At 28.2% G+C, this 288358-nt stretch overlaps 13 protein-coding genes and 4 long non-coding RNA genes across 30 annotated transcripts in view; 8 read left to right on the forward strand and 9 right to left on the reverse strand.

The window, feature by feature from the left end:
* LOC111690640 (protein held out wings) overlaps positions 1–42678 on the forward strand; it is a 73601-nt gene extending 30923 nt beyond the window's left edge. Inside the window, exons 2-7 of one of the 3 annotated variants that reach the window (XM_023453171.2) lie at positions 14641–14774; positions 28322–28438; positions 34303–34443; positions 35905–36007; positions 36337–36651; positions 42559–42678. In XM_023453171.2, the coding sequence (XP_023308939.1) occupies positions 14641–14774; positions 28322–28438; positions 34303–34443; positions 35905–36007; positions 36337–36651; positions 42559–42662 (914 nt within the window). In that variant the 3' untranslated portion in view covers positions 42663–42678. Of the gene's footprint in view, positions 1–14640; positions 14775–28321; positions 28439–34302; positions 34444–35904; positions 36008–36336; positions 36652–39248; positions 39341–42558 lie in introns of those variants that run through there. The other 2 variants (XM_023453172.2, XM_023453173.2) reach the window with 2 other exon arrangements.
* A 172-nt stretch (positions 42679–42850) lies between these two features.
* Positions 42851–49533, forward strand: LOC111690519. Its single transcript, XR_002762901.2, has 2 exons — positions 42851–43131; positions 49267–49533. It is a non-coding gene; the product is annotated as an uncharacterized LOC111690519 (long non-coding RNA).
* Positions 49534–67505: 17972 nt separating this feature from the next.
* Positions 67506–84232, forward strand: LOC111690578. Its single transcript, XM_023453083.2, has 4 exons — positions 67506–68313; positions 77992–78134; positions 82800–82935; positions 83482–84232. Exons 1-4 carry the CDS (start codon positions 67952–67954, stop codon positions 83732–83734), a joined length of 894 nt encoding a protein of 297 aa, XP_023308851.2. The 5' UTR covers positions 67506–67951; the 3' UTR covers positions 83735–84232.
* Positions 84233–94043: 9811 nt separating this feature from the next.
* On the reverse strand, positions 94044–99591 carry LOC111690566 (solute carrier family 25 member 45). The gene is made up of 6 exons (XM_023453071.2): positions 99282–99591; positions 95225–95337; positions 94890–95130; positions 94718–94832; positions 94376–94643; positions 94044–94273 (listed from the first exon to the last, which is right to left on the reverse strand). Exons 1-6 carry the CDS (start codon positions 99322–99324, stop codon positions 94121–94123), a joined length of 933 nt encoding a protein of 310 aa, XP_023308839.1. The 5' UTR covers positions 99325–99591; the 3' UTR covers positions 94044–94120.
* A 6835-nt stretch (positions 99592–106426) lies between these two features.
* LOC111690478 (serine/threonine-protein phosphatase 2A 56 kDa regulatory subunit epsilon isoform) lies at positions 106427–111388 on the reverse strand. The gene is made up of 8 exons (XM_023452955.2): positions 111328–111388; positions 109427–109833; positions 109153–109352; positions 108875–109069; positions 108501–108691; positions 108078–108411; positions 107783–108012; positions 106427–107397 (listed from the first exon to the last, which is right to left on the reverse strand). Exons 2-8 carry the CDS (start codon positions 109563–109565, stop codon positions 107067–107069), a joined length of 1620 nt encoding a protein of 539 aa, XP_023308723.1. The 5' UTR covers positions 109566–109833; positions 111328–111388; the 3' UTR covers positions 106427–107066.
* A 67-nt stretch (positions 111389–111455) lies between these two features.
* Positions 111456–128175, reverse strand: LOC111690500. 5 transcript variants are annotated; one of them, XR_002762900.2, is made up of 3 exons: positions 127933–128175; positions 127147–127398; positions 111456–111935 (listed from the first exon to the last, which is right to left on the reverse strand). It is a non-coding gene; the product is annotated as an uncharacterized LOC111690500 (long non-coding RNA). The 5 variants fall into 5 exon arrangements; XR_006940491.1 differs by having other exon boundaries at positions 127737–128175; XR_006940490.1 differs by having other exon boundaries at positions 127685–128175.
* On the forward strand, positions 123168–124319 carry LOC124419330. Its single transcript, XR_006940492.1, has 3 exons — positions 123168–123607; positions 123659–123705; positions 123793–124319. It is a non-coding gene; the product is annotated as an uncharacterized LOC124419330 (long non-coding RNA).
* Positions 125571–127434, forward strand: LOC124419331. The gene is made up of 2 exons (XR_006940493.1): positions 125571–125625; positions 126616–127434. It is a non-coding gene; the product is annotated as an uncharacterized LOC124419331 (long non-coding RNA).
* A 1274-nt stretch (positions 128176–129449) lies between the features above and the next one.
* Positions 129450–132659, forward strand: LOC111690494 (G-protein-signaling modulator 2). Its single transcript, XM_023452982.2, has 4 exons — positions 129450–129572; positions 129730–130475; positions 130538–131133; positions 131192–132659. The coding sequence occupies exons 2-4, from the start codon at positions 129785–129787 to the stop codon at positions 131921–131923; spliced, it is 2019 nt and encodes a 672-aa protein (XP_023308750.1). The 5' UTR covers positions 129450–129572; positions 129730–129784; the 3' UTR covers positions 131924–132659.
* A 1738-nt stretch (positions 132660–134397) lies between these two features.
* On the reverse strand, positions 134398–151825 carry LOC111690508. The gene is made up of 7 exons (XM_046948717.1): positions 151559–151825; positions 143517–143926; positions 139214–140283; positions 138903–139131; positions 138643–138840; positions 137044–138498; positions 134398–136620 (listed from the first exon to the last, which is right to left on the reverse strand). The coding sequence occupies exons 2-7, from the start codon at positions 143626–143628 to the stop codon at positions 135086–135088; spliced, it is 4599 nt and encodes a 1532-aa protein (XP_046804673.1). The 5' UTR covers positions 143629–143926; positions 151559–151825; the 3' UTR covers positions 134398–135085.
* Positions 151826–154600: 2775 nt separating this feature from the next.
* On the reverse strand, positions 154601–161710 carry LOC111690514 (attractin). Its single transcript, XM_023453009.2, has 8 exons — positions 160646–161710; positions 158878–159096; positions 158507–158812; positions 157471–158442; positions 155548–157408; positions 155396–155482; positions 155258–155339; positions 154601–155183 (listed from the first exon to the last, which is right to left on the reverse strand). Exons 1-8 carry the CDS (start codon positions 161116–161118, stop codon positions 155029–155031), a joined length of 4155 nt encoding a protein of 1384 aa, XP_023308777.2. The 5' UTR covers positions 161119–161710; the 3' UTR covers positions 154601–155028.
* A 1153-nt stretch (positions 161711–162863) lies between these two features.
* LOC111690498 (tubby-related protein 4) lies at positions 162864–179393 on the forward strand. Its single transcript, XM_023452990.2, has 12 exons — positions 162864–163978; positions 168124–168545; positions 174027–174191; positions 174249–174708; positions 174770–175278; positions 175343–175571; positions 175635–175903; positions 175972–177249; positions 177319–177969; positions 178044–178382; positions 178457–178648; positions 178723–179393. The coding sequence occupies exons 2-12, from the start codon at positions 168450–168452 to the stop codon at positions 178837–178839; spliced, it is 4305 nt and encodes a 1434-aa protein (XP_023308758.2). The 5' UTR covers positions 162864–163978; positions 168124–168449; the 3' UTR covers positions 178840–179393.
* A 995-nt stretch (positions 179394–180388) lies between these two features.
* On the reverse strand, positions 180389–181758 carry LOC111690565 (probable enoyl-CoA hydratase). Its single transcript, XM_023453070.2, has 3 exons — positions 181604–181758; positions 180783–181544; positions 180389–180652 (listed from the first exon to the last, which is right to left on the reverse strand). Exons 1-3 carry the CDS (start codon positions 181716–181718, stop codon positions 180549–180551), a joined length of 981 nt encoding a protein of 326 aa, XP_023308838.2. The 5' UTR covers positions 181719–181758; the 3' UTR covers positions 180389–180548.
* Positions 181759–182097: 339 nt separating this feature from the next.
* Positions 182098–183588, forward strand: LOC111690555 (probable enoyl-CoA hydratase echA8). Its single transcript, XM_023453060.2, has 3 exons — positions 182098–182329; positions 182398–183180; positions 183244–183588. The coding sequence occupies exons 1-3, from the start codon at positions 182230–182232 to the stop codon at positions 183471–183473; spliced, it is 1113 nt and encodes a 370-aa protein (XP_023308828.2). The 5' UTR covers positions 182098–182229; the 3' UTR covers positions 183474–183588.
* A 1916-nt stretch (positions 183589–185504) lies between these two features.
* LOC111690506 (acyl-CoA Delta-9 desaturase-like) lies at positions 185505–212434 on the reverse strand. Of its 5 annotated transcripts, XM_046950661.1 has the most exons (6): positions 212323–212434; positions 211586–211844; positions 189078–189382; positions 186627–186963; positions 186381–186566; positions 185505–186297 (listed from the first exon to the last, which is right to left on the reverse strand). In XM_046950661.1, the coding sequence occupies exons 3-6, from the start codon at positions 189376–189378 to the stop codon at positions 185979–185981; spliced, it is 1143 nt and encodes a 380-aa protein (XP_046806617.1). In that variant the 5' UTR covers positions 189379–189382; positions 211586–211844; positions 212323–212434; the 3' UTR covers positions 185505–185978. The 5 variants fall into 5 exon arrangements, with proteins under 5 accessions (XP_046806617.1, XP_046806618.1, XP_046806619.1 ...); XM_046950662.1 differs by lacking the exon at positions 212323–212434 and having other exon boundaries at positions 211586–211855; XM_046950663.1 differs by lacking the exons at positions 211586–211844; positions 212323–212434 and adding an exon at positions 200034–200142.
* On the reverse strand, positions 187132–188518 carry LOC111690507 (myb-like protein D). The gene is made up of 2 exons (XM_023453002.2): positions 188088–188518; positions 187132–188028 (listed from the first exon to the last, which is right to left on the reverse strand). Exons 1-2 carry the CDS (start codon positions 188400–188402, stop codon positions 187408–187410), a joined length of 936 nt encoding a protein of 311 aa, XP_023308770.2. The 5' UTR covers positions 188403–188518; the 3' UTR covers positions 187132–187407.
* A 1837-nt stretch (positions 212435–214271) lies between the features above and the next one.
* Positions 214272–227188, reverse strand: LOC111685034 (acyl-CoA Delta-9 desaturase-like). Of its 4 annotated transcripts, none has more exons than XM_023447269.2 (5): positions 227115–227188; positions 215362–215660; positions 214964–215300; positions 214714–214899; positions 214272–214647 (listed from the first exon to the last, which is right to left on the reverse strand). In XM_023447269.2, the coding sequence occupies exons 2-5, from the start codon at positions 215642–215644 to the stop codon at positions 214329–214331; spliced, it is 1125 nt and encodes a 374-aa protein (XP_023303037.1). In that variant the 5' UTR covers positions 215645–215660; positions 227115–227188; the 3' UTR covers positions 214272–214328. The 4 variants fall into 4 exon arrangements, with proteins under 4 accessions (XP_023303037.1, XP_023303034.1, XP_023303035.1 ...); XM_023447266.2 differs by lacking the exon at positions 227115–227188 and adding an exon at positions 220115–220265; XM_023447267.2 differs by lacking the exon at positions 227115–227188 and adding an exon at positions 219748–219882.
* Between the last annotated feature and the right edge of the window lie 61170 nt (positions 227189–288358).

Below are 288358 nucleotides of genomic sequence, written 5' to 3' on the forward strand. Positions count from 1 at the left end.
GACTGTTTATTGTAGTCTTTTCTATATGTAGGATAGTTAGTTGCGTTTTATTTAAATAAAAATCATAATTTGTTGTCATTTGTTTTAAACATAAATTTCGAAACAATATAACTAGGTTTATGAAAGTGTTTTTCAGTTGTTTCTATTAAAATAAAACACGCAAAAGTTTCAACATTTTTTTCTTGCAATTAAATTTTTTCTATATTTTAATTTGCATACAGTAAGACAACGAGATCTAATCACATGTGTTACTCTCCCATACATAAATTTCATGTTTACACTTCAGTCAGATTTTCAAAGGGTTTTCTCTATTGTTTTATTTTTTGTCTCTAATCTTCGTTGTAATTGGATTACTTTCTTTTTCATTTCAATCTTTCTGCTCATTAACTATAGTGAAAATTAAGAGTTAAAGCTTGTGGCTCTCCTTGGATTAATCCTACCTCCCTCTTCCACTATTTTTCAAAAAGGTTCCACATAACAAATCCCCCAGAGTTTTAGTTGTGATTGTCATTTATCATTGTTGTCTTGGTTACATATAATGTTGTATTATTTTTGTATGTTTGTGTGTGTGTGTGTGGGGGGATTATTTTGGTGTTTATGTTTATGTTTTTTGTGTATCCACGTGAGTGTTTGTAGGTGATTAGTATTTGAGTCAAAGTATAAATAATATAATATGATGATCGTGACGAAAGTCGTTCCTTCGTTCGTTTGTTTGTCTGTCTGTGACAGTTAACCTTGCGTGACTATGATTTTATTATTTTTTGCTTTGTTTCCTCTTGTGTTTTGCTTAAAGAAAATTTATTTCCATAACAATTTTCTTTTTATAGTTTATTTTTTTCGTTAATTTCTTTTGCTGCTTGAAGTCTTTGTTTTAGTTATTTAAATAAATTTGTTGTACTTCTTTAATATTGTTTTTTTTTCTTTAATTTAATGCGAGAATTAAATGTAGGTTAATTAATGAATGTATGATTTTTTTTTTTTAAAGGAAAGAAAAAGTTTATTGTTTTGAAACAAATTCACTTTTAATTGTGTTAAATAAAGTCAGGTTTTTATAGTATTGTTGTTTTGTTCACATTTTAAACAATTTTCCAGTTTAAGTTCTCATGGTATTTTAACATACATTTAGAGACGTCTGACGTTTGAGGTAACTATACATGCTAGGTTGCCATATGAAAGCAATTTTGTGAAATTTCCCTTTTTTTAGATTTCAATTGACAATTACCGTTCTGTTTCTCGTACGCAGACACTGTAACAAGACGATTCTATAGAAAGTATAAACTTTATAAAGTTAAGTAATTTCAACTGCTGATTGCGTTTTTGTTTATGTAAATGTATTCCAAAGCTTTAAAACTGATTATAAATCCAAATTCCAACTTCTTTTACAAAAATTGTATACTAAATTCCCTTACTTTCTTATTTCAAATAGGCCTTTTGCAAAAAGTCTGGCAATTCCTTGCATTTTAAATTTATTAGACATTATTTTGTTTTTATCTTTAGGAAACTAGTTTTGAAGTGTTTTTGGCATTAAAATAGATTATGTCAAGTTTTTATGAGTATTTTATAGGCCAGGTACTGTTTTTAAAATTGGCCAAATTTTAAGCTTAATACTTGTAAACAGTTTGAGGAACAAATATTTAGATTTAACTGTTAATTTTTACTAAATGTTAAGTTTTTGTTTATGTTTATTGGAAATTTAAAGAAAGTCTTATATTTAAAAAAAAAATTAACAAAAATTTTTAATTCCTAACTTTAAATAATTTTTTATAAAAATTTATAAAAAATTTTGCAAAAATTTAAAAAAGATCATTATTTCTTTTTTAATGATAATATAGGAATAACGAACAGCTGATAATCTAGGTCCTTGTAACATATTAACCCTTTGACGACCATAGGCAAATATACTTGCCAAACAATTTTTAGTATATATCTGTTTAAGTGACAATCAGGGCGAATATGTTAACCGATGTTGACAACTTTATTTGCGAAACGATACATAAGACTTAGAAGTTATCTAGGAAAGGAATTTCCTTATCCTAACTATTACGGGATATCGACAATCAAACAAAAAATTAAATTGATTAAACCAAAAAGGTTTGGTCGTCAAAGGGTTAACATTATGTAGTTATATAAGCATGACTATTAGGCAAAATAGGGCTCAGAGTTAAAATAATAGTTTACTAAAACCCTCCAACCAACACACAGATTAGACTCAAACCAGGGGTCTTTAAAAGTTAAAATTCAGAAATTTGAGAAAATGTGTCAAAATATAACATAATCATGCGTATGAAAATCCTAATTAAATGTACAAATAAAAGGGGATCCTATCGAAAACTATTTCTTAAGTAAAGTCTCTTTAAACGGCCTTATCCATTATTCGAATTTGCTAAAAATTTAAAAGAATTACCCCTTTTCCATTATTATATTTCTTTTTCCCTAAAGTTTATTTTCCATAAACCCCCTTTTCCTTCGATTAGTTTTTGCGTAAACATTTCGTGTTATTTTTCCTAAATTTTGCGCCATGTTTATAATAAATGAAAAAGCCAAACAAAAAATTAACAAATATTTATATTTAAACCATAAAAATGCATAAATTTCGCACAACAAAATACAAATATAAAAGAATTAATTAATTTTTAAACAAATTAAAGTAAAACAAACAGGTGTATAAAAGATATTAAAGTGTGAGAAATAGTTTAATTATTAATTTATAAAATTATAAACAATGAGTTATTAGGTTTTAAATAAAATAATTTAACTATATTATTGTTAATTAACTAAAAATAACAGTACAAAATAATAAAAAATTGCTGTTATAACAAATGTTAACGCTTTACGCTTGTGGTCATAAATCTGCTTAAAAAAGTCTCACAAGAGCAAAAGAATGCACAGATTAAGGAAAATATCAAAACAAATGGCAATTATGAGGTTGCCACATTAATGGTAAAGCAAAACAAAGGGAAATGTCAACAAAATAAAAAGGTCATGTTTAATGGAAGTAGGATAAGACACTAATAGAGGGAAAAATTTTGATCTTTAATAATGTAAAACTTTAAAAGTTCTTTAAAAACTGTCGAAAATTTTGAAAAATAAAAATAGTAATTTCTCATATATGTTTTAAAATTCTATAAAATTTTGTTTATTTTTAAACTTTAGTAACTGTTTTAAGTTGAATGACTTAATATGTATTTCCAATTTCAAATTTGTTTATTTTCAATAATTTATTAAGCATTGTAAATTTTCTTGGGAATTGTTTTGTTGTTAAAAAATTTATTTATTTTTAAAATCTGATAAGCTCTTTTGCTAGCTGCTAATAATGTGTCACCTTAAAAAAATAACAAAAAAAAAAACAAATTAAAATAAATAAAAATTAAAGATGCGCTTCGTTTAAATGAAATAATAGTATTTATTATTAGATTTAGACAAATATTTTGTAAATAAAAAATTTTAATTGTAAAAATGAATACAACAATCCTTATAAACGCCACAAGTAAATGATAAGCATCATTAAGAGTTTGTATTCAAATATAAATTTAATTTTTTATTATTATTATTATTATTAACATGATTATTAGATGATGTCAAGCATATTGATTTATGCCATAAACTATAAATCATTTTAATTGGAAGGGAAGGGTGTAAAACAAATTTTTGGGTTTTCATTGGATTTGTAGACGATTTGTTTTTGTTTTGTTGAGGAAGTGTTGACTTTTAATGTTTTAAAAATTATTATTATGCAGTTTATGATACGGAAAATATTCAAATTTTGAATTTTTTTATGAATTTTTCATAATTAGTATTTTAAAATAGATTTAACTAATATAATTTATATTTTATTTAATTTAGTAAAAACTTTAAATTCTATCAGAATGCAAATGTTTATTTTACAATTGAGCTAACCTGGTAATATCCACAACAATTTTATGTAGTTTATTTTGAAATAGTAGTAGTTAAGTTCTTATTCAGTTCTAGTATAGTTTTGGTTCATTACTACTTCTAGTTCAGTTCAGTTCTAGTTTAGTTCTAGTTCAGTTCTAGTTCAGTTCTAGTTCAGTTCTAGTTCAGTTCTAGTTCTAGTTCTAGTTCAGTTCTAGTTCTAGTTCTAGTTCAGTTCTAGTTCAGTTCTAGTTCAGTTCTAGTTCAGTTCTAGTTCAGTTCTAGTTCAGTTCTAGTTCAGTTCCAGTTCAGTTCTAGTTCAGTTCTAGTACAGTTCTAGTTCAGTTCTAGTTCAGTTCTAGTTCAGTTCTAGTTCAGTTCTAGTTCAGTTCTAGTTCAGTTCTAGTTCAGTTCTAGTTCAGTTCTAGTTCAGTTCTAGTTCAAAATTTTGACATTTCTTGCAATAAATGTATATGACAACCTCAAAGATCTCAGGATCTTTATGAAACAGTGATGGTGATGCCGATTAAGTGATTTATTTTTGATATTTTATTTTTGATATTTTATTTAAAAATTTTATTGAAATATCTAATTTTTAGTCGTTTACTTGAATATTCTTTTGTATTTTCTTTACTGATTTTAAAGTTATTTATTTGTTTTTATTGTTAACGCTATCTGGCCGTATTTTCATAAATAAATGTTTACACACAAAACTCTGACACAATTTGTAAACTGTCAAAATAGCTCTGGTACAATTTACAAAAATAAATTGATATTAAATCATTGTAAATTTGTTAAAAAAAAAACTGAAAAATACAAAATAAATGCATTTAAAAAACATTACGATAGAAGGTATCTTTGCATTTTTACAAGTTTTTAATAGACATGTTTACAAAATTTTTTAGATTATCTGAAATGACTTTGGACTTTTCTTTTGACTTCAAGGAACAAGTAAAATAATTTACAAAAAAGGGTGTTCAAAGTTCGTATTAACTGTTTAAAGCCCTAGCTAGCCATCCATTTAAAAATATATTTTTTTATTTTTGCATTTTGTTAAGATTTATGTGCAAGCAAACGCATGAACAAACAAAAATTGTTAATAATGAAAAAAACAAAAATTTTGGTTTTCTTGAACTGTTGAGTATTTTTTGGCAAATGTTTTATTGGCATAAATTTGACAATTTATTGACAGCAATATGCTAATTTTAAATATTTTTAAGAGCTCACAGCTTTTTTTGAATGCCTTAAACAACAAATAAATATAAAAGAAGACTAATTTTGATTCGATTGTAAAGATGATTCACAAGATTTATCACACACAAAAACCCTTTAATTTGAAAATTAAGAAATAGGAAATTTGTTACAATGTAAGAAATTTTAATATTAGCTCTTTTTTTTCTTAATTAATTAATATTGAAAATGATTTTAGAAACGTTTTTTTTTTGTTTTTTGTTATATTTTTTGAAAATAACGTCATCTTTAGTTTTAAAAAAATTTCTTAAATATGCGTCATATATGCATTGACTTTAAATTAAAAAATACATGAAAAAAAATTCAATTGAATTTCATTTGAAATTGAAAAAAAAAAAATAAAAAAATTCAATTGAATTTCATTTGAAATTGAAAAAAAAAAAAAAATAAAAAAAATTCATCACTTTAATAAGCCTACACACAATATTCTATAGAAGTTAAATTATAAAGTCGGGTGCCTTATTTGGTTTGTTATACCAAAATAGGGTCGGGAGACTATGTGTGTGATTCAATTTAATAAACAACTTTAATTTGTTATTGTTAAAAGTTTTTAATATTCGAATAAATTTAATTTCTTGTTAAATAAATCCTCCACACAAATACTATGTGTTTTTATATTGTTTTAATTCATAATTGTTGTTAATGAAAAGAAAAAAAACTGAATTTTTAATAAATTTTTATAAAATAACAATTGGTTATTTTTTTTTAATCTAATAAAAACCTGACAAAATTATTAAAATATTATTATCATTTAAAATAATATTAATTGTTATTTTGTGTTAATTTAGTAATTACCATATAAATAATTAAATTTGTTTAAATTATAATAAAATTTCAAAAATAAAAAGGGATTTCTAGAAGATTTCATTGCTCTTTTAATTAATGAAATACGCTAAATTGACATCATTTAAAACATGAGAAATTTAGTACTTCAGTACTTTATTTAGTAGATCAGTTCTAGTTCAGTTCTAGTTCAGTTCTAGTTCAGTTCTAGTTCAGTTCTAGTTCAGTTCTAGTTCAGTTCTAGTTCAGTTCTAGTTCAGTTCTAGTTCAGTTCTAGTTCAGTTCTAGTTCAGTTCTAGTTCAGTTCTAGTTCAGTTCTAGTTCAGTTCTAGTTCAGTTCTAGTTCAGTTCTAGTTCAGTTCTAGTTCAGTTCTAGTTCAGTTCTAGCTCAGTTCTAGTTCAGTTCTAGTTCAGTTCTAGTTCAGTTCTAGTTCAGTTCTAGTTCAGTTCTAGTTCAGTTCTAGTTCAGTTCTAGTTCAGTTCTAGTTCAGTTCTAGTTCAGTTCTAGTTCTGTTCTAGTTCAGTTCTAGTTCAGTTCTAGTTCTGTTCTAGTTCAGTTCTAGTTCAGTTCTAGTTCAGTTCTAGTTCAGATCTAGTTCTGTTCTAGTTCTGTTCTAGTTCTGTTCTAGTTCTGTTCTAGTTCTGTTCTAGTTCTGGTCTAGTTCTGTTCTAGTTCTGTTCTAGTTCTGTTCTAGTTCTGTTCCAGTTCTGTTCTAGTTCAGTTTTAGTCTATAGTTTATAGTTTTGGGTTAATGCTGAATTCAGTATAAATCCAAAAATTTTCTAAATATCATATTTTGTGCAAGAAATTAGATATTTTTTTAAACAAAGTTTTTTTTTTGCATAAAAACTTTGACATTCAAATGAATAAACTTATTTTCATTATTTGTTAACATTTTTAGCCATATAATAATTAATTCATTGTTTACATTTACTTATTTTAGCCATTTTCATTTAGCGCGCCAACATTTACATTCTAACAAATTAAAACTTAATTGAAACAACAAATAAATTTAATTTACATAAAAAAACAAACTGCCGACCCTATTACTCAAAAAATAATAATATTATTTTAACTTTAAAAGCGGCTACATTTTACAAATACAAATTTAAACACCCACTACTTTCAGAAAAAAATCTATCTATATCTAGTTATATCTCTAAAAGGTAAAATTTTAATAAATTTAAAGCGGCAAATTCATAAGAATAAATGTAATTGAGGAAATTTTTTTGCCAGGCATTTAACTAATTACAAAAGCTTAAACGCGACTTTTGTTTTAATTAATTACAATCAAGTCTTTCTTTGTAGAAGTTAAAGGAAAATAATACAAACAATTTGAATAATCTAACAATAATAAATTTATAAAAAAAGAGAGGCGAGAAATAACTAGAGACCGGTCTACTCTCGGTTAATTAATACACATGTGTATATATCATATGATTCATTTCAAGAAGTTAGATCACGTACGTTTTTTATTTAATTGATTCTTTTCTAATAAATCTTATAAACAGAAGATGCTGAAATGATTTAAAAAATAGTAAGAATCAAAATAATTTAAACATTTTGAAACATTTTAAGGTGGCAATAAAACTAGAGATCTAAATCGATTTAAAGAGTGATTTATTACAAAGAGAATAGGCCGCGTATTTGAAAAAATATTAAAATATATTTTTTTTAATTTTTATTTTAAATTATTTATTTTTTTATGTATTTTTATATACCCTGCCTTACGGCTGCCGTTAATTGTTCTTTACTTAATATTTACGTTCAACTGACCAAATAAACCAAATCAAAAACAAATTTATATTATGTTCATATTAAACAAAAAAAAAAAAACATTTACAATATTTTTATGCCGCCACATGTTCAAGGTTTATGTGTGTGACCCACTCTTGCCAATATGTCATAATTTAAGCATGAATTGTTTTTATGACTTTGACAATTGGCATAAACGTTTAAAAACCAACAATATTTTTACTATTAAATAAACATAAATAATTTAATAAAAAAAAAATGCAATAATAACAAAATTATCACTACGAAAAAATCATTTAATCTTAGAGTTAAACAGGATTAAAGTAAGAAAAAAAATCATGTGTCAGAAAAAATGTACAGATTTACTGACGATAAAAAAGAGTTAAGCGCCACTAAAACCCAGTTAATAAAAAATTTGCCAATACAATTTTGTACAAAGAATTGTGAAGACTTCTGACGGTTAAACGTTTTGTTTTGAAAAAAAATTTAAAAAGCTTTCGATTTGAAAGCTCTGTATACTTCCAAATAGAATATCTGATTAAAAACTTTTTATTTGATATGAACAGAATTTAAAAACAAATAAAATATCTCATAAATAAGTTTTTATGGAAAGCTTTAAAGCTTTCAAAGAAAGGATTATGAAGAAGAGAAAATTTATTTTTCAAATATCGTACAAGCTTTTCACTACCAAATCCTTTTTCCGGAGTTATGAAAACGTTTCAAACTACAAAAGCTTTCTGAGAGAATAAATTCTTACAAGTATTGATTAAAAGCTTTTATAGAGAGTGTATTTTTCAATAACAACTCTTCGTAGAAGCTTTTTTCTGAAGATATGAAAACGTATCAAACTTAAAAGCTCTAGAAAGCATAAATTCTTATAAGTATTTATTAAAAGCTTTTATTGAGAAAAATTTTTCAAATATCTGATGAAAAGCAGAACTTTTCAAACTACAAAAGCTTTCTGAGAGAATAAATTCTTACAATTATTGATGAAAAGCATCAACATACTTTTTACTACAACTCTTCGTATAAGTTTTTAATTCGAATTGTATTTACTGGTAAAGCCTCATAACCTATTTATTGGGGTTATATCAAAAGCATTAAAAGCACTCAAATAAAATTTTAGACAAAAAAGCTTTGAGCTTTTTCTTTTTAGCTAAAATTAAAACAAAAAATTGTTTATTGGGTTACCTAATCGAACCAAACGAAACACCATATGGCCAACCATTACAAAAACACAACAAAATAAAGATTTCACCTAAAAAATACTATTTTTCAATCGCTCCTTAAAAGTCTGCACTCGCCAAAAGATTAGTGTCAATGTCAATACGTTTAACATGAAATGAAATAAAAAACAAAACACAACTTGAAACAAATAAATGTCAAGACATGATTCAATAGCGTCAAGATAAATTGAGTATTAAATGAACAATTTTCTTAAAAAAATTACACAAAATAAATAACAACAATAAAAACAATTTATAACAAAATTGTTTAATAGTTTCAACAATTTTTTTTTTACAAACTTCATACCTAACAGACCAGCTATACCTATAGCAAATAGCTTGATGTCCTTCTACAAGGAAATAATTATCAAGTTAAAAATCTTAAAGATTTACATAAGAAAACTGGTTAATAATGTTTATTTTTTTAACAAATCATGTTTATTTCTTAAGTATAGATGGCGTCTAATAAGTTTTATTTTTATAACACCCACATTAGAAAAAATAAAAGTAAATTGAATAAACAAACAATTGAGCAAAAAAATAAAAATAAATTGCTTAACATTAACTATCATATGCAAATTTCAAACTTTAGGGGAATATGACAGAGATCATGAATGTTATTAAATCAAGCGAGTGAGTGAGTGACTGAGCGAGTAACTGACAAAAAGTGATCTAATGACAATTTTTAGTTGTAACAAACATACTATGACTCCCTCATTTTGTGTGGTACTAAGTATTGCACTTTTTTATCATTCATTAGTCAGTGCATGATGACATTCAAATTGTTACTGGTTTTTTGTTAAAAATAACAATGACTTTTTTTCATTTCAATTTAAATAATCTATATTTTGATTTATTGATTGAAAGTCTTTTTGTAATATAAAAAAACATTGTGGAGAATATTTCTGAAAATAAGGTGTGAAATATGTCAGTAATTTAAATGATAAAATATATTAATTTAATGGAAATTATTTAATTTTTATTTAAATGATTTTTTTTAAATTATTTATCTGCTTAATTAATTGTTTTAATAGGAAGAGTATGAGATATCAACATTAAATGGAAAACCAAGTTTATGTAAAAATATTAATTGATTTTGAAATATAGAAAATTCAGTTAAATACCAACTATAGACTTTGGCAACCCTAGAAATAGGGAGTAAAAGTCTTTGTAGTGACTAGTCTTTAAAACAGTTGCTCATGAAAACATTGATGCTTAAGTTATGGTGTAAGATCTTACAATGTTGGCAAAACAAATGCTCTAAAATGTTTTGTACTCTCAGAATAGGAGCGATGAAGAGGAAAGGATTTTTGTAGTAATCCCAATTAGATTTCTTTACTAATCTTTAAGAGAGCTTCTCTTTAAAACACTAATGCTAAAGCTATGTATACAAGGTTTTTAGATCTTACAATGTTGGCAGAAAAATATTTATAAAATGTCTAATAACCGTGTCAGCTTATAATGCAATATTGTCAGTAAAGCTTTTTATGACAACCGTTGTATGGCACTTTCTGCACATTTTACTACTAACGTTGTAAGATCTGACAACCGTGTATACACGGCTAGTTTCGAACTCCCACAATAAGTGTATAAAAAATTATGATATCTATAAATTAAGATTCTTGAGATTACAATTCGGCAACACCTAGTAAGACACAAAGTGATAGAGGGACATAAATGTAAACAGTGATGCCAATTATGTTGCTTGTCTAAAACTAATTTATGGAGATTTTTTGATCATTTTGTTATAACGAAATCAAAATACGTCCATTAATTTCAATTCCACTTATTTCCAAACAATTCTTTTTCTCCTTGTGACCTGTTTTTTTTAATTCTATTAAATTTATATAACATGTAAAGATTTTCATCAAACATTTTAAGACAACAATATAAATTAAAAAAAAAAAAAAAAAAAACAGACACCTTTTATACATAAATTTATTATAAAAACATCATCAGATTTCAAGAACAATAGAAAACAATGCAAAAGAAACTAAATATGCAATAAATTTAATAAAAAAATCGATATTATCGCACAATAAAGTGTCATGTTGACCAAGTTGAAATTAATTGTGGAACTGTTGTTGTACTTTATTGTAAACATATTTGTTAATTAAGCTAAAACAAAATAGAATTAGAATAAACTATACCAGCAAAAATTGCATTGAAACTACTTATTCATTAACATTGATTGCAGTCAACTCTTTACCACGCTCGTTTACTTGTAACTACTTTAATAAGTACTTACTAATAGGAAGTTACAAAAACCGAATACGAATCTGAGCCTCTTGTTGGTTAGTTCGCTGTCGTACTCACTGCACCACTACATTTTTATCTTATAGAGAATCAAATAATGCTTTTCACTCAAAAAACCTGTTTTCAAAACTCAATATTCAGTACTTACGTAACTAATTATATGTAAGTCATTATATGCAATCGGTATGTATTAGTAATTGACAATTCTTTACTTATTTTTTTTGCTGGGATATTAAATGGAGTACAAGTAAAGTGGGTGATTTAAAAGGGTATATTACCTCATGCCAAATAATTTATTCATTTAACGTTTCAATAACTAAGAGACAACAGCAGCTATGTACATTTAACAAGTGTGTGAAGTACAAAACCACTAACATATACATACATATTTGAGGTCAAATGTGCGGGTGATCATTAATCTAAAACATATTGAACATTTGAAAATTATTGCTTTTTTTAACAGACATGTTTTTTTTTACTCTCTATCTCTCTCTGTCTTTATTTTCATTTAACATAAAATAATTCAATTAATTTGCAACTTAAAATTTATTTTTGAAAAACTTTCAAAGAAATTCTTAAACATTGAAATCATTTTTTCTTTGCTTTACAATTTGCGTTAGAGATTTTATTAAAGACCTCTTAATACTTAGGAAAAGTAATTTATGTTTATAGTGTGTATTTAATTAAAATAATAAATATTTGTATATCTATATGCTACGATATGATGTTATGCAGATGTTTAAAAGAACAAAAGATTTTTTTTATTTTCAAAACATATTTTTTTCTTTTAACACTAATTGCAAATTTAATTAAAATCTTTTTTTTGTGGGGTTAAAGTGACCTACATTTTGTTCAAATTGAAAATGAGTTGCAGATTTTAGTTTAACATATTTTCATTTGTTATTTAGCGCCATATTTTTAAAACGGCAACTCCTCTTACATATTGGTTATCTTCAAATAATTTGAAATTTATTATATAGCCGCCAGCATAAAAAACATTTAAATATCAACAAATTAATATTACAAAAAACTTTAATTGAAAGTTAACTTTATTAATAATAATCATATGAAAGCACTAACTTGGCAACACTTTAAACGACCATAATTAAGAGGTGAGAGTGCATTATAGCTTTCATAGTTGCCAGATTTTTTTTGTATAACAAAAAACTTTGATTTAGATTGAAATTTGCACAAAGGAGACTCAAAAGCTGTGATACACAACTGTCAGATCTTACAACGTTGGCAGAAAATATCTAACAATGTTGTGAAGTTACAAATTTTGTTTTGAAACGTTATCAGAATAAGTATTGCTGACAATGATGACACACAAAAATTGTAAGACATATCCTAAACATTTTTCTGACAACATTGTAAGATATAAGACACATTTTTTAAATTTAAGGTAAAAACCTGTTTTTTTTTACAAGAAAAACTATTAAGTTTTCACAGTGTATTAAGTATAATTATTTATAACAAAATAATACACGATAGCTGCCAAAAATTTAAATATTGATTACCAACTTATAACTTGTTAATTAATAAACTTTTAAAAAGCCACAAACTTATTAACTTTTTAACCTTTATATTAAAAAAAATTAAGAAAAAATCTACCACAAACCGGTGCAAATACAAAAAATTATTAAACACTTTATTTGTTAAAATTAAAGTCAACGATGACCATATAATGAAAATCATAAAGGAATTATTTTTTACAAAACAAACACCTCCTCATGCGGGTTTTTTTCTTAAGCTAAACGCTTTTAATTACAATAATTAAATCATAAATTGTATAAAATTAAGCCATTAGTATAAAACAATGACCATAATAAATGATTTAAACTGTTCAATTAAACACTAAAATAGAAAAAAAAACCAATAACTGACATATAGAAATTTTCTTAATTCACTTGTTGTAAGGAGGTATTACAAGTTTTCTTTCATATGACTCATATCATGTTTAGTTTAATGTCATTATTTTGCATATTCAGACTCGTTTTTTTATTCTGTAGTATTAAATCAGTTTTATTAAAAGAACAGAATAAAAAATAAATACTACAAATCTAAAATTAATTACCGACACTTACCGACTTTTTTTCTTTGCAAATGTAAATTTTCATTTAAATATGGAAATTTGTAATAATGTTTTAGTTTCTATAGATTAAAGATTATTTTGGTTTTTAACATTGAAATTGATTGCAACTATAAATGGTCATTGTTTTGTTTATTATTGTGGTGTTTTAATGTATGTTGCATAATTTACCTTAAGACATGAATGAAATATTGCTTAATTAAAAGTTAACAGACTTCGCAAACATTTTTCAGTACTTACAAATCATCACTGATATAAGTACCTACTAATAAGATGTTAATCAGCTAAAGAGCTTAAAAGTCCACTTTCCCTGCTTAATGCTATAGAGCATTTTAACTCATTATTTTCACACATTGTAGTGAATTACATACCACGCTTGCTAACAAATCACTTCTTAAATAAGTACTTACAAGTAAGGTTTTTACAAAGTGTTTTCACTGATTAGCTGTTTTTCTTTCTCTGTGTGTGAAAAACAGTTGCTTGAGAGCATTTTAATAAAATGTGCAAAAATACGACAAAACTCAAAATGAAGTAAGTAATTATAAAAGTACCTTAAAGTAATGTAGGTGAAATGTAATTGGTTATGTAAGTACAATCCAATAGCTAGCTTTTGCTGGGTGAAATAGGAAATCACTTTGTAAATATTATTTATATAATTTACGTAATTCTTTACTTTGTTTACATTACTTCATTAATGTAAAATAGTGTAATTTTAAATCCCTTTTAATTTTGTTGATTATTATTATGAAATTTCTTACATTATGTACGTAATGTAAGGAATGTAAAATAGTGATTTTTTTTAATGATTCAAAAGGTCAATTATGTATTTTTACATTCTTAACATAATATCAAAAACTTGAAATTATGAAAATTATTTCAATACATAATTTACATGCTAATAACATGATGTCAAATGTGTAAAAATTTTTAATTTTAAATTCTTATTATATTATTAAATGTCAATAAAATACTTTACATATAAATTACATAACATATGCAATTCTTTACATTGTTTACATAATGCCAAAAGTGTATAATTCTATAATTTTATATTTGTTTTCTATTTCATTGGTTATTTACACACCGCATTTTGTTTACATATTTTTTTTAATTATTTACATTATTTACATAATGTCAGAAATGAAAAATTGGATAAATTTATAATTTTTGCAATGTTAGTTATTTACATAAACAGTTTAATCAATATTAACATTAATTACTTTATGTAAAGAATTGAAAATCTTCACTATTAGAACAATATTTCTGAGAATCAGTTCTGCAAGCAATTCTAATGTAACTAGTTCATATATTTATATGAAAAAATCTGATTTTTTTACACTATATCTAGTTTTAGTTATTTTGAAGCATTTTAGTAATTTTGTATTTTTTATTTCTTTTTTTTGCAGAAATTGCCCGTGTTCGTGCCTCACTATTTCAAATAAATGGCGTTAAAAAAGAACCTTTAATGTTGCCAGAACCAGAAGGAGCACCGGTTACATTAAATGAAAAAGTCTATGTACCTGTCAGAGAACACCCAGATGTAAGTTTTTCTATATTTTATCAGAAATTTTAAAACAATTATAAAGGAATAATAAACTGTAATCAGTCATCTAAGTCCAAAAGATAAGACATTGAGACTTCTTCAGGAAAATTCCTTAGCAAGTTTTAATCTATTGCTTATGATTTTAACTATTTTCAGAAACCTGAGAAAGTATCTAACTTGATCTTAGATATAATATTTAAATGCACACCCTTTTAAACAGAAAGTAATAAGTAATTTAGAATTCGAATTTGTTACAGTTCAATTAGTTTTCTTCTATATTATTTTTTGATTAGAACTTTTGTATTTTTTTTCCATCTTTACATTATGTTCTAAACATTCTTCTGAAATTGTTTACATGTTTATACATTCATTTAGAACAACAGTTTTCTACTCGTGTATTGTTGCTATTAACAACTCTATTGTTGTACTCAATAATCACATTTTCGATTAATTTCCGTTAATTTAAATTGACATAACTTTGAAACCGAACGTTTCTTTGGTAATTCGGTGTCTAAGAGAGTAAATTGTATCCCATCAGTTTGTATGTCTGTCCGTCCGTTTGACAGTCTGAAATGTTTGAAATTGAGTAGCTGTGAATAATTGTTGACTGAAGTTTTGTGTCTCTTAAATTTTTTTAATAATAATTTATTTTTAATGTATTTTTTTTTTTCTATTTTGTCTATGTATTTTTTTTTTGGATTTGTATTAAGCTCAGTGAGTATCTAGTACACCGGAAATCACTTTAAGGTGTGTCTTCGTCGCTAGTTTTTTTTTTCTCTTTTGTTTCTTCTTATTGTTTTAAAGTTTTTGTTGTGTGTTTTTTTTTTAAACACAACAACAAAAACCAAGTGATTCTTAACGGTGTAACTTTGTTTCTATTTTGTTTCGTGTACAATTTATTTGTATTTAAATTTATGCATTTACTTTGACAGTGTTTTCAAATTGTTGGTATTTATTTTGTTTTTTGTTTTTTCTCTTGTCTTAAACAAAAAAATTTGTCAAGGTATTGAAGTGCAGAAAAAAAAATGATTTTAATTGTTTGTCTAAAACATCATCAATCTTTTTTCTTTATTTTAAAGTGCAGAAGTTAATAAGACGACCTGTTGGTTGTTTATTAGTCAAATACATTTTTATAGATTTTAGTTAAATTTTAAGAAATTTCAAAGAAAATTTATTATTATTACATGTGTTATGGGATTCTTTACAATATTTACACGATGTAAATAATTAAAAAAATTAGCTTAAATATTGGTTTCTCCTTTTGATAATGCTGTTGTGTAATTACCTCTATTAATATAATTTATTTAGTTGTTTACATAATTTACATAATGTCAACAATTGGATAATTTTTGAAATTTTAAGAGAAATTTAATTTTTTCTTAAAATTAAAAGTAAATTAAATGTAAATTAAATATTATTTACATTGTTTACCTTATGTAAAGTATTGTAGAAAAACATATAAAAAACAAGAAATTTGATTAAAATTTAAAAAAAATATTTTCAATATATATTTTTCTTAAATTATTTAAATTATAACTTCTTATTTGTTTAGTTTCTAATTAACTGCTCCCCACTTAAGTTGACAGTTTGCAGCAAGTTCTGCTAGAGTCATTCATCTATCTTTATAAATTGTGTCCATTTGAGTGGAGTGTAGAGAGATAAATCTTTATTTAACTTCACTTCACTTGAAAATCATTATTTTGTTTACATTGTTTTAACAAATACACAATGTGTTTGTCTGTCTGTCTCATTATGCTTGATTTAATACTTGAAGACAATTAATCAATTTGATAATGAAATTACAAAAAATAAAAAATAAAACAAGAAATAAAAAATTACTCAAAGTCAGCCAAGCAGCCAGACAGTCGTGGAACGGGCAGCAGCAGCCATGTAAATCAAATAGTAATTAACATATTTATTAGTTTTTTTTTTGTTTTATTTTATTTATGTTATTTAATTTGTAACATTTTAACGTTTATATTGGGAAATAATAACATCAGTAAGGAATTTGATGATTATTACAGTGGAAGAGAAAAAAAATTAATTAAAAAACTTTTCAATTTCAGTGTTCACTTTTAAAACATTTACTTTGAATTTAAGCTTTCTTCACCCACTGTAAAATTTAAATTTACAATTTTGTTTATTTTTCTTAACAAAATGTGTGAAAAATTTTCATGAAAATTTCATATTTCAACAAAATGTTGTATTTTATTGTTAATTGCTGCAGTGTGTCTAAGTCTATAATCGGCCACATGTTTCTTCATACTACAATAATAATAATAATTATAAAGAAAATAAATAAAATTGTTTATGCAAGAAATGAGTATGTGATGTTTACAATAGCAATAGCATATTATTACGTTTCATTTGGTTTCAATTTAATTTTTTTTTAGAAAATAAAATAAATTTTATTATTTTCTCAAAACGCACACAAACACACTCAATTCTATTAAACAATTAAAGTTTTCAAATTCCATTCCACTGTCAGAATGGTTTTCATTTAACACAAATGTTCCAGTTTTTTTTTCGTTTTTGTACTATTGAAAAAAATATGCAAAATACACTGAAAGATCTTATTAAAATTTATTATTTGCCTTTTTTCAATTTTCAAATAATTTTTCATAATTTACCATAATTTATATTTTTATTTTACCTTAAGTTATTTTTGTCTATATTGCTTTATTTAATTGATTTGTTTATAATTAATTATATTATTTTTGCTGATGTTTTAACATTTTTTGGCCAGCTGCTGTTTGTCAGCCAAAAAATAAAGAAAAATTATTAATCAAGATCCAAAAAAAAAAAGATATATAAAGTGATTATTGAAAACATATATAAATTTATAATTTTATAATTTTTTAAATAAGAAATATTATGGAGGCTCTTAGAAGACACATTTTGAAATGAATCATTTGCACACGGATACAGTGGTGGTGCTACTGGATTGTAATTTACTACAAAGACTCGGTTAAAGTCTGGTCTGAAATATTGTCTCAAGTCTAGTTAAAGTTTATTTTTTAGTCTGCTAAAATATCTAGTGTAATGTCCAGTCTGAAGTTTTGTCTACACTCTATAGTCTAATATAAAGTCTAGCCTAAGGTCCAGTTTGAAGTTTAGTCCAAAGTCTAGTCTAAAGTTTAGTATAAAGTCTAGTCTAAAGTCTAGTCTAAAATCCAGTATAAAGTCTAGTCTAAAGTCTAGTCTAAGGTCTAGTCTAAAGTCTAGTCTAAAGTCTAGTCTAAAGTTTAGTATAAAGTCTAGTCTAAAGTCTATTCTAAAGTCTAGTCTAAAGTCTAGTCTACACTCTACTCTAAAGTCTAGTCTAAAGTCTAGTCTAAAGTCTAGTCTAAAGTCTAGTCTACAGTCTAGTCTAAAGTCTGGTCCAAAGTCTAGTCTAAAGTCTAGTCTAAAGTCTAGTCTAAAGTTTAGTCTAAAGTCTAGTCTAAAGTCTAGTCCTAAGCCTTGCCTAAAGAGTAGTCTAAATTCCTATTACAAAGCCTAGTTCAAAGTCTAATGTAAAGACTAGTCCAACGTTTAGTATAGTCTATAATCTAGTCCTAAGTCTAGTCTAAAGACTAGTTTAATAATGTTTAATCTTAAGTATAGTCTAAAGTCTGGTCTATAGAACATATAGATTAGTCTAAAATGCTATAGTTTAGTATATATTCTAATCAGTATTGTAGTCAATAGTCTAGTCTAAAGTCCTGGCATAAATCTAGAATCTAGTCCTAAGTCAAGTCTAAGGTCTAATCATTAGTCTAGTTTTATTTTTAATCTTAAGTCTATCTTAGTCTAAAGTCCTATAGTACTGCCTGGTATATAGTCTAATCTATAGTCTAGTTTCTATTCTTGTCCATAGTCTTGCGTACAGCCTGTAGTACATTTTCCAATACAGTCTTAAGTCTAGTCTACAGTTTAGTCAAAATATTTTAGAAATTTATACTTTTATTTCAAACATTTTTTAATTGACATTTGAAATTATTACCACATCAAAGGCAGGGGGTGGATAATGAACTTTCCCCAAGACTTCAAAGCAAATACAATCACTTGAGATTATTTAAAAAGATTTAGAATTTTACTGCAACGTACATTAAGCACACAAAGCCTTAAAAGAAATCATAATTAAGGCACTTGTTCTAATTTACACAAAGATATCTTAAAAAAAAAAAACATAAAAAATTAAGACGACATCATGACATCTGAGGGGGGGAACCCACCAAGTGTTGACAAATTTATAAAGTAAATTTGTTTTCAACATTTAAACTTTTTTTAATGTCTTCTTTAACACAAAAAATTTCTTTGTTTCATTTTTGTGATGGAATTTGATTTATTTATATTTTTATATATTAAAAAAAGAATATGTTTAAAAACATTTTTTCACTTGAAATAAAAAATAAGAAAGTCATTTATATATGTAGCTGCATTTTCTCATTTTGTTGGTTTGTTTTTATAAAAATACTTAAATATATTTCAAAGGATGATTTAATAGATTTAGTCAGTGTGTTTAAGATTTTTTTGTTTTTGACTAAATAACGAATAATTATAAAGCAACAAAAAAACACTAATTAAGTTAAAGTGTAAAATTAGCAGGTATTTTTTTCAGTCGTCTTAATGACTAATAAAATTTAGATATTTTTTTTAATTCAACTTTTTTGCATTACAATTTTGTTGTGAATTTAGTGAATTTGTATACAGTGGCTGCCGAAAATATAGTAGTTAAGATAAAATTGGAAAACTTTGAAAATATATAGATAGTTTGGCTATATTTTTAAGATTATAATGATTTTTTCGAGTTTTTTTTGTCATAAACAATTTTTTGTTGTTACTATATTTTCCATCTGAACTGTTTGCTGAATTAGTAGAATTTCTTCATGATTTAAATTTATATATATTTTTTAATATTACCACCCACTTGCCCCAAATGACACATACTCACATAGTCATTTGACAAGATAAATCATGAGGTGAGTGACGGTAAATCACTGTGTGTGAGTGACCAACCATTCACCGAAAAAAAGTATAGCATTATGACATTTATATATATTAAATAAACATTTTTGAGTTCAATTCATTAATTCACTGCTGCTAGGTAATGCCAAAGGTATGTATTACTCATTAAAAAGTATGTTAATCGGTAATGACAACTACAACAAAGGTGATAAAATGTCATTCAAAGAAACAATTTTCATTTATTAATAAACATTTACAAATGTCAAGAGAAATTCTTTAAAAATTTATTAATTCTTTTAAATATTTGCTTAAAACAAAAAATGTGCCATAAACATTTAAATTTTATGTTAGTTCTAGTTTAGTAAAAAAATAATTTCATTTTTATTTCTTTAATTTAAATAAATAATTTTATATAATTAAGAAAAATTAAAGAGTTGACACAATGTTTTGTGAATTTGTCACCAATCCAAACAAGTAACTAGAAAACATTTTACGTCGGTCGACATATTGCTCGCTGTCCAATTTGTCATGTTAATAGTAGAAACACATCCTCGTATAGACCCTCAAAGTTTTTATATAAAAAACAAAAACAAAAATTGTATCAATTAATTCATTAATTACACACGAATTATGAAAACAATACACAAACTTAAACATAAACTAGCAGCAGCATTTTTTTATATCTGTTAGATACAGCTACGGTTTAGACAAAATTCATTGGATGCAAATCTTTCTCTCTCGCTCTCTTGGTAATTGTAGATATGTTTTAGTTGTTGTTGTTATTGTAACCATTTGTTTTGTTGCAATTTGTTGTTTGGTTTTTATTGTATTCAATTGTCAACGTGTCTAGAGTATTTAACGGCTCAATTAAATTGAAAAATTCTATAATATAAATATATCCATCCGTCCAACCAAACATCCATCCATCCATTCTATACACTTGTTTATCTGTAAGTGTGTATCTATGTCCGTCTGTCCCTTTAACTAAATATCGCATCTGTTCTTTTTTTTTGTATTAATACACATAACTACACGTATAAATATCTCTAGTATATTTAGCTATCTTTGTAGCTATGTATATTTCTCTTAGAGATATTTAAAAATATCTACTTAGAAAATATTTAGTTTTTTGAATGTGTTACGAATTGTTTATATAGTCATACTGTTATGATTCATAATTTCATTACGATCTGTTGCTGCTTTCGTTATTGTTGTTGTTGTTGTTGTCGTTGTATATAATTTTTTCAAATCAAATCTGTTTGAAATTCAAAAATTACTGTGTTGAAATTTATCTATCACGCAGATACTGTTTTGATATGATATGATGATGCCTTGTGTTTAATTTGTAATGACAAAATATAATCTGTTTAATTATTACACTTAAAGAAATTATTGAGAAAGTATTTCATTTTGTATTTTTGATTTTGATGTAGAGTGAAATTAAATTTTTTGAATTTTCAACTCTTGATAAGGAATATCGAAAAGATTTTATAATTTAGTCTATTGTCTAGTATATAATTTAGTCTATAATCTAGTCTGCATTCTAGTATTTACTATATTTTATAGTCAAGTCTAGTATATAGGCATTATGCTTCAAAATAGACTTATAAACGAGACTGTAGGCTAGACTATAGACTAGACTGCAAACTAGATTACAGACTAGACCAAAGACATGACTGTATCGTAGTCAAGTCTAGTTAATAGTCTAGTCTAGACTGTTAAGTCTACTTTATAGTCTAGTCTATAGTCTAGTTTATAGTCTAGTTTATAGTCTAGACTATAGTCTAGTCTATAGTCTAGTCTATAGTTTAGTCTGAAGTCTAGTTTATAGTCTAGCCTACAGTCTATAGACTAGTCTGTAGTCTAGTCTATAGAATCTATAGCCTAGATTTCAGACTAGACTGAAGTCAATAAAGTTTAGTTTAAAGTCTAGTCCAGTTTATAGTTTAGTCAATTCTCTAGTCTACATTCTAGTTTATAGACTGATATATAATCTAGTCTATGGTCTATTTAATAGTATAGTCTATAGTTTAGTTTATGACTAGTCTGTAGTCTAGTTCGTAGTATAATCTACAGTCTAATCTTCTGTATCGAAACCTTTCATTACCTTACTCTTTCCAAGTCATGCATATGACAGGTATTAGTGATATTTATGCAATAACAAGTGTCTGACTCATATGCTCTATCATTGACCTTAAACTAGTAATTTCTTTCAGTGCATTGAATTAATTTAGCAAATCTTAAAGTAAATTATAACAATTTATTACAAGTATTTATTAAGTGTATAAAAGAATTTACATTTCTTATGTGAATTTTTATTTGATGATGCTGTTTCAACTAAAAAAAATATATATTGCAAATGAAATGAAAGAAAAATATAAACAACCTGCTAACAATGTTGCTAAACTTGGCAAATACATAAATAACACAATCGAATTCAAAGATAAAATAAAACAAAACATTTCTATAGATACAAATTTGCATATGTATGTAGATACTTGCTGCCTCATTTCGTTGCAAGTTATTTAAATATTTTTTTGTTTTATTTTTTTGTTAAGAGAAGGTGGTGTTTTCTAACTGACACATTTACTAGAATCACGTTTTAATTGTACAAATATAACAAAAAAAGGTTTTAGGATTATTGCAGTTACAGCAGAGTCGTCAGCTGCATTGATTATTGTAAGCTGATGTTGTCATTACAGCAGCAGCTGCTGCTTACTCTTAGCTATTGTCGGTGTTATGAATGTGTCAATCAACTAAATGAATGATTAAGAACAATTAAAAATGACCAATGCAAAGTTTTTCATTGTAAAAATTTCAACAAACAAAATATTTAGTTTCATGATCAAGGGGGGTTAGTCGTGTGGGGATTTAGAATTTTATTTTTTTAAGATAATTGTGTAAGAGGGGGGTAATTTTAACAGGTGGTGTCATGTTTTATTTTAAGTAATTCATTAATACACATTTTGTGGCAGCTTAAGTACTTTATTTAATTTCTTTTTTGTGTTTATGTAAATATTTTAAATTTGATTTTTTAAATTCTTGAATAAAACTGTGATGATAAGAATCAAATACCAGACCAATATATCCACCTTTTAAACATTTGTTTTCCCTTATTTATTAAGCAGTTTAATACGACTAACAAAATTTTTTTTGTAGCTTCATTTTTCAAATCTCGTAGTAATTTATCTTCTTAAGGTGTTAATTATTTATGAAAATTATCTGTAAATTCCATAATATTTATTTAAATTTTTATAACTTTTATAACTACAACCAGTTTTAATATTATCGTAATATTTATTTTAACATCGCAAATATTTATTATGATTTATTTTGAACACTAAATTGATTCTTTGTGTAAATTTACATCATTTCGGTATTATTTGACATTCATGTTCATGTTTTGGCGAGTTTTTGATCTAAACCGCAAATTTGTGTTTTATTTTTCAGTTTTTTTTTTCTAAACATCAAATGCATTTAACACAATCTATTTGGGGATTGTTTTAGTTTTTAGTATTATTGTTTTTTTTATTATTTTTTGAATAGAGTATCTATAAGATAATATCTATTGTTCACACGTTCGTGAAAACAAAAAAGTGTTAGAATAAAATGTTTTTAACTGTTGTTTCCATAGACAATTGCAGTACTTTGTATGCAAAATTGAGTTTTAAATGGGAAGTTATTTTACATTTTATATCCTGCTTTAATATTAATATTACTATAAAAATATAATTTATTATTCTAAGTTTGTTAGCAAGTCGAGGTAATTATCTTTTTGGCGGCAGATAAATGTCAAATGGTATTTTTATTAAAATAAGTATAACAGAGACAAAAAAATATTAAAAATGATCTAAAACAGGTATAGGCAATCTGTTCTCACATGAGCTACAGTTGTCCAAAGTTTAAAATTAGTATCACCTACTTTTTTTAAACAACTGTTCTACAAACAATTTCCCTTTACATGTTTCAAGGTTAAGTACTAATTGTTCCTTAAAAAAATAGAAGTTTAACAACAGGTAAAATGTTCTGCTTGACCCCCTGACATAATTACCGAAAACATAAAACATAAAACAAACATTTAAAAAACTTTAATAATTTAACAAGACTTTGTTAAAGTTTTTCTCTTTCTCTCTCTTGCTTATGGCCTAAACACGTAGCCATATTTGAATAATAATTCAGCCAAATTGCCGTATTTTCATGCATTTTGTATGTTGGCTATGGCCTAAAGCAACAACTACAACATTATGCCACCAGCTTTAAGCCGTTTTTTTCGTTGTAGTGTTAAAGGCGCGTGCTTAGTTTAAGGTTGGTTTTACTATATTCACATATCACAAGTACTTTATTCCATCGACGGCTAAACAACCATGATTTACAACCATGACTTCATTCATAACAGTTTTGTTAGCCAAAAAGTAAAAAAAATTAACTTTACAACAAAAATTAAAAAAAAACAAAAACAACGTAAACAAAGTGTAAATTAGCAACAACAAATAATAATAAAAACGGAAGAATCCAAAAAATCAATTAGTTACATTTACAAGCTTTTTTTCTTGCAACTCATTATGAATGCAGTTTGGTAAACCACAAACATATTTAAACAACAGAAAAGTGGAAAATTATAGCTGTAGGAATAGAAAAATTAAATTTATAATAAAAATTTGGGGATAAATTCAGAGACAACTTCCTACATTTTATTTTCTTATAAAATTATATTTTTTTTAAGAACACATACTTAGTTAAACCCAAATAATTAAGAAATTATATAATTTTTTATATTTATTCATTTCCGTTTGTGTATCTAGAATCTATTAATGTTTACGCCCTTAAGACTTTAAGTATCTAAGCGTATTTGTTAGATACTTGTCTGTCTATGAGTTCTAAGTATAATTAGTGGATCATGCATGTTGCTTATACTTCGTTTTGTCTTTTTAATTTTTAATGACAAATATAGTTTTTTTTAAGGCATTGAACCGAACTTCCTTTAACAATAAATTGTATTAATTTAATTTGATTAGTTTTTGCTTTTATCGCTTTTTATTTAAGAAAAAAAAAACTATAAAGCAAATAAATAGAGTAAATGATTCATAATGAACACTTTAAACTTCTATACACATTCAGTTCTAGTTCAGTTCTGGTTCAATTCTTGTATAGTTCTAGTTCAGTTCTAGTTCAGTTCTAGTTCAGTTCTGGTTCAGTTCTAGTTCAGTTCTAGTTCAGTTCTAGTTCAGTTCTAGTTCAGTTCTAGTTCAGTTCTAGTTCAGTTCTAGTTCAGTTCTAGTTCAGTTCTAGTTCAGTTCTAGTTCAGTTCTAGTTCAGTTCTAGTTCAGTTCTAGTTCAGTTCTAGTTCAGTTCTAGTTCAGTTCTAGTTCAGTTCTAGTTCAGTTCTAGTTCTGTTTTAATTCAGCTTTATAAACTATATTGTGGTAACTACATGTTGTAAATATAACGTGTTTTAAAACACTACCTCCTATAAAGACTTAATACTGCACCTCTACGCTTTTACATCTAGTTACAAAAATTAGTTTCATTGTAAAGCTACCTCATTGCAATGTTCCATTACAACAAATGATGCATTCATTCCACATTAACCCTCAATTTGTAACAAACGCCACAATTGTTTAGCTAAAATACAACCATCATCACTACGATCATAAATATCGTTTGCTTGATCATCATAAATGGCATTCATTAAAATACACAACAAACACTTTGATTGAAATACGTTAGAATGTGTGGCTTATAATGTTTAAATTGATTTGATCTTTGGTGCTACAAAAAAAAAGCTACGTAAATGTTATGGAGCAACAGCAGCTTGATCTCTCACACACACACACACACACACACTCAAACACTCTCATAGATTAAAAAAATAATATTGATTTTATGGGATTTGTAAACAAAAAACAACAGGTTTATTTGTTGTAAAATAAACAATAACGTACATAATTATTAAATTAAACAAATAAGTAAATATGTTAAAAAAAGTTGGCTAAGTGGGTGGCTTGAACTTGGCTTGAAATTCAATTCAAATGTTTTTGTTAATTCGTTGATGATATTGAGGGCGATAATTTATGTGTGTTTTGATTTAGTTTAAATAATTTATTAAAATTTTTAAATTGTAATAAACTTAAAACATTCAGTAGGTTTTTATTTATTTTTTTTACTTAAACACCCCACACCCATTTTGATTAATCAAATGATGATTTAATTATTGTATTTTTTTAATTTCAAATTTAATTTGAATTCCTTTTTATTACTTTGAAATTATAATCGCTTTGAAATCACTCACATTCAATAAAACAAACTGCCGCCGTGTCAAGTGTGGAATATTTTATGTAAATGCTTTTTTAAACTAGAGTTAAATGATTGATTGTTAGCGAAATAAAAAAAAGAGAAGAACAAATCATAATAATTGTTAAATTGGCTGCCAACAATCCTAAACTATTGCACACATCTTCATATATTTTACTATTAAAGCATGCAATGCTGCACAGTGGAGAAGTTTTGGAATTAAGATATTTAGAAATTGTTTAATTTCTAAACTGTTTGTTCGATTGTTAAATAACTTTCGCCAAAGTGTGAAGAAATTTTTCTAACTCCCGGTAAGAAGAGAGTCTCTCGAGGTTATACTTATAAAGCCTAAGTTTAAGAAACATATACTTAATATTTTGTTTGCCCAAATTTCAATTTCATATGTTTTAAATGACTTTCAAAAATTTTAAATTATTTTTTTTTGTTAAAACTCCCCCACTGTGCACCAGCTGGACACAAGTTATGCTGTGTTTGATGTTAAGAATGACATGCTTAAAGTGTTCAGAAAATAATCAAAACAACTGTCATGCAACATCTTTTTGAAGTATGAAAATCAATGGTTCATTGTTGTAATGGTTAGCAGTGCTTGAAAGGAATTAGTTCTTTAACAAAAATAACTCAGTCATAATAGGGAACAAATAAATCATCACCCCCATTGGCACTCATTATTTCACGTGTTCCCTTTCCACTTTTTTCGTTCACTTACTTTTTTGTCGAGAAAAACCCTGTTGGGAAATTTGTTGATTGAATTTTGTAAACATTGAGCAGTTGTTCCATACGAAATCAACTATTGTGAATGAATTGTTCACAACAACTTCCTTCTAGGGAAAATTGCAATACAGTTTATAGTATAGTCCATAGTCTAGTTTATAGTTTAGTCTATAGTATAGTCTATAGCCTATTGTGTAAGTTATAGCGTAGTCTAAAGTCTACTCTACAGCCTTGTTTGTTGTCCAGTCTATGTTCAAGTCCATAGTCTAGTTTTGAATTCCTTTAAAGTTGACTTGTAAAAATGTAAAAATTAAAGAAATCTTAAAACATGAATACATTCCTTTTCATTACTGATTGAATGACTGCCTGTTATTTATTGTGAATTTGCATTTATTTAATGATATAAATCTTAACTTCTGTATGTGGAAAAGTATCTAATAAATGCGTGTTTCGTATCATAAAGGTTAAATACATACTAGGAATTCATTTATTGGTGGTATAATTTATATGGGGATTTTATTTGTTTTTTTTTCACAACTCACAAAATGTTATTAAATTTTTTTTAATATAATTTCAATGATTTCACCATATCAGCAAAAGCCAGCCGCAGTGTGAGTAATTGATGTGTAGCAAACGATTACAATTTGATTTGTAGTCATCGATGTTTGTATTTATATATTTTTGCTGTTTTTGTAGTTGTTGTGTTAATTTTTGCTCCGTGTAGGCGGTTTGTTTTTAAACTCATGAATACACGATATTATATACAATATCGTGTCAATATAAAACATTTGGCCTCAGGTCATATTATGATTGGTTTTTCTACTATTTGTTGCAGTCAATATTATAATTTCGTCACTATAGGTATAACTATTGTAGATTAAACACTGAGAGAAATATTTACTTATTTTCTTTATTAATTTGAAATATTAAAACAAAATTAAAAAATTTTATTTGAATCAGCTACTACGATTTGTCTTTTAAAGGATCTTATAGGGTTGTTGCTTTTAATTTGAATATCTTTTGTAAAATTTTTTTTAAGTGTATTTGGCCTGCAGTTTAAATTTTTAATATTATTTTAGCATACTTCACATGCTAATTAATAATTTCGACTTTGAAATATGTTTATTTACAGATGTTATGTACATATACATATTTATATTATAGCATTTTCTCAGGTTCTGCTTTTTTTTCCAGTGACAGGTTAATTTGACAATTTTTAACTTTAAACACTTTTGAATATTTAAATTTTTTTTCTTATATGAAATTGTTGCAAGAAAACCTTGAATTTTCCATGGAATGTTGGTTGTTACGTCGTTTGGTCTGCAATTATTTCAATTTAATGTTTAGACAATTTTCGAGATAATCTCTGTTTTTGTTGTTTTCTGTTTGTTGCTGTCTAATTTCAAAAGTCTCAAATCTAATGTTGACTTATAAATCATTTACTTAAAAAGCTCATGACATTTAAATTATGGTAACGAATCTATAAATCTATAAAATAATCTTTAGAAACTTTTTATTTGTATTGTTTATATGATTTATTTATTTTTGTTTTTTTATTTTTTTATTTGCAGTTTAATTTTGTGGGTAGAATTTTAGGACCTCGTGGCATGACCGCCAAACAGTTGGAACAAGAAACAGGCTGTAAAATTATGGTCAGAGGCAAAGGATCAATGAGAGATAAAAAGAAGGTAAGTTTTTTTTAAAAAAAGTCGCTGTTCTTTTACTTTTGTTTTGACAATGAAGGCTATTTAGTCTAGACTATAGACTAGGCTATAGACTAGGATATTTACTAGACTATAGATTGCACTATAGACTAGACTATAGACTAGACTATAGACTAGACTATAGACTAGACTATAGACTAGGATATATATTAAACTATAGATTAAAGTATAGACCAGACTATAGACTAGACTATAGACTAAACTATAGACTAGACTAGGCTATAGGCTAGACTATAGATTAGACTATAGACTAGACTATAGACTAGACTATAGACTAGACTATAGACTAGACTATAGACTAGACTATAGACTAGACTATAGACTAGACTATAGACTAGACTATAGACTAGACTATAGACTAGACTATAGACTAGACTATAGACTAGACTATAGACTAGACTATAGACTAGACTATAGACTAGACTATAGACTAGACTATAGACCAAACTATAGACTAGACTATAAACTGGTTAATGGACTACTTATCAAAAGTTTATTAGTTGGAAAAAATCCCGAAAAAAGTACTTTAGTACTGAATTTTCCATGCCTGATTCATATTATGATAGGAAGAGAGATGAGACAGAAAAGAACTCTTTGGCTTTCTCTGATCTAAAGTTAAATTTCTATATTTTTCTCTCTTCTTCTTTTAAACTAATTTAAAAATAAAATATATAAATGCACACAAATTTATTTTTCTAAAATTAAATTTTTAAATTATTATTTATTTAAAAATTATTAATTATATTATAAAATATTTGCCTTAAGCAGGAAATGCATCACCTAAAAACATCATTTCTTTTTTAAAATCCGTTTCCATATTCTTTTAAAATGTCAATTTTCATTAAATATTCTTAAAATTACGACTATAACAATTTTTATAAGATGAGCAAGAAAAAAGAAATAATTTTAATAAAAATTAGGTATATCAACACATTTGCTTGAAAATGTACACTGACACTCAATCAGCATCCTGTAGCAAATTGAATAAGACATCATAAACTAAAAACCAAAAATGAAAATGAAAAAAAAAAAATCATTAAATATTTGAATATCAAAATGTTCTTAATTCTTGACTATTTATGAATCATTTGATTTAATTTTTATTTCGGATTTTTTTTTAACAAAATTTTCCCTCATCAAAAAAATTCTATTTTGGCCAACGATAAAGAAAAATTGTTGGCAAATTTTCCAAGTATTACTAAATAAAATGGCTGAATGCATTTAAAGACTTTGAGTTATTAAATTGGAAATGTATTTCAAGAAAACGAGAAAAATTCATAAGAAAGTACAGAAAATGAAATGAGACATTTTTAATATTTCTTGTTGCCATTTCTGTATTTGCACCCACTCAAACTCATAAAAAAATGTTTTTACTTTTCTTTCATTTTTATTATTTTTTTATAAAGAAATTTTAATTTGGATATTTAGTTTGTCAACTGGGTGGATGAGTGGTCAAAATTAATAAGATGGTTATTGTTCTTTTTTTTTAAAACAAATTTCATTAAAAATTTTAATGATCTTGTAAGCAAGAGTTTACCCTCTTCACTTTCTATTTCCTTATATGTATGTAACGTTTAAGTGTTGCCAGATTCTACTAAAGCTGAAAGTTCACTTAAACGTACAAGATAAATTATCGAATTAAAATAAGTAAAACACCTCCTTTTTAGCAAATTGTCTTAAATTGCCAACTAAAATAATATAATACAATTTGTAGTTGTTAGTAAAATATTTAGTTTTTGTTCAGAATAAATGTGTAAATATGTTCGCCTTTTTTTCTCAACTTTTAATTCTTTATTACACTTTGCAATTTCGCAGAAGTCGTAAGATTAATATACAACATTAAATTATTTTATTATTTTAAAAATTACAAGAATATATCATAAATTTTATAAGAAATTTGTTTTTGAAAAAAAAAAAAAAACAAAACACAAATTTTATTTAGCACGTTTTACACAAAAATGAGGTAATTACAGAAATATTTTTATAATTTTGATTATTTAGATATGTTTATATAAAAATTTTCAATAATTTACAAAACATTTTGTAAAAATTCAAATTTTTAGTAGAAAAAAAATTTTTGTTGTTTAAAGTTTTATATAATTTAATAATATTTATAGGATTTTTAGTTAATTTGTTTTAGTAAATTTTACAATTTTTTAAACTTACCAACTTTCCTTTTATTTTACATTTTTTCTTCTTCTTTCAACTGACTAAATATGTGACATATTTTTGTTATAGTGCCAATAACTTTTACTTGAATTTCTTTTTTTTACAATTATATTGTTTTGTGTTGCAAGTTTAACAAGTGAAAAAGAGTCATAACATGTTGTTGTTTATAGCTTAAACTGTATAGCAAAAGAATGTATTCATTGACATCTCAAAAGGGGCAACATATTTATTTTATCGAAATGACAACAATGTTTTGTTGCAATAACACAAAGCGTTGTCAAAATTCGAAAGGACAATGTAAATACATCGAATCCTAAAAAACACGCTTAGCCTCACACTTAAAGGGCTTTTGTTTCGAATACTTTAAGTTTCAAAAAGACTTTCTTATTTTACAGTCCTGTCTTTGGGCCAAATAAAACATAACAGTAAAAAGTGCAACATCTACTATATAACAGCTAATGTTAACAATACCTATACAAATGCAATATAGTTTTTATTGTTGCTTTTTTGCCAATAAATAACAAATTGCATTTCATGAAACAAATGTTGAAACTTTAAAAATTTTGTTTATCTCTTTAACTTACAAATACTCACGCATTTTGTTGGGAAAGAGAATGAAAACTATACAATCAAAATACATATGTATAGGTAAACACTAAAATACTCATATTTACACCTTAAATTTGTTACTTTTACAACACCTATTACTCCAAAAATACAGTGTGGAATAAAATTTAAGGGCATAAATATTAAAATGTATGTAAGTTATTATTGTATATATACTATCAATACATACAAAGTATACATATCAGTGGTCGGCAAAAAGAGAAGGTATCCAATGATTTAAAGTAGCTTCATATGACATTGTAACTTTGGAAATTCTTACATATCGTAATTTTTGTTACACACTGTAATCTCTTGTTCTCCGAAGGCCAATCACTGAAGTGTATACAACCAGGCCTACAAAAAGATGGTGATGTTTACTTACGAATAAATACATTTGTGTATACATACATAATGTTTATTTTCTTCTTACATATTTATGTATGTATTTATACATGTGTGTTTTCCTTTGTAGCATTTAATCTTTTCCCTATCTTATTTGTATTGTAAAACGTGCCTCACCAAAAGAGGAAACAACAAAAACGGATGTACAAACGTTTAAACATTTGTATAGGTTTCTCCTCTATTTCTACTTGTTAAAGTTTTACTTAAACCTTTTTTTATTCATTCAAAATATTTATTATTTCTGAATATTTTTCAAAATAAAAAATTTTAAAATATTTTTTTTTTATGTTTTTTTAATTTAAATTTTATGGTGAATGACAAGTCTATAAAAATTTGAAAACACAATTTTTTTACATACATATATAAAAGAAATATTACAATTATAAAAATGCACTCATAATAACAATAACCACAACAACAACAACCAAGAAAACTGTCAGCAAATTGTTTGTTTATTTGTTGTTATTGTTGCTTAAATTATACAAGAGAAAATCTTGTCAAAAATTATTTTTAAAGGTGTTTATATTTCTTCAAAATTTATTTGCACACCTACTCGTGTGCTCAATTTTTGTAAGAGTGTTTGATGGTTTGTGAACCTGTCAACTACTACAAGCACATGATGTTTCTTATATTTTCCTTTTTCCCCTGCAAACACTTGGGAAAGCGACAGTTACTTATGCTATGTATACACGGTTGTTAGATCTGACAACGTTGTTAGAAAAATTGCGCAGAAAATGTCTAATAATGCTGTCAACTTACATATTTTGTCTTGCAATATTTTAGTTAATGCTTTTTCTGACAACGTTGCAAAAGAAACTTTGTAAGTTCAGACGATTATTAGACATTTTCTAAACATTTTTCTGACAACGTTGTAAGATCTGACAATCGTGTATCACGGCTTGTAGTTGCATCTTCCTTGAAAAAACTTGAATTCAAATTACTCGTGAATTTTCATCGCCAAAATTTTTATGTTTTGCTGGGAATTACTGTTCCTAATTAGGAAACTTTATTTTAACTATCGTACAGAAGTGTATTTAACGTATACTTCCAGATGGTGATATCTTATTTGGATTTTGTTTTTGTATGATGTATATAATTTTCCAACTATCATATAGAAGTGACTTAAACGTACATAAGAAAAACATTGTAAATCGAAAGCAAAGAATTTTGTTTTTTAGAATACATACTTAGTGTCTTCTATTTATCATCCTGAAGTGAATTAAACGTATACTATCTGATGATAACAATTCATTCAGATGTGACTTACACGTACACAGAGGGAAAAACCGGTAGAAAAGTTTTCCCTAAAATACGTTGTCAATAGTGAGCTTAAAATTTAGAAAACGGATGTGTATAAAATTTAGATTTCGACAACGAAATGTTGCATTTTTGACAACAATTATAAATACTTTGGTGTCAATTTGGTATCAGGCGTTTGTAACGTGAAAGCAAGGAACATTGTTTTAAAAAATATGTAGTGACTTCTAACTATCATCTAGATGTGGATTAAACGTTCTTTTCAGAATATAAAAAGCCTTTAAAGTTTAAACTTTTTTGTTTATAAAATGTGTCAAAATTTTCAACTATCGTCCAGTAGTGACTTAAACGTTTACATATGGAAGATATATATGTATATACTCTTATCTGACTATCTTCCAGAAGTGCTTATGAAGTTTTGTCTTCCAATTATCTGATTATCTACTAAAAATGCTTATGACGTTTCGTCTTCCTACTGTTTGCTGAGATATTTTTACTACAACAATTGTTTTTTTTTTGCTGTTATTTTTGATTTATATTTTTATTTTGATTTTTCTCTAAAAGTGTTGTTGTGTCAAGAAATAGTGTCAAAAATTATTTTGCTACAGGAAAAGTCTTTTTATTATAGAAATGTAATTTAGTAAACAATATTTTCATTCTTATTTTATTTTAAATTCTTGCCAAAAAATACTTTTTATTGTCTCACATATACATTCGTACATACTTATCTATACACACTTTATGCTAAACTGCACAGATGTATACAAAAATTAATTATTATTTTTATTTGTATAATTCCCTCCCCTACTGACGGCTGCTGTATTTTTGCACATTAAACTTAATATTCTCTATAAAAAGTTGCTTTTTTTATTTTGTCACCACTAAATGGTTGGGAGGTGGCTTTCGGAAATTAAATTTATTTCTTTTTATTTAAGCATTTTTGTAAAAAATCCATTTTATATTATAACCGAAAATGTAGAAGAAGGAAAATGTTTTTTAACATTATTTTAAAATAAACTACTTGTATGACAAATAACATAACAAGTCATTAAGCTTAATTTATTTTCCTCAAAATGCTGGTAAGAAATTTGTTAACAGATTTTTCTTTTTTTTTTTTTGAGAAAGATTAAAATCCTTTCAAAAACATACCTTTTAAGAAAAATATTTTAATTGACTTCAAAAAGGAAAAAAATAAAATTTTTCTTTGGTTTCTTTTAATGTCAAGAGTTTAATACTTAAAGAATACCTTCCTCCTTCCCTTACTGGGAAAGGTTTAAAGCAAAAACGCAATTACCAGCTGTAACAAAGAATTTCAATACTTTGTTAAAAAATCTTTTATACTGCAACAAATTTATTAATTAAGTTTTCTCTTTTTTATTCCATTTACTTAACAGGAAGATGCTAATAGAGGCAAACCCAATTGGGAACATTTATCAGATGAATTACATGTCTTGATTACCGTCGAAGATACAGAAAACCGTGCCAAAATCAAATTAAGTCAAGCTGTCGCTGAAGTACAAAAACTACTCATTCCGGTAAGTTTTTAAAAAATTATTTTTGTTTATTTTTAAAATTTTAACTGAAACTCATTAAACTTTAACCAAAAGTAATATAACAAATTCTTTTATTTGTGATTTTTGTTCTATTTTTTTCTATTATTGTTTTTTATTAAACAATTTCTTTTTAAACAAATTAATTTTAATGCTAATAACTGTTGCAAGGAGTGTAAGAAAACAAAAATGCAAGCAAAAAATCTATAAATAGCAGTGTTTTTGGGAGATTTTAAAAAACTAAAGTTAAAAATCTAATATGAAAATTAACTTTAGTTTTTTAAAACTTCTCTATGGAGTATACAGCAAGAGAGAGAGAAAGAAAAAAAGTGGTTATTATTTTGGGCTTAAGAAGAATGTTGAGTTAAAATCTATTTCAATTGAAGATCACGTGATCTTATGGTTACAATTTATGGAGAAATTGTTGTATTTTGAAAGAGAAATAATCCAAATTTCTCTTACTAGTGATAATGTCTAATAAGAATTTTATCTGATCGGAGATCTTAGTATCGCTGATCTTTTGATCACACATATTATTGACAATTAGTTTTATATAACTCAAAAATAAACTAAATTTCTCAACCTTGAGATAGATGACTAACTAATCGAAGATCATAGTATCACCGATCTTTTGATCCCATTTAATGAAGAATAAACTTAATTTATCAATTTTGAGAGAGATATAATTCAATTTAATATCATCGAGAATAAAGAACGAAGTTAGTTAGTTAGTTTGAAAGGAGAATGAATATACATCAAATCCGAAAAAATACACCTAGGCCTCTATTGGGCCTGTTGTACGCTTCTTAATCAGTGCCTCAGGTGGAATTGAACCAACCACCTCCCGTCTACCAGTCACCTAACTGAGGCCACAAACAAATTAAATTTCTCTCATTAGAGAGAGTGATAATTGAAATATTAAAATCTTGTTAAACTTAAGATCATCCTTCCTGAAAATGATCTTTTGATTAACTTTTATTAACAATTTATTCTATTTTGAATAAATTTTAAACCAAATTTCTCTCATTAGAGAGGCAAATGCTTAAAATATCATTATTAATAAGAAATTGAACTTCAATTTTGTTCCACTAAAGATAAAAATTTTGTCAAAGATCTTGTGATAAAAATATAACGACATTTTTATGTCTATTGAACGAAGTATAACCAAAGTTTCTCTCTTTAGATGATGCTCTTAAAAACACACTTTTAATAAAACCCCAGCTGTGCTGATTATGTTCCTTATTTTTTTTTATCTAATTCTTATTAAAACAAACTTTTTTAATTCAAATAACCCTCTTTATTAATTGACAAATTTTATTTTCATTTTATTTTTCTGACCAAAAAAACCAAAAACAAAATTAATGTTTTTTAACCTGAAAACAAACAAAACAAAATTTTTTAAAATCTCAAAAAATAAAAAACAAAACTCAAAACTGATACTAACAGCAAGCGGAAGGCGAAGATGAGCTTAAGAAACGTCAACTGATGGAATTAGCAATAATTAATGGCACTTATAGGGATACAACCGCCGTCAAAAATGCAGCTCAAGGTATGTTGTGTAAAACGAAACAAAACTCAAACACAAACAAACAAACAAACAAATAAACAAAATGCTAAATAATTCAATTAAAACATTTAATTAATAAAATTAATTTCTTAAAGAAATTGAAAAGTTTTGCTAAAACTTACAATTTCACTAAAGTTAATTTTCTTAACAAAAACTTTGTTAATAAAACCAAACCAGCCACAACAACAATAATATTTAATCGGTTGTTTAACAATTTTTAATAAAAAAATATTTTTATTTTTTTTTCAATTATTTTAAAGAAAATTGCCAATTTCTAAACCTAGACATTTTATCTTTCTTTTCTCTATTAGTTTGTGATGAAGATTGGCGTCGTGTTGTAGCCGCTGCCTCGGCTGATAATCGTCTCTTGACCCAGGCCAGTCTGCCTGGTTTGGCTCAACAAATGCGCGCCCCTACTGCTGCCCCACTGGGCGCTCCTTTAATACTGTCACAGCGCATGACAGTGCCCACAACAGCGGCGAGTATATTATCGGGTACTGCAACACCTGCTAATGCATTTGAAAATCCTGCTCATGGCATGATTTTTGCTCCTTACGCCGATTATAATCTCTACAATACCGCCCTCACTGGAAATCCTTTGCTGACGGAATACGCAGATCATAGCGGTGGGTTGTTTGCTAGATAAATTTATTATTTTTATACCATTTTTTTATTATTATTCTCACATTTTCTTTTTTTAATTATAACTACATACATACATATATATATGTGTATTTTGTTGTCTTATTTATATCAAATAATTTAATTTTAGTTATAATACATTTTACAACAAAACAAACAAATGCCTTAAAACAAAACATTTTATTATGGTCTTTACGAAATAACCAAGAATAATTTATTTATTTAATTAATTCATAATTTAATGAACGTTTTACAAACATATACATATTTACAAAAAAAATTAATCATAAATATTTCAATAGAAATTTATTTAATATGCGAGCAATAATTTCGAAAAAAACGCTAATATCAAACATCACACATCAAAAGCAATCACACTAATTTTAAAAGAAATCATGTTTAATATTTTTTTTTAAAATTAAAAAAAAAACAAACTCAGTGAAATTTTCAAAATTAGCTTTATGAATTATTTTCAAAATAATTAAATAATTTTTTTAAACTTTTGTTTTAGTTACATTTCACTGTGTTGGTTTTCGAAATTTTTATAAATTTAGTGTTTTTTGGTTTAGGTTTATTTTAACTAGTAGTTTAGAGTTTATTTGCAATATTTAAATTCTTTAAGAATTCTTTTAAAAAGATTAAAGCTTATAGTAGTAGGATTTTGTTTCTTTACATTTAAATATTTAAATGGCTTAAATAGTATTTAAATTATTCATTGCATTTTTTTAATATTTAATTAAAATTTATTTATTTTTTTTTTAATTTTTTGTTATTTAATTTTATATTTTCTTTAGTTATTTTTGTTATTTTTAAAATAATCTCCATCTTGGTCAAACCTTAATAGTCCGCCAGTTTAGGTTCTGCTATCAGGTACCTGCTATTAGTAGTTGTCAGCAGTCTAGAGATTTCTACGATAAACAGTTGTAAAGTTAAATAAATGCAACTGGTTTTGAAATGTTTTTTATAGCGTTAAACAATCACCATAGTAAAGCAGCCTTGTAAACCTTGCAAGTCTAACAAAAATTTAGAAATCTGCAATAAATTTGCAATCATTTCCTGTGTTATCAACTATTTATAAAAAACTACCTTAGCAAATCTTGCAAATATAGATAATTTAACAAGAATCTTGTGTTTTGCAACACTCAATCATATTTACAAAACAAAAAATCAAACATTTTGTGTAACTTTATCAAATTTGCAAGACATACAATCATTGCAAACTGCTGCTGCAGAGAACATATAGAAAATACTGCCCTGGTAAAGCCAATATTACCAAACATTGCAATCATGAAGCAGCAATTGAGAAATTGATCTTTAAGTTCGCATTACAACAGAAATGATATATTCACTCTTTATAAGAAACAATTTTAGAATATTTACTAGCCTTGTAAATTTACCACAAAAAATGTTCACTCAAAATATTGTTCTTTATAAAAGCCATTAAGAAACATGAGAAAAATGCGCTTTTTTACACTTTAGCAAACTTGCAAGAGACAAACTTGAGAGGGACAAACTTAATAGAGTGAATTATGCCCTAGTGAAATCAAACCAGTAAAAACTTCCATAATGACTTACTTTTCAATGAACATGTTACCAACAAACCGAAGTCCCTGTCTCGTTTACTCATTGGTTCTTTTTTTATGATTTTCAAAACAAAACAACTTACTCAACAACTTCTTGGTAAGAGAAATTGCAAGTACATTTTAACTTCCTATTTGTAAGCGAGCTTAAAAGTACTTTTCTTCAATGATATCATCGTGTTGAAATATTGAGTTAAAAGAAGTAGTGAAAAGTTAGCATTTTAACTGATTACTTTGCAATGTAAGTTTTTTTCTTTGCAGATTAAGCAATCATTGCAAATATGCTACAACAAAAATTTTATTTATAATGTTTGCTTATAAAAGCTGTATTGTGGACTTTATGGAACCTTAAAAATAACGATTTATTACACTTTATCAAATTTGCAAGACCAAAAAGTCTAAGTGTAGAGAATGTTGATAACAGATGTTGATAACAGAAGTGTTTGCAACATGATATAGGAAAAGTTAAAGCATATCTGCTACTGTTGCAAATTTACTAAGAAGCAGGATTTTCTTTATTAAGAAACTTTTGTTTTAATCTTAGTTTTTCTTGGTTTTTATGAAGGTGGAGGTTATTTTTTTATTCGTGTAAGACGAATTTATTTTATTTTTATTTAGTTTTTATAATTTATTTATTATTATTTTTTTTAAATCGATACCTGTGACTAGTGCCATGGCAAATTTATAAGAAAATAGTTTTTTATTTTTTATATTTTTTTTCATATTGCACCTTATCCATTAATTAAAATTTCGCTTTTTTTAACCCTAAAGCTTTTTGTTTTAATAACTAGTAATTGCAAAAAAAACTGCTTTAAAGCTCACTTTATAAAACCAACCAACAATAAAATCAATTAACACTTGAAATACATTTCAAATATGAAATACATTTCTTTAACCTTTAACCCCCTTTTTTAAGTAAATTTTTTTTCTATTTCCCCTTTTAATTTTTTATAAATTTCATTTGTTGATTTTATTTATTTTATTCAAAACAATTTTTACAGTTGGTCGATATTTGCATGCTGGCTCCGTGTTTTAGAAAAAAAAACAATTTATAAAACATGTTGTTTTGTTTATTATACAAAAATATATTTTTTAAAAACAAAAAAAAAACACATAAAAAGTAGTTTATATTTAAAAAAACAATCAAAAATAATAGTTTTATTTTATATAAAAAAAAAAAACACAAAAATATTAAAAAAACAAAAATCCAGCAAAGCTAAAGGAAATGTTTAATTTTAAAAATAAAATAGAGTTATTGCTCGAGAAAAAAAGTAGCAACGTTAAATGTATTTTATCATAAATAATTTTAAGGTTAGGACAAACAAAACACAAACATTTTTAAATTTTAGTTTAAAAAACAACAGCAACAACATTTTGATTAAACGTATAAAAAATATACACATATAAAAATATTTTATTATGAGAGCACAGGTTTTAAAAGCAAAAGTGTTTTTTATTTATTTTCTTTTTAAATATTTCTAATGATCTTTTTGTTTTTAATTTATTTTTTTTTTTTTAATATTTATATATTTATTAAAAAATCTTTTTTTTATTATTATTAATATAATTTCTTATCAAGCAAAATGAGTATAATCTAGTTGAAAACTTTTTTAAATTCTATATTTTTTTAAACTTGTACATAATATAAATATAAAAAATTTACAAAATTCTGTTTAGTTTTTTGTAGAATTTTATAGAAATTTTCTTTAGATCAAAAAAAGAAGGAACAACATAAAAGTATTTGCAAAGCTTTCATAGATTTATTATTATTATTTTTAATGCAATTTAAGTTAGAGTTTTTTTTAAGGGTTCAAGGGTAATTTTTAAGTTAAATTTAAGAAAAATAGCCATTTTTTTAAAGTACACCAAGAGAAATTGCTAGTTAGAAGATTTTATACACATATAAAGGATTTTTTTTATAAACAAAGTTTTTCTCTCAGTGTTATTTAGCAACACACGAAATACCTACCGATTTTAGTTTTTTTTTTTCTCAAAATAAAAACAACCAGCAAACTGTTATGGAATTAGAAATTTGTATCCGCTCTATTAAGGAACTAATTTTTCTTTGATTTAGTTCTTAAACCGCTTTGTGTGTTTGTTTTTGTTTTGTCTGTACTCAAACATGTTTTTTAAATAATTATTTTTCTTTACTTTTTTTTAAATTTTTAACAAATCTCTAATTTATTTTTTAAAAGTCGTTTGAATTTTCCATTATGTGCCATTTTTTTACAAATTCTTAATTTTTAATTAAAAAACAATAGTCAAGCAACAAGCAGGGTTTTTTAAGCAATTTTTTTTTAACAATTTTTTTAATATTCTTATTATTAATTTTTATAAGTTAGAGTTTATGATTTAGAATGTTGTTTCTTTTGTTACACACATTACACAATTATTTATGTTTAAATGTTGAATCTAAAAAGGTGCTAAATTATTATTTAAGTTTAAGTTTTTCTTTATTATTTTTTCTTTTTTTAAAGAAGTTTTGATTTTAGTTTCTTAATGTAAAAAAAAATTAAAAATTATTTCGTAAAGTGGTTTATTTAATGTAATTAAAGTTTTAAAATGGTCAAATGGTTTGGTTTCTGTTCGTTGTCTTATGAAACATCTCTCTCTGTCAAGGAACATAACGTCATATTTAAACAGTTCCTGCTGGTATGTCGCCGAAAGAGTTATCTCAACTTTAACTTCAAACAGTTAGTGTATACGATGAAGACGTAACTAGTTATGTACAATATCCGTTGGATCAATCCTCGTATGCAGTAGCCCCCAATCTTTCTCCGAATTTGCCTTAAGATCCATTTTAGAATGTGATTCAAAATTTAATAAAAAACCCTACGAATTTTCTCTCCCAGTCGAGCAACATAACTTTGTGTTTAAGAAGATCCTCCTGTGATGTTACCAAAGGAGTTATTATAACTTTAAAATCACACAGTTGTGGTGTAACCTTTGAATGTGGATATTAGCAATATCTTAGCATGAGAAACTTTCGGTTCTATATCTTATCTTAATACAAAGCTCTTTCTAATCTGAAATCAGCGGAGTCTATCAAATTTGAATTTGATTTGTAACCTTTTAAAGTGGATATTTAAATGATCTAAAGCAGAATCTTTGCTTGGAAAACTTTTGATTTTCCCTTTTATCTTAATGTTGAAGTTAGATCCAAGTATCTGGAAAGTGATGTTATTCCGGAAATAACATTCCCGACTAACGCTGATTTAGGAATTACGTTCGAGGAAACTGAGTTTCTGAACACTGAAAATAATTAATTCAGTTCATTTTTTTCATGATAAGGAGTCCTATCAACCTAACCCTAATGTTGACACAAAGCTCTTTCTTATCTGAAACCAAAAGACAGTCATACATGGGGATGTAAATCTCTTTTATTATATTGAACTTAAAAGCAAAGAATCTTAAAATATTCGAATTACGAAATTGATAAGAAATCAAATATTTGATACATTTTTAAAAAACTTTAGACTTAAAAGTTTAATTTTTAAAGGAATCATGTTAAAAAAAAAACTTTCTAAAATTTGAAAAATACTTGATAATTAGAATCACTAAGTAGCAGTTTTTATTTAAACTAGAGAACTCTGTTAAAATAGTTTACTTTCTGTTTAATTTCATTAATTAAATGAATAGAGAATTTTCAAGAAAATAACAACAGAAAAGCTCATACAGTTTCCGTCCACAAATTAAGCAATAAAATATTAAAATGAAAAACATCAGTTAAAATAAACTAGTCAGCAATTGAAACTTAAACAAAATAATAAAATAAACTTTAATAGAATCATACTTTTTTTTTTGTTAAATATTAAAAATATTTAAACAAATTTTTAATTAAGTTTTTTTTTTAATTTTTTTTTAAAATAAATTATTTTTTATGTTTTAAAATAAAACAAGTTAAAGGTTTAAAATTATACTTAAAAAAAATTTGTAAACAAACTTAAGTTTTACAAAGTTTTAATTTTAATTAAAAAACTTTAATTTGTTTTATTGAAAATTTTTTATTTTAAAACTTTATAAATAAATAAAAAACACCTTTGCTTTATACAGACCATCAACAAACCCAGTTATACGTTTCATTCCAAAGAAATTTATGAAACTTAAAAAATAAAAAAATTGGTTAATTAAGGCAAATCACTAGAACTTTTTTGATTTTTTTTAAATATTATTTTGTATTATTTAAGTTGTAGAAAGTAGTAGTTGTGAAATATTATTATTAATTTTATTATATTTTTATATATTTTTATGAGAAAAACAAACGCAAAAACAAAATTTGAAATTTATTAATTATATACCCATGTATTTTAGTAGGAGCCATTAAACAACGACGTTTGGCGGCTAATCGTGAACATCCATATCAGAGAGCTGCTGTGGGGGTCCCAACTAAGCCAGGCTTTATAGAGATCCAATAAAAGAAAAAACAAATTGCAAAACAAAAAGTGTTTTCTCTGCGAAAAAATAAAATACATAAAAGTGAATTTCATTTTTTTTACCTAAATTAATTTTAACTAAACCTTAATTAATTAATTTTGTTTCTATAATTGAGCTAAAGTTTAAAAAAAATTCTTTTTCGTTTCTCTTTTTTTAAGTTTAAAGTTTAATAACAATATTGTGTTATATATTATTTCATTTCTATTTCAATCTCGCTTCATAACGAACAAATTTTTTTGATAATTTTTTTTTGTGAAAAAGTTTAATTTTATTTCAATAAAAAAAAAAGAAAAAAAGCCTGTTTTTAGAAGGGGCCCCTCCCTGGCATATTGATTGTTGTAACCAAATATCTCTGATGTGTGTAAAATGACTTTGTATGCATTAAAAGCAAAACTATTTAACCATAATTCTTACAAAATTACAAAACTCAATTTTTACAGCTTAAAACAGGTTAGTTGTGTTTAATTATTATTCATATATATTTATCTATATATTTTTTGATATTTATTTTATTTTCTGTTTAATTTGATCATTTAACAAAAGTGACAATACGAAAGTAGAAATAATTAGAAAAAGGTCAATATTTTTTTTAATATTCTCAATTTTCAAAAAACTTGATTATTCTAGTTTTAGCCAGAGATTTACAAACGTTTCATTGATTTAAAAAAAAAAACAATTTACAATATCAAAGTTAAGATTTATTCGATTTTTTCTTTCTAAAAATAAACAAATCCTTAAATTTTCCTTTTTCATTTTTATTGGAATAAAAATTATTACAAATTCTTTAAAAAACTTTTAATTTAAGGATACCATGCTACCACATCTCTAGCTTGAGTTTGACTCTCATTTGTGGGGATTTGTTTCTTAAAAATGTTGTATCTTTCTTTGAAAATACCTTAACTAATTTGTATTTAAATATTGTCCCTTTTGTTATATGAATTTTATTTTATTTATATATATTTTTTTATGGCAATTAAGAAAAACAAAACATAAATTTCAACAACACTTATATTTCTTCTTTGAGAAAAAAAATCAAATCAAAACAAACAAACAAAACCAGTTAAAATTTTGTGAAAAAAAAGAAACTCAATACTTTAGAATTTTTTTATTTTTTTATTAATTAAACAAAACAAATAATTGTTTCTAAGTTGACTTGTGCCTTTGCAGAATTTTAAAAGAAAGAAAAGAAAAAACAAATAAAAGAAAACAGAATTTATAAAAGAAATCTATTTAAGAAAATCAAATTTATTACATTTAAAAAAAAACTTAGTTTTAGGTTAGTTTTTAAAAAAGTATTTTTTATATACACTACACTTTATAATATAATTATTAAATTTTTGTAAATGTCTCTCGTTTAGTGGAAATCTCTATATAAAATATTTATAAAAAGCAACAAAAATTTTGTTTTGCCTCAAAAAAAAAAAAAAAACTTTTTTTATAAAATGTATACTTAGTTTTAAAAAAAGAAAAACAGAAAAATAAAGATCAATGATTTAAACAACAGACGAAAAAGCAAACAAAAAACCCAAACTTTTTGTTTTGAATTTCAAAAAAAAAAAAAGAACTAATCCCTTAAAAACCAAACCTTAATTTTACTAAAAACTATTAAAATTTTTCAAAAAAAAAAAAAATATGAAACAACGTTGGAATCTACGCTGGCAAACGTCGTAATGTCCTATTTATTTGTTAAAAAAAATCCAAAAATAAATTTTGCAAGTCAATCTACCTTTTGAGCCAAAATTGAAGAATTTTTTTTTTTTAATATTTTTAAATTAACCCTTAGAACAAAAATTAAAACCTCATTTTTTTCATAACTAATTGAATTGACAAATTAATCAACAACAACAATAATTATAACATAATTTAGGCTAAACAAAATTAAACTTAAAATTTAACTTATTTTAATAATTTTTGGTTGTGGTTTTTTCTTTATTTTAAAAATTAAGTCATTAAAAAAACCTCTTTAGTTTGTAAGTTGTATATGTAAAAAAATCTAAAAAATAATGAAAAACTTGCATTTGCATTGCTTAAAAAAATGTTTATAATTCTCTACACACTCAAAAAAACAAAATCATCTTAAACACTTCATTAAGGCACCTAAATTACATCCCACAATTATCCATTTACGAAATGTTCACTAAATTTTAAATAACTTTTTCATTTTAAACAAAAATTTCAATATTATTTAACAAGAACATATTAACAATTTTTGTAACAGTGTTAGAAAACGAAAATAACAATTTCTTGTATTGTGTTGGGAAAATATCAATATTACATCTTGATAATGACAAAAGTGTCACCTAGTGACAACTTTAAGAACTTTATTTACTTCAACTTTAAACGTTTTACCGTATTTAGTATCGAATTAGTTTTTGTATAAATATTGAATATCGTAATCTTTTAAAGGAAATTGTGACAATTGTCACAAAGTTTATTGAATTCCCAAAAAACATTTTAAATTTGCCTTATGTTTATACAGAAAAAATGTTATCTAAATCTTGGACATAAGTGAAAGTTGTCATTATATGTGTAATTAAGTAACAATTAGTTCAAAATTTAAATAACTTTGTGGCATTCCGACAATTACCAAGATTTATGTCATTATGAAAGTGACAATTGTCACGAGTACACAGCATTTTATGTAATTCCCATAATTGACAATCGAATCTTCGCTCCGGAACTACACGAGTCTTTCTCGGCCAAAGATTATCATCCCAGCGACAGCTGTATCAACCAAAAGTTTTTTTTATTCCTCAGGAAAACACTAACACTGCCACAGTCGACAACTATGTATTTTACACATGTTATAAGGTATTACAATATTGGCCGAAAAATGTTCAGAAAATGTCTAAATGTCTAATGTCTGTCGATTTTTATTTTGCAACATTGTTAGAAATGCCTTTTCTGACAACATAGTAAAACATGAAAATGTAAATTCACACGATTGTTATGCTATGTATACACGGTTGTTAGATCTTACAACTTTGGCAGTAAAATGTGCAAAAAATGTCTAATAATACTGTCAACTTATAAATTTTGTCTTGCAATATTTTCGATAATGCTTTTTCTGACAACGTTGCAAAAGAAAATTTTTAAATTTAGGCGATTTATTTTCTGAACATTTTACTGACAACGTTGTAAGATCTGACAACCGTGTATTACGTCTTTCAGACATTTGTGAATACTGACAACTGGTGTATATGTAGCTTCAATGATAAAAGTTTCTTATAAACATATTGAAAAGAACATTAATTTTAAAGTTTAAAAAAGTTTTTGTCATTCTTACAATGACCAAAAGATAACATGCTTTCACTTTTTTCTGTTATATAAGAAAATGACGTTAGATTTGTGACTTGACAAGAAGTGTTATAAAATTTAAACTTTAGAAACTTAAACAATAACAAAATGTTGAAACCTAATTATAATTAGTGACAAAATTGACAAATTTACTTAAGAATTAAAATTTACTCTCCTACACAATATTAGCAAATTGTTTTCTTAAACTTGTAAGAGATCTTTAAATGTCGCCTTAAACCAGCTTGTTATCAACTCGTTAATATTGAAATTTTTTTCAGCCTTAACTACATACATTTTCTTCAATTTTCCTCCCAAAACCATCGCACAAATGCAAATGTTTTTTCTTATATATAATTTAAATAATTTTATTAATACTTTCTTAAAAACATTTAAATAATCTAATGTTATTAATAATAATTTTAACTGTTCTTTATTACTTTTACTTTCTTAATTTTAATATTTTTTTGTATGTTTTATTTTTCATAGCCAAAACAGTATTTATTTAATAATAATTTTATTTTCTTAATTTTATTAATTAATAATAATTACATTTAATCTTAAAAACAACAACAACTATTTATTTTATATATAATAATTTGTTTATAATTTTACATTTTTTTGCTAAATGAAATAAAAACTAACCAAAGGCCAAGTTAACTAAAAAACAATTTATATTAAATAATATTTTATTAAAAAAAATATTTATTAAAATCTATTAATTTTTTTTATCTATTATTCATGTTTTTGTAAATTACTTTATAAAAAAAAATTAAAAAAAACCAAACTTTGTCATTAATTTTGAAAAAAAAATTAATTAACTTTCTTTACATTTTTGCACAAATCTCAAAAACAAAAAAACAAAAATTAATCTAATCGAAGAAATATGAATGTTTATTAATTAATAATCATGTGTCTGTATGTGTATGTTAAAAGTATTTAAATCAGATTTAAGAACTTTTAATTTCTATATTTTAACTAAATGTATGTTTTGTGTGTGTGTGTATATATAACTCTGTTGCGTTTTAACGAAATCACATGTTCGAAAATTTCGATTATTTACCTTTATCGTATTATTCGTTTAAGTGTTTTTCGTTTGTATTTTTCAAAATATGTGTTTTTTTAACTGATATTTGAAATTTTGTAGGATTTGATATTTGAAATAATTTTAATAACTTTGTAATAGAAATTTGTAATTTATCATTGGTTTATAAAACAAATTTACATATAATAATTGTTTTATAAACCTTTGATAAATGCTTATGAATAAGACCTTTATATGCAAGTTTATGATTTTTTTTTTAAGATTTTAGTCTATTTACTTTTGGAAATCTATATGATTTCAATTTTATCTATTCTTTCAATTTCAAATATCAGTTAAATTTGGTAACGGTTTTTACACACAAAACTAACTAAAAGTTAAAAGTTCTTAAAATCTTCAAATCCATTCCAGTCATGCTCATTATTCGCTCTTATAAACATAAACTGTAAAGTCAATGTTAAGGCTTCATTTGCATGAACATCGATGATATTCTTCTTAAATATGCTATTAGTTAGCAAGACAACTTTTTGTCTTATGACAGTTTAAAGTTTAATGAGAACGTCAGGGATGTCAGTCGTAGAAAGCTGAAATTTTAAAAAAGTTTTACTTGAATGTTTTTTAAGAATCGATAATAAACTTGATTAAGGTTGAAAATGAGCGCGAATATTTATTCACCTCTATTCTGCATTTCGATTACGTTTACGCATTCAGTTACGCAATGATCGAAAAAAGGTATTCGAACAAAAAGCCGAATCGTAAGAAAAAGAAGAAGCAATTACATACATTTCGTTTCAATGCTTTACGAATATGTGTATTCTGCGTTACGATCGTACATATGTTTTTGTAAGTTCTTTGTGTGGAGGAGAGTCGGATCGTAATGCAGAATACCGAAGTTACCAAACGGAGAAAATTTCGAATCGAATTGAAATGTAGAGTAGGGACCATTATACTTGTTAAAATTTATCAAATGTTTCACTCGAAAAAGTCAATACTGAGTTTCAAAATATTTTTAAATATTTGAAAAAGAAAAGTATAAAATTTTATAAAAAATATTGTTCTATTTTCAAAGATAGTTCGAGAATGAGAATGTTAATTTTAAAAATATCACAAAAAAACGAAAACATTTTCGAATTTGACTCTCGCAGTCATATGAGATATCAAAATATTACTTGCCTTTTAATCTTTTATAATCATTAAAGTTTGATTTGACAGTATTTATTCTAAAAGAATATGATCAAATAGCCAAGTTGTGTGTAGTCGAATTATCGTAATCATGATCGAATAAGTTCGGGAATTAAAAAGAGAAATTTCAATGAATGTTAAAATGTTCGATATGAAAATTCAAAATCTGTCATGATAATTCGGTACATCTACTAAATTCGAATTTTTAATAATTTAGAATGTTCTCTAAATGAACTTGTTTTGAAACAACATGATTTATATTTGATCATTCTTCAGTTTTATCATTCTTTTTAAGCTTAAGGAATGTTAGTCAAAATTTATTCATATTCTTCTGACAAAAGTGTCAGTGACATTTTAAAAATCATTTAAATAAAATAATATTTTTTATGAAACTTATTTCGTAAAATGTACTATATATCGATTGATTTCCAATCGAATGTTTTTTCTTTGCCAATAACCCTATTATGACAGTGACAATTGTAAGTAAAGATATTGAAATCACTCTGTAGTTTTTGAAATCCTTTTGTAGTTTTTCTCTTAATCAATAAGAAGTACTTTTTTTAAATCCGTTTCATAACAAATTTATTTACAAAATCTTTATTCAACATTTTCGAATTCGAACATATGAAATAATCGCGAATGAAGATTCCATTCTCTAGACTTTTTCATAAATTCAAAACAAAAATACTAAAGCCATTTGTAAATTTTGTAAAAAACTTATAGAATTGATTTTAACTGACATAATAGTTAAAGCAACATTTATTTTAAAAATATTTATTTGTTTTTTTGTTTATAAACATACACACACATACCTACACATGATTATTAAAATGTAATTTAAATTTGTTTTCTAATACTTAATTGCATCGAATTATTAAAACATCAAACATTTAATAAATAACAATTAATATTTACTAACTCTTAACCATTTTTTTCTTCTTTTGCTCCTTTCTTCAACATGCTCTCTAACACAACTCCCACAAAAAATCTAAAAAAATAAAACCAAAAAATAACGTATAATTGAAAAAAAAAATAATAATAATAAAAACAACTGGGGCGTCTAAAAGGTAGATGACTATAAAGTAAAAATTACAGAAGTAATAAAACCTGTGTTTAAGCTGCAACTTTTCTAAAAAATAAAAATTAACTTCTCAAATAAAAAACAACAATGACTACAGGATTTTAACAACAACAACAACAAACAAACAAAAATCATCATCTTTAATAACAAAGGAAAGAAGAGTCTCATCAACAAATCAAATTTAAAAGTGGAAAACACTCAAAATAAAAATCTACAAGAAATGAATCTCATTGTATTACAAACAACAACAACACTATCTTCTATTAAATATTAAAAAAATCTCTCTTTTTTAAAAAATTTTTTTCTAAAAAAAACGAACAAAAATTTCAAATTCTCAACTTTTTACTATTTAAATAGAAATTTAACTTTAATAGTTTTTCTGCTTTATCTTTTTTTGTAAAATCTCTTTGGCAATTTGTCTTTTTCTTCAACTTTTTTATATATCAAAATAAGCCTAACAACAACAAACAAAAATTAATCAATATAATTGTTTTTTTATAATAATGATCATATTATTTTATTATTATAATTATATATATTTTTTCATCTTGTGTGTAATATTTACTTAATACTTTAAATATCAATTTAGTTTTATAAGTTCAGAAAAAAAACAGAAAATTTAACAAAAAAAAAAGTAAAGTTTATATATTTTAAATAAAAATATATATAAACTTGTTCTTTTTAATTTTTTAATTAATTTTGTTAAAATTGTGTTTTTAGTTTTAAGGTTTAACTACAAACCCCTTTATATACACCCACACATTTTAATTTTATTTTTCTGAAGTAATTATTTAAATTTCTTTAGTTAATTTAATTTACATTGGAGCATATCTACAAAAACAAAAAAAAACTTAAAATTAAAATTACAAAAAATAAGAAAAATATTAAAAGAAATTATTAAAAATTAAATTTTGTTTAACAAAACGCCATATTTAGTTGTTAATATTGAGAAAATATAAAACTAAAACTCGTATAATAATAATAATTATAAACAACAAATAAATAATTCTTAATAATAAATAATATTTTATACTTTAAATTTAAACAAATATATATTTTGTATATTAAAAACAGTTTAAAATAATAATAATAAAAATTAATAATTAAATTTAAGTAAAAAAAATACAAAATAAATTTTGCACTCATTCATCATTAAGCACCAATTTTTATTTCTCAAAAAAAGAATTTCTTTTTTTTAACACATTTTCTTTCATTATTGCATTTATGGAGAGGTACAAAAACAAAAACAACATCAGAAAAATAAAATTAAATTGAAATTAGACGAAAATTAAAAATTAATTGATTGTGAATGTGTTTTCTTTTTTAATATTAAGAAAAACTATTAGATAAAAAATGTTTAAAACGGGATAATAATTTTATTTTTTAAACAACAATTTAAGAGGTTTTCAAAGTTTTCATTTAATTATATAATTTCTTCCTTTTTAAAAAAATGCATTACATTCATATAAATATCTAGAAAAATGTTTCTTAAAAAAACTTGAATTTATAAAATGTTGTTAAAATTTTCATAAAAAAATGCAAATAACTTGTGGAAATTCTCTTAAATTCGAGCTAAAATTTTATATTGTGAATGTTCCTTAAACTGTGCATTCACAATAGTTGAATTTGTTTACAACAGCTGTGATTGAATTCACAAAAAAATAATCGAAAAGGGATTCAGGAATATGTAAACCAATTCTAAGTTAACTTCTATTTCAAGTGTTTAAATTGTCTACAAATAAATAAAATTAAAGTTGGAGATCCTCACAAAGCATACAATGCTTTTTAAACGTCTGTTTTTCTTTAATTTTAAAGTTTTTCGTGTTTTCTGCAGATTTTATTTATTTTTTTTTTATGTAAAAAACTCCCATTTCTCCGTTTCACATTTGAATTCGATGCTCCGTCATAAAAAACCCAACTTGCAAAAACGTATTTACGATCGTAATGAAGAATTGCTTTTTCTTTTTCTTACGATTCCGATTTTTGTTGGAATACCAATTTTCGATAGTTGAGTAACTGAATGCAAAAACAAGATCGAAAGGCAGATTAGGGGTAAAGGTCAAAATTAGCTGAAATGTACGCGCGCCGCTTGTGACACTTATAAAAGCAGATCTAGTTTAAGCATTCATCACGTCATGGCATTCTACGGTTTTGTATTTGTAATTTTCATCATACAAATACGTAGTGTGCAAGACAGTTTGGACCTCTAGCTTTACAAAAGTAAACATTAAAGCATTCTATGCGTTAAAGTATTCTATACTTTTGTGCTTGTAACTATATTGATTCGGCTTTACTGACCAAAGCGGTATGAACCTCCAGCATAATCTGAGAATATATGATTCACCTGTTTTTAATTTTGCTTTTTTTCAGAGCTTTCCAAAGCCGTCCATTTACCTAAGAATTAGTATTCGTCCTAATGGAGTTGTATGTTAAGTTTTTCATCAGAAATATCTGGTTTATATATAAACATATATTTATTTATAGGAATAGGAAAACAGGTGGTAAATATATATTTAGCTGAAACTGTGAAAGGTGTGAACATGTCAATAGCTTTTTTTCTAAAATGAGTAAAAATGGAAATGGTTCGATGGCTTATATAGAAAAATACAATCTTCTGATCATATGAGAAGCGATTGGAATGACAGAGAAAAAGTAAAGTTTTTAGTTGATAAATACCTATTTTCGTTTAATTATACTGAGATTTCTATTTATAGCAAATCCCATAATTTGACCCTTAAACACTTCTGTTTGTTTTTGCAAAGTTTGATATAAAATTTAAATTTTTAGCTTACGTTACATCCACATGTATCAAAAATTTAACCGAAAAGGATGCGATCTATACTAAAACAGAATGTCGTTTTCTAGAAGTAACATAACTTTTGTCAAACATTTTATGGGTATGAAAGTAGTTTTACTTATCAAATCCTTTCGAAAGGAAACCCATACAAGTCACAAAGTACTTAATATACTAATTTGAAAATTTTATTATTCGTATCGAATCAAAACTTGAAAGTGTTAAAAGCGATTCACACCGAGAAACTTTTGTTGCAAAACTTTCGATTTTGTGTTGGAGATAGAGGAAACAAAAGGAAGTATCAATCGTGCACAGAATTTCTTGCACGATTGATACTTCCTTTTCATTTGTTTAAAATTCATTTAGTATAAAGTCAAGATGTCCCTGAGATTAAACGAGACTCCAAAATTCTTAACTTTTCGATAGTTACTTGTTAACATTTCAAGTAAATTTTACATTCTGAAATCTATTAATTCACAATAGATGTTTTTTTAGCAATTTTGGGAGTGAAATATATTGCAAAAGCATTAGATTTTACTATTGAAAACCTCTTTTAATTAAATCTTATAAACGAATTAACTATTTTTTCCTTTTTTTGAAGAAATTCTTTTTTTCATCTCATTAATGTTATTTCATAAATAAATTTTAAGTAAAACTCTAAAAAATACTGTGCCTTTTATAACATTGAAATTAAAACAAATGTTTAAGCAATAAATATAGATGAAAAAAGTGGCAAATAGAATTGGTAGCCCTAAAAGGATTAAAATAAGATTTAAAATCAAATTTCAAGTTCTATATTATCAAGTTTAAAGGAAAACTTCAAAAAAATTTTTAAATACGGAAAAAATGTTCGACTCAATGTCGAATAAAAATTTCAATAAATCGATAAAAATCAATAAATTTCTCTTTCAAAAGCTTCTTTAATCGTCATCAGAATAAATCCTGATTCGAAAAACTTCAACATAAAATCCAATTCAAAAATTAAAAAAAAATCCTAATCATGTATTAAATTTTTTAAAAAATCTCATTATTTTTCTTACATAAAGAAATTAAATAAAATTAGTAAAAAAACACAATTTTTCAGTTCTCTGAAAAAAAAGAATATTTTAATTAACATTTATTAACTCATACTCATTATGTGCAATTATTTACTAATTACAATTTTCTTAAAAACAAAAGAACATTATTCTCTATTCATTTAATTTAAAATTATTTCAGATTTTTTGTTTAATTTTTTCGCTTTAAGTCATATTATGAATTTATTAAAAACACATAATTTAAAAAATATTATTTCTAATTTAAAAATTTGCTGTCACGGCAAAATTTTCTATTTTTTTTTCATTTTTATTTTTATATAATTATAAATTTACATATATCAAGTTTTATTGTTTATATTAAAAAAAAATTAATATAAAAAACATTTAATTAAAATAATAATGCTGAAGATTATAATTATTAATACAACAATAATACAATTTTAAGAGAATTATTAAAACAATAAATAAATCGTAATATTTATGTAACGTAAAATAAAAAAAATATATATTTAAATATTAAACAAAATAATTAAAACAAAAAAAGTTTCTTAAATAAATGTTTATATAAAAAATGTAAAATAATTGTGTTTTATTTATGAAAACATAAAAAAAGGTCTTTCATTAATTCTTAATTTTAGAACTTAATAAAGTTAAACTGTTAATCAGGATTAAAAAAATCATATAAAAGTTTGAGACTTTTCTGTTAATTTATTAAGGAACAAATAATCAAAATTATTTCAAATGTTTTTCATAACAATTGGGCAAAGGTTTTGTTTTGTTTTTAATTGAATCACTCATGCTACCCCAAAATTAAAATTAGAACATAATATATGACAAAATATTAAAATTATGTCCCACTGTGAAATGATAAGTAAGTAGCAAAATGTTTTTCTTAAAATAATTTGTAAAGTTTACTTTTAGGAATTAAAAAGTTTTTATATATCTAAAATTTTATTGAATTTTTTTTTATTCAGCCCTAAAGTATGTTGAAGTTCATTATAATTTTTTTTCGAAAATACTTCAAATTTAGTTATTTATACCAACTTCCATAAAAATGCTTAATTATACCAGCAAACCTAATTAAAATATCATTGCAAAAAAATTTATATGGCGAATAAAGATATGAAAATATGTATAACATTTATTATAATATATAAGTAAGGGTATTGAAATAATTTTAGGATTTAGTTTAAACTAATACGTAATTTTACATTTTAATCCCAAACCATTTATAAGAACTGTGGTTCAAGTGATAAATTATTGTTGTATAACTAAAGATGTCAAAAGTTTTGATTTTAATTTGTATTGTGTATAAGCAATTAACAGGAGAAATATTACTCATACGCTGTATGTGGTCTCATTTAACAAAAGGATATAATAGCGTAATTTCTAAATGGTTTGCTTAACTAAAATGACTATAGGCTTGGCTATAATCCAGAATATATAGTCTATATATGTAGATCAGACTGTATACAAGATCATAGATTATAGACTAGACAATAGACTAGACTATAGACTAGACTATAGACTAGACTATAGACTAGACTATAGACTAGACTATAGACTAGACTATAGACTAGACTATAGACTAGACTATAGACTAGACTATAGACTAGACTATAGACTAGACTATAGACTAGACTATAGACTAGACTATAGACTAGACTATAGACTAGACTATAGACTAGACTATAGACTAGACTATAGACTAGACTATAGACTAGTCTTTAGACTGGAACATAGACTGGAACATAGACTAGGCTATAAAATATATATTGAACTATAAACTAGACTAAGAGGCTAAATATCAAATGATTATATGTTGAAAAATTCTATATAACTATAAAAGTGTGTTGCGTACCATCATAGAATTTATGGAGTTCAACCATCTTTCCGTTATTACAGTTTGAGATTTTTTAGATTTCCTATTTTTCTTTAGAAAAAAAAAACAAACAATATTTTGACTTTTTATAGAGACAAGATAATTGTTTAAAATTTTCCTTTATTTAAATCCCTTTTTACTAGTTCACAACATTTTCCTGTTGCTTATGAATTAGCCATAAATTCAATTCATTATTTCTTCATCTTTTTATAATCTTTCATTCTTTCAGAGTTTATTCTTTTAAATTGGATTTTTAAAACAATAAAGAATGAATTGAAACAAAAAAATATTTATATATTCATTTAATCGTACGATTAAAAAACAATTTAAATTTAATTAGATGTAATTTGTTTTATTTGTTTTATTGTTTTGCTTGTCTTCACATCTGTCTTTAACAATTAACTTAAATTTTCTTTTATTCAATTTCTGCTTCTTTGTTAATTGTCATTTCGAGACTAGTAGTTGTGTGTAAAATGGCAACTGTTGCAAGTTCTTGATAAAACACTGAACTTTATTCTACTACTGTAGTTAGATACAGTGTTGCTGAGAACTTTTTATTTTTAAACAATTCTATTAGATTATGACTAATAGTGTAGGTGATTTAATGGTATGGCAACACTGTTTATGAATATTAAATTAGTCCAGACAATAAGATTCTTATAGTTGCCAGTTGAAATAGTTTAAATTATTTCTTGAATTCCTGGTAGTAAAGAACTACTTACTAATTGCATAAGACATTATAAATATGGAGCTGCATTTGCAAGATGTTTTAATTTATGTGAATTAATTATTTTTATAATTTTTAAAATAATTCACTTGTGTTTTTAAAACACATTAGATTTTAGATATTAAATTTAACATCTAGAAAAGTTTATTTAAACGTAAACTTCTGTTAAAAACAGAAATAAAATCACAAAGTAATTTAGCATTTTTTGTTAAAATTTACTTATTATCTTTGGTAATACATATGAAAAGTTTTGTCTGTTATTTTTTTTTTTGCTAAAATTTACTTTTTATCTTTGGTAATACATATGTAGACTTTTGTCTGCGTTTGTTATAGATATTAATCCTTTCAGTTTTTCATGAAGTCCCGTATTGTTGACAATAATCACAAATTCCTGGATTGAGTTTAAATTTGATAATTTCTTTATATAAAATATCATAAAAAATCTAGCACAGAGTCGATTATCACTTTGGTGTCCCTAAGTAATCTAAAGTGTAGTTATTCTCGAAATGTTTTTATTATACCATTCACCTTTGTGAGAAGGGTATATATAAGTTTGTCATTCCGTTTGTAATTTCTATAATATAATTTTCCGACCCTATAAAGTATATTTATTCTGGATCCTTATCGATAGCGGAGTCGATTAAGCCATGTCCGTCTGTCTGTCCGTCTGGTTGTCTATCTGTATGTTTGTTGAAATCAGTTTTTAGAGGACCCCAGATATCGGCGAGATCCGAATCTTCAATAATTCTGTTGGACATGCTTTCGGGAAGATCGCTATTTAAAAATCAGCAAAATCGGTCCATAAATAACGGAGATATGAGCAAAAATCCGAGACAACCCCTGAAAATTTCATTAAAAACTGAGATTTTTTATTCATGCTCAAACAGAAATTGCAAAAAACAAAAACAAAATACATAATCATACGGTAAATTTTGTTATTGAACTCTGTTTATAAAAACAAGGCAGAGCGAGAGCAGCAGAGTAGCAGTGCGAGAGCAGCATTAGTGTGTTATTATTAGCTAGAAACATGAAATAAAGTATGAAGCCTGGCTTAAGTTAGAAGCCATAAAGCCTTTTGGTACTTTTTTGTTTTTTAAAAGGTACTTTTTGAATTTTCTATAATATTGAACCTAGAAATATGAAATTAAGTATGTGGTGTCTGAATTAGGTGAGAACCCATAAAAGGGTACTTTTTTGTTTTTCAAAAGATACTTTTTGAATATTCTATAATATTGAACCTAGAAACATGGAATTATGTATGTAGAGACCGGATTAGATGAGAACAAATCGATGGGAATTTCTTGGTACTTTTTCGTTCTGCAAAATGTACTTTTTGAATTTTCTATAATATTGAATCTAGAAACATGAAATTAAGTATGTTCAGTCCGAAGTAAGTGATTTTAAAGAAGAGTTTTTGATACCGACTTTTTTCAACACAACATGGTGAAGGGTATATAAGATTCGGCACAGCCGAATATAAAACTCTTCTTGTTTTTCTTTAAGTTGTTCTTTTGTAAAAAAAGTCAGTAATTTATTGCATTTACTAACAACTGTTGTATATGTAGGTATTTACATACATATACAGAAGGTAAGGGCTTACTGACACATAAGTATTTAAGGTCATTATTTTAATACATGGATGATATTATAGGTAAGTACTTACTACACTTGCTTAGAGGAAAGTACATTCTGCAATCGCCTGCAAATAAGTAGTTTTATTTCTGAAAAAAACGTAACTACTTATATAATATATATTATTAGTATGTCATTACTCCTTCTCAGTAATGCAATTGGTAAGTAGTAGTTATTGGAAGGTAATTTGTTGATTAAGTACAAGTTATTACAATTTTCGCTGGGTATACTTATGTTTATGCATTAACAACAAGATTACCTAGACTATCATACAATTTCTTAAGAGTATACATTAGGGTGGCGTAAAAACACTTCACTAAACTTTAATTTTTATTGTTCCTTATTTGTTCTCCATACAAACATGTCAGCCTAGTATATAAAATTTAAAAATTTTGCGAAATTTTGTAAACATATACGTACATACAAAGCAAAAATTTCGCAAAATTTTTAACATTTGCACGCTGACTTAAGTTTTCAACCAAAATCCTTTATTTAAGCTACTGCTAAATCCAAACAACTACTTACTATCGTTTTGCCAGAGACCAATATGTAGGATTTACACGTCTAGAGTCTTTATTTCATTGAGATATAAAATATAAATAGTTTTTATTTGTTTTTTTTTCTTTTTTCACCTACAGCTAAATCCTCAAGGCTAAGCAAACTAATATATTAATAATATTTACTTATACAGACCTAAATACATATTTACATAGAAGTCACTGTTATCTGTTTAAAATGCACATCCCTTATATTTATGAAACAGGTTCAATGTCTTTTTTGTTTCAAGGTCAGGTTTTCAATTTAACCAAAATTTTTTCTAGGAAATGTGTTTAAAATTATTGCCTATAATATATTGTAAATAAATAAAATTTTTGACAAATCTAATAATATTAAACGTTTTAAATTTCAACATAATATAAAATTAATCCTTAACAATATACAGCTTTTATAGAGTGATGATAAAAATGTTATGGATCCCTAGTGGGTAATACAAGAAAGACAACAAGCATATTCAGTATCACATGTTTACTGTTTTTACGAGAAAAAATAAAATTAAATTTTTAAGCAGCTTTATAGAAAAATATACATACATACATACATATGTATGTAGGTGTGAATTTAACGAAATTTATTAAAAAATTTCTAAAAATTAAATTTTAAACACAAAAAAATAATTTCCGTAAAAATTTGGTATATTTGCAATTTAATATTTATAATAAAAAAATAGTTGATAAAATTGTTAATTTTTTTATTTCTAAAATCGAAGTTTAAAAAAAAACAATATTTAAAAAAAAATCAAGTTTTTTACCAAATTGAAACATTTAAGTAATTGTGTCAACTTAGTGATATGAAAACATTTTTAATAATTAAGTGGCAATAAACTGTTGCCACTAAACCATAAAGTTGAAAAAAAAACATATAAAAAATTATTTAACTTTTAAATGAAATTTTCTTGATGGAACAGAAGCAGCCAAAACTAACAACAAAAACCCAGTTATTCAGTACAAGAACACCAAAATTTTATAACAAATGTACGGAGAGTTTGCTTAGAGTTTTTGCAAATTTTTAATATAAAATCCAACTATACATTTCAATGCTTGTTTTGCTCCTAGCACATTTTTACTTACATATGTACAGTAAAAATGTGTTAGCAGGATATTAACACATGTACAAATATGAGTAACTGTATATGCAAACATACATAGAGATTTGTATGTACATATGTATGTGTGTTTGTAAGTCTATTTGGTATATGTGTATGGTCTATTGTAATATTTGTTGTTGTGTTATTAAAGTTGAAATAGTTTAAACAAAAAAATTTAATAAATATGAATTTTATGAAATTGTCGAAGAAAAACATAAAAATGAAAAATTTTATTAAATGAAAGCTGTGGTTAAAAATGAAAAAGTATATAACTCAGGATATGTTAAAATTGTGTTTTTACATTCTTAAAATTTTCGCACTCAACTTTTTATTGCGACAATTTTTCATAAATATCGGATCATAACTTTTGAAAATATCGAAATTTTTCATGTATGTGTATTCGTTTTTGAAACCTTAAAACGTTTTCCATAAAATTTAAAAAAAAAAATAATAATAATGAAAAACTAAAACTTACATATTTACATAATATGTATACTAACTTCGGAAATTGCTATATTTTGAATTATACCATTCTTGTAGTAAATATGTTAATTCTATTAATACCCTACACCACTTTAGTGGGGAGGGTATATTGGATTTGTGCTGATGTTTGTAACATACAAAAAAAAATTCGTCTTATACCCACCTAAATCGATTAAGCGATTAAGCCCGTCTGTCCGTCCTTCTGGCTGGCTGTCCACGTAAACCTTGTGCGCAAGGTACAGGTCGCAATTTTCATGATAATTGAATGAAATTTGGCACCCAAGGACGAATCCTATAAAAGAAAAATATGGATAAAATTGGTCCATTATATCGCCTAGCTCTCATATGTTATTTTATATCAACAAAAGTCTGCAAAACTTAGTTTTATAGAACGTTTAATGACATTATCGATTTTTGTAATGATTGAGCCTCATTTAACCCTAGTCCCCATACAAACTCCCCCCAGAAAATGTGCTCATGTAAACGATTAAAAATCCTTCCAATTGTTCAAACCACTAAGGCAAATAAGGCACTGAAAAATAAAGGGAAATTTATATGCACACTCTATTAAGTTCAAATTAAAAGGTTTCTTTTTTGTTATATTGATAAGCAGGATAACCGGAAATATGAAATTTCACATATGTATGTTTCCATCTACGTGCTAAAATAATTCTGCATTAAAAAAAAAACTAAAACATTTTGTTTTACAGGAAAAATACTTAAATTTAATGCTTATGATAAACACTTATATAGCTTATTTCCGGTTGCCCTGTTGCTGCATTATACATACATATTTCAATTTTAATTTATGACCTTTGCGTAAAGATATCAAGAGCAAGTTTAAATTTATAAAGCTGCTCAAATTTTAATTGCATTTATAATTAATACGTTTTTTACTTGACTTTCTGCAAGCGAAAAATGAAAAAATACACAAACTAATACCCCATTGTATTAATTAAAAGTTTAATAATAAAAAAGGGAAAGTTTTTTTTTAATTTCAAGGAATTTGCAGACAAAAAAAGATTATATAAAATATACATTTATTTTTATATTTATTTTATATATTTCAACAACAAAAACTTTTGCAAATTGATGACTATTTAATTATTTACTAATTACATTTATAAATAGAATTTTTATTACAAGCAATTTTAAGTATTTTTCCACAGTGTCAATGCACGCTATTTGATAAAATTTTCATGTTACACACAAATATTTACCAGACCAAAATAATCCATCTTATAAATCTAAAATACAAAACATTTCTTGGATAGTTTTGTATAAATTTGTGGTTTATTTGTGTTTATGTAATTCACCAATGGAATTTTGTATCTAAGTATGTATTATCAGAAATTTTATAAGGAAATATTTTTGTACTTAAGACGGATAAATAATTTAGTTGAGCAAATAAATACTAATAATCAGCAAAAAAAAAACTTCAATAATACAATGGCTTAGCTCATCATTTACAATGTTTTTTTTTTTAATGTTGCGATTATTTTGCTCTTAACTGTCTATTCTGTGTCATAGTTGGAAATATTGTAATCTATAACACGCCAATTCGATTTACGCATAATGACCACATAGTTTATTAAATTAAATGCAAAAAAAAAAAAACTAAATGTAATGTAAATGATTATAGTTAATGAATTACACCAAAATTAATTATCTTTTACCTATTTTTAACATTAAAAATAACACAAATATACAAACATATACATACACATGTAATTATCTCATTATTTAAAATAAACAGAAAAAAAAAATAATATTTTATTTGTTGATACCAGCATATCTCTATAAAACGATTTATGTAACATAATAATAATAATAATAATAATAAAGAGTACAGTATAATCCGATATTGATAAAATCTGAATGATTCGTTGTGTCTGCTAAATAAAAGATTAAATTCCGCCAACTCACATGTAATTATCCGCCAACTCACACTAAATCTATTAGGTTAATTTTAGAAGTATTACAAAAAGATACAGGAGGATCAAACATGTTATTTAAGGTCTTCACAATTTGCGTACTTTTAATTCCTTGCAACACAATCCTTTTTAAATTTAATTTTTTAGTATTTGTTTTAGATTTATAAACTTTTCGTTTTAATTGATAGAATTAAAATTTAGTAACTGTTTTTAACATTTTTTTTTTTAGTTATTTATTAACTAAAAAAATTATTCAAAATCCTTGTTAGATTTAGCAAGAAAATCATAGATAGTACTTCTGAGAAGTGAGTATGTGTTTATATAATAAACTGAAATATTAGGCTGGCATATAAAATACAAGTTTTTGTAAGAGTAACTAACGAACTAACTAGCTAACTAACTAACTAACTAACTAACTAACTAACTAACTAACTAACTAACTAACTAACTAACTAACTAACTAACTAACTAACTAACTAACTAACTCACTAACTAACTAACTAACTAACTAACTAACTAACTAACTAACTAACTAACTAACTAACTTACTAACTAACTAACTAACTAACTAACTAACTAACTAACTAACTAACTAACTAACTAACTAACTAACTAACTAACTAACTAAACAGGCCAGCAAAATGGCATAAGCCCATGAATATAAAAGAGTCCAATTTTAAAAAAAAAAGTTTTAATTTAGCGAAGCCGCTATTTGAAAACGCCCAGAATCAAATTTTTTCGGGATAAGAGTTTCTTTTCACTAAATTCTACTAAAAAAAATCCAATCCATTTCAAAATGTCATAATATTCATGCACTTAAAGAATTGTCATAACATCCATACACATTTGTTCAATTCACAATCAAGTTGTATATTGTACCTACTAAAGTTTAGTAACAGTGATTGTGAACAGATCTTTGCAGCAAGTCATAAGTTTATGTTCACAATGAAAAAAACAATCAAAACAAACAATGTCAAAAGATAAAAAAAATCAAATAATATTAAACTAATTAAGCGAGCAAAATAAACCAAATTAATTTTTTTTTATTTAAAATTCTATTACTTTCATTATTCCACATTTTAAACTAAACAGTTTTTAATAAAACTTTATTTTTGTTTGGGCAAACAGCTGTTTGTTTGTAATTTCTGTGTTACCACTTTATCGTTTTTATGCCAAAATCGATTGAATTTTTTATTTATATGCTGAAGTAAACAATTGACAACACTGAACTTTCTTACGACATTAGAAAAACATATGAAAAATTGTCGCAAGAGTTGTATAGAGCTTTTGCATAGAAAATACCAACAACATTGTTATGACTATTGTAGCAGCTGCTGACATACAACGCTACAACATCGATTGTGAATTGAACAATTATGTTACTGGACAATATGCCTGCTACTTACTACCTAGCTAATCTAGGGACTAATATATTAATGTACTAATTAAGTGACCAAGCCATTGGTTAGTCTTAAGTAAGTATGTTAAACTGTAGAACGATTATTAGACGAATTGAAAACATAGCGAAGAAACCTTTCACATAAAGAAATACATAAACTCGATACTTAACTGACACTGCTCGTGTAATTCCCAGTTTAATTTCAGAGTGGAAAAATACCATACATGCATACTCATATATTTACTTTTACATTTACTTATATAAAAGTATGTTTGTATAAGTTTAAATGAGTTTTATTTATTTTGACATAAACAATAAAGAAAATAAGAAACAATGACATTGTCAACAACAGAGAAAAACAAAACATAATAATCAATAGCAACATCAACATTTAGGTAATATTAAAAAAAAAGTAATTGTTAAGAAATATTTTGACCATTTGATTTAGTTAATAAAGTAGAAAAGTATTTTCCATGACTACATACTCATCATTAATTTGCTTTAATAACCGTATAGTATTTTCAATAATAGCATAGAGTAATCTCATATGAATACATATATAAAAATCATTTAATAGTTATAAGAAGAACGATTTTCTACAAAATGGTCTTAACTAGGAAAGGTAGAAAGATGGTTTTTCTATGGAAATAGTCCTTCTTGAGAATATTATAGAAAAATTCTTCCCTAAGAAGAACGTTTTCATGTCATAGGTAGGCTGTTTCCCTAAAAAAGCCTCGTAAAAAGCAATGTTGTTTTTTTTAAGATTGTTTTCCTAAATTCTTACTAAAAATTGCCGTTTTTTAGCTCCAATAAAATAAAATTTCGCTGTAAAAAGTATTTAATGAAATCGTTCCTTAAACTAAAGGTCATGGTATGGAAGTTTGCTAGCAGTTCATTGATGTAGTAAAATCCCAAAAGATTAAACGCGTGCAGCATTATTTACTTAAAATTCCCTTTTTTCATGCAGAAGTATTAAGTAAATTTAACAAGCGCAAAAAACAAATTTTATGATCATATAAAGTTATTTTTATTAAAACAATTTAATTCTTAATACTTTTAAATTCTTTAAAAAAAATTGTTCTCTCAACTAACTAAAAAAATGTGGAAATGGGGTAGAAATATTTCAACAAACATTATGAGTGTGTGAAATTCCATTTGCGGTCAAGAAATGCCAAAAAGGTCAAGCAGTATTATTGTTATTATTGTTAATAATAAAACGTGTCTAAAGTTGGCTTTTCAATATAATAACGAAAAAAATTACAAACAATTGAAAGTATTTGCACCTACAGAACGTATGATCAATAATTTTCTTATACACCATAAACATATAACGTATACGTCACATGTGCTATGGTTTGCAACACCTATAATTTTCTAGGACTTTTATAAAATTATGAAGACACAACATTATTTACTTTTTAACCGTATTTTATTATTTATTTATTTTTTACACCATTCTAACACTTAATAAATATTGATTGTGGCATGTTATATGTATGTATAATATGTGTAAATACATATGTATATGTACAAATTACATGGCAACTAAACCTCCAAGTTATGTTTAAGTGTTTCTGCTTTATGAGAATTTTCTATGGAATCTAACAAAGAGCATAAAAATCAATAAATTGTTGTTTGCATCATCATACAAGTACAGAAACAAGTACTATTTGTACTAAAAAAAAACAATAATTTATTTAAAGATTTTACTTTACTCTACTATACCATTATTTAATACCAACTAGCTGCTAGCTACAAGTGCTCATGTTGCACTTACTATTTACATTTATTCACTCTTTCATTCGCTTGTTCATGTTCAATTTAAAAGCACTTAACAATTTTCAATGTTGCAACCACAAAACAAATAATATTGTGTTTTTGAACCCACACATTTTCACAAATGCCTGCATTTGTTGCAAAGACTTTTCTTGTTACAAATAGATTGTGAATCGGTAGCTTCAAAGGAATTGTTTTTATAGCTAAAGGAAAAATTTTAAATACTCAACAAGTATTTGTAAAACATTTCCTAGAATACAAACATCTCTGTAATTAGCAATTATAATGCTATATGTAATTAAACTTTTTAGATATCTTGATTTTTTTTATTTTATGTAAATAATAACAGTTTTGTGACGTTACCATGCATACGGCTCGTATTATTTATATCAATTACTTTACCTCAGGCCATCTCGTTTTGCAATGTAAAAATGAAATCCTTAACATCTGCAACCAAAAACCGCAGACCTTAAGAGAAAAGTCCTGTTTAACTTTTGCTATTATTGTTGCTTATAATTGTTGATGATCTTTGCAACAATAAATTTAAGTTAGTTAGTTAGTTTGAAAGGAGAATGTATATACATCAAATCCGAAGAAATACCCCTAGGCTTCTATCGGGCCTGTTGTGCTCACCAGTGTCACAGTTGGGAATCGAACCCACCACATCCGGTCCACCATACTAGAACACTAACTACTAATATACCGAAGGTCAGGTTAAAATAAAAAAATACATTTAAAGTCGAAAAAACCAATCAGGCAGCTATTAAAAAATACCTAAAAGTTACTAATTGAAAAAAGAAATAATATCAAAAAGTACCAAAAAATCATTCTTTCTGATTTTTATTCCATGACATACACACACACATACAAAAATTCTTAATTTAATATTTCTGTATTCAATATTACAGAAACTTAAAAAGTACCTTTTGATGTATATAAAAGAACGAGAAATAGGTTCTCACTTACTCCGGGACCTATATGTTCTATTTCATGTTTAACGTGTTGCTCTGCTTTGTTTTTATTAACATATGATTGTGTGTGTTGTTGTTTTAGATTTCTGCTCATATCTTTGCTTTTAAACCGATGTTGATCTCGAAAGTGTGTCGATTATCGAAGATTCGGATCTCACATATACACATGTATATGGGGTCTTTTGAAAAATTATTTAAACATACATACGGAGAGATATAAAGATTCGGAATACAAATTACAAATGCAATAAGAGTGTTATTTACCTAGAAGGTTAAGAATCTATAAATTTGGTAAAATCGGTAGAATATTACGAAAAATACATCCATATCAAATTTTGATCATTTAGAAACCACAGATTAATTAAAAACAAGTACGATTTATATATTCGGCTGTGCCGAATCTTATATACCCTTCACCATGGTGTGTTAAAAAAAGTCGGTATCAAAAACTCTTCTTTCAAATCACTTACTTCGGTCTGAACATACTTAATTTCATGTTTCTAGTTTAAATATTATAGAAAATTCAAATAGTACTTTAAAAAACCAAAATATTATAGGAAATTCAAAAAGTACCTTTTGCAGAACGAAAAAGTACCAAGAAATTCCCATCGATTTGTTCTCATCTAATCCAGTCTCTACATACTTAATTCCATGTTTCTAAGTTCATTATTATGGAAAACTCAAAACGTAACTTTTGAAAAACTAAAAAGTACCAAAAAGTTTACTTTTTCCGGTTCTCACATAATTCCGACTCTACATATGTACTTAGTTTTATGTTTCTTGGTTCATTATTATAGAAAACTGAAAAAGTACCTTTTGAAAAACGAAAAAGTACCAAAAAATTCTATTTTATGTTTTCTCACCTAATTCCGAATCTACATACTTAATTTTATGTTCCTAGGTTCAATATTATAGAATATTCAAAAAGTACCATTTGGAAAACATAAAAGTACCAAAAAGTTCCGTTTTATGGCTTCTAACTTAAGCCAGGCTTCACATACTTAATTTGATGATTCTAGCCAATAACAACACATTAGTGCTGCTCTCGCACTGCTACTGTTTCTCTGCAGCTCTCGCTCTGCCTTGTTTTTATAAACAGAGTACAATAACAAAATTTACCGTATGATTATGTATTTTGTTTTTTGCAATTTCTGTTTTAGCATGAATAAAAAATCTCAGTTTTTGATGAAATTTTCAGAGGTTGTCTCAGATTTTTGCTCATATCTCCGTTATTTATGGGCCGGTTTTGCTGATTTTAAATAACGATCGTCCCGAAAGCATGTCTAACAGAATTATTAAAGATTCGGATCTCGCCGATAGCTGGGGTCCTCTAAAAATTGATTTCAACAAACATACAGACAGATAGACAGACGGACAGACAGACGGACAGACAGACAGACGGACAGACAGACAGACAGACATGGCTTAATCGACTCCGCTATCTACAAGGATCCAGAATATATATATACTTTATAGGGTCGGAAAATTATATTATACAAATTACAAACGGAATGACAAACTTATACATATATACCCTTCTCACGAAGGTGAAGGGTATAAAAATCGAATCTTAGAAAATGTTTTCCATGAATAACAAAAACTATCAAAAGATCACTTTAAAAGAGCAAATATAACTGTTTATTTTAAATATACATATAAGTTTGAATATACATGTGTACATATGTACATATGTATGAATGTACATACATAATGTGCATTATGTGCTAATGTAAAACTTCTAAACAAATTAAAAGCACGTGTCTTCCTACCAACTGCGCATGTTCTAATCTAGCGACACTCTCCGCTGTTATACTCGCTTTATGTTAACAACGCAGTACATATGTAAATCCTGTTAACAGCAGCATCCTTAACTGCTTATAAACTTTCATATTAGCCAAATATAAAATAGTAAAAACATTCAGAATTCAATGGCAGTTGTTGACACGTTTTTAAACTGTTTACACTTGTTAACGGAATATTGAAGCAATAACAGAGAAAACGTAAAGAAAATTTACTTTGCTAAAGAATGTTTCTTGGAAAAATTTAAATAACCAGTTAATAATTGACAACAACAACAATAAGGACTAAAAAAAAACAAATTAATATTAATGAAAAGTTAAAATAAAAGCAAAACTATTTTCAATGGCATTTTACAATGAGCACACAGCAACAAGTTGTCACGAAATGTAAAATGAAAAAAACATTAAAATACGTGAGGTGAAACTTAATTTTAGCAAATAAGTGCAAACATACGATTTCGAAATATCCAATGAATTGTATTCTATAGTCAAAAGATTAAACAACAAAATTTTTGTTCTTGTGCACTGAAATAATATTCGTAAAGTTTTGCCAAATCTTTAATTCTTAACGTGTCAATTAATCGTAAACAAAATGTTTGTATACACTGTGCAATGTTTTCAAGAGAAACGACAAAATAAAATGTTGTATTTCTTACTAATTTATCAAACTTTGGTAATAACATGTGTCAATTCAGAAAAACTAATTAAAACAAATACACGGGATATGTCATTAATAGGAGCTGGTGCTGGAGAAGCAGAACAAAATACGAATCTATATATCAATAGCAACAATAATAACATATCTAATAATAGCAACAGCAATAATAATATTATGTGTGGCAATACGCAAAAAATGGCAGACAATTGTTTTAGGGATCTGCCGCCGCATTTAATGGAATTTTTACAAACTTCGAAAATTGCCATCAATGAACAGGACATTGTATCGAAATGCAAGTAAGTTTATAAAAAGTCATCAATCATTTCATTTTTTTTGTTTGAGCTTTTTTTGTCAGTTCAGTTAGTGTAGGCTTATTAAAAAAAAACAAAAAAAACAAAAAAAGTTTTATATAACGATAGTAGATGATCAACATGTATATTAAGGTGTCCCTGGGAACTGCCTTTTAAAAATAACAGGTAGGAATACCTCTCTATCGATACGTATTAATGTACAGAACACAAGAAAAAAAACATATTTTTTATAAAGGGCCTCAACTTTCTACCAGCGATTAATAGTTTTGATATCAGTGGAATATGTACAAATGTCTGCAATCTTTACAAAAGGGTCTGTCTGCATATTTATTGAATTTAGTTTTCTAAAGACCGCATTTTACTTCGAGATCCTGTCTAATTGTTGGTTGATGTTCCTTCAGGATCCACGTACTTAGTAGGTGAGGTTTAAACCCAAATTCGCGGGAAGAGTAAGTGGCGGCTAAACGACTGATGCTCGGTGAAATCTATATTTTGGAATAAATTTGGTGTTGTTGTCGAATGACAACATATACAGGGATGTGACTGTGGAGAAGCCTCCACCTTGGTGTTATTGCAATATCGAGGTATAAAGAGGTCTGCCTGGCTTAGTCCTTGCATAGATTGAAAAGGGGTCAGACCAGAGCATCACATAATCTGGTACTACGGATGGCCAGTTACCCACAGGACTATGTCCTGACTGGTCAGTTGGTTGAGGTTCCTTCGGGATCCACGTGGTTTAAACCCAAATTCGCGGGAAGAGTAAAGGTATAGTTAATATTTCTAGATAAGTTCGGTGCTGTTGCCGAAACAACAGATACCCCACAGAGGAGTGACTGTGGTAGTAATCGTTGGAAATGAGTTGATATTAATTGTATATGTTATGGGATGGATGTGAGGTACGGCAGGCCTTACTGTCTACCTATAGCTGTCTATTTATAATGAATGTGTCGTATGTTTTTCTTTCATATAAGAATTATCACAGTGTCTCCTTGTGAGTAAGAACAATGTCCTCGGCTTATTCGATGGATTCGTATTTCGGTACACCGGTTACGTCTCTAGGTGCTGTTGCCGAATCAACAGAGACCATCCAATGGTCAGAGATTATATAGCTCGAGTACTTCAGCAAAGTGCTTGTACATGGACCGGTCAAATCCAATGTACAAAAATTGCCACCTGAGTTCTTCATTGAAGGATAAAGGGACGATGGTAAACCGCTGTCAAGTCTACCCAGTGGATGAAAAAGACCACCGTGGGACAGAGCACTAATTTGTGAAACTAAGCGTTGGAAATGTGTTATGATACAGGATGAATGTAGGCGTAGAGAGAGTCTGTCGTGTGTTGTTCCCCTATAAGTTGAATTTTCCTTCCTTCTCTAGGTATGTTTAGAGAAAACTCTGTTTATATCAGATTTAACACAGTTTGTGTTCTCTCTGTTTAAGAACAAAGCCTTTGGTTTATTTGATGGATTCGTACTTTGGTATACCTCTTACGTCTCTATGTGTTTTTTCCGACTCTATAGAGGCCATCTTGCATCTCAGAAGTTAAGTAACAGAGCAAATCTTTAAATACCATATAAATACATAGTTGCAACTCACCTATAGGATACACAATGGGCCATGTTGAGTAATCACAGAAGCTCACCCACAGATTTGAAAAAGACTTCCGCAAAATTAAACCAACACGGTGGGTTTTCATGTAAAGTACCTAATGGAAAAGTTCTTATTCTTTATAGTTATTAGGTTAGTCGCCTCCGGTAGGTTAGTGGTTAGTGTTATAGACCGGTGGTGTTGGGTTAGATTCCCACCTGTGGCACTAGTTAGGGAGCGCACAACAGACCCGATAGATTCCTAGGTGTATTTCTTCGGATTAGATGTATATATGTACATCCACCTTTCGAACTTACTAACTAATTAATATTTTACACAATATACAATGTATACATACTTACATAAACATATAATCGAACAAAATATATAGATAAATCCTATATATCGTTAAATTACATCCAATAATAAAAGTACTAAACACAATTATATACAAATGGGTAACAACAAACAAAATAAATTTTCAATTTGTTCACTCTTTTTCTCCCTAAATACATAGTTTAACTGTATCTTATAAAGCCCGTATAATTGATTAATGGACTGGCTGACTGAGTGACTTAGGACAAAAGTAAATTGTGTGTAAAATTAATATATGTATTGTCATTTTTTATTACAAAGCACTGGAAAGAAACAACAATTTCTAATCAACTCATGTGAGACAAAAGACAAGATAAATTAAAAATTAATATGTGACAAAATTTTTATATATGTATGTAGTATATATTTGTATTCTATAAAATCAAACATAAGTGTAACTGGTGAAATATAAAAAAAAACTCTTAAAAGAAATTCAATTATTTCCTTATTTTCTTAAAAAACTCATCAGATATTCTTTGTTATAACACGTCTGTCTTTAATATTTAAACAAATAACAAAATTCAAATGAAAATTGTTCTTAATAAAGTTTTCTCGCCTTCCTGTTTGTTGTTATTGTTTCGAAACAATTTTACATCTTGTTTATTTACACGTGCAAATATTTATTTGTTTGCACAAGAAGGTCTTCTTCTTGTTTTGGGAGTTCATTTGTCTTTGATGTTCCCTTATGGGTGTAACAAAAGAAATTGTTTGCGTAAAAAGCCTAAATACATTTATTTCATTCAAATAAACTTTGAAAAAAAAAATCTTATGACGACTTTAATAAGGTCATTGTAACAATAAATATTTAAAATAAAATTGATTAAGGACTTTTTAAAGGAATGAAATTTTGTTAATTTTATATTGTTGGAATGATGAAATCTTCTAAAAACTGATTTTAACAACTAAATTCTAGTACATATCTAATTCAGTTCAAATTTAGTTCTAGTTTAGTTTTAGTTCAGTTTTAGTTTAGTTCAGTTCTAGTTCAGTTCTAGTTCAGTTCTAGTTCAGTTCTAGTTCAGTTCTAGTTCAGTTCTAGTTCAGTTCTAGTTCAGTTCTAGTTCAGTTCTAGTTCAGTTCTAGTTCAGTTCTAGTTCAGTTCTAGTTCAGTTCTAGTTCAGTTCTAGTTCAGTTCTAGTTCAGTTCTAGTTCAGTTCTAGTTCAGTTCTAGTTCAGTTCTAGTTCAGTTCTAGTTCAGTTCTAGTTCAGTTCTAGTTCAGTTCTAGTTCAGTTCTAGTTCAGTTCTAGTTCAGTTCTAGTTCAGTTCTAGTTCAGTTCTAGTTCAGTTCTAGTTCAGTTCTAGTTCAGTTCTAGTTCAGTTCTAGTTCAGTTCTAGTTCAGTTCTAGTTCAGTTCTAGTTCAGTTCTAGTTCAGTTATAGTTCAGTTATAGTTCAATTATAATTCAGTTATAGTTCAGTTCTAGTTCAGTTCTAGTTTACTTATATCACAGGAAAAAATTTTTGGTTCATACTGCTATTAAGTTGACAATCTTTGGCCTGTCTTATGAAGTTTTTTTTCAGCGTTTAAATTTACTAATATATTAGTAACAATTTGCAGTAAAATACGCATTTCTATCAATATAATACTAACAATATTTTAACATTTTCACATTTTAATAATATTGCTACTAAAAATTGCAACATTACTATGCAATTTCCAGCAGCAAAAAGTCACAGTGTCTATTGTTCAATAATCGAAATATTTTTTTGCCATAACAGCACACACATGCCATCGTTGTGCTGCTCGTTTTTTATAGCTGAAGTATATTGTTTTGGTTCGGCTTCTGCCAGTAGCAAAATGAGCAACTGTCAGTTACAATTTATTAATTTTTTTATTCACATTGATGCTTTTTTGTATACGGTGTTAAACTTTTTAATAAACAATATTATTTTTTAGAAATATGTATGTTTCATTTTCCTTTAATTTTTATCATAATTTACAAATTGAGTTTGAATGAATATTGTTCAATACATTTGGACAAAAAAATTGATTTTGTATTACACACAAAGTATAATTAAGTAATAACAAAATAAATTATAACATAGTAAAATTAGTTATACTGTTGTTTGCATGCTCTGCTAACAAAAATTGCAAACATAACAAATATTTTTAGTAGTAAAGTGATGGAAATATGTCAACGTTTTATATTTTCTGCATAGTCGTACGAAAGAAATCTTGTGCTATTGCTGCATATTTAAACGCTGTTTTTTATTAAAAGTACAAATTTGCAGACAGAACGCAAACATCCCTCAACAAAAAATAAATAAAAAAAAAACTTAAAAAGATATCTCCCGACAATTACATTTTAAGACATGTAATGCTCATTCCCCGAAAGGCGGGTTTACCTACTGCAATGATCCGAAAATTGTATTATATATGATAGAATATTAAATATACTACCAAGAATGAGAACCGCTAATAACTAAAGTAGAGAAACAAGACTGACATATACAACAAATAAGATGACGGAAGGGTGAGATATAAATGCTACTCCAAACAGAAAACTCACAATGAAAACACATAATTAACGTAGATTTAGAAAATAACTATGTACTTTGTAATGTATAATTATTTTATGTATATAATATACATTAAAAACAATCTATAATGTAGCTTCTACAAAATATTGCTAACAGCATGAAAGAAAGGTTGTGTTAAGTGTTTTTGCTACTGTAAAGAATGAAATTAATGAATAAAGAACCTAATTAAAATGTATAATTGAATAAATTTATTTCCTCACTATTAAACGACAAGCAATTTTTTGTTAAAAGAACAATGTAGATGATGAGTTTAATCATAAATTTTTCTAAAACGCAAGCAAACTACTTCAACAATATTTTTACCAAAAAAAAAAAAAAAAAACTAAGAAGAAAAAAAAATTGAAATTAAGAAGAATATTCTTTGTGTAAAGTTGAAAGTTTTTTTGAGAATTAATTTATATTAAATGAAATACGCATTTAATTCAACTTGATAAATTTATTAGAATTAAATTTGTTATTTATGAAATTTTGATGGGTATTACAAAGTTTATACTTCTTATTAGACGTGTTCATAGACTAGAGAATAGGTGAACGACATGTCTATGGAGTAGTCACTAAAATGATACATAGACTTGTTAATAGACTAGCAGAGGAAAAATATTATTGTGTTAAACATAATCTAAAAGCAACATATAATTAAAATAGATTATATGAAAAATATAGTCATAATATTTTATAGATTTATATTCCTATTAATCACACTATAACGCAATATCATCATAACATTGTCCGTAATATGTTCTGAAGTAATCATCATTTGAATCATATTATAATTCAAAGAATTAAAAATTGTTCTGTCGATTAAGCCATGTCTGTATGCCATGTTTGTCTGTATGTTTGTTGAAATTTACAATAATTCTGTTAGTAGTGTTAAGCAAAATCAGTCTATACATAACGGAGTTATGAGCAAAATTCGAGATATGATTAAACATGCTGTCAAAGATAACCCCCAAAATCTTTGGATGGTATACAATCGGTATTTGGGAATTTGCTTGTTTATAAAAACAAAGCTGAACATGAGCTTCACATCACGAATGAAGCAGTGTGTTGGCTAGAAACATGAAGTAAGGTATGTAGGGCCCGGTGTTAGTAATAACCTATAAAAGGAGATATTTGGTACTTTTTCGTTGGTACTTTTGTATAATATTGAACTTAGAGACATAAAATTAATTATGTAGGGCTCAAAGTAAGTAATAACAAGGGTAAGGATTTTTATGCAAGTGTATGTATTTAGTTAGTAACTCAAAATAACGTTTAATTAGTTTTCTTTACAAATCAAAAAATTTGGTACAAAATGGCATCGATTTGTTGTTGCAAATTTTTTGCATATTTCGTTATAAATGCATAAATTGCATATTTCCAATATTTTTATAGCATATTTTGCATATTTTTTAATTTTTCTAAAACAAATTGTTTTGTTTTTTCAGTATTTCATATTTTTTAAACAAATTTCGTATATTTAGAATTTGTTTAAATAAATATCAAAAAATTTCGATAATATTTTAAACCCACAATAGTGTAACGTCCTAAATATTGGTTCTAAAGTATCGGTTCAGGAACAATTTCTGAGTCTGTCCATCTGTGTGTCCATATAAAAAGATAACTGATGAAATTTTATTTTTACATCTCTCTCACGTTGATAATTCACTTAAAAACATTACCAAATGATAAAATTCGGAAGAAATATAATTTATACAGAAATACGTTCATTCAATATATATATTTGTTGTCAAAAACTTAAGATCTGTATACCTATTAATATGTACCTCCACAAAGAAATATTTTTTGGTGCTTATTTTTCACATTTTATTGCATATTTTTCCAATTTATAGTGCATATTATAATTTAATTTTTTTACTGCATGAAAATCCTTGCCCTGGTAAAATCCTATAATTGGGGATTTTTTTTGTATTTTTCGTTCTTTTAAAGGTGTTTTTTGAATTTTCACTTATATTTAACCTAGAAATATAAATTTAAACATGGTTAAGCAGAGAATGGCATAAATGGTAATCTAGAATCAACAGGATGCTTAAGGGTATATAAGATTCGACATAGTCGAATATATAACTCTCATTTCTTTTTAAAAGTTTTTCTTTTAAAGAGATTTTAAAAAACTTTAAGATTATTTTTATGTATTTTTAATAGCTCTATGTTATCATTTATCTGCTTACAAAAAGGATTTGTTTATTTTAAATAAAAGAAAATTGCCGATAAACAAAAAGGATAAAGGTACAAAAATAGGCTCAAACTTTAAACTAAAAATGTTATTAAGTAGAACACATGTTGAAAGAAAACACTTTAAATGGCAAAATATATTACTACATATAACCCAAAATACTTAAATAAAATTTTTAAAATAAAAACTTTCTTTTACATATTAAATCTAATCATAATTGTTTGCAAACAAACCTTTGTCTTATTTAAATAACAATAAAAACAATTTTTTAAAGAAAAACCCCAAAAAAAAAAAGAAATGTTTATTTTTTGCCTCCTTAAATAAAACAAATAATAATGTCAATTTTAGTACCAAATTCAGCCATATTTTTGATATGATATAAAGTGTGACATTTTTTTTTTTTTGAAGTTTCCTAAATAACTAGGAGATAAATATTTGTATTACACGAAAAGGAAATTTCCTGAAATATGATTTTTTTCATTTGCTGCTATATACATATTTTTTAATGCTTTATGTAAAATAGTCCAGAGGAAAAAGAAAATCCTTTCCGTATTATTAAGTTGTATTATTTTGCTACTCCTGTTACTTTACTTGACAGTTAGATACATATACATACATATATTTACATACCATTGTGTGTTTTATTCGGGTTTGGGTTTGTGTTTGTTTGTTAAAAAACTGAATAATAAATAATATTTCTTATTGATGTTGAAAATGAAACTTGAATATAGAGAAAAAAAAAACACACACACAAACAGAAACCAAAAATTCTCTCCATGTTTCAATTGTGGAGGTTTTCTTATTGAAAATGAAAATAAAAATATTTATAAAATCTATGTATATTATAAATATTTTTCATAATATTGTTAAAAGAAGAAGATTTATTACAAGTTACTTAAAATTGAAATTTTTTATATTGTATATTTTTTGTTATATGTATATGAAACTCTCCCCACTACATATATTTTAAAATTTTCTGCATGATTTTCTATTTATACCCTACATGACGATGATAGAGTTAAATCTGTTTGTGGACAAGTGTGTAACACACTGTTAAATTATTTGTTTATCTATACGTTATCGACATTATGATTATATATAACTAGCATACCCTGGGTGCTTCGCTAACCTAACTATGTTTAATGTCGTAAAAATATCGAAAAGTACCATCGAAAAAACGAAAAATTACAAAGATCTCTCTCAATAAATTCTCATTTAATAAGGACCGTGTGTTCCGGTTAACCATTATAAAGAATCTATTTGAAGAATAGAAAAGTACCAAAAAGTTCCCAAAAGTTCAAAAATTTAATGTTCCTAGGTTGAATATTTTAAAAAATTAAAAAAGTAAATTTATGAGATAAAAAATTACTAAAAAGTTGTCTCTTAAAAAATCTTATTCAATGAGGACCGTGTATATTTAATAATCATGTGTTTTCAGTTCATATTAAAGAACATACATAGAGAATCATTTGAAGGAAGAAAAAATACCAAAAGTGGAATAAAGTTTACCTAAGTGGAAAGTATTAATAAAAAGAGTACAATGTTTCCCCTTTTCGCTTAGAAGTGTACTTTTTCGAGAATTAAATTTACAAAATGTTCCGTATTTAAATAAACGATTTAAACGATAGGCCTTAGTACTAGAATTTCAAAATAATATACCAAAAGCTTTTTTTGTGTGGGTAAATAAACTACTTTTTGAAATTTTATAAAAGTTGGCTCAATGAGTTTGAATAAAATTAAATTTCCCGTTTTTCCCCTTTTTGGTACTTTCTTACCCAGTGAAATAGCAAAATTTTTATTACAATAAATATTACAGAGTTAGTCCGTAATTTAATATGAATAATTCAATAATGTGCTAAAAAAGTACCATAAATACAGTTTTCTCCTTTTACACCCAAAAAGGACTGAATTTTAAAAAAGTACGAAACAGGTGTGTCATAATTTTGGGAGATGTATCCAAAATATTTAAAAAAATTTTATTATGTTAATTAGTTCAAAAGTTATAAAGGGCCAAAAAAGGTATTAAAATCACTTTTGTTACACATTTTACGAATTTAAAAAAAGTGCCGGAGACCCATCTGCTCATTTTTAGAGTAGATACAGGTGCATTTAAATTTTTTCTTGTATCACTAATATTGTGTAAGATAATTAAAAAAAACCTTTTTACCCGTTTTTTTCCTCTTTTTACCCGTAAATCTTCAAATTTCTAAAAATCCCTCCTTAGTGGATCTACATAATCAAAAACATATCTACTATCAAAATTTCATGATTCTAGGTTCAGCCGTTTGGACTGTGCGATGATGAATCAGTCAGTCAGTAACGCTACTCTTTTATTATATAAATTCTATACAAAGTTATATTACTTGAAATTGGTTTATAACCCTTACAGCAATTCCAACAAAATTACTTAGTTTATCCGGAAAGGTTAAAATAATAATAAATTCATAACTGCTGTAAGGTATCATAAGATCAGATATGTTCGAACATGTTTTCATTTCTTATTTTGCCAATTTTGTTGCTAGACGCGTGAGAATAAGTAAGAGTAGCTGTAAACAAAACCAAAGGACCATGGAAAAAAAATTGAAATATTAAATTACAACTGAGAATATATAATAATAAATATTTATGCTTTTTTATGACAAAAATAACATGCTAGTTAAACAAAAAGAAAGGAAAATATTTCGACAAAGTAACACAACAAAAGAAGAGAAACTTTGACAACCTAGACATCAACAACATTGTTAAAAGTACAAAAAAAAGAAGAAAAACACAAAAATACAACTTTTTTTAAAATAATTTTTAATTAGAATGATTTAGATAAGATCATAATTTTCCAACACAATTTTCCCGCTGAAAGAACGTCAGTTAATATTTAGTGGCCTTCAAATTTTTAAGCCAATATTTTAATTACACAAAAAGCGATTTAATATTTTCTTTTAATTATTACAAAAAAACCTCAACTAATATTACACTTTTTAATTACAGTGTTTTTCGACGTGGCATGAAGTGCTTCGATGACTATACATCTCGTTGTATTCCCTCGAATAATATCAATATTTTGAACAATAATGTGGAAGGAGCTAAAAAATTCTTTACAAAATTTTGTGAAGATAAAACCTTTCAACAAGGTAAGTAAAGAAGTTTAGAAAGAAAAATAAAAATCTAAGTAGAAAAGTATTAAATATTCATGAATAATTGAGAGGGTTGGTAATGACAGTGATGGACGACTATTGATTGGTTTTTGGTTTGCTTGAAAAAAATTTTAAGCGGATTATAAACTTTTGTTAGTATTTATATTTTTTATAGAAAAAATTTAAGAGAAAATTACTTTTTTGGGATAATTTACACAATGATTTAATTTTTTTTTAATATTTTTTTGTTCAGTTTAGTTTTCTATTCAATTCAATAAAAATTTGTTTTGAAATGTAGCATGTAATAGATTTTTCAGAAACAAATGAAATTTATTTTTTTTTAAATTTAATAAACTTGAGTCAATAGACTTAAATTAAATTTATTACTTTTTATGCTGTTTTTCATTTTTCAAAGTTTTCCTTGATCCTTTCTTAAATTACTCATAATCTTAAGAACTAATGCTGATTTCAATATCGTCACATCTAATCAGTTTTTACGCTTCATTTATTTTATATATATACCCATAACTTTTTTTATATTATTAACTTAAACTAACAAACTGTCAAGCTTAAAAATACAAACCATTTGTTAAATATTTGCATTATATTTCAAATATTGACAAAATTCAACATGACTAAAATGACAAAAATTTCGATCAAAAAAACTTTATTGAACACAATGATTTGTAAATATTTATTTACACTCGATATATGTACGAATGTGCAATGAATCTTTATACGTGACTATATAAATTTGGAAATAATTTAGAATAATGTATCACATCTTTTTGTATATTTTATGCAACAGAATAAATAATAAACACTTTAAGTAAGAATAAATAAATCTAGCTTAGAATGGAAAAGTGTTAAGTGTGTTTTATTTTTTCATAATATACTGAAGCTGAAACTAATTGTGTTTGTAAAAACAAAAAGATTTTATATGAATATACGAAAAATGTATTTAAAATGTAAATTTAAAAAAAATATGAACTTAACACATTTGCCCTTAAGTTAACAAGTTTATCATATTAAATTCTTTATCAAAAATTTGACAAAACCTTAATAAAAGTATAAAAAAGTAACAATGAATGAAATTAGCTTTTATTACTTAGCCAAACACTAAATGGAATCTGTCAAATTCAAACTGGACGAAGAGTAATCTAACAGATAGCAATTGTTTCGTTTTTTTTTTTTTTTTGAATAATAAACGAATTTTTGTTTTCATGATGGGTAGAAAAAATCCTCATTTGCCATTAACAAAACTACAATGATATCAAAAGACAAGAAACAGATATACAGATATGTACATTCATATGTAAATCTATTGAAATTCGTATCCAGCTACATGTGTGTACTACTAAATATGTACATTAAAAACAATATATAGCTAAAGCCTCATATTCAAACTCAATTTTGTGTGACATCTACAGATAAAGGGACAGACAAATACATACACAACATAGAGGCAACTGTTACAGGCAATAATATAAATTTCTTTCTTTACTTTTGGAATTTATCATGTAAAATGTTTATATGTTCTTATGTACATTAGGGTGGAGCAACATGTTATAAAAACCCCCAAGTCATTTTTTTGGGTTTCTTAAGATAAACTAAACTTTTTATTTTTAATGGAAACATTATCATTTTTTCAGGACCACCTTAATGTACATCCACACTCTCCTAATCATATCCATTTAGACTAAAGTATGTACATCACGAATCCACAAATATGTTCACCCACATGTAAGAATACATGAATGTATGTATGTATGTGAGTTTTATCAAAGCACTTTGGTTTATTAACTGGTTAACCAGCAAACCTAATAACATTTATTAAGAAGATTTCTTTTCTTTGTCTGTGTAGAAAAGGACTCACCTTCATCTACAGTCACAAGCTGGTAATGGTGTGAATCATAAAAATTGTACTTTACTTGCTGAATACAACAAACACATAAATTGCATTGTATAATTTTTGAGAAATTTATTATCTTTTTATTATCTTTACTTGCTGAATACAATAAACATATAAATTCCATTGCATAATTTTTGGAAACTGTATTATCTACTGTGATTTTACACATGTCATTGATGTTTATGAAAAAATATATTATATGAAAAGTATTTATCCTTTGTTAATATTTACACAGAACTAAAGAGAATTTCCAGTTAAAATAAATAATTTACCTATAACATTACTTAATTTAATCTCTTTTAAATAAATGTGAAATTTAAACTTAATATTATACAAACTCAAACGCTTGAAACTGCTTTTGAAGATTTTAGGTTTTCAAAATTTGAAGGTGAAAATAATACATTGAGAAATATATATTTTAGATACTGGCCAATGAAGGCAATATTAAAATTCAATAAATTACATTATACATATTATAATATGAATTCGTTTTTCTAATATTAAAGGGCCAAAATATATTTAATTAAAATAAGATTAATTTAATTCAATATCATTAGTTATTCAAAATAATACCCGCAGCTATGTATTTAAATATAAATTAAATTTTCAAAAGATTTAAATTCATTTATAAACATTTTTACATGTTATTTGTATCAAAATCTTGAGGATTTATTTGCATATTATATATTAGGGTGTCCCGTAGACCTCTTTTTCTAGGAATTCCTATTGAACTAAGTAAGAGAAAAATTTAAAAAATATTTTATTTTGAAACTTCGTACAATATGTTCAAGAAAAATTTTCTGCAATTTTAAAAATTCCATAATTTTGGGTTTATTGTGACAAAAATGATAAAAATGTACTTTATTTATAATTTAGAATATTTAAAAAGTATATTTTAAATAACGAAAATGTACCAAAAAGTTCCCTATTATATGTTCTCATTACCTCTTTTTTATACATGTTTCTTAATCTGAAAATGTAAATCTAGTTAAAATCGTATAGAGCAGCTAATGAATAAGAAAGTATTTATATAACACATTTTTAATAGGACCTTATTAAAGTACTTCTATGCAATCGGAACAATATGTAGTAGTTATTGAAAAGTATATTAATAAGTTAAAGTCATTGTAATTGCAGGTAACTTTGTCTAAGCATGAACCAAAAATTTAATTTGTTTTATAAAATTTCCAGAGATTTTTTTCGGAGTTTTGCTCATATGCCCGCTATTTATGGTTCGATTTTGCTAATTTTAAATAGTAAACTTATCCATTTCATAAGAAATCCTAAACTCAATGTACAATGTAACATATGTGGCGTATACTTAATATATTTTATTATTAGATAAAATATTAAGTATACGTCACATATGTATTTAAAATGAATGGTAAATAAGATTTGGTACAGAAGATCTAAACTCTTACTAATACTTTTGGCTATATCCCTAATACATTGCTATAAGGATAAATAAATTAAAAATAGTACACTTTTATGCTCTCCTTTATCAGTGCCTTAGGTGAAACATATGTGACGTATACTTAATATGTAACGTAATAAAAGAATCAAATATTAAGTATACGCCACATATGTGTGTGTTAGAATATATTACAAGTGGTGGGTTCGATTCCCACCTGTGGCATTGGTTAAGGAGCGTCACAATATAGAGGGCTAGGTGTATTTCATCGGATTTGATGTATATGTACATCCTCCTTTCAAACTAACTAACTAAAACAGAAACACAAATGAAGCAATATTTATATTTAAATATTTGAAAATTCAAAAAAAAAAACTCGAACCAAATTTATAATAAGTCTTTAAGTTTAACCAAAAATTAAACAATTTAACCAATCTCAATTATTCAACAACCCACTTAATATAGAAATTTCATTTGAAATATAACTTGAGACACTTTTAGAATATTTTATAGTACTCGAAATCAAGACTCTTATAACAATCCGAAAAGAAAAAACAAACACACCAAAACCCTGAAATGTCAATGACTTTAAGCACAATTTTTCCAGCTGAACGATTTGGGTTTTAACCTTATTAAAGTGCTAATAATTTCATGGTATTGTTTAAGTATTGAGTAAGGTTTTATTTGTTTTAAAATTGATAAAAAAAGCTATTTAAATAGTACTTAACTAAGAAAACATTAGGATAAACATAACGGATATACAATTTATGTAATAATTTTTTTTTTTGTGCAATTTCTTGTGTTGTTATGGTATTATTTAAAAATGCTTTTATGTTTTCAAGGTGGAATTGTCATATAAATGTTTAATGTTTTCAAGTTTCATTTTAAAGAATAACATTTTTATAAACACCTTGGGCTCTTAACTAAACATAAATTGATATATTTAGAAAATTAAAGTTATTGGTTTGTATATGTTTCTTTTTGCACATTAAGGATATTTGACATAAAATGAAATACATAAACCAATATACATTTATTCTATGAAAAGTGACATTAAGCAAACAATTTGCCAATTTCCATTTAAATACAGAAATATAAACATTAGTAGCTTTTACATAAATATAACAACGAAACATTGGTTTCTTATCTATCCCTCTTACAATTTCTACTATATTAAATAAATAAACAAATACATTTTGTATATATTGTGTCAAATTAGAAAAGACAACTTGATACATTTGTTAATAAGTATGACAAATTTGCTTTTATTCATGTTTTATTACAACATTCATTTCTCTTATTCTTTGCATATGTTTTTCGTTTAATTTTTTCTCTTTAGATTACTTAAGTCACAAGGAATGTTTCTCGTATATACAAGAGGATTGGATGCATTGTACGAAAAATTTTCAAAATATTTTGTCAGAAGGTTTACACTCGGATAAAAATATAACGGAAAAGTTTTTGGAATTTTGTTGGTAAGTTTGTGAAAATAATAACAAAAATAACAATATAGATACAGTTAGTTAATAAATCTTTATCATGGGAATTTACGTCATTGTGATATTTATTTTGCACACATATTTAACTTGTTCACATGTTCCAAATGTAATTTAAACTTTTCGAATACAATAGTAGAGCAAAAACGCAGATATTTAAAAAAACAATAATCATCAAAATATTTCCACCAAAAAGATTTTTAGTAGAAACTGTTTTTTCGAAAAACTTCTTCCTTATTTTATCATTTATAAACTCTGATGTTATTGTTAACTTATTTACAACCAATAATTATATTTAGCACATATTAGTCTACAAACCTCAAAACAATAACTAATTAAATATTGTAGAAAATTTAATAACAACATCTCTATGTATTCACCTTAAACTACAAATGTCACGTATGAGAAGAGTTTTTTTTTTTTAATTTATAAATTGTGTGTCTTATATATGTATATGTTTCACAGACATTTTATATTTTTTTAATTTAATTTCCATTTCTATTTTCTTAACTTGATTACTTGCAGTGCACGTTACGCTTATGAGACCTGCATCTATAATAGTGCTCGCTATAAATGCTATCAGAATTCGGCCGCATTTGCACGTGCCACAGCACAAATGTTGTCGGATGAAAAACATTTCAGCAATTGTCGACAATTCGAAGTATCAACGTGTGGCAGTACACCTGTCATAGTTCAACTGCAACTACATTGCCATTGGACATTATGGTTGGCCATAACGTTGCTATTTATGATAAAAAATTATCAGTTAATGTCATAAAGGGATTCAGCTTGTAGGTTGTACACTGATAGATAGATAGAAGGATGCATTCATAAATTGATAGATTGATTCAATTCAGTTGAGTTTATTATGTGGTCATACAATAATAACAACAGAAGCAGTAACAAAGATATAAAATGTACTTGTAATGGAAGCGTAATGAAAATCATTGGCATTTCTTTAGAAAAAAATGAAGCAAAAATATTAGAAAGTAAAAAGTGGTTGCATTTGTGTGCGTGTGTGATTTTAAGAGAAGAGTGTGTATGAATGTTTGTTTGATCTTTTTCCCTCTTGTAGTAATGAACTCATTAATTACACTATTTCCAGATAATGTTTGAAAAAATTTTAATTTTTAATTGTGGAAAAAATAAATAATATTAATCTTAAGAGGAATTGTTGTTGTCTTATTATTTACGTTGGATGAAGTAATGAAGTAAAGAAGAAAACAACTATCTAATAAACGAACGAACTAACTAACTAACTAACTAACTAACTAACTAACTGACTAACTAACTAATTAACTAACTAACTAACTAGCTAACTAACTAACTAACTAACTAACTAACTAACTAACTAATTAACTAGTTAGTTAACTAACTGACTAACTAACTAACTAATTAACTAACTAACTAACTAACTAACTAACTAACTAACCAACTAACTAACTAACTAACTAACTAACTAATTAGGAAAAGTAAGTATGTTTTGTATATAAATACATGGTTGTGGTAACCATGTTTTAAGAGCTACATATTTTGGTTAAAATTATGATTGTAGTCTAAATATATTATGGTTATTGTAACAATTTTATGATTAAATACAGTTAAAATATTTTATCATTGTATTTGTTTCTTATACATGACTATATTATGATCCAATGTTATCAAAATGTCGGTAAAAAATATGTATCGAAATAAAATATATTTTCATTACAGAATTGATAAAATTACAGTATCTAAAAAAGTACAAATTTAAATTCGATTCGGAAAAACATAACTACATTTTTCTATAAAAAAAATAAATACTTATACACACAATGTTCTAAATCAAATGAGAACTACTTCAACTCATTTTATTGTCGCGTAAAACAACACATACACAAAAAATAATATGTGTGAGGTGTGTGAATAAAGTTGTTTTGTTGTTATACAGACATAGACAGACAAATATAGACAGACATAGAACATCATAACATATAATGGTTATTTATAACAACATAACATAACATATATTACTTACTAACAACAATAATATGTTATGTTGCATATTATTGTTGTTAGTAACATAATATGTTTATATCGTTACCATTAGTTAGTTATTGAAAAAATTATTATTTTTCAGTGAATCATACTCAAATTTATAATTGCCATGAACATGATTACAGTAATAACAAGATTGTTTAAGTAGAATTAAAATAGCAATTATATGTTTTTGATAACAATATATTGTTACAGTGAACATAGTTAAGATATAATGACCATGTCGAACTATGTTTTTTCTCCGCGTGTATATGACGTGTTTATGATAGAGAAACGTAATGTTTTTATTGCATAATATGGATTATTTTTAAATTTAAACTCTCACTCTGTATGTGCAAGAATTTGCAATTTTCTTTTTCTAAATATGGAACATACATATGTATGTATGTATGTATGTATGTATGTATGTATGTATGTATGTATGTATGTATGTATGTATATGAGAATTATACGCAAAATTTCAGCCATATAAGTGGAATAATTAACATTGAAATGATTTCAAGAAATACATAAGTCTTGATAACTCTAAGATATACTCTTAAATTACAAAATGCAATATTTATTCGTAAAAAAAAATGTTTGTGAAAACTTTATGATTACCCCCTACTATCAACACAAATATACAATTAACTTACTTTTAAAATATACATTAAAAGTTTTAATATTGTTTGGGCATTACTCCTTCGTGTTTCATTACTTTAGAAAATAATTATATCAATTATGGTAAAATAATGCAAATATTACATATTATTAACAAATAATTAATAAGTTATTATCAAAGTTGCATTATTTAATACATATCAATGTCATTAAACTTATAATCAATATTTTCATTAATACATAATTAAATGTTAATTATACGACACACAGTTTCATGTCAACGGTAAAAAAACCTTTAAAGAATTTTACAAATCTTAGTATTACTTTGCCGTTGCCAATTCCAAAAATAACAATGGAAAACCTTAAAACATTTTAATGATTTTGTTAAATCGCTTTTAATAACAATGTAAAATTTTCGTAAAATTACATTAAGATATGGTGTTAATTGCAGTAAAATATTATATAAAACAAACAAACTTGTAACCACAATCATTTCTATCGTTTATATGACCATCTGTCATTTATGATATCTCTATATAAGAAATTGTTCCTGAAACATTATTATTTTAAAATTGTTACATTAATTGTAAATTATTTATGGCAAATGTTGTAGGTATGTAATTAAGTTAATAAACAAAACACAGAAAATCAAATCAACTTAAGCTCTTATTTAATATAAATAAAAAATTTAAAAAGATATAATAAAAAATCAATTCATTGTTGTAATTACATATGTACTTACATTTCCAATTATAACATAAAATTGAAATTTACTACATAAATTTTATTTTAGGCTGTTTTATTTACTTCTTTTGTAATTTTAATTAAAAATCAAGGTATTTATGTAATAACTGCTGAACAACAATGTATGCAATTATTACAATTTTATACATACATATTTATTCCCACAAATAACTGTAGATAGTTAGATAGACAGATAGATAGATAGATAGATAGATAGATAGATAGATAGATAGATAGATAGATAGATAGATAGATAGATAGATAGATAGATAGATAGATAGATAGATAGATAGATAGATAGATAGATAGATAGATAGATAGATAGATAGATAGATAGATAGATAGATAGATAGATAGATAGATAGATAGATAGATAGATAGATAGATAGATAGATAGATAGATAGATAGATAGATTAAATTTTGACTAATTGCAATTCTGATTTTGGCCTATCTTGTAAGTTAAATTAATATTCAATAGGACTTTAAAACACATATTTTCCAATTGAAAAATATGGGTTTAAAGATTGGATACATTGACTTAAAATATTTAAATTGAATTAAAATGTCGAATCTGATCACCACGATGTTAATATACTTAGCTAAGATTTGTAAAAGCAATATATATTCGTTATATGTAAAAATATATCCATATATTTATTGGTAAACAGTTATTAACTTTAAACGAATAAGGAACCCAGGCAGAGAATGAGCAAAGTTATTGTTTTCGTTTAAATATAGTATGTATGTATGTATATGTAAATATAAACATACATTTCTTTGTATATTGAAATAGAATTTAAGAGAATGTTATGCAAATTCAGTACAATTATTGTAATTCGATATCCCTGCCAGCAAATTTGAGTTTAATTTTGGATACATGAACTGAATAGTCACTATAAAGGCTCAATTTTATGTTTCTCAGTGCTAAGTTAAAAAATTTACAAAAACAAAATACATTACTTTCTAATTTTGATCATAATTTTGTTAAATTTTAGTGCGTTTTAATATACCAAAAGGAAAATTAAATGCTAATAAGTAGATAGAATAAAAATTTCAAAAACTAACACTTTTTAATACACACTAAGAAAATAGTTTAATGCAGAATCATTCTTGCTCTCAAAATTCAGAAGGAAAAGTATTTGCATATATTGTGAAATTTATATTTTGTAATAAATTGTGTTAATATAAAATTCAATATATCTAAAACATAGTTTAATATAAAATAAGCATCAGTGAGAGATTAGTGAGTTCAAAACAGTATAATAAAGGAGAAATAAAAAAAATTTATAAAGTCGCGTTTATTACATAAAAGAGTATAAAATCATTACACTTTCCAGCTTCTCTATTGTTATGGCAAAGTTGGAAATTTACTACATTTACGAAAATTTATGTTATAAAAAAGTGACTTGAAACTGAAACGAAATGGGCACATCAAGTAAGTATTAAACAGGCGGAACAGTTTCTTCCGAACGGGGTCACTTTTTATTCACTCAGATTATATCAAATTAGATTGTTTTAAACATTTAGCTGTAACGTTATGGTTACAATTTGGATAGAAATTGTTGGCAGGGGTGACTACTGTATAACATGTATGTTTAATTGATAATAACACGGAAAGATTCGTATGTATATGTTTTTGATTTCATATTTTATGTATGTGTGCAATGAGAGGAGTACAAAAATAAAAACAACAATAACATTTAATGTAAACAATGAGCTTTTTGTATTTGTTTAAGTGTTGTTCTAAGACGAAATTGTTTATTGTTTTTAAAGTAAATAAAATATACAAAATACAATTGGAAAGGAGCTGCTGGTTGCATAAACTTCGTAAAAACCAAAATAAAAATATTGAAAACAACAATTTACGCCAAACTGAAAAAATAGCAAAAAAGAAAATCAGAAGAGCTATAAAACAAACATACGTTATTCCAATAAGCAAACTTATTGTTGCTTTTTCAACAAAGCATGCAAAAATGTGTCTTTTTTATTTAATTTTCTGAGGTTGTTTCTAATTATTTATGGACGGATTTTGCTGATTTTAAATAGGAAGATTTGAATCCCAACATGTGGCCTATCAAGTTTCTACTCCCGTTCGAATAGAGGGCTTTTACTGTTCTGTTTTTGTTTTTTAAAAACAACAAAATGTTGTTGCAATCAAACGGTTACAATGGCAGTAATAAAAATAAGTTAATAAAAATTTATGATGCGTCCATTGTCTAGTCTATGAATAAATGACAATATACCACAAAATAATAATAAATAATTCCAAGAATCTATTTATTTATGTATGTAATTTAAAGAAATTCTAAAAGTTGTTTATTTTTCTTACACAAAAATCAAAGAAGCCTACAGCATTTACATAAAAATAATAACAATAAAAAATAAACAAAGTTATGAATAAACAATGTTTTAGATTTTCGATTAAAAAATCAAATTGTTTATAGGAAAACATAGATAATAATAAAAGATCCACTTTGTAACGTAATTTTAGGTGATTTTTTTAACGGATCACTGATAAAACTTTTTTAAACGTTAACGATGAATAAAGATATCTGAAACATAACATAACATTTTATCAATAGTTTTATGGTTTTCCTTTCGACATTTAATTCGTACCATTATGTCACTGCTGTCGATGTTGTTTTACAACAGTCTAGTCTATAGTCTAGTCTATAGTCTAGTCTATACTCTAGTCTATAGTCTAGTCTATAGTCTAGTCTATAGTCTAGTCTATAGTCTAGTCTATAGTCTAGTCTATAGTCTAGTCTATAGTCTAGTCTATAGTCTAGTCTATAGTCTAGTCTATAGTCTAGTCTATAGTCTAGTCTATAGTCTAGTCTATAGTCTAGTCTATAGTCTAGTCTATAGTCTAGTCTATAGTCTAGTCTATAGTTAGTTAGAAGGTATTAAAAAAGATTTCCTTTTCTTTTACATAAAAAAGAATAAAAATTATTTATTCTAGTTCAATTGTATCTTATATAAGATACATTTTCTTTCAGTTTTATTATATTATTAATTATTTAAAGTTTTGATAGTAGTGGATAATTTTGCTTAATTTTAATTAAGCACTTACGAATAAATTTTATTAAAATTACATAATTAATTAAGTTAAACTTAATGTATTAAATGACAAATTACATAAAATAAATTAAACAACTTAAATTTATTTAGTTTAATAACAACAAAAACGATTTAAAATTATACATCTAGAATTATTTTGTAAAAATAAAAACATGTAACTCTATTATATAAAAATATCAGCTAGTTAGTTCCTAGTATAATGTATTTCTTCAAATTGATTAACCTCTCTTATAAAATTGAACATGTGCGTGAAAATCATATAAATATTTATTATACATAATTGACTTAACTTCCATATTTAGAATAAAAAATAGTTACTTACACATACATATATGTGTAAATACAAGAATTTAATGTGAAGTCATCATGCAGAAAGATGCGTTGTTGATATAAAAATAGGTTTTGTTGTGAAATAATGTATTTCTTTTAAAATTAAACACCTTCGTGGATGTTGATGACTTCATATTAAATTCTTGTATTTACACATATATGTATGTGTAAGTAACTATTTTTTATTCTAAATATTTTTTATTCTATTTTGTGTTTTGCAATACTTATTTTTTATCCCTAGAATAGAGATTAAATGTGAAGCAGCATATTTTAGGTGGATGAAATTTCTCAGTATTTTCCATAATTTTAAGAGCAAAACATGTCTGTTTATTTAAAGGTACAATTGAAAAATATATACTTACAGATTCTTTAAAGATGATATTTTCATTCAGTTCAATGAAGAAATTCGTCGTAAAGAAATATTGTAAGAACTAACATCTATAATTTCTATTTTGTTCTAAGAACTTAAAAAAAATTACATCTACTCTCTATTCCAAAATTCACTTTTTATTTACGACATAAAAATTGTTTCATCTTTAATATGAGATTCAGACTCTTATAACCTTTAAGTAGCATTTATTTCGGTTACGAAATGTTTTGATTTAATTTCGATGTATGTAAGTTTGACAATGACAAGGTAAATTTTCCAGCGTTTCCCTATCCTCTCGATATGTTCTAAATTAGTCTAGATCAGTTTTTTAAATCATGCTTAGTTGTCTATAGTCTAGTCTATAGTCTAGTCTATAGTCTAGTCTATAGTCTAGTCTATAGTCTAGTCTATAGTCTAGTCTATAGTCTAGTCTATAGTCTAGTCTATAGTCTAGTCTATAGTCTAGTCTATAGTCTAGTCTATAGTCTAGTCTATAGTCTAGTCTATAGTCTAGTCTATAGTCTAGTCTATAGTCTAGTCTATAGTCTAGTCTATAGTCTAGTCTATAGTCTAGTTTACAGTCTAGTCCAGTTTATAGTCGAGTCATTAGACTAGTCTATAGTATGGTCTATATTCTATTCTATAGTCATTAGTCTAGTCTAAAGTATAGTTTGTATTCCAGTCCATATTCTAGTCTATAGTGTAGTCTGTAGTTTAGTCTATAGTCTAGTCTATAGCCTAGTATAAAGCCTAGTTTTCAGTTTAGTCTATAGTCTAGTCTATAGCTTATAAAGACAAATTGTTGGTATTTCTACTAAAAAGTAGTCCAACAGGACACCCTAATGTATATGTATGTAAATAATTACAAATTGATACTTTATCAAGTATTGTTTGAAATAAAAATAGTTTTTGTAGCTTATTTTAATTGAAATCTATTGTGGTAATAAATATTGCTTTTAAGATAATTCAAGCGTAAGTTGAGTATTAAATTTCTATCTAGAATAGCGGGAATATTAGATAAAAAATTATAATGAAAATATAATATAAAAAATAAATACAAATATTTATAGCATAATAAAGAAGTATTAAATAAGGTCGATCGTGTGTATTGACTAGCTTTGAAATTAATATTATAATAATGAAGTACTTCATAATCACTTTTATACATATTATGAATGAACAATAATGTTTTTAACATTTTCTGTTTAAAATATTTATAAAATTTAAAATATTATTTTTGAAATACTCAACCAAGAACGAACAAAGTAAGTACGTAATAAATTTATTATTTCATTTGCTAATTGTGAAGACTATTTGAAAATTACAGCTTAACACAATGTACAAATAATTTAATTATGATTTTAAGTTAACAATTTTCCATTATGTTGAATAAGAGACTCTGATGATGTTGCTAATTATGTTTATAAAATATTTTGTTTCACAATCTAAAAAAGAGAACCGAATAAACTCAAACCACATTTTCAAATTTACGATACAGTGAAATGAAGATTTGCCACAAAAAATAAAGTTAAATGATTTATTAGTTCATTAATTTGAGTTATGAAAAATGCTGATGAAAAATTTGTACAACAACAATAACGAAATACAGAATTTTTAAAAGAATCATCTGTTGGTGATGTGAAAACACACTGTTCAAATGATTAAACAATTTTGAAACTTTAAATTTACTTATATTTCTCACACTTTTATTTGAAATACTGAGAATGTAGAATGAGGGAAAATTTAAGGCATTTTCCTTGTGTACATTGTTTAATTAAGTTAAAGAAAATGATGGATTCAGCAAAATAATACAGTACAACACGCAAAGATTTATCTCTTGTAACAAATTACAAACATATGAACATATTAAATGAAGAAAATGTTAACTTCAATACCACTTGTTAAATTAAAATAGGCGTATACTTAATATGTATATTATAAATAAATCTCTAAGACGTATACGTACAGGTGTCGTTAATAAATGCAGTGAGAATTCACAATGTAAAACTTGAAATGAAAAAATAAAGATTAAGTTTTTTTTATTTTACCGAGAGCATGAGGAGCTTTTCTCTTACACCTCTTTCAAGATCACTTAATTTAACAAATAATTTAAAAAAATTAACCTTACTTTAACAGCTATTAAAGTTCTTAAAAAAGTGGAAAAAAAATGCTAAATAATTTTTCTTTGTGAAGGTCAAGCTAATTTTGTAAAAATTTTTTTATAAAGCTGAACATTTTTAGAAAATTAAATTTTCTTATTTGATATTTTTTGTCTCAAACTTAAACAAATATTTCTATAAATATTTGCCATCACCAAAATCTTATAGGTACTGTTTGTTTTAAATTGCCAAAAAATTTAATAATTTTGTTATTTTTGTATAAAAAAGCATGCTGTATAAGAGAAAATGCTTTGATATCATTAATTTTCATTTTATGTCCCTAATTGAATGGAAAATAAATGCGGAGAAGTTGATGATGAAAAGTACAAAAAAGCAATGAAATATTTAAACAAATTAATATCATAAGCTGAATGTAAATTATGTATGTACATATGTCTAACATAAGAAGAGGGATTTGTGTTTAAGCTTATTAAATGCAAGCAATTATTTAAACACTTTCAAAAGGGGTGTCGCAGTCGGAGACCAGAGGAGCTGACATTAGTTTAACATTTTAAATAGTATGTATATTAAAGAAAGTTAGTTTCCGTTTGAAAACCCGAAATTTTTTAGGAAAACTTTTTTGAACATTTGTGTATACTTTTTCTGAGTGAAATTGGAACCCAAAATGTAATTTAAGACAACAAGTTTTTAATTACTTTATTTTCTATTAAGAAAACACCCTTTAATTTTTATATTCAACATTTTTATTTGTATATACTTTATTACAATATGTCATGTATATAAGCAATATTTACAGTAGTAAAATGATTAACACTGCTGACAGTTAAAGTAATTAAAATAAAAGCATTAACAAAAATAAAAAAATTATGTATTTGCTTTAAAAATAATAATTTTAACTAGAAATTTCATAAGAACCTTTTATATTTTTAGAAAATATAGTTTTTATTTAAAACATGTAAAACTTAATATTAAATTAACTTTGCACAGTGGTACTTTATATTTGTTTTCTTCTGATCAGAACGAAAATCATATAACCAATAATTCCTTTATTGGCAAACAAAGTTTTAGAAAAATAAATCAACTACTCTAGTGATATTCGAAAGACTTTCACATGTGCTTGTCCAACGAAGAAGTCAATACTAAGAGACAGACAAAAAAGCTTAAGTTTGTTTTTTAAATGTCTACTATCTCGATTACAAAGGGGACGCAAAAGTGACTATTTTCTTCACCCTCGTTTACAAAGAGTACATCCGTGACGAAAGTCCAATTAAGGCCAACTAAGTGGTTAAATAATAGTGTAAATCACTATATTTTTCGGATGCATAGACTCTTTGTCGAACTACAGTGTTTTTCTATACTAGCCATACCTACATACTTATAGTTGTAAAGCACAAAAACTTATTTAGTAAACATTAAAACCTAATCCAAAAAAGAAGCTTTTTGCTAATCAGTGTCTAGCACCCCTTATGTCCATAGAGCTTTATTTCAATGAAAAAGTTTAGAAGGAAAAGTGTGCACTATGAGTGTAAAAAACATACATTTGTGTAATTTCAATTAGCTTTTGTTTTTTAAGCTCTACAGCAAATTAGGGTGGCTGAATTTCTAAAGCTTTTCGTACATTTCTGTACGTTTTATAAAACTGCAGCTAAACTAGTACAACTGCATTAATAATATTGATTGCAGTTCTCATATCCCATATGGTCTAGTGGCTAGGATATCTGGCTTTCACCCAGAAGGCCCGGGTTCGATTCCCGGTATGGGAAGTTTTTTTTCCAATATTTTTATATAAAAATCATTTTATATGCATATTTCTAAAAATTTTATTTAATTTACACAGCCAATATTGATTTTTTACCAATTAAAAATTATAAAACTTAGAACTTAAATAAATTTTGGGGCAGATTTTTGTACATGCCAAACTTTATGACACCATTCGAGAGCATATTCGTAGCCCACAAAGGTAGCGGCATTAAAGGGTATAGCACGAACCACCAGCATCCAACTGCCGCGGAATAATCTACGCCAACCATAACGCTGTAAGGAGAAAACACAACAACTTTAATTTCGATTCGAACTCGTAACAGAATTCAACTATCTTGGAATTTGCTTTGCAATAAATATAAAGATTTCATTTACCTTAAAATTCTTCGATAGACAATGCCAAATATTACGATATTGACGACTTTCTTCAGCCTGCATTATGGTCTTAACCACATCGAATGGTATAACACACACCCACGATAAAATACCAGCCCAGGCGCCTGCCAATGTTGTTACCACAAAATCCACTTTAGCCTCATCATCTTTGCGCAAACGCCGACGATTTTGTACAAATTCAGTTTCATCTATATACGTAGTTGTATGACGATAAGCCAACATATAAATACCATAAGGGAAGACATCACTAGAAGTATAAATAATAAAATTTTAAACAATCTGTCCCTATAAGGATTCACACAAAAATGTTCGAAAATCTACCGACACATCATGGGTATTAAGCCGCGATAAAGTCCCGATATACCATCAGTTTGTAAGATCTTTTTAAACGTACCATAAGTGGTTCTGCGTATGCCATAGACGTAATCGCTGTAAACTAAAAATTAAAGAGATTTTTAAACATTTCACAATTTTAATCTCATTTAGTACTTACAATGTTGGGTCTGTAGACGCACTTTTATCAATTCTATGGGACAGGCTATGAAGGATTGTACAAAACCTGCCACCGAACCGGCCACAAATATATTTTTATCCTCCAATTGTTCCCGTTGATAGTCACTGTGACAAACCATTCTCAGCTGCCGCAAATGATTGCCATAGACGCCAAATAAAATCGAATTAATGGCTCCCGTTGTGACAAATGGAAAAAACATGCCCCTATAGAATCCATTGATCTAGAGGAGTTGATTTAGTTTAAAAGAAATTAATTAAATTTTTTTAAAAGAAATTAATTACATTTTATATATCAATAAAAAACTCTTTACTTACCCCTCTATTACGTTTGTAGATCTGTTGCGTGGCTGTGGGTACTGAGGTATTTGAAGCCTGCTGCCATGTTTTTATAGTGTCCAAAGGATGCGCTATTAATACTCCACAAGCACCTGTAAGGGGTTTTTGAAAAATGTATTCTTATATATTATTTTATTTTAATTGGTTTTCTCTTTGTTCTTTAGATCTTTAGAGATAATTTTTGATCATTCAATTGTCAGGCAATGTTAGTCACAATATGTGCGAAATGTATTTTTATATTTTTCTGAAATAATTGCTTGTGTTTCAACATTCAACAAATCATTAAATTAGACATATATTGACAGACTTCCAATAGGGGTGTAACGCCAGAATATAAAATTTAATTAGAAACCTGAGTATTTCTAAATGTTAACCCGTAAGGGTCAAAGTAAAATTATGCAATATCGGGAAAGAAGTCAAAGTGACTTATTTTAACGGTGGTACTTTTTCTCCTTGTAACCCATCTTTGTGTATAAGAAAAATACCTTCCTTGTAAAAAATCATCCATCACCATTCAATCCGGTACACTTCTTATTCATCCGATACTTCCATTAAGAAGAACATCCGACAGACGGGCGGGGGAAGGCCCGTATACCCCTACATTCATCCTGTATCATATACATTTAAAAGCAACTCATTTTCAACAGTCCCACAGTCACTCCTCTGTGGAGTATCTGTTTACTTCGTAAGCAGCACCGAACTTATACAGAATTTTAGACTTCATCGTGCTTCAGTCTTTTAAGTGACACTCAGATCACGCGAATTTGGGTTTAAACCGTAAGCACCTCGTGCACCCCCTGGGGGCATGTTACCTTGGCGAGACCTCCGCCTTGGTGTTATTGCAATCCCGGGGTATAAAGAGTCTTTAGCCTGACCGGGACTGAAAAATTGGTTACAGTCTACTGTTTGGCTTAGTCCTTGCATATATTGCCAGAGGTCAGACCAGAGCACCGCATAATGTGGTACTACGGGTGGCCAGTTGTCCGCAGGACTATGTCCTGGCTGGTCAGTTGGTTGAGGTTCCTTCGGGATCCACGTAGTGGCTGTGGTTTAAACCCAAATTCGCGGGGAGAGTAAGTGGCGGTTAAAAGACTGATGCATGATAATAGTCAATATTTCGAGATAAGTTTAGTGCTGTTGCCGAAAACAGTAGATAAATGAATGAACAGAACAGGATGAATGTGAGGTTCGGAGGGCTTTACCCCACCCGTCTACCAAATGAATGTGTTTTTCTCTTATGAATGTGTCGTATAAATGAGATGTGTGCTGTGTTGAAAGATGATGGATGAAAGGTATTATATTCATTTGATACCATTGAATTTTTCCTCCTTGTCCATATATGTTTACTCTGTTCATATCAGAATTACCACGGTGTGTCCCTGTGAGTAAGTGATCGTACTTCGGCCTACCGGTTACGTCACTACTGCTGTTGCCGAATCAACAGAGGCCATCTAATGCTCAAGAGATTAAATAAGTAGCTATAATACTCCAGCAAAGTACTTGTGCATGAACCGGTCAGAACCAATGTACAAATATTGCCACCAGCGTTCTTCATTGAAGAACAAAGAGGCGATGGTAGACCGTTCTCAAGTCTACCCAATGGATGAAAAACACCACCGTGAGATAAGGCCGTCAGGCAGTTGCTCACGTTAAAACTCTCTACATTCAACCACCTCGTGCACTCGAAGGGACTTCTCCTGCAGCTTAACAATGCCAGTGGCTCCAGATTATGTGGTTCTCTTGTTCAATTATTATTCCTGCCAAATTTACATTGTTTAATCCCAATCATAATTATGCTCAATTTGCAGCAGTTGGCACACTCATTTTTACAGGCAATACCAAGAATGCACATCATCAGATAAAATATTTTGAAAAAATTTCTTCCCCTTAATTCCGCAAACATGCCCATTTTAAATGTGAAAGTCAATACACTTTTACCAATATTGTTGCGTGTGCTTTCAAATTATGTACATAGTATATATGTATGTTTCCTTTATTTTCTTCTACCGCCATATAGAATATTATAGATGCAAATTAATACACGCACATACACAAACACTGTACACATAATGCCAATTAACAAGAAGATTTTAAAATCATTCCGCAGCTCTGTAACATTTTCAGCAAACGTTCAGTTACATACATATATTACAAACTGTTCGACTATTGCTACTTTTATATTAATAGAAAATTTCAAGTGTCGGATAAAAGTTTAAAAATCATTTTATATATAACCCATATAACCAAAATCATGTCATTGACGCCTTTAATCTTAATCACACAAATTCCACTTAACACGGGAATACGGGATAAAAATACGTTTTTATTTACTAGAAGACATGTGATAGAAATATTACACAAAATATATCAAATTTAAAATGGTTCCAAATCATTACTATATGGAGACACTGTGCGCATGTTTACAAAAGTTTTTTTATATTTGTACCTAATTAATACTAAATTATTTATGCATGTAAATTATGAACAAATAAATACAATTATTATAAACAAAATATTTGCAATAGTCTAGCCTAATATAACAAACAACTAGCTAATTCTCATGCTGCAGCCACTTGTTATTATAGATCAAGAAACATCTGCCAAGAAAAAAGAATAAGATCGAAAAAAAATTGCAGCAACGTGCTTTGCCACTAATTACGTTAATAAAAATTTAAAAATGTACGTGTTTGTGTTAGTGTTTATAGCAATTCGATTGAAGGTTTATTCGTGTACATCGATTAAATGTTTATTGGCGAAAACCAAAAAAAATAGTGATCAATGAAGATGATGATTTTAAAGATTTATTGTGATCCACTTATTTGGAAATCTGCACGTCCAATATTGTATATTTGTACCCGCAATCCTGTGTATCCACTCAAAAAACGTACTATCACATCAACTTTAGACTTTCTCTGGTAGGATCACTCTATGGAATGACCTATAACTACCTCTAGCAACATTGCCGACTCTAGCTTAAAGCTCAAGAAAAGCATTCAGTTAAAGCTTTCTTACAATCCAATAGTTATTTGATTTCACCTAAGCACCAGATATCGCCCTAATTGACTTCTAGCTGTGGGTAAATATTAGTCTAATCCAATTTACGTATTTCATTTCGAATCTAGTATTATTTAGACATCTTGAACCAAAATTATAACGAAATTGAAAAATGTAGGTTTATGATCCATTCACAAAAATCCCCGAAATACCAGAAATTCCCTTCCGAAATTCGTGAAAAAATTAAATTGCATATATTTTTAAAATATCGGGTCGGTCCAATAATTGATCATAGCTTTCATATAAAGACCACTTCCGAAAATAACTTTTATTTGAATAATTGCAATGTCTTAAAAATATAAAATAAGTACTAATTTTTTTCAGTTCATAATTGGACTTAAACCCACTTAAAACAACATATTTTATATCAAATAAAACAAAATTCATAAGAACTGATATCATATTCATTTTCTGTATTTACTTCTGAAAACTTTATACGTCATTTTATAATGATGTCACCAATAACACGCCATTTTTTTAACGGTTAATCACTAATCGAATAATTGTAAATTAAAACGATAACACTGTTCGAGAATTGCAACAACCGTTAGACATATTTGTCTACAAAAACATATACATACATATTTATAAGAGTATAACGTAGGTTTTTCTAAAAGTGGGAGATTGGAAGGAGAGGAATTGAGAATATTTATTGTTTTAAATAAAATAAAAAGAGATCACGGGCGCCAAACATGAACTTGACCAACTATTTCGTTACGCACTGAAGGAAGGTTAAGGAAATTTTGGAAACATTTCCACACAACTAAATAGTTTGTTTAAAACAAACAAACAATAATTAAAGAATATCAATGATTATTTTTCTTTTTTTTTTTTAAATACATTTTATTACATCACCATGCAAGTGAAAGTGCACAATAAGTTAATTTATTTTATTATTAACTCGTGTGTGTTAAATTATATTGTGTTAGAATGCATTATTATTATTATGATTTTTATTTTTTTAATATTTAATTTCACTTGCCACCAAAACAACCAGCCATAAAATCACAATAACTTTCTTTCATTTTTATTTATTTTATTTTTCAATTATTTTATTTATTATTTTTATTTGTAATTCTCTTATTTGTTTTCAATTTTCTCTGCCACACATTTTCATTTCCGTAATAAATCTTATTATGATGAAATTTTAAAACTAAATAAATGAATTTATGTAAATATTTTCTAATTGCCTAATGCACTTTTCTATGTTTAATGAATGAACAACCCCATAGCAGGGGACGACTGACTCTACCGAAACTGCGCTAATTAACAACTAAATAAGTTGTGCAGTTTTTGTTTTTTTTTTTACAAATGTCAAAACGAAAAAAGTTTTCTTTTCATTTAGCAAAAAGCTTTCTGTTATTAAAATAAAATGTGCTTAAAAATATTGCTATGTAAACAAATTGTCCTTAATTTAAGAGAATGTTAATGGTGATAAAATAAAAGAGAAATATAATAAAATAAAAGAGAAATATAATAAATATAAATATAAATAAATACCATTATAATGGGGAAAATAATATGCATTTGTTCTCATGAAATCTGCATTATCATCAGTCTTATATAAAATTAAATTATACTGATTTTTGCAGAGATACTAGAGCTCAAAGCTTTATAAGGCTAGATGAAATAATGGACCGATTTCGTTCTGACTCAAAAGAAGAGTACGAAAGTGAGTTTGTGCCGATTGATACCGGTAATGTAGGTGTAAAATTCATTGAGATGAATGGGAATTAGATCCGTTTTGCTGTAATCTGTTACTGTCACCTTAAGGGTCTCATGTCGATATCAACAAAAAAAAACTTTATTACGAAAAAAATTTGACATAGCTTTGATTCAAGATCTACTTTTGACAATTAGTTAGAAAAAATGTATGGAACTATGGACAAGCCATTAAAATATAAAAAACAAAATCGGTACAAGATAAGACCAGAGATCTGTCACAATATGACAGATGCTCCCCTGTAAAGTGTTGAGTATACGTTACTTAATATCAAAGATTCTATTACAGATCCTTAAAAGTTTCCAACATTTCATCATACATTGTGTTCGGTACGTTTGTGATTCCGATCATATGTGCCCAATTTCTGCTACCTATGCTGCGAGATAAATGGTAATGAAGGTTCCAATTTGGATGCAGATTAGAAGAATCAACCAATCCCCAATATAGCAAAGTAATAATGTCAGTAAATTGCCGTACAACCTCTAAAGTAAGTAGTCCAAACTTTTGTGGACTGTTGCCTCAGAAGAATACTCCGCATTTCCTAGCCTTGAATCATCTCAAACTATTACAAAATTCCACAGGAGTGATAATAACTTGATCAATCATGAATAAAAGTGGAACCCAATTTCACCAGTCAGTTCGGCAAGATGGTAGACCACGTAATTTCCTGGAATGAACTAAAAGCTTTATCGGATGGATAAACAAGATAGATGAACTTAAGAATATCTCCCGATTTTGATCAAACTTTTCAAAACGGAGTGTGCTGCGCTTTCCTGTGTCTTTTTTAAAGTTAAAAAAGGATAAAGGAATGAGCAGCGCATAAGCTTTTCATGACATCAGGAATACACTCTTGTTTATAAAATCTATAGTGTCGTTTAAAATTCCAATCTATCAACTTAAAAAAAAAAGATTCAGTCATGAAGATAACTTAACTTAAAACTTAAAACAACTTTGTGATATGTCCCATAGATAGACAATAGACTTAACGAAAATATTCCATTTAAAAAAACACTTGTTGCTAAATTTTTTTAATTATTTTTATTATTGATTTAAGTTTTTCTTTATTAATATTTCATTTGTATTTTCTTTTTTTTTTTCTCATAATAATTTTGCTTGCAGCAAAATTTCCGTATTTATATTTAAATTTATTTCAATTTTTGTTGTTGTTGTTGCTTGAATTCTACATTTATTTATGGTTTTATGGTTAAATTTTAATGAATTTTTTATTATTTTTTGTTTTAATTATTGTTATTAAACGTTTTTTTCTTTTTTGTTTATTTCAAGTGATGAACATGTAATAATGTTTTTGTTGTTGTTTTTTATATATTAATTATTAATATTAGTATGCAAATATTTGTTTTTGTTATCATGATGCCATAGTATTTTGTTTATATGTGAAGAAGAATATCATAATGATTTTTTTCTTGTAATAAATTTTTATTTTGTTTTTTTTTATAATTTTATATTTATTTTTGTTTTTACTCTAAATACTATAATTTTTTAGTTTTTATTCTTTTTATTAATTTTACTTTTGTTTTTTTTTATATTTATGAATTACTTAAAGTTTTTTTTTTGTTTTAAATATTTTTATTTTTAATATTAATACATAAAACACCTTTTTACATGTAAAGTAATTATTATACAGTTAAATTTGAAATTAAAATTGAAAAAAGCATTTTGTTTTTTTAATTCTCTTTTAAGTTCTTTAAGTGTACACGAGTAGTGAGTGTAGTGGTTAGTACAGTTATATTTTATAATGTAAAACATTGATTGTTGTTTGTAGTAAATGAAACGCTAATAGGGAAGAGAGAGCGAGGGGAAAAAGAGAGAGAAACACTTAAGAGTGAGAGAGGGAGAAAAAGAAACAATTAAGAGAATTAGAATAAATGGATAAACCTAGGTTATGTTTGAGTTTTATTTATAATTATTATTTAATTTCAAAGGAAATACACTGATGACAGAATCCCGGCCGGCCGAAGGACTACTGAAGAATAAAGTACAAGGTACTAAGTCTATCATTTGCCTTTTTATAATATCTTAAGCTTTAACATAAGATATTCTTATAAATTCTAGCAAAAAATAATCAATAATTTGTTAAAATATTTTCAAAAAAAAATTAAAACAAAAAAGGAAATAAATTTTAACTTAATTAAATATAAATTCTCTTTACAGAATTAAAAAAAATTGTCCAAAAATTAAAAATAATATAATTAAACTTAAAATAAAAATAACTATTAAATTATATAGAAAATAAAGAGTGATATAGTGATCTATGGAATTGTATGTTTGGTGTAATTTGAAAAGTGCCAGAAGAGTGTTAATCTGAAATTATGGGAAACAGTGACAATAATGATTGTGTATTGAATTGAGTTGTGTGCAGCATGTAATCGTTTTATTTTAATTATTATAAACTTTTCTTAAATTATTATTACTATTTCTCTTGTTTTTCATTTTTTTAATTATAAACAATTTTACAAAATATAAAGAATTCCAAAAAAATCTCTGTATATAAATCGCATTTTGTTTTTCTTTTATTTCGGTTATTATATAAATTTATGTTTTCTATGCTCAGTTTATATGTAATTTCTTTTTTAAAAAAACTTTTTTGGTTTTGCACACAATAATATTTTTTTATAATTTATACATGTTTTTAGTTTAACATGAGGGGGGTGTTCTTATGAATGATGTTTTTAAGTAAATTATTGTTTAAATGAATTTTTTAATAAATGTTTAAAATTTTTTGTTTTTATATCCCTTTATTTAATAATACGGTTTAATGTTTTAAAACTATTTTCTATAGTTTATTATTATTTTTTTTTAATATTTTGTATCATAAGTCAGCAATTGTTCAATTTGTTTGTTTTTGTTTTTATATTAAATACTTTTTTGTTTCTTTTTTTATTTGTAATTTATATTTTTTATCAATTATGTTTAAACCTGCTTCTAAAATTTATTAACAATTATTTGTATTATTTTGTTTTTGCAAAATAAAAGGGAGTTTTGATTTTTTATGTTTTTTTAGAAATTTTTAGTTTAAACTTAAAGTTGTTTGTATGTTTTTGTTAAATTATTAATAATAGTAGTTGTAGTAGTTTTTAATTACTCTTTTAATCTCCTCTTATAGCGAGATTCATTGGCGTACACGTACTCTTGATTTTATTTGAAATTTTTAATAAACTCATTATAGGAATTGAAATCGTCTGCAACATTTTTTTAATACCAATTAAACAAAACTTCTCATTTTCGTTTACGTCAACGAATCTCATAATAAGATCGATTAAGTTTTATTTATAGAAAAATTACACAGATTTCTTAATTATTTAATGAAATTAAATTTTTATTTCTTTTGGAAAAGAAACTTTATGATATATAATTTAAAATTTTCTCAGCGATAGTTGAAAGTGAAAGAGAGTGAAGAATAAATGAAAAAAGGTATTGTCCATCCATTCCATTTTGTTTCAAATCTACTTACAAATGTGTATAACGATTCGAATCGAGTTAAAAAATAGCTCCTTAGATAAATAATATTCAAAATTAAAAGTTGGTTAGCTAGAGATCTTCAGAGTCTGAAAAATGTTAATTTACCTGTTCCTGGGAATTCGACCATATATTAGAATAGGATATAGACTAGATAAAACTATAACTAGACTAAAGACAAGACAAGACTAGACCAAAGACTAATCTATAGACTATAATACAGATTAGACTATAGAAAAGACCATATTCTAGACTATAGACTAAACTATAGACTAGATTATAGATTAGACTATAGACTAGACTATGGATTAGACTATAGACAAAACAATACTATAGATCAGACTATAGACTAGACTATAGACTAGAATATAGACTATATTAAAGACTAGTCATAAGATTAGACTATAAACTAGACTAAAGAGTAGACTTTTTGTCTAGAATATAGACTAGACTATGTTTAGACTATAAACTAGACTATAGACTGGACTTCAGATTAGACTATTGACAACACAATAGACTAGGCTATAGAATATATTATAGACTAGACTATAGAATAGACAAAAGTATAAACTGTAGGACTACAGAATAGACGAGAATAAACTAGTCTAAACTATAGACTATGCTATAGACTAGACTATAGACTAGAACTAGACTATAGCCTAGTCTATAGTCTTGACTATATTCTAAAGTTTAGACTTAAGTCTCAACCTTGTTGTGGACTATAGGTTAGATTTCGATGTCAATGATTGTCAGAATAAATGATTGCCTCAAAAATAAAATAACTTTGGGTATAAAGAAATCGGTACAGACCTGTTTCATCACATTTTTTTTTAATATTTTCAGAAACCATCAAGCCCCAGATTTAAAATCATCCAATAACTAAAATATGAAAAAGAAAACTCCGTCCCAATAGCTTGAAACATTCGGGTTGAAATTTACGACAGCAATTTGTAATCTGATACAAGGTCCCGAAATAAATTTCATGCAAAAGATAAAAACAGTGAAAAAATATAATTTTTTTTTTTTTAAATAAGAATATCTCCTTCTTTGGACTTCTATGGATGTATTACAACATTTCTGAAGTGAGCTGTTAAGTTCTAGATAATGGATTTCTGGGAGAACACCTAATTACACAAAAAAAGTTTGTATCGTGAATATTCCATGAGCTATTTATGCTCAATAGCTGATTTTATGGCTAAAAGTTGTAAATTGTTTAAATTATAAAATCGCGAACATAAAATTCATTAAAATCGGTTTAAAACAACACAGACTTTTAAATATTGAAATATTACTACAGCAGCGAGTTTCACCCGAGAACCAATTTGTTAACACGAATGTTCCGTGAAAAAGGAATTTAAGGATTTTATCAAGGATTTGTTAAAATCACCCTAAATATTTGCAATTAAATATCTCCCATTATTAATATAGAAATTTATGTAATTTTTCTTAAAATTTCTTTAAGTAAAAATATTTCCAAAATAATTTTTAAAATATAAAAAGGAATATTTGTTGTTCTTGTTTTTTTTTTTTTTTTTTTGTTTTATTAATTATTTTCTGTTGTTGTTTTTTTTAATATTAAATTAACTTTTTTTTTAAATCATAATAAATGTTTATTACAAAGAGATTTATTTTGTAAATAAAAACTTAATTAAAAGAAAAAGGAAAGAAAAGTTTTTTTTTAAATAGTTTTTAACGAAATTTAAAAATATAATATATGTATGTACGACTAATATAAAATGAAAAAAATATATATATTAAATTAATAAACAAACACTTTAAAAGGAAAACACAGTAGATTGTTGATTTTTTTACAAATAAACCATATTTATTAATAATAACCGTTTATTTATTTTTTTTGTTTTCTTTTTTTTATATATTCCAATTTAATTTATATTTTATTTTCTCTTACATTCATCATTTGTTTCCTTTTTGTTTTATTTTTTTAATTTTATTATTATTTTTAATATTTATAAATTAAATCTTATGTAACAACTGTTTTTTAGTGGAAATTTTATTTTTTTTATATAAATATTTATGTTTTTTTCTTCGATTTTTTTTTTTTGTTTTTTTCTTTTCTGAGTGACAACGACATTTTTATAATTTTCCATGTTTATTTTGTTTAAATTTTATTTTGAAATACTTTCTCTTTACATAATTCATAAATTGGTTTGTTTGTTTGTTGTGGGAAAAGTGTGTTGTTGTTTGTAGTTGTTGTTCTTGTTGTAGTAGGTTGTAATGAATGGTTTTTTTTCAATTTATGTTTATTTGTATGTGCTATTATATAATAGTTTTTTTGTTTATATTACTAAATTCTAGACCATGTCTACAAAAGAAAAATGAAATTTAAAAAAGAAAATTCCTTCATTTTGAATCAATTTTCTTTTTTCCTTATTTAGTTGAAATCTTTTTGAATTTTCTTTTTGTTTAATTTCAATTTATTATTATATACTTGCACTTATACAACAATTTAGAATTTATATATATTTTTTTTGTTTTTTGTATTTCTTCAAAAATTATTTCAAAATATTATGATTTTCGGTTTGTTTCAGTAAATTTTATTTGTTTTTATTTTTATTATTATTATTTTTATTATTTTATAAAATATTTTCTTTATGTAGCAAAAAAGAAAGCCTAAATTAAACTTTTTTTATTTGCAAGTCTGCTGTTAGACTCCAGACTCTATATGTTTTTTTTTTGTGTTTGTTGTTTAAATAAGTTTGCTGTTTTGTTGTTGTTGTTTTAGCTCTTTTTTTATTCTACATTATTTTCTTTTTTATTTAATTTTCGACTTCTTCCTATACTTTTTAAACATTTGCTTTTTATTTTTCATTTGTAATATATATAATTTTTTTGTTTAATTTTTTGTTTTCTAAAAATTATTCATTTTAAATGTAAATGAGTTTATTTGTAGATTTTTTTTGTTTAAATTTTTAATTAATAATTAAATAGGCATAAGTTAAATCATAGATATTAGAGTTGCTCATAACGCATTCTTTTTTATTTTAATTCTACCATTTCCATTTCTAAATTTCTTTTCATTTTATTATATATTTTCTGTTTCAGTTTCCTCTTCTTTTTCTTCTTCTTCTTCTGCTTCTTCGACTTCAACTTTATATCGACCTGTCCTCGCGTGTTTAGCTCGTTTCTTTTGTTTTTGTTTAAATTTATATATAGATTTATGTTTTTAGTTTAAATATTTTATTTTTATATTTTTTTTTTAATTTCTCGGTATCAGGCGCTCTACGCTCTAGATGTTGATTTTTTTAGGTTTCTTTCTTTTAGCAAATTTTGCTTGAACTTGTTCTTTCTTTTTGTTTAGTTTTCTAACAATTTTTGTTTGTTTGTTTTTTTATAAATTATTTATAATTTTTAATACGGATAGTAATATTTGTATTTCCTGATCTTTTTGTCTGCCTTAAGTTTTCTTATGGTGTTTGATGTTGTGTTTGTTGTTCTTGATCTTATTATTGTGTTGGCTGCTGCTTCTACTACTGCTGATGCGGCGGCGCTAGCGGCAGCGTCTGCTACTCCTGGTGGTGGTTTTAATTATAATTTAAATGTTGAAAATTAATTTTCAACTTTTTCAGCTTTGATTTTGGCAAAAGGATTAGCGGCACCGGCATTCGCTGTAGCTGCTGTTGGCGCATTTACCGTTTTATTATCGCCACTAGCACCAGCTGCGAATTTATGATCTGTTGCGGTACTGTTCGATTGTTGCGAATTTGTGTTCTGTTGTTGACTATTGTTGGCATTGGAGTTGCCACCTCCTGACGTTGAGGCACCACTAGCGTTTGTTGAATTATTAGAGTTGCCTCCCTGAATGCTCTTTGTACGATTGAGCTCTAATTCGTGTAATTTCTTCCACAATTCCTCACGATCTCTTTCGCGTTTCTTTTCTCTGTAAAGATAATGAATAGAGATTAATTAATAACCAAATGGAAGTTAAAAATAATCAACATCTTTTATTAGCACAAGCTTAATGAAAAGATTATCTTTCGCTAAGATTTTCTAAAGTTCTTCTAATCAAATTTCTTTCTCTCTTTTGTATGAGCTAAATATTTCCAAAGTATTTTTTTTTTCTCAGGGCTGATCAAGAATTACTAAAGAAATGTTACACTTTTTTTTCTAAAGAATCTTATTATTTTCTCTTTCTTTCTCTCTCTCTCTCTGTTTCGTTTTGCCAATAATTGCAGGTTTGCTATCCATATATCATATATCAAATCAAGACCTATTCCTGCTTTCTTTATCCACTTATTATTATCTAATTTAGAAGCTTAACTTACTTTTGCCTTTCCGCTTTATAGCTAGAGGTAAGTTCATCGAACAATTTCGAATTCATTTCCATAAAAGTCTTCAAAACATTGTAAACTAAAGCCACAATTGTCTGGTTCCAGTGTTCTTTACTAATGCGATACAATGCCGGAAACATGATGGGCATTATGACAGCATTATTTTCTTCAATTAAGGACATAGCATATTCATTGTTCCACAGATACAGAGCACGTTCAGCAACCTTTAGAAAAATCAAAATCAAATAAAAAGTGTTAAAAGAAATTAATATTATTTTCATTTCTATACCTGGAAATGTGGACTCGATACACATTTGGCGATTTGACGAAATAGAGGTTCTTGGATTTTAACAAATTGTGGTGGATCGATTACATCGAGTATTTCCTCAATTTCACCCAAAAACATAACTTCCTTTTGCGAACAAGTCTTTGGCCAGAATTTCAAAAGACCCCGTACGACTGGTTCCGTTAAGAATGGATCTTTTTCGAGAAATTGTACAATACAATAGGCCAACTGAGCGTGATACAGTGACAGACATTTAACTTTGTGCAAAGGAAGCAAAACCTTAACTAAAAACTGTTTGTGTTCGGCCTTCAATGGTAGAGCGAAACCATTAATAATGCTATCGAAAACGAAAGGAAAAAAATAACAAAGCAAATTAGTTATGAATGAAATTTTTTTAATTTTATGAATGAAATTTATCTCTCTTACCTTCCAAGAATTTCCAACAATTCACCGACACCGTTAAAATGCTCCGTTTCGTAAATAAAACGCAAAAAAATATTATTGATTTGCTTTCTTATAAATGCTCGTAAACCTAAAAATTTTCCATAAATACGATGCAAAACAGTTTTCAAAAAATCACGTTCACGTGGATCTTCAGAATCGAATAGTTCCAAAAGCTATATTAATTAGAAATGTTTAAAATACACATTAAATTAACAAAACAATCAAACGAATCTAGACAACAGACACACATCATACAATTGCGCATTGAAATATTACAACAAAATTATTTTATTAATAAAAATATATGAACAAAAGAATTTAAAAGTATTAACGAGAGGTAGTGTTTGACTATTTACCTGTAAAACAAACTTTTGATCAATAACACGTTTTCCTATGGTCGCTTGAAAATCTTGCGATTCTAAAAATCTTAAAAACACCTCATACACCAACTGTAGGTGTGGCCAGGAGGCCTCTAAAGTGGGATCATCCTCTTCTGGATCAAAATCTGGATTCTCACTTGGCGGCAATGTACGAAACAAATTTAATGAAATCTATAGAACAGAACAGAACATAAAAACACAATTATGATAAATACTATTTACAGCTGGAAGAAATATGTAATTTTTGCCCTTACCATACGTATAATTTCAGGATACACAGCTTCTGTAAGTACGCCTCGTCCATGTGTTATGTAGGTGGATAAATCATTTAGGGCGGCACGTTTGATTTCTTTGCCCTTCAAATCAGTCACAGGATCCATAAAATCAAATGATACGCAACACTGACGCAATTTGCGAATAAATAATTCTTCTTGTTCCAAACTTGAACAATCGGCTGGGAGAGAAAACAAAAAAAAAATATTATTAAATATATATTGAAATATCTATTTAAAATAAATATCAAATTACCTTTCAGTGGTGGCAATTGTTGCAATTCCACATCCTGTGAATTTCTATAGCGTGAGGAACCTTGACTCTTTTTACTTTTCTTTTTCAATGAACGTTTGGCGAATGGATCGATTCGATCAACAAATGTTCCCGATGACATTTTTTCTGTTGTTCTTGTGTTTAAGATGTTTGTGCTGATCGACGATTTCTATTCTGCTTTTTTCAACCCGTTTCTCTCCTTACTTCTCCTTCTTCTTCTTATTTTGTAGTTTCGTTTAAATTGAAAACCTACTGTAGTTGCTGTTATTGCTGGTGTTCTTGTTGTTGCTGTTCTTGTTGTTAGTTTACAATATGTTAATTATATGTATTTCGTATAAATTATTTTTATTTTATTTTATTTCTTTTCTCCAGGTATTATTTGACGATATCTGAAATTAAAAACGAAACAAAGAATATAATATTAATTACATATTCATTATATGTTTGTACTTTCGTATATAATACAGAGTTGTGCTTAAGGAGGCAAAGGAGTAGGTAAATGTTGTTTCATTCAATAAAATGCCATTTTAAAAATATACACTTGCCACTTGTGTATATAAATTTTATAGTGCAACGTTGCTTTCCAAAAATAATGCACTTACTATTGCACCATATTGATATTGAAATTTAACAAGGTAACAGAGAATTTTGTCAACAATAAAAACTACAAAAAAATATCCCTCGCAGTCTGACATACCTACCTTTATTAATTGGAAGACGTTTTCAATGCTAGCGTTTAATTTCCAAAATAAAGCTATTTTGGGCATTCAAACTTTTTTAATTTGTTACTTAGATATTATCTAGATTGTTGACTAATTTATGAACAAGTCTATTAACTAATTTATGGACAAGTCTATTAATTAGTTTGTGGACTATGGTTAGTTTATGGTCTATTTTTTTGAAAAGGCTAAATACTAGTCTATGAACAAATTGACTAGTGTATTTACTATGGGCTAGTCTGGTGATTAATCTATGAACAAGTCATTGATTCTATATACGAATCTATGTACAAATTTACTGGCCTATTGACTATTTAAAGACTAGTTATTTTGCAAATATATGGTAAAGGTCATTGCACTTGACTATATCCTGGACTAAGAGGTAGTTTATCGACATGTCTACATGAAAAGTCTATTGAATAGTCTTATGACAAATCTTGGGACAAATATATTGATTAATCAACGACCTTTAGATACGAGTATATGTATTACACTGTATCCTGGACTATTGACTAGTTTATGAACTTGTTAGTATACTGACAAGTATTTGTACTAGTCTATGGACTAGTTTAAGGCTTAGTCTATTGACTATTCTATGGATAAGTTTACTACCCTAAGGACTAGGCCATGGACTATTGACTAGTCTGTAACCATTTCTTTCATACCATTTCTTTCTATTCACTAGTCTATTGGAAAGATTACTAATATAAGGAATATTTATGAGCTAGTATTTTGACTAATATATGGACTATTCTACAAACAAGTCTATTTACTGATCTATTGAATAATATTTGCGCTAGTCAATGTACTAATATATGGACTAGGACTAATTAATAAATATGTTGACAAGATTGTGAAGTATTTGAAATATAGTAAAGAAACTTAATATAACATGAAGGTACTACTCTACTTTTTGATGTTAAAAAGTACTGAAAAATAAAATATTACATTGAACCCTATTCAATATTAGGATTCTCTGCAAAACAGCCCTAATCTAATCTTTTTATTCCTAGAAATGATTGATTAAATAAATAAGGACTTTTCCTTATTTAAAAAAAACACTCAAATTGCTTCAAGTTTAAACACTTCCTTTTTAAACTCTAGTTTCTTAATAGTCTTGTCACACTGTTCGAAAAAAAAGCAAATAAAATTTAATTAACATACCTTGTGTTTTCATTAATATAAAATCGAATAATGATGAATAGTAGTAGTTGTTGTAATGGTTGTTGTTGTTGCTGTTGTAGTAGTGCATTTAATGGAGGGATTGTAATAAATTTTTTCACATATGTTTAAAATTATTATAATATTCTTCTTCTGCTACGGATTAAAATTTTTTTATATAGATTTTGTATCGTTTAATACTCTCGCTAAGCTTCCATGATTTGTAGTAGTTTTTGATGTTGTTGTTTTTGTTGGTGATTGTTTATTGTATTGATTTGTTGTTTTGTATAGAATTAATGATGTTGTTGTTGCTGCTGTTGTTGTTGTTGTTGTTATTAAAGATGACGATGATGATAATGATGGCACGTTGTTTGTTCTCTCTATCAATCTCTCACTCTCACTTGTGTAATGCGTTTTAGTTTAAATTTTTCTCCAATTTTAGCACATTAGCACCAAAATTTTCTAAATTTTTTCGTTTTTAGAATTTTGTTTCCAAACTTTTAGTTTGTATTACAGATTTTTATGATTTTAATTAACGGCAACAATTAGATTTGAAATATACTTGTTATCACATCAATATTTTAACTGTTTTATATTGTCTGAGCCAAATTCTGTAATTAGAAAAAAGATAAATTTAAGTTATTAGTTATAATACAAAAAAACTAAAGAATTAAATACTTAATGCTGCACAAAAATATTAATTAAATAGCAAAGAAATAAATGAATGAATTTACATTCTAAAAGACCAACAAAAATTCACCAGAAATGTGTGAATAAAATAAAAACATGTTTTTTCAAACCTACACGAATTTAAATTACAAAAACAACAAATTAAATACAAAATATACATATATGTATGTTTGTATATAAAAGATATAAATATCAATAAAGAATGTACATATGTATGTATGATGAAAAATATACAATCCAGCGTGGACACTGATTTCATTCAATCAATAAAATGTATTTATTATTGCAACTTTTTCTTTATAAAAAAAATGTGTAATTGATGGATTGTAAAGAAACTTTAGAAAAGAGCAATACCAACAGCATTCAACTTGAGTGCGGAGACCTTTACACAAATATCAATACAAAGAAGCTGGTTAGCCAAGGTTACCAGATGGAAATAAGCAGAATTCAATCAGTTGTTTTGAATTTTAAATTTTAAATTTTATTCCAGTGTTTCCCTAAATTGATTAAAATAACGTTAATGCTTTTTGGTGAGTAGAGTAAGAGCTGATGTTGTAATACAAAATTTGATTCTTTTACTAACATTTTTGGTGAAATATATGGATCAAAAGATTGAATACACCGAACAGAACGGCTTACTTTTTTGTGATTCGGTTAATGAACCCGAACCTTTGAAAAAATGTATCTAATAGTATTTGTCGGGTACAAATACTTTAATTACCCTTTAAACTCTCCTGACCCAAATCTCTTAGAGATGCATCTACACTATACATTCACCAATAAATTATATGTATTATTTTTAAGCCTTTATCTAAATGTTTAATTAATATTGTTTCTGTATAACATCTACATTTAGCTGTTAAATAAATAAAAGTAAACTCCAATTTTTTTTTCAAATTTATCCTAATTTTAGAACTAAGCGAAAATTTTAGCTTTTAAACTACATATTTTCTTCTCTTCTAAGCAAACTTCGTTAATCCCCCGCCTTATGTAAACTTTGTTTAATTTTTTTTTAATTGTTGAAACGTGTAAAAAGGTGTGTTTGCGTTAATTACGTGATCAGCATTGTGTAGAGATATTTCTGTAGAATAATTATTCTCATAAATAATGTTTATCGTAAAAATTTTTTTAAGCAAAAAATTTTATACAAAAAAGAAAGAAAAACAATAACTTTATATAAAATCGATTTGCAGTTATTATCATCATATAGAAATTATAAACAAATAAAATAAAAAAGGGTGTAATATAGTGAAATGATAACAAATAGATATTTAGATTAAATAAAATCAAATCAAAAAAACATTTTAAAACAATTAAAGTATAAGAAAACACTTTATATTTTATGGCCTCTATATACAATATGAAACAATTTAAAATTGTCATAAAACTGACTGCTGCAAAGATAAGCTAAACGAAAATAAAATAAACGAAAAACAAGAACAACAACGAAAAAGTTAAGCCTAATTTATGATTATGCAATTTTTTTTTTTGGTATTATCTAGTATAAATTCTTTTCTTATTTGCTTTTCTTACGAGCTGAATTTTGGTCGCAACAAATCAACTCGAAAAAAAAAAAACTAAACAAAAGAATAAATAAGCAAAATCTTAATAAATGTAATTATCTTTCGTTTTTGTATGAAATGACACAATTTGGGATGACAGAAAGACAGACATCATACGATTCCATTCAACAACCAACTGATAATAATCAGACGTGACACTGAACAATAATTAAAATAAAACATTGTATCAAAATCAACACACAAACGAAAAATTGCAAGAAAATACTATGAAAAAGAAATTCTTTTATTTTTTTTTAAAAAGTAGAGATTTTAATATTTAAATCTGTATGGAGAGATGTTTTTAAGCAAAAATTAAAATGTAGTTTTACATGTGATTTATAGTTCTAGTCTAAAGTATAGTCTATAGTCTAGTCTATAGTTTAGTCTATAGTCTAGTCTATAGTCTAGTCTATAGTCTAGTCTATAGTCTAGTCTATAGTCTAGTCTATAGTCTAGTCTATAGTCTAGTCTATAGTCTAGTCTATAGTCTAGTCTATAGTCTAGTCTATAGTCTAGTCTATAGTCTAGTCTATAGTCTAGTCTATAGTCTAGTCTATAGTCTAGTCTATAGTCTAGTCTATAGTCTAGTCTGTAGTCATCGCTCTATCTCCTACTAGAATTCTCATAAGGTCCACTGTATAATTTAATTGCGAATCTGTACATCTTATAAAAAATTTGCTTAATAAATCAAATTTAAATAACGTCAATATTAAAAAACACAACAACAAAAGAAGGATTTATTTAAAAAACTAGTATTCGCATGTACCTATGTTTTTATATGTCTGTCTGTCTGTCTTTCGTTGTCGATAAATTTTATTTGTAAATTTTTTCAATACTATATTATTTTGATTTATTGTTACTGAAAATTAAACACATGTTTAAATTCTCATCAGCGTCGTTAATTGCAACAACAACAACAAAAGTATTAAATAGAAATATTTAAGTTGTTGTAGTATTTTTGCACAATATTGTTGTAAATAGGCACTATTAACATTGAAATGTTTAATTTATCATAGATTTGTCATAAAAACGTAAAAACAAAAGCACAAATATAAAGAAAATTAAAAAAATTTTGCAAAGTTAAATAAACAAAAATAAAATGAAGATAGAATACAGAGAAAAAACAACAATAAAGAAAACACAACATACTTGAAAAGATAAAAAATTTATATATTTAAAATGTTGAGTTTGTACTTATTTTAAAGTTGAAAATTATCATTTTTGTTTTTGTTTTCTTCTTTACTTTTATTTATTTATTGTTGTTGGTTTTTTGCAATTATACTTTGACACTTTAAATTATGATTTTTTTTAATTTTTATATAAAATTATATAAAAAATACATACATAGTAGCTACCTATAGTATATTGTAATTAATTACTTTATTTATTGTTTTTGTTTTTCGTCTTAGTTTATAATCAGGTAAATACATATGTATTTGAATTAAGTTAAAAAAAGATAACAGCAAATATTTCAAAATGTGTTGTGATGATGACATGAAATAAAATATAAAAAATATTTAAATTATTTTTGATAAACTATTTCAGCAGATACTTTTAGGCCGTTCAAATTGCTTTTGTATTTGTAAGATAAGAGATAGGTACCAGTAGAGAGAGATTCGTCGTAAAGAAAACAACAAACAAAATAGAAAAAAGTTAAAAGAGAACAGAATAATAAATTCACTTTTTCTGCTGCTGCGGCCACAGCTACTGCTGCAGACAATGTTTGCTACATTTCTTTATTTACTTTGTTTTAGTCTTCTTTCGTGTTTTTTTTTTCATTTTTAGCACACAATTGTATTTTTATTATTCTGCACATTTCACTTGTACACTCTTGTATTGTATTTATCGAATCGCAAAAAAAAGAAAACAAAACCCCCAAAAAAATACGAATGAAAATAAAAGAAACAGATGGATGAAATAATATTAAAAGAGAACTTGTATTTTCGCTTAACGAAAGCGAAGACACAAGATAAATTTTATTAAAAAAAATAGGAATTAAGAAGATAAAAGCTAATGTTAAGTAGGAAAGAATGGATGTAAAATGAAATAGACTAAGAAAACTTTTACAAACCAACATAATAATAAATACATTATGATGCCAGATGAAAAGTTTTTGATTTAATTTGCCAAAAACTTTGTTTCATAAAAATATATTCAGATCTCCATAACTAGCTATGTTTACCTATTTTCATATTAAAATCATTATAAAAGGATCTTAGAGAAGCTCAGGACTAAAAATTGGATACAATATGTTGTAAAACAGTACAAACATTTGGGGTATTCACACGGTGTGCTATCAAGTCGTATTGTTATAAAATACTAAATATTTATGATTTAAAAAAATTTTGTTGTCTATGATATCTTTATAGTTTTGTCTTAACTAAACAGTGTAAATCAAAGTCGAAAGTTAAAAACTCTTCATCGAGCCGGTGATAGTATTTAGAAGTTCTATAACTTCAAAATTAATTCGATTTTATTAATATATTTATAGAAGTTATTAATTTTTATAAAATTAAATTAAAAAATAAAAGGATGAAAAATTTGTTTTCTTTTTTTGACTGGCAGTCACCGAACGTATTAACAATAACAGACGTCAGAAAATATTTCCGGCTTAGTCATTAACAGCTGTTTATGTTTTTAAACAATTTCGTCAGTCGTAATTCAGGTCTAAGTTGGGGAACAACTCTCGCGTCATCGCGATTATTTCTTAAACGCATTCAGGCTTGTGTTTGCTGCCTGGCTTTCGACAGTTTTGCGTCTCGCTCGCACAGTTGTATTGTATTACTACATTAATCTCGTGCTTGACTGAAGTGTTTAAAGGTTTCCAGCTTCCTATATGAAGATATAGGTCGACTCGGAGGATTTCCTTTAAACCAACGTGGGACACCTTGGCATTTTGCTTATGAGCTCAGCCAACAATTCATAATATAAACAATTATAATATAAACAATTTCATTTTTCAAAATTAAAAAAGAAAATATTTAAAATTTTTATGAAAATAAATTATATAATCCACCATTACAATGTACAATACGCCATAAATGCACAAACCGACTTTTATATTAGTTTTTGACTTGCTTTGCCATTTGTACCAAAAGTATTTGTAATATTTCTAGCTGTCCCGAATTTAAAATAGCACACTAACTTATGAGGGTTGCTCACAGCAGTCATATTTTTTCGTGTTATTATTTTATGATATACGACTTTATGACTACCGTGTGAATCCCCTAAGTACATCTTCCTGTAAAATTGTTCCAATATTAAAGTAATAAAACTCCACTTTAAAACTACTAGGGTCGGTCTATTGTGATTCTCTTTAATAGAAAATGAAGTGAAGAACATAAAAAAAGTAAACGTAAAGTAACTGTAATGCTAAGCATTAAATATAATACTAGAATTGGAAAAACCCTCTAATTCATATGGTCTTGTTACACCTACTTATGACACCACTAATTGAACTAATTAGACTCCTCCTACTATTTAATCCAATAAATAGCTGATTGCTAATTGTATCAAAGCATATCTACAAAAGGTTGTTATCAAGGAATCTTTTAGAGATCACCATTTAATAGTAATATTTAGGAATAGATTCTGTAAATTAAAGGAGAACCTATTAATTATAAAAACTTTGAAAAAATTGATATGGTCGCAGCATAATCTAATCTGAATGGGTCATTTAAAAATTTAAATAAATCGGTTAATAAAACTTTCAAAGTAGCGTGGGTCATCCAATGTTACCTAAATGATAACTTCAACAGATCCAGAAATATACCTAAGTTTATAATACTTAACTCTGATCTAATAAGACTCGATTTCACGTTAGTATTGCTAGACAATAATAAACTCAGTCTGACTATTAAACTATTAAATTAGTCTGATTTGAGATTATTAACCTATAAAATTATTACAGTTAGGGCCTTTCAATTATAAATCACTGTGCTGCACAGTACTTTCGAAAATAAATCACAGAAATTAATTTAGCTATATTCTGACTACCTATAATAGATTAATAGTATATTTCTTTTTTATTTAGAATCAGAATTATGAAGATTTGTACAAAAAAGAGATAAAAATTTACGTCCCCACAAACACAATATTAAAGAAAAATAGTTTTCTTTTAAAAAATGTACTCATGCCATTTACTTATACAATTATTGGTTGGTTTCCTTTTAAAAATATAAACTGTTTACCATCTGAGGATTAATAAAAATTATTTAATCAATAAACTAACAATCACCTTTTATTACGTTACAACAAAAAGTCTCAAATCAGCAAATGTCAAATAAAACTACAAATCTGGCATCAATGTTTACGTAGTACTATAATAAAAATGACAAATAATTAGAAAAAGACATAAATAAGCAAAATAAGGAAAATAGCTCAATCATAAAAAAACACAATATAGAAGCCGCTTAACTGTTTATACGAAAGACCGGGTGATGACCGAACAACAGACCGACCGACTAATTGACACACCAACTATTTAATAACAGCAACAATAACAATAAAAAAAAGAGGGCCTGCAAAATAGACACAATACGACAAATATGACAAGAAAAAAAAACTATACATAGAAACCAACAACACCAGAAGCACATGAAAAGAAACTAGAAAAAAATTAGAAACGACAAGTGAATAAAATAAAATTTGTATTTTAATTTTAATGAGATCAGTACGTTTTAAATATCTGTAAAATATACAAAAATTTGTAACTATATTCTGAAAAGAATATAGTCCATTACTTAAAACTTTAGCGAACATTTTTTCTAAAATATCTATCTGATCAATAGAGGTGTTAACATTAACATTTCCCATATAGGTATCTATTATTTTCTTTCAAAACTTACTGGACCAACTTCATAAACTGTCAAGTTGAATTAATGCATATTTTTCGTTATGTGTTACAAAAGAAATGAAAAACTTAATATAGCGCTACATTTTTAGTTTTAAATATAATAATAAACACCCAACAAACCAAACCCAATTGGGTAAATATTTAACTATGTATTTTATAAATAATAACTGAACAGCAAGTATATTTAACAACGACGCGATATAGGCGAAAACTACAACTACCACCCGTCATTATATACAAATATTAGAAAATGAAATCAAAACAAATTAAAAACAAAATATATAAAACATAAAAAAATTAAAAAAAAGGATTTAGTTTAATTGCTTAATAGAGGTTTGTTGCACAAACAAAAAAACGTACATTAAGTCAAATACTACAAAATGTATGTAAATAATTTAGTGAATGGATGTAATTAATGAATGAATGTATCTATCGTGTCGTATTGAGTTAATGAATATTGCAAATAATTGTGATAATTATTTATAACCAGACTTTTTTTAGTTAATTTTCCAAGAGGTGAAAATATTTTTTTAAACAAAAACAGTTAACTTAATTGTTAAATTATGAAAAATATTTATAATTTTACATCAGAATTTGCAAAATTTCATATTTATTCCATTAGTGATTAGGTAATTTTAAATTTGTTGTTTCGTATTATTTTTTTTTGTGTTCTTAAATATTATAAATATTCACATTCACACACTAGTTCACCTAAAACGTCGTCACTCAACTCATATCGCTCTCACTCTCTCCTCTGTTATTTTTACTTGTATTTTTTGGATGTTGTTGTTAGTCTTATTCTTGTTATTCATTTTCCTCTACTCATCATTTTACGAAAATAAATATAAATATAAGAAATAAAGTGTTGTCAAATTAGTAAATTCTTTCAAATTATCAACTTTTTGTACCGATCAGAACAATACCTCCATGGACCAATATCAGTAGGTTTACAGTGAGGAAAGTTAGAAACATGTTTCAACTAATTTTAAAAATGATTTGTTTAAGAAAATTTTTTTGTCGAAAGTAGCAAAAGTTGTATCAAACAATTGGTTATGCTATTAATTCCGACTTTTTCTGTGCTAAAATAGAACACATATACAATTGGAAACCTTGAATTTTATCAAGATAACTCATTGGGGTATTAGTATTATAGAATTAAAAACCATCATCAATCAAAGTCTTAAAATCTTGTACTGACAGGATGAGAAACTGTTTTAGAAATCATGGAAAAATCGTGTTCAAAAGAAACTCCCATAAGTGTCTCGTTGAACGAGACTCGTTCACTGGTCGGTATATGGTTAAACCTTCAACAGTAACAGCAGATTTTCCAAGATCTGTATGTATATAAGCCCAAAGTAATATTTAAAAAACTTCATCGACTTTTAACTTATTTCTTTAGGCTTGTCGAACAATCGACTTTTTGTCGAAAAAAGTCGAAGTCGACTATTTTATTTTTATTTATTTATTTCATTATCATGCAAGCTGTAAGCCCAATGGGCCAAATAGCTGCAGTTTGTTCCAAAGAAGTCGACTTTTTGACTATCGTTACAGACGATAGTTGTTCTGTAACGATAGTCGAAAAGTCGACTTTGGTTATATAAGTCGAAAAAAGTCGGAAAAAGTGAAAAAGTCCAAAACTCTAAAATTATAGAAAGATGTCAAAAATTTTAGAAAAGTTAAAAAAATCAAAAACTCTAAAATCGTCGGAAAAACTGGAAAAAAGTCAAAAATAGTCGAAAGAAAACGAAAAAAGTCAAAAATAGTCGAAAAAAATCGAAAAGTCGGATTTTAATTAAATGAAAAAAGTCGAAAAGTTAAAAAATCGACTTTTTGTTTTAACTATAGAATCCTAGTTAGGGGTGTCTCTGTAGTGTCCTATGCTGGGATAGATTTTAATGAAGTAACTAACTAACTAATTAACTAACTAACTAACTAACCAACTAACTAACCAACTAACTAACTAAATAACTAACTAACTGACCCAATTCGGTCTTGACGGACTTCCTTTAGTATTATCAATATTCACAATAACACAAAGTTTCAAAGATCCCTATAGACTTTTTTCAAAGAACGATTGTCATACTGGACAAAACTTTTACCAAATCTATATAAATCCTCCAGAACATTGAAATAAACTAAATATTCCATTTTTAAAATACGATCGATTTATAAGATAATTGTAATTTTAATGTAATTAAACTTTGCAATATACATATGTAGATAAAACATTTAAGCGATTTTTATCTTTAAAATTTTTGTCATTACTGGTTACTAGAAACGCACAAACACACTTTTAACTTTTATTAAATTATATACTTTTCTATTTTTTATATTTAATAATAAAAATAAGTAATTTACGTGATTTATATATTTTTTTCATATTTAGATATTATTTTTTTCTTTATAAATGAAAAAAAAATAAAATTATCACTTTCATACTTTTTGTCTCATGTTGCGGCCGCTAATGAATGGATGTGTGGTAATGGTGTTTTTGTTGTTGTTTTTTTATTGGTTATGTGGTCTGTGGTCGTGGTTTCGTTTTCCAGCGGTGGTGATGGTGATGACGATAGTGGACGACCCTTAATTTATTATTTCACATTCATACGTAGTGTAGTACAACACCGAGTAATTTGTTTTATGGGAAACATTCTTTTCAATCATTATTTTTATGACATTTTTTCTTTATTTTTTTCTTATAACATATTTTGTGTTGTGTTTAATTTCTTTTTTTAGTATGAATTTTAATTTTTTGTTATTTTTTACATTTCTTTATTCATTAAACTGCAGCAGTTAGGCAGCACTTTGTCAGCACCATAAAATACTAAAAACACACAATGTCGTATAAAATCGATAAATCTAAAAATAATGATTTTAAACGCACACACAACTATTTACTGTAAATTAACCGAGATCACGGCCGATTTTCACTTTTTATTTGTATCACAATCAAAATTATATTTTATTCTTATTAAGCTTTACTGCCTTAATTATACTCATTTTTATAGATTTTCGTTAAGAAATTTTTTCTTAATAGTTTTTACACTTTTTTAATGAAAATACTTTTTATTATTTTTTTTATTTGTAGGTATATTTTTGAAAATAGTTTTTCCTGTTTAAATGTTCTAAATAAATTGTTCTTTTTTCCTCTATAACAGCACAAGACAAAAGATTTTTTTTAATTTCTTAGGTTTTTTTATTTTTCTGACACATACGAGACAACGACGTACTGCGTCTGAGCGACTAAAATTTACTCATTCGCTCAGAAAAATGGCAAAAAACAAAATTAAATTGTTTCTTACTTTATTCTAGTGCTGTCCAATGAGTGCTTTTTGGTTAAGTTTTAGAGTTAAAGAAATTTTACTTTAGTAACTAAAGTTTAGTTAAAGCTAAAATATTTAATCTTAGATAAATTGTTAAACAAATATTGTTCTAGCAATTAAAATATAATTTTCTTAAGTCAACTTTTATTTGCCAAAAAGGAACAGTTTAATTGAAAATGTTTAGCAGGTGTCATAGTCAACTCTTTATTTGCCTAAACCGTGTTGACATCACTGTTTCGTTTTATACTCTTTCTATCTCTCATCTGTTATTTAGGCTCCACAAATGGGGAGCTTCGTTTAGTTATTGCGTTTGTTAGTTAGTTGTAGTAGTCATAACAGCAGCAGCAAAAACAGCAGCTGGGTTAACATTCGTCTGGTACCCATTCGGCTTTTGTTTAATTGTTTTACATATCTTTCTTCTTTTTATTGTGTAGTTTGACTGAAGAAATACTAACAAAAAAAAACCGAATCAACTGTCAGTTATTCGTACTTTAATCGTACACACAAGAAAATCGGTGGAAAGTATAAAAACAAAAATGTAAATTGAGCAAAACAAAGACAATCAATCAATTGGTATTGTTGTCCATTAGAAAGAATTGCAATGAAAAGTTGGCTATTGGAATATATCTAAAACGAAGAATTCAGTTGACTACAATATAGCGTGATTAAAAAGTGAAAATAGGAGAGACAAATTTTGGAATCCAACAAATCCAAAAATAATTTACAATATTCGCACATTTTTGGTTCCGATACGTTTATGCTTTCATATAATATACATATATTTTTCATAAACTCTTTTTAAAACCGAATTAAGATTTCTAAATTATTCACATTTCACTCAAAAAAGGGGTCAATTCATCCCGTGGCGACCAATTAATAACGCAAAAATCCTCATTATAATATAAATATAAAAGTTACCGAAGTTCATACCATTCATTTCAGGTATAAAAGTCTGAAATCATTCGCTTGAGTTGTTGAGATTGATATTCTTGAATGAAGTTGGAACCAGTGATTTAAAATCGGAACCTTTTAAGGCTTATGCTTAAGACTCCGTAGAAATCTTTATAAGAATGTTATTTTGTTTATTTATAAGGAGTCAAATTCTTGTTAAATCTTTTTAGTATATAAAATTCTGGAAAACATTAAGATATAGTTAAAGATAATGAAAAAGATAGACCATCATGAGAACGTTGTACAAATTGTAAGTAAAGCTTTATATAAGGGACAGTGAGGCATTCTAATCCTACATTAAAAATCCAAAAAAGCTTAATGACATTATTTACTCCTTCTAACCACTATAATGACGTTGTTTTCCAAGAAATATGAACTCCCATGCTTAATTCCAATTATTAACTTTTTGTGCATATAATGAAAATAGTTTTCATAAAACCAGATTTGTTGTAATCATAATTATCATAATCTAATTGGAATCAATCGCTGTCTGAGCTAATGTTAAAAATTCTTATTCATGTTGCCCATATTAAGGGGAATTTCCTCTTCTAATTTGTGGATTAAAAGGAACCCCCATCTGGGAACTTGGTAATTAACAAAACTCTCTCTCACTATCTCTGGAACACAGACAACTACTGGGGGAGCAAGTTTGAATGAACGAATGAATAAAATAAATTAGAAAAAGAATACGTAAAATAAGAAATAAAAGAGAATAAGATAGAGAGAGCATGTCTACGTGTGTTTGTCTATAAAGTTGGACTAATAAAAGCTAATAAGAAGAAAAAGGTTAATAAAATAAATTTACCTGACATGTTGCTGGTATTGCTTTATGTTGTTACTTCGTTTAGATTCTATACGTTTGAGAGAGTTTCTTTTTTTGTTTTGCTTTATTATTGTTGTACAGTGTATGTATGTTTACATTTGTTGTTATTGCTTTTTTATAACCAATACTAAAGTTAACAGCTTGGAACAGCAGTAGCCGTAGCAGCAGCAACAGCTGTAGGTAAGTATTAATAAATTATTGCATTGGTTGGATGTAATAATAATTTGCTTGCGCCTACAATTAGTTTAAAATGCAATCTTTGTATAGGTACAACAACGAAGAAACATAAAACTTGATTTCATGTTGGTCAGGTTGGTTGGTGTGACAGGCATAGTTTGGTGGTGTGGTCTGGTACGAGTATGTTTGGTTATTATAGATAGATGAAAGTATTGTTTGAAAATAGACACACTTGAATTTATATTTATACTTAAAAGGTATCATTGTAAACGAAGAGTATGATGAGGAAATGTTTTCAGTTGTTTATTGTGTAATGGTTTGTGTGTCATATTCAATTTAAATATAAAAATTACTTTTTCCATATTGTTATTAATTACAACACCTACACAAATTATTAAAATAAAATATGATTTAAAGATGTTAATATCTATGGTCATGGTCGCATGTTAATATGTCATGTCCTTGATTTTTTATAAAATAGGGTTTTTATTGGATGGATATTTATAGTTGAAAGTTAAACAGATGGGTCGTTTTAGAATTAATTTGTTATTTATTGTATCTCTCCTTTAATTAAACTTCCTTGAGGGCATTTCAAAGGCGATCAAAAGGGAAAGTTAACGGACCCAAAGTACAAAATTAAAAACATAAAAAAGTACAAATTAAAACGTTTAGCGTTATAAATATTATGGTATATAATCGGTATTGAGGACATGGTATTAATCGAATTCATATTACAAAAGATGTTATGAAAGATATAATATAGAAATCCTTTAAAAAGACATAATATGAAATTAGACAATGTTGAAAATATGCCTCAAGTTTGGAGATTTCAATACTACAAAAGCCCTAAAAAACAAAGTAATTAAATAGTTACATTCAAAACTGATTTGTGTGTTCAAGTGGCCTGTATTATTACTTATTTCTTTAGAAATCTATAGAAAATAATTGTTCGCTAAATACGGACTTAACATTGCATCTGCAATATTTTGTCACGCACTGTACATTGATCCGTTATAAATTTTCTACAAGTCTAATGAAAAATTTAATCTCGTTCTTGTTATACTTTTAGAAAACTTAATTTTTGTACAATAATTTAAAATTTATTAAAGAACAACTAACATTTGAAGCAATATTTATTATAAATAATGATTTGTTTTTAAAAACTATTGAACCAAAACTATAATTTGTGTTTTACTTAATTTTTATTTCAAAATAAAAAAAAATAATTGAAATCTTTTGTTATTATATTCTAAAAATATTTAATTGCTAATATTGTTAAAAAGCAACAACAAGTATAAATAAATATCAGTATAAACATTTCAACAAACGGACATTTTTAAGTTTAGCAAAACAATTGTACGTAGGCGAAGTGTAGTTTAAATTTAAATGCAAAAAAAAAGTTTTAAATACATAACATAAAAAATAAAATACTAAGTACTACGAGTTTATTTAGTTGAATTGTTATTCTTACTATTGCAACTAAAAATATAAACCAACACGTTCTTTGGCATTTCTGTGTAATTGGTGAATTTTTTTGTATTTTTCATTTTTTGTTATTGTCATTTTCCTTTTGCTTTCCGTTTTATTAATATTCTGTATATATTTATTTTTGTTTTCATTTTTTTTTTCTTTAAAAATTAATTCATATTTTTATTTTGAAAACATTCAAGGTCTTTTTGAAATAAAAATTAAAATCAAAAAAGAAAAAATAAATATTCATTCAGACATTCACAACAGTTTGTCAGTCAGTCAGACAAGTCTCATACTTAATGATTAATAATAGAATATAAATATAAATTTTTTTTGCTGGTTTGTACTTTAACCAAACAGCCAAACATCATTCCAAGCATTTTAGTAACCAACCAACCGACCAACACTCCAAGCTAACAACAGCTTGTTATTAAAAGAAAAAACATTTAATGGGTATGTGCAAATTTGCTAGAAACTCATCATCATCATCATCGTTCATCCTATCATCTCATTCTCAGTTTATAAAATTAACAAACTTGCACTTTTATTTAAATATTTTTTCACAAACATACATACATATTCAATTTTCTATTATTTTTGTGCTTTTGTGTTGTATTCTTTTTATTTTTTCGTTCATTGTGTTAATCGGTCAATGTTCTTAAAATGATTACGTTTTTTTTTTTTGTTGGTTCTTCTTTTGGCTGAATTATTTATGATTTAACAACAATCAAATACCTATTTAGTTTATAAATATATACTGTTTTAATTATTACATTAATACAAAAAAACACCTGCATATATTTTCAGAAATATTTAATAAAAATCTGAAACAGGGCACTTTGAATAAATTAATCGCAGACAGCTCTTCACTTTTCGCAATAAATTATTTCCTTTATGAATCAGCGTTGCCAAGTTGTTTTTGATTTTAGAATTAAAGAGCCTCACCACACCAATAGGTGGGTTAAGGAAAAACAAACAAAGAAAAAAATATAATGAAAAAATATAGAGCAAAACAAAACAAAAATTTATACAATTTATATGCCGAAAATAGTTCTTCAAATTACACATTATTTTGTTCGTCTGACTATATCGTAAATTGACGTAAGATAAAGGCGAGACGTAGTTTGTTTCTTTAAATGAAAATGTCCAAGATTTAAAAGTATTTGAAGATTTAAAAGTATTGAAGATTCACAAACTGAGGAGATGAGGCAAAAATTTTTTTCTAAAAAACATCTTTAATGTATTCCTCCCACAAATTCTGAATCATACAATAATTTTGTCATTCTAATATTAATTTATAGAATTTCTTTGGTGAATAGCTGATTAACATGTTTTGGTAAGGGGTACCTTATATTTCTTCTGTTACAGAATCACATTACTATTGAAAGTTTTTATTATAAACTTTAAACCCTATATTGTCTAATACCTTTTATATAACTCCAGTGCTTCAAAAAAGTATAACGCGGAAAATGCTTTTGCTTAGATGTTGATTACTGTCTAAGAGCTCTGTCAGATAATTATTATTGACATGCTCTAAACTATGATGTTATTGTTGTTGGTCAGTGCTTCAGAGCATTATGCTGCTGCATAGGAAAAAAATATATTCAAATATTATCTACACAAGGAAAGGATTACAACGTCATGTTATCTAAACAGTTTCTACTGCATTGTCACTGGGGGAGCGCATGGTTTCATACTAAACTTGCACAGTTAGGTCCTGCATTGTCACCGAGGGAGCGAATGATTTCATACTAAACTTGCACAGTTAAGACACTATTTTGTATTTCCATTGGACAGCAATTAGGTATTTTAGAAAAAGACATTAATTTTCTTGTTATTTCATTATTATTTAATCCTTAACCAGAAAAAATATAAGACCGAACCTAATATTTTAGAATAAGTTAATAATAATGCTAGATAAAAAATTTATTTTAAATCTTGAGTTTACAAAAAAAATTTTAATTATTGACTTACCAAAAGTAAATTTTTGATTTTCAGCCAGTTGGGCAGATTCCACGGGTATATTTTCAAAATACAACAACGATTATTAGTTTTATAGATATAAAGGAATTTATTATTATTAAATAATTCAATTATTTCTTTTCAAATCAGGTTGTATATTTGATTTGTTGGAGCAAATTGCTGCACACACTCAAAAATTATCGCAATAAAAGTAAAATATTTGAGATTTGGTGTTTTTCTTTTTTTAATTCATGGATGATTGATCTGTACACATTCCAAAAAAAAATTACATGATTTAAATTTATTTTTATAAATAAACAAACATTTTTTTTAAATAAACAAAAAAAGTAATATTTTTTTTCTTTATTAATTATTTTGCTTTAAAAAAGATTTTCTTTATATCAAATTTCATTAAAACAAAATGAGACATCAGGAAAATCGATTTTTATATATTTTCTTTTTTTCCTTTAGTACACATCTATTCAATTGTGACGAAGGGGAAAAGAATAAAAAAAATTATGAATAAGATTTTCACGAATAGAATTGACACCTTAGGTCAGCCGTATAGATAATTGTTTTTATTTTTTCTATTTTTTTTTTACTTTTAAAGGTTCCTTTTTAATTTTGCAATTTATTTTTTTTCAACAGATTATTTATTAATACAATTTTTATATATTTAGTTTTCAATATTTTTTATTTCCTTTTTGCAAAATCCAGCCTTTTAATGCTGAAATATATTCGCATTTTTTCACTACACTCTTTTTTTCGTTTCGTTTTTTTTTTCTTTCTTTTTCTTACTAGGAGAGAGACACACACACAAAATTTTTTCAATTGATTTTTTTAGTTAGAAATCCGGCAATTCTTGGCAGAATACCTTTTGAAAAATGTTGCACGCACTTGTGGAAAAACTTTTTCATAAATTTTAACAATTTTCATTAAAATTAAATGATTAAAATTCTTTTACTTTTCTGCGTTTTATAAAATAATGGCGAATTAAAGAGCTTCAGAATAGCCAGAGTTACCTACAACAGAGAAAGATACCTACACTGTTGCCAACTTTTATCCATCACTTCCAATCAAATCATGTTACGAAACACGCTAAAATACAGTCGAATTTAGTTTAAAGGAAAACCGCTAGAAATAACAAATTTTATTTGTAAATAACTGCTATAAATTTATAAATAAAAATATTTCTAAATTCAAATGCATAGTTTTTATTATGCATTAATCTTAGAACCTATTCAATTCAATGTTAAAATTGTTTTCTTACAATAGGCACATAGACAAGAAAATCGCTAATTTAACATCAATGCCTATTGCCCCAAAAACGAACAGAGTTGCATTTAATGACTATCAAATTAGAGTTGTATTTATCTCAATATTTAGTAAGATATGGCAAAAAGGTCTATTTTATATTAAAGTATTATTAGGCCGTTCACAGAATTCTATTCCGATCGAAAGTGGAATTATCTTTACTAATTTTCTTCTTCAAAAATTAAAAATGACAACTTTTTCAGAATGAAATCACTTCACATTTTCAACGTAAAATTGACAATAGTTTAAAGTTATTATTTCTATAAGTTTTTATCGATTTATTTACAAGTTATAATTCCACTTTCGATCGGAATGGAATTTTGTATATATTTCTAATTAAACGCTTTAAAATAATAAATAAAATAAAACGATATTCAACCAATTTTTATACATATAATAAAATAATGAAAAACATGAATTTCCTTATAGGGGATATTATTAACATTAAAAGGATATATTCTTTTTGTAACATTAAAATTATGTTCATAATCAAGAAATTTAAATATTGTTAAAACCACATAGTTTTACCAAAACCTCATGATTTGGTTCATTTAGTGAAACGTAATCCGTACGTTGAAAATTAAAAGATTATAAAATTTGTCCAATTTAAAAAAAACGTTAAATAATGATTTTAATAAAATCCATGTATGCATACTTACAGCGAATTTTTTTTTAAATTTAAACCTTCCAATATACCACTTATTAATTACTTTAAATCCATAATTATTCAACTTCGTTAAATATTATGTATGTTTAATAACAAATAATTGTTACATATTCTCAATAATTGTTATTGTATTTCAATTCAAATTTGAAATATTTTTGTGAAAATTAATTAATAAAAATTAGTAACAACTTTAATTATTAAACAGACCAGTTTTAACTGAAAACTTAACCGGCTTTCAAACGATTTTTAGCCGTCGCCGTAATGTTTACGACGCCGATCATTGATAGTGTGGTGAGATTTGTCAAGTGTTTGTTTTTCTCTTTTTCAACATTTATTTGTGATTCATTTTTAATGCACAATTTCTTTTTATTTCGTTTAAAACACAAAGTTTGCTGAAATATACGGGAACAAAATACACGGAAATATTATTCGCTAGATATTAGCTATAGTCTATAGTGTAAAATTACAAACAATTTAATTATAGAAGTGTTAATTAGTAGAGCAGCATCAGAAAAATCCATAAGAGCACCTCCCTAGCAATTTTTCTTTTGTTGTTTTTTTTTATTTTTAGCTTTTTTGTGTTTATTGCAATTTTCTTTGCCAATCAATCGTAGATATTTTTCCAAGAATTCAATTGTATTAGTGCGGAAATATTTAGGACAAAAAAGTATGTCTTCGTTATCAGCATCGGCTGAAAATGTTTCCTCAGGAACGGGCGGTGGTAGCGGTTCAGCAGCCGGAGGTATTGGCAGTGGCGATGCAAATACACAAGACGGTGCTGGCTCCAGCATGTGTTTGGAATTGGCTCTGGAAGGCGAACGTTTATGCAAAGCAGGTGATTGTCGGTCAGGTGTGGCATTTTTTCTTGCAGCTATAAGAGCAACAACTGATGACCTTCGTACCTTGAGTGCAATTTATTCACAATTGGGCAACGCCTACTTTTATTTGGGCGACTACTCGAAGGCCATGCAATATCATAAATTGGATTTAACATTGGCACGTTCCATGAATGATAAACTGGGGGAGGCAAAGTCGTCGGGCAATCTGGGTAATACATTTAAGGTAATGGGTCACTTTGATGACGCTGTCATTTGTTGTGACCGCCACTTAACGCTTGCCAGACAATTGGGCGACAAGCTGTCTGAGGGTAGAGCTCTCTACAATCTTGGCAATGTTTATCATGCCAAAGGCAAACATTTGGGTCAGCGTAATCCCGGAGATTTTGGCGATGATGTCAAAGAAGCTTTAACCAAGGCGGTTGAATATTATCAAGAAAATCTAAAGTTAATGCGTGAACTTGGAGATCGTGGAGCTCAAGGTAGAGCTTGTGGCAATTTGGGAAATACTTATTATTTGTTGGGTAAGTAAAAGCAAATGAGTAAATTGAAAGTTTTATTAAACAAGAATGTTTCTTTGCAACAGGTGATTTTCAGGCTGCCATAGAACATCATCAAGAACGTTTGCGTATTGCTCGAGAGTTCGGCGACAAAGCTGCCGAACGTAGAGCCAATAGCAATTTGGGTAATTCTCACATATTCCTGGGGCAATTCGAAGAAGCCGCTGATCATTATAAACGTACTTTAGCTTTGGCCATAGAATTGGGAGAACGTGAGGTAGAGGCCCAATCCTGCTACAGTCTAGGCAATACATACACGCTTTTGCGCGAGTTCGAAACGGCCATAGAATATCACAAACGGCATTCCGATATAGCTCAGGAATTAGGTGATCGTGTGGGCGAGGCACGCGCCTGTTGGTCTTTGGGTAATGCCTATTCGGCCATAGGGAATCATAAGAAAGCTTTGTTTTACGCTGAAACTCACTTACAATTGGCCAAAGAATTACACGATCCGGTGGGTGAAAGTACAGCCCGGGTGAATATTAGTGATTTACGTAAATTACTGGGATTGCCAGAAGGCGCCCCCTCACCAGTTGAAGGGGAAGAACGCTCAAGTAATACCGATCTATCACAAGACAGTGATGCGCAGAATGCTGATTCAGATAACTCGCAAGGAAGAATGGTAAGAGGAATAAATTATTTTTAAAAGATTTTAAATTTTTAATTATTGTTTTCTTTAGATACGCGTCCGCCGCCAAAGTATGGAACAATTGGATTTGATTAAAATCACACCTGATGGTAAACGCGCTCAAAAACAAGACACCAAAGTACGTCCAATCAAAGCTCAAGATGATGATTTCTTTGAACTACTGTCCAGATCGCAATCCAAACGCATGGATGATCAACGTTGTTCGATAAAAATCAATAAAGGTCCAACAAATGCTTCTGGAGCTGTTGCAGCTACTGGAGCTACACGCAAACCTCTACAGCAACATAACTCTTTACAAACAAATTCAGGTTTTCCAACAAATGAAACATCCACAACTAATGGTGCCAATTGCCTTCCCGGTCTTAAAGCCGCTGGTGGTGCAACAAATGCCAGCAGTGCCAAAAGCTCTGCAACTTCAGGAAATGCAGCTCATCCACCACTCACACGTAGTGCTACAACTATGGAACAAGTTGATGATGCTTTCCTGGACATGTTAATGCGTTGCCAAAGTTCACGGCTCGAAGAGCAACGTTCTGAATTACCGAGACCAAATGTACTCATTGATGCTGAAACTCAAAATCGCAATCGACCAAGTGGTGGCCGTGGCACAACCGTACCCGATGAAGATTTCTTTTCGCTTATTATGAAGGTACAAAGTGGACGCATGGAAGATCAAAGAGCAGCTATACCCATAACACGACGTGATGCTTCTGGCAGCTCTAACAGCAACAACAATACAAATAACAACCAGAGTAACAAGTAATAATTTAGCTAGATTTATGTACTAATCCAAAAAGAAACAAGTAACAAAAACACTCTTTTTTAACTCTCCATTACCATTTCGTTCAAGTGATTCCATTTTATATTAAATTATTATATTGTATACATACAAGCTTACTTTCTATGTAGGTATAGAAATGTGTATTCTTTTTCATACATTCTTTGTTTAAAAGCTTTTATTTTTTTTCTTTTACAAATATATTTATACTTTTTTTTATAACAAAAGAATATTAACATTTATTTATTTTATATAAAATTTATAGTTATATACTTACTACACTACACTCGTATATAAAATATATTTAATAATACAAGCCTACAAACATACATTATATACTTATATGTATTATTATTATTAATCCGATATTTATAAAATCAATTGCACTTGTTACCCATTCCCATTTTACTTTACTCTTTTTTACTACATTTTTCCTTCAATCATTTTACATTTTACAAATATTTATACCTTTTTAGAATTTATATACAATTTTAAAAGAAATTTACAACTTTTTCAAAATATGAAAACTGAAAAGATATGAATCAAACTCAATTTAAAATATCACACAATAAATGGTTTATTTTCTAGTTACATAATAGCGAATAATAACAACTACAACAACAACATGATTTTTATCTACTAATAAAGAATATAACACAAAATAAAGTATAATTACTTATTTTAAGTCAGCTCTAAACAAAAAACAAAAAAAAAAAACATATTTCAACAGTTGTTTTAATTATGCATAAGGTTGGATACAATCTAGGCAAGTTTTTAATTACTTGAAGTCCTTTAGTGTTTATTGCCCATGGTTTGGGATATAAATCCTGCGATTTTAGTTATGATGTTAAAGAAGCTTTATCCAAGGTGGGGGTAAACTACATAATTACCCCTATTCTACATTTCGATTACGTTTACGCATTCAGTTACGCAGGGATCGATATTCCAACAAAAAACTGAATCGTAAGAAAAAGAAGAAGCAATTCCATTTCGTTTTAGTGCTTTACGAATGTGTGTATTCTGCATTACGATCGTACCTACGTTTTTATAAGTTTTTGTTTATGTGGTGGAGAGTCGGATCGAAATGCAGAATACCGAAGTTGCCAAACGGAGAAAATTTCGATTCGAATTGAAATGTAAAATAGGGGCCAATATTTGGTACATGAAACATTAGTTTCTATTTGGAAGCAGATATTATTTGTTGGGTAATAAGATATTTTGAAAAACTAATCGACTGGAACTTGATTTATATATATCATTGATGGACTGCAAGGACTCAACAGCAAATTAAGACTCTTAAAGATACCCAAAATTACTTGGGGACGAGGGTCGCTAATATTAACCAGATTAACTGGTTATTTCAAATAGAGAAGGTCGTAGGAGAATTGATGTCCCCTCTCTCGTTTCTAAGTTAACACATAACTAACTGACGATAGTCTTCGCTCACGACTACGAAGAGTTCATTGGACACTAAAGACCTGCACAAGTCAACAATAATGCGACAATTTTCTTCAAAAAATTTCGTGTGCTTATGATGATACACACGATATTTTATTGGGCACGAATAAGCGAATGTATCAGGCCTGTCACAGAATTCCACTCTGATCGAAAGTGGTATTTATTGTCTTTCCTATTTTTCTTCTTCAAAAAAGGAAAATTACAAAATTTTCAGAATGAAACCAATTCACATTTTCAACGTGAAATAGTTTAAAGTTAATTTCTAATTTCTAATCGAATTAATTTACATGTTTTAATTTCACTTTCGATCGGAATGAAATTCTGTGACAGGCCTGTATATATAAATAATGTTCAACCAGGCAGTTAGACATTACCAGAAAGGACTGATTTTTAGAAGTGCATTGACTCTTTGTTGAACTGCTGATATATCATTACATAAAAATTACAGTTTGAGTGAGTCAATGTAGACTAGGCGCTAAGAAGACCTGCTACATTATCATCACTATACAAATTTATTAGGTTTCTTAAAACCTTAAGAAACTTTTTGATCCGTTTATTAGTACATATGTATTTCAGTCTTTTGCCAAACGATTTTCTTGTTTTATACCAAAATTATGCAATTTTCTTCATTTTAATATAAACAATTTTATTCCAAAATTTTTGCGTCGTAGTCGTCCAATACAATACACATCAAAAATAAATTCATTAATAATGACGTTATAATTTCTGTTCTAGCAAAACGTTTATTCGAAAACGATTTCCTTTCAATTCATTCAATATTTCCTCAAATTGGTCTTTTATAAATGAAATCAAAAGTTCACAAAAATGTGTTTTTAATTTTCGTAAAATTTATTATTTAATAAACAAAAAATAAAATAGAAAAAATATACACTTACATAACTAAATAAAGCAATGAATAAAATTTATTTATAAATAATTCAAGAGCAAAAAAATTTTAAATACAAATATAAACAAATACAATTTTTTAGCACTTTTCAATATAAAAGAAAAAAAATTAAATTAAATATACTCGTATAATGAAATGGGGAAAACTTGTATAAAATACTAGACTATGAATAAAATATAATTGTATGTCTATATATTTATTTATTATGATGCTGTAGAATAAACAAAACAAAAATCTATAAATTTTTATACAAAATATTGTATACCATTGAAAACGTTCAATATTTATAGTCAAAGTATAATTTTATAGTTATAAATAAAATGTACGGATAAAATACTTGTGTATTTTTTGTTCATTATTTGTTTTTAAAGTTAAATAAATTAAAAAATACACTTGTTTATTTGTTTATGAAATACCAAACAAAAAATGAATTAATGAAATGATGTATTATTTACAGTTAAAATTTTAAATAATTAATTGGTATAATTTTTAAATCTATAAAAAAATTAGCTGCACAGCTTAAATAAATCTATAACAAAAATAATATTAAAGTAAAAAGAACAAATTTCACTAGACCTTAACCAACCGATGTTATTTAAATAGGGGTATTCACAGTTCTAAGTTAAATGAAAAAGAGCTACAATAAGATTATTGTAATCCACGTGTTTCAAGTTAATTATTTATGAAATCATTTTGAATAAAATCAATTTCCAGACAAATTTTGAAAATCCCCTCTTAAAATTCCAACGATTGCAGCCTTGCTTCACTAAGCTTTTAATTATTTAACACTTTTCCGACTTTTTGGTCTCATAAGGCGGTCGAATACTTTCTAAATCATGTTCGGGACTTAACACGAAAATGGGCGAAGCAAAATCACTATCATTGTTTAAACTATTCTTACGCGATTGATAGGGAGGTGGTGAGGATGATAGATAAGGATTAGTCATGCCCTTTTCCTTGCCTCGTTTCAACATGATATACACTACAAAAATACAAATCAAAAGAGCAGTACTGCTGGCTGTTATAAATAGTACCAGTTGTATAGTGCCCTCATGTGAGGTTATAACTTTGGCATAAGTGGGTAATTCTTCGCGACGATGTATGAACTGGACACGTGTTATATCCGTGGAATAGTGACCATTGGCCAATTTGAAATCACCACTCATTATGGAAGTTTCTATGGCAAAAGCCATATCAATTTTATCATCATTATGCAGTTCGAAGCGTATCAGGGCAGAACCGTCACTATTTTCTTGTACTCTTAAATTTTCCACATTGCGTCCCAAGAGTTGATTAAGCTCCAGACGTATGATATCGTAGACATTATTTATAGAGGTCTCGGAATTATTTTGCATATGCATTTCCACTATAACCGATGAAATGGGTGTGGGTGTACAGTTGTATTTACCCTTCTCAAACATGGGCGAAGTTTCTAGTTGATTACCGGCTGAGTCTACACACCAACAATGTTTTTTATTACACTGCATTGGACTAAAGGCTCCATTGCTGTCACAGGAAATGGGAAAGGGAGCAGTTTGGGCTAATGAACGACATCTGGTGGTTTTTAAATGTATAGATTTCACCGATTCCACTTGCAACTTGGAGTCCCACAAAGAGTTAGCTAACTCTAAGACACGTTCAGTTACAGTGGGTGGTACTGTGGTGGTACTGCTTACTGACTTAGTCTCCAAATCATCCTCAGTTATTATGTGTCTAGCTTGCACTTCATTAGAAACTTCTACCTCCTGCTCCTCCTCCAGAAAGTTATCCAAGTCAGTTAAAACTGTCATTTGCCTGATAAGTTCTTCCATAACCAATAAATCACTAGTATCCTGGGGTTTGTATTTACGACCTTGTCTACTATTACAGACAGGCTCTATATCTCGTGTTAAAGTGCCCTTTAACGGAGCTCCCTTTTTATCGGCGCACCAGCATACACCATAAGGTGAAGGTGTCTGATCTAGAGAACCGGTAACCGAGTTCAAATCTGGCTGTTTGCCCAAACATTGCACTGGACTCCAGTGTCCTGTTACAGGATCACATCTAGGCTTAAACCACACCGACGAATGACCAGTTCTTTGGGCCGCCAAAGTGTTTTTCAATTTTAATCTTTCACATTGTGTCAGAGCGGGACACACCGAATTACAAGATAATTCATTGTGGAAAAGATTTTTAGTTTGACAACTGCTTTCGTTTAAGTCAATGACAACCGGCACGCAGCGATTGGCTTTGGGATTAAAACGGTAGCGTGTGGCATTGGCTACGGAAACTGTTTTTGCTAGGCAGCTATTGTCCATGGATTCGAAGCAAACATCTCCTGAGAAAAAAAGAGAAAGAAGTTCATTATATGTATATTCATGTACATTATAACTTTTATACAATTTTCTGAAATTTTAAATCAGCCCTATCTATTCTACATAGAATATACAAAATTACGTCGGAAAAGTATATCACTTTCCTCGGCAAATGCTTTGAAGTTTTTGATATTTATTCTAATTACTAATTTATTAATTAGGATTTCACAAGCACTGCACCCTAGATTATTTACTAGTCTGTTGACTGGTGTATAGACTATTTACTTATATGTCTATGGATTACTCTATATATTGTACTATTTAAAAGTACATATTTCCAAATCTATGGTCTTGCCCATGGACTTCAAAACTACTAGTGCAGTAGTTTTTATTGTAGTTCTGAATTTCCCTTAATATATTATTTAAATAATGTCTTCGAAACTTACTGGTCTTTGTACAGCATACTCCGCGATGTGTTACCGGATTCAGCTGACACGTATGTGAGGAGGGACAAGTCTCATTCTCATTTTGGGGTCCACAGCTTACAACCAAATCTCCCTGTTTTAAAGGACTACCTTCTGGACACAATGATTCACGTTTCGGCACACAAATAGGCATCTTGGGGCAAGGAGCATCTACACAGTCTATATTGATCAACTGGCATTCTTCGGTTGCTGCACAATTTATTTCTGCACAAAAATCTCGGCACTCACAAGTTTGGCAACCATTTGTGTCCACTTGATAGCCTGCCTCACAGCTGCGGGAACAATTTTGCTTCTCACATTTAAAGGCGGAATTTTCTTCGCATACTGGATCGGTGCCTTTTAAACGAGTACCACTCATTTCCTGGCCTTGTTCATCAACACACCAACATTCACCAGTGGTGGAAGAACATTGGACTTTATTCCACTCTCCGGTAACAGGATCACATTGAGCAATGTTCATTTTCATTACGGGTATACCCAACTCGGAGGATTGATGCATTTGTATAGCCTGTAAATGTTGACAGGCAGTCTTCATTTGTGGCAAAACACACTGGGTACCACAACCATTGGAACAGCAACGTTTGGCTCCATCGCAGTGAGAATCGGTGCGGCATTCGTAAGCACAAGCATTGGCATCTAGGTTATCGGGACCTGGTGGCACTAGATAAGGACATTGACCGGGTTTACGAGCTAAGCAGGCAGGCACCGGGGGACAGTATTCATCATCACACGATACCTCTACAATACGACATTCCTCATTCTCCCCACACACCACATCTTGACAGGGATCACGGCATTGGCAAGCCGGACAGCGGGTGACAGGATCTAAAGTAAAACCATATTCACAACCCATGCGGCAAGTTAGATCTAAACAATCAATTTCTTCACGTAACTTTACACATGATTCATCGGTGACATTAAATCCTCTCGAGTGGGGTATCTCAGTGCCGAAACTATCCACACACCAGCACTCTTCCACATCCAATTCGACAATTTCTTCATCATTTAGGGGTTTCTTGGGAGCGGGAACAACCTTCTTAAAATCAGTTTCAAATAATTGTCCCAAACTTTGTTGCTTACTAGCACCCATATCTATAACCTTGGCATTACGACCCATCACAGGAGCGGCTAACTGAACCTTAAGTAAACTATCATCGACTCGGTACAGTTTTAGACGTTCGGCATCACGTTTCGTACGTTTAGCAGCATTATTAGCTAATAACATGCGCATGCGACGGATGGTATTTTCCTCCAAAATTTTACGGTGTTCAGCTCTAGTTACTTTGATTTTACGGAAGTTACACTGACGTTCCTTATAATTTCCCTCATCGGAACAACGAGGTTCAGGTAAAGCCAACTTCATGCCTTCTTCAGTACCCTCCATGCGTTCCGAAAAGTCACGTATATATTCACACACTAAAAAGAAAGAACAACAATAATAAATTAACTTGTTTTTAAGTCATTAACAATTATAGGGTTATGAGTTAATGTGCACAAAATCGAGCGAAATATCAAAAATGCATCGTTCTTAATGAAAACCTATTTAATTTCTAAACTTACTCGTTTGTTGACGTGGCTCTGCTGGCTTTGTTTCTTCGACAATTTTAACAGGACAGCAAACACTTTCCGATTCCTTGTGTAACTTTGTACATTTGTAATCTTTCGGACAAATAATACGATTTGATAGGGAACGTGAAGATTTTACTTCAGGTTCAGCATCAAAGAATGATTTTATTTCACGGCCATAGCTTTGTCGTTCTAGTAAAAAAAGAAAATAACTTGACATTTCAAAATATAATTTTTATAATCCATTTACTTACCATTATAACAATACATTAGTTCATTGGTGGTATTGTCGGATAGGGGAGTTCCTACTTCACATGGATTTGAGTAGGCCATGGAGGGCTTGCATACCGGCCAAGAAGCACACAAAGAAGAACCTGATTTGCACAAAGGATCTGTGGCTACTTCACACTGGGAACCAACGGGACATAAGAAACCCTCACAAGGCTCGGCACACTCACAAGTAGGGCAATTATTATGGTCATTCTGTGGAACCAAAGATTAAGAGTTTTGTGTTTCATAATCCTATAAATTTAATGAAACAAAAACTATATATAAAAATCCTTACCTTAAAACCATATTCACATACAGCTGCACAAATATTGGTATCACATTTCTCTTGGTTAAAACTACGACCCATCAAAGATCTACTAATCATATTTTCCCAACCCTCACAGTTCACCATATTAGCGGCACCCATGCTACCGGCAATTTTATGTCCCGTTCTGGGATCTACACACCAACATACTAAACCATTACGAGAACATTGTTTGGGTGAAAACATACCACTGGGACCACTGCAATCCGGCACATAACCACGACCTTCTCTTTCGTTTATGGCCAAAATGTCAGATAAAGCACGGGCCTGTTGACAGGTGGTGACATTGTGTGGTTGTTGGCAGTTGTATTGGCAGCCTTTAGTGAAACAACATTTTTCCATATTACGACATTCCAGATCGTGGGTGCAGGGTGTACCGCACATATAACCTGTGCTAGGTGTATAATTTTCCATTTCAGGTGCTGGACAAATTCCGGGTTTATTGAATTTCAAAGCACTGGGACAGCAAACACCATAATCATTGCCACCTTCTACCATACATTGATACAGAGGAGGACACTGTGGCTTACCGGGTTCCAAGCCACATAAGAAAGGTCTCATATTACTGCCATCCTCAATAGCCAATGGCAAACCAGCAGGACAGAAATTAGACAAGGATCTAGCTTTCTTGCACGTGGGCACTGGTGGACAAGGTTCTGTCTTACAATTAACCTCCATCAATTGACATGACTGACCATTCGGACAGTTGATGCCATCACAGGGATCACGACAACGACATTGACTGCAGCCCGTTTGAGGATCACGTGCAAAACCCGATGGACAAAACATACGACAAGCTGAAGCTGGACAATTAGCTGGTTCTTTACACTGCACCAAGGCTTTTGTAGTATTACGAGTACCGGGAATTTCCACGCCATATTCATCTACACACCAACAATCTTCTCCCCTTCTGGCATTCGTACACTGTATGGTTTCGAATTGTCCACGCTTATCACATCTGGGCGCTCGAACTTTAGTGTTTAGGGCTTTGGAACGTCTGGCCTCAGCACGTCGTAAATGTTGACATGCTGTTAGGTTTGCTGAAATTTCAAAACAAATATGTTATAAAAAGGTTACTTGAGGGATTTCTTAAAACTTCATGGTTTGGATTATGGTCTGGAGTATAGACTAGTCAATAGTCTGGAGTATAGATTAGTGTATAGTCTATGTCCGGAGTTTAGACTATAGTCTGAAGAATAGATTAGAAAATAATCTGGAGTGTAGTCTTGAGTATTGGCTATTGTATAGTCTGAAATATAGACTAGTATGTGCTAGCTTATAGTTTGGAGCGTTGACCAGTCAATAGTCTACGTACATACATAGATCAAAAACAATTTTATTAAATAATTTAGCACACTTTCGGAATATAAATTTTTTTGCAAAAATCTTAAACAAAATTGTTACAAATTTCACTTACAAGGTCGCAGATGACAAGCATATTTTTCTTGGAATTTGGTTAAAACCATTTATAACCAAACTCTTAATGGATTTATTTTATTTGTGGTACCAAATTAAACATCATGTGAATTAAAAATGCAAATAACAACAACAGAGTAAATAAAAGCGAAAGTTTAACCACAGATATACAAACATATAGATAAATGAATGGACAAATAAACTAATAGAAAAAATACGAAAATTTCAATAAAAAAGAGCAAAAGATAATATGAAAAAAAATGTTTTATTCATGTTTAACTTACGCATAATGACTAAATTATAAATCCAGTTTTGTTAAAACCGTTAATGATTTCAAAATTATGATATAATAATAAACATAAACATGCTCAACAGTTGTTTGAGAAAAAATATAACATAATAAATAAATAAATAAGTATTCTATAAGAAAAGAGGTAGAAGTAAATAATTGTAAAATTGAAAAGTGAAATGGCAATTCTTAATGGTATTAAATGTTAACCGTTTTAGAATATCAACAACAATTTATAGAAATAGAAAGCGTTTATGTTAGATTTATAGACACAAGCATAGAAATTTCATTAAATCAAAAACAATTTTGGTTACTATAAAAAAAAAAAAACTATATACAAAAAGATACTCAGGCACTAGACTTTAAGGCGAAGTGGGAACAGTGGTTTTCAATAAAACAAATTTAAAACTCACGATATTATTTGTATCAAATTAATAGGAAAACAGTTACATTTTTATTCTATTATTTCTAAGACGATTTAGTTATATCTATTCGTACCACTGTACTGCGAATACTTGTTCTTTCATCGTGTTTGTCTCTTAAGTCTTTTGTTTATGTGAGAGTGATTGTGTATTTGTATGAGAAGAGATAGATGATGTTCATTGAATGAAAATGAAACTTTTGTTGTAGTTTTTTTTTTGCACCCATAGACATACATATATAACTTACAATATACATAGTCATTATTATTTTACTTTTAGTGTTGTTGTTGTAACTAAATAGTAAACGTGAGTAGTAAATAAATTCTACTGACACAGTTTCTGTTATTCATGTGTTTGCTGTGGTTAATGTTTTTTTTTTTCAGTTTGTTTGCACTTAAGTAGTTTTTATTTCATATATGTACATATATCAGTCTATATTATAGACTGATCTGCTAACATGTTATCATCATACATGCTACACGTCCAACATGTTGTTTACAACAAAATGTTAATGATCACCATTACCCACCAACAAATAAAAGTCAGTTTTAGGTCTTTATTTTACTTTATTTGTTTGTTGCTTTTTTTCTCTTTAAATAAGCTTAAATTGCAAAACTGTTTCTTCTTTTGAAAACTAACCCACAATTACACACTATAGAAAAGAGAAAAATACCTTTAAAGAAGCAGAAAAAAAAAACAATAAACTTTTAACGAGGAAATAGTACAAATTTCGGCGTTTAGTTTTATTTTGTGGTAGTACTGTTATTTATACAATTTAATCGTTATGGTTTTGTTCAAATTGCCCTAGTTTAAATGTGAAAAAAAATCGTAAAAAGCTAAATTAAAAATACACACAAAATACATACATATGTATAATTACACCTTAATGTTATATGTAGGTATGTATGTATGTATATCTACTACAAAAGTATGTACATATGTACATATGTAAGTATAGTTTATTTTACTTTCCTCTTTTTTTCTAGTAAGTTGTGTAGCTTATTCAAAAAAAATAAAAAAGTGACCATAAAATTTATTTTATATTTGGTACGTTGGCGAAATCGTATCGAATGAAAATTGTATTGACAAAGTGTTTTTTTTCGTATTTTTTCAAATATTTCGCATTGCGTTTATGTAATGCACCTTTAAAGTCATTGACTTTTATATTTACAGTTTTGTCTTTTGCTGCCAAAAGTATAAGATTTGCCTTGTTGTTAAGATGTACTGTGGGTCAATAAATATGAAGTTATTATAAAAAATTAAGTTTTTTGTTAAATTATACATGATTTTCTGTAAATATTTAATTTTATTACATCTTTAAAGAGGCCTTTAAAATACTGCCCTAAGTTATTGTAGATTGATCTGAAACAAAATTTTTGAAAATCTGTACTTTTCAAAAGGATTGAGCCGCGTTGAATTCGAAACATTATTAAAATATTGCATATCAACTGAAAGTCCATTCTGTCTACTTAAAATAAATGCTTAACATCAGAAATATCTACTTTTCTCTTCGAGATATCTTCACCTAAAACTTGAAAACTATTTATCGATATATTCATAATACATATTAATATTATACTCCATTATAGAGTAGAGTGTACTATGGTTTTGGTCCACGCCTACTGGAAAATGTTCCAATTTGCTCATCACTTCTTGATTAGATGTAACGATGTCTGTCAGTCCCTAAACTTAAACGGATGATATTTACAGCAGATTTTTAAGCAATTCAAAGCAATAAGCATGGAAATAAGGAATATAATTTTGTTTTAAGAAGTACTTTAATTTTCACTATTTTGTGTTTTTAAGTGCTAAATAAATAATTAACTGAATTTTTAATATTATAAAAATAATCAAATTTTCTAGAAATGATCTACTGTACACAATATAGTATTAATGTTATGTTTTTACATAAATACATACATATTTGGTTATTGCATTGTTCAAATATGGAGGGACATACATACATACATACATACATACATACATACATACATACATACATACATACATACATACATACATAAATACATACATACATACATACATACATACATACATACATACATACATACATACATACATGCATACATACATACATATGTACACATGTAAGTATGTTTTACACTTAAATCATTTCGTTACTCACCATGTGAACGTCCTGCCTCGGATGCAACCAGTAAACATGCAAAAACCAGAGCACCAAAAGAAAACAACTTTAGCCATCGTTTATCATCATATCGAGCCATATTTATACGCATGAGATTTTAAAACAAACACCATCAAACAAAAACAATAACAACAACAAAAAAATGTTCAAACTTTAAGGTTAATGTTATGTTATCTTATGCTTTTATGTATTTTCCGTTTGTTTTTTGTTTCGCAAACAAATGCTTTATTTATTATTTAATAATATTGTTGTTGTTGTTGCAGTTTCTTCCTTTTCCTCCTTTATTTACTTAATAAGATGGTTTTGTTCTTCTTTTTCTTATATTAACTGTATGTGTGAATATTAAAAAGTTTTATTTACAGTTTCAAAATATGAACTCTTTTTATGTTCTGCTTACGGGTTCAAGCATAACAAACATGAAAAGAAAACAAAGAAAAAAATTACAGTTAATTTAATATTTAAACAAGTACTTACAAAAAAAAACTTAAAAAACTAACAATAACTTTAAATTTAATGCCCTGTTCGTGTGTAATTTATTTTTAAATATTGCGTAAAATGTAACTTGTTTTTTTCTTAACACTTCATGATTAATAACAATGTGATGCTTTTTATAACAGATTTTTTTATTGCAAATATTTGTGTTTAGTTATTTAATATTCCCTAGTCTGTTTTTGAGTTTCCAAAAAAAAATGTTAAACTAGTCGACCTTCAAGTAAATGCCAACTGCTTATTTTTAAGTTTTTAATTGAAAATTAAGACTTTTTAATTGAATTTAAATTAAAAAATTTTAAAGTGTATTTGTAAGAATAAGTCATGTGTAAGTTTTATTTAAAGTGTTTTGTACATTTTGAGTTTTATATTTATGGTAATACAAGGTATTTGAATTGTAGGAGGGAGGTCTTACTTTAAACAAAAGAAAACACAAAATATACCCACATAAATTATAAGAATAACGCAATAAATATTTGCAATTTGTTTTAGATATTATTTTAAAAAAATATATATTACTTAACAAATTTCATTAGTTTGATTTAAATATTTTACTTTTCGTGTCAAAGTTAAATTCTGCAATTTTTCCCAAACGATTGTTCGAATAATCGAACAATCGACTTTTTGTCGAAAAAAGTCGAAAAGTCGACTTTGTAAATAAAAGTCGAAATGTCGAAAATAGTAGAAAAAAATCAAAAATAGTCAATAATTTTAAAAAGTGGAAAAAAAAGTCAAAAATAGTGAGAAAAACTCGAAAAAGGTAAAAAATAGTAGAAAATATTAAAAAAGTGGAAAATAGTCTAAAATTTTAAAAAAGTGAAAAAGGTCAAAAACTCTAAAATAGTCGGAAAAGCCGAAATGTCGGAAAAAGTCGACTATTTATAAAATACCAAAAGTCGAAGAGTATAAAATTCCTCTTTTAACTAAGTGAAAAAGACGAAAAATCAACTTTGCATAAAATGCAAAAAGTCGACTTTTAACTAAATACAACAATAGAACCCAAATAAAGAAAGTGTAGTTAAATGATCAATTGATCAGTTTGCATAAAATGCAAAAAGTCGACTTCTAACTAAATGCAACTATAGAACCCTAATAGAGAGTGTGTAGTTAATAGAAGAGTGATCAATTGATCAGTTTTTATAATAATCCACAGACTAATAATAATATGTTTTGTCAATAGACTAAATCTTAGACAAACCAATACACAATAGATTAGTCGATATATCAGTCCATAGACAAGTCGCTAAATCCGTTAATAGACTTGCCCATAAGAAAGACAATACTCTAGTCCTTAGACTAGTCAATAGTCTATTTGTTAGTCAGGAGTCTATACTAGTATATATAAGTATATATACTAGTTTATGATAAAATGGAGATAGACGATAATGGTTTAGTTTATAGACTAGTCAATGTCTAGAAAATTACTTTTTTCTATGAAATAGTTAACATTACATTCAATAGACAGTTCAGTATACTACAGTTAATCGACTGGACGGTTAACTTGATATTCGATTGTCCATAGTCCATATTAGACCATCAGTCAAATCTATTCTAGTTAGTAATCCGGTAAGTTAATTTACCAATAAACTAGTGCTTTGGTTAGACAGTAGACTAGTCATTTGACTATTTAATAGACAAGCCTTTTCACTAGACAATAGACTAGTCCATCGACAAGTCAGTATATCTGTCCATAGACTAGTTCGTATATATATCCATAGACTATTTAGTAGATACTTCCATAGATTTATCAATAAATTAGTCCTAAGTATAATTTCGCATAAAATAATCGATACCCTAGTTCATAGACTAGTCAGTAGTTTAGTTCTTTTAAATTGACGGGTTTATTACTTGTCAATAGATTAGTTCATAGACTTGTAATTAGTCAAATATATGATATGGATTATTCTAGTTCATACTATTACTAATATAGTGCTGCCAGATTTACAAAAAGTAATTTAGAACGTTTAACGTCTAATACATAAAGTGATCCATAATACTAGTCCATACCACAACTAACATAATACAGTAAAATTTACGAAATATAATTTAGAACGTTTATTCCTAAAAAGTATTCGTTTTAGAAAATAAAAAACATTTTTCCATGTCGGTTGTAATAATTACCACTTTCCTTAAGATTTATGACACATTTTCTACTAAATTAAGTACTTTCTTATTATACTTTTTATTAAAAACTATATCTCTTTTTGTCATGACTCATGACTAACCATGTTTGACAAATGACTACTGCTATAATGAAGACACTGCCAACTGTCTAAATGACTTTCATTGTGTGGAAAGTTTGGTGTTTGTTAGATGTTAGATAAGACTTTATTCCAAAATCATCGTTTGTATTTGTGTCTCAAATTAATCAAAACCCATGGATCTTTATTTTTTGTGAACTTTAAATAAATATGCAACTTATTTTCTTAATGCTACAATTACAAAATTTAAACAAAAAATTAAATATATTTTCTTAAACTTTGTCGATGTTGTAACTTATATTTCGACCTCAGGCTAAATTTAATTTAAATAACAATTTAATGCTCACAAATTAAATAATTATGTAGAAAAATATTCAAAATGCCCTAAGGTTATAGCAAGTATTTATTTTGTCAGTTTGTTTATTGAGTGGAATTCAATACATAGTTATTGAGGTCAGGGATGATAAATGAGACTTAATAAAACATTGCTTTAAAAGAAATACAAAATGTTTTGTTTTTATTTTAATCTTATTAAAATTTCTTTATATTTTAAGTACTTTAAAACCGGATCACAATTGAACATGATCAGCAAACATTGTTAAAATTTACAAATCTGTTAAATCTGTTCCGAATTTTATGTTAACCTCATGAGTTCTTATGCATTTCTCTGTGTTGTATAACTATGTTGCAAAAGAGGGAATATAAAAAAGGCGTGGCATAAATCAAGATTTGTTTATGATTTTTTGAAGATATCAGTTAAATTTAATGTAAATTTTCTAAATACTTTTTTTGTGTTGCAAAGAAATTTATCATTATAATAGTGGTGGATTAACTTGGACCATGGTTCCCAATTAAGATAGGATTTAGCATATAGTTCCTTTTGTAAATCGGTTGCAATATGTTTTTATTGTTTCGGGTATAACGTCCACAATATGTGGCCAGAAAACATAATGCAATTCCTATTTTTTATTATGGAATGGAATGATTACAATACCAAAATTTCTGAGTGTCTGTCTCGAACTGTCTACCACTTAGAGTTGTCCTCAGGCATTGGCTCCTCCATAGTTTACAAAAAGACAGCTGCCTATGTAAGGCAGTTATCCTTTTTGCTTATGTCTATTTTTTTTAGCTCTCCACTCTCCAGATTAAATGGGAACTGTAAAGTGACGACTGAGTGTCTGTCTCGAACTGTCTACCTCTTAGAGTTGTCCTCAGGCATTGGCTCCTCCATAGTTTACAAAAAGACAGCTGTCTATGTAAGACAGTTATCCTTTTTGCTTATGTCTGTTTTTTAGCTCTCCACTCACCAGATTAAATGGGAACTGTAAAGTGACGACTGTATCCGCTCTCTTTTACAAAGGATAAACTAAAGTAACGAATGTCTACAAAAACTACATTAGTGGCAAAAAAAATTAGAGTCAACCTGGCGATTAGACCGTAATTGGCGTTATAGGGCAGATTTTACAGATTCTCTTAGCTCTCATGTTTTTTTTAAAGAAGAACTAAGTTTTAAAAATTTAACGCTTAAAATGTTTGGTTAAAGGGCGATTGATTAGTCTGTTCATTAGCCATTAACGTAATAGATTGTAAAAGTTTGTTTTCTTTAAATAAAATGTCTCCTTATAATTTCAATTAATTTACAATTTCCAGCTATTTTATGCCAATTTAATAGTTTGCGGACTATATAAAATTTCAAAATACATGGTATTTGTGTTAATAACTTTTTCTTTAAGTGGTATGTTGGTAATAAATGTTATTAACTATTATTGCTGCACATATTAACTTTTGTTTAAAAAGTAATAATTTTCATTACAAATATTTATTTAAAAATGCAATATTAAACAAATATTTGTATAAACAATTACTGCAGTGCAGTAAAAAAATTTATAAAAAAACAACGCCAGACAAAGTAGTTTTTACTGCTTAAGAAATGAATGAAAAAAAAACTAAATAAAAAGCTAATATGGGGTTTAATTTGAAGCTCACACCTATTTTATATTAAATACATTCCTATCTACATACATACATATGTACATAAATATAAATATGTTTTTGTAGCTGTGTTTAAAAGTGGTGTAGGTCCAATAAACGAACGAACGAATGCTCATACTCATACAATGTGAAAGAAGTGAAAAAAATAACGAAACTTTCACTATTACTTGAAATTGAATTTCAAAATATGGTAATGGCCAATTGTTTATACAAACTCATACTTGTACTTCAAAACAAAAAAATTATTACTTTTTTATTATTAATATTTTGTTAAAAAAAAGAAAAATTTCGCACTAACAAATTAAGGTAAGAAAACTTTTAAAAACAACACTTGTATGATAAACCCCTACAAACATACAAACAAGTTAATAATAATTATAGTTTTTTTTATAATTGCAGACTTGTTTTATTCTTTTATAATTTAATGTTTTCACATTAAAAAAAGAAACGAATTTTTTCTTTTTTATTCAGTTTTTGCAAGTGCAGAAAATTAGCCAGTGATGATGAGTAATAAAAATTGCTGATTTTTTCTGTTATTTTTTTTTTATATAACTGATCCATAAATTTTTGATAAACATGTTGAAATACTCGAATATTCATTCATTCATTGGCTTATGTGCACATGCAAGTTTGGTTTTTTTATAAGTTTTAAGGCCCGAGTTGGTTGGTCATGGAACAAACTTGCCAATAAAAGTGACCGTTTTTATATTTGGCTTTTTTAAAGTGTAAACAAAAACATATTTTTTATTTCTAGAAAAAGTGGTTTGTATTTACAAAAAATATAAGTAAATATAAAAAAACATATATTTAGTTGAAGTTTGTAATAAAACCAACTAAATGATGCTGGAGATGGTAAGTTTTATTGTATTTAATATTGCTGCTGCTGCTCATGATCAACATCATCGTCGTCATCAACATGATGATCATGATATATAAGTTGGATGTTGTTTTTGTTTATGATTATGAAGATAATGTCGCTTTCACTTTAGCAAAAATTCATGAGCAATCGCAGAGCAACTGCAAACAGCAGCTCTATAGCAACAACCACAACAACAAACCCTAAAAAAAATTACAATTGTACAATATTGTTTGTTGACTTACAGTGAAACCGGAAAGAGAAGACGACATTAACAAATACAGAGGATGTAATGTTGTTGACTTTATATGAAAAGAAAAAAGTTGTCGAAAATGTTTGAAAACAAGTGTCTCAAGAAAGTTAATAAGTATAATAATATTTTAATTTAATATTTTAATACATAGTAATATTTTTAATTGTAACGTTAATTTATATTTTATAAATGAGCTGGAGATTTGAAGTTATTATTTTAAATTAAAATTAACTTTTAAATAAGAAATATTTTTAATATTATTAAAATTGTTATTTCAAAGTGATTTATAGATTGTATTTGGAATCAGTTCGTCTATGATAATTAAGTTTTGGCCATTTGTTGGCCAATTAATTATGTAGCCTAGATTATTGAATAGTCTATGAATTAATCTATTGACTAATATACTTACTAATCCTCAGTATAGTCTGCAGACTAGTTTTTTAGCTATCACAGGGACAAATCTATTGACATTGGTCTGTTGATTAGTATTTTGACCGTGCCATTGATTAATCTATTGGATAGTCTTTCCACTGGTTTTTTGACTAGTTTATGAGCTAGTTTACTATGGATAATTCTATGGACTACCTTATTGACTAGTCTACCATCTTGGTTATGTATTAAGCTCCTGAGTAATCTATTGAGTGATCTATGGTCGAGTCTAATATAGTATATGTATTTTGGTTACCGTAATGTCATGTTAGTGATTAGATATCTATCTATCTATCTATCTATCTATCTATCTATCTATCTATCTATCTATCTATCTATCTATCTATCTATCTATCTATCTATCTATCTATCTATCTATCTATCTATCTATCTATCTATCTATCTATCTATCTATCTATCTATCTATCTATCTATCTATCTATCTATCCATCTATCTAACAAAGCACATTTTATCGGGATCGGAACATATTTAAATTTTACATTTTAAAATTTTGAGCCAAATTTTAAATTTAATTTTTTTGATATCAAATTCATTCTTTCTAAGTTTTGAATCAGAAAAACTCTTTCAAAATTAAAATTTTTTTCTAAATTAACAACAACTCTTCGACTTAAATCAAAAAAGTAAAAGGAATAAGAAAAATAATGAATGAGAATTTAAAAAAAAAAAATAGCAAGTGAAACTAAACTAAAATTTTATATTTAGAACTCATGCAACCTTAACAACCTCAATAATTTTAAACTCAAACTAGAACAATGAACCCAAAAAACAGTTTTAATTTCGACCAAAAAGAAAACATTCCCACCATTAATACAAGCATACATATGTACATATGTATGTATGTAATTTATACACCGTTTGTGATTTTTATAATTTATTTTATTATTATTTCAAAAGACCCACTGTGCAATTTCGACTTAATGAAAACCAGACAGATGTTGTAAAACATTTTTTAAGACAAATTAAAAAAAAACTTGTAAACTTTACATTTCCGTTTCTTTTTTTGAAATATATACCAAAATACACTTTTTTAATTTATATAGTTTAGGTATGTTTATACCTATGTTTGTAAGTAAGTGTGTGTTATATTTTATTTAATTAAAAGTTTTTCTTTTTCTTTGTAATAATAATATTTCAACTTTATATTTGTAGTTTGAGTTTTTCTTTGGTTTTTTTTTTATAGTTTTGGCAATTTTTTTAATAATTTTTTTGTTTGTTAGACATGCATTAAAAAGTTATTTTTGAAAAAAGTTTTTGGTTTTAATATTATTTACACTTTTTGGCAGAATAAATAAAACACGAAAGAGTGTTGTTGGTTTGTGTTAAATTTATTTTAGGTGTTTGAAGTTAAGAGTAAATGTCTGGGTGAAATTTTATTATTATTATATATATATTTTTTTAGTTTATTTAAGAAAAAGTAGTTTTTTAGGTTTTCTCCTAATAAAAAAACAAAGGTTTTTTTCGTAAAAAAGTTTTGATAAACTTAACGATTTTAGGTTTAGTTTGGTAAAAGTTTTTGTTATTTTAGTTATTTATCTGTTTTTTTTATTGTTTTTCTTTTTTTGTGTTGCGTAGTGAAAACTTAAGTGATGGCTAATGACCTCGTTTTTTGCAAATAAATAAATAAATAGGGAAATTTTTAACGGAAAGTAAAAGAAAATAAAAAAATCCCATTTAAAAAGGCCAACAGTTTTATGTTTAAAACAAATTTTTTGTTAAATTTAACATTAATTTTTCAAGTTACATAATATATTTTTTTTTTGCAAAATTTTTAAAACTCACTTTTTTATTTTATTATTTATTTATAAAATTATTTTAGTTTTTTGTTTGTTATAATTTATTGTTATTTAACTAATTTGTTTTAATTTTTTTTTGTAAATATTCTTTTTCAAATAAAATAAAAGATTTAAGACACAAACTTGTTTAAACAGTTATCAAAAAACTTCAACACTACCGCAACGAAACGAAAGACTTAAGACCCAAACTTTATTTAAAAACCAAGAAAATTCGAATAAACAACATGTTACTCTCACGACGTTGTACGTTAAACTAATAAACAAACCTTAAAAATTTTTATAATTTTGAAACTCTGTTTTTTACAATAATATATTTTCTGATTTTTGTTTTTTGCTAACTCACACGACTTAACAAACAAGCAGCCAACACCACCAACAAACCAACCAACTAAAAAACAATGTATGAGTATGAAGTGCTGGTATGCGACAACAAGTGTTTGAAGTAAAATTTTGTGAAAAATAGTGTATTATACTCTAGTCTGCTGCCATTTGGTTTAGACGTTTTTTTTTTTTTTTTTTTTTGTTTATTTTTTTGTTTTTGAAATATTATTCATAGATAAAGGATGACCTTCTGCCTGCCATAGTAAAACATCTAAATAAACTTCAATAGTTGGGTAAAAACGTTTTTTTATTATTATTATTATGACTGATAGGTAATTCCATTTGATTTGATACTTTTTGCTTTATAATTTTGTTGTTATTTTTTTCAAATTCTTTTTGTTTGTTATTGTTATAATTTCAGTTAATGTTTCATTAATCAGAATTAACTGAAATTAATATCATTACAAATACAAACAGAAAACTAATGACTGTTACGACATTATATCAATTTAATGTCACACCTTCATCATTATTCATGCTGTAGTAGATTCATTGTTCACATAATTTTTTTTTCGTTTAAAGCATTCCTAAAACTTGTTCGTTACACTTAACAATCAATTCAAGACGAATTTTGTATGCGTTATTTGTTAATAACTTTAGTTATAGACATCTTAAAAAGAGAGACAATGCAAACTTTAAATATGGCTTTACAAATTTTAGCTTAAGATATCTCGAAAATCTCATGAGATGGATGTCGTATTCGTATTCATAGCAGCTCTATTCTTGTTTTCTATATTAAGACCTCAACAAACAAATGCAAATGCCATGTATGCCCATGTATAATGAAGGGTATTCAGTTTGTTATAAGAAATTTTTATAGGTTTTTGTTTTTTTGGGTAATTTGTATAACTATAGCTACACATATAAATGTATGCTGCAATAAATACATACCGTTAAAATTGATCGATTATACATTAAACCAGTTTATAAGTATTTATTAGACTTGTATGCGGAACTTAATAAAAGGAAATACCTAAAAGGGATTTCCCCATCAAACTAAGCAGATGTCTTCGTTATTAAATTATTAGCTTTATTTCAATATTAGGATCTTGATAAAGAAAAAACTAAATAAAAAAAATCAAATATTGTTGTTGAAATTTTATCGTTTTTCTTTAAATCTCAATGTTTTTTTAAGAATAAACTAAATCACCACATTAGTCATTTAATTTTTTGTAAGGCCATTAGCCTTTTCTTTGGGTAATAAATTTTAAGAAACTTCTTTAATTTCAAATTGTAACTTGATGTTTAAGTTAAAAATAACTTTGTACATATTTATAACATTAAAATTGTTTATTACACCAACCAATACGAACGTTTTATCTCTTAGTGATAATCAATCCGTTAGCCAACTTTGATATTCTGCCTATCGGTTCTAAGCTCCGCCACTAAAATACAACTTACAAAAACGTAGTTACGATTACAATACAGAATACACACAATCGTAAAGCATCGAAATAAAATGGAATTGCTTCTTCTTATTCTTACGATTCCGTTTTTTGTTGAAATACCAATTCGAATCGACCATTTCGTAACTGAATGCGAAAAAGTAATATAGATTTATTTCAACAAACAGTTGACTATATAGAGTTGTAAAATAAAATTGTAGGCATTATGAAGGATAATATTCTTAGAATAGAAAATAAAACTTAAAAATGTTCAATCATTAATAAAAATAAAAATTCTTTATCGAAGAGAAACATGCAATATATACGCATAATTGGGTCGAACAACGAATTTCGTATAGCACGACGAACTAGTCGACAACAATTCGTTGCGTAAATTCGTCGAATGGAACACAATCAAATTATTCGTAGTGGGAATTCGTTTCAAAATTTGTTTGTTTGAAATTAGAAAACGTAAGAAAAAGGAACTAAAATTATATTTTTGTGAATATACCCAATTTAGAGATTATTTTAACAGCTTCAAAATTTTTTCGAACATTAATTCGAGTTTTCGAATTTAATTTTAAATATTCGAACATAGCATTGTAGTGTTGTCATCAAGTGTACTCCAAACAGCTTCAAATTTTTTTCGAACATTAATACGAATTTTCGAATTTAATTTTAAATATTCGAACATAGCACGTAGTGCCAAATTTCAGACATTTCGGGCCACCAGAACTGGTTTTAATTGCTTTAAAAATTTTTCGAACTTAAGTTCGAATTTTCAAAAATTTTAGTTTTTATGACCCAGAGATTTTTTTAAGAGCATAAAAATTTTTTTCGAACAAAACTTCGAATTTGCGAATATTTGAATAAAATATTGTATTGTCATTAGCTGTACTCACGACCTCCAAATTTCTGAAAATTCGGGCTACCGGAATTGGTTTTAAAACAATTTTTCGTCGTTCGTCTGCGAAAGAAATAGAAATAAACCTGTCGCACAGTTCGTTACGTATGACGACATAACTTTATTATAATTTAGTCTAAGCAGTACTTACCTGAATGTTTCTCAATTTATTTCTGCATGCCACAGATGCCACAACCATTTCTGCTTCAGCTACAATTTCCCTCATCCTTTTTTTTCAATTTCTCGCCAATAATTAAAACATCATATAATAGAATTAATTTGTTTTTTTTTTTTGGAATCATTAAAGTTTTTGTTGTTGTTTGTTTATATTTGCATTTGTTTTGTTTTACATTCACGATTTTACATTCTATGCCTTTATAATATTTGTTTGTTTTTGTTTTTTGTAGTTTATAATGTGTCTTCTTAATCTCAAAGTAATATAATAATCATGAATTAAGTTTTTTTTGTCTTTTTGTTTTTCTTAATTTTTGTTTAATTGTATAAGTTGTTGTTTTTTGTTTGTATATTTTTTAAATATGACAATTTTTTGTTGTTTTGTTTTTTTTTTTGTTGTTGGTATCACCTTAATGGATAAAATGTCTTTAGTACAATATTATCATTATTTATCGTTATTAATTTAAGTATTAACAAAATAAGTTACAATTTATCATCTAAATAAATAAAATCTGTTTTTTTAATTTAATAATATAATAATAATTAAAAAAATACAATACATAAAATAAAATAATAATTAAACACGCTCACACACTCTATTATAATCAATTATTATGTACAACTATCAGGGTGTTGGCTTTGTTTACGTTTAGATTTTGGCTCTTTAGAGTGCTCTATTGAAGGACGTCTTGGATTACCAAGTGTTACTAAGGCGCTGGCTACAGCTAATCCGGCGGACTGACCAGCTGGTGCATGCTGAAGACCACCTAAAGTAAATTAAATTTAAATAAATATGTTTCATGGTATTAAACGAAATGCTATTTATGTTCGAACACTTTACCTGTGGGTAAACGGACTAGAAGAGACAAAACGGCTGCACGATTACCGCTGCAGGGTTCTAATGCTATCGGGCTCGGACATTCCTGCAATACAAAATCTCTTAAAACTGCTTTAATATTTTTCGTTTAAAAAGTCTTACCTTTTTACGTTTCTTGCTCATATTTGCAATTCCCTCCATGGTTAAAGATAAATCAATACTTTCACGATTTTCTATGTCCACTAGCACCTATAAAACAAATAAAAAAATATATAAAATAACTTGTACACTACACCAATAATCGAGGTATGTACCTGTGAAAATGGACGACTAGCCATTTGTTCCATTTCAACAAACAAACGTTGTCTTCTTCTGAACATGTCATACTTTTGTTTAATTTTCCACAGTATGGCGGCCATTAGCAGTAGCAACAAAAAGCAAGTTGAAAATGTTATAAAGAACTGTTGCAAATTGAGTTTGGGATATTGTGAGAACGCAATCTGTATCCAAATGGGAGGTTGGAAGTCATGCACAAATACATAGAACGTTGTCAACGAACTATTGTCTTCTGGCGAATGACCAAATTGGTACTCAGTCTTGGGGAAGCGATGACGAAATGTTGAACAATTAATATTGGTAAAAAGAATTTTACTTTGCGAACCGGCAAATTTAACAATAATGTCCATTTTTGCCGGCACACTACAGGTAATTGTGAAATCAGCATCGATTTCAGGCTTCACGGGTGAATTGCGGAAATTGATTTGACGAAAGTGGCGGTCTTCTTTCTTCGATAGATTAAAAGTGAACTGATAATCAATGGTGAGTTCATAGTAACAGGTTGAGGAAATGGGATCGCCATGATAGTGATTCTGTGAATCACATTTTTCGCAATGATCTCCCACAATACCTTTGGTATTGCAGTAACATTTACCCGTATCCGGATGACAGATATCTCCCTGCTGGTTACAGTCACATTTCTGACATTGACCACCATTAATGGGATTTCCCCAATAACCAGGACCACACTTTTCGCAATGAGTACCAAAGGTCAGATTCGAACAAGGCTGTTCGCAGTGCACCGAATCCAAACATTTGGAGTGACCATTACAGTTACATCTGGGACAAGAGGTGAAATACCATTGACTGGAGGGGCATTCCGCCGAATTGTGCGGCTTTAGAGCTCCTCCTTCAATACACTTGCCCAGACCAGTATTTGTGCCATCATCACACCAACCACAAGCAGGATCATCAAGACACTGCGAACAACTGTTGTAGTAACCACACTGGGCTGTGGACAATGCCGATGAGTTACCCCACAAACCAGCCGGAGAGGTACGACATTTGGAGGTGTGTGTTGTCCATTCCCGGCATTGTCCGTACGGAAAACTGGCCGTATACGAATTGCGATCAACGCAACGTAATTCATTCTGACACCATATACAATCATTCTCCGTACAATTGTGACAATTACTGAGAGAAGCACACGAAGGTGGACAAATTATTTCATCAATTGTTCGATTACCGTTTATAGCAGTATATGGACGACAACGATTATGTTCTGGTTCCCAAATACAGGCAGTGTTTGCCGAACACGCATGACAAGTATGCAGTTGTTCACATAAGGCTGTAGTACGAAAATCTTCTTTTATTGGACAATTTTCCAATTGTTTTATATTCAAAGGTGGTGCATTTGTAGCTATTACAAATTGGGCTTTGGAATGTTGGCTCTGTTGTTGTGTAGATGTTTCATAGAATACCGAAGTCAAAGGAGAAGTTTCACGACAACGTTCTTTTGTACAAACGCCACTGCCGCAATAAGTGCAGCCATATGAATTCGCAACACATGACTGACAATTATTTAGCTCTTGGCAGCGCGTAACATCCAGCAAAAGTTCTGAAGTCATAGTTATACGACTCTTAGAAGGACAAGCAATGTAATCATATTGTTCTCGTCCATAAATAGCTGAACGTTGTACCCGTGTTATGGGTATGCATCTCATTTTCTGCACATCCCAAATACATTTAACGCCCGGTCGGGCATTCGTACATTTTTCCTCTTTCGAATAATAATTACAGTGACCGGGAGAGAAACGTAATATATCGTTGAGTAGTTGACCATTAAAGCCTCCGTAAATATAAAGATTATCTTCAAAAACTACCGAACTATGACCAAATCTGGAAGGAAAAGTAAAACTTAATAACTTAAATCTTGCTATTAAAATACAACTCGTTTTTACCTGGCTAAATCTGCTTGTAAATGCATTGGAATGTTTTGTTTATGCCATGAATCACAGAAAACATCGTAAACTAATAAATCTTGACTATAACATTTAGCTCCATAACTCTCTGCGGTATCATTATGAGTATTGCCACCGAATACCATCATTAAACCTTGATTGACAAAATTGGCCGTATGCAAGAGACGCGCACTAGGAGCTGAAGACAATAACGTCCAAGTATGCGTGGAGGGTGAGTAAGCATACAAGCGTGTGGTTATATATTGGCTAGCTTCCGACTCCGATACTATACCGCCATAAACATAGATTTTCTCTGTCAAATAATCATAGGCAGCACTGTGACTAAAACCACCCTTGACTACATAACCAGAGGTCTCAACAATTTTCCATTCTCGGGTACCGAAATTAAACTCCTGCACCGTATTCAAGTAGCCATATTGAGGAGAACGACCAAAGATCACCACCATATAAGGATAACTATGTTTGTCTCCAAAACTAGGCACTAAAGTGGCTGTGTGTCCTGTAACATGCAATGGACCACACATGGCATAGGGTGTACTAAGAGTATTGCAAGGTTCTGCATTTACAGTTATATTTTCCCAAGTTTTGGCAGAGACATCAAAAGCCCAAAGTTCATTAGAAATACCGGAACCTTTGACAACACCGCCATACATGAAGATTTTATCGCCATACATAACGGTGGACATGCCATAGCGCTGCTCCGGCACTGTGCTGCCTTTCTCAGTGTGGACAGTTTCCCAGACATTGCCATTGAAATCATAGGTGGTCATAAGTTTACCACGACCATATGATTCACCGGCAATAATGTACATGGTATCACGCCACACAGCAGCAGCATGGGAAGCTGTACCTGGTGGTGGTGAAGATTGTTTAGTATTGACACTCGACCAAACACCATGAGCCTTCAATTGTCCACAATCATTGCCACCATATTCCTCTTTGCAAATGCATCTATAATCGAATAATAAAAATTTTGAATTCAATTTAATATTATGTTGTTGTTGTTGCAACAAACCTCTCTTCTTCCAAATTACAAACACCATGATTTTTATCCTCCATACAATTATTGGGGCAAGCAGCTATATTACACGCCTCACCACTATACAAGGGATCACAACTACAGAAACCATCGTTACATTTGCCATGACCAGAGCACTCAATTTCCTCATTATCACTGGGACAGGCATTCATGCGATATGATAAATTAAAACCAGACATATTGTAGGCATCATCACTGAAAAAATGCAATAAAGCAGTGCCCGAACGTGCTATAACTTGTGGAACGCTGCGTATGGAAAAATTGCCTCTATACATAAGGCCACTGTGGGTAATTGAAATGAGAATTAGTTTTATGTAGAATGAAGTTTTTGTTTGTTTGATTTTTACCTAAAAACAGCTAAAAGCGGAGAATCTACACTATCACCGTCGTATATATACAAATGATCCCAACCACATTCTGTTGCAAATTCACGCAAATGCATGCGTATAGTGGGCGGCTTACCATGCTTATGACTCCAGTGTTTTGTATCAATTAACCAACTACATTTTACACTTACGGAATAATTACCCCAACCATCGTGTATGATGCCGTTCTGATGATACATCCTTGAATTGAAAGAATATAGAGATAGAATAAAAGTTTATTTTAAATTAGTTTTCAAAAGTAAGAAATATCTATATATAGAGACTATTAACATGTCACATTTTGGTTAGACAATTAGAATCCTTGGAAATAGGTAAAATAAAATGGGATTGGGCATTCGATTAAAGTCTTAATATAGCAGTTGTCAGAGTTAGATAGATAAATTAATCAAGCGATTGTACATTGATCGATAATAATCATTTAGAGAAACAACTGCATCAATGGTAATTATAACTGTAATTCTGTGATGAAAAAAAATTACAATTTTTATTCCTGTTGAACCAACTAACAAAATGAACACAAAATTAATTTTCTGATATAAAATATGTACTTTACATTTCATTATAATTATTGATTCAATTCTACTTCGATCTGTAATAATTTATCAACGAATTTAAATATGTAGATGTGTTTAAAAATTTGTTATTCAATGAAAAAAGTACATGTAAAATTGTTGTGTTTAAACATGTAATTTAATATTTCTAGAATAATGCACTTGTTCTTTATCAATAATCGAATCTTAAAACGTTTTAATGTAATAATTAAAAAGTTCTATGAAATTTTATTTCATATTCATTTGATTTTATTTTGAATCTGGAAGCAGCTTGCGTCACAAAATTTAGCTCACTTTAGTGATAAGATTTCTAATGATTAAATAAAATAAATATTATTTAAAAACTATTTTTTTGCGTCTTTACAGATTGCTAATTACTTTGGTTTAAATTTAACTTATCACGTAATCTACTAAATAGCTTCTAATCTACTAAAGCTTCTAAAATATTTAAAAATCTAAAATTTATCTGATCAAATTCGATAGTCGTTTAAAGCACTGCAAAAAATTTAGACCAAAGAAAATTTTAGCATTAGAAGTTTTTAAATTGCTCTGATAGTTCTTCTCTTGACAAGATTTTTATCCAGACTGTATACTTGTCTGTTAACTAATCTATAAAAAGTCTTTTGACTAGCCTAATAACTATTGTTCGATTTCCAGGACTTCATAGATCGTTGACTATCACATATCTTAAACGTTTGTGAAATGATATTACTGTATTGATTTTCTAAATGACCAATTATTTACATTTGTATTTTTTAATTCATTTAAATATTAGGTATTACGATATCAAAGTTTTACGGGATCGCTGGTAGGTATATATTAATATTATTAAATAATAACTAAGTAAACATTAAATAAAAAGCATGTATTTATTAGCATCACTAAAGAAAACAATAAAAACAGAATTGCGTTCGATAAATATGAAAATTTCTGTGAGTCATGCCTTCAGAAAACCAATATACTTATTAGTAAATAAGAAAGTTATAAAATAATAATTACTGATTCAAATAAGAAACAAAGAGTTATACTGACAGAGGTCTTAAATTACGACCTCTTTTTGGGGGTAAATTTGTATATCAAGTGAAAGATTTACAATAGAAAAAATTGCTGATTAGATTAAATAGAAAAATAAATGACTATTTGTTCAACGTATGCTCTAAAATACCTATAAAACATACCTAACTTTACCACCACAAAATTGGCATTCGGGTCCTTGCCAACCATCAGCACAAACACACTGGCCAACATCCTCCTTGCATTTGCCATCATTTTGACAGTGACCACCAGGTGCGGAGCAATTGTAGGCCGAAACGTGTGTCAAAAAGCTGGAGCAAATGTGAAATAAAACCAATAGCAACAGTAAAATATGTTTCCGTCTGTATTTACAATTAAAAGTTGCTGTTGTCGCAGTTGTTACGTTTGGTACAACTGTCGTTGTTATTGCATTATATTGCTGCTGATGTAAATATTGTTGTGTTGTTGTATTGTTAGTCCTGCTGTTGAAGAAATTATTTAAGTTATTTCTGTTATTGCTGGCATATTTGCAAATGTTGTGTTTAATTGCTGCTGATGCAGCTGTTGTTCCCTCGTCATCGTCGTCGTCTTCGTCGATGTATTGTTGCCGCTGCTGCAGTGTGTTATTTACACACATCTTACTGTGTTTCTTGTTGTTTTTGTCTTTTATCCAATTACTATTTATGTCTTTTTTGTTGCTGCTGCTCTGCCGCTGCTGATGTTATCGTTTTCACACTCAAATTATTAAAAAAAGGTTTTTGTTGTTCTTGAACATGGTTCAATAATTTGTTCTGTTTCTTTTTAATTTTGTTTAAAACATATTTTCCGTTTTAAATACTAATCTATATATTCATATTCTTATGTTTGCCTATTGTTTTTTTTTGTGATTTGTTAAAATAATTTAATTTGGAAGTTTTGTTGGTTGGCTTTCTATTTCTTCTCTTGCTGGTTGGATATTTTTTCTTTCTCTTTTTCTGTCCGTTCTTTTATTATTTTTCACAGACAACGCACTTAACTTTTGTTTTCATTGTGTAATAGATTTGCCAATAATTAAATATAGAAATACTTTCAATAATACTACGTACAATTAACACATCATTTTCTCTTTATTTATTAAAAACAAATTAAAGAAAAACAATTATAATTTTTATTAGTAAAATATTTTTATAAATTTTTTCGTTTTTTGCTTTTCAGGTGAGTGAACTAATTTCTCCCGTTGACAGCGGCCAATGATGGTTATTAAGCGATTTTACTATTTAATCTATTCGGTTATAGAAATGAATTTTTTTCTAGCGATTTTTAATAGTTGAAAAGAAAACAAGTGTTTTTTATAATCTTTGTTGATAATTTAATTGAAAAAAGTAGTCCAAGAATTATTTAATAACATTGTTTATATACAAAAACTAGAATATTATCTTCAAAAGTTTATGGTCTTATTAAAAAAAATTTTAGTTAAAAGACGGTTTATAAATCAAACTTTGTTTTAAAAACTGCTCATATAATAATGTCTTTTTGTGAAATTTTTGAATTGAAGCGATTTTTAACATGAATTTATCATAGTTTTTAGAAAGAATTAACAACACAGACCTTAATTACAATTTCAAGTTTGGCCGTTTTTACAATAAATGTATTTAAAGTCGTGTTTACATTTCGTGAAATGTAAATTAACATTGCGAAGTTAACATTTTGTATATTATAGCCGTTAAAGGGTTATGTTAATGATAACGGAAAATTAAAGTTCAATTTATTGTAGTTATATTTTTATCAAAAATCCAAGGTTCTATATAAAATATCGTTCTATCATCCAACTTTTGAATAGTTTATTAACTAGCTTATGAGTTAGTGCATTGACTGACTAGACTATGGACGTTAATACAAATAAATGCTTCTTATTTTAGATTTGTTGACAAGTTTTTGAGCGATTAATGAATGCTTCTATTTTTTGAATTGTTTACAAGTCTATAAATTGTAGCACAATAGCTTTTTTAAATAGTGGCAGATTTTTTTTGATGACACGACATTTATGTATGAAAGTGTTAGTATTTTTATGCCGGTAAAGGTGATAACTTTTCTCTTGGGAAACAGTGTCTAACAATATTTAGTGAAAATCCCACATTAAACAATATAAAACTGGAGCTTTTTTATTTTTCAAAAAACTGAGAGTTCAAGGAGTAAATTATACATTTTGTCAATCAGTATTTTACTAAGTTTAGCGCAAGAAAGACACTCGAAATAAACTACAAAGTGTTATTAACAAGAATAAATTAAAAAAAAAAACAAATTTAACTTAAATATAACTATAACTAAGAAAAAAAATCCTCTAATATTTTTTTATTTGAATTATTACTATTAAAAATTAAAAATACCACTTTTTAATAAAATTAAAAAAAAAATTATTTATTTATATGTTGTTATAATAATGAATGAATTAAACCGTCCTTAAAAGCGTATACAAATAATAAAAGAAAATATCAAACACGTACTACATATAAAATAACTTTAAATAAATGCCACTGCCCGTTACAACAATTGGAAAAATCGATTTTTCCAATTTTTCAACAGACGACAAACATTCTTATAAACGAAGTATGTAAAATAATACAACAACAAGAAATAAGAAAAACCAAAACAAAATTCAACAAACGAAGAGAAAAAGTTTTACCGAACAACAACAAAAATCATATAAAATTCCGTTAGTTGTTAAAAATAAAAAAGCTACTGTTATAATACCAACACACTCTCTATACGTTAAGCATGTGCTTATTTTGCTCTCCCACTCTCTGGCGTGCGCTCTTGTGATAATTTGACTTGTGTGAATATTTTTTCCTTGTATTTTTGCTGTTACACAGCCTGGTGACAATTAGTTAGTAGTCGTCTCCTTTTGGACGTTGTCGGGTCGTGTTATGTAGAGTAAAAAATTTATAATTATTAGTTGTTGTTGGTTTCGGAAGTTCCTTGTTTAAATATTGTTTTTTTTTTCTTCAAAATTTGCTGTTGCTGTTGTCATTTTTTTTACCAAGTATATGCTAATATAATTGGATTGCGAAACAGTCACCCATCAAAATCATTCAGTTTTAGTGTTCTGCTGCTGTTGTGTTGTGTGTCGTAAGAAAACACTTTTTTCTTCTTACAACATAGAAAATAAAAAAATAATCCATAGAATAAAGAAGCTTTATTTATATTAGTATCTCAGTGCTACTTGCTACACTTGTAAGTGTATGTTTTTGTGTACATTTTGTTTGTTTGTACGTGTTCAAGTGTACACTTTTTATCCATCATAAGTAATGAAAAAATGTGAAAAAATTTATATTTACTAAAGAATAAAATATGAAATGCATATTTGTAATATAAAACAAAAAGAATGTAACATAGAAAAAGAGGCCAATTATTTCAAAATGTTGATGAATTTGTTTGACATTTTCTTCAACTTGTTAGTGATGTGGATAGTATGAGTTACGCCCCAAGTCCAGTCAGCTAGTGTACTACAATAAAAAAAGGTAAGTCCATATACATACATACTTACACATATTTTTCTATTTCCTTAATTCTCTTCCTTTGTAGAGTTGCCAGAAAAATTTAGTTGGGTTTTTGTTGAATTAGTGGGAGTTATTATTGTTGTTGGGGAAATCAATTCTTTACAGTTTCGTTTCGTTTAATATTGAGTGTTAACTCAAATTAACTTTACTTAAAGTATTACAATAAGCTCACCATAATTTTCCGAATCGATTTACATATGTAACTTTACGAATATTGTTGAAAATATTAATATTAAGGAAATTTCTTAAACTTCCTCACTTGACTTATAAATACTTTGACAAATGACATTTATATAAACATATGTATCTCTCCTCTGAATTTTATAATTGTATCGTATTTAAAGTTTAAATACGATATATTTTATATTTGTTTAAATTTTATACAATATATTCCTTAAATACATCGGATGTATATTAGTGTTTCGAAGGATCCTATTCAGTTATGGCTAAAATAATTTGAAATAAAACATGATCTTAAACAGTTATAGCGCTATTAAATACTATGTACTTCATTACAGTTCTCAATGTTACATATCTTTGTTAAATATACATATGTATATTAGGGTGGCTCAAAAGTATAGTTTTTGATCTTCCGCCAAAAAAGGAAAATTTTGTTCATTTTAAGATCTTAAATTATTTGTTTAAATTATTTGAGCACAAATATTAATGATACGCCACTGAAAGCCCCTCTCAGAGATCTTTCATAAGATATCAGTATTTTATATCATTCCTTTGCTTAAAAAAGGACATCTTCGTTCTTTGGTCCTGCTTACCAATAATTGTTCCCAGGACAAAACATTTAAAAAACGGTGTCTTAAAATGAATAAAGCTTTCATTTTCGGTGGCTGTATCAGTGTCTTATTTTGTCTCCATATAAACAGGACCACCCTAATGTATATGTTGCACATAATTTTTTTTTAAACTCAAGATACTTGTCAATGTGAATAAACTTAGAACTTATTAAAAAACAAATATTTTAATTTTGTAAAATTTGTTTGTGAAATTTCAAGGTGACAAAAGTAATAATTTTAGATTCAGTCCAAATTTCAGGGTTGAGAATATTGGCTAGATTTAGTTTATGCTTGTGTACATTTTTGTTCGTTTAGTTCATATTAAACGTTTGGAACATGATTAACATGTTCTACACTTTATGAAAAATATATGTATATAGGTTCATTCGCCTAGGTCTTTTTAATAGTGATGTGGATATTATACATATTTTATTATTTTTTATGATTAAAACAGAGTACAAACTGAATTTACTTTAATTAATTATATTTCCTAACCTCCATACAAATATCATTTCTTTATTTGGAAATCGAAACCGATATGATAACAGTATTTAAGGAATCGGTATTTACATAACGGGTTTACTAAAACTCAATTGTAGAATTGAGAAAATACTGAAATTACAATTTTTAAAAGTTTAATTCCGAAACATTAGTTCCCCTAACAGCCCAAACTGTAATAAAATCGGTTGCATTAACTTTTATACATTACATACACTCAAAAGTTACAAAAGACAGAGCTATAAATGAATCATTAATTTTTAAATTAATTCTCGAATTATTAATGTAATTTGGAATTAATTTTTTTTAACAAAATTTTACATTGTTTTGAATAATTTCATTTATTCAAATTTATCTATCAAAACCTCATTTTCATCAAAACGTGTTTTTTTCATTTCGACGATAGCAAATATTTTAAAGAAATGTAATGGAAACATTAAAGATATATTGGACTTTCAAATTTTTGAAAGTAACGAGTCTTCGCGCTTTTATAGAGTCTCAAAAATGGCCAAAAACATTTTTTTCAAACTTCGTAAAACGATATCGATAAAGGTTAATAAGTGATGAATAAATTCTGAGGCAGTATTCGGATTCAACCCATTCCTTTAGAAAAGTTTACTGTAAGTAAAGTACAAAATTGTTGACTTGTGTTATTTAATTCCAATTAGACTTTCTAAAGAAATTTTTAAAATGGGACTAAAATATATAATCTTATTCTGGCAACTCTAGTTAACTCGTCTGTTCAACTTCTTTTGTTTTTTTATATGTTAAAATGTCTACACCAGGCTCCACTTTACTTTTTGTTTGTTTTTTTTCCTCTTCGTTGTTGTTGTTCAAAAGCATGTCACCACCCCAACATCATCCCCCCTCAAACTAAATTTGTCGACAAATATATTCGTACACTTCACTAGCAACAACAGTGGGATTTACTGTTAACTAGCATAGGGTGTCGGTCACACTACACACGTACATATACAAACATACATACATCCATTTTATTATACTCCTAAATATTTCTGGTTATATTTGTTGTTGTCATGTTGTAGTTGTCATATTCTTTCAAAAAAGTTACGTCGACAGCGGTGACGTTTTGTCGAAATTAAGTAAGTATTTGCGAATGTAGTATAAAAAGGACTTTACGACGGGTTATAAGTTTGTTTGGTTTTTGTTATTAAGTTATGGAGTTGTTGTTGTGTATATTTTTACAAATAATTTATTAAATTTTATTGAGTAGTTGTTGTAGCAAACGCTATAGTGTAGAGAGGTAAAAAACGGAAACACTAAAAACAAATTATTTATTGTATTCAATTTGTATACACTCGTTTATATTGGCAAATTTTTGTTTTTTTTATTGTTTTTGTTTCGTTAATACATTTTTCAATCATTGTTAAAGGACAAAGTTGTTTTTTGAGAAGGTCGCGCTATCGTATTATTTGTTAAACATGCAAAATATTGTAAGTTTTGTAAATTGAAATTTGTCGTTATACCTACCTAGTGTTTTAAAAAATATAACAAAAACAAACACTCGTGTGTATGTAGCTCATACGTCACCATGTTCAATAAATTGTATTTTAGTTTAGTTTTACAAGGGTGCAGTCAATAAATATTACACAAACAGTCACACACACACAAACATACATTATTTATTTATATTTGAAAAAAGTATATATGTACATATGTATATGTATGTACGTGTTAAGTTTGTATGTACTATGTATAGATTTTTCTGTCAGGACACAAAATAAATATTTTTCAAAAGCAAACAAGCGTTTTACAAGTATTCTCCTTGTTTTAATTAAGTAATTTTCGGTTTTAGGGTAAAAAAAGAAAACGTGAAGTTTAACTTTTCTTTTTTACAATGAAAGAAAAACATTTTCGGTTTTGCTAGTTTTGCTAGCGGCTTTAATAAAATATTACTTATTTCCATATTCATGTAGATATGTATTTTTGGGTTTAAATTACAAACTTTAGATATTACTTATGGAAGAAAACCGCAATTTAAGGGAAATTTATTATTTACTTTTCAAGCCCTACAGCCAATGGCTAATTTGTTTTTATAAATTCTTTTAAATTTTCGCTATTTTCTCATTCTACAGTAGATTTTATGTTTTTTTTATAAAATTTAAAAAAAGTTTACTATAATTTTATATAATTTTCTCAGGAAGTTAAGATTTGATCGAAATGTTAAGATAAGATAATTTTTACTCATTTTTACACTTATATATCAAGCGATTTTCGATACTGTTTCCCGATAAAAAACTAGTAGGCACTTGCTAAATTTTTAAAAGTTTAAAAAAAAATCTTGACCGCTTAATATACTACATTGATATTTCCCAATATTTACATAATATATAGGCAATTATAGTATCCTATCTAAGAATAAATTTTTTACAAACTGGTAAATTTGTTTGTTGTTTTATTTCCTATTTCCGTTCTGTTGTTAGTAAGTATGTAGGTGGTAAATTTGTCAATTACCTTTTACTCTTGTTAACGGTCTGTTGCACATTTATTATTTTATAAAAATACAAAAATTAACAACTATGATGAGGCGGTGGTGCTGATGATGATAATGATAATGGCAATAATGATATTGATAATATCAAGACCTTTCATACTACCTATACATCAATTCATTCAATCAGTTTGTCGTTGAAACACATGCACACAAACATGTAGTTAAAGATGCATTGAATCAATTCATCAAACTAACTATTATAATGACATAGACAAACATGTTCGTTCATCAAAATTATTACATCCTGTAGTTTGTTTTTAATGTCTATTTTATAACAATTTCCTTTCTAACTTTTATTGCAGGAAAGAATGCTGCCACAGGGTTTTCACTGCTAGATATAAAACAAAAAAAAAAAGATAGATTATGTTGACACACACTGCTTGCTGTTTACAATGATGATGATGATGATGACGTTTACAAGCGGAAGTTATTGAGAGAAAAACAAAATAAACTTAACAAATAACAAAAATAATAAATAAGGGAAAACTTACAAAAACGTAGTTAGCTTAACAAGAATTTATAGTAGACAATTTTTGCAAATAAAAATTTCGTTCAACACAACCACAAAATAAAGAAAATAAAAAGAATTTAATTTATTGCTTAACAAAGAAAACAAAAATAAAAAATAATGCATCTACATTTTGAACGCAACACAAATACAAAATGCGATTGTACAATATTATCATTATCCTGGATGGGAAAAGTACCAGATGACATACCAGAGGTAAGTGCAAAATTAAAAATACATAATTTAGCATAGGATTTTTTTTTATTTCAAATTATTAATTTAATTAGCATTGCAGCAAACATTATTCGATGCAAAAATAAAATATATAATTTATGCATATAGATTTTATGAATTGAGTTTACTTAATAAGATGTAGAACAGAATTAGAAAAGAACTAGAACAAAACTAGAACAGAACTAGAACAGAACTAGATCAGAATAGAACTAGAACAGAACTAGAAATGAACTAGAACAGAACTAGAACAGAACTAGAACAGAACTAGAACAGAACTAGAACAGAACTAGAACAGAACTAGAACAGAACTAGAACAGAACTAGAACAGAACTAGAACAGAACTAGAACAGAACTAGAACAGAACTAGAACAGAACTAGAACAAGAATGTATTTATTATGATTTTTCGAATTTGTCGAAGGTTCACATGTAGATTCGTTACATTTGTATTCTTTATCGGATACAAACACTGAATTGCGTCATATGCAGTATGAATCCTGAACAGAATTGGGTAACCCTAAAGAACCAATCAATACATAAATATACTATTTTATTTTTTCCTTTATTACAAAAAATCTCAAATATAATATGTATAATTTATATTTTTAGTTTTAATACTCACATTTACTTAGTAACATATATAAATACACACACACAATTTTCACAAATCTTAAATATTAAGTAAAATATAAATAATTAAAGTAGTAATCAACAAAGAAATCATCACCTTTACATAAAAGACATTGTCACAAAGATTGTCACAATCAAATTAAATATGGACCAATGAGCAAAAATACTTAGGCAATCGTTGCCAATATTATTTGATGACGCTGATAAAACTTGTTGCATACAATTGTTGTTGTTACTATTATTATTATTATTGGGGGATATTTGGTGACCCAATTCCGTTGGTGGCTGCTGTTGTGCATTTGCTGACGATTGCTGGGAATTCATAAGTATTTGAAGTTTTCTCAATGATGATATTGGTCTTGCTGTTGCTGGTGATGTTTGGCTATTTGACAAAAAAGGTTTATAGTCAACAGGTAGTGCAGTTGGATGAAAGCCATACATTTGCATTTGTACAAATAAACTTGTTGTGCGATGATCTGTGACAACAGCTTTAAGGGTGGTCGGTGAAATGTGTCCATATTCCACAACGTATGTATCACCAAAATCATTTATGGAATGATATAAATAGTGCTGAAAAAGTAAAAGTAATAATAATCAGTTGGCAGTCAATTATAAAAATGTAAATGAACGGAATTTTTGATAAATTATTAAAAATAACGACAAGTTTTAAATACGTTTCAATAATTGCAAAATCTTAGGATTTTTTAATAATTATTTGAATAATATTCGGATATGGAAATTTAGATCTGATTAGAAAGCACTAAAATTTAAATTTGGCTAAAGTAAATATCTATTTACACTTACCTCATATATTGTAAATTTCACATAAGTAATATAATAAATATCAATGTAATAAAACGTTAGAGAATGATTTGTTGGTAATTCTGTTGTTGTGGAAGACGTTTGATTAATTTCATAAACAAGAAAATCCCCTTTATAAAAAATAAGTCAAAAGAAAAATAATAACATCAATCATTCAATTACATTAAACAAATTTATCACACACTTACCTTCTTGTCGATGACCCTGTTCGATGACTTTATCATAATTGTCATCAAATTCATCTTCTTCCTCATATTCGATATTGTCTTTATCATCAGTATCATCATCGTCAATAGCATCGTCTTCATCATATTCTTCATCGAAATCATTTAAATCTTCTTGCATTAAACTTAGAGATTTTTGTTGATAATTTGGTTTTAAGACGCCATTAAATTGTTGATCTTTATTGAGTATATAAGCGGGACTAACATTAAGCATTGTCCGATTAAATCCATAAATTTGTATAAGGACATCAAAGGGTTCTGGTTTACTAGCACCATCCACATGTTGTTGTTGCTGGCCATTAATAGAGGAAATTGTACCTTCAACAAGATTGTCTTCATAACTAAAATTGACTATAGCATAGACATTCTGGGAAAAGTGATTGATGAAAGGTTAAAGAAAAGGAAGAGCATGAAGAAAGAGAAAATAAAATATATTTTTACAAAAAAAAAAAAAAAATATGTACAAATAAAATTGAACTAGAACTGAACTAAACTAGAACTAGAACTGAACTAGAACTGAACTAGAACTGAGCTAGAACTGAACTAGAACTGAACTAGAACTGAACTAGAACTGAACTAGAACTGAACTAGAACTGAACTAGAACTGAACTAGAACTGAACTAGAACTGAACTAGAACTGAACTAGAACTGAACTAGAACTGAACTAGAACTGAACTAGAACTGAACTAGAACTGAACTAGAACTGAACTAGAACTGAACCAGAACTAAACTAGTACTGAACATATTAGTATTAAACTATAACTATATAATAAAAATCTGAAATTATTTTTTATTAAACCAATATTTTATATACTTATTTATAAGAAAAACATTTAAAACTTTTAGCCTTAAATCATTTTGTTTTATTGAATGTCGTACATTCTTAGGAAAAGTCACAAATGTGCTTCAACCCACTAATAAACAAACATTAAAAATAAATTAAAATTGTTGTTCTTTTTTTTTGTAAGAAAATCAAAATCACATTGTGGAACTTCAAGAAAAAAACAAAGTGTTTAAAAATAGCTCAATTTTTAATTTATTTAGAAAATAAAAAGTTTATTTTTGCTGTAAATATAATCGAATGATTAATAAGGTCAATGTCATTGGCGCAAAGGAAAACGGCAGAAACTGGGTAAAAACACGAAAGAAAATTTCAAATTTAATAAAAAGCATAAAAAATCAAACTTCCACCGGGCAAATCAAGCGTAACCGCAATCATTGAAAAACTTTTTATTTATTTTCAATTTTAGCATGAAAGCAGCAAATTGATGTTTATGTTTGTTTTTAATTGAAAGCAAATGTGTGCTTAAAAAATCTTGTTTATTTTGTTCAGAATTATAAGTGCATTTATTATTTTAATAAAACTAAAGTATTTTACTCTTTAAAACAAAAGCAAACAAAATTATAAATTTCTAAAAATGCTCAATGAGCATCATAAAATAAAATTAAAAATAAAAGAAAAATATGGTTTTAAGTATTTCATTCTATCAAATCACTCTACGACTGCAAATACGTTGTAGATTTTGTTTTTTATTTTTTTTTTTATTTTTAAAGAAAAGCAAATTTTGAAATTTTTGCTTATAGCTTTTCATGTTTTCACCAAAATCTTCTAAATCAGTTCTCGCGAAACATCAACAACAAACGTTTCAAATTTTGAAAAAGTTTTCGGACTATACAAAAAAAAAAATAATAATAATTATAAAAAATAAAAATATTAAATACTAAAAATACTACTGTGTGTCGTACAGATACTCAAAGTATATTAAGAATACATCATCATAAATACGAAAATAACATTTATGTACGAAATAATTTTATATTTAATATAATTTATGGTTTCGAATCGTTCCAATGAAAGACACAATGTTTTCGTCTTTTAGCACTTCCTTGTGCTTCATTTTATTTTTGTTTGCAAATTTTGTAATTCAAGTGGAAAATAAATCTGTTTTTGGTATCGGTACCAGAATAATTGGCGATCAATTGTTATTGAAAGATATTTTACAAACGCCGCCAATAAGTTTAACTGAAGAACCTGTCATTAAGTTTAATTACGCCATTGTAGAACCAATTACATATATTGAAATTGAATCAGATAAGGTGAGTCTTCAATTTAGGTTACAAAATGTAACTATTATATTTTTATTTCTGTTTAGACAAGATTATTTTACAAGTAACAAAAATTATTTCCAATAATTAGACCAACAATTTAAATATTTTCAATATTCTTTAAAAATAAACAAGTTTATGTAAACATTTCGCAATAAATTTTAGCTAAATGTCTTAAAAATTTGTTTAAATTAAGTATTTAAATTTTGTAACAAATTAGGTAATTATACTCGAATTTCAAATAAATTTTACACCATTTACTACCGAAAAATTAAAATAAATTTTACTTCTAGTTCAGTTTTAGTTCAGTTCTAGTTCAGTTTTAGTTCAGTTCTAGTTCAGTTCTAGTTCAGTTCTAGTTCAGTTCTAGTTCAGTTCTAGTTCAGTTCTAGTTCAGTTCTAGTTCAGTTCTAGTTCAGTTCTAGTTCAGTTCTAGTTCAGTTCTAGTTCAGTTCTAGTTCAGTTCTAGTTCAGTTCTAGTTCAGTTCTAGTTCAGTTCTAGTTCAGTTCTAGTTCAGTTCTAGTTCAGTTCTAAGCTCTGAAAAAATTCAGATTTTTACTAAGAACTGGAGGATTTCACAAAAACAAATTTTTGCAACAGAATATATTTTATTAAAAATATTTTTTCTCAAAAATTACACACCCAATGAAATAAAAAAATTCCGAAACAATTTTTCCCCTAACTAATATTAGTTTTAATTGGCCATAAAAGTAACTTATTCTAAATTTCGGTCGTTTTGGCAAACCGCCTGCTGAAACAGATGTTCCTGCAATACAATGCACATTTTCAATTGTTTTTTTTTTTTTGTAGCATACAAAACAATTGGAACAACCTGGAGCTAAAATTTATGTGATCATGAACAAATTCAATTAATAGCAATAAAATTTGCACATTATTAAACAATATCCAAAAATAACTAATAAAATTTAGCATTCATTGATAAAACCCAATAGAAAATAAGACAAATGTCTTTCATTTAGCTGTCTTTGTTGAAATTTAAGGTCTATTTTGAAATCTGATTTGTTTAGACGTCATTTGAAAATCTTGTTTGTACATTGTAATGAAAAGCAAATAAATGTTAGATGACTTTAAGCATTTTTGACCTTTGAACTTTATGGGGAATGTGTAATTTATTGCCAATATCTTAATTTTAGATTTACCCCACTTTCTGTCCCTACTCATGGCATTGTCAACAATCTCACTTTCTTTCAATAAAACGTCGACCTTGAGAAAGCTTAATTTGAAATTTCGTATAATGTAGACACCAACAATCGATTCGTGTTGTTTTTAATTGATTACAAGCAGCATGAAGATAAAAAAATTAATTTAAAATAAATCTTAGATGCCAAACACTTTTCTAACGTCAAATGTAAAAAAAACAACATTTATTAGTCACCATATTAGCATTATTTATGTATGTATTGAGGTGAATTCTTCTTTAACTCAATTTTAACATTTTAATATGTTTGTTGATTCAATTAAATATTTAATTGGCTTTAAATGAGTTTGAAAAAATAATTACCTATCGACTTAATTCAAATTATATAATTTCCATTTAGTTAAGAATACTTGTGTAAAATGTTATAATATAAATAAGTGTTATTGTTAATTTGATTGCGTTCTTAAATAAGATAATTAATTAAATAAGACATAATATCGGAAAATTGTTATTTTCTTTCAAGGATGATGGCTGGAAATTAAATCGTACCAACTACTATCAGGAAGGTTGGCTGGCAACGGGTAATGTACGAGGGATTGTTGGTGTAACGTTTACAACATCACATTGTCGTAAAAATGTTGAATATCCTTTACGTACAAATTACAACTTAAGAGGACACAGATCTGACGTAAGGTTTACTAAATAGACATTGAAAGTGTATTTTATGTAAAAATTCTCCTTTAAGGTTATACTTGTCAAATGGAATGAACCATATCAGAAATTGGCATCCTGTGATAGTTCTGGTATTATATTTGTTTGGATCAAATATGAGGGTAGATGGTCCATAGAGCTTATAAATGATCGTAATACACCGGTAACTCATTTCTCGTGGTCGCACGACGGTCGTATGGCACTAATTTGTTATCAAGATGGTTTCGTTTTGGTGGGATCTGTGGCGGGTCAGCGTTATTGGTCTTCCATGTTGAATTTAGAATCTACTATAACATGTGGCATTTGGACGCCGGATGATCAACAGGTGTACTTTGGCACTACGCAAGGTCAAGTGATAGTCATGGACGTTCATGGTGCAATGGTTTCTCAAGTGCAATTGTGTAATGATGTAGGCATTACCTCCATGTCTTGGTCTTGTGAGAAATTTAAAATGGAGGAGGGTGAAGAATCAGAACCGGGTGTGACCAATGCCGGTATGTCATTATCATTGTTATATTTTTTAAAGATTAATGTCATATTTTCTTTACATTGCAGCTAAACGTTCATTTGTTTTGGCCGTTAGTTTTCAAAATGGTTTTATTTATTTACTCAAGTCGTTTGATGATGTTTCACCTTCACATATCAATACCGGCCTTGATGGCTCTCTGGGTATGGTTATGGAATGGAGTAATTCTCGTGAACTTTTAGCTGTAGCTGGCACCTCTAATAAAACCGTTAACATTAATGATCCTGTTAATGGTACGGTGTATGAAAATGTTTTGAAATTTTACACAGAAACAGGAGCTTTACTTTATCAGGCCCATATACCCAATTCTACAGCACCAGTGTCGGCCTTAACCTGGGGTCTCAATGATAAACGGTTGTTTATTGCTACAGGAACTCAAGTTCATATAGCCTGGGTGTCGAGACGAGTGGCTTCTTTACAGTTACTGTGTCGTCTACAAATACAAGCTAGTATAGGATCCGAAACATTATTGCCATTGTTGCCTTTGCCTTCAAGAATTAAGACTCTTATTGGCAATTTATTTGCTCAAACTATTCGAGTAAGTAAAATGGCAACAAAATTCTTTTATCATTATTTATATATTTTATTGTTGTTATATTTAGTGCTGTGTACCTGATTTAAAATCTCTTAGAGAATTCGTTTCCCGACCGCCGATATGTTCGACGCGTTTACATTGCACCATGATACGCCATGATGATGATTCAAATATTAGTTCTGGTACCTGTTATACATTGTATTTGGAATATCTTGGCGGATTAGTACCGTTGCTTAAAGGCAAAAGAACATCCAAAATACGTCCAGAATTTGTTATATTTGATCCGCAAGTGAATGGTAACAAATTAATATGATTAGGTTTTATAGATAAATTGTGAACTTTTTACTTATTTCTTATAGAATCATCGGACTTTTTCCATCATTCTCCAAGTTCGAAAAGTTCTTCGTCGTCTAGTCAGTCGACTAGCACTACGGCCAAAAGTCGTACTGATTCATCGGACAGTGAATACGAGGACCGTTTAAGAGGCTCACCTCATACGCCTCGTAAACGGAAAATACGTCAACAAAAGCGACATGGCTCAAATAATAATGATAGAAATACTCTTACCACTGGCAGTGATAACGGTGATGCTTTAGATGAACTCGCCTATGTGGATACGCTACCAGAGGTTTGTTAATACTTAAAGTTTTTCGATATATTTATATAGTTTTATTTAAAACTCAATTTCTATTTTAGGAAGTGAAATTGGTTGAGGTTACCTCAAATATTTGGGGTACCAAATTTAAAATACATGGACTTGCAAAAACCGTCCCGGCAAACTTAGGCCAAGTTACCTACAAAACGTCCCTGCTACACTTGCAACCCCGACAAATGACTCTAGTGATAACCGAATTAAGAGATGATTTCCCACTTGGACCGGATCCCAGCTTTAATCCAAATCTCTTTTCTGAAGACGAAGATGAGAGCTTGTTAAATCACACAGCGGCCAAGAGAACGCAGACAACGTCAGCAGCGACAGAAGTAGCAAATACTGTTGATACTGGTGGCGGTGGAGGCGCTTGCGCAGGAGGAGGTGGAAATGTTATTACACGAAAACTTAATGAGATTGCACCACCCATAGCACCCATGTCACCTAGACCAAATCGCCTATTATCTAGACATAGGAATTCATCGAATGGTAACCAAATGTCGGGCATCCAAGGTAAAAGTCCTTTGGCTAGAGCAGAATCGTATGATGATGATTCAACTAGTGAATCACCAGAAGCTTTACCCTCCACGTCAACCTCGGCCATTATGCATAGTAGTTCAAACAATCACAAAATATTACGTCCTAAGACCATAACTTCCGGCTATTCACGATCGAATGGTGGTTCTTGTGGCCAATCACGTCACGCCATATCGCCATTGTTCAACGATGGTTCCGTCCCAACATTACAATCACCCAAAAATGCTGTAGCTCCTACTGATATTATATTTGAACGCCCAGCCGTTTCGGCAGCTGGCCAAACGACGCTAATGTCATATTCAAGCAATAATGACTATGCCAACAATGTCGTCCAGGTTAAAAATGCTCTTATGTCTGAAACCATACGTTCAGCTAACAGCCATGTCAATCCAGTGCCTCTTAATCTTAACCTTAATTTAGAAAGAATGGATGCTACCAAACTGAAAACCACGCAGTTGCCATCGACATCCAAAAAACGCGAAATACTTTATATAGATGATGAAACACAATCGCCCATAGTTCAGCCCCAGATAGTGGGAGCAGCAGCTATTACACCTTCACCTATAGCGGTGATAGAAAATCCAATGAAAAGAACACCCACCGTGGTGTCGATAGCACCTGCAGTCCCCGATGTCATAACACGTAGTTGTAGTGTGGGTTATTTGGATTCAGTAGCCATAACACCATCCGATGAAGCTCTTACGGCATTACGTAGAGAAGCTCCCAATAAGCGGCTGATATTGGTGGATAATCGAAAAACGAATCGTAAAAAAAAGTCTCAACAAGGGGTAAGTTAGAGTTAAGAATTTCTTATTATTCTTCTTATTGAACGTAATAATTTTTTATTTTCCAAACAGGACTCCCATAAGCCTAAACTTTTATTTACGGGCAAATCCAAAAGTTTAGATTCCTGTGATTTGTTATCAGCTCAAACAAAAACTACTAACAAACAATTAGATAAACTAAACGAAATCAAAGAAAGTTCTACCGCAGTTAAAGCAACCGCTAAAACAGCCTGTTTCACCTGCTCTAATGTGCCCAATCCAAGTGAAGATTGTAAACGTATTAAAACATCACCCACATCAAGTGATGAAATTATTAAACTGGATCTAGAAATCAACTCCAGCAAAGAGGTCGCCAGCGAAAGTGAATTGCTTAACAAAAAATCTTCAGAAAGTTTACCAAAACGTAGAATTGATGTTATAACCAGTTTTACGGATAGTCCTCTCTTCACACGAAAACATCGCTTTGGCAATCGCAACTCCACAGATACATCTTCCCCCACATTGGGACGGCGTAATGAACATGGTTTTAATTTATACAAACAACTAACCGAAGGACGTTGGAGACGCAAGGAATCAAAGCAAACATCTAATGGCGGCGAAAGCAAACAACAGACAACAAATGGCACGAATACTCAAGAGCAACGTTTAACTGACTCCCGTAATGAAATAGCCGTAGAGGCTACACCTGTAGAGTCAAGAGCTTCTGTTTCACTCCATACTCAGGTATTGTAGCTACGGCAATAGAGATAAAGAGCAATAACTTCTAATAGTTTATTTTCTTATTTCGATTTATCTAGGCGCTTACAACTTTAGAAAATATTATTAGTAGACTAAGAGACCTGGATGAAGGTCGTTTAACACCACCCTCCTCACCACAACGTTTACCACGCAGTTCACCAGCCTCACCGGCCAGCAGCAAAAAGAATAAACGTTATCAGAGCAGTTCACCTATACGTAATATTCTAAATTCGCCACTTTTACTTAGACGCCAACGAAATAAAAAACAAAACATTATTGATAGTTCGGATGACGAGGGCAATGGAACGACTGGTTCCGGTGAGGAGAATTCAAATAATGGTTGTAGTAAACAATATCGTGATTTAGAAACATTTCAAAAGGCTCAACTTCGACAAAAGGTACAAAAAAAGCTTTTATCGATAAAATCGATTAAAACTTTATTTAAAATAAAAAATGTGTGTTCATATTTTAGTTAAAACGTGGTCGAATAGAACCGAATGGCACCTCAAACTGCAACAATCCAGCGCCTGTACGACGTGAGTTTGTAATGCACAATAAAGCGCCCATGTGGAATGAAATGAGTCAAGTTTATCAACTAGACTTTGGCGGTCGGGTAACACAAGAATCAGCCAAAAATTTCCAAATTGAATTTCGTGGAAAACAGGTAAATTTTTTAAATATAATTAAAAAAAAATATCTATATATTTCATTATTTACATTTTCTATTTGAAAAAAAAGGTCATGCAATTTGGAAGAATAGATGGCAATGCATATACCTTAGATTTTCAATATCCATTTTCAGCATTACAAGCATTTGCTGTGGCTTTAGCTAATGTAACACAACGCTTAAAATAATTATGTTGAAGAGGCGAGGCAGACATAAAGGAGATGTCCAGAAAATATTAAAACAAAAACATCAACTTAGGTTGTAGCTTATGATTCTAAATAAAAAAACAAACAAACTTTACTATATACATACATACACTTATAGCAAATAATGAGGAAAAATTATATTTTAACATTTTCAATGAAAACAAAAATACATGCAAAACTATTGTTGTATATATTTACATATGTATACATACATACATATATAGTAATATACATGCAGATAACTTATCTTTAGATTAATATTAAAATTATAGTAAAATGCATTATTTTAGGAGATAAACACAGCATAATATTTTGTTGTATTTACACCATTATGAAATTCTTTTTAGATATATTTTAAATTTTTTCAAATTCTTCAATTTTCTAATCATGAATTTTGTTTTGGAACTTATTATAGACTTTTCTTTTAATTTTTAAAAATGGTGTAATATTGAAAAAGTGTTGTAATAGAAAATTTACCAAAATATAACAAACACTTAATTTAGTAAAAAAAAATTGTATGTAATTTAAGTAAAACAAAAAAAAATCAACCAAGAAAAACTAAAACTAAACGACTTTAGGTGTGCAATATGTAATTAATTTTATTTATATTTTAATTAAATTAATTACAAATTTTAACATATAAAATTATAATTTTTAAGCTTAAAATTTTTTATTATTAATAATAGTAATAATATAATAATTAATTATATTAAAACATTAATGCTGTGCTTTTTAAACGTGTGTGTGTGCATGTATTGTAAGTGAATGTTAAAACGGCTATAAAAAAACAAAACAAAATATTGAAAACCTATTTGTATTTTGATAAATTCTTGTGAATTCTTCTTATGGTATTTAATATAATGTATTTAATAAGAATGTTTTAAACATTTTATTTTAATTTGTATTTTAAAATTAAAATTTGTTTTGCTCCGTGTAATTTTAAAGAGTAAACATATAAGAACAACAACAACAAAGAAAAACTCCGTTCCATTTTTTTCTTCTAACTCTTCTTATTTCTAAACTGTTTTTGTAATTAAAAAAAAAAATAAAAACCAACAAATCTTAAGTGCAATATTTGAATAAAAATATCTTATATCAATAAAACAAAAAAATGTAGTTTTATTTTTTTAATAAGGATATTTTCTTCAAAACGATACCTTTAAAATGTTCTTAATAAATTTAATATTAATTATACGTAACCTTAAGGATTAACAATATTGGAAGCGTATGAGTAATATATATTTTGTTTAAAAATGACAATGCAGCGTAAATAATTAATCGTAATAAATTTGCTTAAGGTCTACCACTGAACTAATAATTAAATTAGAAGTGAAGTAGGACTAAGCTTGAACCGTTTTTGATTGAAAATGAACTAGAATGCAGTCAGATCTAAACTTAAACGATATCCAAAATAATAGTTTCTCTTAGCAGTACCATTCAAAAAATTTGAGATATTTTTATTATCGAAATTATTCGGTCAAATAACCACCAACCACGTTACCTGTCTATAATTATTTGAAAAGCGCTTTTATTATGGTTTTATACCTTGTTATCTTTTTATTTTCAGAAAATTTTTAATCACAAATATATCTTAAAATAACATAATAACACAATAAACGTATCAACTAATTAAAAATTCTACATTGTTACTCTACCACTAAGATAAATTATAAATAAAATGATACATTAATTTACTTATTCGATTTATTTTCATGTTCAATTTCTGATTTTTCCCAGTCTGGTATTGGCTTTGGTTTAACAACAAATGAATCGGTTTTGGAGCCTTTTGTTTCAGCTAAAAAATATATAAAATACAGAATAATTAATAAAATCTGTACATATGTATATATTTCTATTATATATTTTTCTATTATATATATTTCTATTTCTATAATCTGCACATATGGATGAACAAATGTACTTACATTTCTTAAAACGTTGCACACCTTCCTTAAGTTCCGCTAAAACTTGTCTTGAAGTATTCATAACTTCTGTTTGCATAGCAGTCTGAAAACCATGACGTGTATAGGCATTTGTATAGAGAGCATCACGATCATGTGCTACAGAGGCTTGAGGAAACTTTGCAATAGAAAATGCTAAATTCACAGCTTGACCTAAAGCAGTGCCAGTAGCCACCAAACGATTTACTAAACCAATTTCTAAAGCTTCTTTGCCGGTCACGCGACGTCCACTCATTAAAAGATCTAACGCCCTTGAATGGCCAATCATGGAGGCTAAACGAGCAGTACCACCATCACTCATAGGTACACCAAAACGCCTATTGAAGAATCCCAATATAGCAGTTTCTTCCATTACCCTTAAATCACACATTAAAGCCAATTCCAAACCACTGGCCACACAAAAACCACTAATACCACATATGAGAGGTTTGCCACAGTGACGACGTGTCGGTCCTACAGAACCTTCATGACGTAACAAAAAATCCAAACTACCCTTTTCACTTTGAGCCTCAAGTTCTTGAATGTCGTAACCGGCACAAAACGTACCACCTACACCGTAAAGTACAGCAATCGGTGAACTTTTATCGGCCTCAAAATTACTCAATGCCATAGATAGTTTCTCGGCTGTATCAAAATCGATGGCATTGCGCTGCTTTGGGCGATTTATGCCAATCAAAGTGATATGTTCATCTTTATCCACTACTATAGTATCTTCGGCTGGTGTTTCTAGATAAGATTACTTAGTTACGAACGAATTTTACATTTTTATTATAGTATAAACATACCATTTTGTTTTAATATTGTAGTACTTGTGAAAGATCTATTGCTTTTCAAGAAATTATTTATATTTTTTGAAAATTTTACATTTTGCTTAAAAAACCCTAATGATTTGATAAACATTTTTTTTTGCAAAATTAAAAGTAAATATTGAGTAATAGTGTTACCAGAATATAAAAAATCGCTAAAAAGTCGGCACATAAATATGGCAATAATACTTATGTAAAATGTAAACAAGTTTTTTTTTTATAATAAATAAACCCATGATACAACAATAGATTGTTTTATTATGAAATAAACCATTAATGAAAATAAAAGTGTAGCATTTTTGTTTTATTACGATTTATTTATTATTTTCTTTAACAAAATAATGATTTTTGTGTACTAAAAAACAGCCACTATTTTCTGGTAATCGCTATATTATCGATAAGTGTTATAAATGAAGAGAAACAAATATTTAAGAGAATTATATGTCAAGAGAGTTTAAACCAAACATATGACTGTCAAAAACAATAGCCAATAGTTTTTTGCAAAATTTATTTATTTTTTCCGGCTTTTAAACGGAATATTAGTTATTTATTCATAAAAAGTATAATATACATAATTAATAAACAATATATAGAATTTAAACAAAATGTTACAACAACTAACCAGACAATTGTGCAAAATTGTTGATATTAATTTTGCCACAGCTCATCGTAATATTTGTGCCACTGCACGCCTTCTCAAAGGAGGTAAGTAACAATTATGATTGGGTGACATAATTATCAATGTGGATTTCCAATATGATAAACTATTTTAGATGCAGCCGATTCTAAAGCCCAGGAGGAAGAACAGTCTATAATAATAGACAAAGACAAAAATATAACACTTATTGGCATTAACCGGCCTCAATGTCGAAATGCCATTAATGCCAAGACAGCAGCCAAATTGTGTGATGCTTTCAGAACCTTTGAGGCCGATGAAACTTCTCCGATAGCTGTTCTATATGGTGTGGGTGGTTCATTTTGTGCCGGTTTCGACATTTTGGAAATGGCCACCAGTGATGAAGGTCAAGTTTCCATGGAAATGTTAATGATGCCAGAGGGTTCAGTTGGTCCTACCAGACGTCATATACACAAACCCGTAGTGTGCGGTATTAATGGTTATTGTATAGCAAACGGTTTGGAATTGGCACTAATGTGTGACTTGCGTGTTATGGAAGAGTCCGCTGTTTTGGGATTTTTCAATAGACGTTTTGGTGTACCCGTTATAGATGGTGGTACTGCTCGTTTGCCCGCCATGGTGGGTTTCTCTAGAGCTTTAGATTTGATTCTAACAGGCAGACAAATCTGCGCCGAAGAAGCTCATCAAATTGGCATAGCCAATCGTATAGTACCCACAGGCAATGCTCTTATCAAGGCCTTGGAATTGGCTCATCAACTGGCTAAATTCCCCCAAAGTGCCCTAAACCACGATAGAAATTCCTTATATTCCTCAGTCTTTGATGCGGCCAACTTCCAACAGGCCATACAAAATGAAATTATGTACACCTCCAAGGATATAATAGATCAAATGCAAGAGGGTATTAAATGGTTTAATAACAGTAAGTTTATACAATACAATTTGTATCAAAAATACTTTTAAAACTTCTCTTCAATAATTTTAGCTTTCAAAGAAGATACTGCTGAATCTTGGCTTAAACGCGACAAATCTATGGCCGATTGGGATGATGAACAAGTGGCCGAAGCTGCTGCTAAAGTTGAAGCCGAAAAACAAGCCAAAGAAAGGGCAAAAATTGAAGCCGAAAAGAAATTGAAAGAAGAAAAACAGAAGAAGAAAGAAAAAAAGGAAACCCCTAAAGATACTGAGGAGTTAGATAAACCCAAAAACGAATAATTGATTTATATATTTTTATTACTAATATTATTAATGTTAATTAACTGTTATGAGATTAACTCATGTAAAATGCAAGAAAAAAGGTCCTGAACTAAAATAATTATTGATATATGTGGCATTTTAGTTTTTACTTATACATAGTATATCTATATCAAAATATAGCTTTTTATTTCAACTTTGTTAAGATGACATAAAATCGAAAATCAGTGGGATGGGAAAGGAATCGCAGTCTATTTCTTTTCAAAATCATTCACCTCTATTCTGCATTTCGACTACGTTTACGCATTCACAGTTACGCAACGATCGAAAAAAGGTATTCCAACAAAAAACTGAATCGTAAGAAAAAGAAGAAGCAATTCCATTTCGTTTCAATGCTTTCCGAATTGTGTATTCTGTGTTACGATCGTACCTTCGTTTTTGTATGTTGTTGTTTATGTGGCAGAGAGTCGAATCGAAATGCAGAATACTAAAGTTGCCAAACGGAGAAAATTTCGATTCGAATTGAAATGAAGAATAAGGGCCATTTTTTCCATTAATTAACGTTTGAAATACTTTTTAAAATTACGGTTATTATTTCGCACAAGGCCGACTGTATAATACCCTACACCACTGTGTGTTTTTTTTAACTTAATTTCAAAATTGTTCAAATTTTTTTTTTAGCAAATGGTGATTTTCAGAAAGGTGGGCTGTACGAGGGAAACATGGGTAGGGGGATTTACAATAACATTAAAGTTCCAAAATAGTTTCAATTTGTTTACAAAAAGTCGACTTTCGGACAGAATGGTTATACGAATTCGTATAACCATCACTTAAGTCAATATGTATAAAATTTCATCGCGAATCCATTTTCTAAAGGGGACTTTTTATGGAGCAGTAAAATTTAGACTTTTAGACATTAGGCTTCGTCCATGGTCTGAAAAAGAAAGTATGTGCCAAATTTCATAAAATTTTGCATTTTAGATCCTTATATTAGTTTGTATATACCTTAAACACTCAACTGGTTGCACATTTGCAAAAACCTATACTCCTTTTTTATGTGAATTAAAACACACATATTTTTTCCAAGAGCTAACAAATTGTATTCAATATTTTTTATTTAAATGATTTGTGTTCCATTCTTTTGTAATTAAATGTTGCTTTTTAAGTATTTTTTTATGGAATTTATTTTCACATTAATAAGAATGTTGTTGTTGGTTTTACATTAATAGTTGTTTGTTTTTTTTCGATTTTACTTAATATTTTTATATTAAATCCAAATATGAATTTACACATACATAAAGATTTCAAAGTGTTAGAAACAACGTAAAGTTAATAACAATTCTGTAGGGATTTTGTTTTATTTTTTATTTTTAATATCTTTTTATTTATTTTTTATTTCATCTACCAGTATCTCTCTAAGAGCAGTGGAAAGAGAAAGGGAATTATATAACATTTACATATATATAAATCTATTAAATAAGAATAAGTATTTTGGTTTTTTTTTCTTCTAAATCAAAATCAGTTATACTTTTTGCAGTAATTTTCAACCTTTCTTGTTTTGTATGTCTTATTTTTTAAGCTCTATGGGGATGGGATGTTTGGTTCCAAAGCTTATAGAAAATGTTTTTGAGTGTGTTTTTTTAAGGATTTTTGAAAAATTATATTTGGTAAAGCTTTATTAAATACATGTGTATACATAATTAAATGAAAGGGACGGGTTAGGAAAGAAAGTAGTAAGGTTTAAGGAAGTAACATGTTTTAGTTAAATGGAACCCTATGGTGTTCAATTGCAGGGGTCCAAGTGTTTGGGCAGCCGTTCCTTGTTTAACTGAGATTCTTAAAGAATCTTGGTTAAATTTACACAAAAAGAAAAGTATGTTCGTTTGTTTGTTTCATTTTAATGTGCCAGACATGTAATTTTAATTTATTTTTAATTATATATGTATATAAAAAAAGAAGTAAGAAAGCGTGCTTTAATAAGGGATTTGTTCGTTTTTTTTTGTTTAGTCTCTAAAATGGAATATACGGAAATAAAGAAAACGTTTGTATTGATTTTATTTTGGTGTATGTGTATGTTATCAATATATTTAGTTTAATATATAATATAATTTGTTTAAAGAGTTCTAGGAACTCGTAAAATTTCAGTTGAAATTATGTTGTTTTTAACTTTTGTTTGTTGCCATTTGTTTGGTGATGAGATCACAACAGTTTTCGAATTCACCACCTTAATGCTTTAGTTTTTCTTCATTATTTTTTTTTAAATAGAAAGCTATTGTTAAGGAATTTTTCTTGATTTCTTTGTTGTTGTTTTTTTTTCAATGACAATCTATAAAAATGACGACGACTCTTTACTTTAAGTTGTTGTTTTTAAAGTTTTAGTTTGTGTGTGTGTTTTTTTTTTGGTATATTTTGGTTTAGAGCACACCTTCCCTTCATTTTATCCCTGATTTTTTAGTTGTTGTTGTTGGTTTTTTAATAATATTTTCTTTTAGTGCATGGACGTTTGATACTGCTAACGTATAGAATTTATTCATCTTTTTTGTTGATTATAACAGCAGCATCAATTTCTTCTTTAGGTTGATCCTTATCACCCCAACCCCAGATTTCGTGAGAACCATCACCAGTACGTTTCACACGTTTCTTGATAATATCAGCAGAAACTGTTTTTAAATCGTAAGCCCAGCCGATTTTGGCAAAGAAATCAATAAAAGCTGTGGTTAAGTTCATGGAGTATTGACCGAATTCGGCGGTTTTATAATCCCAAGGGAAAACATGATGATAGTTATGCCAGCCTTCACCGAAAGCCAAAATAGCAACTGAGGAGTTTTCAGAAGGATTGATGTATCTGAAGGAAATGAAGATAAAATATTAATATCGAAAAATTAAATTATAAATTAAAGTTTTTGAAATACTAGGAACTCAACATACTTATCGTAAGGTTTGCCGCCAAATTTGTGAGCAGCACTGTTGACCAACCAGGTAACATTCAAAACAAAACACCAACGGAACATAGTGGCCACAAACCAAGAGTTAATGAAACTTTCATTCCAGCCGTACATGGGAATAATAGTGGGCAAAAGGAAACACAACAAAGGCATCAAAATCATGTAGTATCTGTAAAACAAAGTGAGTTAATATAAAGTAAATTTAGAAATATTTAATTCAAGTACTTACTTCTTTTGGAACATAATGATTTTATCATTTCTCAAATCGCTCATATCGACACCCTTACCCTTGGCCTTTACTTCGGGATGTTTCTTGCACAATAACCAGCCAATGTGAGAGAAGAAAAAGCCGCGGGTGGCATTGTGGGGATCAGCATCGGTTTCGGAATATTTGTGATGTACACGATGATCACGGGACCAGTGATAGGCGGCATCTTGGAAAGCAATTGTATTGAAGATCATCAATATTAAACGCAATGGCCATTTGGCTTTGTATGAACGATGGGCCCACAATCTATGGGCACCGGCTGTAATACCCAAGCCAGAGATGAGGTACAAACCGAATGCTAAAAGAAGACATCAATAGTTAATACTTTTATTAAATTATATGCAATGAAATTACATAATTATAAAAAAAAATTATGTTAATTTATAAAATATGCATTTGAATTTGTGCCTATACGCCAGACTAAAGAATATATTAATGCATTTGAAACAATCGAAAGACAAACACATTTGATATTAATGATTGATATTCTTTATAGAAACATACAGTATATAATTAATATTATAATTAATTAACTACACTTAGTTAAATAAGAACAACGATGTGTCATGTTAATTTTATGCAAACACATTTTCTTTCTTCAATTAAAATACAATGATTTCTTAGTTAGGAACTTTGTTTTTTTTTGTTTTTTTTTTTTGTAAAATAAGCAATACAACACACAGTAATTCACACAATTTAAATAAAATGTAATTGAATTAAAACAGACTAGATACATATTTATTTATTTTTCCAATGTTATTGTTTGGGATTGCGTAGCTGAAACAGAGGTTTTGGATTTTTCATTTGTCGAAACATTTGTGTCGACACTAGTCTTTGATGGCTGGTCATCAGACTGGGAATTTGTTTGAGAGTTAGCCTTATTTGCCGTTTCATAGTTATTGTTATTATGTAAAAATAGTTCTACCACCTCAAAAGACGCTTCTTTAGGGATTTGATTATTGTTCATATTATCTGTTTGATCATCATTTAAAATTTCATTGATTTCTAAAGGTTCTATTGGTGTTATATTAGTTACATCCAAATTATTATTTGTATTCCCTATAGGACCTATGTAAACAGACATTTCTTGATTTTGTTCGAAAATACCATCAGATTCAAAATCTCTCATATAAAGGGGTGAGGGATCAGATAGGGGATCTGCTAAGGCGATATTTTTAAAACGGAAATGTTGTCGGGCTTTGGGTAATTCGGTATTGCGACCAGAATGTATAATTTTTTTGGTATTTGTGCGTATACGTTTGCGTGCGTGATCATATTCCTCACCAGACAAAGATTCCTCGCTGTCATATTGAGCCCGTTTAAAATTGGGATTTAATTTACTAATGCTTCTCTTGCGTGAAACCTAAAATTATTAACATTTGTAACGGACCAACTAAAAATACATTCTCTACAAAAGCTTACATTAGGTTTAAATATATTGGGATTTACTGTTTTGGGTTTATTGGCTTTAGGCGCCGAAGATGGAGCATAAGAGCGTCCCATGGCAAATCTTTGTGGTGCCGTTCTATCAATCAAACCAATATCACTTAAATTTTTCAATGATTTCTGTATGACCATATCAATATTGTACACTGGCACTAAATTTCTCATTTGATATTTAACTTGATTTAAAATCTGCTCTGTACTAATTTCATTTTCCGCTTTTCCTTGGCTTAGAAAGTTAAGCGCCTTTAAAACATGACGGTTAACTTTTTTGGGAACTTTAAATGCATCCATGTTTTGTTTAAAATTACGTTGAAAATTTTCTCAAGTTGTGCACAAAAATTTAGCAAAATATTTACTTAAAAAAATATATATGTATACATAAATTTGCTACAAAATTTTGTTATAATTAATTTAATTTTTTTTCTTTCAAAAATTGATATAAAACTCAATGAACACTTTTTTTTAATGCAAAGGGAAGCGGAGTTGGAAAATTATTCTGAAAATGTTAATTTGTTTGGAATTTTCAAAGACATCATAATTACACAATGTAATAATGATTAAATAATTTGACATACTTGTAAAATAAATATTCTTAAACATTACTTATTTTGTGTAAATTTGAAAATTTTTTGTTTGTTTTAAAAACACAATAAAGTTCTTTATAATGTGAAAAAAAACGTAATAGTATAAAACAATACCTAAACTTTATATAATCTTTTTAAAGATGAATAAAAGCAGAAAATTATAAGATATAGGTACAACTATATATAACTGTTGTTAGAATAACATCTACACAGAAGAATAACAAACAACACAAAAAAATCTCAAAATGTGTTCTCAGCAACAAATAACTAATAAAATTAGTTAAGTGATTCATTCATATCATTAAAAGGAATACCTTTAAACTACAATAATGATTACAACTAATAGCAAATAAAACCTTACAAAAAAAATAAAAAAACTTACCAAAAGCTATGGTTTGCCATTTAGCCGAAGTGCAGATAAGATAAGCGCCATACAATGCAGCCAAATGCAAATAACCGAATGCAATTATATTACGCCATACCAATTTCAGTTTACGTTTTTCAGCCTTTTTCAATTTTTCAATATCCTTTACCAAACCACCATCAATTGTTTCAGCATCTTGTTCGAACAAGACACCGGTGGTGGCTTCAGTCAAAACTTTAGGATTACCTTCGGAAATACCACCAGCAGCTAAAAGCGATTCAGTAATCGTTTGAGAAGCGGGAGCAGCGTTTGGCGGCATGTTGCTAAAAAATGAAATAGTAATGGAAACAAACAATTAAAACCAATTTCACTATTTTATAACAAGTTATATTTATGTACTAATTCTCGTATTGTTGTAATTATAAATAATTAAATTTAAATTACCATTAAATATTTAATTCCTGCTTGGCTGAATAAAGAAGAAGGGTATTTCTTTCTTTTTTTAATTTAGTTTAGTTTTCAGTTGCTCAACAACGTGCGTGTCTGGCAACTACACTAAAGAGAATACAATTGTAAACTAAACTACAAAATACATAGAAGTGGAAAAATACTTGTCAAGAATCTGAGATTTCTCTTGTTTCTCTAGCAGTTGATTGTACCTCCCCAACATGTTTATATGTTTTATTTGATTTTTATATGTATAGCTTTATGTAAGTATATAAAAACAATAGAGATGTTTAGTTGAAATTAAAAAAAAGTTATGCAAAAATATAAACAAATTATAAAGTACTTTTTTTACGATTAGGATCAACAATGTTATCTGTTATATTGTTTATTTTTATATACAGTTTGGAAAAAGCTAAACTCACACGATAAACTTTTGCTTGTTCCACCCCTAAATTTAATGAATAATATGTAAACAAAGTTGTTGGTACTTTTTTTTGTTATTGGAACATATGAACATTTGCAAGAGGGATTTTTGCAAAGTTTGTACAAATAGGTAGATAATGGTGTTGCAAAGTTTTTTGCTGCTTCTTTAAGAATTGATTTTAGATCAAATTTTCCATATTTACTTTAGCTTTTGGATATTTACAAGACTCGTTTTCACTGATTATCAACTAATGATTTTTGCAGGAACCAAGTTCAAATTAGTTCCAGCAAACAATTACAACTTTTATTTCGATGTGAGAAACGGTTTATTGTTTCTAAATAAAGATTATTAAGAAACTTAATGGTAGTAGAAATTGTAAATTGTAATCGCTTTAGTTTTCATTAAAATTGATTTCAGTTGGTCTATTTTATTGGATTTTACATATTTGTATATGCAATGGTCTTGCAAATTTCATTAACTGTAGTAAATGAGTAAATGTAAAACCCTCAGACATACAATTTTAAATAATATACCATTTTTCTCTTAAATAAAAACAAATCCTAAATAGTAAAAAAGTACTTTTTGTAAAAATTATAAGTAAATCTCATGTAACTCTCCTAAACAATTAAAGCACAACAATATAGACAGTAATATAGGCAGACAAACAACAACGGGGTATTGATAATGTTAAGTTATTATGGAAAAGTAGAAAATTTAATTTTAAATAATTAAGTTTTTACAATTTTTTTTTAGTTTTATTACAACAGGCTAGAGAAAATGCCAAAGACAACATGTGTTTTTCAATAACAATTATTACACTTTAAATTTTCCATTAAAAAAAAAAAACAATTTCAAACGTTTTTCTTTTGCACACTTTTCTTTTAAAAATTTTGTTGTTATAACAATAAAGAAAATAAGAAAAATTATTTTCTTTTTGCATGTTTTAGTACTGTTGTTGAGGTATACACTAGAGTATAAAAAGTAACCGCTTAACAATTTAAAAAAAAAACACGCGTTTGTCAGTTTGTTGATGCCATCTCATAAAATAGCGTTACTCAAATATAAACGAATGGGAATTGAGCAAAATATAATCATACGATGTTTGGGATGCAGCCAAACAACTTTTGTTATTTATTTTTTTTTGCTTGTATTCTTCCGATTTTATATAGCTTTGTAATATTTTGTTCTAATAGTGACGTTAGCTTTGAGAGAAGATAGGTGAGTGTCAGTGTTGCCAACATTGGTCAAGCAAAACGCGCGCAAAAAAATTAAAAAGGGGTAAAAAAGCGTAATTTTCTAACTGAAAATGGGTAAAAAAGCACTAACGTTTTTTCAGTCAAATATTGTTTATTTTAATAAAAATTGCACATTATTTCGCTCATTTCCTACAAGACTCCAAAATTCGTTTTTTAGAACATTGGGCTGCAAAACAAAACATGCGTCATACTAAAGTCTTTCACCGGTGTGAGTTAGATTTTTAGTAACGTAAGAACTAAAACTAATGTTTGACGAATATTAGATAAATAAGATGAGAATTTTAAAAATAGTAAAATTTCATTAAACATTCAAACTGACAGGCACACTACCAACTGGCCAACCGATGTACCCACACCCAAATTGTAAAATTTTACATAACTTATGAAATATATTTTTTTTGCAAAATCTATATATATTATTTTTAAGTTTTTTGAGTTCTGGAAAAATTGTTAATTTCACTGATAATGAATAACATAACTTATTTTAATGTATTTTGAATATTTTGTTTTTTTGTTTTTGAAGAATATTTGCTTATGTACATTTTGTACATAGATTTTGTTTTGTTGGTCAGTTATAGACCAATCGTCATAAAATTCGGCATAAAGAATTATAATAAAAATCTTTTTATTGCGAGTACAACGATGAAGTAATCATGGAGGCTTTATATATGAGGGATAGATTCAATTGTGTAAAAAAATTATATAAAACTTATTTTTTGTCAATTTTCATCGCTTTACTCATATTTTTAAGGGGACCTTAATAGGGGGTAGGGTACGTTACCGATAAATCCGAATTAAATTCGGTAGGAAGATTACATTTGTATAAAAGTAGTTTATTTCGAATTTCTCCGCTAAACACGTATTTTTAAGTCAGTAATGAGCGTTAAAATCAATTTTTGAAGGTGACCATATGTGGGGGTAGGGTCAATTATGGACCGATTGCGTAAAATTTGCTAGAGAGATTTTGGCTTATATAAAACATATTTATGTCGAATATTTTTAAGTCGGTAATGAGTATTAATGTCATTTGGTAGAGAAATTTTGATGCATATAAAAATTTGTGGAAAAATTTAACTCGTTTGCTCTTTACGTTCTAACCCTATCGTGCTTTCAACAGACAGACGGACGGACAGATGAACAGACGGATGGACATGGACATGATCGCCTTAGAATTTAATAAGGACCCAAAATATATACGACAAATGTGTTACAAACGGAGTGACAAAATCAATATACCCCACTCATCTTGGGTATATGTTGGGTATAAAAAGCACTAAATGCACTGTCACAAAAATTAGAAAGCACCACTTTAGTGCCTTTTTGAAGAAAGGCACCATGAGCAAAATTTTCCGCGTTTGGCACACCAAAAAGCACCGCAAATAGTGCTAAAAGCACTAAGTTGGCAACACTGGTGAGTGTACCTTACGTATATTCTATATATAAAAATTCGACAACGTAATATGCTCCCCCTCAAGTCGTGTGTCGAAAATCAAAACAATATAAACAGAGAACATATTTCATGGTAAATGCTCTTTTTTTTAAATGAGAGAATTTTGCAAATATATTATTGTTATTATTATTTCACGAAAGAAACAACTACATATTTTGTGGTTGTTTTTTCTTCATATAGAATATCCGAATAAGCAACATACGATTGTATGAATACACAGTGAGCGTATAAATGTACGAATGAGCGAGCCATCGACCAAATGCCGGTTGGTTTCCATTAACTAATTTAATTATGGAAACATGAAAATTACCAGAGTATCAATTAGTAAAGTAACGGAAAAGTTTATTTTGTTAATAAATCTATATGACCTCTAAGTTTAACCCATATACTACTAATACTATTATACATATAGTAATACCTTATTTGTCTTGTTTAGCAAAGGTACTGAAAATATAATTTCAACAATGTTGATGTTTGTTATTAATTGCGTTTTTTTTTTAATTTCTGTGAGAAGTTATCAGGCGTTAAAATATAAAAAAAAAAATCATAAATTTTAAATGATGTATTAACAGTCATAAGGATAGTTTATATATTGAATAATTAAAACGTTTCAAAATAATTTTTGTTCTCCACTCAAGCAGTACATTTATTTCTCAAAACTAATATAAATTCAGTTCTTGTAGTTGATTTTTTTATACCTGAATGCCCGTTATACCAATGCAATATAATATTGCAAATATTGAAATTTAATTTGTAAAATAGCCTTTACTTTATTAAGTGGATTGCTAGAATCTTTTCATAACTTATGTTTGTAAAATTTCCACATCAGTCCATAGAAACAAATTTTTTCAAAAAGAAATATATCGTCACCTAAAGAGCAAAATTCCTCATGTAACAACAAGAGACCCAATATGTAAGTATACTTTTGGTCTTTTTTAAAATTCTGAGCCGATTTAATTTTGCCCGTCACAATTGGGACGAACGACAAACTTTTCGGAACGAATTTTCGTCCGTCAGATATAGAACACACTAAAGTATATGAAAATACATACAATCAATCAGTGCATATGACGAAATTCGTCATACGTAACGAATTGTGCGACAGGTTTATTTCTATTTCTTACGCAGACGAACGACGAATTAATTGGGTAAAATTGTTTTAAGACCAATTCTGGAAGCCTGAATTTTCTGAAATTTGTTGGTTGTGAGTACAGCTAATGACAATACAATATTATATTTAAAATTATTTTCGAAAATTCGAAGTTATGTTCGAAAATTTTTTGATGGTCTTAAAATGATCTCTGTGTCATAAAAACTGAAAATAAAATTTTTGAAAATTCGAAAAAATTTTAAAGCCACTAAAACCAGTTCTGGTGGACCGAATTGTCTGAAATTTGGCAGTTTGGCACTTGATGTCACTACAATGCTATGTTGGAATATTTAAAATTAAGTTCGAAAATTCGATGTAATGTTCGAAAAAATTTTGAAGCTTTTTAAATAATCTCAAAATTGGGGATATTCACAAAAATATAACTTTAGTTCTATTCGAGGTCAATTTCTTACATTTTCTAATTTTGAAATAATGTTCGAATAAATTTTAAAGCTTTTAAAATTATCTCAAAATCGTGGAGATTCACAAAAATATAATTTTTGTGAAAAAATTCTCTGTAAGTGTCCTGCCTTAGCTGCGGCTCCGACCCGGAAACTTGGGATGACTTGTTATATATCTATCTGACTTATGAAATGATCAATTGGAACGTCTTATCATGTTATTTAATTCGACAACTTTAGACCCAAGTTCTTACAAAGGGATCAAGTTTTTACAAAGAGATCATTTTTGGATCCAAGTTCGAATTCAACAAAGCTTAATCCTTTAAAGTAAAGGGTACTCCGGATAGGACTAGGACTGATCCAAAGCAAACCAAAAGCATACTCCATTTAATACATTCCTCTCCTTATGTGAGCACCGCGTAATCAAAACATGTATTTTAGTCATTCATACTAATAATTATCAATTCAACTTTTACAATTTGGTCTTCAATTGTCTTTGGGTCAAGAACACCAAAGTTATAATTAAATAAACTAATATGTATTTAATAATAAATCATATTAATTCTATTTCTATTTAAAGAAAATACATATAGAGTATTTAATAATACAACAATATGATTGTTTCCTCAAGTTATACAATTATTTTTAAACTTTGACCACAAATCGAAAATTAATAAACATAAATAGAACTCATTTGACACAATTATTAAATTAATGAATAAAATTGTGTTACAAAAAAATCAAATAATTAATGAATTAAATAAATATAAATATATATTTTTACTAGAACTTCCTTTTTACTATAATTTTAAAAATTTATTAATTATTAATAATATTAAATACATTTTATTTTATTTATTAAATACATTTTAATTTTGTTTATTATACCCACCATCAGAGGGGGATATTGATTTTTTCATTCTGTTTGTAACACATTGAAACATCGATCACATATATATTCTGTGTCCTTATTAAATTCTAAGACGATCTGTCCGTCCGTCCGTCTCTTGAAAGCTGGATATAGTCCAAACGGGAAGAGCTAGAAGGTTAAAACTTTACACAAATATTTCCCATAGCTTTGGTATTGAAAATGGGCACAATCGGTCTTAATTTTTGTAAAGCCCCCATAAAAGTTGCCTCCCGACTTTTGCAAGTATATAGATGATGTTCGGCATAAATATGTCTTATATGAATCGGTCCATAATTGACCCACCCCTCATATGTATGTATATAGTCAACTCCAAAAAAACAACTATCGCTGAAATTCGATATAAGTAAGATTCTTACAAACAAAAATCTATCTACCGAATTTTATGAGGATCGGTCCATACCCCCAATTAAGGTCCCCTCAGAAAATGTTTTTAACGCTTACTACTGACTTCAAAATACAAGTATTGCTCTGAAATTCGACACAAGTAAGTTTCTTATGAGCACAAATCTTTCTACAGAGTTTTATGAGAATCGGTTTAAAATTGACTCTACCCCCATATAAGGCCCACTCAGAAATTGGCTTTAACGTACATTATTGGCTTAACAGTGCAAGTATAGCTAGGAAATTCCATGCTAGGAAATTCCATCCATCTCTAAATAACAATAGAAGAGCATTCCATTTACTGCATACGGTTCGATGGTGGGTATATAAGATTCGGCATAGACGAATATCACACTTTTACTTGTTTTTTGTTTTGTTTTACAATGGTGCTGGACAAATAGATACAAATACAATAAACTTTACACTTGAAATTAAGAAATAGAAAATATGATAATATTATGCCTAATGGCAAGTACGTTGAATAGACAATAGAAACAAATTAAAAAAAAACTAGGTTAATACTTGTAGTTAGACAAAACAAACGTTTTCAAAATCAAGTTCATGACTAAAAGAAAAAATATATAGAAATAGAAAAATTACAGCAAATGTATTTTTTCAAACTATTAGTAAAAATCACTGTCTAATTTTTGCGTATGAATGGATTTGAATAAATTGTTATAATTAAGACGGAAGTGTTTTAAAAGAAAAATAATTAACACGTTTTTGATTTAAATTATTATTATTATTTTTTTTTTTGCTAAAAATTGAATTAAACGAAACTAACAAAACCTGACGGGACCTGCATATTAGCTTTGTAGGAGACCAGAGGTCTAATAAATATTTTAATTTGCCGTCAATCAGGTCTAGACGAATGAAAAAAGAAAAGGAATTATGTAGGAGTAAATAAATAAAATAAATATGTATGTAAAAGTATTTAAACATATTTATTTAGGATAATGGCTGACTATTAAACTATTTTCTATGAAATTTTAGATTGATTCAATGATAAATTTATTATATATATTCTTGAATGTAAGACATTATAAATAGCTATAATATTGGTAAGTTTTCAAAGCCCAAAGTAGTTTTTGTTTTGTTGCAAACATCATTCAAAAAACAAGTTTTAACTTATGGAAAAAAACATTTTGAAACTATAGTTTAAATATTGTTGCTTGGCTATCTCACCGGCACAACCTTGGTAAATGTTTGAGCTCTTTAGTTAAATTTAATGGCCAAACTAAATAACAAGAATATTTCAATGAAAAAAAAATAATAATAAAAATGAAATATGTATTTCGTTTAACACTATTTGCAAAACTGTGTTAAACATGTGTTTGTACCTTAGTAAATATAATAAATAAATTTCACAATCGGACTTAAAAGTTAATTTTCAAACTAAAAAAATCACAAGTCATTAAAAGGTCAGGTACGATTTCATTGTTATAATAAGAATCAAGTAAATAGTAGGGAAATTGTAAACTTTTGTTCTAATTACGCAACAGTTCATAAGGGTGAAAACGTGATTTTTTGTATATCATTAGTTTATTTTGTTGGTAATTTCTACAATATTATTTTGCGACCCTATAAAGTACTTATAGCGAAGCCGATGTTGGAACGTATGAGATCAAAATTCAAATCTTATCGATCGATTCGAAATTTTTTGAGTCGATTAATACATATCCGTCCGTCTGTCCGGCTGGCTGTCTATGTAAACCATGTGGACCAAGCATGTTTTTTGGCGCAAGCCACGATTTATGCTTTTTATGCCATAATTACGTTAAATATACTATTATCTCTCTAAAAATTGGCACAAATAAGTTTTATATAAGTATAAATCACACTGCAGATTTTCGTTATGATCGGCCCTTATTTGACTCTAGCACTCATACAAAAAATATCTTAAACGTCCAAAATTGATATGTAACCATTTGTATCGCAATGAAACACAACAAAACTGTTATTTCAAAATATTTCTTTTTCCCAAATTTAATGAGGATCACCCATGTTTGTCCTATACTCCTACATATATAAATCCTCATTTAGAAAATTTAGTTTTTTATCAAGAAATTGCTTAAATACTTTGAAATTAAGATAAAATTCAACATAAAATGAAAAATAAAAATTTCGAAAATATACTCATGGTTTAGGGTAGGGTAGAAGGGGGATCATTCGCCATAGGGGCACATCTGTCAATTCAAATAACTTGAAAATCGAGTAATCGATTTTATCGCATTATCAAATTTTGTTTTCGTTTATCGATTATCTATCATCCCTGAAAATTTGAAACATTCACTTTACATATGATGGGAGGCAGAAATGATTGTTTTTCATAATGCTGTGAAAACATTTCACTGTGTGAACTGTTTGTGCTAACTTCTTTAGTTTTTGTGATAAAAAAATATATTGGTCAGTATTAGAACGTCAATAAGAGTATTAATAATATTTTCGATAATATAATTTGAAGCCCGAAAAAAAATTGAAATTAAACCCCAGAACTTGTGATGTAGAACAAAATTTGGTTAAAATATAAACAATAAACAATAAATATCATTTACCCCATTAATGGGGCGGTATCGCCGTTTTTGGTCAGTGCGGAAAAGTTAAAAAATATGAACATAAGGATGACTTAGGAAAGATTGAAAGGAATAAAACTAAAGCCAACATATCTAAGTATCCGAACCATGAAACAAATTAAGAACATGTATAGTGGTTTTAATTTGAGGAGGCCTCAAAAAAGTGGCTATGGTCCCCCTTCTACTTTCCTACTTGTTTATTAATTGTTTAAATTTTTCAACAACGGAACTAGTTCTAGGGAAGTTTTAGAGAATGCTTCACTTTTAAATAGTTATTTTCTCCAAGTTTTTTTGCTCGAAATTATTATCAGAAGTTATTTTAGAAGTAAAAAGTATTTAGAAACCACAACTATATTCCGAGTAACGGGTTTTAATATTTAATGGCGATACCAACAGTTCCAAGATTGTTGTTTAAGAAGTGGTTCTGTTTGCACTTAAGAACTACAAGTTGTTTTTAGAATACGTTCGAAAATTTTCCCTGGTTATATTTATAAAACTACAAAATAGTGAAAGATATATAAGATTCTCCATAGGGGTATTATCCCATTGTAACTTATTAAAATAAACTAAATTTGTCATTATTTTAGTGTGCAAAAGTGCTAAGTCCACTTTTCATATAAAATAATTAAAGTGAACACAACTTAAAATAAGTACGTAATTAAAACATGAAGAATAAGAACGCCATAGTATGCAAATATTTAGAAAACCGCAAAAAATACAATAACAACGCGTGCTAGAATTGAAGAATTGTTAATTTATTCACTTTTATGCAATACAATTTATAGTGGTTTAGGTATTGTAATTATAATTGCAAACATTATTTTGAGATTTTGAGGGCAAATTACTTAGAAATATTAAAAAAATTTTTGCATAAAGAAAATATAAAAATATTCAACTGCTCAGCCAACTCTACTTCATTCTGTCCAATGGATTTATGGACGCATCCAGTTGAAGTAGTACATTTTTTAGGCCTGGACATTGATGTAGAACCCCCCCACCTAGATTATTGTATAGTTTTAGCTATTATTTTTTATGATTAACCCAACGTTTTATTGTTCTATAAGTTTTTCTTTTTAGGTATTTAAGAAAGCATTTCAAAATATACAAAATCAACTTTTATTATAAGACAAAAGGACAGTTTATCCCAAAAACAAATTTTCCGCCAAGTGTTGCTATATTAGTCAGCATATTAAATAAAAAGTAAACAATTCTCTAACTTGATTTAAAAATCTAAAAATACATTCAATATAAAATTTAATCATATAGAAAATAAAACCTTTTGTGACATACAAGCCACAAATTATTTAATCTTTATGGAAAAATTTTAGACACAAGAAGAACACACAAACAAACAAGTTAAAAAGGAAGTGATTAAACTGATTAAAACAAGTATTTAATCAATCATCATATTCACATACAAAACAAATCAATGAATAAATTAATGCATGAATGTTTGTAAGAATGGCATGATAATGCCTTGACATAGAATTTTTCTTATATAAATATGTATTTGAATATTCATTTTAATAACTAATGACTAAAAATACGTGCTAACAACGTGTTAAGAATAACAATAAATATTACAAAGTGCCCTTCAAAAGCGAAATTCGTATACACTTGATAATCATCTAATTATTTGAATCGCAAAATATTAATTGTCTGTATTACATATATGTATACAGACACAATGGGTCCATTTCAAAACACTCCCTTTTGGCTTCTTTTATTATATCCGCTGGTTATTGACTTTTAAAACACTATTGCTTTACTAACCTTTTTATGTATTTTGTTTTAATTAATTACTAGTTGATTTGTCCTTTAATTTAGGTTCACTCACTTATTGCAAGTGTTATTGCATTCAAATGCAATTCAATTTCAAAATACTTCCTTAAAATTAATTTAATTTATTTTTATAGCTTTTTAGCTAAACGTATGTAGCGTTATTAATAAATTGTATTTACTTGCTTAAAATTGTCTTTACACTCCGATAGTTGAACTTAAACTGGTCTTGCAAAAATTCGTAATGCTTAATAATATTTCTTCGCACCAAACAAAACAGTCTATGAGATTTGAAGTGTATTTTGATTTTTATTGTATTTATTTGTATATTTATTTCATGTTGTATTTGTATTAATTCTAGTTAGTAATAGTCAGTATATAAACAAAATTATATATACTTAAATCTAGTATGAACTTAGTATACATATATATGTGTGACATCTAATAAATTGATTATCGTAAGTTAAATCGCTTTGCAATTTCTTTCGCTAAAAAGAAGACTCGCGTACGCTTTACCTTTAGGTGGCAATTTTGTTTATTATTTATGCGATATGATTATTATTACTTTTTTAAATACTTCAAAAAGATTAGAATAGATTAATGTATGTATGCAGAGTTATACAGTGATGTATATAAAAATAGCATGCTTTATAAAGCTATGAATAATGTCAAATGTTTTCCTCAAAAAAATTTTGTATTAAAAGTATTTTATGTCGAATTTAGTACTTTTGAGATTAAAGTTATATTCCCATTTAACTAACTAACTAACTAACTAACTAACTAACTAACTAACTAACTAACTAACTAACTAACTATCTATCTATCTATCTATCTATCTATCTATCTATCTATCTATCTATCTATCTATCTATCTATCTATCTATCTATCTATCTATCTATCTATCTATCTATCTATCTATCTATCTATCTATCAATCTATCTATCTATCTATCTATCTATCTATCTATCTATCTATATATCTATATATCTATATATCTATCTATCTATCTATCTATCTATCTATCTATCTATCTATCTATCTATCTATCTATCTAACAAACTAACGAAAAAACAAGCTAATTATGGAAAATACTTGAAACTCTCCACGTACCAATAATTTTATTTTAACACAAAATTTCGTCAATGTTTCTTCGTCAATAAAAGACTTCTTATTTATAAAAGTTCAACAAAACATTCATTAATCAAATGTATTGTAGTAAAATTAAAGTCTTAATTACCAATGCGAATTTAGTAACACAACACAAAGTGCGGCGCCATAAGTACGACTATAAGTAATTTATTCACATTTTTGTAAAGGATTCTCTACTATTAGCTATAAGTAATATTTAACAATAATTATTCAATTGCAAATGTTCATACCTTGAGCAAAATCGGAATGAATTTGCAATATAAAAAGAGGATTTATTTTAGAAATAGATCCGATTATAATTGAATTCCTAAACGACCAACTAATGGATAGGTAATTATTATTTAAACTGCGATACTGTCAATATATCAAATAGTGCTTAACAATTGCACATATCTTATAAAATAAACATGCCTTGTCTTGTCGAAGAACATAACAAGTGTTCAAATCCCAAATGAAAACAAGATCACGTGTAATTTGGAAAAAAGGAAAAAATGCTTCAAATAATAGTGAAATAATTTACTATTTTCTTAAAATTCTCTGAATCAAAATTATATAATTTGTTTTAATTTTGCAATTATATTAGATCAAGAATAATAAATAGTAGAAGATTCGACGCGATGTGACAATTTGACCATAATATCAGCAGAGGTGCTTATATTGTAGCACGACAAATAATCGTGCCATTAATTACTAATACTATAGTATACTCTAATTACAATATACTAAATGTGCAAAAATTGCGATCAAGTGTCACAAAAATTTATGCATACACTGCCTATACCCTCTTCATTACAGACAAGACAATTAATAATTAATTCATATTTCAATAACGAATAAATAGTATATATACGAGCTATAAGTAAATAAAACTAAGGGATCCAAACTTGACGTATTTAAATGAATAATATAAAAGCAAGAACTATTTTATAAAAAGACAGACCTTGTACAGAAAACACATTTATGCTTTCTGGTATAAGCTTGGAATGAGCGATGCTATCAGCAAGGAGTGCTTAAATCTTTTTTTGCACCTTTAGAATACAGCCCTTAACAATTGAAGAATATAAAAGAAGAATATATAGAAATGGAGGATATGTACAAAAACTTAAAAGGATAAAGACTAGACCACCACCATGCAAAGATGTGGCAGCACATAGATATTCTGGTCTTTCTAATAAATCAACAATTAAAAAGTCGTCTGGGATAAAACTTCAAGAATTTTTCATAAAAAAAATTTATTTAAAACATTTTTATAACATACAACGATACGACATCGATTGTGAATGGGACAATACTGTTTTAAGTATTAAAAATACATATTTTTACAAATATGTCCATAACCAAGATTTTCATGAATACTACTGCTAAAAGTGTAATTGTGGTAAGATAATTTTATAAGAAATGATATATATTGTAGCGTTAAGAATAATATTTATAAAAATGTTTATTCATCGCAAGTTTGAAAAATCAAATTTAAAGTTTCTGATTGAAATTGAAAATTAAATATAAGTTGTACTAAATTATGAAATAACAATGGTTTTTATTTGCAGCTATGTATGTTTTTTCGACTTGTGACCACAGGTAAAATCATCAATTTTACAAATAAAATTCTATCAAATGTTTTTTCTTCACATGGGAAATTAAATTTTATTTTGAAAACTCAGTCGTTACTATATGCGCTAACGATAACTACAATACTGTACTTTGTATTTGCAGCTTTTTATTTTATTTATTTTTTTTTGATAATTTTAATCTAAGTAGAAAGTTTATTTCCAACAGAACTTTAAATTTTACCCCCTAAGAATTCAATTATATTCGATGTTTTGCTTCAATTTGATTAAAAGTATTGCAATTTGATGGGTTTTTTTATGAAAGCAAATAAAAACCTTGCAAAAAAATATATTTATAGAAATTAATTTTTTTCAAGGTTATGAAAATCGGATGCTCAAATTGATATTGATTAGCATTTTTATTTAAGTCGTTAGTTAGGTAGTTAATCAGTTTTATAGTTAGATATGTATAGTTAGTTAATAATCAAATCCAATTAGTCAGTTATTTAGTAGTCAGATGTATGGGGGCTAGGTGAAATAATGGACCGATATTAACCATTTTTAATAGGCTTAATCTCTGGCACCATAGAAGGTCATGTGCCAAATTTCATTGTATTAACTCCAAAATTGCGATCTGTAGTTTAATTACAAGGTTTACAAACCCTCTCCAGGGGTTTAGTTGTATGGAGGCTAGGTGAAAAACTGGACTGATCTTAAACATTTTCAATAGGCTCCAATCCTGAGACAATAAAAGATCATGTAACAAATTTCATTGAATTATCTTTAAAATTGCGACTTATAGTTTGATTACAAAGTTTACTAGCCCTATTTGGGAGTTCAGTGAAAGGGTTCTAAGTGAAATAATGGGCCGATCTTAATCATTTTCAACAGGCTCCATTCTTGAGACAATAAAAGATCATGTAAATCTTCAAAATTGAGACTTGTAGTTTGATTACAAGCTTTACAAGCCATATTCGGGGGTTCAATGTTTGGGGGCAAGGTGAAAAATTAGACTTAAGTAATAAATAATTGATAAAATATTGTTAGTATATAAAAATTCCCTTACTATTTACTGTAATAAAATAATTACTTTTACAACGCCCTTTTTTAAACAAATTACCATGACATTTTAAATTGATTTAATACCCTAAGAGTTAATAATCAGATGTTGTCAGTTGCGCCCTCTTTAAAATCTAAGTAAGTAAATTGTATAAGTTTTACGACTGTTTAAAGTTTAAATGGCATTTAATATGTAAAAAACAACTAATTGCGTTGTTTTGTAAATGATTTTCTAGTTTTAATGGAATTTAAAGAATTTCCCAATTTGTTTTATAGTTAAATGAATTTTCACCACTTCAAGTTATAGTTTAAGCAGTTGTTATTCTTAATTTTTGTATGAGAACTGTTAATACTATATCATAAAGTTAAAAAATGAGTAAACATTGTAAAATAGGGATAAATTAATAATGTTTAAAAGACTAGAAAAACTTTACAAGAGAACAAATATATTAAATTATATATCATTAAAATTACTAGCCAGTTATTTATACAACATCTGACATTGCAATGATCATAAGTATAAAGAAGAATACTAAAATGTACATTAGGGATAGAACTATTGACGTTTTTTTACGAAAATTAAAATTGGCATAGCATAGTCGTATAGAGCATTAAAAAATATGAAAAAAATAAAACCCGAAATTATTTTTTCGCGGTTGTTAAAAAAAGTACACGCACTAAACGCATAAGGTTTTTCATTGCATATTTCAATTATTTTAGAAAAATGCATTTTATTCTTTGGTAAAGTTGTTTAAATAATTAAAAATAAGTGTGGACATACTGCAAAATATATGGTATAAGCACAATTGGGACGAACGACGAAATTCGTCGAATGGAACACAATTCGTACTGCGAATTCGTTTCAAAATTTGTTTGTTCGAAATTGGAAAAAGTAAGCAAAAGGAACAAAAATTATATTTTTGTAAATCTCCATGATTTTTACAAAATTTTAAAAGCTTTAAAATTTATTCGAACATTATTTCGAAATTAGAAAATGTAAGAAATTTTCTACGAAAAGAACTACAATTATATTTTTATGAATTACTCCCAATTTTGAGATTATTTTAATAGCTTCAAAATTTTTTCGAACATTACTTCGAATTTTCAAACTTAATTTTAAATATTCCAACATAGCATTGTAGTGACATCAAGTGTACTGCAGACTGCCAAATTTCAGACAATTTGGGCCACCAAAACTGTTTTTAATGGCTTTAAAATTTTTTCGAACTTAAGTTCGAATTTTCGAAAATTTTATTTTTAGTTCTTATGACCCAGAGATTATTTTAAGAGCATTAAAAATGTTGCGAACATAACTTCGAATTTTCGAATATAATTTCGAATATTCGAACATAATTTTGTATTGTCATTAGCTGTACACACAACCGCCAAATTTCACAACCGACGAATTTCGTCATATGCACCGATTGTACGTATTTTCATATACTTTAGTGTGTTCTATATCTGAGGACGAAAATTCGTTTCGAAAAATTCGTCGTTCGTCCCAATTGTACGTAGTTTTTAATAAGGGAAGTATACCTCACAATTACAAATAAAGTTGAATTTATTTATATAATGACTGAGTCATCATCACCCAAAACAAACCGTTAAAGTAAGAATCATGCATTTGTAATACTAAGTTTCTTTGGCATTGTTTAGATCCACTAGAAAAGGATTTTTGGAAACTCGAACATTAAGGGAATGAAATGGGTAAAAAGGCTACAAGTGTATTTAATATTGTTTTGGCCAAAAACAACAATGTACTATGTACCAACATATTTTTTCCAGCCGCAACCTAATATAAGATTATTATTAATTTATCATACACTTAATTAAAATTACAACTTAATAAATATATAAATAAGGAGGTAAAAATCTAATTTCATAAAATAACAAATCAATTTTCACTAAAGGAAAGCTATTTACTAATAGAGGTAATGTTATTGTACATATTAAATTCATTTTATTATTATTATTAGTAGTAGTTTTCATCATCCATAAAAGTGAAACATTTATTTACAGTTTAATGATTTAAGCAACAACAAAATTCGTTTATTAGAATATAATAGAATAAACTACGGGGACTAAAGTGCATTGTTAGTTAAGTTTGACGTGTAGCTTTTTGGACGGCTAAATGTTTGTTGAAATTAGTACAACTCATTTAGTGCAATAATCATAAACAAATTGTTGTGAAATATGAAATGCGTAATAGTTTATATGGTATATACCATCATTAAGTATTTAATAAGACTATTAATAATTTATATGCATTTAACAAAATTATCAATTATTTACAATAGAAATTTGTAGATATTAAATAATTGAATAAGTGGGCGAAATAATGTGGGAATATAAAAAAAAACAATTTAATTAAGTTTAAATAACAACAAAGCTGAAAGGACTTTCAACAATAAACTTTGAATAGCAATTGACCCCACTAATCTTGATGAAAACATAAACATTGATTAGATTTTAAGGAAATGATATGAATAAGAGTTAAAGTATAGTGAAGCACCAAAAGTTGTTTATATAGCTATAACTTGATAATAATCATAACTAATACGTACATAAGAGTATTTAATTTCCAAAAAATTAAAAAAAAAATTGACCTCATCAAAATTAATGGAAAAATAATTTTCGATTAGATTTAAATAAGAACACATATATGCATAAAGTTAAAATATAGTAAAGAATTTCTAAAGAAATATTAATATCTGTACTTTTTATGGCCGTCTCAACTGATTAGATAAAAGTAAATACATTTAAATTTTTAAGTGATTTGATCATAAAATACGATTAAAGAAATACCATTTTATTTAATAGCTTTATAATGTTTTCTTTGATATTATTGAAAAAAGAGTTGTCGAGAAACTAATATAAAAACTATTTTGCAGCCGTATTTAAAAATTTATTTGTTCCAACATTTCAAAGTTTAAGAACTGAAATAATTTTTGTTGCATACCGAGCGGAGTTAATATTAATCATAACAACGATAAAAATATGTATATATTGCAAACAAATCGTTTTAGTTTTTGTATTGATGGTCAGACCTTTGATTCATTTTATGTTTTCATGAACTTTAATTTCAAACTTCCAAATGATTTGATAAACTTGTCATGTTATCGTATCATTTCGTATATTTTTGAGAGTCGTGTCTTAGCACACTTATATTTTTCATTTCAGAATAATTTTCAATATCATTTCTTATCATTATTAAGACAAAAATATATTAAAATTCCAAAAATAGAATTATTGATAAAAAGCTTGGACCAAACAAAAATTGGAAATTAACTGAACTTTGTATTGTTTTGAACAGTAGTTCATTAGTTACAGTGAAATTTTCAAAATATTTCTTTCTTATTTATTAAAATGAGTTTTGAATATAATAAAGTATGAATGTCGGACATGATGGACCATATGATAACCTACACCAGTGAGTATGTTTGTACATTATTTTTTAAATATTTAGGTTAGGTTAGGTTGATGGGAGGATGTATACTACATCAAATTCGAAGAAATACACCTAGGCCTCAATCGGGCCTGTTGTGCGCTCCTAATCATGAGAAGAAAAAGGAAATTGAATGAATTATTTTTCAGTGTTCAGAAACTCAGTTTCCTGAACGTAATTCCTTAGAATATTTCAATCAGTGTTAGTCAGGAATGTTATTTCCATAATAACATCACTTCCAAGTGCCACTGGCACTGGCAAAGAAAATGCTCCAGAGTTTCACTGTCCTCTTCACATGCTTTACATACGTCTAAATCCGCATGTCCAATTTTGCACAAATGTGCTCGTAATCCTGTGTGTCTACTCAGAATACGTACTATCATACTAACTTCAGACTTGCTCATTTTGAGGAGATTTTTCGTCCTGCTCTCTTCACGGTCATTCCATAGAATTTTCGTGGTTCTACCCACTGTTTTATTATTCCATGATTTCTTATGGGATTCTCTCATCCATATTTTTAGTTCAGTTTTTGTTGCTTCGAATGGATTAACTGCCTCGAGCTCCCTTCTATTCAAAGCTTTTACATTCGCTCTTTCGATACCGACTACTCCCGAGTGGGCTGGTACCCATATGATGTGAACCTTACCTCTGGGACAGTATTCAGTTAAAGCTTTCTTACAATCCAATACGATCTTAGATTAAGTTCTATCTCCTGATATCACTCTAATTGCTTTCTGGCTGTCGGTAAATAATTAAGCGCTGTGGGTGCCATATTTATTCTAATCCAATTTACGAATTCCGTTATTGCTCGTACTTCTTCCTGGAAGCTTGTGTTATGATTTGGTAAACGGTGATATATTTCTGCTTCTGGATCTTCAATATAGAACCCAAGCCCCACTTTATCCCCCAATTTACAGCAATCCGTGTAACAATGGATTCCTACTGGTATTTGCTCTAATGTTCCGCTTGACCAAGACATTCTATCTGGGATCAGCGTTTCAAAGTTTCTGACATATTCTGTGTCTGGTATACGATTAGGCACGTCCGATGATTGTGTATAACTTTCCAAAGTGTCCAGTATATATTGATGACGTGTTCTATAACCGCTTTTGGCCAGTTCGTCTAAAGTAAAGAGCCGTTCAGCTGTAAGCGCCGCCTCATATCTTAAATATATTTCAATGGGTGGAATATCTAGCAACGTTTCCAGAGCCTTGGTTGAAGTAGTACGCATGGCACCACATATACCCAAGCAGCATGTACGCTGAACTTGTCTGAAGCAGTCCATCAGATTATTAAAGCATTAGCTAGAATTGCTCTAATTACACTTTTATAAACCAATTTGTCATAGTAGGACTAATACCCCATTTCATGCCTACAGTTCTCCTTCATATCGTCCAGCACCGATTTTTAAATTGTTAAATTGTTAATAAAGTATTGATTTTGACCATAATTTCGGAATACATTTAATTATTGTAGACAAAAAAAGAGATTTTCTGCAAGAGCCATCTTAGATGTAGGGATAAATATGGAGGTTTTCCCTTACTCTATGGGTGATATCCTTAAAAATGTTAGTAGAGGGCAAGTTCATCAAATTATCTTACAAATTACGTGCGCACAAACAAGCATTATATGGACACACAGACGGACATAGCTAAAACGACTCAGAAAATGATTTTGACCCAGTAGTAAACTTTAAGGTGGGTCTTAAATTTTGGGTGTTACAAACATCAACATTGGTGAATAAATTATTATTTCAACTCCTATCTGGGGAAAGAAAAACAACTTTTTTTTTTCAAATTGTAAATGGTATTTTTTAGAATACAGAAAAAGTTATTTTAAGACACTAGCAGAATGGAATGCATTTTCGGGCCAGCTACAGCTTTTCATCAGTATTCTTTGTGCTTTACTTAATATCACTTGTAAACATCAACTATTTTACTTGTAAACAACAAAATTACTTAAATTTTTTACTTAAAAAAAAACTTGTTTAAATAACGTAGAATTCGAAAGGGTCCTTAATATAAAATATCAAAAAATTTTCCAAAAATATTTCCACCATATTCACAATTTTATTACTTAAATGTTTGCACCCTGTAATTTTGTTTATTCACGTATTGTACTATTTTTTGCATATAGAAATAATAATTTTAATCTCAAATTTAATTGGTTATTTTGCATTTTTTTTTTTTCGAAAATTTCCATGAATTATTTTAAAACGCAAAAAAACACTTATTGCAAACGTTGGTTAATAATTGAATACCATAAACTTTTCAAATTATATACAAATGTATATTATTATGTTATTAACAAATGGAAGCAATAAGATTATAATACATAATAATAAAAAATTTTCCAGAAACTTAAGAATTTCTAATTTATTATTGTAATCATTTGATCTTAATAATACGAACTTAATACGAATTTATAAAAGAATTTCGACATACATTATAAAATTATGGAATATTTGTTTACAAAAGGAAGTCAAAATTTCCAAATCAAAAGTCCAACTTTTATGTTTGTCTTTTGTTTTTTGTAATACATATAAGAAGTTCTTATTCATGAACAAAAGTTTATTTTATAAACGATTTATAAGTCAAATTAAGTACCCATTGAGTAGCCATTTTGGTTTTCAGAAAAAACTAATTCTCAAGGGCATAAGTTTCATATCTCCGTAAGTAAAAAGAAAACCACAAATTTTTCTTCAAATACAATTTCTTAATGAAAAATAAGCTTCACTTGAGAAAACGTTGAACACTTTTGGCTTATTTATCATTTTAGACGGTTTTTTGCTTCTCCTGAAAAAATTGTTAAATGTAACTTAGGGCTTTTTGGATTTCCTATGACGGTATGGAAATTTTGTTTTATAATCCTTTTAGGCAGTGAAGAAAGAACGAAACCTATGGAAAGTCCTCGGCGTATATGGTATGTGGCAAAACTATAGACTTATGACAATGTGAATTCTTTATAAAGGTCGCTCGAAACCGCTGTCATACATCTAGTCGTTGTGTTAATAATATTGTGTATATTGTCAATTATATTTTTAACAACAATAAACATTTGGAGATAACTTTTCCTTTATAAATAAAGGTATACAAATTGTTAGTCTTCCTTTTTTTTAGACATATTAGTTTTCTGCTTCTTTGTAGAGTCACAATTCGTACTTTGTATTTATAGTTTTGAATACAATTCCATATATGTATGTATATAATTACCCAGGAAACATTTTAGAACTTGTTCTAAAAACTACAAGTTCTAGAACGAGTGAAAACAGAACCACCTCAGATTCTTAAGCAATTGCCTTGGAACTAGTAGTGTCGCCATTACTTCTGGAACCCGTTCTTTAGAATATTGTTGTGGTTTTAAAAACTGCTAAATAGTTTTAAAGGAACTAGTTCTTTGAAACTAGTTATACATTACTACTGCACTAGTTCACTGGAACACATACTAGCTCCGAAACAAGTTCTTGAAATCAATTGAAAAAAATTTCAAAAAAAAAAATTTTTATAAACTTATTTTTATCGAAATAGAAAACGCGTTCAAATGTATATTTTTGCATTCAACTGAACTACAATATATTAAAGAGATCCCTAATTGAATGGCACCGATAGAAGGGAAAGTAAGCGGCTTGTAACATTCTTACAAAAAATGTTTAAAAGATTAGAGGAGCGGAAGAATTATATGAAATTTTACGTAAGAAATTTATATGAATGTAAGTTTTGTAAATAACATTAGTTCAAAAGTAAAAATTCCTCAATAGTTTCTAAAAATTGCTTCCAATCTTAATAATTTCAAACAAAAACGCTTAAAGAGAAATATTTGTTTATATGTTCTCTATAGCTTCCCTGGAATTAGTTCCGAGGTTGACAAATTCAAACAAAAATCATTGATTAAAGAACTAGTTCCAGAAGAGTTCTGAAGAACGAGTGTCGACTCCATAACCCTTCTTTAGAACCAGTTCCGAAGGTGACAATTTCGAACAAAAATCATTGGTCTCAACGCCAAAGTTGAACGAATTCAGGCTAAAATCATGTGTTCTAGAACTAGTTGTAGAACTAATACAATTTTTCCTGGGTATATTTAATATTTTTAAAACTATTCTATTTTATATCTATAATAAAGATTTCAATATTTTAAATAACTGTTACAAAACATGCAATCGTAAGAAAATACAAGTTGGTAGAATAATTTTCATTACAATTATGACAGGTGTTAATTTACCCAGGCCATACCTTCTTGACTGTCCATGGTAATTGTATCACGCTTATTAAACATATATCATCCATTCCATCACTTTTATTGAAAAATTGTGAAAATAAACGACTTAAAAAAAATAAGCCCCCGGCAAAACGATTTTTACCAATTCTAATACAAACATACACACAAACTCATACACTTGCCTTGGCAACTAAAATCCAACACCACTCCTGTTTTTTATTCTTTTTTTATATTTCACCATCAATAAACAATATTACGTATTATATTCTTTAAAGAAAATATTCTTAAAATTAATTATAAAAAGCATATTTTACTAACCTTTTTAAATGTTGATATCAATTTTGTTTTTGATTGCTTTCCTAGACAATCGCGACGTTAACAGTTTCAAAATTTATTTTAATAAAACAATTTTTTCTTGTAATTTTAATCCTATTTTAGTGAAACTCCTGGTTGTGTTTTTCTTTTTGAATCCTTTCTTCTTCGTTTGTGGACGATGAGATAATTTTGTTCTTTTTTGAGTTTGTAAACTTACTCAAGTGTTGTTTTGCCAAAAAATTATGTGTTCAAAGCTGACCCGCTGTAATAAATAAATTATTTAATTGTTATTTTTTTTCTACTTTTCTTGTAAATTGCTTATTTCTGATGAAAATGACAAACCGACGAGACTAATTATTATTTTATAAAATAAAAGCCAGCTGAAGAATAAACGGTATTATTTTCACACAATTGTTGTTGTTGTTATACAAAGTTGCAGAGGAATAATAAATACTCTCTGGCTGCAAAGAATGTGAACAAAAAAAAGATTTTCTATTCTGTTTTTCCTTAATTTCTACGCACAAGCAATAACTTTCCAAGGTCAGTCAGTGGAGCACAAGTAGAGCTCCAAGAAAATAAAAAAATGGAAACCAAATACATTTGTTTAAAACAAATAAGTTATAATTTTACATAAAAATTCATTGTTGTAAAATTGCATTAAAATGGAAACAATGATTAAGTTTTATAATTAGATATGAATAAAAATGATCAGTTAACTATTTTTTTAAACAAAAACTTACCATACCCAATGCTAAGCCAGCTGCAAACCGAAAAAGAAAACAAAACAGCAAAAATTACATGAGTTACATTTACTTTTTGCAGAGGTCTGTTGTTTACAAATGAGAGCACGACAGCTGATTTTTGTTGTGTTGCATTCATATGCCATTGATAGCCTGTCATTTTATAGCATTTTTTATTTACTAAAAACATTAAGATGGCCGTCATTTTATGCATGCGAATCATAAAAAAACAAAAAATTAAAAATAAGTTGTAGATTTTATTTAGTGTAATATTGTTGAATGTTTAAAAGTACCGCTTATTTGAAACGTTTAATATAAAAATCTAATATGAAAAACCTCTTTTTGTAAATTATAATGCAAATTTACACTATGGTATCGTTAGTTAGAAAAGCAATCAACCGTTAATTTAAAAAAGCCATAAAAAAACGATGTGATGGTAATAGTGTTTATATTAAATTTGTTTATTTCGGTAATAGTGTTTTTCCATAAAATAAAAAAACGTTATTTAAAAAAAAAATATATGAAATAAATGTTTACAGAATTAAAAGTACAATTTCTTACGAAGTTGCGATGTCTAAATATCCATCCATGTCTATACATATATCATATAATTGAACTATTTGTCGCAATTTTAAAGATTATTCAAGAAAATTAACATGGGTCTTATATCAGATTCCAAAACAAATTGAAATTATCTAAAATATGTTGCAATTTTTAACTATAGGTCGCAACTTTAAAGATAATTCATGCAAACTATTAGGGCTTTTATATCAGATTCCGAAACAATTTGAAACAGTCTGAAATAGGTTATTTTTTGTATATTGACTCTTGAAGTTTGTTAGCGAGTATTAAAAAACTCAAACCGCATGTCGGTAAAGAAAAAGACATCAATAAAGGATGTTGGTCCTCAAACAAATGGTCCCCACTACTAAATTAAACCAAAAGCACACAATATGTCATGTAAACTGTAGCGTTTGAGTATCAGAACCTACGTTCCCACAACAATTGGATATCCGCTCCGGAACGACCCGATTCTCAATCGGCCAAGGATTGTCAACTCAGCAACAGCTGTATCAACCTGAAGTTTTTTCCAAGGGAAGAACATCCAGTTACATCCTACCTGTTACAACAACAGTATTAGAACACGCACAACATCTGTCCAGAAAATAGACTAAACTACCAAAAATTTCATGAATTTACACACTCCTACATAAATGTTTACAAACATAAGTTTATAAAATAAATTAAAAAAAAACTTCAAAATTATGTTCGGAGCATATACCAAGTATTATGATAAGTTTTTTTTCTTAATAATTTTTAATTTAACTCTTTTAATATTTCGATTAACTCTATATGAAAATATTCCTCATTTTACAAAAGAACTCATTGGTTAGCCCTCGTATTCCTCAACAGGTGTATAGTTTTATCTTAACAAAAGATTATTGTGAAATTTTGGCCTTCAATGGTGTCACCCAATAAATGGCAGACTGTTTATGTTTATACGTTAGCGCAATTAATATTGATTTTTTTACTAGCGTAACTATAAATGTCTAAAAATGAACTTTAAAAGGAAAAATGAAAATATTCCATAGATAAGTGTTTTACGATTGCATATTTTGATAAGATTAATAAATGACACATGTTTTTGTGTTAAAAAGCACAAAAAAAAAAAATAAAAAATGAAACTTTTCATTTTGTTTATAAAATAATTTTTGTTTGTTTATTACATCTACATAAATCACATTTTCTTACTCAGATTAATTTAATCTTGAGGTTTTTTATGTTTTCTTTATAAAAATACACCTTATTAAATAAAAGAAATACTAAATATTAATAAATACAATATTATTTTAAAATTAAAATTATATTTTAATAGTTTTTTTTTGCAAAGACCTCTAAATTAGTTTGTTTTACAAATTTGTTTTGCATGCAATTTAAGAATGATTTTATTATTGATTATTCCGGATTTAAGTTTTCAAAAACCCTTCTTGTTTTACATTTACAAATTATTCAGTTTTTTTGTTAAGTGTAATGATGGATTCTTTGTCTTCGGGTGTAATGTCCTTATCGCCATAACCCCAAAGTTCATGGGTGCCATCACCGGTACGTTTCACACGCTTTTCAATGGTTTCGGGAGCAACGGATTTCAAATCATAAGCCCAGCCGATCTTGGCAAAGAAATCAATGAAAGCGGTGGTCAAGTTCATGGAGTAGTTGCCCCATTCGGCGGTCTTGTAATCCCATGGGAAGACATGGTGATAGTTGTGCCAGCCCTCTCCGAAGGCAAAAGCAGCAACGGCAGCATTTTGTGATGGATTAATGTTTCTTTTAAAGTAGTAATGTTAATGCCATAAGCTAGTGGAAAGAGAAAGATAGATAATTTTAACTTACTTGTCATAGGGACGGCCACCGAATTTGTGAGCAGCACTGTTTACACACCAGGTGACATTAAGCAAGAAGCACCAACGGAACATGGTGGCTACAAACCAAGCGTTAAGGAATGATTCATTCCAAAAATACATGGGAATAACAGTGGGCAAAATGAAACAGGCCAAAGGCATCAAAGTCATGTAATGTCTAGAAGAAAATTATGAATAAATATAAAATAAATTTGATTTGAAAACTTGTAAATAAAACCTACTTCTTTTGGAACATTAGGATGGGATCGGCTCTCAAATCGGATAAATCAAGACTCTTGCCCTTGGCAACAACATCGGGATGTTTCTTGCACAACAACCAGCCGACATGGGAGAAGAAGAAACCACGGGTCGCATTATGGGGATCAGCATCGGTTTCAGAAAACTTGTGATGGACACGATGATCACGAGCCCAATGGAAGGCGGCATCTTGGAAGGCTACAGTATTAAAGACAATCAAAATCAAACGCAAAGGCCATTTAGCTTTGTAGGAACGATGGGCCCACAAACGATGAGCACCGGCTGTAATACCCAAAACACCAATGGAATACAAGAAAATGGCTAAAAGAAATTAAAGGAGAATTAGTTTTTTTTCTCGCTTAGCAATATAAAGAAAACTTACAGAAGAATACTGTGGCCCACTTGGCTTTGGCGAAGAATAAATAACCACCATACAAGGCGGCCAAATGCAAATAGCCAAACAAAATAATGTTACGCCAAACCAATTTCAATTTGCGCTTTTCGGCCTTCTTGAATTGGGTAATATCGACGGCCAAAGCACCATCAACGGTATCGGCATCAGCTTCGAAAAGTACACCAGTTTGTTTGGAGGCACCCAATTCAGTGGTGGCGGTGGCCTCCAAGTGCTCATCGTTATTAGAAACTGTAGTCGAACGTGGCGGCATATTGACTACTTATTATCTGTAATTAATATATTAATTTGATAATTTTCGAATAAATATAAAAGGGCAAATAAAAGTCAATTGTTAAAGACAAGTTTTATTTTTAAACAATTAAATTTAAAATAATAATTTAATTCTTTTATAACACTGCCTTATTAGCTATGCATGTAATTTGTGGAAAGTACTATAAGCGAAATTTAGTAAACTCTCTCTATGCTAAACTCTGCTCTCTGTCTCTCTTTCACAAGTTTATTGAACTCATTTTATATAGTAACGAGGCTTAATTCAAATTGTTAGTTATGGCGCGATTTTTATTTCTGAACTTTTTAGTTTTCAAATGCTATTGAAATGATAACAACACTTTTGAATGTGACTTTTTTAATAAAGATGTAATGTTTACAATGTGCATTTGTCAAATGTCAGATTTGAAATAATATAGAAATTTATAGCAGTTATTGCGCATTTGTTTTTTTTAGATTAATTTTAAATTTTGTTGTTTAATTCGACCTTATCTTTTTTTAATTTAAATAGTGGAAAAATTAGAACGCAATTTCCAACAAGTCTCAAGTACATTGGGTTTATCCCTTAAAATATTCTACAAAAATGTGTAAAATTACCGTTTATAAAAGAAACGATTTTTATAGTTTTTGAATCATATTCAAAATTAATTAGTTAAATAAAAATATTATAATAAATAATCTGCTAAATCTACAAATCATCAAAACTACTCATGATATTAAAACTTATATGCTAAACTTTCATATAGAATTATTTAAATGAATATGCTCTGATCACGCCTTTATTTAATTAAAAAAAAATTTTTTCTTGTCACTTAAAATTCGCACTTGACTGTTGTACTGAGATGGGTCGGGCGGTCAGCTTCTGCGAAACGTTGCTAACCACACCATAGGCATGTGTATAGCGTTTTTTTTATTATTTATTTATGCATATCTGTATGTTTGTTTGTATATTTTAATATATATATATATATATTATTTATTTATTAAGCTAATTTATACATTCATTCGAATAAAACATACAAACATACAAATTTACTGATTAGCTAAATCAAATGAATAAAATAATAAATAAATATAAATATTAGACGCAAATAAAACTTAAAAAACTGATGTTCGCATTACATTTCACTAAAAATATTGAATTTAAGCGATAAATTCATTTACAGTGAAATATTGATTGTATGAAAACGATTAATATAAACAAATCATTAATATTAATGTAGGATCGTTTTACCAAATAGCAAATGTTTATTTAAACATCTATCCAGTATTTATCGGACTTATGTATACCGTGAAAATAATAAGATACTTTAGTAATATGACAACAAAGCTTTTTTGTTATCCACAGATACTTGGCAGTTCTCTACTTAGTTAATCCGAACTTATATCGAAAACGACAAAGGGCGGGTTTCTTACTACTCAGTTAAACTAGTTTTAACTTGCTGTTAGATTAAACTCGGAACAAATTTAGGCGGACTTTAACCGATGATTGTGCTATTCAGTTATGGATTTAGGATCAGTTAAATCAGTTAATATTTCCAACTTTTTAGTCAAAAACATAAACAATATCACTTTTGTAATATGTAAAATTTTATAAAAAATATAAATAAACATTTAAAACGGTAATAATATCAATAAAAGAAATCCGAAAATCACTAATTACTTAAAATATTAAGTTTTTTTCTTCCGAATTAATTTTTTTATAGTTTTTTGATTGTGTGTTTTCTCTTATAACTTAGGTTATATTGTCCAATTAAACTCAATTAAACTAAGATAATAAATATAAATGACGTTAGTGATTATTGAAAAACAAGAAACATGTATTAAACCAGGTTTAACCAAAGAATGAAGATTATCTTTATCACAAAAACCAGCCCTAAGAATACATTGGTCTTATGAAATCCAGTGTTTTATTAGATAAAGAAATATATTCTAGATTGTAGATCTAGAAGACCAATGTATTTTTTTTCTATGTCAAATCCAAATATTTATATAAAATTAAAGAAGGTCTTTCGATATATTTGCTAATTTTTATTTGCGAAGAGAACAATAACAAAGAGAGCAAAGTATATTTTTTTAGATTATTAAGCTTTTTTGAGTTTTTTCACTTTACTTCTGAATTTTTCAAATAAATATTAAAAATATATTAATTTATTTTTTAATGCCTACATTTGGAATAACTTTTTCACATTATAAATTAGAAAAACTGTTTTAGAGAAATTCGAACATAATTTCGAAAATTATTTTTTTTTAATGTAAAACTTCTTTACCTAATAATAATGATTATTTAATTTTTTATTTACAATTGGCTTGACTTAAGCAACATTACAAATTAATATATTTTTAAAATTAAACAGTTTTTGAAAATTTAAATATAATTTTAAAAATTTCAAATAAATATGGATTTATAAATTTATTTTATAAAAATACATTTGGAAAACCTTTTACAACATTACAAATAGGCAAACAGTTTTTGAGAAGTTCTAACATTGGAACAAAATTTCAAAATTTTCGAAAATTAATTTTTTTAAGGAAATTTTTTTTTTTTTGTATAAAATTATAAGTTTTTTAAAAAAGTTGAAAATTCGAATATAATTTCGAAATTTTTGAGTATTGAGTATTTCTAACATTCAAACAAAATTTCAAAATTTTCGAAAAAAAAAATTTTTAAGGAAATTTTTTTTTTGTATAAAATTATAAGTTTACAACATAAGAAATTAATACATTTCGTAAATTATACAGTTTTTTTAAAAAAGTTGAAAATTCGAATATAATTTCGAAATTTTTGAAAATTTTTAGTTGATTTAAAAAACTTTAAATTCGAAATGCCATTGAATTAAAAAAGCAAAATATTTTGTAAAGTAATTTTAAATCAAAATTGAGAATAATTTAAACATATTTTATAATAGAAGTAGTTAGTTGGCTTATCTGCTATTACGAAATTAGTCTAATCTTTATCGTTTAAGCCAATTTTTAAATAGGGAATAATGTTAAAAAAAAACTGTCATGTAAAAATCTTGTTATTAAATTACATTTTATCTTTTTGTTTTTTGAAGTTTTGAAAGCATGTTTAAATCTTGTTTTGTTAACACGCAATTTAAGTTTAAAACTTTCATCTGTTAAAAAAAAAAACAAAGTTTATATTTATAGCTAAATGCCTTAATTGTTAATCAAGTAAAATACATATATGCATGTGTTAATTTCACTCTATTATTCATTGTATTAGAATATATTTACTACAAAAACATAAGGCGTTAGAAAAAACTGGTTTTTGCCACTAGCAAATTTCGCCGGCTTTACATTTATTCTTGTTGACTACTCAAAAAAAAAAAAAAAAAAACATACGATACATTGTATGAAACTTTGTACTTAAAAGAAAGCTACTTTGAAAAACACACGTTTTTTAAATACATATTTGTTTTATTAAATATTTGATAAATTTAAAAATAAACAAGGATTGCAGAAAAGTGAAACGTGAATCTAGACATACATATCATTAAATAATCGCAATTGTACAGTTTTAATGACAAAAAAAGGAATAAAATGAAGAATACGTATAAGTTAAACGAACTATATACAATAGAATAGAATTGTTACGTCATGCTAAATTTTAAGGGTTCAACTAGAAAACTATGAAATTCTTAAAGTAATTTATATAAAAACAATCCTTTTTTGTGTCCTTAACAAAACTTTAAAAAGTTTAAGTAAAACATGTCACTTTATAGAAAGTTTTTTAAAAAATATTATTATGACGTGTACTTGTTGTGTAGTTGGAGATTTTCGTCATTTTGTATATTTTTTTCACTTTTTCTTTATAAAGTAATGGAATAAACCAAAGCTTTTTTTTGGTTTTGTGACTTTAAAATTTAATTTAGTTATAGAGTTAATGTTGACATTAAGATTCCCATGGTTAAATGTATTTTTTATTTTTCTTATTGAACTGTCTTTTTAAATCATTTATTTATTTTCGCAATTAGTTCATTTTTTTTGGCAAATAATGTTCTCAAGAAAAATATGTATCTCTATTTAAATGCACATACGATTTTTTGTGTAAATTTCTTTTTTCTTGTGATTGTTGGTTATTACTTTATTTTTATTTTTTTTTTCTACGTGGTGTCTTCTACTATGATCACACTCTAAACTAAAACGTTCCACTAGATAAAAACAACTAAACTTTTGTATCTGAATGATTCAATGTGGCACAGGCAGTTGGTTACGAATACTCTCGTACATTAACAAAAAAATATTTATATGTATTTTCTTTTCAGTATTTTTCCTTTATTATTGTTATTCGTATACTTTTTTGTTTCATAAATTTCATTTAACAACATAACAAAAACTACAACACATAGAAAAAAATACTTAATAAAATGTGCGAATATTAAGCTAAATAATATGTATACTCTTCTCTTTATTATTATTTTTTATTTTTTTTTTTTAAAAACACACTCACATTTCTTTTTGTTTAGTTAAATAAAAAATTCTCACTCTCTGACGATTTTTTACTCTCTGTGTATCGCGTTATTTAGATGTCAACACGTTGCCGTCAAAATATAAACTTCTTGAATATAATTTAAGTATCCGGTATTTAAAGGCTTCTTGAATGAATATTTTTTTTTGCTAAAACCAGCATTTATTATTACTATTGTTGAATGGTTCTTGTAGTTGCGAAATTATCGATCGTTTATATTCGTGTACTCGTCCGTCTTCTATCGTAATTCCTATGCAAATCGTTTAATCGCTGCCGCGTCGATAATCCAAGTTTTCCTTTTCAAACCTAATCAATTGCAAATTTTTTATTAGTACCAATTACTATCTCTGATGTAGTTTAAATGGATGTATTCATTACTTTAAGAATAATGGTATTTAGCTTTAAAGATCGAACTGACGAATTTATAGTTATTCGTAGTCTACTTTGTTAATTATGATACTGTTAAATTACTCTCTAATCTGTGTGGTCTTGTCAGCGACAGAGAGAAGGAACCTCTTCGGTAATTGTAAAAATTGGATTCTAATTATAGTCCAGATCACTGAAGAAGTACATATATATAAAGATATTAAAGTCTGTGCTCTTTAAGAATGGGTAGGTTTTAAAGTTCGAAATGAAGAATTCGTAATCGAATCTAATCTGTGTGATCTTGTCAGAGAGAGAGAGAGAGAGAGAGATAGAGAGAGAGTGAGAGATAGAGAGAAGAAACCTTTTCGATAATTGTAAAAATTTGATTTGTTAGAGACAAATTCTTATTATAATCACTAAAGAAGTATATATAAAGATATTAAAGTCTGTGCTCTTTAAGAATGGGTAATTAGTTTTAAAGATCGAAATGAAGAAGTCGTAAGCGAAAGAGTTGACAGCAAAGACAAGATATAAAGTAATGAGACCTTTCTGAAACATCCGTTACAATATGTGGAAAACTCGCGATTTTTTTTTTTTTTTTTGAGAAAATTCGTACTCTTCTTGGTTAATTGCGATATTTTTACTCTCTAATCTGTGAGGTTTTGTCAGAGAGAAGGAACCTCTTGGGTAATTGAAACAAAATTGATTAGATTCTATTGATCAAGACATTAAAGTATTTAGGTTTTAGTTAGATTTGTGAGCAAATTACTTTGAATCGAAAATAAATATTGACAGCAAAAACAAGATATAAAGTTATGAGACCTTGTTGAAACATCCATGATCAAATAGCTTACAATATATGGATTAATATTAGATATATTCTTATTATAGTCCAGATCACTAAAGAGGTTTGTGTCATGATATTATAGTTTGCGTTCTTTAAGAGCAAGAAAGTCGTTCGTAATCGAACGGAACCAAACGAGGCACAGTATTCAAGCATATGAGTATTGAATTCAACATTTATTTTGGCGGACATAACTAAAGTTTTGATGGGTACTGTAAAGGTGCAATATTTTAGAATTTTAGGAGTTTTAATATTTAAACCTCTTTAATTTCAATAATTAAACAAAATACAAAATTTTGGAAATCAATAAAATGTATTCCTTATTGAGGAACGTGAAGTTTATCAATTCTGCAAAAAAAATTTTTTTAAATAACAAACATCTCTAAATACATACACTTATTTTCGTCTAAATACAAGTATTTCTTAATAAAAAAGATTTGAAATCTCAGAGAGAGAAATAAGTTTTCAAACAACTCTATTGCAAACATATTCTAAAGTGAATGAATTCTTTTACATTCTTTTTTTTGGATTTTCTTTATTTTTAGTTCAAATTCTGCGATTTAAATAAATGTGTACCCTTTAATCCATAATTTATATTTTAACCTAAAATCATACGCTAAAAACTTTAAAGCTGCCGTCAAAGGGTCTAAGAATGAATAAATATTATTTTTCAAAAACTAAATAAAAACAGAATAGGGTATTCAAAATAATAAATCTTTTATTTTGCCCGTGTTAGATATATGAGATTTTAAAGTAAAGATCTCATTCTTTTTGTTGATGCTATAAATCTTAATAGTAGGTAAAGGGTCGTATGATTTTCTTTAAAAACGTAATATTGGTTTTTACGTATAAAAAAATGTAATAGGAAATTTTGCAATTTTGTATATTTATACCCTATAATACCTTAAGGTTAGAAAAGCTAATGTTTATTGTTTGTAATAACTAATTTTAGGATACGAAATAAACATGAAATTGATTCCATATATTATGACTATTCGTAAATTTCCAAGTCATACTTCGAGTTACTATTTATAGGATACGAAACAAACAAGAGTCTCAGATAGGGTATCAGAAAGAAGTGAGTCTATATATGATTATATTTAAGAATCAAAGTGGTGACTAGGAATATTGGTAACGGAAATATTTCATGCAGAAAACTATTATGGAAAAAGTAATGGCCCATAATACATGTAACGGTATTCTTTGGTCGGGGATATAGGCGCATTTATTACTATCAAATTAAACGTTCTTAAACGTTTTCTATTATTTGTTTTGATTTTCGTTTTGCGTGTTTTGTCATATTTTCTATTTTTGTATTTACCTATGTACATAAAATTATAGACCTGATTTAGCACAAACACGGACGTCATTAAATCCCTCTATCAATTTGGATCTAGAATTAATTTATTCATACCTATACAGTTATACGAAAATACTCATTTTGTAAATTAACTCTCGAGTTACATAATCATTAATACACATTTTCTACATTATAGTAAAAAAAAAACTAAAACCGGAATCTATGCATTCGAATGAGATAGATACCACCTGGTTTTCTTCATTTCGTGACGAATGCATTCCTTTCAATATTTTCATTTAAATTAATTTTTATCAGCAAAAATATCCAATATCCGTTGTTGTTATTAAAATTTTGTTTCTAATCTGGTTTATTAAAAGAAAAGTATTAGGAAATAATTATAAATTTGGTAAATCGCCTAAAGAGTCCGATTATTTTCACCGCAACAAAGCATTTGCAAAAATAAAATGCTATTAGATTTAATAGTTATTTCTTATCAATGGTTAAACTTCAGACATTTTTGGTTTAGCACTTGGCAAGGCGTTAGTATATTTCCAATAATTTGAACAACAGACAATAAAACAAATGCAATCATTTTTTTTTTTAATATATTAAATTTTGCTACTTGCAGGAAATTCTATAGAATAAATTGATTTCAATTAATATTTATAGCTAAAAGATTTATTTTAAATAATATTTATGGGAATAATTTCAATTTCATTGTGAAATATCTTAAAAATAAAATCTAATCTAAAAGCTAAGTTCCTCTAGAATTTAAAGTGTTATTATCGTTTAAATCCATACTTCACTCTACTCTACTAATCTACTCTATTATATTATGCAGGTGGTAATTGATTAAAGTTCGATTGCGTTTCCCGCTACTATTATAAATATAAACAAATACATAAATAAACATCAATAAAAGTTTAATTTATTTACACTTAATTCTTTCTTTTATACATATTTTGTACTTCAATACAGTATCTGTCAAGTTTAAGGTTTATAGGTGTATTTTATTTACACAAGTCTTTGTCTACATTTACGTACTTTGGCAATGAGGGTTTTTTTGTAATCGTATCTTCTTTTTTTCAATAATATACATATTATAGATAAACTGTTAATAAATTTATTAATATTTATTATGGAATTTCAATATATTAGACTAACAAAAACACCTGCAAAGTTTTAATTAGAAATTATGTATATTGTTTGGACTTTAATAGGAGATTCAAAGTTCTTAAGAGTATTTATTTCGGATATAGATAAAAAGATTATTAGGTAAATCAGCGTAAATTCAATGAAAATAGTTTTTTGTTAACAGCGATGTTCCAAAAACTTGAGAGATAATCAGAGAGAGCGATAGTAAATAGTTAATAAAATTTTTTTAAAGATTTTCTTTTTATTACATTTGATGAAATAATATTATTTTAAATTTGTATAAATTCAGTTATCATTCAACAAAATTCCACAAAAATAGAAACAACATCCATATTTATAAATAAAAAGAATTAATATTTCATAATTAAATTAAATATTTCTTTTACCAAACACAAAAATCGAAAAAATACAATTAAAGATAATTGTAGACATCTCAATCTTTCAAATACAAATGTTGTATCCTTTCAATACTCAGGCACGTTGGGCTGTCGTGCTTGTACATGAATGGTTTTTTGTTAAATTTCATTCTTATCATTGATAATTCAACAGGTCTGAGAATGAAATACACAATCAACAATTTTATTTTATAATCTTTATTAGTGTTAGTAATTATTCGTTCTAAAAGTATCAAATGTTGAGTAAATTAATCGGTTATTTAAATTATATAAAGGTTTTAAAATTTAACCACCATATTCATAAATAAAATAAAAGATTTATATCTCTATGAATATGACAGTTATTCAACAATTTCTGTTTTCCTTTTAAAATTAATATATTATTGTGGGCTAATAATTTATGTCATTACTCATAAAAAAACTTTTTTTAAAAAAGGTTTATAAAAAAAATTCCTACAAAATTTGTTTAATAGACCGATTATAAAAAATTTGTTAATGATAGATAGTATGATTAAGTCCCAAATTTGATTTTCTTTAGTAATTTGTTATATTTTTCTCTGAATTAGAAATTAGTTTTTTTAACATAATAACATCTTTCAATTATTCGAATAAACACAACATAAATAAGTAAATAAGTCCACTAACGCATGTTTAAAGAAAAACACTTTTATTATTGTAAATTATACTAATAAAACAATAACAATAATATTGTGGACACAATAAACAACTGTTGGCTGGCGGCTATCAAAATTTAGTCATCCACGAAGCAGGTTAAATTAAATATGAGTAAATTGAAAAAGAAAACAAACTAAAGTCCAAAGTTTTAAATCTCACGTTTTTATACCCTACACCACTTTAGTAAGGAGGGTATATTGGGTTTGTGCTGATGTTTGTAACATACAAAAATATTCATCCTATACCCACCTTAAAGTATACCAATCATTTCCTGAGTCGATTAGGCTATGTCCATCCGTCTGGCTGGCTATCCATGTAAACCTTGTGCGCAAGGTACAGGCTGCAATTTTTAAGATAATTGGATGAAATCTGGCACACACGCTTCTTTTGGCCCAAGGACGAAGCCTATTGAAAATGGTTAAAATCGGTCCAATATTCCGACTAGCCCCCATGCAACCGCACCCCCCAAATAGGGCCTTTGCGCTTATAATTAATTTAAATGATCTATTATGTCAACAAAAGTCGACAAAACTTAGTTTTATAGAACTTTAAATGACACTACCGATTTTTGTAATGATCGGGCTTCATTTGACCCTAGCCCCCACACAAACTCCCCTTCAGAAAATGACTTAAAGGTCAAAATTCACTTACAAACACATAATAACACTTTTAAATTCTACATAAATAATATTGAAGAAGACTTAACTCCCCCTACCAACATTTTTAAGGATAGAGCCATATTTTGCCCTACTCCCCTTTAAGCCCTCTTGTAAAAAATCTATTTTTTGACAAAAAAAAAGTAAAAATATTCCGAAATAATGTTAAAAAAACAAACCAAATGCTTTATTTTTCTAAATAATACCCATTTTTAACATACATACTGACTGGTGTAGGGTATCATATGGTCGGCTACGCCCGACTATACATTCATAATTGTTTTACGATAAAAACAAGAAAAAACAATAAAATCACATCTCAATAAATATACCGGCAGCTTGAGTTTATAGAGAGACTTTATATATGCAAATACAAAATTCAAATTGGAAATTAAAAATACATTTATTTATACACACGTAGTACTAGTAACCAGCTAGTAAATGCATTCGACACCTCTTAGACTTATTAGACTTTCATGACCTATTTTAATACATTGCTTGTAAAATTGTTTTATTCTAATTGCACATATTAAAGACCGACAAGACAGACTAAATACATTTATACATACATATGTACCTTCTAATTATTTTGGCAAATATAGTGGGACAGAATTTGCTTTTATGTATGTATATTTATAATTCGTACATTAGAAGAACTTTGAAACAGAAATTTAAAAGACTATTTTTTTTAAATTTTTATGAGAATCTTTACCGAACTTGTTTATAAATATCGTACATTTTCAACAATTTTCCTTTCTATAATGTTTTGTAGAGTTTGATTTCATAATTGATTCAAGAAGCTTGTTTTATGGTAATATAATCCCTTGGAGATTCATATTTAGATGAGTAAAAATATTGATCTAAAATACAACTCTGTATAAGTTGTAGTATATTCGAAAATAATAGTCTAAAACTTTTTAAGTCTATGTTTCAAATGGTCTAACGTGCCGATACATCCCGATAATGAACTCGTCATGGCCGATATTGTTCCAGGAAAACATCGTGATATTAGTGAATTGTTGACATTCAGTAATTTTCCAAAGGGGAACTTTGTATGTGGGCCAAGTACAAATTAGGCCCGCCAAGACTTATTGCCGGTTTCTCTAAATGCGATAGAACATTTTCATTCTTATAAATATATTGAAAACAACAAATAAATTTAAAATTTTGTTTTTGTTTTCAATATATTTATTTATAAGAAAGAAAATGTTTCGATAGTTATTCAATAGTTCGTCGAGATACAAGTACATTTAACAAATTAAGCTCATTCAAGGGGTTCAATTGTATGCGGGAAAGGCGAAAGAATGAGCCTCCTTGGGTTGTAAAAGCTTACGTGCCAAATTTTATTAAATTATCTTGAAAATTGTAACGTGGACTTTTGCTCATAAGCTTTAGCATGGAAAGAAATTGAAAAATATGATTATGATTTCTCCCACATTTCCCTAATTTTCACAAACTCTACGTGTCACTTTGACCTTCATCAACATTTCATTCATATCCTTTAAAACCAGCAATTTGTATATTCAGTTAATTTAATAAATGTTAATTATATTATAAATTGTATTTATTTTTGCATATTAGTCATGCTTACCATTTTAACAAAAACACTTGTAAAATTTTCTTTACAATTTGTTAGTTTAAAAAAAAATAGAATTTTTTGGTTAAAATCGATACAACACAGAGTTAATTCATATTTACTTCTTGTAAACTTACCTCATGTGCCAGACATGGAAAACTGCAATTTTTTTAATAGTACTATTTTTTTAGAAAGTACTATTTTATTATCTACTCTGCAGACTACTTGATGAGTCTATTAATAGACTCATCAAGGCCAATTGGCCTTTGAATGGTCTAATGTTAGAGTATTTTAAAACACATATGTATATTAGGGTTCTATAGTTGTCATATTAGGGTTCTACGAAAAGTAGACTTTTCGACTTTTTTCATTTAGCCAAAAGTCGACATTTAGACTTTTCGACTATAAATATTTTATAAATAGTCGACTTTTCGACATTTTCCGACTTTTCGATTTTTTCGACTTTTTGACTATTTTCGAAAATTTTTTGACTTTTTTCGAGCTTTTCCGACTATTTTAGAGTTTTTGACTTCTTTTCCACTTTTTTTTTTAAATGTTCGACTATTTTTTACTTGTTTCTACAATTTTCTAATTTTCGACTTTTTCCTACTTTTTTCGACTTTTTTAGTCATGTCGACTTTTTTCGACTTTTTCCGACTTTTATTAACAAAGTCGACTTTTCGACTTTTTTCACAGACGATAGTCGAGTTATCAACATTTTTGGAACAAAATAGTCGACTTCGACTTTTTTCGACAAAAAGCCGATTGTTCGATTATTCGAAAGTCGATTTATAGAGCCCCTAATGTATGAGGATATTGCCACAGGGTATACAGAGACGTCACGACCAAAAAACTATTTCCCTTTCTTTCGGACAAAACGATTTCAATGATTTGTTAAGCTTTATTTTATATACCTCTTCTAACCAAACAATTTCAAAACCAATCAAAAGCTGATTTTAGACTTTTTGAAATGTCAAAAGTGACACCTCTGTATACTTTGTGATATTGCAGTGAAATTTGTTTTTAAGCAATAGTACCACCGAGTATGTACTTTTTGATTGCTCTACATATTTTTACATCCCAAGGCGATTTAATATGATTAACTTTAGAATCCAATACACATGCATACATACATTTATTAGGATACAAGGGTGGCTTTAATGCTAGACCAAAAATTCGATTTGAGATTTACATATATACACATGTCTGGACAGTTGGACATATATACATGTCTGGACAGTTGCCAGATTTACGAATTTAGTATCAACAATATCCTATTAATTAGGGTTTCTTATAAATAAATTTTTTAACAATCGACTTTTTATTGAAAATAGACAATGTCCGGGATTTTATTACCAAAAAAGTAGGGTTTCTTATAAATCAATTTTTTAACAATCGACTTTTTATTGATAATAGAGGAAGTCCGGGATTTAACGGACAAATTATGCAAAAAATTACCAAAATATATTTTTTTATTTGTTTAATGACGAATCACAAATAATACAAAAATATTGAACATTTATAAACATCAAGAAATATGGAAATGAGATGAAAATATTATAATTAAGTTAAAGCTTTTTCTGTGTAACTTCTAAAATAAAATCAATAATTAATTGATTAACAATTTATTGCAACAAAGACTATAAAAAAGTTTGGAATGTTTTTAGATACATATAAAATAATTAAATTATTGGATATATTTATTGTTTTTGAGAAACTTAAAAAATTCTACATTTCGAATTGTTTTTGCAAAATTGTTTCATTCTAATGCTTTCTTACAAAAGATTTTTCAGTAAGTCGACATTACGACTTTCCCCCGAAAAGTCGATTAATTCATCAATTATTTGAAAAAGTCGATTATAAAATATAAGAAATATCCTGTACAATTCACCACTAGTTAAAGAGTAAAAGTTAGTGGTGATATTTTGCTGATAATAGTTAGTGGTTATAGATATCGAGGTAAAAAATTTCTCACAATTTCCGTTATTTTAAAATTTTCAAGATAATCTTGGAATTTAGTAATCCTAAAAGCACGCTGTATTTTTTAACGTGGTGAGAAAACAAATAACAAAGTGACTCCATTAACTTGAAAAAATAAAACAAAAAATCAATTTTCGGGCAGGGATGGACAAACCGATGCAAAATGATCAGCGCAACAATCATTTTTGGTCGGCGGCTTATTAAAGAAATGACTTATTAAATAAAATGTCGGCTCAATTAACTTTTTCTACAGAAATTGGCCTATAAGCGTTTATTATTATTGAAATAATATAGTCCGTTATATATAAAGCTGCAGAAAATTAACATTTATAGTAGTTTTTCACTCACTACTTTAATTAAGATTAACAAAATATTGTGTGGTAGTTAGTAACTCTTTTCAATTTGCCAAAAGAATTTTAATTAGTGGCAACTCCGTTCAAATGAGTTAAAATTTTGTCTAAAATATATGTGCGATTCAAATTCAGAGATACAAGCCGATGCAAAATGAACGGCGGCGGCGGCGTAACCATTTTAGGTCGGCGGCGGCTAAATTGTCGGCTCAATTTAATCTTTTCTTCAGAAATTGACCTTATAAGCGTTTATTATATTGAAAAATCTCTGCATATAATATACATAGTCTGTTTCCCCCCGGGGGCATGTTACCTTGGTGAAAGCTACACCTTGGTGTTATTGCAATATCCCGGGGAAAAGAGGTGCTACCAATACCTCTAGTCTGCCGGGACTATAAACTGGTGATGATCAGATGTATCCTCGGCCTTTCCGTGGAATGATCTGGCATGGGGTCTAACCAGAGTACCATATAATCTGGCACTACGGGTGGCCGGTTGCCCGCAGGACTTAGTCCTGGCCGGTCAATTGGTTGAGGTTCCTTCGGGATCCACGTAGTGGCTGTGGTTGGAACCCAAATCGCGGGGAGAGAATGTTGGTTTAAGGACTGATATATCCTATACCTAATGGGTTGGATAATTCTCTCTTCGAACAGGTCTGTGTACAAAGCAGCATATGCCGGATTCCTAAACCCGATCGGTATTTCTTACCGGTCGTGCAGTGGGACGCCGGTATATGCTGGGGAATTGTCAGGTTAGTATTCAATGGTTGCCTGTCATCCCGTAGAGCGATCTTTATGATCATGGGAATGGAACTGATGCTAAAATTGGTGAAAGATCGGGAAAGTCTCCATATATTGGAGATTAGTACTGATTTAGTATGCCTTTTTACGCTTCGGGGAAGTTCTTCGGTGCTGTTGCCATCTCAACAGGATATATTGATACATGCTACGCGACTAGTTTGTCGGGGCAATTATTGGAATCAATTGACTTTGGAAATTCCTATTTCCTTTGTTACATTGATCGGTTCATAAAAGAGGGATCCTGATCCATTTTGTTGGGTATTTCGGACTACCAAATATGTCTCTAGGTGCTGTTGCCAAACCAACAGGGCCATCTCAGTAGTGTGGTTGCGCGGGCTTAAAGAGGTTAAGGAATGCACTTTGAATAATGCAATCTTTCATGACATCATGAGGGTGGTCACCTTCCGGTTTACCGGAAGATTGATTTCACCTGATGTTGGGACTCGTCACCCCCTTCTATTGACTTTAGACCAGTGATTGCTTTTTCCTTGTCGGGGTTTGCATTGGGTTTGATCCCATGCTGCCTGTCATTCCGCAACGGGGCTACTATGGCAAGAATTAGATAGCTCGAGTACTTCAACAAAGTACTTGTACATGGACCAGCACAGCCATGTACAAAAATTGCTACCTGAGTTCTTCATTGAAGAATTCAGGGGCGCGGGTAGACCGTCTCTAGTCTATCCTGTGGGTGAAAAAGACCACCGTGAAATTAGGCCGTCAAGGCAGGTGTTCACGTTAAACTCTCGACTTCATAGTCTGTTATTTATAAAACCCAGAAAATTAACAGAAAATTAACATTTATGTAGTTTTTTTTTGACAATTTTAATTTAGCACAATATTGTGTGGCAACACTTTTCAATTTGCAATAATAATTTAAAATAGTGGCAACTCCGTTCATATGGATAAATTATAAATAAATATAAATTATGTGCGATTCCAAGATTTTTTCCATCCTTCTTGACATTTTTCGCCAGCTGGTACGTTATTATAGTTGCTAGATTTACGAATTTAGTATCAAAACAATTATGTAGGGGTTCTTTCTTATAAGTTAACCTTTGAACAATTCACTTTTTATCGAAAAAAGTTTAAAAAGTCAAGGATTTTTTGCCACAAACTCTACAAAAAAATCCTTTTTCGACAGAAAACGCGCAAGAAACTTCCAGGAATTTATTACTTTATGATTTTTTGCCATTTTATTCACAAACAACTTCTTAAATAATCAATCTATTTGTCGACTTTTTCTGACAAAAAAGTCAAATCATCGATTTTTAAAAATTTTAAAAATATAATATCATCACTAGAAAAGACCAACTTAGTGGTGATATTTCGCCGATATGTTTGTCGCGATAAAAAAGTGGTGAAAAAATTCCCCACATCGTGCATCCTAAAAGCATGCTGTGTTTTTTAACGTGGTGATAAAACAAACAACAAGGTGGCTCAGATAAAGCAGAAAACGTCACAAGTTAGTGATGGTAAACGGCCGATAAATCGCCGATAATTTTATGAAAAAATCCTTTTTTTATAATTCCCACATTCTTTTTTCTGAAAAGTTTACGTATATATAAATACAACAAGTTACTCTTCTAGAAAAAATTGCGAGCTGGAACGACGAGAAAAATAAAAAAAAACCGAGGAAAAAGGGAGGAAGGAGGAACGGCGAAACCAGGAAGGAGGACGGACGGACTGCGAAGGAAAAAAAAAAGAAGAACAGCGGAACGGTGAATGAGGGCCGACCGGCAGGCAGGAAGGAAAAACCGCGCAAACCGACACGTGTCGGCCGCGAGGGGGAAGACCCACGGGGCGCTGTAAAGCGGGCGGGACCGCCCCGCCGACCACTTTTTCGTATTTTGCTGGTGTGGTGAAAAACAATCGTGGTGAATAAAAATCGTGGTGAGTTTCTCAACCGTGGTGAATTTTACATACCGAGGTGAATAAAAAAAGAAATTCACCACAAAAACCGTTATTCCAAATATTTCAAGGTCATTGCAATTTCGGTGCTTCGCGCTGATTGGTGGATTTTTGCGATGATGGCCGACCTTGGTGCATTTTTGATTGGTGGGGAGGGGTGGCGGTGGTTGTTGTGGTTGGTGTAAAAAAAACACACACACCACCCCCCACCCCGCCATATTTTTTACACCATTTTTTTTTAAATGCAAAAAAACAATAAAAAAAAATATCGTATAAAATTTCCAAATATCCGTAACTTTTCCAAATATCGTAAATTTTCCAAATATCGTAAATTTTCAAATATCGTAAATTTTCCAAATATCGTAAATTTTCAAATATCGTAAATTTTCCAAATATCGTAAATTTTCAAAATATCGTAATTTTTCAATTATCGTAAATTTTCAAAATATCGTAAATTTTTCTAGTATCGTACGTACATTTCCAAATATCGTAAATTTTAAAATATCGTGAATTTTAAAATATCGTATATGCCCGGCATGTTACCTTGGTGGAGCCTCCCACCTTGGTGTTTTTGCAATTCCGGGGAAAAAGAGGTGTTTCCAATACCTCAGTCTGGCCGGGACAGTCTACTGCGTGGCTTAGTTCTTGCATAGATTGAAAGAGGTCAACCAGAGCACCGCATAATCTGGTACTACGGATGACCAGTTACCCGCAGGACTATGTCATGGCTGGTCAGTTGGGTAAGGCTCTTTCAAGATCCACGTAGTGGTTGTGGTTTAAAAATTCACGGGGAGAGAATGTTGGTTTAAGGATTATATATCCTATACCTAATGGTTTTATAATTCTCTCATCAAACACCGGAATATATTGGGGTTAGATTCAATGGTTGCCTGTCATCCCGTAGTCGATTTTAATGATGATTGATCATGAGAATGGAACTGATGCGATGGATTGTGTGAACGATTGAGAAAGTCTCCATATATTGGAGATTAGTACTGATTTTAGTATGCCTTCTTCGCTTCGGGGAAGTTTCTCGGTGCTGTTTGTTGCCATCTCAACAGGACATATATAATGCTACGCGACTATTGTCGTAGCAATTATTGAAATTATTGACTTTGAAATTCCTACTTCTTTTGTCACATTATTGGTTCATAAAAGAGGGATTGTGATCCAATTTGTTGAGTATTTCAGACTACCAAATACGTCTCTAGGCGCTGTTGCAGAATCAATAGAGGCCATCCCAGTTGCGTGGTTGTAAACGGAATGATGTATTTTTTTACATCTCGGAAGTTAAGCACTGGTCAGCAATGGTCAGAGATTATTAATTAGATAGTTTGTGTAATTTATCAAAGTACTTGTACATGGACCAGTCAAATCCAATGTACAAAATTTGCCAACTGAGTTCTTGATTGAAGGATAAAGGGGCGATGGTAGACCGTTGTTCAAGTCTATCCAGTGGATGAAAAAGACCACCGTGGGGTGCCAGGTACGTGAGTACAAACTATATATACGGCATGACATATATTATATACCCTTCTCACGAAGGTGAAGGGTATTTTTAAGCCATTAAGGTTGCAGTAATTTTCTGAAGGAGACCTTATATGGGGGGTAAGGTCAATATCCCCATAAAAAAGATCCTCATAAAACTTTTTAGATAGATTTTGACTCGTATGGCTTACTTATGTCGAATTTGATCTATTTACTAGTATTTTTAAGTAAATGAGCATTAAAGTCATTTTGTGAATGGGATCTTACTTATATGTGAGGGGTAGGGTCAATTTGGAACGATTCCCATAAAATTTTGCACAGTGATTTTGGATCATAAGAAACTTACTGGCAACTTATGTCTGTTAATATCGCTTTTTCGAGGGGCCACTTGTATGGGGGCTATCGCCCCCGTGGACCGATGATATTGCCCATCTTCAATACCAAATAAGAAATATTTATGAGAAATTTCAACATCTAGCTTTTTCCATTCGGACTCTATCCTGCTTCAACAGACAGACGGAAGGACGGACGGACAGACATGGCTAGATCGTATTAGAATTTTATAAGGATCCAGAATATATACAGAATATATTATACACAATATATACCCCCATCTTTTTTGATGGAGAGTAGGTAGGTATAATAATAATTTTTACAGTAAGTAAATAAATTATTATTTTTTATTTGTTGGTAAACGAAAAATAAAACGCAGGAGAAACAAGATAGAGTGCTATATTCATTCGGCTGTGCCGAATCTTAAATACCCTCCACCAGCTACTTTTTATGTTATTACTTTTCTTATTGATCAAATTTGTAGAAATAAGTTTTCTTTCTCATGTAGAAAAATAGAAAAAATCCCAATTACGACGGAAGTTATTAACAAAAAACCAAATTTCTTTTCCCGATGTGAACCGAATTTGCCCATTTTCAATACCAAACTGCTAAGGATAACAATAAATATTTTCGGTAAATTTGGTTGATGTCCTTGGCTTAGTTTTAATGTGTTTTAGGCAGACAGACAGACGGACATAGCTAAATCGACTCGGAATTTCATAAGGGTCTCAGATGAATATTTCTTGGTGTTACACACGGAATGACAAAGTTATATATACCCTCTATCACCACTGATGGTGGTGGAGGGTATAAAAAAGCAAACAATTTAACAAGATGTGGTGATTCATCCATTGCTATAAAACTCTGAGTTCCACTAAGTTTTTCATAATCAGCTCTTTTTTAAAACGACCTATCTGATCCTGTAAAAAATGCACCTCCGTGCTACATTGGACAAATAAAAATATTTATTAATCTTCATATGTATATGTGTAATTTTAATTAATTTGATTATGCTTAAAGAAAGTGTAAATCCTTTTAGAACCCAAATCAATAGTTGTAGATATATGGAAACGAAGAAGGTCGATTTGTGTCTGGAATTATTAATAAATGCTGTTTTATAAATAATAAACTTTATTTAAAATGTCAACAAATTTCAATTCTAATTTAACGCAATTAATAATAAGCACTAATAAATAATGTTATTTAACCGAAAACAGAAATTAACTTTTGCTAAATAAACACTTTAGATATTCCGTAACCAATTTCCTTGCATTACAAGCTAAAGGATATTAAGATTAAAAATTACAAGTCTTCTTTCTACCAACCACACATTAAACAAACGTTTATTGGGTTTATACATGCAAAATATTTAAAAATTTTAAGTGGCTCCGTAACAACAACTTTTGATGATTTAATTATCATTATCTCTATCTATACATGTTCCATACATATTACACATATTATTATTCTTTTCCGACATTCAGTCATTTATATTAACTTCTTTTCCCAAATTCTTCACATCGATCAGTTAGTTAGATGTTTGTTGTTGATGTTTTTGTTCCGGCTGCTCATTTATTGAGGAGCTTTTGTAAAATATTTCGTTTTTGTCTTCGTTAAGTGCCCAACAACTCATTTGCATATAAATTGTTTGTTAATATGTCAAGGTACTGACATTTGCCTTTTAAAATGGCTGGACATGGAAACATCTTTCTTTTTGCTAAGAAAAACATGAAAATAAATTGTTCACACATATTCAAAAGATATGGATAATTTGTAAGGAAACCCAAAGAGTGACTGTGTAAGAAAGAGAAGAAATTCAACGTCGAGCAGGAATAAAAAAGAGAACAGGATTGATTTTACAGGTTTTTCTTTGAACCAACTAATTTTGTTAATAATAAACGCTTCAAAAACAAACAATGTGATAACAAGAAATAATAACGAGGCCAAAATCAAGGAGATTTTTATAAATACTTACAGGGTTTGCAAGAAATATTTTTGCAAGATTATCTTTTGGGTTAATTTTTAAAGAAACTTTGTCTATTTATCACTCAAATTTATTCTGGTATTAGTTCAAGATTTATTTAAAAATGTATGGTACTTGCGATCATGAAAAATTCCGTTATTTAAATTCTCAATTTGAAACAATCCCAATTTTTAGCAAACCCTGTAGAGAAAAATGATTTTCTTAACTGATGATACATGCCACTGCAGTTTTGAGCTGTAGAACGACGTTTGATGATGATGGTGATCATGACGCGAATGATGAGTTAATTTAGGTGTTTATCATCATACTCATACATAAACATATTTTTAATACTTTTGTTTTTGTTATTATTATGTTGCTTAACTGCTGCATAATTTGGTTAAATGTTTAAACGAGAGAAATAAAAAAAAACAGTTTTTGTACAAAAATCATTTTTCTTGGTATGAGTTTACGAGTTTGAATTGAAAATTTTCTTTATATTTTTTACGACTATTGAATCCAGTTTGCAATTTAATTTTACAAGTATATTAAATATTCATCAATATTCTTTATACCTTGATTAGACATTATATAGTTTTATTTTTTTTTTTTGATTCATTTTAAATTAGTTTAATAGCTTTGAATTTATTTAGGTTATAAATTCATGAGTATTTTATTTAATGGGTTTTAAATATTAATTAAGCATAAAATGTAGATTTGTTTTTTTTTATTATGTCCCCAATTGTGAAATGGTTATGGTTACTGGGATTGTAAAAATTTTTATTTTAATACAACTTAAAACGATTTTATTATAATTTTCATTAGTTATCTTTTTTATTTTAATTCGATCTTTTGTATTTGCCGAATGTTATTTTTAAACTTAACTGCTATTTATATAATTTCTATAAATTAATTATAAATTATTTAGATTGGTTGCCATAAAGTCTGCTAATGGCAGTTTTAGAGTGTTCAACATTTATATTCTTTCAAACATAGTTTGCTAATGTCTCTTAACGATCTAATGATCGATTATTTAAATTCAAATGTGGCTATAAAAATAGATTTTGCATATTTTATCGATGAAGAGTAATGGTAAACTGTAGTCTACTATCTTATATTCGTGATTTATTTAGTTGGTTAATGATCATTCTAAATAGCAACAATTCAATGTGGAACTGAACTAGAACTGAACTAGAACTGAACTAGAACTGAACTAGAACTGAACTAGAACTGAACTAGAACTGAACTAGAACTGAACTAGAACTGAACTAGAACTGAACTAGAACTGAACTAGAACTGAACTAGAACTGAACTAGAACTGAACTAGAACTGAACTAGAACTGAACTAGAACTGAACTAGAACTGAACTAGAACTGAACTAGAACTGAACTAGAACTGAACTAGAACTGAACTAGAACTGAACTAGAACTGAACTAGAACTGAACTAGAACTGAACTAGAACTGAACAGAAATCTTGGAAAAAGATCTTACAACAATTTCTAAAGATCAATTTTTTTTACTTGCTACTGATCGACATTGCGATCTTAGATAGAAGCAATATTCTACAATCCCAATTCCTTAACATTTCACCCTCGCAATTACATATTTCATAAAAATAAACTGTTTTTTTAAAATAATGTTCGTAAATGATAATGATTATTAAAAGATGCAAGCAACATCAAATTATGATGTTTTCATGTACTTAGTTATTTGAAACCCTCAAATTTCATTCGCTATTAGTTTGATTACATTTCACATCATTTATATTTGAACAAGCTATATATATAGTTAACATACATAGTATTATATACACTCCTGTAAAGAAAGGTGTAAGCAAATAAGGTAAAATTTGTATACGTTGTAAATGAAAACATTGAAAACCTCATCTTAAATTCATCTCTAGTGATTAATGACCTAATATTTTATAATATTAAACACAATTTGTTAGTATGTTTGTTGAAAAAACGCCTCAGGATTCTCATACCTTTTTGGTTCACTGTTTGCTTTCGTTTTCTTGTGGCACATTCATTGCATTTGCCTTGCGTTTGGTTTAGTTTTGATCTAGACTTTCGGCTTCAATCCAGACAAGAACTGCTTAAGATTCCCTAACCATAGATGAGTTTAGTTTAATTTGGTTGGTTCGAATTGAATCGAGTGACTGACAACTCTTTTAAGTTACAGACAGAGGGACGGACAGTTGGATGGACAGGCAATTGAACACACTTACATATGTGTATATTAATTTACCTTAAAATAAAATAAATTTAAATGGAAAATGACGAATTGTAAAGTTGAGAATAAAAAAAAAACAAATCATCTTGTGGTTTTATTATTTGGCGCCAGTATTCGATCAATTGTGCAGGTTATTTCTTTTTCTCCGCTGTTATAATACGAATAAATATTAAAAGTGGAAGAGTGAAACTGAATTTTATTTTAACTGTTAATTATGACAAATGAACATGATCATTATTTATGTATAATATGGGGAGATAGATTAGTTAAAATGCATACGCATATAATAATAATGGGTTAGTTTGCATGTGTGTTACACATTTTGAGTAGGTATAGTGTGAGATAAAAGTGTTCATTCATATTATTGACGTAAAGATCTTGTTAGAGCTATGAAACTTTTGACAAGGCACAAAGCTTAAAGTTATTATTCGACCCATTGATTAATCATATTATACGAATTACGATGATCTTATGATTTGGTTATATACAATAGTGTCATTCAAACTGCCAAAAGGATTTATTTACTGTCAGATCATATAGGTACAGCTGACATTAAAGAGTTTGGAGTTTACACTTTCGAATACTTTAGAATGGTTGTAGTTAGTTAAGGTGGGTAGAGAACTTCGTGACAAATTATATAAAAAATAGTAAGTTTATCAAGCCACTTAATATATTTTCTATCTGTACGTTTACTTTCCTCTTTAAGTGTATTTATATAAAAACGCTATTATAAATGTATCTTATAGTTTTTGTGCATGTTATTGTGGTTTTTAATATCATGAAACTTTATTATTGTTATTATTTTTTTGTTTTAGGTCTTTAAATGGCCACGAGTTATTAAGAAAAAAATAATAAAGAAGACTGTAGAAAAAATAATAAAAATGAGACAATATTCTAAATTACAATGCTTGTATATTTAAGAGTTTGTGTTTAGGTTCTGTTTTCATCTTATAAGCATGAAAATTGATTGATTACTATAAATTATATGGTTTTTAAAAGATATTAAACATGTAATTAGTTAAACAGAACATGTAAAATGTAATTTAGCTATTTTTTTTTTAAATCCTTAATGTAATGTACTGTCGTTCTTTTATATAAATAACTTAAGTTATTCTTTATAAGAGAAATAGTAAAAATATTAATCCTGTGGTCGATAGCATCAATATTTAAGAAATTTTAACTGGTTATATACATATACATACACACATATTTATAACATTATAAGTTCCTCAGTAGTTACTGTTATTTATTGGAATTCCTCTGTGGACATATATACATAATACATACATATACACACATTATTAATTCATTCATTAAAATGTTTTTTTAAGTTTTTAGTTTTTTCTTTATAACTTGATTTAAATAAAATCTTAAAAATACTTGGTAACTCTTATAACAAAGAAATAAACGTTTAATTTATTTCACGAATACTTGTTTCGTTAAACGTTGAAATTAAATAAATAAGATAAAATTAACAAAACAAACGAAAAAGTTTTGTATGTCTGTCGATTTAACACCACAATGACATGACAAACTGATAACTGCATCTTAATGTGTTCAAATTAATTTAAACGGATAATATTCATTCGATACACAAAAAAAAACTTCTGCTTATTTGTGTATAAATATAATATGTATGTATATGTATACAGATTTAAGCATATATGTTAATATATAAAGATAAAAAGCGATTTATACAGAGGAACACAAAAACGTTATAATGAAAATAAAATACACGCAATAAACAAATTATTACAAGAAAACTTTTTAACATGTTCTATGTTTTGGAAGTTATAACATTATTAATAATAATTCTATTCTTGTACAAACATGGTATTGATTCAAAATGCAAATTCCTATAAATAAAATCAGAGCAAATCTAGGTTGAAATCGGTATAATCGTATGATCACTCATTTTTTCCAAAAATCGTCTTTATTTACAAAACCAGTTCTAATTCAAGGTTAGTTGAAGTTCAATTCTTGTTTAGTTCTAGTTCAGTTCTAGTTCAGTTCTAGTTAGTTCTAGTTCAATTCTAGTTCAGTTCTAGTTCAGTTCTAGTTCAGTTCTAGTTCAGTTCTAGTTCAGTTCTAGTTCAGTTCTAGTTCAGTTCTAGTTCAGTTCTAGTTCAGTTCTAGTTCAGTTCTAGTTCAGTTCTAGTTCAGTTCTAGTTCAGTTCTAGTTCAGTTCTAGTTCAGTTCTAGTTCAGTTCTAGTTCAGTTCTAGTTCAGTTCTAGTCCAGTTCTAGTTCAGTTCTAGTTCAGTTCTAGTTCAGTTTAAGTTTTGTTCTAGTTCATTTCTAGTTCATTTCTAGTTCCGTTCTAGTTCAGTTCTAGTTTACTTTTAGTTTAGTTCTTTCTACTTCTGTTTAGTTCTATTAATATTGGCTTAAATAACTATTCAGAAATTGTTTCTAATAATGCAAAATAATTAAATTAAAACGTAAGCAACAAAACATACTTTGTGGTTATTTATAATACTACATACTACATACTTGATTTTAATTAAAAAAAAACTGCACTTTAAATCAGTTAAAAAGAACTGTCTCGTCTCAACTAAACGAGTTTGCTGCTTAAGTCTTTTGTTTTATGGAAAATATACAACAACACTTACACTTAATAACCTTTTACGTTTCTTTGCCAATTTTCTTCTTTTAAAATGCAATATTGTCAACACTCATTAAAACGTTTATATATTTAATAAAAAATTAAATAAATGGAAAAAAATAACAAAAGTTACGATTACGCCTTCACTAGCCAATTTAAGCATAAAACTCAATACGTGACTAAAATTTCACAATATTTAATTTACCACACGCAGTCAATTCTATCACCACAATACAACACAATCATAGTCACAATATACAAAAAAGTTTTAAACATTAGTTTATCTAAATGATTTTCTAAATGTTTCCTTTTGACAAAGTTATAATGAATTGTTAATGAATTGTGATCACAGCTGATAACAGCGAAAAATTAAACACATGGTCATTGTAAATTAAAATGCATAAGTTTAATGGGGAAAATAATTTAAATACATATGTATGTATGTTTTAAATATATCTATGTATGCACACATGTATATTGATATAATACAAAAGAAAATTTTTGGCTTTCAATAAAGAATTTAAATAGAAGGTGTTAAATAGTTTTTTTTTCTTATATTAAACTTTATATTTTTTAACTAAATTATTAAGCCTCCTTTGGTGCATATTTTACAAATAAAATATGAACAAGCAAAAGGTCTTGAACCTACTTCCTTTAGCGAACATATTCAACAACAAGTTATATTCGCGAAATATCAACCTTAAATGATTATTTAACATACAATTCCAAACTATAAACACAGACATACATTTCTTCACACTCTTATTAAAAAATTGATGTTAAAGTTGTTCAGCATCAACCCAGGATTAAGAGAGGAATAAAAGAGGAAAATATGGTTGTAGTAAGCGGGAGAGGGCAGGGGGTAAAAAGAAATAATAAAAACGATACAATAAACACGTAAATGATCGCTTACGTTATAATCACTTGAAAACCAATCAAGGATAATAAATAATCTTTCAAGTTGAGATATTGAAAATTGCTCACATTAAATTATATTCACACTTTGGCCCCAACACAATACCAACACAAGGGAACAAGACAATACTAGGGAGTACAATAAAATACAACAAACAATCTATAGGATTAAATAGTGTATAAAAAAAGAGTAACAACGCCACAAAATATAGCGTTACATACGGCATAACTGCTGCAACAACTACAACAGAAACAAATTTGTAGTTATTCACTAAAGTTTAGGATATTTTGCACAATGGGTTTAAATATTATTTAATATTTCTTGTTCAATTCTAGTTCTAGTTTCGTTCTAGTTCTAGTTCAGTTCTAGTTCAGTTCTAGTTCAGTTCTAGTTCAGTTCTAGTTCAGTTCTAGTTCAGTTCTAGTTCAGTTCTAGTTCACTTCTAGTTCAGTTCTAGTTCAGTTCTAGTTCAGTTCTAGTTCAGTTCTAGTTCAGTTCTAGTTCAGTTCTAGTTCAGTTCTAGTTCAGTTCTAGTTCAGTTCTAGTTCAGTTCTAGTTCAGTTCTAGTTCAGTTCTAGTTCAGTTCTAGTTCAGTTCTAGTTCAGTTCTAGTTCAGTTCTAGTTCAGTTCTAGTTCAGTTCTAGTTCAGTTCTAGTTCAGTTCTAGTTCAGTTCTAGTTCAGTTCTAGTTCAGTTCTAGTTCAGTTCTAGTTCAGTTCTAGTTCAGTTCTAGTTCAGTTCTAGTTCAGTTCTAGTTCAGTTCTAGTTCAGTTCTAGTTCAGTTCTAGTTCAGTTCTAGTTCAGTTCTAGTTCAGTTCTATGTATGTATGCATTTGGTATGTTTAATTTTTATATAACAAAATTTACAGCCATAGTGCAATATTATAAATCCCTGCAATAATTTTAATATTATATTGTTAAAATCAAGCACTCAAGCTCTTGCTGATCTGCACACAAAACTATAAAAATAAAGAAAAAATATCAACAACATTTAGTTAAAAGTTAAAATAAATATAAATTGTTGCAAGTACATACAACGATGATACTAAATACAATGTTAAAAGCCAAATAAGAAAAACACACGCACACACGAAATATTAAGTACATTCATATATTCCTTATTGGAAAACAAGTAAGGATGAGGAGAAAACCAAATCCGCAACCAAATGAAAGGCAACAGGCAGCCTGTTAAACTTCCAAACACTAAACAGACTGCCATCCAACTTACCAAGCAACCGACCAACCAACAATCCAATGATAAACGGCATTAATTCATATAAAAACTGAAATATCTTATTGTATACAATGTGTACTATCAAACTGCAACAAAAACCAACTACATACAACAAAAACAACATATGGCTGCTGTTGATATTAGTTTTGTTGTTTTGTTTTCTTTCTGCTTATCATAATAATAATAACAATAATGTTAAAGTGGCAAAATGGCAAACTATGTGTAAAATGCATAAAATATATTTTAATAAATGTTCTCGTTCGTAACCAGCGAATGAATGTCTCTTACACTCTTTGCAAAATAGTTATTAATGCCAGGGATGGAAAATGTACTATTTACTTTAATACTTTTATCGATGTATTTGGATTTTTAACGTTTATTACAGTAAAAACTGTTTTACCTTTTAAATTTCGGTATTCTAGATAATTACACAAATTCGTAGTCTGATTTCATGTAAATGATATAGAAATGATTGTAAAGTTCCACCTCTGCTACACACAACAGCCACTACAATGATAACACTATGAGAGAGAAGTAGAGATTGCAAAAACAATAACACACGGTTAAACAATATTGAAATAAACAGAGTCAATTTAATACACCTACTTTTTGACCGTTTTGTAAATAAACGTGATGGCATCATGCAACCCTCCTCTAGTGTGAGTGTATGTGCGCTTCATTTACCCTGCAGTTCGGAGACACTGCCTAACGATTTAACAATAGGTTAGGTATAACAAAAATATTATACAGAGATGCTTAAGTAACAGTTAACTTCCTTTCTAGAGAATAAATGAAAGTACGTTTCAACATCTTTAAAACTGCATGGTTTTTATAGTAATGAACTACACTAAGAAAAATTATTCAAAGACTCTAAAATTTACATTATAAATCACTTATATGATAGACAAATAAAATATTAACTTGTTAATAATATTTAAGTGCAATACAGAAATATATGTATTATTAAATCAAAATCTAGTACTAAGCGAATATAGTTAAAAAGGGCGATGAAGATCTCAAATATTTATGTTATACATTTAAACACGCTTATAACGAACTCGGTTAAAATGAATTTTTAATATTCTTCTCAAAAAAAAATACAACTTTTCAGAACAATACCAATTCATATTTTTAATTGACAATAGTTTTTTTAAGTTATTTTTTGTAAGTTTTTATCGATTGATTTACAAGTTTTAATTCCACTTTCGATCGGAATGGAATTCTGTGACAAGCCTGTATCATAAGAAGAAGAAGCTTAAATTTGTTAAGAAAAATGTGAACAAATAAAATCAATGGTGGTTAGAAGAACATAACATATACGAACTTCGTTTATATCGAACAACTTTGGTCCCGCGGAGTTCGTTATAAACGAGATTGACTGTATTAGCCAAGGCCCAACATCCCAGGAGAATGTGAGGAGAAACTAGTAAGGATTTCATCACAAATAACAAACATGAATTAGGATGCCCTAGTAGGCTAGGTGGTAATGTGATAGTTAGTAGTCAGTCAGTAGGCTCAATTGCAGTGACTTTTCGACATTTGGTTTATAAACCGACAAATATCTTATCGAATTTTTAGATGGGAAAAAGATATACTAGGAATGTCGTTAGTTATTTAGTTAGTTAGTTGGTTGGTTAGTTAGTTAGTTAGTTAGTTAGTTAGTTAGTTAGTTAGTTAGTTAGTTAGTTAGTTAGTTAGTTAGTTAGTTAGTTAGTTAGTTAGTTAGTTAGTTAGTCAGTTAGTTAGTTATTTAGTTAGTTAGTTAGTTATTTAGTTAGTTATATAGTTAGTTAGTTAGTTAGTTAGTTAGTTAGTTAGTTACAAAATTGTTTTACTTACCTCTTTTTTGTGTTCACTTAATTATTTAATTAAAATATAATTATTTACAATGAATCTAAAAAACTTCATTACCAATTAATAATTAAACACACACAATCGTTCACACTTCCTCGCTCTTCAATTGAGCGCCGTACGTTCATTTCAACAACCACAAATTCAATGAATAAAAAACAACATTAAGGAAACAATTTAATTTGTTCAGTGCGACGAAGAACAAGTAACAACAAGTATTTATGCTAAATATTGTTGCAAATTCGACTCATTCATTTGCTCCTTGCAGTCAATCACAAAAAAAAACATACAAAAATTAACGAAACAAAATTACTCTGAAGACCCAGACAGGAAATGAGGTGTGCAAAGGGAAGAGACATATAGTCTCTGTCTGTATATTCACCACATCCACACTTCAACATCCACCCATTCATATAGACGACGTACAAGTAGATAGTTAACCTAATGAAGAGTGTGAATGCGTGCCGATTATAATAAATTGTACAAATGAAGGAATAAGAAGAAACAATAAAACACAACAAAAATGCAAATTAAATGGCAACAGGGTTGTCAACTCTGGAGAATATACCAAGTAAATAAGAAACGCTTAACTTTAAGATCTATTTATAAATAGTCTTACTGAAGTTACAATCAACCCGTTTCTAGAACTCAAACAATCAAAATGTTTTGCAGTTTTGTAAAATGTTCGATTGGTACAAAATTTACGCTAGAAACTCAGTCATTTAAAGAATACAACAATGCATTAATTAAGGCTTTTTTGACTCCAACACAATAACGAATTGGACTCTCTATTTTATTAATTCCGTTATTCATCTTAAAGATGGGTGCAAGGGCAAAACGCTTTTCGGAAACGCTTTCCGTATCATGAGTTATATGCGGGTGCATTCGATGTCCATTTCGCAAATATAACATTTAGTTATAAGCATCATACTATTAACCTTTAATATATAAACATACCAACTCTTAGTTTCTTCAAAATATTCAGTTCGAACTACAAATATTTACTTAAAATATTCATTCAATTAACCAGTTCTTTAGTCGGTTGCTGTTGTTAAATTTTATGAGCAATTTAATAATAATTGTTTAGTGTGAAACGGAAAATGGGCGAACTAAAAATTAATACTTGTGGCAGCAGTGGCAGGAGTAAAACAAAATTAAACTATCCAATAATGTTGATTTTGTATGCAGAAAAAAAAATTAAAATCATATTTCAATTAAGTGCTAGATAATTGGAAAATAACATTTTTAGAGCTATGAGGCATGCAACCAATTCATAAATATTTACATAGCAAAATCATGAATATTGATAGTGGCAGCCACAACATCGAAACCAACAACAACAGCAAGAACGAATTGCAGTAACAGGAAAATTATAGTTTTAAAAATTTATATTATTACTTATTTTGCTTAAAGTTTATGATCAGACTAAAGTCTCGTCTCTCGAATTGAATCTTTACGTTCCATAATTATTAATTCCTCAATATTTATTTACAACCAATTCTGCTAGCCAACGAATAAACTATACCGACCGACGAACCGACCAAATAAATGCAGCCAATGAAGAGTGTCGATGTTTTCCACTGACACTAAACATGTTAAATATTTAACAAATTAATGTTGTAATAAATATTTCTTGCAAAGACGTGGCTTAAACGTTGCCACATACATGAACACACACACACACACAGATACCCACAATGGATTGACCATATGACCATTGTATCATTGTATACCAGACGTTAGTTGGGTTATGAGCCAGCCCTTTATACTATCTCATACAAAAATAAATACTTTATATGAAGAAATATTTATAACGGAGTACTTGATTGAGACAACATATATAAATAGTCATATGTTCATTTGTCTGTCCGTCCCTCTGTCCTTCTGCATGTCCAAAAACACACTCATCCATGCCAGTCTGACGAACTGACTGGCTAACGAATTTAGTGACGGACTGAAAGTCTGTTTGTATGTCTACTGCTGTTGTAGTTGAGTTAAGAGAGTTGAGCAAAAGGCATTTAACATTTTGCATATTTTTTCCTGGAACAAATGTTGTTTTGCATTTTAATTCCAACACATAAATGAAGACCTGCCGTGCGTTGGACATTGTGCGTTTTATAACGTCGCAAATAAATGTTGAACTGGGGGCACTACAATTTATTTTGTTATATGTTTTGGGAGAAGTCATTTAGTTGATTGAACTGAACGTGAACTATTTTATTATATTATAATGAACTAATAAGTATGGATTATTTTTAGATAAAATATTCAGGATGTGCTCTTTTTGAATAAAGTGTTTCGGTTTGTATTTTTCCTTGCCAAGAAAATGTCGAAACACTTAAACAATCATAGACTTGTTAATATCGAAACACAAATGACGCTCTAAACTAAAGTAGCGACGTTAACCAGTCGTCGTCATTAATCGCTTCTTATAACGCATTTTGTTGGTTAATTCTTGGCATATTCGTTTTGGCCGTTTAAAAGTGTTGTATTTTTTAAGCGTCTGTTGTCTTGTTTCTGGCTAATAACTGCTTTTTAATGAATAAATCACCGAATGATTAAAATCTCTTAATAACATTCATTTAATGATATGACTTTTAACGATATCTTAACAAACGTTTACGATCATTTTCGAAGACGATGATGATGATGATGACGACAACAACAGCAGCAGCAGCAGTGACGACGAACAAAAGAGCAACGTGTTGCATACTTCTACACTGTCTCTGTAAATCGAGTGATTATTAAAATTGTGTCTGTGTGCAAGCAAAATTAATGCCATCACCAGGATGTGTTAAGCAGTTAAACGACGTTTTATAAACAGCGTTTATTTATCTTCAATTTAAACTGTGTTTATAAGCAGTTTAATAATAATTATAATTATATTTATTATTTTATCGTTTGTGTCTCTTTGCGGAAATAATCAAATTTAATATAAAATTTATTTGCTTATTGTGTATTTTGTGTATAACTCTTCGTTTAATTTTGCGTGCGTATCTTAAGTATGCGTTTATATTTAAATTTGTTGCAAATATATGCGTATTTTGTTTTACTGAAGTAATAAAAATTATTATTGTAGGTAACCAGAGGTACGAACATAAGTATGTTTGGTTTTTATTTAATTTATTTGCTTTTCTCGAATGTCGCGCGCGTCTCATTGTCTGGGCTCGTTTTAAACAGTTGTTTTCTTATAATTTGTCTACTCATTGCAATTTAATTTTGCTTCAAATGCAAGTTTAAATATAAACATTATCAGACAGACTTACAGTATGGACGGACATATACCATATATTTTTGCAGACAGTTAGACAGACTTATATACATACATTTATAAATGCAATCTCACATACTAATGAAAAAAATTACACAAACATACAGGCAATAATAATATTCGCAAAATATTGTATAAATATTCTAAACACGCAAACGCATAATGCAAACCTATTAGGCATAATCACAGTCAATTACATAAAAGCTTGAAAAGGGTAAAAAAAAAATATCAAGTTAATAACAAAAGAATGAGAATTATTTTGCAGTTTAGTTTGGTTTACACAAAGAAATTTCATAAGGTTTTCGTTTACTTGTTATTATTATTTTTAACTGCATTTAGATGGCTAATTATAGGCGATGAATGAAGAAGGAAGTTTATTTAAGTACTTAATGAATGGGAGGGTTTGGTAGAGGATTTTACCTTAATTTACTTGGCTTGACAAGTTCCGGGTAGTTGTAGTTGAAAGTGTAAAATCATAAGAAAATGAATCATTAGTTAGACTTAATTTAAATATTACTATAAGGACTATAACTGTTGATATATGATAACGGTGTCCCAAGTTTTTTTCGATTTTGAACGTAATTTTGAGTAAATGATTATTTCCAAAGAAAAATAAGTTATTTTTTTTAGAATTTGATGTCACTACATGCTAAAAAGTATAATATCCTGCGATATCCTTCGAAAACACTTTCTCCATTTTTCATCAAAAATGATCAATAAACGTCAAAATAAAGGTTGTGGTGAAGTCATATCTATAAAAAATCCAGCAGTTTAGTTTTGTGCGTGAAAGCGTTAAAGAATGTGAATTAAAATACCGGGAACATAGTGCGTCCCTGCGTAAGGGGACTTTTATGGGTAAAACATGCTGTTAAGTTAGTTATAAAAACAGGAATGGTCATCCCCCAGGGGCATGTTACATTGTTGAGATTCCCCATCATGTTGTCATTACAATCAAAGGGAAACGATATGCTTTCCGTATCTCTAGTCTACAGGGACTTTAAACTGATGTAATCAAATGTTTTCTTGGCCATACCTTGGAATGATTTGGTCTGGGGACCGGTAGCCCATAGGGCAGAGTTTCGGACTTTGTTTTGCTTCGGTAATTGAAGAGGTGACATTGGGGTGCTTGGGTTACTTTTTTTAAGACTGATACACGGTTAAGTCTATAATTCGTTAAAAGTTCGTTGCTATTAGCGAGACAACAGATACACCGCTGAGGAAATGAGTTTGTCGCAAGTGTATATGATACGGGATAGATGTAGGTGTATGAGAGTCTCACCCATACGTATACCTATAGTAAGTTTGTCAGATGAATTAGAAGTGAGGGTTAAATGGTAATGGTTGTAAAGTATCTTATACAAGTTGAACCTTGAAAATGCCTCCTTTGTCCGGAAATGTTTATGGTTTACTTTGTTCATAGCAGATTTAACATAATGTGTTCTTTGAGAATTTGAGGTTCTTGAAATCACGAATAAGAAACAAACATTGAACTGCTATATGAAAAGAGATTCAAACTTTTATCTTTGCAAAAGCAACATATGTAGGATTAATCTCTTAATTGCCAATTATGTATTTTCACACAAAAACATAACTAGGTCATCAATGAATCTTTAATTAAAACCAGAAACTATTTACTTAACCAGATGTTGAGGTTGATCCAACAGATTTCCAAACTAAATAAAGAGCAAACAAATATACATTAAATCACAAAATTGGCATTAATCCTAAACTCCTTATAACACCACAAAAGTACTTGTAATCATGTTGTAAGTAACAGGAAGCAGCATCTGCATTAAATGCGTTAAAAGCATCATCATTTTGGGCTTAAAACTGCTCCTTTTTTTCATATGTACCTATTTTTTAACCGCAAATTCGCGTCATCTGTGGCATTGATACGTGCACTGGTGTGGTTGTGGTATTTACGCAATAAAACAGATGTTTTTTTATTCGTAAATATTTTTAAGATTTGTTTTAAGTAAATAATTCATTATCAGTGATAATGATGAGGAGGTTGCAAGTTTGTGGTTTGTTTGTTGCATGTGCAATTGTTGGTGCAACCTTGCAAAAAGAATCTATAGTGTGATTTATTAGTGAATATTTTCTACAAGGATATTTTAAAGAAAACAGATCTTGTTAACCCAATTTAAGATTTTGTGGTTAAACTCATTAAATTTCAAGGATATTGAATAAGCAAAACAAAACATGCATTTGGCAAGTGTTACTTACAGTTTATTTAGGTCAAGTGGAATTTTTTTAAAATATATACGCTTTGTTCTAAGACTCCTGAATCTTTAAAATATACCAAATATAAGTTTACCTTTAAAATAGACCTTCCGAACCAACAAATAGGCTTTGGTAATCGTTTTAGTTACACAATTTTGATGATCACCATATTTTGATACATAGTTTCGAGTATTTATCGTTTATAGTTGTATAGTTTTGCAATTAAACTTATAATTCAGAATTTCATTTATAACATAATTCTTAACACATTAACAATGGTGTTAAAACCTTCAACATCCATCCACTGTTTTTATTAAAACTACTAGAGATCATGGAAAAATATTCGCTTTTTTTCGAAAGTTTTTTTATACCAGCTAACCGTATGAATGTTTTTGTTTAGTAAATGTCATCTTTGACTGTCAGAATCTAAAAGACTTCAAAAAGAAACTTATCAACAAACATTTATTGTACACTGATCGGTGTTGCGATAAAAATTTATGGCCAACCTGCATCAATTAGAGCTGTAGCAGCAGAAGTCAATGTACTCGAACAAAAAGTTTCCTTTGAATTCGCGTAATTCAAAAAACCATGCCGCGCATAACTCACACACACAACCGCATAAACTTTGCTGTTCGATCCAACGATTGAAAGATCGTTCATTTATTATTCCTCTGCCAGAGATCACCCTCAATTGTGGCAAGAGTGTCCGTAAAACAAACAAGACCAGGACGTAGTACATTCATATATACAATGTTAGCAAGATTAAAAAAAGTGCTTGTACTCGTAAGTAATGAGGTAAACACCTATTGTTAAACATCAAGCATTTTGACTGCTAAAGAGTCTGACGACTAGTTGGAAGAGTCTGAAAATGTATATAAAGAAAAAAAGTTTTAAACAGTCAATTTTGTTATAATATTAGGCGACCTTGGTTTAAACATCATATCACTTCACTTTCACACTAACTATTACTTGGAGTGTGGTGCCTGCTAACAACAAGTACGAAAACTTTTGCTGGATTTGACCGTTCATCAGTTTATCTGTCCGTCTTTCCGTCTGTTTTTGTTGTTCGGTGTACTTGTACTACTCATGTCTTTGGCTGTGACATTTTTTGTTTAAAGGTTTTTGGGCATAAATTTGTGTTTAACTTGGCATTATTACAGCCAACGGAGATGGATTAGCATCATTGTTAACAGCCCCAAAATGATGAATACAACAGAAAAAAATCTGAAGAAGGATAACAAAAAAACAAAAAATCTAAAAGTCTGGGTTTTATTTTTTGAGTGGGGATAATGTGAACGGACAACAATGATTTTGATGACAGTTTCAGTGTTTTTAGTAAAGATTGATATTGTTCTTTTGTTATCCAGTTATCCAGGTCTTAAAGTTTTTTTCTTCTACCTTTCTTTTTCTTCTTCTGCTTTTGTATTTTTCATCTTGATTTAATATAAAGTCGTTTTTTTTTCTTAGTTCCCTTAGTTGTGTAATTTGTTTCAGTTTTGTTGCAAGTTTTTCTTGGAAATAATTGTGATTCTTGATGCCTTTAAATAACAACATTCCAGTACAAATTGTGTACATACATTTAAATTGATTTTTGGATTTACAAATTCCTTGCACTTTTTGCTTTTTCCATTGCAGCACGACATCTTTTTCTTGGCTTAGGGATAAGACGATTCTTTTCTTTTGTTTGTGTTTGTTTGTTTTGTTGCTTTTTTGGTTTTTCGATTAGCAAATTGCTTAATACAAACACCCAAACTTAAAACCGTAATATAAAATTGCAAAAAAAAAGTTAAGAATCAAACATATTTTCGCTGGATTAAGTATAATCATTTAGGAATTTTTTCCTTTTCTTTTCATTGCCGTCCTCAATTGTGTTTAAATGCATTAAATTTAGATAAATGGACGTTTATTTTGCCAAACTGATGAAACAATTTATAACAATTGTCCTCAAGTTGATAATTTCGTTTGTTTTTAGGCAAAATGATGATAAATGTTCTTTTAAATCCTCAGCAATTTCACCAAATATCAAAAACTTACCGCAAATGAAAGTAAAAATTCTTCTCTTGCAGTTATAATTAGATAAATATGTTTGTATGTCTAAGGGAAATATTATCCTTTGTTAGAGTTAATTTCATGGTAAAACATGTTATGGGCCAAATTTCATATCAAAAATCGATTTTTACATTTTGTTGCGAACATTGAAAATCTGTTATAAGTATTTATGAAAGTTTCGTTTTTCTCGAAAACTTTCTTGGAAACTGAAGGCCCTACAGTGATTTTAAGTCAAAATTTGATTATTTTGTATGAAAACTAGAGGCTCTGCAGTGAAAACGTTGAAAATCTGTGATTACTTAATATTCCATCAAAAAGCTATTTCTTATTATAAAAACGAAAAATTGTTTTTTTCTCGAAAATAAGATGTAGATTAGAAGTATTTTCTATGAAAAAATTAAATAAAAACTATTCAACCAGAAAATTAATCAGAGAAATCTTGTTGCCAAAAAAAAAGAAGGAAAGAAATATTTAATTATTCACAGTCATAAATAGTGAATATGTTTGTTGTTAAAACTCGATAATGGTTCATAAAATCCATTTTTAAACAAATATTACTCTACAACACTTGCCACCAAGCCGCATTACCAATATCACCACAATCTGTCAGACACTAAACTCTAAACACATGTTAGGATATGTATGTGGAGATTTCCTATGTGGGGAAAAGATACAAATTCATAAGTAACATAACGTGACTCGTATCGTGTTAATTCGACATGTTTTTTCATTGTATATTTCAGTTTTACTTTTGCTAGAATCATTTAAAACAAAATATTTGCACTGTCCAGGCTGCGTGCAGCAACGCCTCATGTTCTTAAAATTCATTGGAATGGTATTTATTTATTTATGTTTGTCTGCGGAGAAAAGCTCACAAGACTTAATGCAACAGCAGCAAAAAAAAGAGTACAAAACGCGCTTAAAGAACTTCAAATTGCAACACCTTTAGGCCATATACTGCTGATGCCTGTTCACTATTCTGCTTTGAATGTTTCACAAATTTCATTGTGATCAACTCCTGGTTCTTTCCCCAACAGCTAACAAGTGAAATGAAATCAGACACATACTTAGACATCCTTCCACTCTCTTCGTTCATAACACAAGATTTTAGCAAACATACATAAATCTGTTTGTAAATAAGCTGCAGCAGCATTACTTTTCATGGGCTGGGAGCGTTAGGGGGATTTAGACGTTGTCTGCATGTTGAGTCAATACTGGCTGTTTGCATTCATTGGAATTCATAATAATTGCGTATCTGGCAGATGCAATTTATCCGTGAATTTGTTTTTAATTTTCAACACATTCGCTAATTTGATTTTTAACTTTATTTTGTTGTTGGTTTTCTTTTTTGTGGTTGTTGTTGTTGTTCATACTCTCCGTAACCGTGATTCTCATTGCTGCTACTTCTGCTTTAACATTTATTAAGTTTTTTTTTTTATTCTGCCATGGCAATTTTTTGGACTTCACTCATTCACAACCAGGCAAAGACTACATTTATTTATTTTGTAGGTATGTTGCTGCTACATACATATAATTTCATTGCTGCCATTGTCTTCCCTATCTTCCTCAAATTGTTGCATTTTGCTTAGTTTTGAAATGGTCTTGTTAAATGCGTAATTTATGTTACTTCAGATGCTGATGATGGTTGTTAGTTGTGTTGCTGGTGCTGGTCAACTCATTTCATTATTCTTTCATTCACGGTGATCACGATGCTGCTACCAACACAATCTCAACTACAAAAAAACAAAAAACAGCCACCACAAACATCCTCCAAATAAATGACCAATTCATTTGCCTCCTTTCTATTTCTACATTGTCTTATCCGTCGATATGTTGTTTGCGCAGGCGCAACTTAACAAATCGATTTTCAACGCAATGCATCTTACACTCGTTCTCTACTTTACGAACAAATTCATTGCGTTGAAGTATATAGAGTACGATGAAGAAGACTGCCTCGTTCTGCTTGTTATAAGGAGTATGTTTTATGACTGCTTTGAAAATTTCAAATTCACAGTAAGCGTGAACACATTAGAGATTATTAGTGAATGGAAACTTTGGACAGACAGAAAGACGTCATACATACATACATACATACATACATACATACATACATACATACATACATACATACATACATACATACATACATACATATATTGGACAAGCAAACAGAATTGTGTTAACACACATCTTTATCTTGCCAACTAATAAAATTATCATTTTTGCTGGTTGTTGTTGTTGCTCTTTTTTTTATTTTTTCTTATTGCAATTTTGCTTTATAAATATCCTTAATAATTGTAAAGAACAGGCAGAAGCATAGATTTTTATGGGGATAAGAAACCATGATTTAAATGAAATTTTCTCACAACCATTTAGAAATTGTCATTATGTGTAACAAATCTTATTTAATACGACCAGTATGTTAATATCCTTGAAATACATGATCATAAATACAATATCGATCGGATGTAAAGTGAGTTTGTTCGAGCTACTTTGTTGGCTAATATTGGCAAATGTTGTAATGACTTGTTAGAGCTTAATTTATGCGATATAAATAGGAAAATTTTAAATATTTTATATAGATATTTAGGTACTACTATAAAACTTTCCTCTTATACCCAGCAAAAGAAAAAAAGAACTTCCAAAGAAGCGAAAAAGAATTAGTATTTACTCCATGGAAGTACTGAAAAACATTTTAACACAAGTTTATCAAAGGATGGATGTTCTTTTTATTTAATTCCAAATTCACTACATCTGAAGTCATTCATAGGAAGTAATTTTAATGTTCTTTTTTGGATGTTATTAGGAAGTAAAATTGTCGTATTGTTATGGGCCAATTTCTACCAAAATTTAAAAAGTTATTTATTCCTTTTAAAAAACTAATAATTTTTCTCCACTTTTATCCTGATACTTAACTCTAGGACCAATTTATGAATATTCGTGTGTTTTGTTATGAGGGGTTATATGGAGGTTGCCATAAAAGACTTATTCTTCACATATTTCCTAGAGTTTCTTTTTATATTGTTTTTGGCGAATTCATCGCTATAATTGCATTTCTGAACGAGCAAGGAGTGTTATAATGATTTTCTGAAGAGGACCTTATGACAAAGGTAGGATCCTCAAAAAGTTATGTAAAGAGATTTTGGTTCCGATATTATCATGTAGGGTATCCTATATGAAGATATTTTGCATTTTGGTTCCTATAAAACTATTTTTTTTTTTCAGTTGGGACTCTTAAAATTGGATTCTTGGTTGGCACTTGGAAACTAGGTAAAATCGTTTATCGTTACTACCCAGTTTTATTACCAAATAGATCGTATTGTTCGGACTCTATTGAGTTTTCAACAGACAGATAGGAACGTATCCAGATCCATCTTAGACGACATTTAATATATCAGCATATTTTTTTATGATTGGTTTCAAAATAGCAGATTATTCATTTTTACCTTAAAACCTTAGAATCGAAGTTTTTATAACGTCAGTTTATAGTCATGAGCGCGAGACTATAAGGATATATGTATAATTAATTGTATAACTATGAGTTATTACTCTGCTATTACCTATTAATTGGGATCTATTGATATTTCCAATAATAATTGAAAGAATGACACTAAACTTAATGACATCTACAACATACATGCAATTTCTAGATAAACACTTTCTGATTGGTATGACACCTTCATTTATTTGTCTTTCAAAAATAACATTGAAATCGATTAACCACTAGATATTAATATGTACTAAACACAAATATATATCCTTGTTGCTTGTTTTTTTTTTGTTACTGTTGGAAACTATAATGGAAGGCCATATTATATTGTTTATTTGGGTGGGTCATAAATACTCATCGTAATCCAACATTCAGCGCAACAGCAGTTAAAGCATTCAATAACAAATCGCCAAATGAATTATGTCTCCAGTTTTAAATTTTCAGAATGCCACAGTACACAAACACAGTCACACACACACACTGGAAATCTGAGGCAGTTAGAGTCACAGAATGAGCAAACGAATGAATGAGTATAAATTATTATCACCGGGTATAAATCGAATGGAAGGATAAATCGAAATGTATTACTAGTACAAATGTGTAGAGTATTTATATTGATTTTTAAGTTTTATTTCTTTTTTATTATTTTGGGATTTGTTTTTTTTTATTATTATTGTCTACATTTCATTTTCAGGCAGGACCACTTTGTAAGGTGGCAGTGGTTGTGGTGTTGTTGCTCTCTGTTAGTTGGTTGTGCAGCTAAATTTCAAATGTAATGAATGGCAACGCATTGTTACTGCTGCATTGTGGCAGTCATGGCTAGTGGTTCTCTACATAAATTCTGAAACGATTTAATTTGTTTTTCACTAAATTTTTTTCTTCTCATCTTTAGTTTGGCAGCTTAAAGCTTCATTCATGTATGTATATGATTTTAAATGTCTGTCTGTCTTCCCCAAATGTAGAAATAATAATAATAAAAGTATCAAGAAGTATCGCCAATAAACGCCTCTTGTACATACTAAAAGACAAAACGAATTTGGCAAATATGCTTCAACTGACTTCCTTCTCTTAGTGGTTGATGGTGGCAAACTACACTGTTCCATGCAAAAAATAACAATATTGTTGTTGTTTTTATTTATATACATATGTATGCATTTGGTAAGCGAAGCAAGTAAGGTGAATGGAATTTTATGAGGACATCGTTTAACAAATGAATTTACAGCCACGCAACGCCCAAATGTCTGGCGTTTGCAATCAAATAAGTTCAAGAAAATTGCCAGTCAACACAATATCGGCCATAAAAAATATGTTTTAGTTTTAGAACAGACGGACGGACAGTCAAACAAATAATCTTATTAGGAAAGGGTGTGTACAATAAAATTAGGATTTTTTTGGAAAATAATTTTTTAATGTGTTTGATTGGAGAAATTTTAATACAAATGATGTTGGATCAAACACAACGTATTTGGGGTGAATTTTTGAGCGATTTAGACAAGCTTGATGGCACTGTTCGTGCATGATCTCACCGATATAAATTTTTTGTTGAAATATTTATGTCTACTGTACATTATCGGTCATTGGGACATGGAACCCCCGTATATGACTTTTTTATATAAAAAGAAGAAATATACTCCGATTATATCAAGATCCATTGGAAAATGTGATTGTAATGGCTTGAAAACCGAATGTAACATTTAAAGACCCATTCTTCGATCCATTGGAAATGACTAACATATATGTGACCTATTCTTCGCCAAATGGTTAAGCTCAATACCTTTTGTAAGTGTATGCATGGGATATTTCTTAAGAAATTCAAAAGAAAATATAATTAAATATATACATAGTCCTTTAAAAGATTTCACTTTTTGTTGTACACACCCTTTGAAGAAAGATTTTTGAGAACCAAATAGCCCACAAAACGAAAAAAAAAACACATCGACATTAACAACAACAACAACAACTAATAATAACCCCAAAGCGTATTTATACTCACTCAACTCTTATCCATATTTCCACATTTGGAGAACGACCCATTTCTTAAAAGTTTCTTTAGTTTTTGTGGTTTAATGTTGTTCTTTGTTGTTGTTATTGTTATTTGGCTCTTTAGGTTATTGTTTTTGTTATTTGTGCAAATGTTTACACAGCTTGTGGTCAACGCCATAATGACCACAATTTGTGCAAGCAATTAATTTTAAGTTTTTAGGAGCTATTTAATCATAAAAATGCTGAAAATAATAAAATATAGTAATAACAACAACAACAAATACTACCACAATAATTCTGCAACAACATACATCCATCTATATAAACATTAAACTTTCAAATATTTAACAGACACACACGGACTCATTTCTAAAGTTTGTTGTACAGGTTCTGAAATGTATACATGACACACAATTTCCTTAGTTGGTTATAATATTGATTTGAAAATTGCTCCTCTCAGCTAATGATCAATTAGGGCTTATTAATTTTTCGTTATAGACCATGATGTTATAATTTAGTGGAACAATCAGGCAATAAAAAGATAAAGCAAAAAAAACGAAATTTGTTGTATACATTTATATTGATGTGTTTTAAACATTGAATGCCCCTTAAAGGCATTTGGTGGCCATTTTTCATGTCTTTTCAAAAACTATTGAAATTTCATCGTCAATATTAAATTATTGCTGTTGTTGTGTATATTCATATGTACATATATGCGTTTTGCTAAAAATCCACAAAAAAATAAACATTTTTGGTTTGTTGGGTTACACCATACATATTCTCAAATTTATTTACAAATACATACGTATACTTACTACCAATAAAAACAACTTGCCTCATATGTCTGTGTTTGTAATAGTGCGTATGTTTGTGCTTTTTTTATAAGTTTTAATCGTGTGCACATAATTGGCTTCTCAGGTAGTTCACAAATAACTGCAAATCGTTGCAAATGATGTGGATGGATATGGTATTTATTTATACACACCAAACATACAGATAGAAAGACGGACAGACATACATACATATAAACATAAATTTATGTTGATGCATGTATGCCTGGAATTGATAAGTGGTGTTTTAAAAGTAAACAACAACTACAGCAACAATGTTTTCTTAATTTAATACGATACTTTATAATGTTTTAAAGTGTAATTTAGAGTTTCCGTTAGTAAGTGATAATAAATAAGTGTTTCATAAAGATCTGAAGCTGTTCTTTTAGCCGAGTTTCTTAAAAATATTATGGAATTGAACTTTATTAAGAAATAAGTGAGGGATAGACTCTCATAAGATAATCAGACATTTATTTTGTTGCTTAGATACCTCTTCGGTGCTTTGATATTAGTATTTCATTCATAGTAGTATTGTCAAAATATTGTGCGTCCAATATTGTTTTCTGAAATTGTTTTCTGTGTATTTAATAAACAGTTGCTAACTAGTACGCGATTACGTATTATATAAAAGTAATGCATACGGTAAGTAGTATTCATTGAAAAGTTAGTGCTTATATAATTACAAACGATTATTGAGTTTTTTGCTGCAAATTTGAGTCCAAGCAAGCATGGTAATAAATGACATCCTTCAACTATCTGATGTTATTATTACTCAAGTGTTCGGTATCAGAATATGGAAACAAAACTAGAAAAAGAAAACCATCAGTTCAATTTAAGATCAAGATCCTTATCATTTTCTAAGGAAAATGTCAACAAAAATATACTGTCAATGGAGTTTCAAGAAATATGTTTTAGTAACATTCTGGTTTAATCTACTTCGAAAGCCCTATAATTTTAGTTTTGAACCACATACTTATATTCACTTAATAGCTGATACAACTATGAATTGAACTACTCTCTAACCAAACATACAATTTATGCATAGTAAAGTGTAGTTATCTCTTTGCTATAGATTGTATTACTCTACAGTTTCCAACATTTACGAATAATATTTCTACTTACAAAGCTACACTTCAAAAGTTGTTTCCAACATGAAAAGACAAACAGACAGACAGACAGACAGGCAGAGAGACAGCCAACATTGATGATGGGATTTAATGAGTGGTATTTTGTATGTTTGAGTATGAATGTAGATAAATTTGCCAATAACGACATCAAATTCGATTAACATCAACATCAGTATCACAATCAACAAACAGCACAACACAGATCGTCGTCATCAGTATCAGCAATCAAACAACAACAGTTTTAACAGCAGCAGCAACACAACATAACAGCATCAGTAACAACAATAACTACATTCATAACTAACCCACCTCCCCAATATAACGTCAACATAACCATAAACATTTATACTAAGATGAAAAAAGCGTGGAGGATGTGAGAGGATCTTGGCCAGATCTCCATCATCACTGTCGTTTATGCGTGCATTTAGCATGTTGTAAAAGTATGATAGTCTCCATTATAATCAATTGTGCCTGCTCGTAAAATTAAATGATCTCACAGGAAAATTAAGCGCAATTACGCAAAATAGCCCAAAGGTAAATCAAGCAAATCAACCAACTCTTTCCCAACTTTATTCTTCTCTCTTAGCATGGTGTAAGACGTCTGATCATTTATTCTCTTCAACTCTTCTCTGTTGGCTCATTTTGAAGCAACTAAATATGGTGGCGTTGGCAGAATTTTAAATGTTTGGCAACTAAAATCTTAAGTAGTAAGTAAAGTGAGTCAAGTCAGTCAATTGGATTATTTTGTGGAATCTCATATGGCTGTGTTTTTACATACCAACCATAAAGAGTTGAATGCGCTGGCGCTTTTAATTCTGTTTTTACCTCAATGCGTATAAACGGATTCAGCGAATTGACTTAATTGCAGCATTTAACTTGTCTTATTGATCATAATAACTCCATAATAATGGAACATGTGAAAACATAAATGGTACAGAGGGAAATACATACAATACATATACAATGTATATACAACAACTCTACTCTTTGATACAAATCACTCATAGGGCCTACTGCAAACAAATCGCAAATGTCCGAGAAAGTCTTGAGACTTAGGAAAAAAAGTAAAGCCGTAAGGTAAATTTACTCGTCATCAATGTATCGTCGTCGTCGTCCGTGTGTGTATGGAGTGTCATGTCGTAATGATAGCATTTATTTGTTGTGAAAATTGTAATACACCATAAATGACTTAAAAGCTACATTGGAATTATTAAACCATTAACTTTTTTGTTCTCCCCTTTTTAATAAACTTTAAAATTAAATGACGTATGGAAAATAATGTTTTATTAAGAGTACAAATAGTCTCTTTTCCGTTTTCTATTATCAGTTAAGTTTCGTACGATGAAATTAAAAAAGGAATATTAGTTTGATAAAGCCCTCTTTCGCTTAGTTAGTAAGTTAGTTGGTTAGTTAGATAGATAGATAGATAGATAGATAGATAGATAGATAGATAGATAGATAGATAGATAGATAGATAGATAGATAGATAGATAGATAGATGGATGGTTAGATAGATAGATAGATAGATAGATAGATATATAGATAGATAGATAGATAGATAGATAGATAGATAGATATATATATATATAGATAGATATATAGATAGATAGATAGATAGATAGATAGATAGATAGATAGATAGATAGATATATAGATAGATAGATAGATAGATAGATAGATAGATAGATAGATAGATAGATAGATAGATAGATAGATAGATAGATAGATAGATAGATAGATAGATAGATAGATAGATAGATAGATAGATAGATAGATAAACAGATTTATATATAGATAAATAGATAGATAGATATATATAGGTAGATAGATAGATAGATAGATAGATAGATAGATAGATAGATAGATAGATAGATAGATAGATAGTAGTTAGTTAGTTAGAAAATCTAAAAACGATCATAAATTATGTAATTAATCACAAATTAGTTTCTATTTCTCCTAATTTTTGGATATAAAAGTGATTTATTATTAATTATTTCTCTTTTACCTTTAAATCTTTGAGTCACTACAAAACTGTGTCATTGTAAAAGACAAGTTATAATACAGATTATTTAAATTTAAAACATTTAACACATTTGTAGACATTTTCATTAACTAATAAAACACCTTTTATATATTTATTTATTTATCTCTTTTTTATTATAATATTTCTCTGGCATTTTGTTTTCGTTTATTTTTCAATATTTTATTTTCAAAACTTATAATACAGAGGTGTCAACAATTTAACTTATTTGGATAAAACAATACATTTTAAGTTTTCAAAAGATTGACTAATGATGATGGAGAAGAAGTTGGAGTTAGAATTGTTTAAACATTTGTCAAAATTGATGGTATTGTAAATCACTTTAAATGGTTTTAATGAGGTGTCTATTATTATTTCATATTTAAAGAAAAAAACCCAAAAACCAATAATAAAATTAAGAAGCATTTAAATTAAGAGATTATGAATCTTTGAGTCTCTTAAAAGTCTTATATATTTATTTTTTTTGTTGTTCAATATTAGATTTGTTTGCTACGTATATGTTATTTTAATAAGATTTATTATTGATGCTTAATTAGCATATTGTGTTTTATTTGAATGTCAATAAATTTGTGTTTGGGACCATTTAGTTAAGACGGATTAAAGTTTTAGTTGTGTAGTGAAAGTAAATGTATGACATTTTTTTAGTATTTTATTGCTAGACAAAAGCAGATTTTTTTTATGGAAATACAAATTTATTTAAAATTAAATTTAGCTATAGAAAACAATGGTTATTATAAACAAGATTAACAGTAATCAATATTGAGAACAATAAATTGCTAAAAATATCGAAAATTGCTTAGGGCTTTTATTTTCGGTTGCTAAGTGCTTTAACGGTAGCATCTGCTTATCAAATAATTACATCTGATTATGTTAATTTTATTTTAACTATATATTGTTTAGAAATCTCTTGATTTTGGTGTTTGACAAATTTGATGAATTATATTTCAATTATTATTGCTGGCATTGTTAGGAACTTGAATATTTGTTAGATGACGACAACAGATGTTTGATATAGAGTTTTAAATAATGGCCTTGAGTCAAAAATTTAAGTTTAATTTTTTTTGGTATAATTCAGAGCATTTGTGAAAAAACAGGAACTCAGAAGAAACAATTGGTTTTTTTGAAGTTTATATATTTCTTCTTAATTTAGATCTGGGTGGTGTAAATATTAAGGAATCAGAAACTGTTGATGTTTTGGGCATGAAAATTCAGTGCAATGTCCTCTGGACACTTTTCCCAAGTGTCGAAAGAAGCATTCAAGTGTCTCGGTTTTTTGAAACGGTGAAGACATACTTCACTCCATCAGATCTTCTTACTATTTACACCACTTATATCCGACTGAAAATGGAATAAAATTCTCATGTATGGGCTATATAGAACTCTATTGATTAACTGGGTCACCATCGCAACGTGGGGTGTGTTTCACTGTTCTATCCATACCTCAATGGAATATGTTCCTTTGATATTAGGGAACTTGTTCCCTACTACAAATGGGTGTGTTCAAGAACACACCCATTTGTAGTAGATTGGCCAGTGGACCGCACAACATTTTACAGAGAAAATATGTATGTAGAATAAACTTCCTGCAGAGGTATTCCCTGCCACTTTTGATATAAGAAGATTTAAATCAAATGTCCACAAACACTACTCCTTCTATGCTTCGCATAAGTAGGGGTCATCCCCTGAGTGCTGATCGGTCAATTATGGATCGATCATCATGATAATTTAACTTCTTATAAAGCCGTTAAAAGTTAACTTAATTTTCTGATAACGATCTAAAGTATATATATTTTTAATATCAAACAAAATTTGCTCTTTCAACAGAAGGGCAAACCTAGATATTTTCAAAATCTTAGAATAACCCAGAATATATATAATTTGGAAGATCGCGATCAATATTTCGATGAAATGACAAAATCATGAAAAAATCGCAAGGTCACTACGGACAACTTTCGGTAACTATTTAAAACTGTATTATCTTTCAGAGAGAACTTTTGGTGAATTTGAGCAATATGTGTATTGAAATTGCCTTTTTTTCTCAACAATTTATCCATATGAATTTATTGACGATTTCATTAATTTTCTTATAAATATTGCAAAACTGAGGATCTTATATTACTTTCCTTTTAGTTCTTTAATCAATTGTATTTAGATTATTAAAAAAGTTAGTGAATGATCGATGATTTTTGGACTGGATCAGTCAACATTAAGAGCTACTAATGTTAATGGATGTTAAAACCCAAAATAGTATTAGATCGGGTAATTGTGAGTACCTATGTAGCAACAATTTAAAACAGCATTGTTCTTCGTATAGTTTTGATTCAGCTCGTGCTTAGTTTTTCTTTAGATTTAGCCCAAAACCTTTAAAATTAATTCACTTTATGCTTAATTGTTTTATTTATAAATATCTCTTTATTACAAAGAATTAATTTAATTGTTTTGTTTTTTTACAGCTGCTTCTTACTTTTTTTAACAACTTTTATTGTTAAATTCCTCTGATTTCTTATGATTTGACAAATTTATTACATTAAAACACTCGTGATTTTGGCAATAACTTCTTTGTTTCAGAATCTTTTGTTTTTGGTGTGTTTTTTTTCTGTTCTTGGCGCTTTGTAACTCAATTAGTATTAATTTCAAATTGATCATTATTCTACGAATTGGAATTTTCTCAAAATAACAATACAAAATATAATTGATTGGATGCACTAAATTAATGATACAATTTGAGATTTTTATAAATTGTTTTTTTTTTTCTCACTTTCAAAGAAAGACATTTTCATTATTGGCACTAAGGACTTAGTTCTCTTTGGTTTATGGTTTCGTATACACAATGGATATAATTGATTGTGTAAATAAGGAGTCGTTATTGGCATTATATTATTTTCAGAATTAAATGAAAACATTAAAAACACTTTAAATTATAAAAGGATACTACAACACAGAGTGGGAGAGAGAGAGAGAAACACACAGTTTCTTGTTAAATGCAAACAATTGGGGGTTGGAAATGTGGCCTAAGGATACAACAATAAAACAAGCGTTACAGATGTACTACACTATACATACATATGTATGTACGTGTAAATAAAGTATCTTGTGGCCTTTTTGGTATTTAACAAATAAATACAAAAGGTTTGGATCTGTTTGGTGTTGGTAAGTGTTAAAATTTTTATTTCTTTTGGGTGCAAAAGTGTGTGTACATACATTTGTATGTACGAGTGCGTGCAACAAGGGTTGCGTGCCTCACAGCTAATAAAAGTAACAGCAACAACAAAATAGTTGTTGTAAAACTACATAAAAAGGGCACTCAGGTGTTAAAATAGTAATTTGATGATGTTTAGTTTTATATTTAGTAACTATTGTTTTCTTCTTCTTGTTGTTTTTTTTTGTTCTTCTGTTGTTATTATCCTTTTGACTTTATTCCTGCCAGTCAGGAGTATACATACATATATTGGCGTGAAAAAAACTAACAACTAGAATTGGAAAAACAAACATCCCTAACAATTGTTTGCGTTTTGGGAAAGTCAACAATTTCTATTGTTGTAATTAATTGGACGTATAATAAGTATATGATTTGCAGAAAATTTTGTTTTTATTATAAAATGTCAAGTCTTTTTGTTTTTTTTTAAATGGCTGTAAATTTATCTTCACTTGGTGTGAAAATAATTTCAGACTACATATCTACATACAAATGTACATACATTGCATTACAATAAAATTGTTCAGTAAACTTTTATTCTGTTCATATTTCAAAATTTCCAACTGAATAAGTTAAATGATCCGAAAGAACTTTAATTTAACGATCGATAGACGTTCAAAGTTATTACATGACTTATTATCTGTTTTATCTGTAACTATCGATCATATTTTAGAAATTTCGACATTAGATTGTTTTCTAATTTATGAACTATTGATTAAATAATTTTAATTCGATTCCGTTTTTTTGAAACACGATCAGATTTCAGATCAGACAATATCAATTACGTTTATTCTTAACTGAAATTATGATGAATTTTGATGTTGATCAGTAAAAGATCTCTAAATATTTTATTTTTTCGAATTTTTCAGATCGATAAGTAATTCTATGATGTTTTGTAAAAATTTAGTTGAGTTTTTGTCCTTAACCATTTTCTTTTGCTTTAATTTACTTGTTAACGATCATTTTCATATCTTTGATCAATACAGTGAATGATCACGACTCAATTTTCATAACATCACAAACATCCCTTTTATTCTGAAATTTATTACTTAACGATCTATGGACATTTGAAAACTTGTTTAATTTGTTCCATTCTAACCACTTAACATAAAAAAATTCTCGAGTTTTAGCTCAACTTATCATTTCATTCGAAATTATGACTTGCTGGAAGCAATAAAGATTTTTTTATCTATAAATTTCTCAAATAAATTTTCGTACATTTTGATACCATTATTGAAAAAAATTGTTATAACTTTAATTTTTAAAATCATTTTATAATATAATTTATAAGTAATTGAAACCAAAAGTATGTACCCACTCTATCTCCAAGAAAATCCTGTTAAATATTTATCAATGTCATTATAAAATTTCCTAGGAAATTATAAAATTGATATTAATATAGATAAATATTCAAAAAAACAGTACACTTATCCTAATATTCTCATCATACTAATTTACATAAAGTGTTGAAGAGTGTCTTACATTATAAATAAAAGCGACTATCAAAAAATCCATAAATAATACATCAATTTTTCATTTTTATTATTTATTACTAAAAGGGCGGAACACACACACACAAGAACAGAACAGAACAAGAAATGAACTGTAACAACAATATTTCACCCCAATTACTTTTATCGAATTTGTACATCTTAAACACTTGAAAAATCCCACCCTTGAAATAGAAATAATCAAACACCACTACAAGCAACATATATAAATATCAATGTATTCGAGTGTATACTTGCAACATTATACCCAAATAGTATGTAATCATAAACATCATTATCATCGTCATGATGAACTCTGATGATGAGCTCTATTTCAAATGTTTTCGTGTAACATTGTTTTGTGGTAAAAATCAAATAAATAATCCCCTCCAAATAGAAAAATATACGACCCATACTCAGAACCAAATTCCACCCTTGTTATTATTTGATTTTATGTTGTTTTTATTTGTATGGAAGATTTTCTGGTACATGAAATCCAAACACACACCAACCCACTGTAATCAGTTTGTTATTTTTAAGTGGCTGACTGACTTCCAAACACTCTTTATTCCCTCACAGAAGTCATTTACTTTAAAAGATGAAAAAAAAAGAATCAAAATTCTGTAGCCGTTACTCGAATTATTACAACGAAAGCGAAAAAAATGAAGTATAAAGTAACTAAACAGCGGTAACTTAACGAATTGTTAAGTGCTCCCTTGGGTAAAATATGTTTAATAATGTTCACTTAACACAGGCCTTTTTCTCAGTACCATTTACGAAAAACACTCATACTCTTAGTCTGCTATATGATGTGGTACTTTTACTAACAAATACGATGATAAAATAAACGAGAATATTAAATATTGCTTTAGCTTGTTAAAATTATTGTGGCACAGTGGCTAGTAGATGATAGAAAGTGTAAAGTGAGGAATTGTAATTGGTACTTTATTTATTTTAATTTGTCTAGAGGGACGATGACCATACGGCTATTATAGTTCAGCAGTGTAGTGTAGTGACCTGAGCCTCTGATCGCAACTCACCGACTGATAGGACAGTACACTACCATCATTAGCCTAACGGGGCAACTTTTAGGTACTAACTAACTAACTAACTAACTAACTAACTAACTAACTAACTAACTAACTAACTAACTAACAAACTGATTAATTACCTAATTACCCAACTAAATAACTAACTAACTAGATAACTAACAAACTACCTATCTAGTTAGGTACTTACTATCTATCTATCTATCTATCTATCTATCTATCTATCTATCTATCTATCTATCTATCTATCTATCTATCTATCTATCTATCTATCTATCTATCTATCTATCTATCTATCTATCTATCTATCTATCTATCTATCTATCTATCTATCTATCTATCTATCTATCTATCTATCTATCTATCTATCTATCTATCTATCTATCTATCTATCTATCTATCTATCTATCTATCTATCTATCTATCTATCAATCTATCTAGCTATCAATACGGAGCGTTGTAAGAACTTCTGTTTTACTTTAACAATGACTTAGGTATGGAGTACTAACGTAAAAAATCTCGATTTTAGCTCCTAAAAAACTCTTAACAAACTAACTAACTGCTAACATATAGGTGTAGTGCTGATTACCCCAATGTGCGTTAATCGGGATTACGTATTTACATAATCCTTAGCAATTTAAATTGTATTCATATTTTCTATCAATTCAAACCACTGTACAATTATCCCTTGTTAAAATGACTTGTGTTTATGAGTATGAGCGTAAACTCTATATGAAGTTGAAACTGTAATTTATCAAAATTTAATAGGATCCCAAACATTTATACAAACAACAACACAAATACTTATTTCACCTTAACTTTACTCAAATGTCTCGTTTAAAACTTTATACCACAAAGTTGTTAATGTTGTTTTACTTATCAGGTTTAAAAATTGCCACCAGAAGACGATGAAACCGAAATCCCCTTAAACCAAATAATGAAGTTCATATCATCATAACAAATATTTCATGTCATTTGGTGAGAATGAAGTAAAAATAAATTAAGTTTTGATTGAGTTGTTAGTGAATATAAAAAGAAAACAAATACATACATAAATTATTAATAAACATAAAAATGTTCAAGCTTAACATGTAGTTAACTAATAATGATAAATATAATGGAGTATTTTAAACAAATAACAAATTTACATTTTGTATCTTTAATACAATTTAATGATGATGATTTCAAGAAGACGGTACTTGTTGGAAGTTATCAGCAACAGTTAATTATATAAAAACTGTTTTAATAAATAAATGAATTTGAGTATTTTTATAAATTTTTTTCTTAATTTAAATAGTCATTAACAAGAACCGAAGTTTAAAAAATTTAAACAAATAAAACAATAGCTGGTAATCAAGTGGATTTTTTTCTTTTGGCTTTAGAAGATATTTTTCCACGACCCCACAAGTCAAGTCGATTATTAAGTTTATAAAAAAAAATTATATAAGTAAATAATGTGGTCAAGTAATTTGTAGAAAAATGTACTTAGAAATAATAATAGAATTGAAGAATATCATGGAGACCTTCGCAATGACGTATTACGTTTCTTTAAAGTTTAAACTAATTTACGGAGGCGCATATAGCTACTTCTAAACGGCTTTTACTAAAATATTAATTGCATCACTATCATATGATTCACTTAAAAGAAACTGCTGTAATTATAATTTATTTAGTTAATTTATTATAAACTACCTTACATATATTGCAAACACACACTCCTATATACATATATGGAAGCATTTAATATTTCAGCTTTTATCCAATATAGATTTATCTAGATTTAAAATGGCCTTTGTTTCCATTGAACAAACCAACTAAACAATACGCTCCCATTAAGCCTTGTTAGCGTTTGTCAGCTCCTTTTTATGTTTTGTATAAAACTATTATGAGTCGATGGACATTAAAATCCTTACAACCAACCATAAACTACACCAAGTGGTCATTGGCTTAACAGACACAGACGTTACGAATGTCACCTTTTATTGTTTAGTTTATTAGTATTTTTAAATACAACAGTTTATTTCTTTATTTTTTTGCATTTAATCTCAAGTATTTGTTAAATTGATTTTAGCACTTCAACATGCTGCTTTTGTTGTTTTATAGTTGATGATGCATATTGTTGTTTCAATTGACTTTTAAAATGTTTTAAATACTCTATTGACCTCTTTCTAAATGTATAATGGTTCTTTGTTTATGTGACCGTATAAATAATACTGATCATGTACGAACATAGGCTTGGGGTAGTTGTCAAAGGACATTGTTATATGTATTTGCTCTCTTTATGCTGTTCGTAATACGTTGCACACTTCTTGTGTTTGAAAATCCATTTTAAGCTAATTAAAATTTCAAGAGCAGATGTTTTAAAATAATTTCTAACAGTAGTTTAGTGTGACAACTAATCGATCTTAAATTTTACCATAGATCTGTCATAATTTTTTCGGACGGTTTGTTTGTTTAAGTATGAGGTATTGTTCAATGTTGAGTGACTATTTTTTGTCTTTTTTAATATAATGAAAAACTAAAAAAATCAAATCTTAATATATGAAAGTGGAGTTGCGTTAATGACTGACTGATTCATCATCGCACAGCCCAAATGGTTAAACCTAGAATCGTGAAATTTTGACAGTAGATGTCTTTCAGAATCTGTAGATTCACCAAGAAGGGATTTTTGGAATTTTTTATATTTGTGACTAAAAACGGGGAAAATTTGTATAACAGGTTTTCTTATTTACCTCACACAATAGAAGTGATGGAAGAAAAGCTTTAAATACATTTGTATCTACCCTTAAAAAGAGCAGATGGGTGTCTGGTACTTTTTCGAAATACGTACTTTTAAGGGGAGAAAATGTGTAACAAATGAGATTTTAGTAACATTTTTGATCACATATAAATTTTCAACTAATAAGCATATTATTAAATTTGTACATATATTTGAAACTTCTTTTCAAAATTACCAGACACCTGATTCGTACTTTTTTAAAATAAGGTGTTTTTGGTATTTTTATAGCACATAAGATTATATAGCACCAAAACTCCTCTACGAATAAAATATAATATACAATATTATTAACATTTTCTAAAAATGGTATATCTGGAAAACTATTACAGTTAGAATCTTTAGCATTTACGTGGAGGAAGAGACATTTTTAGTTTAGTTCTAGTTCTAGTTCAGTTCTAGTTCAGTTCTAGTTCAGTTCTAGTTCAGTTCTCGTTCAATTCTAGTTCAGTTCTAGTTCAGTTCTTGTTCCGTTCTAGTTCAGTTCTAGTTCAGTTCTAGTTCAGTTCTAGTTCAGTTCTAGTTCAGTTCTAGTTCAGTTCTAGTTCAGTTCTAGTTCAGTTCTAGTTCAGTTCTAGTTCAGTTCTAGTTCAGTTCTAGTTCAGTTCAAGTTCAGTTCTAGTTCAGTTCTAGTTCAGTTCTAGTTCAGTTCTAGTTCAGTTCTAGTTCAGTTCTAGTTTAGTTTTAGTTCAGATCTAGTTAAATTGTAGTTATATAAAATTAATTTAAAAGTTCTGTCACTGTGTTTTTTTATTACCCACTGTAGACTGACAAAACGTGTCTGTAAGCACTTATGGCAGTATTAGTTAGTTATTTTCTTTAATAATTGACTAAACTAATCTATAATTACAATTATCATTAAATTAATGAAAACGAGCAGTTGTTCATTGGTAGCGAATGAGAGAATCACATCCCAATAAAACTCTCTCACTTAAATGGGGGAAAAAGGCCTTAAGGTATCGTACAATTATTAAATGAACGAACAAGAAAGAAAATGTGTAACTATGTGAGTGTATAAAATTTTATAGCCCAACGGCAATAAATTATCGTTAAATAAATTAAAAGATGTTGCTGCAAGGCAAAAAGCAAATACCTACAGATACTTTTACGCATACACTCTCATTAACAACAATTTTTTTACTACTCAAGTTTACAGCAAAAAAGCTGCACAAACAACAATTGGAATTATTTTATTTACACAAGCGCCTGGTTAAAAAGTTGTCGGTTTCTCCTGTTGGCTGCCAATAAACCAACATTTTAAAAGCGAGAGACACGCCTACTTCTATTTTGTCTACCATTTAACTTAAGCAGTTTATTTGGTGGAGAGTTTGTGTCTCCATCCAGTCAGCCACTACTCTTGCCACAATTTTGCTGCCACAAAGAAATTGTAATGGCACTACTCAATTATAGACAAGTTACCCGTTTGTGCAACATGCAAAAACTGGAAATCTATTCCAAGCTTTTGGATGCTCTTACTTGTCTCTTCTCTTTGCAATATGTATATCTTTCCCTCTATATGTATGATTTGCAGCTCAGTTTTCAGAGTAGAGTGGAATAAAACTTAAATGCTATAAATTGCGCAGACGCTGGTCTCAAAACTGGGCGGCTTAGGAAATTAGGAAAGTCATTCACATTGGCCATGTATCCATAAATAAATTTCCTAAATATCGATAACAGAAACGCAAATAAACCACCACAACAACAACAAAAAAAGGGTGCGAAACCTGTTAAAGATGTGAAAAAGAAGTGGACTTTTTTTAAAAACTGGCTGGTTATTATTATTGCTGTTGTTGTCTTAAATTCATTGAGATGACAGGAGTAGGTGTTTACAGGCACAAACCCCACATTTTAGCATCACACCATCAAATGTACAATTTTATTGAATATGACTTCAACAACATATTCCTGGCTAGTTGGACTCTTTAGTAACTGGAGTGTGTACCTCTGTGTGTGTAACACGCCCCTCCCATAAAAACCATAAACAATCTGTATTTACCACTTAAATTGACAGTATGGAAATGCCAATGTCTGCTACGTTTTTTTCAGAATTTTGCTGTGTTCCAGGATGTGGGTTGTTTGTTGGGTGTTTTTGTGTATGCATGTTTGTCCATTTTGATTATCATGCTCTAAATGTAACAGCTTTAACAAGCAAAAACGAAGAGAAAAAAGTTGAAATCATTTTCTAAATTAATTTCAATTGGAATAATATTTTAAATTGTGTGGTTAGTGCTTGAAAATTACTTTCTTTAAAGTGAACAAAAAAAAAAAAAAAAAATTGCAACATAATGGATGAAACTTTATTTAGTAACGTGTTTACACTAACAAGATTTTGCTATAGAGTTTCGAAAAAAAGAATTAAACTTAATATTTGAAGAACTTAAACTTTAATTTCTTTTATCGCTATTGCATGGCCTGAATATTTATACTCTACACTACTTTAGTGGACTGGGTGTAGGGTTTGTGCTGATATTTGTAACATACAAAAATATTCTTCCTATATCCACCTTAAAGTATACCAAACGGCTTAGAATCGTTTTCTGAGTTGATTAAGCTATGTCCGTCCGTCAGTGTGACTGGCTGTCCATGTAAACCTTGTACAGCAATTTTTAAGAAAAATGGATTATATTTGGCACACTTGTCTAAGGACGAAGCCTATTGAAAATTGTTAAAATCGGTCCATTATTTCGACTAGCCCCCATACCCCCGAATAGGACCTTTGATTGGGTCTCATTTCACCCTAGCCCCCATACAAACTCCCTTTCAGAGAATAACTTGAAGGTCAAAATTCACTTATAAACACTAATAAAACTTTTAAATTTTACAAAAATAACTTTAAAGTAGACGTAACTTCCTCTAGCAACATTTATAAGTATAGCCCTATTCCTCTATGAGTCCTTTTGAAAAAATCTCTTTTTGGTCAAAAATAAGTAAAAATATTAATTAGTTAGTTAATTAGATTTAAAGGAGGATGTATATACATCAAATCTGAAAAAATAAACCTAGGCCTCCATCGGGCCTGTTGTGCGCTCCTTAACCAGTGTCTCAGTTGGAAATCGAACACACCACCTTCGGTCTACCAGACTAGAATACTAACCACTAACCTACCGGAGGCCACACAAGTTAAAGACTTTGCCCCGTATTCATAAAGATATTGATCGCCATCAATAACTTTATTAAGCATTCTTTAACTGTCAAGAAACTTTAATGATAACCACAATATCCTTCTACTCTGCAAACACTTAGTTCTCAAATAGATTTTAAAGTAGGACCCGATGTAGAAAAGTTGTATTTCATTTTTGGTCAAATACATACATATGTATGTTATAGACTGTATTTGAACAACTTTTTCATTATTGTTGCTAGACTTATGCTTCAATCATCAAAAATATAAAACTCCGAATGTCTGAGATCGTTAAGAAAGAGCTTTGTAATCCAAATAGAAATATTTATCTAACATATGCTAAACATCGAAGCTAGTGTAAATAACTTAACATATGATGTTTTTCTGTGTGTATTAAATATTTTACATGTTTACCATAAACTAAACTGGAATTTTTTCATAATTAATATATTAATGTTATTTTTTTTTTTTGTTGGAATTATTGTTAATTATTACCACAATTTAATCATAATCTTATTATATTATTAAGACTTCATTAAATTTATTTTTAAAATATTCAAATAATCTTGTTGCTTAATATGACATGATTTTTATTATGTAAAAATTATTGAGATTAATTTATTTAATTTAACACATGTTTTTCTTAATAAAAAAATACGTTTTTACTGGAATTTATCTATAATATAGCAACTAATTTAAAATTATTTCCAGTTAACTAAAGCAATTAAATTAAATGTCTGTGACTTAATTTACTAAACTCTAAGGCGTTGTAATACAATATTTTAATATATAGGTACTTAGAAAAACAATTATGTTGATCAATATTATAAATTTTGTGGTTTATTTTTAATGGAAAACGTTTACTCCTTTGAAGTGCTACAAAAAATTGACTGTACAACTGTGTAACTAATGAAAAATGCTTTTTTTGGTAATAAATTTCCTTACAATCATTGCCAGGGTTTTCAACTGTAAGATTCGCTAAAAATGTGACGCTTTTTAATGGGAAACGGAATAAGATTGAAGACAATCTCAAACAATCAATTTATTTTCAAATCATTAAACAATTTAAATGGCAAAAATATAACCGAAATTTGAATTAAAGTGCTCAACTACAGTGCGTAGCAAAAGTTGTGAAACTGTCTTTATTAAGTTGTACAGTATTGTTGGAAACATAATATTAATATGTGATTTTAAATATATTGAAGAAATGATACCAAGAAAGTTTTTTGTCCCCTCCTATCTTATTTAAAAAAAAAAGGGAATTTTAAATTGTTTAATTTTGAAAATTACATTTTTTTAATGAAAATTATGCAAATCAAGCTCATTAGCTTTATTTGCTAATGATTTTTTTTAATATTTTGCATTCTGAAATCATTTAAAGGAATTGGGCTTAAATTAACAATTCTTGAAAAAAGTACTTTTTGGTACTATTTCAATCTTGATCATACTTAAATTAATCTAATTTTCGTATCAAAAAAAAAGGTAATTTTATGATCCTATTGATCCTAAAAAGTATTAATAAGAACTCAAATTGAGAATTTTATATTTGCTTTAAGAAAAACTATACTTACCGTACTATTAATAACGCTCTGGCTTGATTTAAGAACGGATTAGTCTCACCTTTTAACGACAGTACCCTTTTCTGAAGTGAATCGTATCACTGAGAGAGAGAGAGAGAGCGCTCTGCATAGATCGAATCAAATATGTAAAAGTTGGACCGGGTAATGACTGTACTCTAGGTACTACCATTGCTCCTACTAATAGTTTTGAATTGAAAATAAAAAATTTAAAAAAATGAAATGAGGAAATGTTATTTGTAAGTCATTAAAAAGTTAGGTAAGTTGAAGTCATTAACATGTTTTAGTCCGATTATTTATGTGTATCAGTGTACCCATAACAAACTGTCTATTTGTACGTGTAGTAGTATCAAAAACGGATACAGGAAGAAAGGATGAACTTTTATTGATCCTTGCCATCCACAAATGTTTATTTTCGTCTATACGATGCGCAGCAAAATTCCATTATAACAGGGTACGCGATACAAACGGAAGTAAAAAATTTGGATTTTGTTTTTGTTTGCACAGCCATCTTGATTGGCAATATTATAAAATAAATATGTATAGTAAATGAAGTGAGAGAGTGTGTCAACCATCATCATCATCAACAGCAGCATCACAGCCACCACCACCATTAACGGCTTATATACTAGGATAATAGCAGTATATACAGGCTCTTTTAAATAATGGAGTGGTTGGTAGTGTGAGTATGATGCTTGAAATGATATAGAAGAATCATGGTTAATGGGAAAACGTGCAGGATTTACGTTTTATACATCGTTTATTTTATGATTGTGTTTGAATGAGTCTTTTGAAAATTGTTTTAATTTTTGTTTCTTTTTATTTGATGTAGTTTTGGGGTGGGTTCAAAATTTGCTGCTGCCATTTGTATAGACATACATATTTATTGTCAATTTGTTTTTTTTTTCCTTTTTTATTATTGCTGTTTGACGCCATAATTGTTTGCTTTATAAAATACAATTTTTTGTAATGCTTTCGTTTTTTCTTATTTTATTACCAAATTGTTTTCAATTTTGTTTTTATTAGTACTTCCTTTAGTCATTTGTTAAGTAATCAAATTTAAATTTTATCTCGTTATTTAATTGCTTATTTGAGTGGTAATGATTTAAATAATCTTAACTGGAAAGTACTTTGTATGCTAAAGGAGAAATGAACATAATGTTAATGTTTACTTTTAAGGAATTCGAATTGAGAACACATTTCAAATCCAAAAGTCAACGGATTTTTGTAGAATATAGTTTTTTGTGTGGTCTTTGTAGTTACAAACATCTCAATTTTCACTTCTGTTTTCATTAGGAATTATGAAGAATTTTTTGTTTCTCATAATAACCGTGAAATATTTGCTCTACCGTACACATAAAATGCTTTAGTTCCATTTAGGATAAAATCAATTATTAAGGCAGTTGCTAGTCAAAACACTTGAAATTTCATACAAAATTAAGACCACTTAGTCTATACATTTTATTGACATGGTTAATTATTTAATAAGCCATAAAATTTAAAATATTTAAAGTAAATTTCATGTGTCCTAAATGCTTGTAATGATATCTTAAATACCTAATGAATGAAATATGTTTATTTTTTATAATCACCATGAACAAGAATGGACCGTTTTTTTATTACATAATCACAGCAATCGCATCAAAATTCTTCAAAAAGCCGAAGTAGGAGAGAGAATTTACATTACAAAAGAACTGAAAATAGATTTTGAGAATCGTCGATTTTTGCACAGGGTTGTCATACTATGTAGGAGAGATGTTTGTTTGTATTCACTAGCTAGAATGTTTGCATGTGTCGGATGGACTTTTAATCGGTACGATCTAAAGTGATAACCACTTTCCCAAATAGTTTAATGGATTTTCCAGCATCACGTTTTATGTGGTGTACGTAGGGCAATAACGTCAAGAATCAAGTCCGTTCGTTTATCGGCATGTTTAAATTTTGATTGTATATCAGTCCAGTATCGGGACTCTTTCATGCTCATTTTCATAGTAAAAGTTATTAGGAAAACCCTATATACATACGCAAAAGAATGATAGTCCATTGTAGATTTTTTTATATTTTTTAAATCAAATTCTACGATGGCAGTTAAAGTGTGCCACTGTTTTTTTTCGCATGTTAGACAATCGATAGAATCCACTTTTGTGTAGTTGTACCCGTAAACCTGTGTGTCTACTAAATATACTTTTTCACTCTATCATTTGGGTTACTAAATTGGATTTTAACGACCCTATTCACCTCTTTATTAAATGTATTTTCTCGATCATGTTTTCGGTTCGTTTAATGCGTTTGTGCTATAAAGAGATCAGAACTTTAGCGAGTACATTTGCTCTTTCATTGCAGTTTATCCTCAAGTGCTCTGTTAATATATTCGAATTCGAACATTCTTTTCTAAACAGACAACATCAGTTCTCAAGACACAGCTTAGACAGACACATTACTATAATAGTCGTCTGAAAATTTTGATTTAATATAATTTAATACTTCTCTAGTCTTTAGATAAATAACTAAATAAAATTCATTATAATTTTAAACTGAACAGAAAAATAAAGAATAAGTGTGTGAACAGGCGATTCTTCCTATTTGGTAGAATATTTATCTTCATTACAAGTAATAAACAAATCACAAATGAACAGACTGTTCTGTTGTAAACTAACTAAAATATTGCAATGAAATGAAAAATGAATAAGAAACAATATATGAAAATATAGTCGAGCATAGCCGACCATTTAGTTCTGTATACAAGGGCTTTTTTTGGAATTAGAGTCTAGTCTAGTAATGAATGAATTCTATAGATTTTGGTAATATAAACATATTTTTGTCTTATTACAATGTCAGTATAGCACCGATCAATGCGAAACAATGAATAAACTCTCTCTACCCTACTATTGTAGGGTATAAAAACAAATCAAAATCTGCAGCAAACACTTAAAGTATGGATTACAAAAAATAATGCTCAGACAACAATAACTAAATAACAAACAGCTATCAGTACAAAACAACACCAGAAGCTCAGAGAAGTTTGAATTTGATGTTCATCACAATACATCAACAAAGAACAAAGTGACACAAAACATGGACGCGTCACTTTCCATCACTCAAATGTGACACTGGTCAAAAGACAGCAGTAACAGCAAAAACAGGCAAGCAACAGAAAAGAGCAAAAGTAAATAAAATTGCAGCAACATGAATAGATTTCTGTGGCTGTGAACAGGCAGACAGTCACACAGACAGTCAACAGCAACAATAACATCATACAGTGACATTAACGTGTACAACAACAACTACCAATAAACTGCAACATGAGTACTATAATCACATAGACAGACATACGTACTCACTGAGAAATACTACTTAAGTCGGTACAATTGTCTGTCTGTTGGTCTGTCCATCTGTTAGATTGTCTTAGAGTCAATCAGTCATTTTAAGTTTTGGATTTACAGAGTTTCTGCTGCGTTAAACCTCGTTTTGCGTTTAATAATAAAGTTCATGAATAAGAAACCAGCAATACACATTAAAAGCTTTTAAAGTTCCTCAAACCAGATCTGAAAGTATACACTATTCCACATGCCAGACAGAGTGACGTTCTGCAAATCCGGCTATTTGAGAAGACTCTGGACAGACATTTCGGGCTCTAAACCGAAAATCCATAAAGCGACGACAACATTGCGCGTTATTGTTCTTCATTGCAGATTAACCAAAAACCAACAGTAGAAAAAACCAACTAAAGATAGATGAATGTATGAACATACATTCATACATGCATTTTGGTACAAACATTTTAATGACTGTGTTGTGGTTGTATTTCAACAGGAATTCGAAGTGAAATTGGAAATTGCAACAAAGTACTTAGTCACAAGCTGTTTCATTATGTAGACTAGACTATAGACTAGACTATAGACTAGACTATAGACTAGACTATAAACTAGACTATAGACTAGACTATAGACTAGACTATAGACTAGACTATAGACTAGACTATAGACTAGACTAAAGACTAGACTAGACTATAGACTAGACTAGACTAGACTAGACTATAGACTAGACTAGACTATAGACTAGACTAGACTATAGACTAGACTAGACTAGACTATAGAATAGACTAGACTTTAGACTAGACTATAGACTACACTATAGAATAGACTATAGAATAGACTATAGACTAGGCTATAGACTAGACTATAGACTAGACTATAGACTAGACTATAGACTAGACTATAGACTAGACTATAGACTAGACTATAGACTAGACTATAGACTAGACTATAGACTAGACTATAGACTAGACTATAGACTAGACTATAGACTAGACTATAGACTAGACTATAGACTAGACTATAGACTAGACTATAGACTAGACTATAGACTAGACTATAGACTAGACTATAGACTAGACTATAGACTAGACTTTAGACTACAGATTATAATGTAGACGACAGATTAAACTATAAACTAGACTACAGACTATAATATAGACGACAGATTAGACTACAGACAAGAATAAACTTTAGACTGGACTTTAGAGTAGATTATAAACTAGACTATAAACTATTCTATACACAAGATTATAAAGTAAACTACAGACTAGATTATATACCGTGTTTCATATAATATATCAAAAAATATTAAAAAAAACTTTGTTTAATAATTCAATGTTTTTAAAAGACTTCTCTTTTAGCCCACGTTGTTATATCTATTATAGGAACAATCATTTGTAGTGGTGACACTTCATTGTTGCATATTTTTCTTTTGCAATAAGCAGCAGCAACTGAAGCAACTGCAGCAATAATACAACATACATCAATACTTAAATTCATAGTTGCTGCTTAAGTGTAGAAGATCGGAGTGTTTAAGTACCCTTGCCCTTTTTAAGCCATCTTTTGATTCTTACTTCAACTGCTCTTTCTTTATGTTTGTATTCCATTAATTCTTGCTCCATGTCCGCTATTTGTATTCAATTCAATTCGATTGAATTTAATCCTCCAAGCATTCAGTATAATATTTGCTCATTTCAGTTTTTCAGTATTTATTTTTTCCAGCGACAATACAAAGTCGATTATATTTTTCTTCAATTTCAAACATTTGCGAGTTGTGCTGCAGAGCAGAGAGGGGAGATATAACACATGAATAAAAAATGGTAAAAATTGGCTTTCTGACCATAATCGACTAACGAGGTGCTGAATATCTGTCCGTCTATCAGTGTGTCTGTCTTTTTGGCTTTTTTTGTGGTAGAAGACCAAATAAAAAACTGAAAAAGCTAAAGTATGAGACAAACGAATTTGTTTTTCATTAATCCTGGCAGCTATAGTCACAATGGAATGCTTTTGTCGAGCCTAAAGGTTTAAATTTCTAGAGATCAATGTATTTTTTTCTGTCTTCTTCAGTTTCCTGTGTCTCCTCTCCCCCTTTGGGATACTGTAAACTGTATTTGTGCCATAATAGTGTGTTGTATGTAGTGTTGTTTCATTGCAACACAGTTGTCATGTTTTTGTCGCTTTATGGACTTCTAATCGTGCGATCCAATCATGAAGCTCACGCACTTAATAAATGTGAAACGTTGTGTGTTGGTATGTGCACTCTTGGATTCTGTATTTCTTAAGACTCATTCGCACCTTGTGTGATTTAGATTTTTTCTTTCCATTGGCGAGTGCCTTTTTTGTGTTTCAGAATTGAGATATTTAGATTTTTTTTATTCGGTTGTATGTGCTTTTCTGTACCGTACCCAAGTTGGCTTATTTAACAATGTTTTACGTGTGTTTTAGACAATATATTTTTTTGTGGTCTTCTACTTCAGGTGACTGCGTGTTTGTGTGTGTGCTAAAGTTGGGTGACAATGAGCAGATACTTAACCAAAAACCCAAAAGTAATGATGTTGGTAAGTAGAAGTCGGTCGTATTAGGTGTGATGTTGTTGCTGAGTGTATTTGCTGTGGGGATATAAATATTTTTTTGCTATTGTTTTTTGTTTAATTTTTTGCTGTTTTTCAGTCTGTGCAACATGGGAAACATTAACTTCAATTTTACTTGTTTTTGATGTTTTCTTAAGTATGTGTATTTGGTTTAACTCTTTTTTTAAAGTGATTTCTCAATGACATGTTCTTTTTTATTCGATTACTGTTGTTATTTTGTTTGATGATTTTTAAAAAAAATTATAAAGGTGATTCCATAAAAAATTATATTTCAAAAAAATTTCAAATTGAAAATTTTCTATAACAAAATTTCTTAAATATTATTTTTAAACTTATTGTAAACTTTGCAAAAAAAATATCAAAAAAACTAAAGTATAAAAAGTAATTCGAAACAAATATAACACAGTCTGACACTCAAAATTAGACACGAACCGGATGATTTACGTCTGAAACTATAAATTTAAGGGGAAAATCTGAGTTTTTAGTTTTCATGATCCTGAGTCTTTTTAAAAGGGCTTCAAAATTTTTAAAAAGTACATTTTCAAAAAATATTTTAAAATTTGTCGGACGAAGTAATTAGAAAACTTATCTTAAAGATTTCTAAAAACATAAAAATATTATATACAAGTTTTTAAAAATAAAAAAAAAATAAAAAAAATTTTATAAAAAAAATATCTGAAAGTTTTATTTAAAAAAATATTCAGAAATTAAAAAAAAAATCTGAATAATTTTATTTAAAGAAAATAATTCATAATTTATATGAAAATTTAAAAAAAAATAAGAAGAATTATCCGAAATTTTTTAATATAAAAGATTTTTTTATTATTTTAAAGTAAATTTATAAAACAATTTACTTATATACGAAATTTTTCTACATAATGAAAATACAAAGACCATTATTTTCTATTTAAAGAAGATTTTTTTTTGAATGGAATTACCCATATTTATTTTCTAAATATAAAATAGCTTAGACTACACGGATGTGTCTTAAAGTGATATTATATACAAAAATGGGTTTATCATCGCTCACTCTCTTCCTGATAGAGTCTTTGGCACATTTGATGTGTGAATTTGTTATTTAGCTAGGATAACATGCGATTGTTTTCAATTCGTTTGTTGCAAACAAAAAAAGAAAAAAGGAAAATAAAATCAATCCAATATATTCGCACACAAATCGGGAGACAGACAGATACACAAAAATGTATAAACCTACGGATGGATGAACAACAATACATTTGCACAAATCCACATAAAAAAGGTGTGAATTGCCGCCACTTTTATACTCTCGTATACGAGAGTCTAAATAAATGTGGCTTAAATAAAGATGTGAATACAAACATACCAATGGACAGACAGACAAATAAATATATTTTCATTTCAATTTAAGGATTTTTTTCTTCAGTTTTATACAATTCGTTTAAGTAGATCGAATGTTGTTTTTTATTAAATGTGTCCTTTTGTTGTAGCTGCCTTTTTTTATTGTATCCCTGGTATCTGTTTTCAAATACAAAAAATAACATGGGTTAATGTTGTTGTGATTATAGGGATTTTGTTTTTTGTTGTATTTTTGTATTATATAGATTTTTTTAACATTTATATCTTGTTAACAGGGTTGCAATTTCAAAGATTGTTTATTTATTTGTTTGTTTTTTTTTTTGTATTTATTCTATTTTTATCCCTATTGGGTGTCATTGATTTGAAATTGATTTAAAAATTGTTTTCTTTCATTCTTATGACAATTCAATTTGCTTTTTCTTACATTTAATTCCATTATAAATATGTTTTATATTTTTGAAACAGCTAACTTAAATAAAACTTTTTCTTAAAATGTAATCCAACATGATAATAATAAATAATTTTCGAAGTTTGGAACACAGTAGAATAGTGCATCAAAATTGCTCCAAATCATTCATAAATAACGACAAATTCCTTTGCAATTTGCACAATGCCCTCGGGAGTAATTGAAAGATAAACTACCATTTAATAAGCTAACGACGATGGACAATATGGCTTTCGCGCTGGTCGTACCCTGTAAGCTGGAAAGTAATATTGAAGCAATGTGGAACTACTTATTTTATTGCTGAATAACTAATTATTTTTTGTTCAACGAGGTTCAAAAAATAACTGGTTACAAATGTGCTTACGTGTATTTTAACTCTCTTGTCAACTGTGATTCGAACAACGAACGCTGGATAGATGCTATAGATAATTGAACTGATTCTCTAGAAAATTGGCTCTAAATCCAAATTAAAGAAATGTTAATAATGTTATAACGACCACTCATTACGGGTAATGTATTAAATAACTACATTACATAGATTACTCATTACCAAAAATTGGAGATTTTTTTGCACGGAAGTAGTTGCGCTTCATATTTTAAAAGTCCGGCATGGCCGACCAGTGATTATGTTAAAAATGTTAATTATTTTGTTTTATTAATAAAGAATTAAATGGGTTATATCCTTATACATTTTGGTAGAGGGATTATATTTTCGTAGAAGGATTAAGGTTAAGTTAGTTATTTATGCAGAATATCATCATCATATTAGTGTCTATAAGTGAATTTTGACCATCAAGTTATTTTTTGAAGAGAACTTTGTATGAGTGTTTAATGGTGATTATACGAAGTACTGAAAATTTAAACATTTTAACCAATAGGCGTTTTCCTTGGGTCAAAAGAAGATCATTTGCCAATTTACATCAAATTACCTTGAAATTTGCGAATTTGGTGCGCACAAGGTTTACAAACATCAGCACAAACGCATAGTACTCTCCCCACTATAATCATGTAGGGTATAAAAATTAGAAAGATTTAAACTCTTGGACTATAAAGGGTTAAAAGTTCTACAAATTAAAAAAAGAATGTCATGTCATATTGAAATTTAACCAAAAGACATGGTAGCTGTAATTTATAAATCCTAATCCTTTTTTTGCTTTCATATTATATTCATTTAAACGAATTTTAAAAGACAAATTTAAACATAATAGATATGATAGCTCTTTCTGTGAACAACATAAATTAATCAAGCGTGCAAATTGCAATCAATATACAAACAACTGACTCGACTGTAACTTAAACAACTAAATAACTGGCCGAGTGAGTCAATTAAGGGAAGTGAATGAAGACTAAATGATGACTGCAACGACTACAACATGGTTGTTGGCAAATAAGCAACCATAAGCAACAATCGTCCAATTAGTCTAACAACATCAACTAGAGTTAAATAACAAGCCAATAAAATGCACAAATTAAAAATCCCTGCCAAAAAAAAAGGTACGAAAAATAATGAAGGAACCCACAATATTATAAGTAAAAAACAAACAAAAATATCAATATCCCAAAAGGTTTTAGAGGCAACTAACAAAAGAGCTACTCAGACTATTCATTTGCTACAAGTTGTACGACTATGAGTCTCACTACCAACATGCAACAATCGTCAAGATGTGGCTGATGTTGAGAATGACGAAGTTAATGATGAAACTTGAGATTACACAACCACAGCATGATGATGATGATGAGGACATGGCTAAAGGAGACGATTGCCTCTTTTTTTCCACAAAACTAACTTAAATTTTCAGGACTGCTGATAAAGTCCAAACAAATTCATTTAATACCATCATGGTATTTTGGAAAAGCACGATCATGGGTTTTTTATATTTATTTTATGTGACTGTTTAGTTTGTAAGTCAATTTAAAACAATAAACGAAGGTGGAACTTTTATTCAACTTAAATTAAGTCATTAAAAATTCGTACTTGACACATGCAAAAGCAATAAAACTGTTACTTGCTGGCTGTGGCACCTTTAGGTTTTATTTTTTCGTTTTTATTCCCAGGCAGTAGATGACAATTTTTTTTTTAGTCGTGGTGGCATTTAGTGTTGGCTTAATTGCAATATGCCTCGACCGCTTTGCTGTGAATGTGGCAAAAGTAATTAAATTTGTCATTAAATTAGTCTATAAAATCATAGTATCAGTATGAGAATTTTTGCCACTAGACATGCAAATAAAATGTCTTGTCATACAGTGTTCAATATATTGGCAAAAAAAAAAAAAACGAACTAAAAAGTGTTAATGTTAGTAAAGTTATAAAATTTCAATTAAGCTTTTTTAAGTTTTTGATACTTTAAGAGTTTTACTTTATTTGTTAATTCTATATAAACAAATGATTTAACGAATTTGTTACTAATTGCTCTTATAACCCCAAAATTTAATTTGCAAAAGTGTTGATGAATGCTTTAATAGAAACGATTAATCACAAACTTAAACGGCGGCTATAATCTATGAAATTATTCGTTAATTTTGTGTCTAAAATGTTTATCTCATTATACATTTTATTTTCTTTACAAAAAAAAAAAAAAAAAACAGATGTCTGCCAAAAACATGGAATATTTTAAAATTATTAAAAAACATACTTCATTAACAACCAAAGAAACGAACATCAAACATTTAAAATTATCTTTTGTGTAAAAAAGTTTTGTCTACTTTATGGATCTATTAATGATATTGGTGGAAAAAACACGCATTATTTGTTGTTTTAGATTTAAATTTAATACTTTTATATTCCAATTAAAACTTTTTCATTTCTTTGACTTGGATGACACACATTCAAATTCCGAGGGGTTTTTACCAATCGTAGGTTTCTTTGTTTTTGTCAGGTTATTAATCATATTTTATATAAAATATTTTTTATAGTTTTTTCTACATTAAGAGAAATATGCTTAATAGTATTTTCTTTAAAAATTGTATTTTTTTTTTTGTTAATGTCCCCACTGATTAGTTTTTAATAGAAATTAATTGGACAAGAAAAGAAAAACATTCCTTTGTGAATTTTTTACCCCTTTAATCATCTATAAATTGATTGCTTTAATAGCATTAATAAACCCACTAAAATAAACTTATTATATTTATATCATTTTGTTGTTGTTTTTTTGTAGGAAATTGTAGGAAAATCTATAAATCAGCACAACAATAGAAGAAATCAATTTTGATATTTGATATAATAAGTTGAGAAACAATGACTATTTCAATAGAATAGAAAATATATTTCAACAAAATTTAGTTATGGCTAGTTATGTTGTACAAACAGTAGGATACCCTACATATAAAATGGAAAAAGGGCAATAAAATATGTTTGATTTCTTTGTTAATTGAAAATAAAACCTAAAGTAGAGAAATAATTAAAAATAAAACTTAGGGATAAGTCCTAAATGAAGAATATTAGAACGCAAAGCACTGTCTATAGTCTAGCCTATAGTTTGTTCTATGCTCATACGTACATAGGTTGAACTACAGTATAGTCCGAACTGTAGTTTAGTTTGCAGTTTCAACTACAGTCTATTTTACAATCTAGTCCATAGTTCAGACAAAAATGTAGTGTCAACAATAACTTAGTTTATAGTATGAACAATTGTCTACACTATAGTTTATAGTGGAGTCCATAATCTGATCGATACTCAGTCCAGTAATTCAGTTTGGATTTTAGTCTAGTTATGTCTGGATTAAAATATCTATAGTCTAAATAATGTTTTGAATTGTATAGTCTATTCTTAATTATTTGGGTAATTTTCTATTCAAAATTTTATATATAGTGTAGTCGATAGTATGGACTGTATTGAAGTTTCTATTTTGAACTGTACTATAGTCTAGTCTATACTCCAATATATGAGTTATGTCTGGATTACAGTCTGGACTGTAGTCTTGTCTATACTCTGGTCTAGTTTATTCTTTATATCTGGATTAAAGTCTGGATTGCAGTCTAGTCTATTGACTGGACTCTAATCTAGTTTATGACCTAAACTTTTTCTAGTCCAAATTCTGGACTATGCTCGAGTCTATAATCTAGGCTATAGTTTTTAGTCTTTATAGGATTGCAGTTTGATTTACAGTCTGCACTACAGCCATTAATATAGAGCTATAGTCTGAATTAAATTCTAATCATTAGTATCAATTTTAGTCTAAACTATTGTTTGAATTTTTATTAGCCAATGGTCTAGGCTTTAGTCGAATCTACATTCCAACTAATAGTTGAATCTTCAGCCTAGTCTATAATCAGTTTATTACCTAGTCTATAGTCTGTACTACAAGCTATTATTTTGGACTAAAGTCTAGCTATAGTCTGTACTGTCTATATTATAAATCATAGTCTGGAACATGATGGAACCACATTTACCAGTTATAGAGTATTTTGATAGCATTATTATATTTTTCGATTATAACAAATACAGATCAATTCTTTATTAAATGTGACATAAATACGAGTTAAATTAAAAAAATATTTATACAAGAAAAAACTCCAACTGTTTGTAAATAGAAAATTAATTCATTATTTATTTTAAGGCAGTGAAAAATCAGAGACATTAACTAATTGACACTCTATTGTTTAGCATTGTCCAACCAACACTCACTTGGACACTAACAAAAACCAGGAAAAAACATTTACACAAAGATCGATGGTCACCATTTAACGTTTTTATTTTCAATTTTTATTATTTGGTTTTGTATTCACTTTCTGTGATCTACAAATAACTTCACCTTAGCATCTTTTAAATTTGTGAATAGATAATAGAGATCGCTGCTGGAAACCAACAATCAATATCCCCCCCTCTCTAGCTCTTCAACAACTTCTATTCTACAACATATTTTAACGGCCTTTTAGTACAAGTTTACGACATTTTCATCCGATCTGATCTTTTGTCTTAAACAGCATTTTGTTTTGTTTATTTTAAGAAAAAATAGAAACGCAAGAGTTGTAGGAATAGTTAGATGACACAAGATCGTTTTTTTTTTTTTTTTGTTTTGGTATAATATAGTCTTGGGTTTATCATATGGAAATTCGGTTGGCTTGTTGGGTATTTAATGTTAAATAAGATGTTTTATTTGGTGCTTTTTATCATATTTATGTGAGTGCTAAATTATACAGCGGGAGATTACATTTAGAATCGAATTTTCGTTTCGAACTCGTACAAGATCATTTTTATAAAATAAATTGAATGTTGTGAGAACAAGAGAACAACAACACATACAAACAACTGCAGGCGTCGGGATAAATTATTATTTTTTGTTTGTGTAAATATTGTTTTTAGTATCTTCTTTTTGTATGTATGTATGTATATGTAAACGATGGGTAATTAATAATCTTTTAACTATTATGTATTAAATTTATGTATGTTTATTTGTGGTGTCGTTAATTTAAGGTGTTTAACATGTAGATAGAAGCAAGTGACACCGAGAAAATAGTTACTTTCTGGTATTTTTGGTCTTTCTTTTAAGGTGAATAGTTTCACAGTTTTGTTTTTAGTTTATAATTAATGTTTATTAGTTTTTAATCCTTAAGCGTTGTGCGTCTCCACATTGACAAGTTAATTATAGACACATTTTAGCTGCCAGCTGTAAACAGGTGTCACTAAAAGACTTTTGCTGTAACTTGTATTACAAGCTTTTTTGTGATATTACCAATAGACATAACATAA

The sequence above is a fragment of the Lucilia cuprina genome, chromosome 4 (genome assembly GCF_022045245.1).
Source record: "Lucilia cuprina isolate Lc7/37 chromosome 4, ASM2204524v1, whole genome shotgun sequence".
Classification (NCBI taxonomy): domain Eukaryota; kingdom Metazoa; phylum Arthropoda; class Insecta; order Diptera; family Calliphoridae; genus Lucilia; species Lucilia cuprina.

What these genes read in the sequence shown, in the direction of transcription:
- LOC111690506 (XM_046950661.1), bottom strand. Translation starts at nt 189,378, where the DNA reads ATGCCGCCAAACGCTGCTCCCGCTTCTCAAACGATTACTGAATCGCTT. An exon ending in ATGGCAAACCATAGCTTTTG is followed by an intron (nt 186,964 to 189,077) that starts GTAAGTTTTTTT and finishes GTCTTCTTTTAG; the next exon opens with CATTCGGTTTGTACCTCATC. An exon ending in ATCATTATGTTCCAAAAGAA is followed by an intron (nt 186,567 to 186,626) that starts GTAAGTACTTGA and finishes TTTGTTTTACAG; the next exon opens with ATACTACATGATTTTGATGC.
- LOC111690508 (XM_046948717.1), bottom strand. Translation starts at nt 143,628, where the DNA reads ATGCGTATAAATATGGCTCGATATGATGATAAACGATGGCTAAAGTTG. An exon ending in CGAGGCAGGACGTTCACATG is followed by an intron (nt 140,284 to 143,516) that starts GTGAGTAACGAA and finishes TTGAAATTTCAG; the next exon opens with CAAACCTAACAGCATGTCAA. An exon ending in AGAGCCACGTCAACAAACGA is followed by an intron (nt 138,499 to 138,642) that starts GTAAGTTTAGAA and finishes CTTTCTTTTTAG; the next exon opens with TGTGTGAATATATACGTGAC.
- LOC111690565 (XM_023453070.2), bottom strand. Translation starts at nt 181,718, where the DNA reads ATGTTTATCAAATCATTAGGGTTTTTTAAGCAAAATGTAAAATTTTCA. An exon ending in TACAATATTAAAACAAAATG is followed by an intron (nt 181,545 to 181,603) that starts GTATGTTTATAC and finishes AATCTTATCTAG; the next exon opens with AAACACCAGCCGAAGATACT. An exon ending in TGTGCAACGTTTTAAGAAAT is followed by an intron (nt 180,653 to 180,782) that starts GTAAGTACATTT and finishes TATATTTTTTAG; the next exon opens with CTGAAACAAAAGGCTCCAAA.
- LOC111690494 (XM_023452982.2), top strand. Translation starts at nt 129,785, where the DNA reads ATGTCTTCGTTATCAGCATCGGCTGAAAATGTTTCCTCAGGAACGGGC. An exon ending in AAATACTTATTATTTGTTGG is followed by an intron (nt 130,476 to 130,537) that starts GTAAGTAAAAGC and finishes TCTTTGCAACAG; the next exon opens with GTGATTTTCAGGCTGCCATA. An exon ending in ATAACTCGCAAGGAAGAATG is followed by an intron (nt 131,134 to 131,191) that starts GTAAGAGGAATA and finishes TGTTTTCTTTAG; the next exon opens with ATACGCGTCCGCCGCCAAAG.
- LOC111690498 (XM_023452990.2), top strand. Translation starts at nt 168,450, where the DNA reads ATGCATCTACATTTTGAACGCAACACAAATACAAAATGCGATTGTACA. An exon ending in TAAGAGGACACAGATCTGAC is followed by an intron (nt 174,192 to 174,248) that starts GTAAGGTTTACT and finishes TTCTCCTTTAAG; the next exon opens with GTTATACTTGTCAAATGGAA. An exon ending in TTGAATTTCGTGGAAAACAG is followed by an intron (nt 178,649 to 178,722) that starts GTAAATTTTTTA and finishes TTGAAAAAAAAG; the next exon opens with GTCATGCAATTTGGAAGAAT.
- LOC111685034 (XM_023447269.2), bottom strand. Translation starts at nt 215,644, where the DNA reads ATGCCGCCACGTTCGACTACAGTTTCTAATAACGATGAGCACTTGGAG. An exon ending in ATCCTAATGTTCCAAAAGAA is followed by an intron (nt 214,900 to 214,963) that starts GTAGGTTTTATT and finishes ATTTTCTTCTAG; the next exon opens with ACATTACATGACTTTGATGC. An exon ending in GGTGGCCGTCCCTATGACAA is followed by an intron (nt 214,648 to 214,713) that starts GTAAGTTAAAAT and finishes CTACTTTAAAAG; the next exon opens with AAACATTAATCCATCACAAA.
- LOC111690507 (XM_023453002.2), bottom strand. Translation starts at nt 188,402, where the DNA reads ATGGATGCATTTAAAGTTCCCAAAAAAGTTAACCGTCATGTTTTAAAG. An exon ending in CCAATATATTTAAACCTAAT is followed by an intron (nt 188,029 to 188,087) that starts GTAAGCTTTTGT and finishes TAATAATTTTAG; the next exon opens with GTTTCACGCAAGAGAAGCAT.
- LOC111690555 (XM_023453060.2), top strand. Translation starts at nt 182,230, where the DNA reads ATGTTACAACAACTAACCAGACAATTGTGCAAAATTGTTGATATTAAT. An exon ending in TGCACGCCTTCTCAAAGGAG is followed by an intron (nt 182,330 to 182,397) that starts GTAAGTAACAAT and finishes AAACTATTTTAG; the next exon opens with ATGCAGCCGATTCTAAAGCC. An exon ending in TATTAAATGGTTTAATAACA is followed by an intron (nt 183,181 to 183,243) that starts GTAAGTTTATAC and finishes CAATAATTTTAG; the next exon opens with CTTTCAAAGAAGATACTGCT.
- LOC111690514 (XM_023453009.2), bottom strand. Translation starts at nt 161,118, where the DNA reads ATGTGTGTAAATAACACACTGCAGCAGCGGCAACAATACATCGACGAA. An exon ending in TTACAAGCAGATTTAGCCAG is followed by an intron (nt 157,409 to 157,470) that starts GTAAAAACGAGT and finishes TTTTCCTTCCAG; the next exon opens with ATTTGGTCATAGTTCGGTAG. An exon ending in CTAGTCGTCCATTTTCACAG is followed by an intron (nt 155,483 to 155,547) that starts GTACATACCTCG and finishes TTTGTTTTATAG; the next exon opens with GTGCTAGTGGACATAGAAAA.
- LOC111690478 (XM_023452955.2), bottom strand. Translation starts at nt 109,565, where the DNA reads ATGTCATCGGGAACATTTGTTGATCGAATCGATCCATTCGCCAAACGT. An exon ending in TTGTTGGAAATTCTTGGAAG is followed by an intron (nt 108,412 to 108,500) that starts GTAAGAGAGATA and finishes CGTTTTCGATAG; the next exon opens with CATTATTAATGGTTTCGCTC. An exon ending in TATCGAGTCCACATTTCCAG is followed by an intron (nt 108,013 to 108,077) that starts GTATAGAAATGA and finishes ATTTTTCTAAAG; the next exon opens with GTTGCTGAACGTGCTCTGTA.
- LOC111690578 (XM_023453083.2), top strand. Translation starts at nt 67,952, where the DNA reads ATGTTTGTATACACTGTGCAATGTTTTCAAGAGAAACGACAAAATAAA. An exon ending in AGATAAAACCTTTCAACAAG is followed by an intron (nt 78,135 to 82,799) that starts GTAAGTAAAGAA and finishes TTTTCTCTTTAG; the next exon opens with ATTACTTAAGTCACAAGGAA. An exon ending in AAGTTTTTGGAATTTTGTTG is followed by an intron (nt 82,936 to 83,481) that starts GTAAGTTTGTGA and finishes GATTACTTGCAG; the next exon opens with TGCACGTTACGCTTATGAGA.
- LOC111690566 (XM_023453071.2), bottom strand. Translation starts at nt 99,324, where the DNA reads ATGAAAGAAAGTTATTGTGATTTTATGGCTGGTTGTTTTGGTG. An exon ending in TCTACAAACGTAATAGAGGG is followed by an intron (nt 95,131 to 95,224) that starts GTAAGTAAAGAG and finishes CAACTCCTCTAG; the next exon opens with ATCAATGGATTCTATAGGGG. An exon ending in GCGTCTACAGACCCAACATT is followed by an intron (nt 94,833 to 94,889) that starts GTAAGTACTAAA and finishes TTTAATTTTTAG; the next exon opens with TTTACAGCGATTACGTCTAT.